Source organism: Mustela putorius, unplaced genomic scaffold, assembly GCF_011764305.1.
Source record: "Mustela putorius furo isolate JIRA1106 unplaced genomic scaffold, ASM1176430v1.1 tig00003834_pilon_pilon_pilon, whole genome shotgun sequence".
Taxonomy (NCBI): Eukaryota; Metazoa; Chordata; class Mammalia; order Carnivora; family Mustelidae; genus Mustela; species Mustela putorius.
In genome coordinates, this window is record NW_025421987.1 from 56,457,819 (window position 1) to 56,746,176 (window position 288,358).

Here is a 288,358-nt window from a genome sequence, read left to right on the forward strand (position 1 = left end):
TGTTGCTGATTTCATAAATTCTGAAATTTTTAAAGTGATTTTAGCATATAGTAAGAAATGGCTTTATTCATAGAGTGAATTCTTCTTCTTTTTTAAAGCAGCTCATTGACTATGGATTTAGTAATGTAACCCTTTCAAATACACATACGTGTTTGTACATATTGCACGTATTTTGCAAAATTCATAAGCTTTGAACTACAGATTTATATATGGAATTGTGAGGCAGTTCTCTATGTAGGGAATGTTTGAATAAAATGCCACTTTCCTAGAACTCTAAAAAAAAAATTCATGCCATCTATGGGTTTTATTTCCTAATGTTGCAATAATGCATGCACTTCAGTTCACCTCAAAAAATGACTCCCAGTTTTGACCTACTAGATTACGTCATTACATTTCTGTGGGTTTTCCAGTGTAAATGTGAAAGATTTATAGAATATTTTTCATTCCTTTTCTAATTATAATTTTTTAATATGTAATAGCCAAGGGAACATAACAAGAATGTAAATCAATTTATATTCCATGGGTTTTGCTTTAATAAAAACAAAATGAAAATTTTCTGACTTTTTCTCTGAGATTGCTTGCTTATACAATCTAAAAAACAAATTTGTCTTAAAATTTAAATTCAAATATAAAACCTTTTGCCAAGATATGCATTTAGCACTTTTTTTTTTCTCTCAGAGAACTTTGTTCCATGTAAGAACAATTTCTACTATTGAGGCTCTATGTCCCAAAATAGTTTTAAAGTGGGAAAAGTAGTTTTAAAGAATCTCTGTCTTAACTGGATTTACTAATGCCTCTCTTCTCTCCACTGCCCTCACTCACATACACTTCACCAGGCCTCTAGTCAATAAACTCACACACTGTTCCCTCCCTAGATCAAGTGCCTTGCAGATATCTTACGCGTTGCTCATGGACAAGGCAACAGAAATGTTATGCAAATGAGTTTCAGGGATCCATGTTAATAAAAGGTACAGATGCAATGCTATGAACCAGCTGGTTTCTTTGTCCTCAGATACTGAGTTATTACACGTTTGCGGAATGGCTTTAGGCAATCAGTGGATTTACACACAGCTTCGTGTTCTGCAGGGAAATACAGTTGTTTCAGAATCAGAGCAGCAAAATTTGGCTCTTCAGAACCTAGAAGAGAAAATTTTGACCCTGCCTACTTCCTTATTTTAGTGGTTTGACTAACCAAAGGCAAACACCCTTTAACTATTTGGGGAAGTAGGTTCTTTTATGGGTTTGAGAACTTCTCTAGACTTCTTTTTTACAGGCTCTCCAGTCTAGGCTGTGATGTTTCCTGGTGTCTTCAAACACCTGAAAAGGCAAAACCTCTGTTTTCAGTTCTGTATTAGCTTCGGCTCACACTAAGAATTCTCTCTCATTCTCACTTGCTCATGAACTTGTTTATTCCCTTTCCTTTCCACCCATGATATTCCTTCATTTATTGCTTTGAATTGCTATATTAAAAACCATCCATGTCCTGTATATTTCCCTCCTTACTCTTCACTGCATCTGTCAATGTATCAGATGCTTCTGATCCTTAAAAGATGAAAGTACAAGATACAAGTAGAAATTGAGGAGCTGTTTTAAATCTCAAACAAGAGAACTACTGGTGTTACACCTAGCTGGTATGAATCTATATACTCAAGTATTCAAGAAATTCCCTATTCTTTTATAATCTTAATATAAAAAATTCTGACTCTTCAGACCTTTTCCCATGGGAATGACACACTAATGCCTACCTTCCCTCTCCTCACCCTACCCTGGCCCTGGAGCAGAATTAGGGGACAGAATCCCAAATGAGATGCAAATGCAGGAACACAAAGCACCTTTTCAAGAATTTGTTCCTCTTCTATGTAGGTCCAGTTAATTGTTGATCCTGCTTTGTTTTCTGTCTTCTCTTCTATATTTCAACAGAAGCCATAAAATTTAATTTCTATGTGAGTTCTCCCAAATTGTAAATGTGTACTTAAATTAGGCAGTTTAAGTGAAATACAGCTATGAGTCAATTTAGCCAAATGGCCATGATTTTACAGCTTTTATCCTGAACTTGACAAATATCCTAATGGCACTTGCTATCAGGATATGTCGCTTTCCTTATCTGCCTGAAGGGAAAGGGTCAGTCTAGCTACTTTGTTTCTTAGCTTTTCAGGACCAGGAGGCTCCATGGAGATGTTCACTTACATGGCCCCCACTCTAACATTTGGTGATTATGATTTATTACCTACCATTTTGTGCTTCTGGATTTTTCTGATCCTAAAGGGTATGTACATAGGCACAATAACAAATCCATTATATCAAATAATAGGCATTGCGTGAGTTCTTAATTTAATAAGTCTAAATGAAAGAGAGTTATACCGTGTTTTATAGTAATGACATTAGTTTTATTATCAAAGTCAGAAAAACAGAGCACTGCCTGAAGCTATTTCTAAATGCTCCCATAGCTTAACAGTTAGGCACAAATTTCAGTGGCTTCTGGGCTCAGATAGATCTATACCATGTACCAACATTTTGAAGGCGCTAACTCAGTGGTTTGTTTGGGGCAATAGGAACCTTATTTTCTCTGAGTTAGTGCCAGCGATGAGCAAGTCCTCTGGTTCTACAGGTGACCGTCAGTAAGGATTTAACCTATCCCGTGTGTTTCGGGACTAACCTACCAAATTAAAGTTGAGGCAGGGAATTCAGGAGAGGGAGGCACTGGCACAGTTTACCAATGCTGCTTAGATATGCTTCAGTGTTAATAGTAAATTGTTTTCTTAGATACAAATGTAAAATAAGAGAACAAAGTGCCAGCACAGTGCTTCTGAGATAGTAGGTGCTCAACAAAGTTTTCCTAAAAGGAAAGAAAATCCTTCTTATACCAAGAGTACCTGGACAAAGTGTTTGGCATATTGGTTTATTCTTTGCAGAGTTTTCATAGCACCACTACTGTAGGAAATAATTAGTCAACGAGAGACACTAGAGTCTGGGATCCCAAGGTATGATGGCTTCAGAAATCTAGGCAAGAGCTAATAGTGAGGCTTGAATCTGGACATGGAAGATGGAGGGATGGAAAGTAAGTTGCAGGAGGCGATGCAGAGTAGAATGAGAAGGGTTTAGCAAGAGAGATAGAGAGCCAGATCAGAGCGGGCAGACTAGACAGGGATGTACACGTTTTAAAGACTGAGGTAGGAGGATAAAGTGTCCCTTAATTAAAATGTTAGTGAATGAAAGGTTAGTTTCAGAGGATTTATAATCTGTTCTCTTTCAGACAAATCACACCATGAAGTTTTACATCTGAGGAGTCTCTTTTGGCTATTACCATTGGGACAGAGTTTAACTTCTTCTACTAGGACTAAAAGGTCCTTTAATGTAAGATCTCAAACTGCCTTTCTAGTCTCTGTGCAGCACCCTGAAAGCCTGATGTTCTACAGCTACTGAAATGTACTTCCAAAGCAGGTGCCTCAGGCATGTTGCATCTGTCTGCAGCGCCCACCTGCCTCTGTTCCACCCAGCAAACACGAAACAGTCCCCGCACAAGGTGAAGGCGCCACACTAGTGAGGCTGCTCTGAGCACTCCCTGGTAGAGCTGATCATTCCCTTTGTTCTCTGTCACAGTAGCTCTTGGCTCTTAACTTCAGTAGTATGTTCCATCTCTAGTTTGTGGGTTTCCTAAAGAAAGGTACCATATAATACTTACCTCTGTTGCATGTACTGTGTGTAATAGCAGTATAAATAATTGTTAAGGAGATGATTTGGACATTCGGAAAAAAAAAAGCGGTCTGTGGTATTAGAGTAAACATTAAGAGTAGTTTAGGAAGAGACCCTGGATGTAAGGATTTGTGCAGTTCTCTAGGGGGGAAACTGCTCCAATGCACCAAGAAGGCCAAGTCTGGACTCCCAGTTGCTGGAGAGAGAGAGTGCCAGGGGAGGAAGAGAAAACAGAAGGAGCAGACTACCTTTTAAAGAAATCTGGTAGGAAGTAAGAGAAAGAAGATGGCTTCTTAAGCTGAATACAATAATGAGAAAAGTTTAAAAAAATAAGTAAAAAAAATAAGAATAATGAGAAAAGTTTATTTCATTCAGTGACAATTTGGGCCTGCCTTCAGTGTGGTGGGGGCGGAGAGGGATTGACTGAAAAAAGCAAGTGAAGGGAAATTAAAGGAGCTGGGAGACAGTGTTCTTGGGAGATGGGAAAAAGAATTAGGCTAAAAAATATAGGTGATGAAGTTTAACAAGGAAAATGGAGGAATCTCTCTTCCTCTATAACAAGAGCAGAAAGAAAAGGTCAGTGGGATGAGACCATTTGACATTATAGGAGACAAGTGGAAAGTTCATATTCAGTTGCCTAAATCCTCTCCATAAAAGGGTACAAGGATCACCTGCTGACAGGAAGATCGTCAGAAGTAAGTTTTAGCTAGATAACAAGCAAGGACAATCAAGAGAAAAATCAGCCAGTAAAAACTCAAGAATATTACTGAAAAGGACTGAAAACCCAGCTGAGGTCAGGGAATAGAAATTCATGTCCCTGAAAGACACATCTCCATCTGATATCCTTGAACAATATGCAACGGAATAGGAGTGAAGGAAGAGATTGTGGAATGTATCCAGGACTGGGGAATAGCACTAAGGAAAGGAAAGCAAACGTGGTTGACCATGGGTTCTTAAACTTAGTAAGGGGGCTAAGGAAATCGGGGCTTCTCACCCTAAAGAGAGTACAAAAGTATTAGAACCCAAGAGTCACGATGTGGACAAAGGAACAGATACCACAGAAGTATGTTAGCTCCCGATGTAAGGAAGCGGACATTGTGGACTGAAAGGCAGGTTTCAGAATCTGCGACCTTGAAGTAACACTTTTCTTTTTTTAAAGATTTTATTTATTTATTTGACAGACAGAGATCCCAAGTAGGCAGAGAGAGAGGAAGGGAAGCAGGCTCCCTGCTGAGCAGAGAGCCTGATGTGGGACTCGATCCCAGCGTCCTGGGATCATGACCTGAGCTGGAGGCCCAGGCGCCCCTTGAAGTAATACTTTTGAGCAATGACCAGCGTGTCTCTGCTGGAGTTGAACAATTGGGCCAAGGAGTTGGAAGGGACACCAATGGGTGATCACAGTGGTAGAGAGTGAACCGAAGATAGACGTAACTCCAACTGTTGAAGTTGTAGAAACTGAGTCTCCTCGAGAGCAGTAAATGGACACTGTAAGGAAAGTAGTAACAACGCAAAGGTTTCAAAAGAGAAGGGTTTGGTGAGCGATGGCTACAGAACCATGGAGCCAGAGTGAGACTGAGGAGCAGGGATAATATCTCATCCTCCTGGTTCTGCTTTGGGAGAGTAGGACAAGTAGAGATGTCCTTTTGAGGAAGAAAATGGTATCATGAAGGGAAACCAGTAAAAGCATAAAGAAAGAGGGAATGTCCTTAGGCAAGATTTATAACGTGAATGAATTTGCTCACAATAGACAAATGTTAAATATGCACCAAGAGAATATAACTAACACTAAAAGAAATAATTTCCCATTCAGAGGATAACATTTTAAGACAAAATGTTTAGAAAACACAGTATTTCTACCTAAATATACTACTGCTATTCATGGACTATTTTGAAATAGCTTCGCATCTCAGAAAGTATCCTATAACCAATAGGTCCTAGTCTAGGATTAATTTGATTATTGATTTATGCTGTAATTTATGTCAGAATTTTTGGATGCTTAAAATTGTCTAGATTTCCTCTACCATGCAATAAAAAAATGTTAACAGATAATAAAGTAATTCATGGCTGTTCAGTAAATTTAGCAGCTTACTAAATGTTACTGAGTATAAAATATATACTGGGTACTGTGCTAAGGACCGAAGATGCTGAGAGGGGTCATCAGACCCTCATCAGGCCCCCTCATAACCTCTTTTTTAGGAATGCTGAGGTATTGACTATTTTTAATTTTGTGTAAGTATGCACATAATATTTTAATATAATCAGAAAATTTTGTGGCATTTAGAAATAGATTATTTTGAACTTTAACCTTATTTTTATTTTTTTTTAAAAATTGAACTTTAACCTTATTCTTAATAGGTATATTTGAACGGTTCAAATATATAAAACAATATTAAAAGATTATAGCCCTATTTTAGAACATTAAAATATAGTAAAACTAGGTTGTCTATGAATTCTTATACATAAAATCTTAAATCCAAACCACTTCATTTTGAATATATGTATTTATGCTCTGAGAAGACATGGAAAATAAGCAGTTTGTGTCTGTCATATTTGTAATCATTGCTGCTTTAGAAATTAAACAAATATTCAGGAATTAGTCCTTTTGGAAAGAAAGCAGAGCATACTTCTGGTTTGTTTGTTTGTTTGTTTGTTTTTAAAGATTTACTTATTTATTTTAGAGAGACAGGGTGAGAGAGAGAGCATGAGCAGGATAGGAAGAGGGAGGGGAAGAGAGAGGTTCAAGCAGACTCTGAGCTGCGCACAGAGCCCAATGCAGGGCTCGACTTAATGACCCTGAGATCACAACATGGGCCCAAACCAAGAGCTGGACACTTAACTAACCATACCACCCAGGCATCGCAGAGCATACTTCAAATGTCTTACATGAAACTTCTATAAATTTTTCATGTATTTTAATTTAATATATTTAATGAATTTTTAGTTTCTGGGATATTTTAAGTTAAAAGAAAATGGGGACCCACCAAAGAAAAAAACAGTTTTGAAATGTAATCCTTTATTGTGCTGAATATGGAAAGCAATCTGTCATTTATACAATTGTCCTATTGCCTAAAAGTGGGAAAATTGTTTTGTGATTGAACAACCACCAAGCAGCTCATTAGCCATTATTGCCTTTCTGGGAAGTCACAGGTATGTGGCTGGCAAATCACAAAGAGCCCCAGAGAGGTGTAGGAGTAGTGGTGAGGGTCTGTGAAGACTGCTAAGGAAACTTTCTTCCTTCCTTCCTTCCTTCCTTCCTTCCTTCCTTCCTTCCTTTCTTTCTTTCTTTCTTTCTTTCTTTCTTTCTTTCTTTCTTTCTTCTTTCTTTTTAAAGATTTTATTTATTTATTTGACAGAGATCATAAGTATGCAGAGAGGCAGGTGGTGGGGGGGGGGTGGGGGGAAGCAGGCTCCCTGCTGAGCAGAGAGCCTGAAGCAGGGCTCCATTCCAGGACCCAGAGATCAGGACCTGAGCCGAAGGCAGAGGCTTTACCCCACTGAACCACCCAGGCGCCCCTAAGGAAGCTCTTTCATTATTCTGCTGTATGCTAGTTCTGCCAGCTGGGTCACTGGAAACAGAATCTACCATGTTTACAAATTCTGTTGCATAAAGCCATATTTCTCTACATAGAGAAAATTGCTAAACAAAAATGCTAATTTTTCATTTTCTCTATGATTGTTTTACCAGCAAAGTTCCTCTAGTTCCAGGTATTCATTATTAAATTAGCATAATGACACTATTCAAATCAGTTTTGCCTAGAACACTCTTGGTTTTAACTCTCGCCTATACTTTCCCCACCCACGTCCTTTGAAAACAACTTGAGGTAACATCCAGATTTATCCTCATTCAATAAAGTTCCTTTTTTTTTTTTTTTAAGTTGCTAACTGAATTCAAGGAAAATGAAAATTCTCTACCATTTTTACTAATTGAGTGTCTTTGAGCAAGTGGCTGAATCTCGGAGGGGGGTGCGTGCGGAGATTGAGATGCTCATTTCAAGCATTAAATGAAACCATGTTTGTACAGTCGATTCTCAACAAATGTTAGATTCCAATGAACCAATTTGCTGTTTGGCCAAAAGTAAATTGAGGCGACAAAAGTACAGGGAATTGAAGGATAGAAGAAAAAAAGCAAATACAGGTAGTTGTATGGTACCAGTCAAGCTCCTTTAGATGCCTTTTACTCAGAGAATTAGATAATCTCTTGCCAGGAACCTATATTTATTTAATAAATTATTATTTTATTGGAAGAATTTGGATAGCTTATGGGTACATTATAATCATAATAAGTTTGGAGTTTCATGTTCTATTGTTTTGGAAATTTTAAAAGCAAGTATCTTTCCTTGTCAAAAATCATACTTAATGTCGTATTTTTGCATGAAGCAGCAGAATTGCTCCTAGCAGCAGATGAGGGGAGAAGGGTGGTAAACGTGCTTGAGTAAATACCTTACATTTCTATGCTTTCTAAAAGATTCCTCAAAGGGGAACTATGAAAGAGAACCGTTTTTCCCCCCAAGTTTTGAGAGAATAGGGGGGAATAAACTTGGCTAGGAAAATAAGCGTGGTACTTCTGATGGTCCCGAAACATGGAAGGGAGGGAAGGAGAAAAGGAGACAAGCTGTATCTCCCTTTGTCAGGATCTTCAGCCACAACTCTCACCCTGTATTTGCTCTCACCTCTGTCTTGTCCCGAAGCTTAGGACTCCTACTGACGTGACCATGTATAGATAGGTGCATGTGGGTTCTCATTTACATCTCTGGCTTTAAACTTGACTAAAACCTGTCCTATTCCATTCTCTTTTCCCCGAAGATACTCTGTGCTCACTTCCCTCTAAGACTCCTGTGCTATATCACCCATTGAAGCTTCCCCATCTCAACTCTGTGTGGAGAATTCGAATCACAAATCCTCCCCTCTCTACCTTCTCCACTATTGGGAACCCCTCATTTTTTCTTCAAAACTAGATGCTCACCAGAAATGTATCTTTAGGAAAGATTGTGGATGGCTATGGAAAATTCAGAGACATCCCTCAGCCTCAAGGTAGGAGTTAATTTAAATCATCTCAAGCATACTAGCTTGCTCTCTCTCTCTCTCTCTCTCTCTTTCCACCCCACTCTCCTAAAATATAATGTCTAGAAAAGTGATTTGTGATTCATCTCTTGCACTACGAAGGACATTTGTAGTCACAAGATAGAGGGTCTAATTAATTAAGTCTTTGTGCCGAAAACCTTGGGATGAGGAGGAGCTTATATTGACAAACCAGTCAAGGTCAAGTTCTTCAAAGGGCCTGTCAGGAGGCATCTTACAGTGGAGGTTGGTAACGAAGGCAGTTCATTTGTTCTTGCCCTTCTCTCAACTTTTCACTTCTTGGAAAGTTTCAAAGGAAAAAAAAAATCAACTTTCACTGTAATTCATGCCAGTGTCCTTCCTCATCTTGTGGGTAGGCAGTTTAGGTCTTTTGAATGTCCACCTCCTTTCTTCCCATAACTGCTTCTGTCCATTTACCTTTTTGCTGAATTCATGGCAGCTGTTCAGTCTCCCAGTGCTCTGCCTCATTAAGTCTCCCACAGTGTTCGATGTGTTCATTATGTCTAGCAGATATCAACCCTGTTCCTTTTGCCTTACTTCCTTAGGCACAAAGTTCTCATCATTATTCAGTTTTCAAGAGCTTCATTGTAGTTATCTGTGTCTCTGTCTGTATCAATTAAGGATTTAGATTGCATATATTAAGGGAGGTTTAGAAAAAAAATTTTTTTCCGTTTTCTTATGTAACAGGAAATCTGGACATAGTTACTAGTACTGACTGGTTCATTGACTCCAAAACATTAAGACCTAGGTGTCTCTGATCCTCTTGACATTTGTGATCACAAGATGTCTGCTCTAGCTTCAGTCACCAGGTCCAAATTCCAGGTGAGACAAAGGAGGCCATGTGGCCACATAACTGCCAAACCAGCTTGCCTCTCTAAAGAGATTTTCCCAAACTGCTCCCAGTAACTTCTCCTTGGGTTTCACTGGCCAACAATTACTCTAAAAGAGATTAGAGAATTTGATATTTTAGATCGGTTCATTGGCTTTCACCTCAAAATTTTATGTTTTGTTAGGAGGAAGGAAAGGAGAATGAGTATTTGATAAGCAACAAGGAACACGTACTACATTGTCCTTTCTATTCTGTTGGATCTAAACCTTGTTATAACAGAAAGAGCATAGGTTTTTGGATTAAGAACCCTGAATGTATTGGTTAATTTTATGTGTCCAAAAAATGTGACCTGGGGGCACAAGGGTGTCTTGGTTAAGTGTCTGATTCTTGATTTCGGCTCAGGCCGTGATCTCAGGGTCATGAGAGTGAGCCCCTCATTGGGCTCTGTGCTTAGTGTGGGACTTACTTCAGGTTCTCTCCCTCCTTTTCCTCTGTTCCCAAACCCTACTCATGTACCCTTTGTCAAAGAAAAGAAAAAATGTAGCCTTGGCTGGTATACTGAGTTTGAGTTTGGGGTCCCAGACTTTTGAGTGACTTTGGACAACCTACTTGGGACTCAAGATTAGTTGAAATAAATCAGGGATGTTAAGGCTGTACTCTAACAAGGTTGAATAGGTGTGTATGGTGGGTGGGGGTGGGGAATATTAGATTAGACCTTCTCATTTCTGTACACATGTTTCAACTTTACCATCACTTCTCTTCAGCTATATTTTTTAAATTGAGCTTTCCTGTTAAATTCCACTTAAAGAAATGGAGCTACTGATTCAAGTAACACATTAAGTGATCTTAAAGTTTCATCTCAGTTTTAACAATGAAATGTCATAAATAAATGGATTCATCTCAACACATGCTGGGACCATGGCTAAGGGAGCTGATTCTCAAAGTCAACAAACTCCCCAAAAGTATTCAATGCCCCAAATAACAGTGCCCTGAGAGAAGTCACAAACCTAAACTAGATGGGTATAGATACACAGGACTTCAGTCTAGTGTATGGGGAACCAACAGTAAAAGCCCATACAACCGTGACAGCTGAGGTCACGTGGGTTGTGACGTCATGGGCTAAAGCTATCGTTTAGTTTGGCCTGTGGGATGATGTTCCTGATAGACACCTTCAGGAACAGAGTGGTTAATCTTCATATGCAGGTCTCTGTTATCATGGTGAGCCTGACTAGAGCAAGTAAGGTCTGACCCTAGACCAGGTGACCTTTTTATTGTCTCAGAGACCCTTTCCTCACAGGAGATAATAAAATGATGTAATGTCAATAAATCCTCTGTAACACTGCAGCTCCAAATACACACCTGGAGGTCAGCACAGGGTTTGAATATAAAAATATCATTTTTATGTTTGTTTGTTTGTTTGTTTTATTTTATTAACATATACCGTATTATTTGCTTCAGGGGTACAGGTCTGTGATTCACTAGTCTTACACAGTTCACAGCACTCACCATAGACCATACCCTCCCCAATATCTATAACCCAAGCACCCCATCCCTCCTGTCCTCCTCCCCTCCCACAACCCTCAGTCTGTTTCCTGAGATTAAGAGTCTCTCATGGTTTGTCTCCCTCCCCGGTCCCATCTTATTTCATTTTTTTCCCTCCCTTCCCCCCATGACCCCCATCCTGTCTCTCAAATTCTTCATATAAGAGAAATCATGTGATAATTGTCTTTCTCGGATTGACTTATTTCACTTAGCATAATACCCTCTAGTTCTATTGACATCATTGCAAATTGTAAGATTTCAGTTTTTGACAGCTGCATAGTATTCCTACACACACACATACACACACACACGCACACACACACACACACACATCCCACATCTTTATCCATTCATCTGTTAATGGACATCTAGATTCTTTTCATAATTTGGCTATTGTGGACATTGCTGCTATAAACATTCTGATGCGTGTGACCCTTCAGATCTCTACATTTGTATTTAGTGTAAATACCCAGTAGTGCGATTGCTGGGTTGTAGGGTAGCTCTATTTTCAACTTTTTGAGGAACCTCCATACTGTTTTCTAGAGTGGCTGCACCAGTTTGCATTCCCACCAACAGTATGGGGGGGTTCCCCTTTCTCCACATCCTCGCCAACATCTTGTCATTCCCCAACTTGTTAATTTTAGCCATTCTGACTGGTGTAAAGTGGTGTCTCACTGTGGTTTTGATTTGTATTTCCCTGACACTGAGTGATGTTGAGCACTTTTTAATGTGTCTGTTGGCCATTTGGATGTCTTTTTTGCCGAAATATCTATTTATGTCTTCTGCCCATTTCTTGGTTGGATTATTTGTTCTTTGTTGAGTTTGATAAGTTCTTTATAGATTTTGGATACTACCCCATTTTCTGATATGTCATTAGCAAATATATTCTCCTGTTTTGTCAGCTGTCTTTTGGTTTTGTTGACTATTTGCCTTACTGTGCAAAAGCTTTTCATCTTGATGAAGTCCCAATGGTTCGTTTTTGCCCTTGCTTCCCTTGTGTTCTTAAAGAGATCTTTTCATTAAAGTTAAAAGATTATCAACCCTCCCCCCCAAAAAAGTCCTTGTTTTTCCAGTTGTAAGAACATTTTTTGGAGAAAGACTTTAATTAGAGAGTTGTTGAATGGTGTTTAGACCATTTTACCATGCTACATGAAAAGATTTCTACAAGAAGAAAAAAAAAAGCCATTTTGACCATAATATGGAGAAATATAATGTAAGCAGAATTTATTGTTGGAACTGACTCTATTATTGACCCAAACGAATTCTCTGTGAAATTTAACCAGCCTGCTTTTTGCATTTCATTCAGTTTATTCTATAATAGCTTTAGGAGAGTAGTTTTGGCCAAAATGGTATCAGATGTGGCTTAATATTAATAATTGAAAATCTGTGAAAATGTAAGTGATTAAGAACACAACTTTAATTTTTATTTTTTTAGAAGCATCTGGTTTCAAGTCTTGAGTCAGAATACTTATTGGCTGTGTGACCTTGAACAAATGGCTTAATCTCTGTAAGTCTCAATTCCATTACTTGTTAAGTAATAATAATAATAATAGTACCTATTGACTGATAGGTACTGATTTTGAAGATTATATGAGGAAGTTCATGTAAAATATTTAGCCAAGTACCTGGCACATAATGAAAATTCAGTAAGTGCTAGTTATAGTTTTCCCATTTTGAAACAAAATGATGGCTAGTTTCAATAGATATAAATCACCTTTAATTTCTAAATAAGAAGTGAAATCTTTTAAGTAGTGATTATCCTATTCACAAAGTTTCTTATTTGTCAATTAAAAACATTATCTCGGTGGTATTATGGTCTAACATGGTTCTGCTCACTCTGACTTTGGAGAAATGTTCTCATGAAATGAAAAGTCATACTTCAGATCAATCAATATAGAATGAAAGAGGAGATGAGGTCAGGAAAATGAGTATTAAGGATGAGGAGGGAGGAGGGAGGGACAGTTGAGAAAAGGAGTTGGGGGAAGAAGAAAGAGGAAGAGTCAGAGGGAGACTTTGTAAACAGTCTAGGATAACTGGTGTCTGGGTAATTGGAACTGAACCCTCAGCCCTGGGGCTGATTAACAATTGTACCTCTGCTCTCCCCTTCCCCCCAGAGACAACCCTCCCCTGGGCATTGCTGTTGTTCTGAATCTTTTCTCCCTAGTAGTACTCTCAGGCTTGTCTCAAGGTGGTGTTCACAGGAGCTACTTTTCAATATATCTGCAGCTCCTGTCATTTTACTACTTATAATTTAGGAATTCAAACTTTACAGGATCACTCTATAAAGAAGAAATGACGAAAGTGAAAGTTATGATGGGGCATCTGGGTGGCTCAGTGGGTTAAGCATCTGTCTTTGGCTCAGGACATGATCTCAGGACCCTGGGATCAAGCCCCACACTGGGCTCCCTGCTCAGCAGGAAGTCTGCTTCTCCCTGTCCCTCTGCTGCTCTCCCCAGAGCCCCCATGCTCATGCAAGCTCTTGAACCACCATGTTGTCTCTAGATCTCTCAAATAAATAAATAATTAAAAAAAAAACCCCACAACCCTGAACTTGTTTTTTTTTTGTAAAAAGGGTGAAAGTTGTGAAAAATATTAAGCTTGCTTAGCAGCCACCAAAGTAATAATTTAGCTTCATGACTGAAGGATAAGTTTTGAATTGCTAAGTATTATCAAATGAGGCAACTAGTTTTTAGCCAGTCAGAGTGCTTCAGGCTAAGATTGAAATTGGAAAGACTGCCAACCAAGAAGAGAAGGTAAAAACAGGACTGACAAAGGATACCTGGGTGCATTGGTGAAGAGGCGGTAGGTCTCTCAAGGAGACTCGCATTGCTGGCATTCGTTCAAACCCAGAGGCAAGCATGGGCACGAACTGCAAGTCTGTGACGCTCATGTACTTCAAGGGCATCTTGATCCTTGATCAATACCTCTACTCCATCCTGCTGTGATACGAAGTCTGTCTCTGTCTCTTAGGTTAGTTAGCTTTAACCACTACTCGATGAGCTATCCCAGACTTTCTCACAAATCTGTTTAACTAACACTTGCTGTGTATTTTTTCTCTTCATTATTATTCTACTGTCAGAAGCAGTCTAAGTTTTGAGTTCACATCTGTAAGTATGGATATAACATTTCTATTTTCTCAGTTTTTTCCTTTTGTTGTCACTTGTACTGGTGTGAGCTTTACATCTCAGCCAGGAAGAGTGAAATGCTCAGTGACTGAGAAGGCAGTTTTCAGTCCAAGTGGGGGTTTTATCATGCGAAACCTTCAAGCAAAAATTCTATAACAGACATGCAAAAGTCTCTAAGCATTGAATAGTAACATTCAAATCTCTTTGCATGGAGAATTCATACATATGAATTGTTATTATTCATATGTTGTTATTTTTTCCTTTTTTTCTGTTGTTATTATTATTTTCCTTATTTCTAGTCTGAGTGATGATGTGAGGAACCGGAAAGAGCATTCCTTCTGGGGCCACACAGACAGCATTTGAATTCTGACTCTGCCCCTTCACTCTTATTGTAACCTTGAACAAAAGACTTGACCTCTTGGGGTATCAGTTTTCTCTTCTTTAAAAGCAAGATGCTGCCCATTCTGGAGAACTATTAGGTTATAGGAGAAAATATGAAAGATCTATCCCATGTTCAATAAATTATTGTTTTCATTATCCCTGTTATAGCAATCATATTTTACCATATTGTCAACTTACTCTAAAATATTGGTGATTTTGCATATGTTTTTTGAAATTATCATACGTTACATACTTTCCTAATTAAAAAACACCTATAATTGGATGAGACGCTTCAAAAGGCAGCATGTATGGAATTGTTTTGGTGGTGACAGTGATGGTGGTGATATTTACTTTTAGATTCTTGTACCTAATTCTTTTCTTTAAAAATGTGATCATTTAATAAATGCAAAATAAGATAATTCCTGTCCTAAAGAAAAATAAATCTGGCATGGAGTATGGATGAAACAGAGAGGAAAAACCCAAAGGGTGTCATCAACATGATGCAGAGTAAAGAGAAAGTTGGACAGATGGAAGGATCGGCAAAGACTGTGATGACCGTGGAAAGATTTAATGTGGGGACCTGGGGAATGGGATGAAGAGGAGGGAATTTCTGGTAAATAACCAGCATGGTACTTTACACAGGAGATTGATTGGCATAATTGGTGATAAAACTACACCACATTGGGCTCTCTGCTCAATGAGGAGACTTCTTCCCCCTCCCCGTCTGCCTGCCTCTCTGCCTACTTATGATCTCTGTCTGTCAAATAAATAAATAAAAATCTTTAAAAATTTGCATTTGTAGAGCAAGCCTTTCCCAAACTCTTTTAGAAAATCAAACGTTTTTTTTTAAATAAAATCTTGTGCATAACCCTAGTATGAAAAATATGTCAAAGTAATAATTAAAGTTATTCTGTAAACTCAAATTTAGTGCAACTACTCCTTTAATGCTCCGGCCGTGTGAACTCCAGGATAATAGAAAACAGCTACAGTCTCAACATCCACTGCACTTGGGCCCAAATCTCATGTAACTCCTGCAGCACCTGTTTGCATCATCAGGATTCCAGAGAATTCATTTGAAAAATCGCTGGGATAGAGGAATCCAAGGTGCAGCTGAATGGGTTTGTCTTAACTCAGTTAAAAATGGGAGCCTTTGAAGATTTCTTAATGTGAAATGAGATAGGACGGCACTGCTCTAGAAAGATTAGTCTTGTAAAATGAATCTTATAAAATGATAAACTGGAAGAAAAAAAAGGCGAGAGACAGGGAGATCTTTTAATTAGCAGACTGTGGAAATAGTGCAAAAGAAGTTGAGCCCAAAATTGAGGTGGGGTGGGAATGAGGTATTCATAAACATTCTAGTTTAAATTGGAGTTTTATTTTCAATGAGAACCCTATTTTGTCTGCGCAGTCCCAACAATACTATTCTATTATTACTTCTACATTAAACACACAAATTTTGTTGTTGTTTTTTAATTTTAGCTCTTTGCAAAGTTAACTGTTATGTAAGAAATGAACCTTTTGTAATTATTCTGGGAGGTAGATATTTAGGATGGTGTTTGGTTGGAAAAGCTGCTCCGAAGATTATTTCTTTTCTATTTTTCCTTCAGGATTTTGATTCTTTGGCTCTTGCTCCATAAGGACTCTTAGGTCACTCTTTCCAGTATGAGATAAATTAGATATAAATCACATGTCACTCTCTAAGTGTATTTAAGTTTTAATAACTTGGTTTAAATGAGTTCAGACCCTTTAATTTCTATTTCCATTTTTCTATCACTTGAACTTTACACAAGATAGGATCTTAATTTTCCTCAAAATCTTTCCTAAAGAGTAGGTTTTTCCTCTGACATTGGCACCAGAGCTTAGAAAGGAAAGCTTATAATAGCTTTGTTGCAAGGCTTTAGAAATCAGAGGCAGTATTTTGAAGGTATAAATACTATGTCTAAAGGTCTTATAACACCTCGTCTATCACTCATCACCAATAAAAGTAAGATTTCATAAGTTGGAAAATAGTGGAAGCTTATCACTTTTAATGCCTTCTTTTTCCATTGCACTCACTTTGCGGGAAGCCTTTTAAAATGCATTCTGCGTTGCCTTGCTATTGAAACAACAGTATTATTTAACAAAATCTCCTTAATTCTCTTCTTCAAAATTCAGATTCCATTCTGGCTCACATTTGAGCATTTCCAGAGCGTCTTATTTGCCACCACTAGTTAGCCTTTATGAACTTTCTAAATAAACAATAAACAAACAAACAAACAAAAAAGCTTGTTACAATTGCACATAAAGTCAAAAATAAATGATGATCTTAAGGAACACTTTGTGATAGCTCTGTGGTGATCAGAAGTACATTACAGGTATTCTTCATGTTAATGTCAAATGGGTAAAGTTAATGAATGATGACTACTGATAAGTGGAATATTGTTGTAATTTTCTGAGACATTCATAACTTAAATACTTAAATTTGATTCTAGGTGATTTATATTAGAAGATATGATATGGGCCACCTGTGTGGCTTAGTGGCTTAAGACTCTGCCTTCCGCTCAGGTCGTGATCTCAGGGTCCTGGGATAGAGCCCCACATCGGAGGCTCAGCGGAGAGCCTGCTCAGCGGAGAGCCTGCTTCCCTCTCTCTCTTTGCCCGCCTCTCTGCCTACTTGTGATCTCTCACTCTGTCAAATAAATAAATAAAATCTTTTTAAAAAAAAGAAGAAGAAGAAGATACAATAGGAAGGACATAGGGAAAGTACCCCAATAATTTAAATAAGTTAACCATGATTTGAGAGTCATGGCTGCATGGAATGACATTTGCTCTGTGTTGGATATTTTACTAGCAGCTAAAGGGAAGTTTATTTTTCTGAGTAGATACCCCTGTGTTCCCATGACTCTCTGTACCACCCTATATCATGTTTCATGTATTTTTTTGGTAAAATTAAAATCTTTTTGCCCCTCTAGATTAAATAAACAAACCAACCAACCCTAAAGGGAAAAATATACCGATATCGTGGACATAGATATATACCCAATATACACTTATTTTCTAGTTGTAACTAAAAAGAATATTTAAGGTCAGTAGAAAACCAGACAGGTGAAAGAAACTAAGACAATGAGAAATAGTTCACTCTTTCTGGTTTCAGTTCTTGAGGGAATCTGCTAGATAAAAACAAAAACAAAAGCAAAAACACAGCTTCTACCAAGCCCTACATTTTATCTCTCCTCTAACTTTCAATCTCCTTATCCAGTCTCCTTTGGATAATGATCTAATGATATTCTGCTCCAGGTGTGCCCGTTGTGTTCATCACCATACACCATGGAAACTGTGTTACTGTCCCTTTGAAATCTCCTGGATTTGGCCCCAGCTCTGATTCACCAACTCTCAAGTACTTGCGCAGAAAGTGTGTGCTTTGTACAGAGCTATACCTCGTGTCCACATCCTTCATTATCCTAAGTTACTTTTAGACCCATTTTAAGGGCAGGAAATGGAAGTTAAGGGGGTTAAGTAGTGTGTCCAAGGGCACAAAAGAGAATCCATAGATCCAGTATCAAAGCCTGGTTTAACCTCTCCCAAGGTGTTGAATGAAACACCCTATGTTTCTTGGTCTCATCTTTTCTTGCAAGGAAGTCTGTTTTCAAAAGCGACCTGGCATTTTGTGAAAGCTCCTGCTAACAAACTCTGCCCTCCCTAGTTGCCAGTGCCCCTTTCCTTCCAGGTTCTATATACCTAGGGGCATTAACCTGTTACATTACCAACAGTTGCATATGGACACCAGATTGCTACACAGCAGCCAGGAACTTGCATTTTAGTAGTGAACTTCAAAAAACACTCAACAGTTTCAGTAACATGGTGGGATCTCAAGCACTGTTCCATATCCTTGGGGGCAAAGATATGTACTGGAGACCCATCAAAGGCAGAAAGCTGTTTCCTGGGGTCTGTATAATCCAATCTTTTCTAGTCACAGAATGACAATTTATAGCAAATATTAGTGGCAGTGGAGAAGTTGCTTTATTTAGCAGGAAAGGGAGTTGTGGATAGAAATGGTAGATGTCTCTGTGTTGAATGTGCAGACTGAGCAGGAAGGATGAGACATTAGAAGTATAAGGCAGACAAGAGGAAATGACAATTGAAAGAAATGTCAGAAGGAAAACAAACACACCAGATTTTCTTTTCACAGAGTCACAATTTCCTTACCATGACAAGAGACGGGGAAAGTAAGATTTCGTGCCTAGAGCTGACAAGCAATTTTCTCCAATTTACAGTATTTTTCCATTTCTCTGGCTGTCCAATAGAATTGCTGTAATGATGGAAACTGTTTAGTCTCAGCTGTCTAGGAAAGTATCCACTAGCCACGTATGTCTATTGAAAACTTGAATGTAACTAGCATGACTGAGGAACCGATTTTTAAAATTTTTTTTATTAAATTTAAATAATCTTATAGAACTAGTGGTTACCATATTGAACAGTGAAACAGGCAAAATAGAAGTTGGAAGTTTTCCTCTACCATTTATTTCTGTCACATAAGTTTTTGTTCAGTTTTTATTTCTTCTAAATGTTATGAAGAATTTGAGGGTTAATAGTAGTTCAGCTTGGCTTTTTTTCTGTGAGAAATCTAAAGCAAATGAGATTAATCAGACTTCCGAGCCTAGATCTGTAATTTCAGCTATCACAAATAGTCTATTAAAAGAAAAATAATTCCAAAACTATGCATTAATAATCTCTACCCAAAACAAAGCATGAAATTCATTTATTTAATAAAAATATGAATTAAAGGAAAATTATTTAAAACTCTGGTTCCCTCTGGGTCGTGGAGGAATGTGCTATCTAGGAGAACATCAGCCAATGAAATAGACCTCCTTACACATTGCACATTGAGGGGAAAGATGGAATGAAAAAAAAGAAAGGTGAAGACATAATGCAAGCTTTTCAAATTCAAGTCTCTACTGGGCCTAGACAAACCATGTAAATATGTGACTTGCAAAGCCATGCTAAGGGTGTAACAGAGAGCACTGGACCCTCCCCCAAGCTATTTTTACTGCTCTGGTTATGCCAGAGGTCTACCTGCTCAGCCAGTCTGCCCCTTAAACCATCACTATTCCCCCTACCCACCTGGGGCAGCCGACTGGCCTCTGTCAAGTGAGTTTGGAAACCACTGTACTGAATGATTTTAAAGTTCCTCTAGCACCTTTTTTTTTTTTTAAGATTTTATTTATTTATTTGACAGAGAAAGAGATCACAAGCAGGCAGAGAGGCAGGCAGAGGGAGAGAGGGAAGCAGGCTCCCCAATGAGCAGAAAGCCTGAAGCGGAACTTGATCCCAGGACCCTGAGATCATGACCGGAGCCGAAGGCAGTTTAACCCGCTGAGCCACCCAGGCATCCCATCTAGCACCTTTTGATTCTAGAATTATCGGTCCATATCTTAAGAGAAGGAGGCAAAAAGTGAGTCTTGTTTTAATCAAAATGCTGTAACTTGGAGTTTTGACACATAAGGATAACTTTATAAGTACTACAAGTATTATGGGATGGGATTTGGAGATTATTATGCCCAGTTTTTTTTTTTCTTATGTAAAGTACTATTTACTGTTTATTTGCACCCCAACTCAGAGCATCTAATTAGGGGACCATCATGGGCTTCACCTAACTAGTAATATGTATGCCTTTTACATTTTGCATAACACCACCACATACCCACCTGCAGACAAGCCTAGGAACACAGTAGGTGCTCAATTAATGTTTAATGAGGGAATGATGCTGAGATTCCTATAAATAAGCATAATCAAACTTATAGACAATAAAACTAATTACCCAGTATCTTCATGGTGAAAACTTCTAAATCTTTTGATTGCGACAGTTCCTGAGATGACAATCCTCATTTCAATTCATGTTTTTGGTATAGTTTATGGTTTATTATGCAGTGGCTTGATTGCTCCTTTTATAATAGGTTGCTTGGGTTCCCACTTGAATGCTTTAAAATAAAAATAAAAGGTGATATTTTTAAAATTTAAAAATTGAAAATCTTCAGGAGCCAGGGAAACACACTCAGTAATTTAAAAATATGCCTCTGTTGAGGTCCACAATTAACAAATATCACTAGGAATTTATTGGTGTGTCTTCTTTAAGAAGAGAAAGAAAATGGGTAAAATAAGTTGTTCTGTCAACGTAAATTCAGGGAAGAAATCTGAAAAGAAAAAAAAAATTGCAGGGGCCCCTGGGTGGCTTAGTCAGTTGGGCACCCAACTCTTTATTTTGCCTCAGGTCATGATCTCAGGGTCATGAGATCGAGCCCCACCTCGGGCTCTGCTCCGCCATGGAGTCTGCCTAAGATTCTCTTTCTCTCCCTTTGCCTTCCCTGCCCCATTTGCATGCTCTCTCAGAAAGAAAGAAAGAAAAGAAGGAAGGAAGGAAGAAAGAAAGAAAACTTGCAAGTGGGGTGGAAGTTTGAGAGAGGACGCAGTCAATGTCCTTGACTTGTTTTCTTAGGGCTCCTGCTACAAATGTGCAAAAAAGAAATCAGGATAAAAAAGAAATTAAAGATGTGTGAGTAATAAAGTGAGACAAAATCGTCAGATCCTGTATAGTCCTTAGTCAATCTTCACAAGTAACATTTCTATTAGTATTTATAAAAGTACTACCAGAAGGGTGAGTGGTTGATTTACTTCTAAACTCCAGGTGATTTTCTACCAATAGTTGGCTGTTACATTAGACTTAAGTATATTAGGTATTTTATATTTCATTTTAATGTAGTGAAAAGAATTCTAAGGCAGTGGAAAAAGGGCATAGGATTTTAAGGAATACAAATAGACAAGTGACAAGTAAAAAAAAATCTATTTCCCTTCATTCTTAAATGTCATATTTTGGAAGTTTGGAAACCTGGATGTTGATTATACAATTTTCTAGATTTTTGAAATTACCTAGATAATTTTTTGAAAGTTCAAAAAACATCAGAGCTGATGAAGATCTTAAAAATAACCCCAACCTTGGGGCACCTAGGTGGCTCAGTGGGTTAAGCCTCTGCCTTCAGCTCAGGTCATTCATGAACTCAGGGTCCTGGGATCAAGCCCCGCATCGGGCTCTCTGCTCAGCAGGGAGCCTGCTTCCTCCTCTCTCTCTGCCTGTCTCTCCGCCTACTTGTGATCTCTGTCTGTCAAATAAATAAATAAAATGTTAAAAAAAAAATAGCCCCAACCTCAACTTTTATAAATGGAAGAACTAAGCCTTAGTGGTTTGAAGATGATATGGTTGGTTGATGGCAAAAACTGATGAAGAGGTCAGTTCACCAAGTTCCCCCATCCAGGACTCCTCTCACTCCAGCACATGCCTCAGATCTCTGAGATGGCAAGAATAAATATACTCATGTGGATAATAAGACCATATGTTGGGCACCTGGGAATATGTAAATTTCTGAGTTCTTTTCCTACATATCACATAGTCTTTCCGGGAGCATAATAATGGACCTCCTAAACCTCTGCCCCCTCCACACTCAACCCCTAGATTATCTGTTCATTATGATAGCGCATTCCTACCTCAGCTCTCACAGTATCCTCACAGCCAGTGTCATCTTACCCCAACAAGAATGCAAGAACCTTGGGGTTCATACCTTCCATTTACCATCAAGGGAAGCTTGGCAACTGTAACTCAAGATATCTCTTAACTATACAACAGCCCCATAGTATGAACAGCACCTACATGAACTAAAATATTATTTGGTGGTCCGTGGCCTATAAACTCTGGGGAATTAGTCCATAGTCCTTTATTCTGTGAGATCTTTCCATCTATACATACATTTTTATCTTTTCACCAAACTCTCATCCTCAACTCTGATGTCCAGTCAGAGTTTGAATCCTTGGTATCTTCTTTCATTTCTCTCTTTGATTCTCGAATGCTCCCTAGAAGATCTGTTAGTTGTTATTCCTGATGTGTAGAATTTTGATCCTTCCTTTTCTTTTCTTTGATGTTATGATTTAGCCTTAATAAAGAAAACCTAAGGAAAGAGAAAGATGGAAAAGTGAGGATTTATAGGATAAAATATCTAATTGAGAGCCCTTGAATATGAATGTAATTCTAAAGTAGCATAACATTATTCTGCATGTTCAAGAAAGACTCTCCTGATGAAGTAGCTAAAAATTTTAATAAGTGACACACAGTCCATAGCTTCTCTCTATCCTACTCTCTGACCTCACCCCACACCCCCCATATATATCCAATAAATATTTTTGGCTATGAGTAATTTATAGGTTTTTTATTAACTGTATAGTAAGTATCCTCAATTTTGTTCACTTTTAATGGCAGACTAAAAAAAAAAAAAAAATGCCAATAACTAAAGTCAGTTTAAAAATTTACCCCTGCCTGTTGTAAACCTTCGGGGAATGACAATGGAATGCTTTAATTTCTTGGGCTTTTCTCAGCCATGATCCTAATTCCATCTCCTTCCTGTCTTTAGACCCATCTTCAATCTCAAAAGGTTTTTTTGTTTGTTTGTTTGTTTTTTGTTTTTTTAGCAATTTATTTACGTTACATGGTGGGATAGTTTTCTTTGTGTTTATTTTGTAAGGGACAGTGGGCTTTGGGGATCTGAAAATTTGTAGTTTCCATAAGTATGGGAACTCTGTTTGTTGTTTTTGTCCTCTGTTGCCCCTCATTTCATTCTGGGTCTCCAACTACCTATAAACTAGACTGCTTGATACTGTCCTTCAGAGCACTGAAGATTTATATTGTTTAGTCTTTGTTTTTTCTGGTTTCATTTTGGGTAACTTCTTTTGCTATGCCTTTACATTTACTGATATTTTCTTCTGAAATGAATATACTACTGTTATTTCATCCAATGACTTTCTCATTTCAGATATTTGATTTTCATCTCTGGAAGTTCCATTGGTTTCTCTTTTATGCCTCTATTTGTGTCCTTGTTATGTTCACATTTTCCTTTATGTCATTGAGGATATGGAACATATTTATAATCTTAAAGTTTTGTCAACAATTTTGTCATCCCTTTCATTTCTGGGGTTACATCTACTGACTGATTTTTTTTTTTCTTTTGGTCAAGTTTTTTTTTTTTTTTAAAGATTTCATTTATTTATCAGAGAGAGAGGGGGAGAGAGCGAGCACAGGCAGACAGAATGGCAGGCAGAGGCAGAGGGAGAAGCAGGCTCCCTGCTGAGCAAGGAGCCTGATGTGGGACTCGATCCCAGGACGCTGGGATCATGACCTGAGCTGAAGGCAGCTGCTTAACCAACTGAGCCACCCAGGCGTCCCTGGTCAAGTTTTTATACTTCACATATCTAGTAATTTTTTTTGTCAGGTGCCAAACACTGAATTAGGTTGCTGAGTGCTGGATTTTGTTGTATTCCTTTAAAGATTATCAGATGTGGTCCACATTTTGTAAATTTGATCTTTTGAGTTTTCTTTAAGTCATTTTAGGGAAAATCTAGAACATTTATTCTGGGAAACTTTAGCCCCACTTCTCAGAAGCCCAGGTCCTTCTGTAGATTCTACTGAATGTTCTGTGTATTCAAGAAGGCATCTCTGCTCTTGCTGATGGGAACTCAAATAACTCCCAGCTCTGTGTGAAATTTGGGAATTGTTCAGCTTAGAGCTCCCATGTCATTTTTCCTTTCTTGGATGACACTCCTAGTCTGTACTTAAGAGGTTTCATATTATTCTTATGTATTTGATATTCAGCCAAAGACTCATAGACTGGGGCTCCTTCTCTACATGGTTTCTTTATTTCAGATACATTGTCCTGCAAGTTAACTTCTGCAATCTACTCAAATTGGAATATTTCCCCAACTCAATGAGATTGCCAGGATCATTTTGGTTTCTCCATTTCTATACTACAGCCCAGAAATGACCTTCTTGCAAGAAGCTCAACTCATTAGTTTCTTTTCTCAGAAACATTAGTTGCACTGCTTGTGTTCCAGTTTCTGAAAATAGATGTTTTCTATATTTTGCCCAGTGTCCTAGTTGTTTATGGATTAAGGTTAATTCTAGACTCTGTTACTCCCTCATGGCCAAAAGCAGAAATATCCTTCTTTTCAAGCATGACTTCCTTTTATGCTTATGATTTCACTTCAGTTGCTTTTAACACATAAGATCCTCTCTGACCACTGTGTTTATGTGTATACAAAATAAAAAAATCCTGAATAATTGATTGTTTTCTCTTAAGTTGTTGCTCTTCTCTCTTCTCAAGAGATTCTAAGATACTTTTCATCTAAATTTTTGACTGAATGTATGAAACCACTTTTGGGATAAGAGTGATGTGTATTCTAGATGAAGAATCAGGTGGTGGAATGCCTGGGTGGCTCAATCAGTTAAGCGTGTGCCTTCACGCTGGGATCAAGTCCTGTACTAGGCTCCTTCCTCAGCAAGGAGTCTGCTTCTCCCTCTGCCTGCCACTCCCCCTGCTTGTTCTCTCTTGCTTGCTCTCTACCTGTCTCTCTCTCTCTGACAAATACATAAATAAATAATATAAATGTTTTTTAAAAAAGGATCAGGTGGAGATGCATGGGAGGACAGAATTGGGTTCTATTCAATCCTAGTATCTGGAGTTGCAGGCTCCCATCGGAACGAATTTTAAACATCAGTGAAAATAAAAGTATGATATTACAATAGCCAAAATATGGTAAAGCCCAGATGTAGCATCAACTGATGGATGGATAAAGAAAATGTGATATATTGGGGCACCTGGGTGGCTCAGTGGGTTAAAGCCTCTGCCTTCGGCTCAGGTCATGATCCCGGGGTCCTGGGATCGAGTCCCCATTAGGCACTCTGCTCAGCAGGGAGCCTGCTTCCTCCTCTCTCTCTGCCTGCCTCTTTGCCTACTTGTGATCTCTCTCTGTCAAATAAATAAATAAAATCTTTAAAAAAAAAAAAAGAAAATGTGATATAACTACACAATGGAATATTACTCAGCCATAAAAAGAATGACATCTTGCCATTTACAGCAACATGGAGGGATCTAGAGAATATTATGCAAAATATTAAGCAAAGAAAGTCATCAGAGAAAGACAAATATCATATGATTTCACTCATATGTGGAATTTAAGAAAGAAAACAGGTAACAGAGGGAGAAAAAAAGAGAGAGGCAAACCAAGAAACAGACTCTTAACTATAGGGAACACATGGAGGATTGCTGGAGGGAAGGTGGGCAAGGGGATGGGTTAAATGGATTATGGGTATTAAGGAGGGCACATATTGTGATGAGTGCTGGTTGTTATATGTAAGTGATAAATCACTAAACTCATCCCTGAAGTCAATAGTATACTATATGTTAACTAGCTAGAATTTAAATTGGAACTTGAAAAAAAAATGCTCAAATAAAAAAGTATATTACATAGACTTTTAGCATAATTAATTTATTATAACAGAAAGGGAATGTCCCCTTAGTAGTTGATTTTTCTTTCCTATTCTAGATGTTTTCAATGAAATTCAAGATGATTTGACAGAAAGTTTTGTTATGAAAAATTTTTGAAACCTGGTTTTAAATATAACTGTGGAGTTAGGTAATTATTGTTCACTCCAAATCAGGAAGAGGAAGTAGCTGCAGATCTAGCTAGACAGAAATCATCATAGGTTTTTTTTTGTTTGTTTGTGTTTTGGTTCGTTTGTTTGTTTTTAAATATTTATTTATTTATTTATTTATTTGACAGAGAGAGAGATCACAAGTAGGCAGAGAGGCAGGCAGAGAGAGAGGGGGAAGCAGGCTCCCTGTTGAGCAGAGAGCCCATTGCGGGGCTCAATCCCAGAGCCCTGGGATCATAACCTGAGTTGAAAGCAGAGGCTCTAACCTTCTGAGCCACCCAGGTGCCCCAAAATCATCATAGTTTTTAACCTAGGAGACGGATGAGAAATATAGCACTACTACCAAGATTGATCTTAATATAATCTTCGTCATGAAGTATTAGTAAACACACAATTTAATAATTTTGTTCCATTTGAATCAGAAAATTCACAGGTTTTATGGGATGCAAGTTGTTCAAATATTGTATCAATGTTTTCATATTGTTACTTATATCTCCATAATACAATTTAACTGAAAAAAGTGACTTTTAGATGCAGAATTATAGGGCCCAGATACTATGGGCCCTAGAGGGATAATAATACTCAAATGATGTGGGATGTTGACCTAAATTTTTATTCAAGGACACCCAAAGTTTAATAATAATGGTGGGCTGTGTAAACCTTGTAAGTACATAGAATCATATTTTTAAATATACTAATTTATGAGTATAAGTCATCCTAAATAAAATTACTACTTTATTCAGGTAAACAGCAAAGAACTTTTTGCAACATATTTCATAGTGCAATAATCCTGTGATTTTTTTTTAACTTCAAACATTCAGCAGCATGAACAGTAGTGAGTTCGCCTTAGACAATTTGGAAAACTGCCTCAAAAGAGTCAGGGTTCTGCAGATTATTTTATCCAACATGGAATCTATGAATTGGAGAGCTATAATTACTGTGCATGAAGATACTACCACATTCCCATCTCCATTTTAGTTATAGGAATTCCTTGTAATAATATCCCTTTCAAGTATAACTATTTTCATGGATGGTAGTTCATTGATTCAGTCACATTTCTGGTCTTTTGTAGTGCAGTTCAAGATTTTATTGTTTTCTTGACCAAGCTAAAATAAAACAGATGCAAACAAATCAGACAAAGATGTGAATTTGGCATGTGACTAATCAGAGTAGAATTAATATTTCCTCCTTGTTTAGTTAAGCAATATTAAACAGATTCTGTTACGGTGAACAAGGGATAATCCTTTCATAGTAAAAATTGCTAGGTTTTGGTAATTCTGACATTTGAAATCAATTAAGTGTTAGAAAAAGTAAGAGAGAAATATGATACTAAAATCTGGGAAATCTAATAGACATCAGGTCTATTAGAAAACCTACTGGTCTCAACTTAAATTCTTAAGTGTTAATCCTCACGTTAAGTTTTTAAAAAAGCATTTATTACATGAGCACTTTTATCCCTTAACATTGAGCACCTACTAAGTTACTAGGATATTTCATTTATTGAATCACCCAATTAACAAATATATATTGAATATATGTGTGTATTTATATCCATATATATCTGGATATACATATATATAAAAATCAAAATTCTCATAACTAATGTGTCATGTGATGTGAGGCTGAAAATTACATTTGGTAAAAATTCAGCCATTTTAATATTCTTTGTGAGATAAGAGTGGGACACTATCAGTAGATGAAAGCAGAATTTATTTTCAACTCTCAATAAATTTACATTTGCATTTTACAAGAATAAATAATTTCAAAATGTAGGTCTATTACATGAGCAATGTTTAAAAAAATTAATGTATCCATAAGTTTGGATGTTTCCAAGTGAGACAAGACTATTTTAGTCACAAAATAACTAATTGATGCTTAAGTCCGTGGACTGTGATGTTCCTGCTTAGCAAGAAAATCTAGATATAGTGTCAAGACATACTGGCAAGATCTTGGAATTAGTTGTCAAGAATCTCTGAGAGTTTCAATGAGAAATACATGTCATTTTCATTCTAAGAATGGTATTTATTTTTTTCAAAAAATATGCCTGAGACTAATATTCAATATTGATTCTCTGTCCAAAACTTTCCCAGGTCTATCATGTCCTATTATATCAATTTTTCTTTTATACTTAGCTAAACTTTACTTTATACATAGTAAATTAGTGAGTAAAAAATCTGAACTTCAGGTAATTTTCATTTTCTTCTCTTTCAGCATCATTTTAAATAAAAAATTATGATTTAGATCATGATGATTTTTAATAAATTACTCCAATATAAATAAATAAAGGAAAGAGGATATAAAAATCATTGATAAAGAAATTGATTAATATTTATAATATAGGCAAGGAATCGTTTAAGGAATATTTTACTTGCTGAAAGTTTACTTTCTAGCTGGAGAAGAAACTTCTTCACTGTTCTCTTTCTGAATAATATTCTATGTCACCATGGAGAAAGATGATTCATCAACAATTTAGTACATTTTATTCCAACCCTATGTGTTTTTCAGAATCTTCAAATAAAACAGCTGAAATTCTTGCTTTTAGAGTATACTTTAAAATATTTCTATCCTATAATCTTGCCACTTAATAATAAATGTAACTTAACAAGATCTAACTTTTAATCAGTGCTCATAAATTGAGGATTGTCAATTTTTTCTAATTTACTACATGGTTGGGGAATCAAAGGATTTAGTCTGTTAAATAAAAAATTTCTTCCTTGAGAAATAGTAGTAGACAATAATCAGTTTAATATTTGAATAATACATAATTTATAAGTCTATAAATTTATATTAAAAATATATAATATTGGGGGCACCTGGGTGGCTCAGTGGGGTAAAGCCTCTGCCTTCGGCTCAGGTCATGATCTCAGGGTCCTTGGTTCAAGCCCCACATTGGGCTCTCTGCTCAGCAGGGAGCTTTCTTCCTCCTCTCTCTCTGCCTGCCTGCCTCTCTGCCTACTTGTGATTTCTCTCTGTCAAATAAATAAATAAATAAAATCTTTCTATAGCTTTTGAAAATTGTCCACAATATTTGATAGGGAATCACTGATGAATTTCTATTTTTCTTAAAAAAATATGCTATTGATATGAAATAAATAAATCTCTTTACATTTATCAACCATGTAACTATTATTCTCAAAGTAGAAATAATTTGGGCTCTTTGATATATTTAAAGTTTTGAAAGAATTAAAGTGCTTTAGTATAATTCCATCATCAAACCAAAAAACCAAAACTAATTATGTGCAAGGCAGTAGACTATCTGTTATTTGCAAAATCATTTTAAATTAACTGCCCATGTCATTACAGCACTTTCTTATCCTTCTAATCTATTTTGTTAAATTCTTGAATAATTTAACTGTTGCCTTCTTTGTTCCAGTTTACATAGAATCAAAGAACAGTCAAGAATTTAGAAATGATTTATTCTAAACCCCTTCATTTTAAAGATACAGACACTGAAGTCAGGAAAGGTAGTGCCACTTTTTTCTTTAAATTTGAAAGTTTAATCCTATAGAAAAGCTGAAAGAATAGCACAATAAACACCAATATAATCTTCATCAATTGTGAACATTTGTCAAATTAGTTCTCTTCACACACATATATGTGCTTGTATGTACATGTATGTACATGTATGTTGAACACCATGCCACTTCATCTCTAATTATTTTAGAACACATCCTGACTAGGACATTCTCCTATAAAAGCAGAACACAGTTATTTACCTCAAGATTATTTATAGTACTTCGATTATAACATCTACTGTTCAATTTTCTTTCTCCAACATGTCTTTTATAACTTTTTCTCTGCAAACCAGAATCCAGTCAAATTTCATCTATTTAGTTAATCTCATTGAAATATTTTAATCAAAACAATTCCTATGCTTCTTGGGTGTCTTTTTTTTTTTTTTTTTTTGGTTTTTGGGGTTTTTTAAAAAGGTTTTATTTATTTATTTATTTACTTGTTTATTTATTTATTTATTTTCAGCATGACAGTATTCGTTATTTTTTCACCACACCCAGTGCTCCATGCAATCCGTGCCCTCTATAATATCCACCACCTGGTACCCTAACCTCCCACCCCCCCCCGCCACTTCAAACCCCTCAGATTGTTTTTCAGAGTCCATAGTCTCTCATGGTTTTATTTATTTATCTGACAGAGAGAGACAGTGAGAGAAGGGACACAAATTTGGGGAGTGGGAGTGGGGAAGGAGGGTTCCGAGGAGCAGGGAACCCGCTGAAGGGCTCCATCCCAGGACCCTGGGGTCATGACCTGAGCCAAAGGCAGACGTTTAATACCTGAGCCACCCAGGTGCCCCTTGTTTTTAATAACACTGAATTTTGAGCAAGTTCAGGATAGGTGTCCTGTAAAAACCTCCACATTTAGGATTGGTTGATTATTTCCTTATGATCAGATTCAAGTTAACGTTTTTGGGCAAAAATATTATATACGTGATAGCGTATAATCCTCATTGCATTAATCAGGAGTCACATAAATTATAGTGTGTCACTAAGGATGATTTTAAATTAGACCAATTAAGGTAATCATCACAAGATCTTTCCCTTGTAAAGATCTGTTTTCCTTTTATAATTAAAAAAAGACTATCTGTATGATGATATTTTAAAACTATGAGAAAATTCTGTTTTTTATAAATTTTCACCAAGTAATATACATATATCTTCTATCCTTGTCTAAATTTCATGTTACATTGAGGATTGCATAATGGTGATTTGCTAATTCTGTCGTTCTTTCTACACTTATTGCTAACGCTCCTCTATATGGAATACAGTTCCTCTTTTTCAGGCGTCCTGATTTCCTTACCCCTTCCAATCATTGGAAGGGCTCACTTGATCACAATTGTCCCTTTGGCCAGAGATCACCATCTCACACCTACTCCTCATCTTCACCTTGGCAAATGCTCTAGTCCTTGTCCATGCACTAACGTCCACCATTCTGGCCATCCCAGATGTGTCTTGGGCTCTACTCAGTCCCAGTTTACTTCAGGGCTCTAAAGGGCTGAGGAAAGCTTGGATGAGGGACCCAGAAGAAAGAAAGGACCCAAACTATTAACTTATAGTCAGAAGAATGAAGTTTAATGGAATCAAAGTGTGGGTCTCAGGATTAAGGCTGAGAGATGGCAATTTATTTATTTATTTATTTATTTTTATTTATTTAAAATTTAATGCACATTCTCAAATGTAGCAGAAACAGAAAGAATAGTAGAATAGCACCCTAAATGCCCACCACTCAGTTTCAAAACTCAAATTTTGCCAATTTTTTTGCATCTATTCCTCACTCTCTTTCTTTGTTGGTTTTACATTATTTGAATGCAAATCCCACACATCATGTCATTCTATCCTCACATATCAGTATGTACCTTTAACTGATAGGGTTTATGGTAGGTAGAATTTCAAGGTAGTTCCTCTAGATTGTCCGGCCCTTATGTATGCACATCTTCTCTCAGTTATTCAAACACTAACATAAGCATTGCTGTGAAGAATTGTGCAAAAGTAGCTAAGATCCTAAATCAGGTGACTTTAAAATAGGAAGATTTTTTTTTTTTTTCGGGTGGGTCTGGCCTAATCACATGAGTCTAGGTCTAGAGATCAGAGACAGAGGAAGTCAAAAATTCATCCCATGAGAGGATCTAAACATGCAAGATAGTATCCATTAATGTTAATGATAGAGGGGCCCAGGCAGCAAAAATGTAGGGTCTTTAAGAGCAGAGAGCACCTCTGATTAATAGCAAGTAAAAAAATGAGGACTTTAGTCCTAAAACTCCAGGGAATTGAATTTTGTCTGCAACCTCTATGAGCTTGGTTCTATGCTTCAGAAGGGAAGAGCAACCCAGAATGTCACTTAGTGTCAGCAGTTTGAGACCCTGATCAGAGAGAATCCAGCCATGCTGTGTGAGACTCCTGATCCTCAAAAGCTGTGCGATTATTATTTTAAGCTGCTAGGCTTGTGGTAATTTGTTATATAGCCATGGAAAACTAATCTTTTTTTTTTTCCTAAATATAATCACCATACTATTACCACACCTAACAATCACTGTTTACTATGCATGACGCGTCAAAGAACTTAAAAGAGCAGGTAATATTGGCTGCCATGTTATGTAAGTAGTCTTTTATGAATCCTTTGGAAAGTTAACAATAAAGTATAATCTTATTACTATGGGGGAATTTAGACAAACTAAGATACAAATAAACTTTTGGGTCATATTCCAATAAAACTCAGTGTCTGTATTTCTGAAATTAATCAGTTAAGGAGTTGTAATGAAATGACTGTGGAAACCAAGTTACTTAGAACATGTTAAATCATGTCATACTTAACCTTCCCTCTTTGATGAGTCTCTGCAATTTTAAATAATTCCAGTGACTCACATCTCTGAAAGTTTTTTTGAGTGTGTGCCATTTACACTACCCAGGAGTTACTTCTCCTGAAGGTTTTTCCCCTTTCCAGTCTCTTTTGCAAGATCCCCAATTCTTTACTCAACCTTGCGTCAAGGTTTGGCTTTTAAAGATATAGAAGCTATATAAAGAAGAAAATACCTAACAAAAAGATACCCAGAGATTAATAATTTTTTATTCTGGTAGTAGGTACACAGGTGTTCATTATATTATTTTCTGAACTTGCCTTTATTTAGAATTTTGTCTCCAAGTTAAAAAGAAATATTTCACTTTCTAAATGGCACTTCTGCTTCTGATATAAATTCTGTGAATTTTGACCTCTTGCTCTTTCTCAGTGCGATATTCACTGGATATTTCTGAGATTTTGACAACACATTTCCCTGAAAACTTCATTTGCCCAACTTACTTCCTTAAGTATTATAGCTCCTTCTTTAAAGACTTCCTCCAGATCTTATCTCATTTTAGAAGTCTTCCCAGGTTTGAGGAAGAAAATTTATTGACGTATCTCATTCACCTTCAGTGTAAGAACCACAAATACTTAATTCCTGAAGTCACATAATTACATAATCAGACAAACTGATTCCCAAGATCTTCTCTTGCAAGTTGAGGCCTATCCTGATTTGTAAGAAATATTCCATGTGTGTGTTGATGACAACGGAAGCTCTGGCAGTTGAAATTGCTTTGAATGTAATCAAAAACAGCCATAGAAGCATGGCTAGTTGTTAAATGATTTCAATCAGTGGTTCTAAATGTGTGGGATATACTTCTTATGAAAGGTTTCCAGATCATACATACACAGGTATTTCAGTAGCCTGGATATATATGTTCTGTCTGAATACATGCTACTACTTTTCAAATATATGTAGGTGATAATGTGAATAAGAAGTATTATTGAATTGATAGTAACTTTGTCATTATGTATTTTCCTAGTCTGTGAATAATAAAAGTAGAAATGTGGTTATATAGGATTCTGCTATATTTCTATGTTATCCATTTTTGAAAATATATATATACATGTATATGAATCTGGAAGAATGTACATAAATATTGAATTGTAATCATCCCCAATTGATTGAAACAAAGAGTGATCTATATTGTCCTCCTTGTACATTTATGATAATCACATATTGCTTCTATAAATCCCATCCACCATATTTACATATTTACATATTATGTAAATATGCACATATATTATCTGTATGTGTGTATATATATATATATATGTGTGTGTGTGTGTGTGTGTATATCTAAAAAAAAAAAATTCAGGAAACAAAAGCGTAGCATACCCTGACACTTAGAAAACTTTGCAAACCACTGATTTAGTCGAGAAGACAGAATAAGAGATTTGAGCTTTGATATTTTTGTGAATTTACAGTCACTGTGAAACATAAGTGACTTCATTTGAAACCTTCTAAAAGCTGTGTAACTGCTGGTAACTGTGGCTTTTAGGAAGAATGGAATGTATTTCAGCTTATGCAAATGTTTTACAACAAAATAGCACATTGTAAAGCTTCTCAGTAATGATTACCAAGGGCTCAGTTGTTAGTGGCCACGTGCATATCCATACTGACCATCAACAGTTAGAACTGGTCTTCAAAATTCAAAAAGAGTTAAATCTATTGACAAAGACAGCTGCCTTCCAAGAATAGATAAATTAAACTCCCCCCTAAGAAATACCTTTTCTCTTTTTGATGCTTCCAGTCCCCAAAACTGGGAATCCCCATAACCTTCTTAAATATGCATCTCATCCATCGCTCCAAACAAAAAGCAAATATATGAAGTGCATGTATAATTTTATGAGAGCTTCCAACACTACACAACACCATTGTTCCCTAGAAGTCTTGTTCTAAAAGCAGTCACATCTAACTCACAGGGACAACGGTTTGCTGTTGCTATCACCTATAGCTGTCACAGTACATTTTCTAGGTTTGGGTGTGGCTCGTCTGTAGCAACTTTCCCCTGGGGAGTTTTTTCCTGACCTGACCCCCATTTGAAAATGTGCTCCTCTGTTGTAGCGGTTGTGTACCATGGAAGGAGAACATATCCTTTCTTTGTTTCACTGCAGAAACAATAAACATAGCCCTCACCCAGTTGGCTGAAACAAAATGTTTCACTAACCATATAAAATGACTTTGTTCAGGAATTTAAAACATTCTTACAGAAAAAGGGTGTTACAAAATTTTTTCTGTTAACATGATTCATTTGTTAGGACATGAAGACTCTTAGAATTGATATAATCATTTGATTAAAATTGCAGTGAATGTTTGAGGAATGAAAAGTATATCTTTAAATCATTTTACATTTATAAAAAATAGAAAATGGAATGTTGATCAGAAAAAAATAATCAAGAAGTTATTCAAATATGTTAAGTCGATTAAAAATTAAACTTTTTGAAGTGTCCCGTTTAATTTTATATTAGTTATCCAAGAAGGATTGAAAGACTATTTTAAAATTTGTTCGTTCCATTAAAAAAAACATAGTTTTAAAAAACCTACTATGGAGGGTTCCCCTTTCTCCGCATCCTCACCAGCATCTGTCATTTCCTGACTAGTTGATTTTAACCATTCTGACTGGTGTGAGGTGATATCTCATTGTGGTTTTGATTTGTATTTCCTTGATGCCGAGTGATCTATGTACACCTGGGGATAAAAATATATGTTTATAAAAAATAAAAAATTTTTAAAAACACACAAAAAACCTACTACGGGCAAGAAACTGGGAGGGAACAAGAACAAAGTGAAGCATAATTTCCCCCTTTGGAGCTGACGGTATATGCTATATTTTCTTGACTCTAAGATTTCTTGTTGTTTCTCTGAATAGGTCTTGAATTGGGATTGGTCTTTTAGTTAATGCATACATTAGAAAAAAAGCTTTTAATTGTTTCTGTATCTGACATCTGATTTTATCATTCTACTATACCTGAAATCATCCAGAAGCAGGACTCAGAAATTGGTACACTACTTAATACCATGGGAATGTTCCAAATCTCATTAGGGACAAAAGAATGCATAGGCAAGGTCTTGAGAGACTCCTGCTCAACAACAGATTATTTTTCTGGCTGCCTTTTCAAAATGGATAAGTGTTTCTGTCCCTAGAGAGTCTGACATGTGTCCTTACAACTCTGTGCAAGAGGATTATAGAGAAAGGCATCATTAATTTGACTGGGAAATCAGGAAAGCTTTAAGGACGCTGAAACTGCCAGATTATTTTTATTGAACGACTGTTTAGCTCACATCATTTCCCTGTTCAAAAATATTAAATAGTTCCCCATTCTAAGGTCCTAGAATTTGACTATAGGCTCACTTTCAACTAGACTTCTGTCAACTCTTGTACTTTAGGATCGAGTCTAGGGCTGTGTTATTTGATGCTGTTGAGCACTTGAGATGTGGCTAGTGTGACAGAGAACTGATTTTTTATTTTATTATTTATTTATTTATTTATTTATTTATTTTAGAATTTCTTTAAAATTTTTTTTTATTTTTTAAAAAATTTTATTTATTTATTTGACAGATTGAGATCACAAGTAGACAGAGAAGCAGACAGAGAGAGAGAGGGAAGCAGGATCCTTGCTGAGCAGAAAGCCCAATGTGATGCAGGGCTCAATCCCAGGACCCTGGGACCAAGACCTGAGCCAAAGGCAGAAACTTTAACCCAATGAGACACCCAGGTGCCCCAGGACTGATTTTCTAATTGTATTTGATTTTAATTACATTTAAATTTAAAAATTAAACAGGGTGCAATTTTCTGAATTGATTACATATTGAAATAGTAATATTTCTACATATTGAGTTAAATAAAACACTATTAAAACTCATTTCAGCTGTTTCTCTTTAATGTATTAACTGAAAAAATTTTAATGATAGATGTGGCTTGCATTGTATTTCCATTGGACAGTGCTGTTCCAGGGACAATGAAAAGCTTGCTTTTCTTGATATTGATATTTACACTTCAAATAAAACTTGTCTTTTCCTCCATAGTTTTCTTCCTGATGTAAAAGACTTTGGAGGTTGTGACAGAAATCTAAGAATTTTTGATTCAGTAAATGAAAAGAACAAAAATAAGTGTTCAGGCGTAGTTGGAGTCAGGAACTCTGATTATATCCTCAGAACTTGGTCTTCCATGCAGCCAACCCAAGAAAAGCAGAGCTTAAAATTTCAAGAAATAAGTCTCAGTGGCTGGCTTGAATCGCCTACTCATCTTTAAACCAATCCCTGTGGCAAAGGAAAAGGATTAAACTCATTTGCCAGACATTGGTCATGTCCTCATACCAAGTTAGAATGTGAGGGTAATCAGTGCCTCCCCTTACATGGGCTGAAAAAAATCATGAAACTTATTACCAAAAGAAAGAGAATCAGTAAAGAATAAGAAAAAGTGCAGATACCCCAAAGCCCTGATTGCTCATGTTAAAAGTTTTTTGTTGTTTTTGTTTTTTGTTTTTTGCTTCTTCAGTGGTCATATTTCATGGTCTGTGCCTTACCACGCCCTTCATCTTCTTCTGATGCCTCCTCTCTGGCTTATTTTAATGTGCTCCTTCATGATCCCCTCTTCTAACCCTACCCTCACCCCCACCCCCGACTTATCCCTCCCAAATATTTCAGGCAGTTCCCTAAATAGAAGGCTTTCTCTCTCTGACTTCTGTTTCTTTTCCAATTCCCTTCCTCCCCCTACCCCCCCCCCACAAACCCAGCCCTGCTAAATACCCCTGAAGTCCTCCTTATCCTTATCCTTCAAGTCTCAGTTCGTCTCTTGCTCTGAACTGTGATCCTGGATTCCCCCAGCCGAGTACATCTTCCGTAATTTTCCATCTTTGCGTTTCCTCTGAAACTGTGTCCCTTCTAGTATGTCACTTTCAAAGTAACATGTGGAATTTGATTGCATGCTGGGACTAAGGTAGGTTAAATTTTACCTGAAATAGTGCATTAAGTGAGAGGATTATTGACAGGTGCTGAAATGAGTAGGAGTCAACCAGGTATGGTAAAGCACCTGGGGGTTTGTAGTGGTAGAAAGCTGTTGTCACCCCTAGACCTGAAAGGCAAGGAAGAACTGTGTTACTGGAACTTGATCAGAGGTCTAGTTGAGGAAGAGAAGCATCCAGAGAGGAGCCATGGCTGTAGAGGGAGCAAGGTAGCTACTTCTCAAACTGTGGCCTTACAGGATGATGGGGATATAAAAACATACTCCAAATTCTCTCTTTCCTTCTCATGCTTACGCATCCATTGGCTAATGGTAACCAGGAAGAAGAGAGCAAAGGACCTCCCTGTGTAGAGATCAGCCTCCGGGCAAAAAAAAAAAAAAAAACAACAGGATAGAAAAGGGCAAGAACAACAGAATAACCTACAAAGTTCAATTATTCTTTTTTGTATTCCCAGTCCCTAGTACACCTCCTTACATAGAGCAGATGATAAATATTCAATGGATGAACGAGTAAGTGACTCTCCACAAATCTCCCATAGTCCTGGTTCCTTTAATTCATTTTTTCTTAACAAACACAATAAATATAATATAAATGTAAAACTAGTGATTTAATTTGTAAACCTTTGTAATGCTTTTAAATAAGTAAATTCACAACTTAGAAGAAATGTTTTTGTCCAATTGTGGTTTTCAAATAAGATCCGGAATTATCAGCATCATATTTATCAGGAAACTTAATGTGCTTGGCCGTTTACCTGTAAGAGCCAATTAATCCTCACGGCACCCTGGTGAAGTTGGTATTCTCAGTCTCTTTTACAGATAAAGAACCTGAAGGTCAAATGTATTTAAGAATGAGCAGACAGGGCTTTCCTCTTCAATTCTCTAGCTGTGCAAAACAAAACAAGACTATTACATGAATGCTTAAATATTAAAGCCATTTCTTTAATAAATTAAAAATAAAATCAGTGAATCAGAAGTACTTCTCTCACCACTGAGCTCTGCAGATAGCAATTGAAATGTTGCTACTTCAGTAGTTTTAAAGTGGCCATGAAATATGTCTTGGGAAAGAATGGTGGCTAAAACCATGAATATATTTATTTTATTCTAATTGAAATATTTTTTTCAAGGACAAATACAAAGATTTTTACTTACTTTTAAGTGGTAAGTGCATAAGAGCAAAAAAGGAAAAGAAAGTAGATTGAGAATCATAATGATAAACGTGAAAGAAAAAATGAAAAATATAGAAACTATGTAATGTTTTTCCAGTCTACATGATTTTTGAAATTTCTTTGGAAGGGTATTTTGAAAGGTCCAAACGCAAGACATGACAGTGACTATGTTACTGCCTTTCTTTCTCAAAATATCCTTTCTAGTGCCCAGTGTTTACTTAACAGAAAATATTTTCTTGTACCAGATATGTTATTCTTTTTTTTTTTAAGATTTTATTTATGTATTTGACAGAGAGTGATCACAAGTAGGCAGAGAGGCAGGCAGAGAGAGAGGAGGAAGCAGGCTCCCTGCTGAGCAAAGAGCCTGGTGCGGGACTTGATTCCAGGACCCTGAGATCATGACCTGAGCTGAAGGCAGAGGCTTAACCCACTGAGCTACCCAGGTGCCCCCAGATATGTTATTCTTAAATTACTTTAATGCAAAATATGAAGAAATATTAATGCATGCTATAAAACCTTAGTACATATTTAAATACATCTTCCAAATATATACTGTTTCGCATATAGAAATAACTAACATTATATTAGCTAACTGCTAATGCTTGCAATAATCCAGTTTATTCCTAATGCTAATGATAACCCAAAAGCACTACTAATGTCTAAATCGCAGTCTCAAAAACCCCGGTCCCACTAAGAGGAACCAAGGCCCTTTAGAGAAAAGGCTAAGTTTAGAAACTTGACAATATGAGCCTGGAACATCTTATTGTGTCAAAATGCAAGGATATTATCAAAGAATATTGGGATCATCTCAAAAAGCTACAGTATTTAATAACTGGAGCATTAAAAAAGAACAAGGATTACAATACACAAAAACAGAAGGTAACTTTAACTCTGCAAATCAATAAAAAGCTGACAATTATCCAAACAACAAATGTCTGGAATGAATGAACAGGCAATTTACAAAACAGGAAATACAAAAGGGGATACAAACATTAAAATATGTTCCATCTCCATAGTAATCAGGGAAATACAAATTAAAAATATTAAGACACCAATTTTTTGCCCATCAGATTGGCAAATCTTTAAAAGTTTGATTATATCAAGTAGTGGCAATAGAGTGGAAAAACAGGAAATGTTGGAAGTTCAAACTGGTCAAGTTTTTGTTTTTGGTTTTTTTTTTTTTTTTTGACTGGGCAATTTAGCAGTAACAATTTTCATTTTAACATATATACCCTGTGGTCCAACAATTCTCCTTTCCTATACTTAACCTTAAAGAAAGTCTTGTACATACTTTTAAGGAGGCATCTATAATGCTGTTGACCAGCTACACTATTTTTAATTGTGAAGAAATTACATAAACTTTATCAATGGGGGATTAGATGTGTATGAGTCAGTTCAAAAGAATATCTTGGCTCTATCTTCAAGCTATACTGATAAGTTAAAAAAAAGTCATAGTGAAAAATATACTGTGATGTTATATATATTTAAAGACCCACAAAATTATTTCATTCTGTGTCATATATATGTATATATATGTGTGTGTGTATACATATATACATATACATATATGTGAGTATGTGTGTATATATATATATATATATATATATATATATGAAGAATCATGCTAGAGGGAAACAGGATGAACTTTTGCCTTATCTGTATTTTTATACTATAAACACAACAAAATATTCTTTATTTTATAATTTTTGGATATTAGGAAAATAACTTCCCATAATTCTCCAAAGTGGTTTTTAACGGGCCCCCTTTTACAGATGAGAAAACAGGGCTCAGAAGTACTAGCTGACTTATCCAAGGTTAAACAATAGAAGTAAAAAATGTGGTTGATCTCAGGCCCTTTATGCAGATGCTTTTCTCTAGATCACAAGTCAAAACAATCTTGAATTTTGTACTGGTCAAAATTTTCTAGGGAGATATCTAGGTTGGAAATGGAGGTGTGGGAGCAGTAAGTATTTGCCAACTGATACCATGGAAGTATACTGAGGGGCTTGTGGATAAGAAGAGGAGCAGGCCCAGATCAAAATCCTGAGAATCAGCAATGTTTAACGGATGAACACAGTTCAGGAACCCTATAAGAAAGTCAAAGAAGAGATTGCCACGCCGTCAGAAGGAGAGGGTGAAGAACTCAAGCACAGAGAGCACGTCTATAAGAAGAAAGTGATCACCAGTGGCATATGCCGCAAAAAAGTCAAGAGGGCTTTGAAGTGTCATTTGGATTTGCTAACATAGACCTTTGGTGACTTTGGCAAAAGAGTCTCAGTTAATAGGAGAAGCAGAAACCAGAAGGCAGAAAGATGAAGCATGAATACAGGAGAATTTAGCAGCGTGGCAGGTCCTGAAAAATTTAAACATAGAATCATGATATGATCCAGCAATAAGGAATACTTAAGTCTAGCCATTTCTATTTATTGGGTATATACCCAAAAAGAATATAGCCCAAAGAATTGAAATCATAGACTCAAATATCTGTGCACCCATGTTCTCAGCAGGATTATTCACAATAGCCAAAAAGTGGAAGCAAACACAAATGTCCATTGACGAATGAACAGATAAATAAGATGTGGCATATACCTATAATGAAAAATTATTCAGCCTTAAAAAGGAAAAAAGATTCTCACATATGCTGTGACCTGGGATGCACCTGAGTGAAACAAGCCAGCTACGAGGATGAATCATCTACGATTCTACTTGCATGAGGTACCTAGAGAAGTCAAACTCATAGAGACAGAAGGAGGAATGGTGGCTGCCAGGGACTGGGTGGGGGCCAGAGAAGAGGAATGGGAAGTTATTATTATTAATGAGTATAGAGTTTCAGTTTGGGAGGATATAAAGATCTAAAGATGGGTGGTGGTGATGATTGTATAATAACATGCATATAATTAATGTCTCTGGACTATAAGCATAAAATGAAAAAATTGTCAGTTTTATGTATGTTCTACCAAACACCCACAAACACATGTGTGTGCGCGCACACACACACAACTATGAAGACATTAAAGAAGTCAATGACGAAAACTTTTTCAAATGGGAAAGTCATAGGACAGGTCAGTCAGAGGAGAACTGTCTAAGACAGAGGGACCCTTGATCATATTCACCAGCCTGGAAAGAATCACTGGAGAAACAGAGACACGCATCCACCATCCAGGTGAAAGGGACACACACACTGAGCTAGCACATTAAAACCATCGATCGATATTCAGCACTATGCTTCCGGTACTGAGCCTGGGTCTTTGGCAGGAGGACCTAGTGTTTTATAACAGATGTCAAATAGAGTCATATTTAGGGACACCTGGGTGGCTAGGTCGGTTAGTCATCTGCCTTTGGCTCAGGTCAGGATCCCAAGATCCTGGGATCAAGTCTCGCATAGAGCTCCTTGCTTAGCTGGGAACCTGCTTCTCCTGCCTGCTGCTCCCCCTGCTTGTACACTCTCTCTTTCTCCCTCTCTCCGTGATGAATAAATAAATGAAATTAAAAAAAAAAAAAAAACTCACAAATATGATCACATTTAAATTTTTTCAAAACACATAGAATCTAAGCGATGTTAATCTCATTAATAACGTTTTCTTCAAGAATTTTCTTATAAGTATCTCAGTAAAGAATTCCAGTCCAATTTTATATTGATGATGCTCTGGTGTTCTGCTGTTGTTGTGGCAGCTTTCTTAGTACTGTTTGTTCATTTATCTTTACTTCCTGCAAATTCACATCACATAGGAGTTTAGGTGAAAGGGGAAAATGTTTCCGTTTTTCATTATCCCCTAATTGCTCTTTATTGCCCCTTTGAAAATATGGTTAAGTGAAAAGCAGAGTGTGATACCCTGGGAGCATGGTAGTTTCCAAAGTCCAGAAAGTGGTTCTTGCAGTGTGTGGAGGTTTGCATAATTACTGTTATTCTTGCAATCCACCCCGCCCCCCTTCCCTTCCCCAACAGCAAGGGACGGAGGGGGGGGTGGGGAACTGCCACAAACAAATTGCAGCTGTTCATCTGGTGTTCATCTGCTTCTTCTATTCAGTAACCTGGGAGAAGTATGTATATGAGTATTTCCTTCTATTTGAGGTTGGCGATAGTGTTGGCTTTGATCAACGGGTTTTTTTTTTCTTTTTTCTTTTTTCTTTTTTTTGGTCCTTTTTCCACCATTGTCCTTACCATCCCATAAATATTTTCAGTTAGTGCTCCAACCTGGTAGAAACTTGACCGGTTAAGTTCAACAGTGCAGGACCTGCACCTGTTTTTTATTCTTGTGGCTGAAGTTGAGAGAGACCGTAGCTTATGGATAAGCAAGAGTTTCAGTTTTGCAATGCTTTATCTATATGTAACAGGCAGCTACTCATGAGAAAGGAAGCTTAAGGCTTGTAGGTAAAAAACCACTACCCAGATTCCAGGAAAATGCCCGTTTACTGAAGTTTTTGTTTGTTTGTTTGTTTTGTTTTATTTTGTTTTTACATTATGTCTCCAGTCAGATTAGCATTTAGGTCATACTCCAAAGAGTTTAAATTAATTAGCCTTATAAAAGCAAGTTTATTCCTCATGTATCAGCTTGACAGTTTTCGTCTGCATAGAGCGGTATTTTGTTTTTCTATGATTATCTTTCGGCCACAGAGGAGATGTTTCCTTATGTAAATGAGCATTGCATAATCAAGGATATATTTCAATAACTTAACTTTTTGAAAACTTGCTTACACCTATAAATTCGTGTATGTGTTAATTGTGTATGTATAAATGAACAAATTACAACCTGTCCCCATGACTCTAAATGTAAGGTTTGTGAAGACTTTTCCATTCTCCATAGAATTTATAAAGCAAAATGACTCTGGTGTTTCACAACTTCCTCTTTTGGTAGTGTCCTTTTGCAGAGAAAAAAAAAAATTGACTGAATAGAACTGAGTGGAGTCAGAGCCCTTGGAGATGCTGGTTACCTCAACTATTTAAGCAGCTTAACAACCAACGGAAAAGAAGACATTGCGGTAAGAAGAAAGGGTTCGCTTGCTATTTTTCATTTTATTGCTTGGATTTCTGTTTGTGGAACAACAACTTAAATATTGGTTGGATTATGAAATCGATGAGATAAATCTGATCATTTTCAAGTAAGTACTCAATATTTTAGATGAAGTTTAGTAAGTTTGCCATTTCAACTTTACATAAAACCTTTTGAAAAGCTGGGCCAGTTTGAAGTGCTTATTGATCTCCAAATTATTTTAACTGAAAAGTAAACAAGTTCTCTTTTTTTCATAATTTTGTACACAGTTTAATGCTGAAAGAACTTTTGTATTGATATAAATTTGAAAACTTTTTCTTCCCCTAGCTCGAGTAAATTCCTAACATTTGTAAGTTATCCTACCTATATTTGTTTGTCCATTTTGCCTATGACTAGTCGGACATTTTATGTAAAAAAAGATATTCTTGCATTTGATTCTATTTACTGTGAAAATACATAGTATTATTTAAGGTGTTACATTTCAGTATTATTTTTCATATCATCACATTTTGATGATATTGAAATACCTTTGAAAAAGCAATTTGTAGTGTAGATAGTAGTATTTAAAAATGTAACTAAAGTAAGTAAATCAAATTTTAGAAATTTATGTTTGTTTTAAGATTTATTTGTAGTTTTAATGCTCAAAACTGGACAAGAACTGTAAGACCATTTGGATTCATAATTGGGGATCAAACTAAGCAGAAACTAATTTTATTAGGCAATTCTAAAGTAATCTAAATCCAGCAGAATTATTTTTATTTGTGCCACGCTAGAGTAATGTATATACATATTAACTATGTAATAGAATTATATTTATCATACAGCAATTTTTAAATCCTTTTTTAATCAAATGAATGCTTATTTAATTTTTTTAATTAGAATAATCACATGGCTTCTGAAAAAGAAAGTCTGCATTATTCCATAAATTAACGGACTTCATTTTAATCAGTTTGGTTAAACAAGCCATCACATGCGTTCTATTACATTACCTAGAAAATAGGGTATTTTTAAAAATTTATTTTCATGCAATGTGCTGTGACAGGACTTGTTGTCTTTTGGTTACAGAGAGAAGAAAAACAGACTGTTAGTGTTATAAATTCGGTCAGTGAACTGTGGACTCAAATTTGACATTCTTAACTAGATCAAAATCTTAAAATTAAGTTGGTAGTTGTGAGGAATCCATTAAAATTGTGTATGTTCATCTTTATGTATCACACATTTATTAAACACACCAGAACTTCATCATTGTTCTTTGCAACAAAACCACTTATAATGTCCTTCTCTTGGCAGGGGGGGGGGGGAAGATGGTAGTATTTTTAAATGTCCAGAATTTTAAGGATGAGATATTTCGATACCATAAACTATTAAGTGTTGTGTGTTTGTCATACATAGTGTGGTATTACACTGAATAACTGATAACAACCAAGAAAAACACAGCCCAAGGAGGTTACAATCTAAATTGATCAACATACAGTCATTCAGAATGGCAAATGAAGGCCCAAGAAGTAGAGAAAATCCTATCTTGCTGGCAAGTTGGAAGTATTGTGGTGGTAGTGGTGGTGGTGGTTGTGAACTATTGAAATCTCTGAATGAACAGCCTAGCTCCAGCTTAAGGAAAATAAATTTAAAATTTTTTCTGTGACAAAATCATATTTACAGAAAAAAATTAGAGCTACCTGGTTGAGTTTCCTTAGTCGCGCAGATTGTTAAAGGAGCCGATCTTACCATTACTAGGAGGATAACAAGATGCATTGCTTCTGCTTTTCTTGCACACAGTGTAGTAAGAAAAAAGCACTTAGACTCCACCCCCAAATCCAAATTTTTTGAAGTGAAATTAGATATAATATTGCAAATAATTTATTACTGGAATACACAAATTTTAACTTTTGAACTAAAGATAAATATTTTACTGTTTCGTTAAGATTACATTCAGGCGACACCCTAAGGCATAAATTTTCATTGAATCTAATCTAAGTTGAAACTGGGTGACTGCAGCATAGTACTGTGAAATTTTCTGAATTAGTAAGACATGGTTGACTATGTGGTGTGTGCGTGATCTTGCTCAGCATCCGTCCAATTGTTGAAATCCAGGGTTGATCCAACAAATCTCACCGCTTAGTGGGTGTCTGCGCCCTCCTTCACAGTGTGAACTTTCTAGAGCCCCCCATCTGTGCAGGAGAATGACCTGCTTCTAGAGGGCTCTATCCCACCTTGGCAAATATATTACGGCTCAGATAATAATTTCACTTTGAAACAATGATGCTATTTGTTCTCAACATAAATAAGTTGACTTCCAAAAGAACTTCTGAAGCATTGAAACACTTGTTTGGTTTCCCCTTCTTTCGGCCATTTTTTCATTTGCAAAAGTAGATGAGAGTTTGTTGCCCTAAAGAAAGATCGTGGTTTGGGTGCAAACTAAGAGGGATGGCATGTTTTGAACTCAGAAACAAAAATCCTCTAAATCTGGATAAGTGCCACATGTAACATATTCATACTTATTCTAGTAATAAAAATATGTGTTCAATGGGAAAATTATTGTGTTCACAAAAATATGTGCTTTGGAAGTACATGTGCTCTGTAAGAGAGAATATCTATCTCATTTTCATACGGGAAATAATTTCTGCAAATATAAAGAATAAAGGCAGGTTCTTTTACATTTCTGAATATTTCCATTTAAAAGGGTATATTTTATGAAGTATAATGTACACATCTGTGTTCTAGAAAATATAACTTTTATATCTTTGTGATTTTTTAATTTTTAAAATGTAAATTATTTGCTGTTTGAGAATTATGATTTCCAATACTTCCCTAACATCATTGATATTTTTATTATTTTATATGAACTAAAATTAGGGACTTAGATTTGATGTCTTCTAGATGCTTTCCAGCTTTGTCTTTTCATTATTTTCTAAAGGTCTTAATTTTTCAGTATTAGTAAGGAGAACAGTGGATTTGTAGTTTTAGATCCAAATTGAGAGAAAAATGGCATTAAAATAATTAATTCATATTGGAACCATGGGAAGTAAATCAGAAATGAAGTTAGCCTACTGGTTTTACTCCACAAGTTAGTATAAAATGTCACAGCTCTTTGTTATTCTACTTTACAGATACTTCATTTTAAGTTCTCGGTTTTTTCAATATTGGGTGGCTATCACAGCCTCAAAAATTCTTTTCACTTTGGAAACAAACACAAATAGTAATATGATCATGAAAAAAGTCACCACAATTCTGATTCTGAAAAAAATAAATTTAGCAGCATTTTTCTTTAATCATACCTCAGTTCGATTTATTTTCATTTTACATAAGAAAAAAATTGAAGCAGAATGCTTTTATGCTTTTCCTGTATTGGTGAACAGGTCTGAATTGGAGAAGAGAACATTCTCTAGGCAATTAGGCTGCCTTCTGAGTAAAAATCGTATCTGATGCCATTGGAGTCTCTTAAATGTTCACTAGAAATGCTTATTATACTTCACCTACTTTAAATTTTTTTAAGAAATAATTTCAAGCTCAAAAGAGTTGTAAAAATAAAAATAGCATAATGAATACCTATATATCCTTACCCAGATTTGCCTGATCTTAATATTTTACTCTATTTGTTTTATATTATAATTTGCTCTTATTCTTTCTATCTTTCTGTCTCCACTTTTTCTTTCCAAACCACTTGAGGGTAAGTTATAAAAAACATGACCCTTGACTTCAGCTTGTAAGTGCTAAAAATAGAGGTAGTCTCTTATGCAACGGTTACAATATCTACTTCATAAATTCACATTGATACAATACTTTTATCTAACACTTGCCCATATTCCAATTTTGCTATTTATCTGATAATACCCTTTATAGTATGTTCCCCTCCAGTAAAGAATCCAGTTTAGAGTCATGTGTTACATGTAGTTGCAAAGTCTCTTTAGCCTCCCTTAATCTGGAACATTTCCACATCATGTCTTTGTCTTTTATGAAATTGAAAACTTTAAAGTCTATTCTTTTAGACTTTTTTTTTAGACTACTCTTTTAGACTTCTTTTTTAACAGAGTGTTTCCTCATTGGTCTGTGTCTGACATTTCCTTATGATGAGATTGTGGCTATGCATTTTTTGCTAGAATATGGCATAGGTGATGTCTCCTCTCATGCGATCATAGTATCTAGAGCCACAAGATGCTCATCCTGTGCCCCACTAGTAATGCTAACCTAGGCTGTCATGTCAAAGTGTTGCCTCATTTCTCTACTTTATAATGACAACTCCTCATGAAACATTTCCCTTTGGATTTAATATTAATTGATGTTCTCATCTGATGCAGTCTTTACTGTAATGCGTGATAGTTAGAAAATGATGATTCTCCAGCTCCAGCACTCCTTGCATATTTCAGTCAGTCTTTTGCATTCTAATGTAAGCAAAAGAACTCCCTTCTCTCCTGTATTTAATTACTAATTTGTGTATGTGTTACTGATAATAAGTCATGAATTTCTATCTCTCCAATGGTTTATAATTCCTTGCTGCCTTAATTATAATGGTGCTCAAAAAGCCCTCTTATTCTGGCTCCTATGTCCCTGTGGCATGCCTCCATCATGTTAGTGAACACTTTCTGGTGTAAAAAGATCTTCTAACCTCATCTTGTACTTATCCCATCCCAAACACAGAATCATTCATTTCTTCTTTTTTCTTTCTTTTATTTTTTAAGATTTCTTTCTTTCTTTTACTTTTCTTTCTTTCTTTCAAAGAGAGAGAAGAGAGAGAGCAAGGAGAGGGGTGAAAGAAGAGGGAGAGAGATAGAATCTCAAGCAGACTCCCTGCCATGGGGTTTGATCCCACAAACCTGAGCCAGAGCCTGACACGGGATTCGATTCCACAACCCTGAGATCATGACCTGAGCTGAAATCAAGAGTCAGCACTTAAATGACTGAGCCACCCAGGTACCCCACATCTCATTTCTTTTGATGGGGAATGGTATGAGAGGCCAAGATCTGGGTTAGGTATACTCACTGCCACTGGAGTGTTTTTGTTTGTTGACCAATGCAAATGCACATAGTATGCATACCCACAAGCATGCATGAATTCATAAAAACTCTTGTATCTATACACACATATTTTGGGCATCATGAGTTTATCTGATATCTCCGGTTCTAATCCATCCCCAGAAGGTTATTTCTTGCCTTCGCCTATGCCATGTTTGTGTGCTCCTTCCTCCATAGCATGAGCCTTGGATCTTAACATCAGCATGTTTACTTATTTACTCATTTCTATAAAACATCTAAAATAATTTCTGAATTACTTTACCCAAACCACTATAATAAACAAACCTACTGAAAAAGAATTCTGGGTCTGTATGCACTTCTTACCCCACATACCCATAACCCACCAAATACGTGTTTGTGGTTGCTTGGATGAATCCTTTCATGCTGCTTTCTCCCTTCCTTCCATCCCTGCCTCTTTTTCTTTCTCTCCATGTAGGGTTATCATAGTATTCATTTGAAATATAATAAGGTTCATTTGTTTCTTTCTTTTTTTTTTAAACTATCTCTATGCACCTTTATTTCTGTATCTGATTTAAAAAAATTGTTTTTATTTAATTTCTTTTCAGAGTAACAGAATTCATTGTTTATGCACCACACCCAGTGCTCCATGTATTATGTGCCCTCCATAATACCCACAACCAGGTTCATTTGTTTCTGTTTGTTTCCAGTTTTAGAATTTTTTTTCCCCTCTGCATTGTTACTGGTTTAATTTTATTTTTTAATTTATTGGCTTTTAATTTTTTTCCAAGCCATGGAGAGTAAGTGTTACTTGTCCCAGCCATGTCTGTTAAAGAAATCTGATCATCGTAATTCAGATATTATGATACAATTCGGAAATACCTGTTTGAGTTATTGGCTAAACGTTTATCTTTATATTTCAATTCTGTTCAATCTACAATTAGTCTGAATTTAATATCCTCTTGGATATTCCAAAAAGGGACAATTTTAGAAAAGAAAGTAGGTTATCAGAGGTATTTTGTCAACCTTATGAATTTATTATTCCAGAGTGGCTTTTAAAAGTTAAATGTGAAATAAAAAGCTAAAAAAAAAAGAAAATATAAAAAAAGAGATTAGAAAAATACTATTTCATATTTATTCATATAGTAAACATTTCCAATGCTCAAAAAAAAAAGTTAAATGTGCATGTATCATCAGATTTACAGAAAAATAGGTAAAGAAAGAAGCAACCATGAATTTGTGTAGTCCATAGCATTGGACAAATTCTCAACCTTTTCTAGAATATTCCTGCCCCTAGCACTCCCCCATATTCTTCTCTCGTATTCATAACGATGAATGCATCCTGATATTTGTGGCAGGAAGAGAAAGTGGGTCAGTCTCAAGATTCATTTTCAGTTTCTATTCTGTCACTTATGGACTATGAATCTTGGATGGTTACTTCTCTTCTCTATTCAGATATCTAGCACCATAACTGTAAGTTAAAAAAAAATTCATACCTTCTTAACTTTTTGCCAACTTCTGGACTCATAAGAAAGCCTCTCATTGATCACCCTTCTCTCTGCTCCCTGCCCAGTCTTCTTTGGTTGATAAATGACACCATCTTACACCCAGTTATCCAGGTCAAAAGCATTACTAATTTCTTTCTTTCCTTCACCTATATTCTATTTATCGGCAAGCCCATCAGTTCTATTTCCAAAAAATATCTCAGCATCGACCAGGTTCATCCGTTCCACCATCTTGAGCTCAGTGTACAACACTATCATTTCTTCTGGACATCTCCATTCTACTTGTAGCCTATTAAGAAATCCCTCTTTCAATTCTTGCATTCCTGCCAGCATGATTTTTTTTTTTTAAGATTTTATGTATTTATTTGACAGACAGAAATCACAAGTAGGCAGAGAGTCAGGCAGAGAGAGAGGGGGAAGCAGGCTCTCCGCTGAGCAGAGAGCCCGATGCGGGGCTCGATCCCAGGACCCTGGGATCATGACCTGAGCTGAAGGCATAGGCTTTAACCTACTGAGCTACCCAGGCACCCCCAGCATGACGTTTTAAAATAGAAGTCAAATCACGTGACTCCCTGCTCAAAATTCTTTAATGGTTTCCTATTTTAATTATGAAAGAATCCAAATTCCTCTCTGTTGCTTATGTGTCTTGTCCTCTACCTACATCTCCACCCTCATATCCTACTTCTCAATCCTTCATTCATTATGCTCTGGCTCCACTCCTTATTTTGCCTCTAGGGCATCCTAAATTCATTCCTGACTCAGAGAATTTGCACGTGCTTTCCCCATCTTTTCACGGCATATTCTTCTCACACATTATTGTGACACAGCTCTTCTTTATTCAGATGTTCAAATGTCCCTCCTAAAGGGTGTCTTCCATGACCGAGTACGTATTTTATTATCGTGTCCCTAACCCACTCTCTATCCTTTCGTCTCATTTTCATTTTCTTGCTAACACTCAATGTTACATAAAATTTTTATCTTTATTTCTTTGTTTAATTACTTGTTGTCTGTTTCTACTACTAAAATGTAAGGTCCATGGGGGCAGGGTTTGGTCTGAAATGTTTAGTTCATGTTACATCCTCAATGTCTAGAAAAATGCATGGAACATACTAGGTATTCAAGTGATGAGTAAGCACAAGGCCTCAACAGTTCTGAGCCTTATTTATAAATAAAACAAATGTGACAAAAATAACAACTATCTCCCAAGGTCATGTAGAGGCGGCCATGGGTATTTGTTGTGCAATGCAGTTGTCAGGTGGGATAGTTCTGTTAACACAGAATGAAAGGAACTGCAACAAAAGAAGTGGTCCCAGGAGACAACAAATAGACCGAGAATTCTCTTCTTTGTGTATTGGCTGTCTTCCATGCAGCTAAAAGGGACGGGTTCACAGCGGGTACCACTAATCTCTTAGGATCCTGGGGGCAATTGCTCTGCTTTGCTGCCCCACTGCCTTTGCACTTGTTCTGCCTCTGCCCTCACCCCCAAGAAAAACATGTGCCCACCCTCCCTTGCCAGTTAGGGTTCATTGCTTCCCTCAAGCCAGATGGAAGAGCAATCTCCTTCCAGAATTCTTTCCTGATTAACCATCTGCCTGCGCTGGCCTCATGGCTATGCATATAGTTCACATATTGTTTTGTAATTATTTCCTGGTTTTATATTTCATCTTGAAGTGGATTTTAAAGCTATTCTAGGAAAACTGTTTGGAGTTGTTTTGTGTGAATATCCAACAGATTAAGTTTAAGGTTATAAACATAGGTCTTGGTTCTTGAGATTATTAGGTCCTAGATGATGATGATGACAATGTTAATAATAATAGCTTTGCTGTTATATTTTTTTAGTACTAGTTTTTAGTACCATTGCATATCATTTTTAGTACCAGTTTTAAGATAACATTATGTATTAGATGCTTCAGATGATTAACAAATTTAACACCCTCACTAACTTTGTGAGTTAAGTACCATTATTACTATTTTACAGATTTAAGGAAAAAAAGGTTCTGAGAGAGTTCACTTGATAGTGGTTACCAAACTGATCCTGGTGTGTCTGTCTCTACAATGGATCTTTATAATTAATACACTGCCTTTAGAACTTACATTGAGAAACAGAATAGGCAAAGCTTTGGTTTAAATACAGTTAAAAATGTATATATTATATGGCACAGCCCCTCTGAAATTCTTAGGCACTAGTAGGAAAAATCTCAAAAGACGTCAATTTTCAGCCACACTATGAAAAATGTAAGGAGTCACCTGAGACATTAAAATACTTGGGGGTTATACTTCTTGGTGCAGCCATGGCACAAGGCTCCCTGGGGGAGGCAGCATTAAGGTCGAATGATCCAAGTTTTCATCAAGAGGAAAAGAATTGGGATAATACATTTTCAAAAAAACTCAGAAAATTGTCAAAGAACTGGAAAAACATTTCAACAGTACATGAAATTAACATTGAGCCATGGTTTTGTATTGGTTTTTGTTTGTTTGTTTGTTTGTTTTCTCTTCTGTGGTCCTGCCAGAAGAGGTATTTGGTGACCCCGCCTTTGTGGTTCTCCTCAGGAAGTGGGCTATGCGAAGAGAGGGTTTTAATTCTTGTGAGAAGCTTCTGTTTCCATTTTGAAGTGCATATACACATGTATTCATATATCAAGCATTATGCATTAAGCACCCATCTAGAGGCTGTGGGATACCAGTGACCAAGAACAAGTTTCTACCCTGGAGGAGCTGAACTTCAGTCTGGGGGGAAGTCGATGAGTAAGCCAGTTAACAAGTGAATTTTTGAAAAGGGAATTTTAGATGATGACAGCAGCATGAAGACAATTCAGCAAAGTAAAAGGATAGAGAAACAGAGAAGGGAAGCTTCTTTCCCTACCTAGCCTCTCAGGAAGGGAAATATTTAAGCTAACTCCTGAATGATGAGAAGCCTGGTGCCGTGCAGAAGCCCCTGGGAAGAGTGATACGCAAGTGCAGAGGCAGGAAGGACATCTGCTTTTCTGAGAAGGAGAAAGAAGACTCCGAGTCTCAGAGAGTAGTGGGAGATGAAGCAAGGGACCTGGGGTTGACAAAGGTCCAGGTTACTGAGATTGTAGACAAGGCAAGGAGTTACACAGAGTGAGCAAATATTTGCAAGGACAGGCACATGTATGTACTGGGGAACCGTGTGCAATGAATGATCCATTCATTATCTGTGTTTAATACAGAGTAGGAAAAACTGTTGTTTGAAGAGAAGCAAAATTACTACATAGGTCAAAAGCTTTCTCAGGTGATAAATTTTATATTTAGATAAATTTCAAGTAAGTGGAATTTATCTTCGCAAGTTAACTACATTTTCTTACCTTTTCCTCATTTTTATAATAGGTGTGGGTTTGATAAAAGTGAAAAGGGCTTAAATATTATTTGAATTGGTCAATCTAAGATTTTTCAGCACAATTGCTGTGGGATAGCTGACCTTGATCATGGCCACTGAAAATAGGTAGCCTGATGTCTGGTAATGGGGTCATTGGGCGCCTTAGTTTCTGCGTGGATATGAAGTAGGTAAGTCTAGAGAAAAGCTGTTTTCCAGTCTCTGGGGACAACAGATGTCCTCTTATTGATTCTTCTCAAATCCCAGCGCCAATGACGGTAGGGACCCTTGCAGCATCAACCTGTTCCTATTATAAGAAGCAGGTATTGACATTGCATTTTCAGAACAATTATAAATTTCCTCTGATTTATTTATATTATCCCAAGAGATTGAAATCATCCAGTTATTACATTTTAAATCCCAGAATTAGTCGGACACAACTTTTGAGTGGGAGTTGGGAGGCTGAGTGTGATTTAGGAAGGGAATATAAAATATCTTCCTGAAAAGGACCTCCTCTTCCTCTTCCTCCTCCCCCTGCTCCCCCTCCTCCTCTCCCCCTCCTCCTCCTTCTCCTCCTCCTCCTTCTTCCTCTTCTTCTTCTTCTTTCTCTTCTCCTTCTTCATATTATTTTTATCAGTATTATTATTGTTATTTTTGTTATTATTACCATTGCTATTATTGTTATCATTATTATTATTATTATTTTAACAAACCTAATAGCTATTAGGGACACGAGCAAGTGGCATCCCCATATACTTGAGAAGCTAATGACAACTAGTGTGGCTGCTTCTATTTCTGGGTTAAGAGCTGACAATGAAAAAAAAAAACAAAACCCTACCAGTGGCATTGGACTGAGTGTGAATAGAAGGATGACAAGGGTGGGGTGTAGAGGAACACAACGGTAACTTCCCCAAGGCAGGCAGACATGATATTGTAGGAGCCACAAGCTGACTTTTGAGTGTTTCTGACAAAACCCAAATAGAAAATCATTATGTTACTGGTATTGGGAAGTGTGGAAGACTATAGATGACTTACGTGCTATTTAAGGGATGCAGTCCATTGTATCGTGCAAACACGTGGGTCTGATGACTCACCGTGTCACTGGATTATTGCCAAGTGTGAGATGGTGTGTGGTTTCTGAGTGTATGCGTGTGTAAATGCATGGCTATCTGCAGGATGTGATTATTTGGGGAACGCTCTTGAAACAGAAAGCCGCTTCCTGACCTGCTACTTACTACAGATGGACAGATTCACCAAGAAGCAAATATACTAAAGTATGAGAATAGTAGGTTTTCTACAGTAAGAATAGTACACATTTGTTGACACGAACTAGATTTGGGAGGGGAGCGTAGAAAGAGCACGTGGGCTTAAGGCATGACTCCAGAATCAGATGCTAAAGATGCCTTTTCCAGGGCTAGGAGTCCTCTCCTGCTGCCTTATTCGGCTTTGTTCCTCTGATTGGTGACCCATCATGTTGGAAAAGAATCTCTTTCAAAAGTATAAATGTTCCTTTTTCTGTGGGTGATGTCACCATTCCTGTGGCCCAAGCCTTTGTTACTAAATAGTACTTAGCAACACATAATCATTATTTTCTTCACTTAGAGCTCTGAGGGTGTTTGTTCTGATGAAATTGAGAGATACATTTTTTAGGGAGGTAGGAGTAAAAGCTGGGGGAAAAATAAAAGAGAAACTATGCCTGGAACATCTCTTGACTTGTATTACTTAAAAGAGGCAAGTAGACAACTAAATTTTTATCCTATGTTAACAGCTCTGACTGCATTAACACACACACATACACACACACAGCTCTGAAGGATGTGGTTTCAATGCAACTGTGCATCATACACTCTTTTTTAAAGTGATAGATGCCTTTTTCTTGGCTTGGCTTGTCCTTCCCATGTTTCTTCTCATAAAGTGGAGGGGGAAAGTTAGACAAAAGAAAGCTGTGCTCTGGTCAATGAGGAGTGATGTTTCTAAAGTGCCTGTTAATCATTCTAGGGAACATCTTGGATTGATTCCCTTTTGATTATATCCTACCTGTCCATTCAAGAAACTGTAAAAGGATCTTTTATCTTATAAACAATAGCTGTACATTTCTTAAAGTTGTAATTTGATTTTAATGCTCATGTTTTGAAGAGATCTGAAGTTTCACATGTGCTTGTTCTTTAAATATTCTATATTTTTAAGTTCATAATTTGAAATTATTACAATAGCTGTAATTTGTCAAAGGCCTGACATACGTTAGATCGATTCCTGTGAAATCGTTCATTATCACAGTTCTATGAGGTAGACAGTTTATGTTAGCAGGAAACGGAGAGTACATTGCCTAGAAATCTGTGCCTCAGAACAGACTCCAAAGACTGTCTTTATTTCATAGGAGCTGAGGCAGAGACAGAGCAGAAGCCTTGGAAATAACACCCCCTTATATTTTAACCTGATTCTGCTTAAAAGCGTGGTGCCTACGCAAGCCATTGCACCAGTTTGGTGAGAGAGAGCTATGCTATTTCCAAGAGGAGCCAACAACACAGGCAGAAGGACAAGGCTGTAGCAGCCATGACCCTTGCCAGTGGAAGCTGGCCCATGTGTCGTATTTGGCACATGTATACCAATTGCCAGTAATCCCAAGAGGCTGTGTTTTCTCTTGAGTTATCTGGGAATTTAGTCATAAATGAAATAGATTCACTTCAGCTGCCTTCTTCCATCACAGTGAGGAAAATATCCAGCGTTGGACCAAGCATCACCCATATACTCCTTTTTCTTAATAATTAATTTTGGCCATCTCATATAAGTTGGATATTCGTGCCACATATGCCCTTTTCCACAAGTTCAAGTCTAATCTAACAAAGTGAACACCTCTCCGGGCCCACATACAGTTCTTGGTATTTAGGAACCCTGACAAACTATTTACAGTTTCTTCCTAGACAGACCTACCAGAATGCTGTAAGAATAAACAGACTTCAAAGTCTTCACAAGAGGAAAAACTGTTCTGGCAAAGTCTATAATTTAGACCATCTTCAGGAAGAATGACTTCACGAAAAGAGAGGCCCAGAGTGGCCAGCCTCTTTTAAACAGTTTTTTTAAACTTTTTCTTTATTTAATTGTGAAGACTAAATGACAGGAAAGTGCTTTTGTAGGAACGTGGGAGTCTTGACGCTGTAGAAGGAAGTTACACTGTGCATGGGAGTAGCTTGTGGGTGGGAGTTACAGACTACCGCTCTATTGCTAGTCCAGAATATTCATGCATAAACATCTTTACAATGGCACCCGAACAGAATTAATAAACTCCTATTAAAGGCACTTGATACATTATTTTTTTAAGAGCACATATTAGCTATTATATTCAGGAACAGGAAAAAAAAATTACATCCAGGAACAAAGTTTAAAAAAGAGCCTTTAACTTTGGTGAAACAAAAGATGATACAATTGGATTTTCATAGGTTAATTCAAAAGTTGACATGCCACACTGTCTGAAAGTATGAGAGAGAAGCTGGCTCTGTGTTGTAGATGTCATAACCTTAAAAGACTAAACCCGAGAAATGAACGAATGTAAACAGCAAAGAACACAGCAAGGGAGGCATAGTAGAGATCCGTCACAGATTTCCCCAAACCTTGCCCTCGGGGCCTGTATGGCAGACAACGTGCATCTCGACAGAAATAAAGTCACTATTTCATGCAGCCAGGAATAGAATTCTGTCTTACAAATTAAAAGGAATTCCAACACGGAAGACATGTAGTGTAAGTACTGGGACAGCTCTCCCGTGGCTGTAATTCTAGACATTTGAATCGTGTGGGGAAAAAAAAAAAAAGAGAGAGAGAGATCATAAAGATAATGATCATTGTCTATCTTTTGAGTTTAGATTCACCTGTTTAACACTCTTGCTCTCTGTCACTACACTGTGCACACTCATATTGTTTACTTAATTGATTATAATTATTTACTATTTCATAGCTTTTGCGGGCTGGACTGTATGTTTTGAGAGCCTTGAGGTCTTGTTTTGCTCATTCTATAGTCTCAGATTCTAGGAAAGGCTGGAATTATGCCAGGTGCTTAGTGATTCTTTGTGAGCTGGAGAAGAAAGTCGACAGCAAAAAGACAGTGAAAATGCCGCCTTTACTGGGGAGCTGGTGACCTACAGCCAGAAAAAGTTTGAAAAGGGAAAAGAATGTTCAACATCGTCTAAAAATACATTCAGTACTGGGAAGACTCAGTGGGATCAGGTCCTGTCGGCAGTTACTCATTGCTAAGCCTGTGGCAGAAAATATGGGCATTCGGAGCCACCTGCGTGCGGCCTTTGGGACCAAAGGCACATTCACAACAACCGTAAATTAAGACTTCTAATGTTACCTGCAAATGAGATTTGAATGAGAAATGTCCTATTAATGTATTTGTATTTATGATTTAACCATGTTACTTTGTTGAATGAATTCATAAAGTATATAAGAATTTGTAAGACTTTATTTTTTAAAAAGTTATATATGTATATATCTATATACACGTACACATATTCACACACGTGTGTATATATGCACACTTTTATGTAATAGACATACACACACATTCTATAGTTCAATACAAATAAATCCAAAAAGAAGTGGCCTAAGATGCTTTAGATCTCTCAGAGACCCTAATGTTATTCTCAAGGAGTGCTCATGATTACAATTTCTTGGAAAGAGGCAGGATATGGAATTATAAATAAATAGCAACCTAAGCCTTATAGAATGTGTAGGATTATCCTCTGTGTGGACTCGACTGTCTCTAGTTTGTTTTTAAGCCCACAGACAGACCACGGACGTTCACCTGGTATGAAGTGAAACGTGTTTAGGTTGCTTAGAGCCGCCATGTCCTACCAGGTGCGTGATAAACACGCTCTGCCACCTTAGCTCCAGACAGCTAGTCCGGATTCCCACATGTCTAGGTGCATCTGTGCACCGGTTTACCCAAACCTAACTCCATTTGAGACAAACATTCCTGCAGAGAACACTGTTTCTTTCAAGCCAAATAGGGCTTATTTGCCAAAGGGAGAACGTGGACCAGGTCAATGGATCGCTGCTGATTCTGGGTAATTACATTTCCTGAATTCTAGCTCAGTAGGAGGACATCTTGGTTGCACACTGGAGCCATCTGAGGAACTTAAAAGTGCTCATATGGCACTCCCAGAAATTCTGATGTGTCTGGTCTGGATTTCACTCCATGGATCCAAAATGAAGCCAAAGTCAGGAACTACTACTGCCTTACTTTCATTCTCCCCATTTCTAGGATGGACCCATAAATACCACCTTGTTTGCCTCTTGGGAGACTGCAAAGAGAGGTTATGTGCCATTAGAGTCCTGTCACATTCCTGAATTCACCAGTTTCCCTTCTTCTTTATCTCTGGAGAGGAAATAGGGAAAGACATAACTGTGGGTGGTGGCGGGTGTCTGGGAGGGTGAGATGGAGAGGCCCTTCACCAGAGCCCTCCAAGCTCTGTTAGATAGCGGTTTGGTTCCTTAGGGTTATCCAACTATCTTTTGTCAAACTAATTACTTTTGAAAGGTTAAGCCTCAATCTCACCTTTCTGTGAATGACTTTAATCAGATAATCTCCTATCACCTAGTTGAGGATTAGTTGTTGAAGGCCTGGGGGAAGCAAGGAGAGAGTTGCAAGGCAAGCCTGGGATTCAGGAAAGGTGAGATGGGGAAGCCTGCTGTCTGGGAGCTAGTCTTGGCCCTCAGTTGGCTAATAGCAGCCTAAAAAATAAGAAGAACAAACTTTCTCACATTGCTAGGGCAGTGATTTGTTAAAAGTGTTCCTATGATCAAGTTGCTTGTCCGTCTCATGACCCTTTATGACCTTACTGTTTTTCTGCCATGAAGCACTTAACACGTGCCAGGTAATTTTACCATTTGCCAGTTCTTGGGAGTCCGTGAGGAGCAAGGCCTGGCATAGCCCTAGACTCCTTACCATCTGCCTGGCACATGGTGAGCACTCAGGGTTTATTGAATTTAATTGAATTGTTTCATTTGCTACACTTTTTTTTCTGAAAGTGTGAGGTGTTTCCCCCCCACCCACATCTGCCCCTTCACTTCCACCCCCCAGCTAAACTAGACCATGAGTACCTTGCAGAAATCTTAATAATTTCTCTATCTCCGGTGCCAAGTGCAACACTTGGCATATAATCAGTGCCCAATAAATATTTGTTCAATGAATTAAGAAGCAACAGCCAGCATACCGATGCCTACGTTAAGACAGTAGAATTAATTCATGACTGTACTACTGACTGTCCACACTACTGGAAAGGCAAAGAGGAGAAAAAGAAAAACATGTGTATATGAATCTCCCACCATTTATTAATGCAACAAAAGTTGTCCTTTCTCAAGAGGCCTTTAGGACACCTGTTGAGAAGCTATCTGAAGGTAATTTCAGGAAACAGAGAGGTAACAAGGAATAAGAGGAGCCGACAAGATCCAGAGAGAACCCAACAATGAAATGAGGAAAGGGAGGGACATCAATGATCACAGAAACCCAAAGAAAGAACTTCAAATATGAGATGAGTAGATAGAGAAAACAGACATTCAGGAAAGGAAAAACCAGCTTTGCTATTGGCATTTTCATAAATTTGTTTGCCTTTAGGAACCAATAAGGCAATGGCCATATTTTCAGATGCTTTTATTCTTCATGGACAGAGGTAATAGATAGAAATATTTGCATTATGGTATATAAAATAGTTATACTATAACATTCATGCTATAAGACTTACTAGATACTATTTCTAAAAAATTACAGGGGATTCTGGGCTAAGCCATACACACAACTTTATGAGATGGTAGAAAGCATTTCTTAATATTACATGTAATTATACACTATAAACATGCGTACATAATATGCCCACTTTGGCATTCTGGCTACCTGTTTCATATTTATTTTTGTTTGTTTTTTAAATTTTTAAAGATTTTTTTGAAATTTATTAGAGAGAAAGAAAGCACAAGTAGGGGGAGCGGTAGGCAGAGGGAGAAGCAGACTCCCCAGTGAGCAATGAGCCAACACAGGACTCGATCTCAGGACCCTGGGATCATGACCTGAGCCAAAGGCAGACACTTAACCGACTGAATCACCTAGGCATCCCCATATTTATTTTGTAACTGCTTTTTAAAAGACCATTTCCTTTTCCTTAGTGACAGTTCTTATTAAAAAAACATGTGTATATCCCAAGTAGAATGTCAATATATTAAATATTACACACATTAATTCAGGATCTGGGATATAGATTGTGAAATACTACACTGTGGGGCAGCAGTCTTGACCTCTCATTAGCTGTGAGGTTTTGGTCAAGGGTTAATTGTCCAGTCCCCAAAACCTCATGTGATAAATGAAGGTTTAGATGAATGATATGAGAGATATCATTTGTCTTATAAAGTTATACTATGAGATTAAGTGGGAAAGAAAACAGAACACAAAATTGCATATATACAATGTCAGCTATGTAAAAAATGTGTTGAGAAAAGCCTGGAAGGATATAAAAACTGTAGTACGACCAGTGACTATCTCCGGGAATTAGAATCGTTGCTGATTTTTATAAAAATATTCTATTTTCAGTAATTTTGAATTTTCTATACTGTGTTGACTTCAAGAAAGAAATAAAGTGCACATATGCGTGCACACGCGCACACACACATAAATCTCACTTCCTTTAAGGCTTGGAGGTGGTCATCTTACAGATTCTCTTCAGTTCTCAGATATAAGATTCTAATGTATACTGTATCTTACTGCTAAGGGTTTTCCACTGCCCTTCAGCTATTTGCTGCCCCTAGCTCTCCTAGCAGAGCCCACTCTTTTTGGTGCACCTCCTGCATTCTGCTCTGGGACTAGACCATTAGCCCCCACACTAGTGGTCAAGAGAGTACTCTAGTTATTTCTGTGAAAACCAAATCTGGATCACATGCCATCCCCCACCTCTAACCCCCACCCCCCAAACTCTAATACAACCAAACACTTGGATAGTTCCCACAGACCACAAGTCTCATGACTACAATTGTCGATTTTTTTTTAATAGTTTTTTTTTTTTTAATTTATTTGACAGAGATTACAAGTGGGCAGAGAGGCAGGCAGAGAGAGGAGGAAGCAGGCTTCCTGCTGAGCAGAGCCCCCGATGCGGGGCTCAATCCCACGACCCTGGGATCATGACCTGAGCTGAAAGCAGAGGCTTTAACCCACTGAGCCACCCAGGCGCCCCCAATTGTCGATTTTGAGTGTGATTAATTTGATTAGGATTCATTGTTTTTCTCACTTAAATATAAGCTCTTTGAAGGTAGCGTCCTGTTTGTTTTTATTCACTGTTGGGACTTGAAGCCTTAGTGCGAAATTGGGATTCAAGGCTCTGGACATGCAGTTCCCACTGCTTTGAATGGTCTTTCTGCAGATGTTCTGCCTCTCCTTGAGGACTTCGCTGATCTCAGGCCACCTCAATTCTTGACCATGCCCTTGAACAGGTCAAGTCCTGTTTCCTCCCTCCCTAGTCCTGCTAACCTGCTTTCTCTTATTTGACAGCACTTAGCTCCATCTGAACTTGCTTCCCATGTTTACCTGTTTCTTTATATTTATTCCTTCCTTGTTTAGTGCCTGGTTCCCTCTGCAGCCTGTAAATTCCTTGAGGGTAGTGATTGGTCTGTGGTCATATCTCAAACGGTAGTACTTGGAACAGGACTTAGCATGATGGATGATCAATAAACATTTGTGAAATCTGGAACAGAGGGATTATGTGAAAAATATTTTCTGACAGAAAGAAGGATGGAAGAGTGGAGAAAGAAAAAAGTGGAAGAAAGTGTGAAAGAAGAAAAAAGAAAAAAGGAAAGAAAAAATAGAGGAGTAAAGAACTATACTGAAAATCTTGCATGGCCCTTCTTTACATTAAACTTGGGGAACTTTATGCCTATATTAGAGTTTCTTGTTGCCCCCAGTGTTTTTAAGAAAACCAATGACAGTAAATGGCCTGAGAAGTCAGAAGACATTGATGCCAGTCCTGCTCCGTCACGGTGCCAATTTACTTATACAATGTTGTCTGGTCTAACAAAGGAAGAGGGCCAGATGGTCTCTAACGCTCCATTCCCAACTTAAATTCTGTGTTTCTCAATTTTTAATTCTGAAGTGTATTTTTTATATTGTCCTATTGCTGGATGCCAAAATAATTATATTGAAGATTTAGATTCAAGTTTTAGGTATAATAGCTTAATTGAGATATGTCCAAATACTTGTAACTCAGTTTTAGTCTTTATAAACATTTTAAGACAAATATGTTGATTCTAATCTAATATTTTCACACTTATGTGATTTATACTTTAAGCGGCACAAAAATTATACATACAGTATGTTGTATTACACAGCACACTATATATATATATACATAATATGCAATAGAATATAAATTATTTATACTGGGCATGATTTTAAAAACTTAGTTTGGGAAATATATAAGGTCCTTGAAGATAAACTAAAGTCATCTGACTCTATCAGTGTTATTTATTCACATACCTAAACAAGTTTGAATCCAAGCTATAAAAGAGTGCCTCCCTCCTCCACTGTGAAATGTAATAGAGGCACATTTAATGTATCTGCTTAAAATGGATTCTCCATACAAAAACGTTTCCAACTCTTCCCTGCCTTCCAGAAGCTTCTTCTCTCAACCATATGTATCTAAACGTGGACCAGAATGCAAAAGATCTACATTTGGGTCTGTTTTGGCACTGTCTTGCAATGGATTATTTTTATCCTGGTATAATAAAAGCAGCATTCCTGGATCAGCGATTGAAGACAATTTCATATTTTGACTTTTAAAAAACATACCTTCTTAGGATATTTTCATTGAGTTTTTTGTTTCTTTCTTTGTTTGTTTTGCCAGGAAAGCCAAATTACATTTGGGAGGCACTTAGAACTTACTGAACTATAAATGTGGTTTGTAGGACAAGGAAGATACAATTCATACACATACTCACACACAGTTATACAGGTGCCTTAAAGACTCCCATTTGAGTGAAAAAGATAAATGCTACCATTTCCTTTATCTATATTATTGGTAAACCAGCCAACTGATATTATCTCTAAAAGCCATACTCCTTAACTGCATTTCTATTGGGATTCATTGGTATAATTAAGACTTGAATGGTCTGAAATATTTCAAGAACCTACAGTGAACATTCTTTCCTTTATCTGAAAATGCAGTTTTATTTCATCTGAAATTGTTTTCTGTAATTTCCCTCTCCACCCACAAATGACCTTCTTTTTGTACTTATGGATCTACTCACTCATGAGCCCATGAACTCTAAGTACATTTCACAGAAGCAAAAGAAACCATACTGCTCATGCTTTCCTGGCACTGAGGGAATATCAGTGGTATTCTAAATGGGAAACTATTTACTTTTTATTACTAATGATTTTTTAATAATTTCCACAATTTAAAATGTGGTTAGAATGCTACTGGTAGCTGAAAGCTGGCAACATGATATAATATTTTTAACATACGATCTGGGTTTGTTACAGTGCTTCAAAATTTTCAATGTCATTACTCATGTTCTAGCATTATCAATAATACTAAATTAAGCTAAATCTGTGGCAAACTAGCTTTATATCACAATTTATTTTGAGTCCTTTTTGAATTTTAGATTGACAATTAGTTTATAGTTTTTCTTAACCACCCCTTTTTCTTTTATCTAATGTAAAACAACATTTTTTTCTCCTCTTTGTCATTTACGAGGATGTTTATTTTGCTGTTTCTAGCATTCAAGGGTCTTTCTTGTATTTCTTTGTATTCTGTTCGGTGGAGCAGAAAATCTGTCTCAGTTTCAATTTCTCTTTTGTTCCCAGAACTTCCCCCCTCCTTCAGTGCTGAAGTGGAAAAATAATTTCCCCTCTTGCCCCATACACAGGTTCAAAGTCCTGCTTTTGACCATGTTGCTCCAAACAGCAAACTTTCTAATTCACAAGGAAAAAGAACAGCAAAGTTCTAACTTGGAAGTCTACAAGGGTCTGAGAACAATTGAAAATGAATTCCTACAACGGGGATTAGGCCTTAGCAGTTCATTGGACATTCTGAGAGGTGTGTGGAAGCCTGCTAGGGCGCCAACCTGCCCGCAGATGCATAGGTGGCCCAGCTCAGAAGTCAGGGGCCGTTGTCATGGAGAATGAAAGGCAAATGGAAGACATTAAAAGGCAAGTAGCAAACAATCCAGTAGGCTAAGCCAGGGATTTGGGAGCCTCCCAAAGTTCCTCCCTTCCTCATTCCCTGCATGAGTCATTTTTCCAGTCTGTCCACACCCATTCACCCTTCTTCTATGGGCCGCCACCCCACACTCCCATTCACCCTCAAGCTGCTACTACAGGATCTTCTGAACTACAAGTCCAAACTCTACCTATCCCGTTGCTGTATAAACTCTTCAGTTCACCAGTTTTGACTAAAGCTCAGGCTCCTTGGATTACAACAGACCTACTTACAGCTCATCTCCTGCCACTCCCCAACATTTATCCTTCCCTCACTTCTGACAGGAAAGCTGGCAGGTCCATTGTATCTGCCATGCTCTTTTCTCCATTTGACCAGACGCAAGTCCCTTTCCATCTTGTTAATTGCTATATACCTTTCAAGGCACCTATTGAAAGTAACTCCTCCAGGAAGCCTTCCTTAACCCTCCCCAGCCAGGCCCCCTTTGGCTTGCCAACACCGTTTTAGCATTTATCCCTCAGGCAGAGATAATTGGTTTATTTGTCTCTTCCCTAGTAGATGTATTATCCTGGAGGGTAGGGACTGGGTTATCCATTCTTGTATCTCTGGCATAGTAGGCATTTGATGTAGTTGTTGAAATGAATGCTGAATTAGAAAAAAAGGAATTCCTCATTGCTACTAATTGGCAGATAGAGAGTGCCCCTTCCTATTCTCTGAGAAAATGTCGGTATCCTTTTTAATTTGCCTCAATTGTGTGTGCACTTGGGTACTTTTCAATAATTAACACTGAGAAGTAGAGCCATTTAATTAATTAATTTATTTGTTATGGAAGGGAACTATGCACAATATTTACTGTTTTGGGGATCTAGCCAACGGCTAGAACTCAAGTCTGTTATTAATGCCTCTTATTCCTGAACTTTAGCACCTTTCACAATGTTTTCCCTTTTCCTCCTTAAGCCGGCCCCACCCTCTTTAATAGCACTTAACGAAGTTGTAGGATGAACACGGCACCATATCCACCATTTCATTCCACACTGTGTCCAAAACATGGAACCGATGTTTTAAATTAGAATCGTTATTGAACAAGTTATCGAACTTCCTTAAATTCAAAGAAAATTCTGCCCCCAACCCTCCAAAACATTATCATGTTAATCCAGAATTCTTTCCATTCAAAGTGGAGCCGCGTTGCATCTTATAACACCCAATGAATTATGATTTGGGGCCGTGGTTTGTTTTGCTCCAACAATAATATGACTTACTTGCCTTGGAATATTCCAGTATTTCAGAAAATGATATTTTATTTCCAGAGAAGGGTCTCTGCTTCCTATAAATCGTGTAATGCAGAGTTGGGAAGAAAGGGGATTTTACGTTCCAAACATTATTTACCAGCTCGAGTGGAAGCTGCAGTGGGAGTTTTTGTGCTTGCGTGACAGTTTTACTGAGGAACTGCAAAACTGTGGACACCCTGCTCCTTGAGGAAGAGACAGCCTGGCAGTCTTGCAGATCTTTTTCCCGCCTGTGAGCCATCCAGGTTCAAAAACCGTGTGGTGCATTTTAAGGCGGCAGCCCCATGAGGTCCTTACCGTTTTCTGCCGAGCTGATTTCTCACCTTCAACCTAACCTTGCCGGCTTTCTTACAAAAAGCCCCATCCGCCGGCCTCTTTAAAAAAAAAAAAAAAAAACAACGAACCTCTGTGCCGGCCCGGCTGGTTGCAAGGAGCGGAAAGTAGTAGGGGTGCGTCCCATTTGCACTATGTAGCTCGGCTGTTATAATGTTGAACGTGTAAGATGGAAGATACCACCGGTCGGCTGCGGGGATGCACCTCGCCCGCGCCGGCTCCGGTCTCCTTGTGCCCTCGGCGCCGACCCGCGAGCGGCGACGACCACCCTCTGCGGACTGGGTTCGCCTGAGGGGCGCCAGGGCCGCCCGGGCGAGGGCGGGAGGGCGGCGGAAAGTTGCCGAGCGTTTTTTTCGCCGCCGCGTGCGTCCGGGAGCTCGACGAGTCCGCCCCGGGCTTCCTGGTGGGGCTGGGCGGGCGGGGGAGGGGCCGCGCAGCAGCGGCGGAAACCAGACCTCGGCGATAAGAGGCTGCACAGCGACATGCAACAGTCTTTTCACTGCAGCTGAATGAGTTGTGGCGCTCACCATGCTCCCGTGACCGGGAACTGACAAGTTCAATTTTAAATCGCGGGCCTCTTGGAATCATGACTCCCACAATGCCTTGGGCACTCGGTCGGCAGTCGGGCTGCCTCTGAAAAAAATGTGAGAGGTAAGTTTCCATTTTCACAGTTGCCTCGCGCGGCTCCGCGGCTCTGCATTGTTCGTACTCTTTCGGGGCCGTCCATGGCTGCGGGAGGAAGTGCGCGGGGGCTCCGGCCGGCTGCGTCTCGGGGCCGCCGGGGCTGGCTCGCCGCGGCGGGCGGCTTCCGATCGCGCGCCGTGTCGGGCTCGGGGGAGCGCGGGAGGCTGCCGCTGCAGCCCGGCCCCGGGCAGCCCTTCCCCGGGCGCTGCGGACCCTGTCAGAGCGCAGCCGGCGTCCAGTCTGGCAGTCTAGACAGAAAGAGAGAGAAGGACAGAGGGCGAGAAGGAAAGAGGGGGGAAAGGAAGGAAACAGGTGCGTGGAAGTGTACTTACAACTTAATGACCTTCGTCGGGGGGTGGGGGGGGGGAGACGCGAGTCCGTCAGACGCGAGCCACGGTTCCTCCCGAGAGAGCCCGCATCCCTGTCCCCGGGGCTGCCATCCAGCCCGGTTTTCATCTGGGCCAAATATGTGCACGCAAAGGTTAATTCTCTGCCTGCTACCCATAAATTACGCATGACATGTTTAGCTGGGCTTCCTTATATGGAGAGTGCTGTATTTCAGTCCAGTTTGCCTTTTGCCAAGTTTACAGGGCGGAAGACGCCCTGCATGAGAGGGCTCCTCTTTTTTTTTTTTTTTTTCCATCGTTTTGTAGTGCGTCACTCAAAAACTGTAAGAAAAGTAAGTATAGACGCTCTCTGGGTGGAGCCGCAGTCGGTTGATTGAATCGCTTTCGTGAAAGACTGAAAAAAATGAAAAGTAGTTAGTACTTGGGTTCTGGTTTTTAGACAAAAGCAGGACAAATATGTGCCCCCCCCCGCCCCCCGCACTTTTTTTTTTTTTTTGAAACGGAGCCGGAATCTGTTATTGGTAGTAATGTGTCATGTGAGAATACTTTGATTCCAGAGCCTGTAACACGAGCAGGTATATGGTGGAGCTTATGCCTGCCCCTCTCACAGCACTTTACCACGACAGGGGTGTTGCTAGAAGAGTCATTGTGTTCTTAAGTCTCTCCCCGGCCCGGGGGCGGGGGGGGGGGTGCGGAATATATGGCTGCTGGGGTTTCGTGGTGTATTCCCGTGGAGGGGGCTTCCCTAGGATTAAGACGGAGTAAGAAGCTGCCAGAAAGGTTACTGCCACTGTCTTTACTTTGTGTGCCCACCAGCACAGGGACAGGCGATAGCAAACGGATGGTAAACTCTGCCGTACTCTGAGGAGTTTCTTAAACAAATTAATACACCGAGAGAGAAGTCATAATTAATGCCTTCGGATTTGCAGGCCCTCTGCAAGGCGCTTTGAAATACTACACCGGTGGACACGGTGTTCCTCCCTCCTGGGTCTGAACACAGTGTCTGTTTATACACAGAGGGTATTTCGGACCTAACTATTCTATACCCGCATAAGTGATCCACTCCACGTTATCTGTGTGGGCTCCTGAGAGTGTTGGTGTTTCTCCTTGTCCTGCTGTTGAGATAAAATATTATCACTAAGGCAGGTTAAAATGAAAGTTCAGCGACTCTAAAATTCATCGGAAGAGTATTTAGTTCAATACTTAGAATGTCTTAGATGTAAACTTATAGCCAGAGACACTGAATAATGTTATTTTGTAGCCTGAGAAAGCACATTGTTGTCACTTGTATCTTTGCTTTCTTAAAGTTGGTGACAACTATAGTTCAAATTTTTTTTTTTTTTTTTGGGTTTGCATAGGGGTGAATTTTTTTTTTTGATTACTGTGTTGGTAGGTCTTCTTTCAAAGTGTAGACATAGTTTTTAGTTTTATTTGTTTAATGGGGGTTTCCTCAGGGAGAACTACAAAAGTTGCCTTTTGTGTTTTAGGGAACAGGTTGGGTCAGCACCAGAAAACCTGTTCATCCATCCGTCTATAATTACAGTGTCACTTAAGACATAATAATCAGGTTATATTATTACTAAGAGACTCAGAAAGGCTCACATGTGCCTAGTTTAATTTTTTTTTCTCATGTAACTAAGAACAAAAGTGTGATATTCTATGCAGCCATGCCAGTGGAGAATCCAGAGTGTTTTATGGTTTAAAATATTATTGCTTGTGTTTACATTTCCACATTTGAAGCAAACTTAGACTCCAAGTTGAATTCATTAAATTTTGCTTCCAACATTCTGTTCTTCTTCTGGGCACAGAATTCCTATGAAATGAAGCACTGGGTTCTGTTCCAGATCAAGAAAAGAGTATCCCAAGGTTTCTCCTGGGCTCGAGGGTGGTGGTGGGGGGAGTAAAATCATTTTTCTCATTGAATAAGGGTGTGTTACTTTATTATTAAAATTTCCTATTTTCATCATAAGCAAAAAAACTGCCCTTGCATTTATCACTGTCGTGGTTCATTAGACCTGTATTTGATATATCTATTTATGGAAACCAAGAGAGAATAGCCTTGCGGCACCTTCTGGTTTTCTGCTTGGTGATGGAAGATGCACAGGTTAGAGAACATCCTAGATCTTGCTCGGAAGGAGCTAAAGAGAATAGGTCACTGGAGTTTCCTAGACCCTTAAGAAAAAGTTATCAGGATGAGCAGTAGATATGAGGGTCAGAGGAGTGGAGCAAGGAAGTGAAATATATTCACTTAAATGTTTGTCTTAATGTAAAATCCCAACAGCAATACTGATTATAGAGGATATTACATAGGAAGATTTTGAAGTGGTGGCTTTTTAGGCCAGAAAACTTCATATTTTTGGAAATCTAGAATGTGCCGTGCAGCGCAGCAGCCACTAGCCACATGTGGCTGTTGAGCATTTGAAATGTGGCTAGTTAAGTTTTACATTCTGGATTTGGAAAACTTTGTATGAAGGGAAGAATGTGAAATATCTGATTAATATTTGTATATGGGTTATATGTTGCAATGATAATATTTTGGATATATCAGTTTCAGTAGAATATACTGTTAGGTTAATTTCACCTGCTTCTTTTTCCTTGTTTAAAATATGACTACTAGAACACCTAGAATAACAAATGTGGCTTGTATTGCATTTCCCTTGGGTAGTGTTGTTCTAGAATAAAGCAGGGAAACAGCATTGTGAGAGGAAGCTGAAAGAGTTTGCTGGTTAAAATATAATAAAATTGAATTTTATTTTTACAAGCTCAAGAAGTTTACTATACATAGAAATACCTTGTCTTTCTTATCCATTGTAACCAAAATTTGAGAAAACACACTACCTAACATCTATTTTTATTTCCTCAAAACTACTGTTTAGTTTAGAGATTTAATGGTGAGGTAGTAATAACAGAGAAAAGGCTTATAATTAGGGGATGAGTCTTAACACCTCTCAAAGGCCAGAATAGAGTATGATTGCTACTTAGGAACATTTTAGAGACACTATAGTTATCATTGTCCTGAAGTTACCAAACATAAACGAGTCACTAAAATTTATTTTAAAATAGAGTTTTCGGTAAATAGCAATTATCCTCAAATGCTTAATATGTATTTTGCTATCCTATGACTTTCCTTCCTTAGAAAATAAAAACATCATGTAAATCCAGACAAACTCCTGACCACGTGTTAATCAAAGATTAATAAATTCAGAAGATTGAAATTTTCACTTGTAAGCTATAAGACCTTGTTTTGAATGTTAAGAAAGGTAAAAATAGGTTTCTGTGGTAATACGGGCTTTGAAAGATTTCTATACACAGAGATAATTGTCTTTATAATTTGAACACATTCTTGAGAAAGCATCTGACTAGCAAACAAAGCACAATGGCATAGGTCCTGGAAACATTCCCCGCAGATATTTTCATAACTGAAGTACATTTTGCCATACACAGTGTTACGCTAGAAAAAATGCAGTTCTTTTCTACCCATATAAAGTATGCTTACTTTTACTTCCTTCAAGGCTGCCAAAGATATAGGAAAGGGTGGATATAGTGGGTTCTTTTTTGCGGGGAGGACAGATTTTATAGAGAAACTTGGAAGAGTTGCCTCCTGGCTAGGTGCCATCTTGAATCTGTCTCCCCTTGTATGAGGTATAACTACCATTAGTGTCGATGCATGTGTGTGGTGTGGAGGGCAACACTGATCCCCATTAACTTTGCATATCATTTTTGATGAGTCATGGAACATGTTCTCTAATGGTTGGAGAATTATTGATTGCTAAGCAGAGAATTCAAGAAGAGCTATTGACATATGGCATTAAGTGTCTCTAGACATATTTTATATTTTTAGATGAGATAGGGAAATTGATTTTTATGTAGTGTTTTTATATTATAAAGATGTATGTTTATGTAAACATTACAGCTATATCCTTAAAAAAGCACTTAGCAAATACACAGTTACAGTTTTTTACATATTATTATTAGGTTTTAATGACCCTAGTACATTTCTTACAGATAATTATTTACATTTTCCAAGAGACATCTTAATACCTGTGTCTGTGACATCCATAAAAGTGAAGAATCTTTAAAGCATTTATGTTACAGTATTAAATATTATGTATTTGGCACTTTCCCCACTGTTTTTGAGATCTTACTCAGGTTTCTGTGATTATCCTTTGTTAAAATAGTTCAGGATATATTAATCTTTTTGATGGAATATAACCATATTTTATAGAGTGAAGAATTCCTTTTCCACTGAGATCAGTGCTTTTAAAAAGGTGAAGAGGTTTCTGAAATAACTGTTATGCTTCCAGTAGTGTATGTGCTCCAAAGGAAAAACTGTCATCTCTTCGGAAATTGTTCTAAGAAGTTGAGAGTTCTATCTTTTTTATACCCAAAGAGGTGAATAAGAATTGGTAAGGTAATACTCCTCTGAAATGTGGACACAATATTTATGTGAGTGTTTGTGTGAAGGCTGAGTATTCCCAAGACAAGGCTAATTTATTCAAATAATCTGGCTTGGGTCGGCTTTAGCTCAAGCGGTTGCTTCGCGTGCAGTCTTCTCAAATAATCTGGCTGTTAAATAATGCCATATTATTAAAAGGAACTGTGCTAAATATCATATAATCTAAAAGCTGTTGCCTATGCAAATATCAACCATAGTCCCTCTCCAGCTGGTATTTCTTCCTCCAAAGGATTTTTAAGAGAAACTTATATTTAAAACTGAGTTTTCTGGGCGCCTGGGTGGCTCAGTGGGTTAAGCCGCTGCCTTCGGCTCAGGTCATGATCTCAGAGTCCTGGGATCGAGTCCCGCATCGGGCTCTCTGCTCAGCAGGGAACCTGCTTCCCTCTCTCTCTCTCTGTCTGCCTCTCCATCTACTTGTGATTTCTCTCTGTCAAATAAATAAATAAAATCTTTAAAAAAAAAAAACTGAGTTTTCTGTATATTTTGAATTTTAAAACAGTTTTGGAGCTATTAACTAAGCATGAACTTGTTTTAAAGAGCTAACAAGATCTGAGGATCATGGGAACAAGTTTAATCATATGAAGTAAACATGACATTGCTGAGATATTCTATTTTGTAATGTTGATTTAAGTGAATACATATTGGGGCAAAATAGTAAGCTAGGCTCAGTGAGATCTACCAAACTTAATCAAAATATACTTGATCTTCAAAGAAGTGGCAGTCTGGTAGCAGAAGTAAGAGTTTTGAAAATAACTGTTAAGTAGAAAGTGGTATTTCGTAAACAGTGGCTTGGCAACATGGTTTGGAAGTACAGATAAGGAAAGATAAGTCTTAATGTAGCTCTGACCAATACATGTAATAAAGAGAACAGTCTTAATGTATAAATAATGGAAAACCAAAGCTATTCTTTATTTTTCAACCATGCAAAAATAGTGTTCTGTTAAGCCAGCCTTAATTATATCTATTTAGTGACTATTTACATATTTTTCATACATTTATATTTAACATTCAGACACAGGATTTTTGTATGTGTTCTTTTTCATTTCTTTAGTTCATTTCTCTAGTAGAAATATAGAGATTTCCAGATGTCCTGTACTAGAATATAGATAGCTTTTGCCATCAGTTTTACTGTTGAATACCATAAAATATCACCTTTTGAAGTCAACAGATTGTAACTATTGTGTCAGAAGACCAGAATGGGTAATGAAGCTGAACAGTGGATGCAGAGAATTTGCCAAAGACTAGATTGAAAGCAAACTGACAATTATAAAGAGGTTGTTTGCTAAAAATCTATATATTAAAGTTAAGAAGTAGAAATAATACTAAAATATATTTAAAAAGCAGTGATTTCATTTTGGGAAAAGAAATGTATCATACATAATGAACAACAATGAGGGAACTACATATTGGCAGGAGATTTTAATCAGAAACAGCCAGAGTATCAAATTTAACATGACATTGAATAAAAGAAAAGTGGAGTAATAAAAACAGAAGGTATAGACACAGGGAATAGTGTCCCACTTATGAATACAATTTTGTGGGTTTTCAAAAATAATATTTTAAGTACATAGTTGGTGGAAGATGTCACATTGTCTGTACTTTTCTGTATTTACATTCCTATCCTACTAACATCTGTCTACAGTGATTGTGACTGAATAGACTCTTCCAGAAAATGCCAGAAAGTATGGTAACAATAATATATGCAGTGGGAGTGTGAGGAAATATAAACAGTGAGACTTTACAGTTTAATAGTCAAAACACATCATAAGCATGTTAAATAGCAGCAATGCCAAAATAAGGCATTACGCAGTTCATATTTAGAGCATCGTTAAAGATATTTTCTGAACTTGATGTAGTATTAGAACTTACAGACCATTCAGAGCCTATTGCATGCAAAATTTGTAGTCACATATCTAGCAATCCGTTTACCAGCATTGTTGATGATAGTGATAGTGACAGTGACACTTTCACATTTTACTTATTTCTGTGTTCTCTGATTGTAAGAAAGAACTACCTTTACCATGACCTTTTAGCACTCCATGTGGATGAATAGCTCTTATCCCAGTGGAAACATAGTTTGGGTGGTGGTAGTCAAGTTAGGTGACAGAAAGAAAGAAGGGAAGGCATAGGGCTTGCTGTGTGGGGAAAGGTTGGTAGGAAAACCTCTGAGTCATTAGCTGAACTTGCAACTCTATTCCCAAGCCAAAGGCCCCCTCACTGATATTTTTATTTACTAAGTTTTAGTTTCAAAAAAGCTGTATTATGAAAAGACACATCACATCCTTTAAAGAGTTTCTGAATTTGTTTTGAAAATCCAATGTTTGTTGCAGTGTAAGTAGAACAACAAAAACCAGACCTCAGTGGGGGCTAATTTTTGAAAAGTAGAACATTCACCAAATGTAAGAGGTGATATCGGTTTTATTATTATCATTTTAAAATGATAATAATAATCTGTATATGTTCTGTATATACAGATTATAATCTGTATATGTTTATTACATTTTTGTCTGTATCTTGAATGGAGAATCTGTTGGGAGGTTGGCACAGACAAACTTCACAATGTGTAGACTTTATTTTATAGACCAGATCTGACCAGGTATGTGGCCTGGGGGAAACCATTTACTCTTAACAATCCCTGTGTTCTATATCTGTGAAATGATAAACATATAAATAATTATTAATAATAGAAATTCCAAGGGTACCTGGGTGGCACAGTTGGTTAAACATCTGACTCTTAGTTTTCGGTTTAGGTCATAATCTCAGGGTTCTGGAATCAAGCCCCAGAGTTGGGGCTCCCTCTCCCTCTGTTCCTCTTGCTCATGTTCTCTCTCTCTCTCTGAACTACATAAATAAATCTTTAAAAAAAAAAAAGTTCTTTTTAATTTTTTAATAAAATAAATAAAAATAAAAAGTTTATTTTTTAATAAAATATATCATTTAATCTTTTTTTTTTAAACAGCTGTAAAGTAGGCCTTATGACCTTTATATCTTCAAGACTAAGTAGCATGACTAGAAATCTATCATTTGTAGAATTATGAGGCTTGTTGTTTGTCTTGGTTCCAAATCCATGTTTTTAACCAGTTTTTTTCTTGCCTCCAATGATAAAGAATAATGAGGATAAGAACTATAATGAAGATTATTAACATTTTTGGACTGCTTTCAATATGCTACGGTAGGGTTTATGAATTAATTCATGGATTCCTGAGAACAACCCTGTGAGATGGGTGCTATATTAGCTTCATAGATGGGAAAATGAGGCACCAGCAAGTTAATTGTCTAAAATTTCTTAAGTAACATGAAACACAAGAAGGAGTTGAATCAGGGTAGTCCAGTTCTAGAACCTGTGCTTGTACATGAAAGAATAAAAACAGATTAAAAAAATATTTGTGCTAGATGCATATAGGAGATTGAGACCATAAACATTTGTAATTCTCTAGCAGAGTCACACTTTTACAGCATTTAGAAATAAGAGGGTAGAGAGAAAAGACATGGGGGGAGATAGGCAGCATGTGGGGTAGGAAGAAGGGAGGAATCAGGTGGGAGAGGAGATTGGTACAGAGGGGGCCATTGAAGAGCAGGTGGTATAGGTTTGATACACAATGGGGATCACGAGACATGTGGTTAGGCCTGTAACCTTATAGGCATGCATTTCAGTGACAATTTATAGAAGAAGGATAGGAAACAAATAGGATGAAGTAGAGACTGTAGGAAAAAGATGAGGGGAATGCCAGGAAATGAAAAGAAAGACCTATATGCTGGGGGAAAAGTGACTGGGATCCCCCTCTACGGTCCATAGGATGTATGTAGCAACTGTTAAGATGTGGATCTGAAAGGCAATGGGAGGTAGTAAAAATGATATTTAAATACAGTAATTTTTTAAACTTTTCATCAAAAATTTCTTATGTAAAAGTTTTAATCTTTAATGTTAATTCTGTTCATTACATTGCTACTTGTGCACTCTTTTACGATAAAGAACTATGGAGTGCCTAGGTGGCCTAGTCAGCTAAGTGTCTGTTTTTGGCTCAGGTCATGATCCCATGGTCCTGGGGTCAAGTCCTGCATCTGGCTCCTGCTCAGTGGGGAGTCTGCTTCTCCCTCTACCCCTCCCCCTGCTCATTTTTTCTCTCTCTCTCTCTTTCTCTCTATCACCTTCTCTCTCTCTCTCTCAAATAAATAAATAAATAAATATATAAATAAATAAAATCTTTATAAAGGTTAAAGAACTGTATTTTAAAATGTCACTAAGAGAAAAATACTTAAAATTGTGTTTTATCAGGAACTATAACTCGATTGAGTAGAAGACGCATGTTAAATTCTTAAAATATTTCGTTTCTGTGTCTAGCTCTTTTAAATAAAGCACAGGATCGGATGAACTGTAGAACGTCACCAGATACTTCATCCCAAATTGGTAATTCTGAAGTAAGCATAATTTTGTCTTCAGGGGCATATTGTTATTTGCTGGGAAATGCTTTCATGTTGGCCAGGCGGTTCTGGTCTCTTATTAAAGGAACCAGAACCGCCTGGCCAAAAGGGGTGTCACCTGTCCTCTGTGATAAACCAGGTGGCACACAGATACATGATAAAGCAAGTTTGCAATGTGCTCAATGTGACTGACATTTATACTTGGACCTTGCTATTTTCGGGAAGGTATCAGTATAACTGTGATATTATTTTTCCTGGAAATAAAAACTCCTTAACAATAATACATTCTTATAAACAGAGTGATGTACGTATGGAAATAAATAAGCAGTTACCTGAGCTCACAGTTTCCTGGTGTTGTGAGGATAGTTCTAGTTCAGACAGAATAGAAAGCTTAGTAGCAGTACTCACATGCCTTTTTGCTTAAGGTCCTTCGATGCTTTTTACAAGTAAACGGCTTAAGGTAGTTTAAGCAGAAAATGTCAGAGCAGTGATAGATGATGTTGTATTTAACATGCATAGAAAAATTCCCATGAAATGAAGATGGTTTTCAAGAAAATGATTCTATTTATAAATATTTACCACTTATTATTTATTTAGATGGTCTGTATCTACCAAAAATAATAAAAATTGCACTGTTTATGTCTTTATAGCGTGTTTATATAGAGCCAGAGAAAATCGTGTTAACAGTGGTTTATTTCACCTTTTGTTTATATGCCTCGTGGTATTATGTCAAAGCCACACTTAGTACATATTTTTTTCTATTATTAGATTTTTATTTTCCTTATCAGATTTTTGCCTTATGCTATGAAGATACGGTAAAATCTATTTTGTTGTGCTATTTGAGGTAATGTTCAGAAAGTGTTCATTTTTTAACTAAGATTAAACAGTGTTAAAATGAGAAATTCTGCTTTGCTTTCTCTATTCCTTGGGCTAATTTTAACTAGACAAGTTTACTCTGAATTATTTTGAGCCATTATTTGAATTTCATTGCTCAGACATTTTAGGGAAAGCTGCATTGTCAACTTAGTGGATTCAGGTAAGTATTTGTTTTTAAATACCCCGTCCAGAAGACTTGAAGAGATTTGATGAACATAGCAAAAGTGAACAACAGGGAATACAAGCAAATCTTTGACCCAGATGTAGGGTCTCTCTGAGGCATTGCATGACCTTTCCAAAAAGTAATTTGAAATGTCCACAACAATTGAGATTATTGAAAAAAAATATATCCTTCAAACATAATTCTTCCTGATGCTTTCTGGGGGACCACATTTACTGAAAATTGCATGTAGGAAATAACTTAGAGAAATCTATTTTTGAGGGCTGAATTTTAAAAGTAAATATTGTTTTGGGAGCAGTTAATACAGGAAGAAATTATTGTGCCTGTTTCTCAGTAATGGATTAAAGTTTGCTAAGTGCTGAGATCTTTTCACTTAAAAAGTTATTTTACTATGTTAACAATAAAGCAATACAGGGAAACCAATTCATCCTTTGTGTTCTGCTAAATAACTAATTAACAAACGTATTTTGAGCACCTATTAGAGATAAGGGATTACAGAAGGTCAGGACAGGGGATTCTAAGGAGAATTATGTATTTTCTCTTCGTTGGCTTGTAATTGAGCTGGAGGGAAAGACATGAAAGGCGGACAGTACAACTGAGTATTTTTATTTTATTTTTTTAGAGAAAGAACGAGAGAGTGCATGTGCAGGCATGTGTGGGAGGTGGGGGGAGGGGCAGAGCAAGACAGAGAGACTCCTTTTTAAAAGATTTTTATTTATTTATTTATTTGACAGACAGAGATCACAAGTAGGCAGAGAGGCAGGCAGAGAGAGAGATTGGAGGAACGAGGCTCCCCATTGAGCAGAGAGCCCAATGCGGGGCTCGATCCCAGGACCCTGGGGTCATGACCTGAGCCGAAGGCAGAGGCTTAACCCACTGAGCTCCCCCCCCCCTTTTTTTTGGTAAGATTTTTTTTTTTAATTTATTTATTTGAGAGAGAGACTCTTCAGCAACCTCTGGGTTCAGTCTCATGACACTGAGATCATGACCTGAGCTGAAGTCAAGAATCAGAGGCTTAACCGACCAAACCATCTAGGAGCCCCTACAATTGAGTGTTGGCCCTCTATAATCGCCAAAGGAGAGATTCAAAGAAAAAAGAAAATCCAAAGAAGGAAGCTTTATGGAACCAAATAGTCAAGGCATGCTGTGTGGAAGAGAAATTTGCCACTCTGTTCAGAAGGTGGAAGGAAACAGTATGAACGGGGGGCAGGTAATGAGGCTGGCTACCATGTTTGAGTGTCTTCTTTGTGAGATGTTGCCAGTTTACATTCTCTTATGAAAGAACCATCTCGTAGTGGTGTTCAGCAGTTAGGGAACTCAGGACTTTGTGGCAGGAGCCACCATTCTCTTCACAGAAGTGAGGAAACAACGACTCAGAGAAGTTAACCTACTTGCCTAAAGTTACACAGCTGGTGAGCTGCAAAACTGAATTGAAGCCCAGTCTTCTCTTACTTCAGAACCACGTTTTTTGTTACCCTATTAGGATTCCGCTGGGAATGGGTGGCTATAGTTATGATACAGTGACTTTAAAACTTCACCCATGCCACAACTGACCTAGGTTGAGAAGGTGTAAATTTAACTTCAAAGGCTGGCAAATAAAATTTCATCTTTTTGCTTTGAGGCTGTCATATAGTCTGACAAATGCTTATAATCTTTGTTTCTTAGATTTAGAACAAAAACAAAACAAAACACACTAGACCTCCCGTCTTCAGCAGAGGGAGTAAGGGCTTGCATTCGTGTGACGTGTTACAACACTGTATTTGGGAGGCTCTCAGAGAAAGCTTAGTGAGGTTCCAGAAGATAATGTACTTTCATACCAATAATGTGATGCTCTAAAATCTTCACCGAGAAACAAATGATCAGGGTAACTCCAGAGTGCATGCTGAATTCACTTATCATCCTCATGTGGTTATTTTATGCTTTCGTGTTCTATCGCGTTCACACACCAGTCTGTGTTCTCAGCCACTGTGTGGCATAGCTTACGATTTTAAGAGATAAACTGTTAATTGAAGACTTGTTCTGCTGGAAACATGTCACTTTGCTAACAAATTCCTCTCTTCATAGAGCTATTTAGAACACATACCAAATGAAATTATATAATGTCTGGGGAAGGAAAATGGAAGAATCTTATGCCATTGCTTTTGGCATCAAAGGAAAACCCTCTCTGTTAATTTAGCAAATATCGATTGAGTGTGGGGTATCCATGGGCTACCTATCATGCTCTGTCCTTCAGAGGATAAAGAGGTGAGTAAAATATGCCCTGTTCTTAAAGTAGTTTCCAGTGTAGTGATAGAAATATTCACAAGTAATGTACGGGCAAAACAAAGTGGGCACAGGAGCCAAGAATAGGCTGCCTGTGGGCAGAGTGTGGAATTTGCCTAAAACCATCCAGTAGACACATTAACTCTTTACACGCTGTGTATGTGAGAGAAAAGACAAAGCCATCCCATGATTTATTTTAATTATGTGATTTCATATTTAAACTGCTTGTATTTCTGTCTCAGTGTTTGATAAAGAAGCATGACCCAAATGTAGTGTCATTCTAGACTAGACAGAAAAGATTACTTTATTTATGGGGTTGGCACTCTGGGAGAAAGGTGGGGAACGCCCAATTTATCGGAAGCTTCTCCATGCTCACACCTTGATGAGGAGAGTAAATCACTCCATATTGACAGTCAAGTTTCAGAGCCTGCAACTTTCGTGTTAACGGAGAAGCAAAGACTATAAGAGAGATGTGTGTTATACCTGACTTTAATGACAAAAGGTTTTGGATATGCACATGGTGCTCTGTTTCCTCCAACTTTTTCTTTGTGAGCAGGAAATAAAGCTGTATTTTGTAGGCCAGCTTCCAAAAAGTGCAACTATGCGTATTCTGTTAAGACCCCATTCAGCTGTGAAGTGTTCATCCCTCGTTTCCAGCATTTAAGCTGCAGTCTCAGTTAGAAGACTCAGAATTTTTCTTTTATTGCTTACCGTTATTCATTTTTAATCAAAAACATTTTTCGTTAAAGCCCACGGCATAAAAAGCTTCACGATAAGGTTTTGACTGAAATTTTCAAGAGAAATTAAGGATAGACCTTCTGCTTTTCTGACGTTTACAGCCCAAAGAAAAAGGTCCATTTTTAGGGAAATAATGAAAACAACCAAACCACAAAAGGATCAGCCTGTTAGCAATCGTAATAATTATAAAAACAGCAACTTATTGTGTTCCATATGTGACCATATATGGTTCGTGTATGGTGCTTTGAGATTTGGGCGGTGCCGTCCCTCTCTCTAGTTTACAGGTGAGAAAATGGACAGTTGGCAAGGTTAAGGTCAGGTAATTTGCCCAGGGATCATGTAGTGCAGTACTGGGAGTGCCACGATCCTAACCCAGAGGTTCTGCTGTTTGTCTGCTTGTTTCCATTTGTCTGGTATGAATTAAGTACACAAATATTGACAGCACTGTCAGTTTGAGACCTAATCCAAGTTGGTTCTGAAAAGACTACAGGAAGGGAAGATGTGAGAGATGGCTTTGGAAGCATTGTGGTCATAAAACAGCAGAAGAGATGATGAAGTGGACTTTGAAGTTTCGCTGGCTTGGAAAGAAGAGCTTGATCAAATGGTCTAATGTGCCTGTGTGGTTTGCGTAGTATTAGTTCTCCTCACACCTAATACCCTCTACCCCGGCGCTCACCGAGATCAGCAGAATCTACTTTTAGACTCAAAATCTTTGCCACCTGTGAAGTTTCTGATGTCACTTCTGAATGACAGAGCACTCTGCCAATTGCTCAGTTGGATGACTTTAAGTGGCACATTTTAAGAAATGTCTCAAGCCCAAAAAGAGTATTGCAAATGTGCTTCTCATTTATTCAGCTGCATTATTGAAGGCATTAGAGGATTCAGTTCATTTCTCTCATCACTAAAATATAGAAATCTTATTGCCAATATTAAAATAATAAAACATTTTATTGAGAATTGACATTCACTTGAAGATGTCTGATTGAACGTTCTGTTTCCCCAATATCCCTAACACGGTAATTAGAGCACGTGCCCGTGTATGTCTTGTGTGCCTGTAGGTGTGTTGGTCTACCGTCCTTCCAGGTACGTATCCTTTATAAAGGATTATGGAGTAGTACATAAGTTACAGTTAAAAGTAGAGTAACTATATGAGGCAAACAGGTACATTCACCAACTAATGTTTAGGAATTTGCTCTGAAGTATTTATTTAATACCATTTTCTGGTTCTCTGCACTGATAGCAAGCAGGACTTATGAAAATGTAGACCCTACGTGGAAATAAAATGAAAGATACTCTGATAGGCAGGTGTCAGTTTGAATACACCATCACTCCAATAGTTTTTAAGGCTTGAGATCAAACAGTTGGTAGAGATGTTATTAAGAATCTTCTGTGTCTTAATAAATTGATCTCCATTGCTCTTTTCTTCCATTGGTGTTCAACTCTAACCAATTCATACATCAACAGTTTTGTTTATAAATGACCTGACACTCATGGATTCGGAAAATGCTTTCCCTTTACATACCAAGAATTCTCATGTTTTTTAGGAGGAATATGCCATGCTAATACAATAATTTTTTGGCAAGAAAATGAAGCACCTATATTTCACTTCAATAGTTCTGTGATAAATGAAGTATAATTAAATGTGCAGATTCTGCAACATTCACTTAAATATTAATTTGGGTTCTTTTATATTCTAGGCACTGTGGTAGGCATTGAATACATAATGGTTAACATAAGCAGATATAATTATACAAGTGCAATTATAAAATTTAGACAACCCTCAAATTTTATATTGGCCATTGCAGAAATAATGACATATTATTATAGTTCTTAACGCCACAAAATTTAAATAATTTTTTCAGGTGATTAAAACCTATTATTTATAGATGTCAGTAAATATTTATTTTACATGAAATAAACAAATGAGAACTCTATCCATGTTCGTTTCCTATGTATCAGGGATGTATTTTATTTTCATGTAAAGAAAAGTACCACTGTATGCTTAGAATATGCTTTTACTATTATGCAAGAGAAATGGCATCACAAAGTATTGCAGAAAGAGAAAACTCAATTTTGAGTGGCAGCGCAATATTCTGAATTTGAAAGGTCAGACTGGTACAGGAGGCTCGGGTTTGCCACTCAATCTCATGCAGAATGCTGTGACAGCCAGGGCTGATACAGCTGAAAATATCTGTAGCCTTGGAAGCCTTGTAAGTTTCAGAAGGTCATTTTGGCATCTAGTAGGAACACTGATTCCCATGGAAGGTCAAACTGGATAGCCTGGCCAAAAAAAAAAAAAAAAAAAAAATAGGTTGCGGAACCCAGCCGTTGTAGATTTTAGACTAATTGTCCCTTGCAGTAACTGGGTATCCTCATCCAGCATGACCATCTTTCGGTGAAATATTTTTAGAGGAGTACACTTTACTTGATGGTGAATTCTAGATTTTATTTATTTATCTGACACACACATACATAGAGAGAGAGAGAGAGGCCGATACTGGGCTCCATCCCAGGACCCTGGGATCATGACCTGAGCTGAAGGCATACGCTTAACAACTGAGCTACCTGGGCACCCCTTGATGGTGAATGCTAAGAAGTTCTCTTTTCTCTTCTGAAACTTCTAAGTATCCCATCTACAACCTTACCTGGTACCAGGACAAACATTACTTCCATTTTATGTGTGATGTATGCTCCATCCAAAAAGATGTGAGTCGGCTTATAACAGTAAAGTGCACATAAAATAGGACTGTAAAAAAGAGACCTAACAAATCAATTAGAAGGAAAAGGGATAAAACAAGTACTTGAGATGAAATCGAGCCCTAAATTTATCTCTCAGCTTTCTGGCAACCAAAGCAAAAGCTTTAGGAAGTAGAAAAATCCCGAGTTTACTTAATAGGACCTCTTCAGATCTCATGTATGGTCTTATTTTTAGCCCTTAGGGTGTTAAGTTAAATAGTCTGACTCCGTCCTTGGGTGAAATCTTGGAATGGATGAATTCCAATTAATTAAGAAGTGAGGCCCAGATTCTTCAGCCTGGCCTTCAAGGCCCTTACTGATTTGGTTCCAGTCCTCAAACACAGCTTTATTTCCCACCAGCCCCATGGCACGTGGGTGCTCCAATCGGACTAGTTCCCCCAGTGCTCGTGTTCTGTGCTTTCCCATACCCCTGTCTTTTCTGGCTCTATTCCTGCCTTCTGGATTGCCATGCCTTTTTGTCTCTAACCAAATGAGATTCATCCTTCTGTCTTTCCATCTTAAATGTCTTATGCATCATGAAACCACCCCTGACCTCTCTCCTTTAACTCCCCGAACTTTATTGTTCTCTCTGTTGTGTACTTCTCACTTTTTTTTTAACTGTGTACAGAAAAGGTGTGTTTGTTTTATGTTCCCCTGTAAGTGGTAAATTCTTCACAGCTGAATCCATGTATTAATACCCTCTGTAGGGGCTCCTGGGTGGCTCAGTGGGTTAAAGCCTCTGCCTTCGGCTCAGGTCATAATCCCAGGGTCCTGGGATTGAGCCCCGCATAGGGCTCTCTGCTCAGCAGGGAACCTGCTTCCTCCTCTCTCTCTGCCTGCCTCTCTGCCTACTTGTGATTTTTGTCAAATAAATAAATAAAATCTTAAAAAAAATACCCTCTATGTCTAGGTTATGTATAAAGGGCCATCAATAAACTGTTTATATAATCAAGACATAGATATAATTTTATCTGTGTATTGTTTATTTTTGATGAATGTGTTTATTCATTTAACAAGGTTATTGTATGTGTTGGACATATTTGGATTTCTTTTAGGAAAATATTTCTTTTTCTAGGAGAGTGGAGAAGAAAAAAGAGAACTGAAAATAAATAAGTGAATAAAAAATAAATAAGCTATTTTTAATTGTTTTGACTTTGCACCTTCATGTTTGAAAGCAATGCATTATTTACCATTTCTTTGTGGCATAAGGCAACTAATATAATACAGAACAGGTTTGTTACATGTAAAAGAAAAGTATCATTTATGCTGTTTCAAACCCTTAGTGCTTTCTCTCTAGTGTACTTTTCCATGGTTTTAACAGCTGTCAAAAGATCTGTCCAACTCTACATGGCTTAGAAGTGTTTTAGACAGTTATTCTATCCCCTTCACTGCTTTTCAAACACTGTTTTAGTAGTTGATATAGATCAGCCTTACTATATGCAGACTTGCTTAGCACATATTCAATTTTATACTTTTAGAGCAGCATTTCGTTTTACTTATAGGGAAGGTTTCTAGCTGATACATTTTAAGCTCCTGTAATGAAAGCTCTGAAGAAAATGTGGGTTCTTCTTGCTCAGAGGGCAGACAAAAATAAAATCATGCTCACAGACCTCTTCCTCAACAATTAATATTGAAATCAGTTACTGAGTATTTACAACCCTGTAATGCATTAATTACTAGATTAAAATTGATTAACAGTCTCAAGAAGCTGATAGACATGGTGTGTAATTTTCACATCCCTAAATGTACATTATTAGTGTCGAGTGAATACCCATGGACATACAAGGACAGTAGCAACCATCTCTCAGCTTTGTAAGGGACCATCTTATCTCCTTTAGAATCTATATGCGAGCCTTTTTCTTTCACTTAAATCTCAGCACAAACCCTGGGTGATACAGTTGTTGCTGCTCTACCATATCCCACTCCAGCCTCATTCTCTCTGTTTTTATCCTAGTTATGGTCATTGTCATTTTTGTAAAGCTTGACGTTAAATTGCCAGCATGTGTTGTGAAAAAAATTTTAAAGATGGAATTAGAAGACCTGATTTGGGATCCCGATTCTGCCATTTAATTGGCTTAGGGGACTTAAGTGAGTCAGTCAAACCGTATAAGCTTCAGTTTGTTTGTTCACAAAGGGCAATATAATAGAACCAACTCTTAAGAGCTGTGAGGGTCAGGGCGCCTGGGTGGCTCAGTGGGTTAAGCCACTGCCTTCGGCTCAGGTCATGATCCCAGTGTTCTGGGATCGAGCCCCGCATGGGGCTCTCTCCTCAGCGGGGAGCCTGCTTCCTCCTCTCTCTCTGCCTGCCTCTCTGCCTACTTGTGATCTCTCTGTCAAATAAATTAAAAAAAAAAATCTTAAAAAAAAAAAAAAGAGCTGTGAGGATCAAATGGCAACAATCAGGTAAAAATAATTGTATACCTATATATAAAATACTATTTGCTGTGTTGTACAATCATAGAATGTATGTGTTCTGGAGGAAAAAAACAAATTTTTCTACTTGGCTCCTCCAGTAGAAACTTGCTATTAAAGAATCAGATGAACACCTGCAGATTTTGTATAAAAACTCAAAAAAGAAATGTAGCATAAACCAACTTCTCAAAAGTTCATCACTTCAAGGGTTTATTACTTAATAAAAGAGAGAGCATAGTTTGTAGTTTTATCCAGAGTAAAGTGGTTCTTATTGTAAGAAGATTAAGTAATTTCTCCCCCCCCATTAATTTTAACAGAGTTTTTACTTTAATTTAAATGAAGAGCTAGGAAATAAGTCAATCAGAGAAAGACAATTAGATGATTTCACTCAGATGTGGAATGTAAGAAACAAAATGGAGACACATAGAGGAAGGGAGGGAAAAATAAAAGAAGACAAAATCAGAGAGGGAGACAAACCATAAGGGACTCTTAATCATAGGTAACAAACTGAGGGTTGCTGGAGGGGAGAGGGTGGGGGTTGGGGTAACTGGGTGGTGGACATTAAGGAGGACATGTGATGTAATGAACACTGAGTGTTATGTAAGATTGATGAATCCCTGAACTCTACCTCTGAAACTAATAACACACTATATGTTAATTAATTGAATTTAACTAAATAAAATAAGTGAAGAGCTAGTTTTTTGTTATATATGAAGACCATGATTTGACTAATTCCCTCATAAAAGTTTTTCCTTATTCTTTGGATACGCATACACAGATGCACACACAAACATACGTAGATACCTACCCATCCATTCATAAATTAATTCCTATTTCATACATACCTATGTTATCAACAGTTGATCTTATATTGTGGTGATTGAGTAGGTGCTTAATTGTTTCTTCATCTTTTTACAAAATGACTTCACTATTATAAATTATTCTCATTGTTAGTGAGAAATAAGAAATCTAAGTATCACTGCCTTTAAAGAATTTAGTGTGTGTGTTTATACACATAATGGTTTATTGGACATTTAAATGATAGAACAAAATGAAGTTTGAAGATCTCATTATGATTGCCTTTTAAATATAACCAGTGCATTCCTTCAGATATACTGGGAAGTTTTTGGGTGTTTTTTTAGTAAGCTAAGTAACTTTTGCATGCTAACTTGGAGTGACTGTTGAACAGGGTGAGAATATAAGTGGTTTGAGACATGATGAGTAGTATCTTAGAGTGATGTGGAGGAACATGCATGGTGCCTGATTAAAAATGATACTTTAAAAAGTGAATATAACAGAATTTTGCATAACATTTTGCAGGTGGGTCAAGTTTTTAAAGTAATTCATAGATTTTAGTAAAAAGCCTTGTTACCAAATCTCAAATAGTCCGACTTTTCAGGACAGATATTCTGAGTTCTTTGGAAGTTTTTGGGTAGATATCTAGGAAACAGTCTGGTGGAAGTAATATTTTAGGTTCAGTTGATTATAATTGCCAAAATTTAATGAGATTAAGAATAACCCAGAGGAATTCAATTAAAATGTAGATTCCTGGTCTTTATCCTCAATTGGTTTAAGGTAGGCCTTAGGAATATATATATAGATAGATAGATATATATATATATATAAGTTACTAATATATATATATATATATATATATATTTTTTTTTTTTTTTAAAGACAGATCACAAGCAGGCAGAGGCAGGCAGAGAGAGAGGAGGAAGCAGGCTCCCCACTGAGCAGAGAGCCCGATGTGGGGCTTGATCCCAGGACCCTGGAATCAATGACCTGAGCCGAAAGCAGAGGCTTTAACCCACCGAGCCACTCAGGTGCCCCAGGAATATATATATTTTAATAGTCATCCCCCAGGTGACTGATGCAGATAGTCCAAGACTCTAGAGCATCAGTATCCAAGAACAAAAAGTGTCCCTGTTAATAAACTGTTGGCAGTTCTTTGAGTTTATTAGCGACCATCAGTGCACTGTAATTGGCCATGGAAAGCTGGTCATTGCTTTTTAAGTGTATCTGATGCCGATGGAGACACACAGAACCTTAATCACTGTCTCATTAGAAGGGTGTGGTCGGCTCTTGGGATTTCCACGTGTGACAGCATTTTTGAAATCACAGAACCTTATAGGTAATTAAAATAACTAAGAAGGGGGTGTTCTTTTTCTATTTAGCAAAGGACCCAAACGTCAGATCCCATATTAGTTTGTTCATAGCCTCTTCAGTCCGTGTACTCTTTTGGAAAGTACAGAATGCTAAGAATGAAATCTTTGATCTCCTAGGAGAAGCAAGACCAACCTTACACTTGACAACATGGTAAAGTCACGTTGTGAAAAAGAATTAAAGCATTCAAAATGCCTATATTTTGCCAGCGAACCATCGTATGTTGGTACTTGTTTATTCTGTGAGCTGTTTCTTAGTAACTAAGGAAGAGTTTGAGGAAGGCAGAGTGAGGGGAGAATGTTTTATTCTCTAACAGGACATATGTCTATTGGCAAAATCCTACAAGAATACATACTTACCTTTGTCCTTTTAATTGGATGGACTTGGTGCCTTAGGAAAGCACTCTACTCCAGGGTCAGAAATGACTACATGAGGAGTCCCAGCCTCGGGGGAAATTACTACATGAGAAAATGTGTATAGGCCTACATGAGTTCACCACACTTCTATTGTGCCTTAGCTAGTTTGATAATGCCTTGCATTATTTATAGTAGTTGTCAGAAACCATTTCCTTTAGTCAATTTGTGTCTAAAAAAGGAGATAGGGGGGAGCAGGATATTTTCTGACATTTGTAGAAATAATGTGTTAAAAAAAAGCATTCCCTTAATCATATGACATTGTGCTGTCAGTGATTTCCAAATATAACATGCTCTGCAGACTCTGTTAACTACACAGTCTGTTTTTATTAATAAGAAAAGAATAGTAAGCTGTATATTGTCCTTTTTGATACTCTGTCAACCCAGACATTCATTCAGACTCCCAGTTCTTGTTCTTCAGCAAATTATTACAAAATGTAAACATTAGGATTGTTTTACGGTAAAATGGTTTATTTTGAGATAATGGGAGTTGAAAAACTGATTTTACAAATGTTTTCATTGATTAGCTGCCATTCTGAGGGCTAACGGTTGAAAATATTTTGTGAAATACAAAGACAAGCTTTTAAGTTCTGCTTCTAGGAGGAAAGACGCATCATACCTTTGGCCTATTCCCACAACAGAAGTTTACAATCTTTTTGTTGTTGTTGTTTTTGAAATTTACAGTCTAGATATAGGGATTGTATCTTTTAAAGGCCTGGAGTAGATTTAGCAATATAGAAAAGCAGTGTTCACTGTTGGTGGAGGCACAGATTGGTGAAAATTTTCTTATAAGAAGCTCATTGTTTGTAGTTACTATATACATATACATTATGTTGTAAGTATGTTATTGAAACCACTCAGTGTAAGAATAGTTTTATACATGCATTATAGTGTTGCTTATGAGAAGTTTGCATTAACCTAGGTGGCTGCTATTAAAAAAAAAATGGACAAAGAATGGAAAAATACATAGTTTTTGAAAAGTATTTATATTGACCTATGTGTATTGACAAAGAAAGGTCATCTTATGTCCTGGAAAGCAAGCCTCAGAAAAATATGCTTGTTAGTGTGCTTCCATAATTTCCATAAGATAAACTTATGAGTGTGTATATGTAGGAATGTTTATGTGTATGTGAATGCGCATAGATATACTGCATATACTGTACTAATAAGAGGTTACTTTTGGCATGGTAGGGGGTCTGATTTGGCAGTGGAGTGGGGTGGGAGCGTTCAGCTGGACTTTATTAAAACCCTTCTGTATAATTAAAATTTATTATAATTGAAAAGCATTCATTTAGCGATGTCTAAAACCAATGAAAGGGAGAAAGAAAAGATGTAGACTTGATGTATGTAATTCATGTAAATTACTTGCTAGAGATTTTTGTTCATCATTTTAATTTGTACTTTACTATCTCTTCCACTATTTAGTAGTTTCTATCTCTATACAGAGAATAGCCGTATAATTTATACCCTGCTTCACAGTACACCCAAAAAGCAGAACCATAGTTAAGAGTGCAGATTGTCAATTGACTTCGGAATTATTTAGATTATTGTAGTCACTGGCAGAATGGAAGTCTAGGTCTGGAGGGAGAAAAGAGGCTTAAAACTTAAATAAACTGTATTTGGTCCAAATTTTAATTTGTTCCTGAGCCTTATAACTCTCATATGAGAATCCTTTATTCTCATAGTCCTAATTGTATCACTTCATAGGTTTTTATTTTATTTGACATCTCTTTCTGAATGTGAGTTCTGTGAAGACATGACATTTTCATGTATGTCTGCCAAAAAGATCCTGTGTATCAGTGACTTAGAGATTCTAGGTCTGCATCATTTGATGCATTTATAATGAGATTTCAGTTCTTAGATATGTTAGAAATTCAAGGACTTAGAGGAACACAAAGGTGTGGTAAACAGTGTACATGTAGCTAAAAAAGCAGGTATCATATAGACAAATCCTCTTTCCAGTTAATATTATGTTTTCAGACTTGCAGATTTCAGTGTGTTTCTCTTTTTATAAAAACTCGGTATATTTACACACACACATACACATACACACACACCCCACAGGAATGTTATGCAGCCATAAAAAGAATTAGACTTTGCTGTTTGCAACAACATGGGCATACCTAGGGGGAGGTTATTATGCTAAGTGAAGTAATCAGACTGAGAAAGACAGATACCATATGATTTCACTAATATGTGGAATCTAAAAAAAAAAAAATGAATAAGCCAACAAAAAGCAGAATCAAACCTATAAATACAGAGAACAAACTAATGGTTGTCAGAGCGGAGGGGGTAAGAGGATAGGCAAAATGGGAAATAAGAGTAAGAAATACAAGTTTCCAGTTAAGGAATGAATAATTCTTGGGAATAAAAGGCACAGTATCTTCAGTGATATTATAGAAGCATTGTATGGTAACAGATGGTAACTCCACTTTGGTGAGTGTAGCATAATATATAAACTTGTCCAGTCACTGTGTTGTATATTTGAAACTAATATAACATTGTGTGTCAACTATATTCAAATAAAAAAATTTATGTTAAGCCCTGTAAGAAATACTGAGACCTATAGGTATGAACTAAATATGCCTCCCTATGTGGACTGGCTTTTAAAATTCTAGACTTCCGCAAAATTCAGCTTGAAGATCTGGGTTATTATATAGCAATTGCAACAATGTGAGCATAATTTGTTGTTGCGTGCATCTCAGACTTAGTTAAGTGTGTGAGTTATAGGGAATCTTCTTCAAAGGATACTTAAGCTACACTGAAGTGAAAGTAGGAGTTACCAGTGCATGTCCTTGTTTCATTACATATCTTCCTTCATCCTTTAAATTAGGGAAAAGCAATGGGGTCTTGACTCAATATTAATTAGGGAAAATAGAATTCTTCTTTATATGTGAGTGTGTGTGAATTTGTGATTTTTTTAAAAGCTGAAGTTAAACAGATTCTAATATTTTATTATTATCAGAAATAAGTTTATTTAAAAAGATAGATTTTAAGGTTAAATATGTCAATAGAAATATTTATAGAATGATTTATATTTATAGGATGATTTATAGCTTGAATATTTGTAAAGTTTGCAGTAAGTATTTTGACTGAGTATTTGTAAAGTTTGCAGTTAGAGATACATTTGTAAAATGATAGAGATTTTTGCTGATTAAATGGAAAGAAATTGTTTATGTACTATGTTGTGTCATGAGAAGTCCACTAATTACTTAAATTGGATCCATTAATATAATACCATACTATATTTATAATTGGTTTCATTCATTATATTCTGAAGAATAATTATCTCTTTATAATAATAGAGATCTCTTTATTTAACTATTAACATACATTTTACTTAGATTTCTCATAATGATTAATAATTGCCCACATATTTTGGGCTGTCTTCAATAGAAATAAATCAGTGAAATTTCCCAGATTGAGGTTGCTGTGTTAGGGTTTAAATCAGACCTATCTGGAAATTCAAGATTCATCTGTTAAAGTGGAGGTTTTGTACTTATATATACTTGACAGTATTGAGGGTTATTGCCACATTAGGATTTTAAAAATTCTGAGAAGTGTGACAACTATGATTAAATCTGGCTCTAATAGATATACTTTATTTTTGGTGTACTCTGACTCACATGCACTGTCTATGTACATATGTATACACACATATATTTATACATATATATATACACAAATATATGTACACATACATATGTATGTCATATATATATATATATATATATATATATGGTCATTTCTTCTCATGTAGACTTTATAATTTAGCTCAATTGGTTGAGTCTGCTCAAGTGAAAAACAGGCACAGGTTAATTGTGGAGAGGACCTTAATGACCACCAGTTGTGAGAGTGATTTCTGCCTTGGAAGGAAAGTTGGGACAGTGGGACAGAGAGGTATGCATGTAGCAGATCTCACTGATGCACGGGGTGCCATGTTTTCTCACTGACCAACTTCATAGTTCTTTTTGAGTTGGGCAATAACACTATTAGGGAAGCATAGATGAATTTGCTACCATTTCTCATGCAATGGAGATCATATTTAAACATGTTTTAAGTTGAAGTGCCACCAACCTTGTAGGAAGTTAGGTGATACTATTCAAAAGATAGAAATGTAAAAAATTTAAAACTAAGATTGTGGTGCCCCCAGTTACTATGCCAAATAAAATTAACTCATTTGGGTAAACTTTAGAATCAAAGTCTATAATTATGGCATTGCACTGAGAATAACAATATCACGTTTTGGCATTCTCAGTTTTGTCATGCTAATTTCACACTGGTAGATTCCATTTGGGTCAGTGTATTGCTGTTCCTGAAAATGGCCAGAATGGCGAGATTTGTTAGCTCTTGAGCACCTAGCAGCATTATTAATTTTGTTGTAGTTTGTGTACTGATTTCCTGTTTGTTATTTTGAAATATTAAATGATACGGACAGCTCAGAAATGACTGTGTTAAGGTTAACAAGATGACTTCTTTGTATAATATGTAAAGTAGACAAAACACTAAATACGCTTAATGTTTTTTCCTGAAGAACGATAAAGTGACATTATAGTATTATGTCATTATACTTTCTTGTAGAATAGCCGGAAATGTTAAAAAGCTGCCTGTTTGAATATCCTCAGAAAAAATTGCAAATTTTCCCTTCTTTTGCCAGAACTGAAGACTGATTCTGTCAGGAAGTCACAGATGATTATTTAGGTGTTTTAAATTTGCAAAGCCACATGTAACTATTTCACATTATTCTGTGGATAAGAAAATCTTCCATCAAATTCATAATTGAGGAGGTACATAAATACAGTCTTTGTTGACTTCATTGCCTCATGCTCTCTTTCCGGTGAGTGGAGTTTGATGCTGGTTTCAGTCAGTTATAAAGGTGACAGAGCTAGTGTATCAAACAGGCCTTGTACCTTTTGTAAAGTACTTACAAACTAGTATGCAGATGTACTAAGAAATATTTACTCATCCCACAAACAGACTGCTGGCTTTCTCTGGATGAGGCACTTTCAGTTCTGGCTGTTGAGTGGAGAACTGGCTTGGAGAGCTGCCTGCTGTCATGGAACTTACATATTAATGGCAAAAGTAGATGATAAGCAGATAGTAAAATAGTTACATAATATTACACCAAATACTAATAAGTGCCTCAAAGAAAAAAAAAAAGGAAGAAAGAAAGGTAAAGGTCTGGCAAGCCTGTGCTGGTGTTGAGAGGAACAGAAAGTTGGATACTCTTTGATAGTGGCTGGAAAAGCTTCCAGGAAGATAACTTTGCAGTAGGGACCAGATGAAGACCAAATTAGGTGCAAAGCTAGTGAGCCAGTATACAGAAGAAGTACAGACTGCCATCATGATGTTTATCTTCTAACGGTCTTAAGGCTTTTAATTTTTTTTTTTAATTTTGCCTGATACAGGAGACAATTCAAAATTCACTTTTTAATCATTGCATCGAAGCTTCCTATTTTCTTTGGTCTTAAATATCAACACTGGAGGGACAATAATCATTTTTCTATTGAGTGCTATTCAATTAGTTGCTTTTGGAATTCTAATCTCTGGCAATAGTGTATCTTCTAATCATGGCCCCTTCATTATCCTTCTGGTAAGGGATCACTTGGTGATTTAGGATATAGAGCCCTCCAGAATTGTAAAGGAGTACTTTGACAGACCATAGATGACTTATTTGAGTTTAGTAAACTTTCCTTTTCTTGGCAGCAGCTTGTCACTCTAACACAGTGCAATGTGTCCGAGTGGCCGGGCCCATTAATAGTCAGCATGTGTGGTTAAAAGTTATCTTTTTTTCTCAGCAGTATTTCTAAAACTTCAGTTATTTTCATATCTCCTTCATGATTTTTGCCAATATATTTACTTAGGGTTTTTGTTTTTGTTTGCTTGTTTGTTTGTTTTTGGTATATTAGTTTTACTCTCTAAATTACTTTTATTAAATGTTAGCTTCTTTCTAAGTAATGCTATCCATGTAATCACAGGCTTGATGAGCTAGTTTTTGCATTCTGAAGCATCTATTAAAATATGTTGTTTCTGCCTCACTTAAAATGGCCATGGGTGCTACCAGTAGTGTGCTTACCCCTTGCTGAGAAACACTGATCTCAGCTTTTTGTTATATGGAGTTGAATACTGCTGAAGACTGCATTAACCCATTCAGACTGCAGTTTTCCCCCTGTAATAACTAACGGTCTTGTTACTCTATTTAGTACCTTAATGAGTAGAGAAATTGCTGTACAGCTTCCAGAAATGCCTAGTTGGTTTGCGTACTGAAATCTGTTAATATTTGGGGCAAGACCTGGACAAAATTGTACTGTGAGTTAATTCACTAATGTCATGCATTGCTAATTATGGACTTGTTGACATTAGCGAGTCTGGGGGAAAAGTTATGGTTTGGGGCAAGGGGCTTCTTTTTGTCAACTTCAAATGTTGTGTGGTGAAATTGACTTTCTTTTCCAATTATGTTGAAGCTGTCTTAGTAAATAAAAAATAAAACAAAGTGAAACAAAACAAAAAAAAAATAAAACCAAACCTCAAATAATTACTTTGTTAACTTCCTTAATATGTAAGCTATTTCAAAATCAAAAGCTTATGAAAAAAGTCCCCCAAATTCCCAGCTAACTGCTCTGGGAGGCAGTAGGACCAAACTCCCTATATATGGTTCAAAAGAACTGAAATGATGATCACACGTATATGACTAAGACATTTAGCCTTGCTCATAGAAGCCATCCAGTTCTCCAAAACAGAATTTCAGTCTTCTACCTTGCAAGCACCCATTTAGCCTCTATTGCAGTATGTAGGCAGCCCTTAAGTAGCCATACAAAGCTATCCACTGTCCGTTTTGATGCTAATATATACTGTGCGACTTATTATTAGCAATATACCACACTGTTTTACTTTATCCTTGATCCTTTTCTTAGCTTCCTACCCTCCAGCTTTACATTCATGTCTTTTCCTATTTCCCTCTTCGTATCTTAAAGTAGAAAATGTATGTGATTTCTGATATTACTCAAGGAGAAACTGGATCTTGCTTCTTAGAGCAGAACATGCTTATTTGTAGAATGTGTCACGTCATGGGAGAAGCTCTTCAGTTAGTGTTTGGAGTTTGATCAATAGGTACCAGAGGGCTTGTGGTTATATCCGTTTTAAGAAGTTTGATTCTTACTGCAAAACTATTAAATGGTCCAATTTTTTTTTCTTTTTTTTTTGGTGCAGGGAAGTTTATTATAATATGTTGAAGTATAGGTCAAGCATTTCCTTCAGAAACAATTTACCTCTTAGTAAATATCTTTACAGTAGAAATATTTTCCTCAGTAATATTTACAAACAACACATAATTTTAGAACAAATAGGTTTGTAAGAATTCTTACAATGCAGACATTACCCATACACTTTAAGCACCTTCTCTATCTCTAGAATAAATATCCATTACTAATTGAAATAATGTTTTGAGAATTCAGTATTGATCCAAATCCCACACAATCTTAATTTACTTTGATCCTTTTCCAACTATGAAGATTTCCAGTCTTCCTTCAAGTTCTTCTGTTTGAATAAAGAGGATTATAAAATAGTACTATAATCTGATACCAGAAGTTTAGATATAATCTCAGTTCTTTACCCCAGTCCCCCATATCAAGGACTGCAACACTCATTGCCTGGTGCAGCTACACTAACAGAGCATAAAGTTGGTGTCCATTTTGACTGCTCAGTCTCTGTGCCTAGATAATAGGAAACATTTTGACTATCATCTTTGCCTATACATTTGGCAATTAAAATAGTACTGAACTTACAAATACATGTCTATCTATAATTTTTTTCAGGAACTCTTTTTGAAGTGAGTAGAATATCTCTGCTACAGAAAAATAAAAATGTCCAAAATACCCATTTGCAAGCATTTTACTAATTAAAGTGTGTTTTGTGCCTGAGTGAGATTAAGCCTGGAGCATGGTTAAAAAAAAAAAGGAAAAATAATCAACTCTGGAAATGGATTTTGTGGTTGTATTTAGACATAACCACTGACCAATGAAGATATTTCTAGTGATACCATTATCCTTTTTCATGCTGTGGGACCTGGGCCCTGCAGGTCATGATGAACTATTTCCTTGCTGTTGGGGATGTGTCCTTATATACATGTTTATTCCTGTGAGTTTGAATAAAATTTATTCATTTATCAAACATTTTAAAGGCATCTGTTATGTTCCAGGAACTGGGATAAAATAAAAAGTGGTGGTAGGCCCTGTTGTCGGGGAATTTATAACCTTGGGGGCCAAAGTTCCAAGAGCTATAACGTACCGAGGCTGTTCTGAGATGGATAGTGTTTAGTATAGTTGGTGCAGCCGTCCAGAGAAGGTGATATTTGAATAGCAACTTAAATAAGAAGGGATTTACCAAGCCAAAGGGATGAGGAAGTGTGTCACACCAAACAAAGGGTTAACACGTAACCATTCCTGGAGCTACACCAGCATAGTACACGCCAAGAGGCTTCCCAGCTCTCGGCAGCTCCTCTCTCTGAGGGAGGGTACTATAGGGGCAGCAATGGGAGAAATCAAAAGGTTAGAATGTGTCGGTTCAAGACAGGAAAGGTTCAAGAAAGAGAGAACTATAGCTGCTGTTAGAGGTCAAGTAAACATAAGGACTTGGGTAGTCTTTGGATTTGGCTCAAACTGGAGCCTTGATGGCCATTGCTGAACAGAAAGTAGGGAGTGTGGAGGTCACACTGATACAGATTCAAAACTGAAGAAGCAGAAAAACGGCACATGGAGATGACTCTTTAGACATGAGTCTGGGAACAACTGATGAAGAGCATTAGGGAGAGGAAGGACACGTAGCTAGGCAGGGTCCCCTTTCTCCTGCCACACCACCTCCTCGAGTTCAGAGCTACCTCGGTATGTTGAGGACTAAGAGAAAGCATGTGGTCAAGGCCGGTTATTTACGGGTAGAGGGAATGTAAAGGGAATGGGTGTTTTGAGAAGGAGTGAGTCAAGGCAGACGCTTACGGTGTGCAAGGGAAGGCAAAACTGGAAGAGAAAAATGAAACATACAGAAAGATTGTTTAAAGATGGGTGGTGGGAAGATGAGACCTCTCTCTCCTGCCTGAGAGCTGTTCTTTTCACTATGAAATATCTGTGACATGTAAGACCATCATCTGCTGCTAGGGAGAGGAATATGGAGGAGGAAGGGCTTGAAAGTGTTGAAGCTTTAGAAAAGCTGCTGTGTGGAATGTCTGAGGGAGCTGTCCAGGGCTGGGGGAGGATTCCTGGGCAGTGGGAGGGCCCCTGTGACCTGAGAATAGAGTAATTGATAGAGGCAGTGATGGTGTGTGTGTTTGTGTTCATGTGTTTTGTTATACATTTGTTTATAGGGTGTGTTCATATGTGTGTTTATGTATTTCTGTGCCCTAAAGGTAATTCCAGTCCGGATGTAGTAATCAATCATTTAATTTACCAAAGTTACAGAGCTCCATATATTTTCCATCACTGTGCGGGGCACTGGGGTTCTGAGACGAGTGACATTGTTTCTGACCTATAATTTAGTGGGTCATACATAGAAGGGAATAACACACCATATGGGGATGCAAAGATAATTCAGAAAAGGCTGTGCCAATAAATGGGTGGGTGGAGATGGAGAAAGTGACATCTTGGGTGTTTCTTGGAGAAGTGACATCTTAGCTGGCTTCCAAAGTAGGTGAATGGTTACAGGTGAAGCACTTGAAGATTCCAGAGAGAAGGACAGAAGAGGTTGTTGGCCGTAGCTGGATACATGCTAAAGGTCTGGAGGAGTTGAGAAATCCTGAGTGTAGAGCAGAGTCAGGAGGGTGGATGAATCTTAGAGTTTATGACCAACTTGACTTTGTTTTTATATATTTAGGAGGTAGGACCAGAAAGTTTTTTGAAAATAAAAATATTTCTTGAGTTGGTTCTTTTTAGCTCCCCCTTTTTTTTAAGTTGTAGTCTTACTACAGTGTTCCTTAAACCTGGCTTCTGCTAGTTTTTTTTTGTTGTTGTTGTTTGTTTTGTTTTGTTTTTAAATTAGTATTAAGAATGACAGTATTGGGGCACCTAGGTGGCTCAGTAGGTTAAAGCATCTGCCCTTCTGCTCAGGTCATGATCCCAGGGTTCTGGGATTGAGCCCTGCTTTGGGCTCTCGGCTCAGTGGAGACTCTGCTTTTTCCTCTCCCTTTGCCTCCCATCATGCTTGCTCTCCCTCGCAAACAAATAAATAAAATCTTAAAAAAAAAAAAAAAGAAGAAAGACACTATTAATCCTAAAAGAAAATTTTTCAGAATTCTGCTAGATATCCATAGGTAGATCTATTCAGGTTCTATATTTACACATTTATATCCTGTATTCCGGTTTCCAAATCATGGTTCCACATGTACCATATGCTAATTGACCATATTTGGCCTTAGAAGAAGTGTGATCAAACATTATTATATTGTGCCAGTGCCTCTGTGGAGTGGGAAATTTTTGGAGTTATTAAAGCCTTGTTTCCTTTGTTGGTAACATTCAAAAGAAAAAAAAAACCTACGCACTTTTGTTTCTGTAAGTACTAAGCATTTTCAGAAAGTTTTTTCATCCTGGTTGAAAGAGAAAGTAAGTCGTGAGAGGCAAAAACGCCCTGCTGTTAGGAGCAGCCTCGTAGTAGATCACTGGGCGACAGGGGAGCCCCCAGCCCCCAACCTCCGGCTTCGTTCGTACCTCCGAAGTGCATCGTGCTGCCCAAATCAAATTGCTCACTTAATATTTAATGTTTCTGCGATGGAATCACTTTCCCCCTTGAGGTTGACTTCAGATTTGCCAGACACACTGACAACACTGCACTCCTTATTTTCCCCACATGACCTCAGCTTCTGCTTCAAAAATGTTCAAATAAAGGATGCTTTTGTGCGCATCTCGCCTGCCTGTGATATATTGACAAAGTGTCTGCCGGCTGAATGGAATAGTTTTACAGTATGAGAGCTGCTTTCAGTGGAGGGGCAGGACTTGGGCTTTAGAAGGAAGTGAATTGGATAGGTCAGGAGAATGTACCATTTGTAAACACCCCTTTCCTTTTTTATTCACGTGTCAGGACAGCGGGAGCAGGCTGTTCAGTGCCTGTCCCTGCGCAGAGCCGGAGGGAAAAGCAGCTTGGAAGTCAGCTGCAATTTTTAAACCTTGCCTTTATTCACCGGTAATGATCTTCAAGTGCTTGGACTTGTCTTAGAAGCTGTTTTGAAACTAACATGGTTTAGTCCACTAACTGCATGTTGGGTAAATTCAAAACCCACATGCTCGTCCTCTTGCAGTGGAATAAGTCACATCTGATGGACATTTTCTGTGCTTATAGCATAGTAATGAACGTCTGACAGGCGCGACCTTTCATAAGACAACCCACACTATTGGCTTTCTGCCCAGAATATTGCTGCAACACTATCTGTGATTGGTTATCTCTCTATCATGCATTGCTTCACAAGGGGAAACGGCCCCTTTTTTTAATAAATCTACGATGGCTGGCTGCAATATGCTTCACTGTAAGTATTGTGTGTGTGTGTGTGTGTGTGTGTATGTGTGAGAGAGAGACAGAATGAGCAAGAGACAGAGAGACAGAAAAGCTGACTTGAATATTACTTAGTCTGGTAGCACATGGCAAGGTTGTGATACTGTAGGACATCAGTGAAGTGCTACTTAGTAAATCTTAACCTATCTCTTTTTTCTACAGGTTGGTACTAAGAAGTGCCTTTCCTGACGTCTCTGCTGCTTGGACCCGCTTCTAGAGCAGTCTCTGCTTTTGCCTTGCTTGCTGCCAGCTAGACTGTGACGACAGCACATCCACCCTCCACCTCTAGCCCAGACACCCCCATTTCTACTTATAATCAAGACAAAAGCTCTAAGTATCTGGCATTGCCCTAGGCTGCTTTAGTTTTAAAAGAAAAGTTTGCTGAAAAAGTAAGATCTCTTCTGCCAGGAAATCAAGGAGGAAAAAAAAATCATTTTCTCGATTTGCTCTAAACTGCTTCATCTGTCTATGCCAAACTAATCAATACCGATTGCACCACCAAACTCCATTGCAAATTCAGCTGTGAGGAGATTCCCTTTCAGACAACTTTGCTGAAAGCAGCTTGGAAATTCGGTGTCAGTGGGTCTGCCACGTTTTCATGCTTGCATTTTGGGCTCCAAATTGGCACTGGGAAGGGGTTACTGAGAGCACAAGGCTGATTCGAGGCCCTACTTTTAAACATTCATCTACTTACGAGTCTAGTATTTCTCTAAAAACCAAAACCTCTTTGAATTAACAGTTTCATGCTGTGAATTTCTAGTGGGAGATCTTTTCCTTGATATTGACAACAAAATTTTCCATGTACTTTTAAAGCAGGGAGTGGGGAAAAAAGTATTTTGGAGGGGACATTTTCACCATCATTTTACAGTTTTATCAGTTCAGCTTTTTTTGGGGGGGTTGTTGTTGCTGTTTTTTTTTTTTGTGGGGGGGTTGGGTTTGTTGGTTTCACTGAAAAATTTAACTACCTGTAAAATCTAAACATGGCTGTTAGTGTCACACCAATTCGGGACACAAAATGGCTAACACTGGAAGTATGTAGAGAGTTCCAAAGGGGGACTTGCTCACGGCCAGACACGGAATGTAAATTTGCACATCCTTCGAAAAGCTGCCAAGTTGAAAATGGACGAGTAATCGCCTGCTTTGATTCATTGAAAGTGAGTAACTATTATATTATTTTAAGGATACGCAATAATTGAATAAAGGGGATATGGACATATAGTCCCTTGAGTTTGGAATTATGGATTGCTTTGTTAATAGTTTAGTTATACATACTGTGTGTTCTTACTAATGTTTTTGGGGGAGGGGGACTTTTATTGAGAAGCAATAGAGCCATGTCTGGCCAAACTTTGTTTGTTATGAGTAACTTCATCAGTCCTTTAATGCAGTATTTTTTTTTTCTAAAAGAGAGTATCAGCATACTTTTTACTTAGTTATAGCAATGTCAATGTCTATAGAAATAGTAAACATAGATAGATAGGTGTGTTAGCATATGCTTAGATTGATTTTACAAGGCCATGGCAATAGCTGAATGAAGATGATATGTTTTCCCTTGTTTGTTAAGGTGCTGCACCATTGCTTGTAAAAGAACAGATTTCTAGGCAGCTAAACTTGGCTAGAGTTTTTATATTAACACTATGAAATCGTGGGTTTCCTTTGTATTGTATAAGCATATTCTTTTAAGGCCAGAAGCAGTGAATTTTGTGGAAAATAGGGAATTAAGGTTCTCCTGCTCCAGTACTCTATCTGAGGCATAAACTTTGTTGAATGTTGAGTTTCATAAATAAGCAGAAACTTTTAAATATGAGTACTTGGATTGTTTTTTTTTTTTTAGCTCCTAAACTTCTAATGTAAAATAACTTAGTTTATTTTGTTGGATCCTGATCATTTTGAAATTTGTAACAGTTTCAGCTAGAAGTGTTAAAAGTTAGCTTTTGTTGGGCAACATAATACTGAATACAAGATCTGCTTTAATATGTCTTGACATTCAGAAATGTCATTGGTTCGTATTTCAGGTATCAAGTTTGAAAATGTGCCTTTTAATAAGATAGCATATGTGTCTTTATTCTGACATTCAAGGTCAAGACTAGAAATGTGAAGATTTCTGGTACTTATTTGGTTTAATTGAATTGCCTTTAAAAACTAATGTGCCAGTAGAATTCACTCTTTGAATCTGTGGATGGCGGAGTTGGGGGGAGTCACTATTGTTTCTACATCTGTAGAGAAGTAAAAGTTTTATAGATCCATCTTGTCTTTTACAAAAAAAAAAGTGCTATTATAATAAAAATGCTTTCTTTAATAACATGGGGTGAATTAAATGAAGTAGTCTACTCATACGTTAACTCCTAACTAACTCTGATGTGTTGAGTTAACGTGTGAGTTGACTATTTCAGTTAATTGCTTCTTGGCTTAGCTTGGGCTCCTACTTTGCCAAAGTTTTCACCAAAGACTCAAGGATATTATCTTCAGAGTAGTAGATCAAGGAAGTGTTCACAACAACAAAGGTATCTAATAGTATTAGATTATTTCTTCATGTCATAGTCATAAAGATCAATAAGCCAAAAGTTATCTTCGGGCATTTCTCTTACTTTCCTTGGAAAGGCATCGACGAAGGGCACAGTGGTTGTACCTTTGTGAATATATATTCCTGAGTTCCTGCTGACTGAATTTAGGTGTAATTAGAGATGAGGGCCTATAAAATGAGGGGCAAATGGCTAATTACACTTGTCGGTAACCAGCTGTGTCCATAAGTAACCCTGTTTTGACCCAATTACTAGTAAATCCAATTTTTAATCCTATAGAGAGTTGATGGTGCACTCGTAGCTACCAAATGAAGGACGTTAAACTTGGCTGTGACATTGAGTGGTTTCACAGAAGACCTGCCTCCACAGCACTTGGAAACATTGTGAAACGTTAAAATTCAGTTGCTATTTTCTCATCTCAAAATATTTTTTTAGTGGCTGCTCACTTGTAGACACAGAACAGTCTCCCTTTGAGTAAAACAGCAGCATTGCTTAATGACATGCTGTGTGGTTAACAAGATTGAACTGCCACATCAAGGACTTTTTTTTAATAACGAGTAATTTCAAGATTTAAATTTACTTATGAAATGAACTCATTATAGCAGCTAATCAATGCAAACTTTGTCCTCGTTCTTTGTCTTTCTAAGAGAAACTGGAATTTAATTTATCTTGTCTAAAACTTGGAAAATATTTTGATTTGAATAAGGAGAAAAACAAACAAAATTTATTTGTGGTGGAGGTTCATACCCAGAACAATAGCTCCTAAAATGTTAGTGAAATAATCAAATTAAGAATTCATTTAACCGATTTGGAATATGTAATTAAGTATTCATGTTTCAAAAGCCACCTTTCTTAGATATGTATTTATAACTAACACTTTTTGGCTAAAATAGATCAAAAACATACTTTAACAGTTAAAGGTAACTCTGTGACTCATGCTTGAAGTTCTGAAATTTGGGAGCATTATGAGGTTTCCATGCCAATAACCGCTAGATCATATGTATTGTTTCAGAGAGTAAACGGAAGGAATCTAGAAAGCTTGTAATATCCTGACTTCTTTAATTGTGTTGTATGTTTTCCTACAATCCATAGTCCAGCCTTTTGTGAGTTCTTGAGCCATGAGATGGAGGTAGCCTGTGTAATCTACTATTTTTAGCAAGTTAGGAAAGCAAACCAAATACTCTGTGAGAGGACCCTGTGAAATGGCTGTAGCCTTCAGCTGTGCTGTTGCAGACTTTGGCCAGGCTCCCAGGTGACTTACGTTCGTAGCAGACTTCTACTTAGAAGAGGATTTGTTTCATTAAAAACAGAAGTCGAACAGTTCAAGACAGTATTTACGTAGAAGAAATCAATTGGTATATTGCTGAAGGTAATAGGAAGGAAATTTAGCTGATAGTATTTTAGTTGCATATCGGTGATTTCCAAGTTTAAATAACTTAGATTAAATGTACTGTGTGAAAACACAGAATTCTGTATCGTAGTAGATGTGTTGCTAAGTGAAATGAGAGTACACGATAATTAGGAATATGTGTTTATATTAAGCATGTTGGAAGTAGAATAATAACAGGAAGAGAGAGCAAAAGCTGTAATATTGTGTGTTAGTTTATAAATTAAACACTATTTTATACACTTTATTGTTCTCACTTAATTTTGCTTTTGTACTTGTAGTCTCCATTGACAGCAGTCTAAGAATATATTCAAATTGAGAATGAGATTGCTTATACACTATAGATTCGAGTGTTTTCGTTACTTCAGAAATGGTGAACATTTGAAAAGGTAGATTATTTTAGGATGGAAAGGATTTATTTATAGCTTGTGAAAGGGATACCAAAGAGGGAAAAAAAAAACCCAAAACCTGAAGAAAAATGTCAACACTGAAAGCTGCCATTAAAATACTATATTTAGAAATGATTTAAATAACAGTTAATTGGCAAGTTACCTATTTTCTTCAGTAATAATTACTCAACTAAAATTTAGGTAGTTGTTTAAAGAAAGCCTGGAATGTATTTTATTGTGATGTCAAGTTACTTATGCTATCAAAAAAGTATGCTTTCACCCTGTGATCAATACAAAAAGACTACTGCTTACTGAATTTTTCTTTTTCAGATATCCATTCATTTTTCAGGTGCAGCAGGAAGGGCGATATTTATAACCTTCATATTTACTATCTATTTTCTAAAAATCTAGCAAAATTCTTTTACCTTTGAGAACTTTACTCACTTGTTTTCTTATCAAGTTAGGCAGTTTTGTTTTAGATAATTAAGGTTCATTTCACTATTCTACACATTTGTGTACATTTCTAGCCCAGCCAATCAGATTTGTCATAGAGATATCAGAGATCAGATTCCACTGCAAAGTGGCAGGGGCTCACGGGCCCTGAGTGAACACATTTAAGGTGCTTCTGAAGACCTAACAGAATACATGGATTCAGCTATTAGAAGACATACAAATATGTAAACATCCAGATAAATGAGCAACTAGAAAACTTAAAGCCAGTAAGGGAAAATCAAGCTTCTAGTTCATCACACAGGAACAAGGTAACATAACTGGACATTATAAAGTGGTCCCAAAGGTATTTCTTTATTTATGTATTTATTTATTTGAGAGAGAGATTGACCCAGAGAGTGAGCTAGCACCAGTGGAGGTGGAAGGGGGCAGAGGGAAAGGAAGAAGCAGACTCCCCACAGGTCAGGGAGCCCTAGATGCGGCCCAGTTCCAGACTGTGGGATTATGACCTGAGCCCAAGATAGATGCCTAACCTACCCGAGCCACCCAGGTGCCCCAGTACTTACAGTTTTATTCAGTTACCTATTCATATTCTTAGAATGAGAATTTTTTTAGAAAAATAGGTTTTAAATGAGTTAAAATTTTAAAACTTGGACAAATTTCAAGTCATGTTTTGAATCATGCTACCTAAGGCTCTAATTCTAGAACTAGTTACTTTGTTTCCTTTCGTAAGATTTTGGTATCCTGCATCTATTTTTTTTTTCCCTCCTTAAACCTCCCTTCAGTTTCTGTGTGTGACAAACAATTTACACCTAAAGCAATATGGCACTTAGAATTGAGTTCAACCTTGAATTGTATATCAGACTTCTGAACTAATACAGAATTCTGAGTCCATAAATAGCCTCAAAACAATTCCATGTAGAAGGCTGTTACTTAAAAGATTTGCCCCATCCATTTAGGGTGGGGCAGATCTTTTATCCAGGATGTGTGTGACATATTCCCAGTTCACTTGAGAGGTGAGAAATTGAATGTTTCTCAGTTCCAGCACAGATACCTAGGGACCTCGTTGGGAAGGTTTATTCTGTCATTCTCCTTGCCAAGGATAAGTAGAGGATTTCAGCTATCAACATCACTAATCTGTTACCTTTCATGCTGAGCAATATCTCTGCCTTCCTGCAGTCTTAGACAAAGCTTCTTATTTTCTTACAAAGAGATGCTATTGAGGAAATTTTCTTTCTTTTTTTTAACTTTAGCAAAAACACATTCCATGCTTTTAAATCAGGGAGCAATTTTCTATGTTAACAGGCCCAAAATTATGACAGTCAGTGGGAAGTGGATTAACTAAATAGATAGTGTTTGATTTAGCACTAATGATAGTTATTAATAAGCAGAAACCAGTAAAAGCAAGTGGAAAGCCTCATTAGAATTACTTAGCTGTTTGAAGTATAATCGATTATTAGAATAGTGATTTCTTTTTTTTAAAGAATGTGATTTCTTTGTGACTTTCATTATACACGAGTCATTGTGGTGAGGAGATCTTATCCTAATAGTCATTTATAATAAGTGCACAGGTTTTATCAAATACATATTTTTCATGCAAATAACATCAAATGCACATCACCTAAAGCCTTATCTATTGTATTTTGGCACATTTTTGAAAGACTTTGAGGTAAAGTTTGATTTATTGTTAGAGATAAAACTTTCTATACTGTAAGGACTTGTGCTTTGAAAATACTGATAGTTATGATCCCTCATATATTATAATTTGACTGAATGGGTGTCACCTGGACACCTTTGGGCCTTGGCAGTCTCTTTCATTCTTGTGATATCTCTGTGTTCTTCCCAGCTTGCTAACAGTCCCTAGCTTCAGAACCAATGGTTCTGATCCTTCTTTATATTTCTCTCTGAATATGCAGAAATTACTTAGACATTTTGTCTTTAAGGACTTGTGTCCAGCATTAAGTAATAGAGCCTTTCCCTCTCCAGCATATGGCATAAACAGATTAAGGGTTGATATGTTAGTTGTCCAGGCCTATATGATGACGTCACTGTCCCTAGAACTTGGTTGTCTTCATCCTTAGTCCTGAGGAGCACACAGCTTCCAACCTGAGGTTTAGTTCAAAATTGCAAGATGTCCAGTGCAGCCCCAGCCATCGTAGGTTCATTCTGGGAAGTGGGAAGCGGCAAGGGCAAAAGAGACCAACCACATCCTAGCTTACTTAGGCGTCTTTGCCCTCTCGTCCTCTGAGCGTCACCTAGTGATTTATCCTGGCCGCTCATTGGCTGGTTTTGGCAGCAAGGATGGCTGGGAACTATAGTCTTTTTAAAAATACTATTTTTTTTTACTTCTAATTCCAATGTAGTTAACATACAGTGTTATATTAGTGTCAGATTTATCATTTAGCGATTTAGCAATTCTATGCATTACTCAGTGTTCATCACCATAAGTGTATTCTTACTTTCCTTCATGATTTCCCCCATCTCCGCACCCACCTCCTCTCTGGTAACCATCAGTTTGTTCTCTGCAGTTAAGAGTCTGTTTCCTGATTTGCTTCACCCCCTTTTCCCTCTTTGCTCATTTGTGGGAACTATATTCTTTTAGCTGTTGTCCTGATTAAAACTAGGCCCCTGGATGGATAAGGTAGAAGGGAAGAATGAATGTTCAGGAGGGTAGTCACGAGGATGAAAGAGAGTTTTTTTTTTTTTTTTTTTGAAGAAAAATCCGGAATCAAGTAACTCTTCCTGAAAAATACTTAGGTATGGGGGTTGCTGAGGGGAGACCACCTCTGAAGAGAAACTTACATCTTCTTATCTTGGTAAACATATCATCAGTCTTCAGTCCTGGATAACCAGAGACATTTAGACAACTAAATCATGTTATATTTAGTCACTAAAACCTGGAATATCACAAATGGATTGCTTTTTTACTTATATAAAAAAAAGAAAATTGCTTCATTTTTAAAAATTTTTCCTTTGTCAGTGTGTGTGTGTGTGTGTGTATATACATATATATACGATTATATAATTATAACTGAACTGTAACAGGAATGCATGTCATAAGAACAGGTCTCAAGTGACTTTATTCAACAAAAGAATCTGTAGTTATTCTGGCATCTGTTTCTGCTTCTTCCACAAATATATTTTATTTTTATTTCCTCTCTGAAATAAAATGAGTTGATATTTATTGAAAATTATAATATACTGGTCAGTATTTTCAGTGCTTTTAATTTTTTCACAGTATTTAGTGCTCACAAAACCTCGGAGAGGGTTCTTGATATTCCTCCCACTTCACAGATTGCCACATGCACAGGGTCACTCAGCTGGTAACATGTGAACTCCAAGCCTGGTCACCTGATTTCGCAGCCTGCCCTTTTAACCACTTTCCTCTAAAACTTCGCTTCTTAATTTACATATCCACATCCTAAGGATTCAACAAAGGAGTGCTTAAGAATAAAAATTAATGTTTAAAGCAGATTTACAACAGGTAGTCTAAAACAGTGAATAATCAGAGGTAATTATATTTAAAGTCCACAAATGAATCAGTAAGTGAATACAAGATAGCCGCAAAATAGCAGGTGCCACCAACTTTTTAAGATTATATATTCTAAGTGTATGGTCGTATTGGAAAATGGTTTTAAATTAGTCATCTTCAGTAGGTAGTCACTGTAGAGATAAGATAGCCACCCCCCCAATGAATAAAAAAAAAAAGCCATATTCTGAGTTTTAATTGTTTAGAAAGCATTTTCCACAGAAGGGGTGTGGTTAAGTCATCGGGCCAACCCCGGGAAGTCAAGTAACTCTTAGGATGCTCGACTTAAAGTTCAGTACAAATACTACCTGGGAAACCTGGGAAAATAGGGTTATTAGTGAAACCCATAGGGTTCCGCAGAGCAGGGTGAGAGCCATCTCCTCATACATCTTAAGTATTGCTAGTGTCATAGACCATAATGGCTTTTGTCAAACTGTTTCTATGGGAACGGTACATTTCCGGTTTCAGTTTAGTCCTCCAGAAATTCGTCTGGGCCTGGTGCAGGAGAGGAGTTTCTCCTAAACTTCTGCAAGGAACTGCAAGAGGTTCCCCAGCTTCATGTTTGAGCTGCTCCTGTTCCCAGGGCTGGCTGGCCACAGAGCAGAGGTTCAGAATCAGTAGGGACTAAAGATGGTATGGGATGATGGACTGTAGTTCAAAGCTTACTCAGGGTGGGAAAACTTCTTTGTCAGTGCCTTCCAAGTGACCTACCCTCCCCCTCAAAACAAACAAACAAACAAATAACCTCAGCCTGCTTTCTTTTCAAATGTACAGCTTGTTAATCCTGAGTCTGGTCCACTGTGGAACTTAATATTATTGATGAGCTTCTTTTCTGTTCCCTTTCATTCCTAAAATTTTCAAAAGTTTAGCTGTTGTTTGGATACTGTTGCTTTTAAGTAGCACAGTTGGATAGTGAAAATATCAAAACTAAAAAAAAAAATTATGTTTTTGTGTTCTGGCTATTTTATTGTAAGACATAGTGAGAAGATCAGCAATAAAGACCCAGATATGAAATGAAAGGTGTCCAGCAGGTCTAGGGGATGGGTATGCCACAATTCAAGGAGTATAACTTAAACACTTACTGTGTCAAACTTTGGGTAGGCAGATATGAAAAAACGAAGTCCTTAAGGGGCTAATTGCTAACAGGGAGACCAATATATTATGGGTGGTGGTGATGGAGTCTAGAGGGGGAAGTTCTTCACAGCGATTAGAGGGTCTGTGGAAAGGGCACTTAGGGAAGGGAGACAGAAATGCCTCTGGTGGTTTATCTTTCCTTTTTCCCTCCATTCCCTCTCACAACTACTAACTCTCAAACTGTAAGTGGAAGAGAACTAGAGGGAATCCCTACTAAGAGAGTTCCCATAGCCATGGGCCACCAAAGTAGGGTAGTTATCCCTGGGTCATCATTGGTCATTTGGGAACCACCTATATTTTAACTCCAGGTCATATTTTTTAGGCCCAGAAGGGTTCTTCTGAAGCTGTCTCCATTTATTCAACCACATTTATATTTGAATTTCTGTTCATGTTAGGTTGAGACTTAGTATTTAATGAGAATCCAGCACTCTGTTTCCTTAAGACCCCATATAACTCCAGGCCTCTTGAGTCAGAATTGATCTCTCCGCATAAAATTCAGATTCATTGTGTCAGGCTTCTGGACTTCAGAGTCACTTACACTTATGTCCAGGCTGTTCTCAAATAAGGCAAGAAGCATCTGCTGTTAATAGTTGACAGTAAATTACACAAAGTATAACATGGAAAATTAAAGTTAGAAAAGCTGGGGAGCTTTTCTATCATTTTCAATTTTCTGCACAAGCATGGACATAATCAGTGTTTAGGATCTGCTTGTGACGGATAAATTACATCCGTAATTCATTCTTTTCCATGTTACTGCATTCAGACGTTAATTTGCTTTCAGATATCTTTGCTCATCTAATATCCTAAAATCGTTCATAGACTGGAAATAAGTCTAGTGACATCTCCCAGTCCCAGGAAGCTTTTAAAACTAAAGAGTGTTAGCTTACCAAATGGGTCAAATTAAAAAAAGGAAGGGGGTTGTTTGGAGAGAAACACAGCCAAATTTATCATGCCCCAAATAAGGTTCCTCTTTGGTAGATGACATTGTTTTTCATAAAACAATTCTCCTTTAAGGGAGGCAACCAAGAATTGAACCATGAAGAAAGAAATAACTAAAGAATTCATTATTTATAAAAAGAATCCTGTTGAGAAAGATCTGTGTTCTGAATGAACTATCTCTCTTCACATTATCTCATATCTCTTCATGGTTAAGTGGAAACTAATGAAATCTCAATCTAGCCACGAGAAAAGATTATCATCCTGATTTTATTTATTGAACTTTTTTTTCTCTTATACACTTTTACTGCCAGACATTGCCTTCCATGAATCATAGCACAGTAATACATTGAAAACAAATGTCCACATAAGAAAATCCAATTTTCTTAAAAAAAAAAAACAAAAAAAAACCCTACAGGTTGACTTACACTCACATGAACTAATGAGTCATGACCTACACTGAAGAAGAGTCATCTACATTGTACGTTTTTGCATAGGTGGGCTTCTGCAGAGCCTTTGAACTATAATTAACCTATAGTAGCTTAACATGTAACATACATATAGTGGGTGAGGTGTGCGTAGTGAGAAATGAAAATTTATTATTTAAAAAACTCTTTCTTAGGTACTCTTGGCTTCTGTATTTTGCACTGAGGATGAATAATGCTGGAGGAGAGATTTTCCCCAGAAACATGTTTTTATACTAAAAGTTTAGGAGTTTAAAGAAATTGCAGACTCAAGTTTTTGCCACTTCTGCATATTAACCAAAGCATATCAACCAAAGGAAAGCAATCCATTCCCACCCCCTGCCCCGCCCCCGCTTTCGTCATTCATAACCTGCTGTGTACCAGACATCATGATGGGCAGTCCAGCTGCAAGGGTGAATGACTCACAGGGCCCCTGCCTTTTTGGGTGTTACTAGACCAGTGGTTACCAAAACTTTTGAGCTTCTGAGGAGTACAATGAAAATTAGAATGATCATAGAATACTAAGACATTCTTTTAACTCTTCTGTTCTTTAATTTTAAGATTTCCCAGTAGAACATAAATTTGCCCATGTAAAATATAAGCAGGCATTAAATGTCGTCATGTATCTGAGGAGGTTTGTTATGAAAAACACGGTAAACTGTTGCATAGTTAGTGTAGGAATAACAGATGAATTTCAGCTACGGTTATGTGTGTTGCAAGAGAAGCTGTGTGTTTGTATTAGTCAGAACAGGTTTACTGATTTTTACATGGTCAGAGATTTATACCAGACCCATCCTCACGTTCCATCATTTAGCAAGAGCAACCTGAGTCAGATTGGTTTTTAGGTAGTGCACATAGAAGTGGTTAATTTTGCATTCCTGATCTGATCATTAACTATTGATGATATAGCATGATGAGACCTCAGACTGATTGAGTAATCTGGACAAGGTGGCACAGTCTGGAGGCAGCTGACCTGGGATTCCGCCCAGGCAGCCTGTCTTCAGAGCCTGTGCCTTCAGCCTACACTCCGAATTTCCCTAGTATAAACTGGGCAGCATTAGGAAGCCCAACACCGTGGTCTTGTGCAAACCAAATACATTGTTCATTATCAGTGAGTTCGCTTGTTTGAACAGTGGACATAGTTGGGCAAGTATTTGTTGAGTAACTGTAATTGCCTGCGTTTAAGACAACTCTAGTTTTTAAAATCACGATCACTACCACTTTTCATAATTCGAAAAACCATCCCTGAATAATCACTAGTGAGGTTTTTTTTCTCATCTAATGTGGGAAATTTATATTAACATTTTAGCTAGAAGTCTGATAATGTCGAGAACTCTTAAGCGTTAGATCAAGAAGAATTTTGGAAGTCATGCCAGACTGGAATCAATTTAGCAAATCAGAATAATAGGCTGCTGTGGGAAAAAAACAAATGAGAATTTCAGGATTCCAAGACAAAGCTTAGAAGGGAAGTAAAGGGCAGTAGATAAGGAGGTTTTCATTTCATAACTACCTTTTTTTTTTTTTTTTGCAGAAGATAGAATGTGCTTTCTAGTCAAAGAAATAGTATAATAAAAATTTTTCTAATGCATGAGCTGTTATTTTGTGAGAGACTGAGATTTCATTCTTATTTTATGAGTTTTACTGGGCTTTTATGATAATATGGGAAACAAGCCAAAACATATGCTTAAAAGCCTTTGTAAGTCTTGGTTAAGTTATGCTGTATAAAATTAAAAGCCAAACCATTTTGCAATAGTTTATGCTATAGGTCTCTATAGTGTATGTCTCATTTATGTGTTTATAATAACTTTTAATATCATAGCTTAAAAATGAGCTCAGAATAAAATTTTAGTAGTTCATTTTAGTTCTTTGTATATTTGTATGGTAACTATTATATTATTATTACTGAAATATCTAGATTCAGTGAGAAGAAATTTTTGCACACGAATACTTCAATTTTAAAATAGCTCACACTATTCTTAAGACTTTTGCATTCTGTGTTAATATAAGCATCACTGATTGCATTTTGTTTGCGATATGGCAGAAAAAGCATGTTTGCTCTCAGAAAAACATGGACTTAAGAATATAAAATACCTTAGCTTCCTGGGTATTAGTAAATAATAGTTTAAATTGTAATTCTGGACTGTCAAGAGATGTATCTCAAATATTAGTGTTCATTATATGATTTAAAATGCCCTGTGGGAAATATATATTCTCACAGAGCAGTTCATTTAGATGAATGATAGCGTGGAGAAAAGCGAACAGACAACCTTTAACATCAGTCACAAGTATTAGGAGGATCCTTTCTTTGAATGATTAGAAACTCCCAACCTTGGGGCCATTTTCTTGAATGTATCAGTTTAGTCAAACAGCTAGTTAGAAAGATTTTTGACACAGTTGTCTTCGAAATATAAATTCAAATGGTGTAAAAGTCAAACTTATTTCGTGTCTAACGATGTAAAAGTCAAACTTATTTCATGTCTAGGACAAAATTGTTCACAGGAAAAGTGAGCAGTATGTTTTGTTCTTTGACTTCTTTTCTCTGGGCATTTTCTTCCCTAGTTTGTTTTAATGTTAGGTTGATTGATTGATTGGTGTTTTCTGAATATCTGGCTTAGCCTCTGTGTTCTTTTTCTTGGGATGAAATTTATAATGAATATTACTTTATAGCAAATAAATATTGGTGCCAGGGATAATGAGAAAATGGCCACTGGTGGTTTTCTCTTAGTCCCAGTGCTACCTTGGAACTTTTCATCAAAGTAGGATCTTCAGAATACTTGCCAAAGCTATATGCAAAAATATTTAAGGCAAAGAGTAAGAGCAGGTTAAGAGCCCAGAGCAAGAATTCAGCTGGATCTGGGTTTGGGTCTGTCGGTTACATCTTACTGACTGTGTGTCAGTCACTTTGCGCCTGTTCTATAAAAGGAGGCTCAGGATGTTGGCTTTGAAGGTTCATGTGGAGTCCGTGAGATCAGTTCTATAATCCAGGTCACTTCACACAGTGTCTGCATCCTTATAAATAGTCCGTGTACATGGGAGCTGCTAGTGTGCTTGCTTGTGTCATGGTGCTGGAATTCAGTCCAAGTTCTCTTTCCCATTGTAAGAGGAACTTGCCTTATATCAGAATAAATACCACATCAGTTTGCTTACTGTCCCAAAGGGATCTATCCATTACTTGATTAAAAAATCAAAACCAACTTTTATCTGGATGATGTATATAAATATGCCGTATCACATCCTAGCTTTTTTACTTACCTGTTATCAAGAGAAGATACCCCTCAGCCTCTCAAGGTATGTAGCTCTTGATGGTAAACTCATTGAGAGTAGTATTAATGAAATAATTCAGTGTTCCTATCATTGTCTGTGCATGGTAACCCATTTCTAACTGCTGTTACCCATGAATGAAAAAGTAGTTGTAGCCATCTGTTCTGAATTTCGTTTCATTTAAAACTAATGCCCCTTTAGCTCTATGCTGGTCTAAAGTAAATAATTCACATTTGATATTTTGAACACTATATTATTTATGTAAATTACTTCCTAAAAGACTCACTTAGGACTTTTTTCAAAAATAAAATTGATGTTTATTCAATAAAATACTTGCACAGAGTAGAAGGTTGAATATTAAAGTCCCACTTTTTCATGATTTGCCCTCTCCCTACTTCGTTCTTTCTAGGCCTGTATACACTCACTTACTTGGTGAACTATCTAGCACTTCCTTCTTTAAAGGTGTAAAGAAGTATCCAAGGCCATGCTCGTCCCCACTCACCACATCCTCATTTCTCCCCTTTCACTATTACTCCGAATTGACAGGGATCCAGCTCTAGCTCTGTGAAATGGTTTCCTTTGCTCCCAGGTCTTTCAAGGTGCTGCCTAATTCACGAGCTTGAGACTTTTGACTCTGGTTAGACCTAGGAGAGTATATGCTTTCTGCAGCAAGCCGGGCGAAATACCAGCTTCTTGATTTTATTGGTTCTTCAGGAATAATACAGCCTAGTAGTTTCTCGTGGCTAGCTTCAGGTTTTCCTTTGCAGTTGTGTATACATTCTGTTACATTCTAATCCAGGATATGAGTTGTGCATTTACTGTTTGATTTACTCAGCTGTGCTACTGACTTCTTGTTAAGGATATCGATTATTACCCATTCTCTTCTGCTGCGTATTGATGTAGTATGTGGCCATGAGTTAGTTGTATTACTTGATGTTGAAAAAGGATCAAATATGTGTTCAAAGGAGATGCTTACAGTCTGTTTGATTGAGTTGGCTGTTTAGGCTTTTAACATGTGAACCAATTAGGAGAAAGTGCAGGAGGACCTCTGGGAGCAGGGAAAGTAAAATTTGTCTTCAACTTTTTAGAGGTTGCAAAAATTATGCAGTAAAGCCTTCTTGGGATTAAATTGTCAATTGATATTTTGTGAGCAGTTGGGTAAAACCTTGGATTTTCTTTTAAAAATCAAGGGAGGTAGCACCCTCAGATGTTCATGTTTTATTGATAAAAATTCACTTCTCTTTAAGAATGGTTTCTTGTTGAAACTACATATTACTGGAGATAGGTAGAAGTAATAAGCCAGATGTATATGTGTCTGGGGCACTCACATTTTGTGGGGGGTTGGGGGCTTGAGGAGATGGAAAGTTAAGCGAAATAAGCTCAGAATCAAACGAGTTCTTTTTATCTTCTGTTTTCTTTCATGTTTCATAGTTAAAAAATTTTTTTCCATGTAAATAACAACATGTAAGATAAGGCTGATATTCACTTAGTTTCTCTAACAGTAATTGTTTGATTTTTTTCGAAACTTTAGACAGTCCACACTCAAGGTAAAAACAAAATTAACCCTCAGAATGAGATCATGGTACCATGGTTCACTGATGAATGTTACCTTTTGTTTTAGCAGCTCAGTTGGCTCTAATCCATGGAAAAGTTTTTATTTCCCATCAGCTCCAAGGTAGGAGCCAAACCAAAGTTAAAGAAACATTTTCCAGCAGACAAGTCTCTACAGATAATATCAACGGTCGAGGAGCGTGCACTTGTGCGTTCTCTCTCTCTCTCTTTCTGTCTCTTTCTCTTTTTCTCTCGTTTACGGAAATATTGAGTTAGGAAGCAATATTGAGATACTGATGATGAAAGTGACTTTCATGTTAATAAAGGTGCTCCTTATTAATCCTTCTTGGATTAGGAACTCCACGTTTAAGTTTGCTTACTTTTTCAGAATACATTTGCTTCAGAATACTAGAGGACCACCCTCTCCCTATGTTTACCTTCTAGGTCTTTTTGATCTATAACCTTTTGTCACCTCTGGTTAATTTGGCTAGCCTGATTTTTGAAGAATGAGGGAACATAACATGACTGTTTTTCTTATTTATTTTTTGAAATGCCCATTAAAACCCTGGCCTCGGGGGCTCCTGGGCGGCTCAGTCCTTAAGTATCTGCCTCCAGCTCAGGTCATGATACTGGGATTGAGCCCTGCAGAGGGCTCCCTGCTTCTACCTCTCCCACTCCTTCTGTGTCTTTCTCTATCAAATAAATAAATAAAATCTTAAAAAAAAAAATCCTGGACTCAAAAGACCTACCATCTTAGAACTTTTAACAGCAGAAATGGGAAAAGCTTAGGACTGAACAGACTATATGAGATGTTGTCAATTAGACCACTTACGCTCCAAATACCTACTAGACCCAAACCTTTCCCTTGCCTAGTGATCAACCTTACTAACAGTAGGATCCACTTAATTCCAAGTGAGTCAACAGCTTACGTGGCATGCCCACTGTGTGCCAAACAGCATCTCGGGTACTTTTCCAGGCTTCCGCACAAAGCAAAAAAGTCTTGGGAAAGCATATTCCCCCATTCTGCTCCCCACCACCGCTTGCTTGCCCTACCAGCTAGACTTACTCACTTGGAATCTCTAAGCCAAGAAATATGGCCGGATGTATTTTTAAACAGCTATATGCTCCTGGTTAACAATCGCTCTTTTAACATTGCTGAGAGGTTCAGGGAACATAGTATTTTTGTCACGACTTCACAATCTATGTAGAAGATGTATTTTTCTCCTAAGGATAAAACCATCTGGAAGTCTTTGCATGCTCCAGACTCTGACACAGAGCTCGCTTTGCTTTCTGATTAGCGCTGTAGATAAATTTTAAAACAGGATTTAGAGAACAAATATCTTCTCACCTACTTAGTAATTTCTTATTCATAGTTAGAAAGAAGGTGGAGTCACTTCATTTCATTAATGTCTTTATTAGATTTCTGATTCAAAAATAATTTTTCTCTCTAAATGACATTCCCTATGATCTCTGTTCCCTAAAAAATGCTATTTAATGTATGTTGATTATAATTAACAGGTTTTCATTTATTGTATACCTTTCATTTTGTGATCTGTTTTCTATTAATTATAATAGCCAGTTGATAAAAGAAAAAGTGTTACTTTTAAGTCTTATAATATGTGTCAACAAATGTGGAGTTCCAGAGATGACCTATTTGACTCATAACTTATTTTTTTGGGCAGAATTTCATTTTTTTAACATATTTTATTTCTTAGTATCTCCAAATAACTCCACATAGAGTAATCTCCTAATAACTATTATAGGTTCTCTTTGAATTTCTGAGTCTCATTTGTAGCACTGAAATTAAAAGTGATGATAGCCTATTAAAACAAAACAAAACATAGTCTATTAAAACAAAAGAGACCTTCTTTTGTTCTTGTGACCTCTTACCTTTTACCTTTTAAGTATAATGGATTTAAATGTGTGAAACTTTTCTTCCGTAAGCAGCAGTCCTCAGACATATCCTTTGTGGGTGTGGATATAGTCTTATAAACTATCAACACATGAAAGTGGTACTAAAACTCTAAATGCTGCTCCTTTAGAACTTCATACATAAATTACATATTTTGTTCTAGGAAATGGAAAATGGATGGTCAGCCTAAGCCTGTAGTGTATTTTGACAGCATGAATGAGTCAAGCAAGCAATTTTCCAGACTGTTTAATAGTACAAAGGAAAGGGCTTCTAAGGAAGTCATTCTTATGACTAGCTGAAAATATTTTTCTGAGTAACTGTTCTAGAGAAAAACAGGTCACTGTTGGAAGAAAAAATGAAATCTCAAGTTACAAGCATTCTGAAAGTGATTTGATCACTAAAACGTGTTTATCTTATGACAAAACTCCTGAAAAGGATACTTCTTCATACATTTCCAGTTATTTAATGAATATTGTCTTGAAACGCAACAAGAAATTAGTTAATAGCATTGTAAGTTTTAACTCAACCATCATGGCAGAACATTGGCCATTCTATTTTTTGAACTGTTTTTTTTGTTTGTTTGTTTTTATTCCAGTAGCACAAATAAAGCTGTATCATCATAATCTTAAAGGTAAAATGTTTTAGGTTGATAAAATTTATTCCACACGTGGTTTTAAACTGTATTTGAGTGAAAATAGGGCTTGATCGATGGAAAATCATTCGTTTGTGGGTTTACGGATTCTATTCTAGGTGGTTTGAAAAGACACATTTTCCCCCACCACCTCCTCACCCAGGGACAGTGCTCAGTGTGAGCCTAATGGATTCCAACCACGGGGTTTATCATTACTGCATAGATCTTTGAAAGGACAGGCTGCAAATCTTGTTTCTAAGCCATGACTAGCTCTTATGTCAATTTGAAGTATAGAAATAAAATCAATACAGATTAAAAAATAAAAGACACTCTGCAGTCATTCACGGACTGCAGCCAGCTTTCGAATTTTAATATCCTGGCTAGTTAAGTACCCTTGATTATTATGATTTTTCAATATGAGGTTAATATTGAAAATTTGGAATATAACATACTAAGCTCATTTTTATTTGTACCATTGGAAGGGTTTCTAGTATTTTTGAAATAACTTGAAAGAAAATGAGATTTAGCAGTGATTCCACTTAAAGTTTTTACCAGAGTAACTATGTCAAGGCAAATCACTCTATAGTCAATGACTTCTTGGCAAGTGAAGCTTTATAAGAATTTTAAGAATAAAAACCTCAGGTGCTAGGTTTTCCATGAAGAAAGAAGATGTTTTTCTTTTTATTGCTTTTAATATCGAACTCCTATAATCCATAGGTTCTTGGGATTGCAGTTAGAAGGGTCTTTAGAAACAATGTCTCACAATCCATCTGTTTTACTGCTTAGGGGAACCAAGGAGGCACCAGTGAGATTAGGGCCCAAGTATAGTCCTAAATATCCTAAGATCATCGGGGCCCTTTAAATATGACTAGTCAGTAGGTCCTAGCAAAAACTGGATTATCTTGTCTCATTTCATGAAAATGGCATTACAAAAAAAAAAAAAAAAAGGCATTACTGACACACCTGGTGGATAAATACTGCTATTAAGGTCAAGGTACTGACCTGCTGGTGTTTGCTGCTATTAATGGTAAAGAACTTCCTTGGCTCTTCTGATGCCTTGATTAAAGGCATTAAAGGTTTACGGTGTTTTGCTATATAATAGCAGGTTTTCCAAAAAAAATTAAAAGGTATGTACGTCTATACCTGAGTTTGATAAAACTAGCTAATAAAAGGAGGAATAGAACATAGTTTAAGATTATAATAAAATATACAGTACCCTGTATTTATACCTTATATTTGAAGTTCTGTATAGCCAGTTGATTCTTATAGGTGCTTTTTGTTTGTTGCTAAACTCTTGGATTTGTAACCAGCCTGTGGTTGCAGGTGATGGATGAATTTAATTCTGTCTCTGTGGCCTTACTCATAAGTGGCCCTTATTATACAATGATTATCAGATGAGACATACTCCATGGAATGAATAACTTTTCTTTTCTACTTTTCCCTAGCATTCTGTGTGTCACAGACAAATCACATTATACCTGATCTTACGATTCATTTGTTCATGTTTCATTTTCCCCACACTAGCTTTTAAGCTTCTTAAGAATGGGAAGCTTACATTAATCACCACTGTATGTATGGTGTTTTGAATATCCTTGGCATGTATTAAGTGTTTGATGAATTGAAAGCAATGTTTCTTTTTGACCATGACCAATAATTGTGAGCAGATTTTATGTGCTTTAAAAAAAAAAAAAAAAGATTTTTACATTTATTTTGGGGGGAAGGACAGAGTGAGAGAAAGAGAGTCAGAAAATCTCATTTTTACTCCCTGCTAAGCAGGGAGCCCGATATGGGTCTTGAACTTAGGACCCTGAGATCATGACCTGAGCCAAAATCAAGAGTCCTGATGCTTAACTGACTGAGCCAACCAGGCACCCTGATTTAATGTGCTTTTAAGTTCAATGTTAGTGAATTTTTTTGTGGAGGGGTACATGTGTTGAATAGTAACATATAACTATAAGTATTTCTCTGAGGAATCCTTCATTTATGGTAGAACTCAAGCAGTTAAATTGCTCTGGCACTCTAATGGATTTGTTTCTGTTATCTTGATGTAAATTTCTGGAACAGGCCCTTATTTGCACTTACGCTGTGTTTTGTTATTTTGTACAGGTAGAGCATAGGGACCTGGTCAGGCTTCCTGATGCATGGCTGTATGTATAGCCCATGTCTCTAATGGGAAATGATAATTGGTGGGTACAGTGGGGCAAAATACAGTTGTTTTTGTAACAGTATTAACTCTCTGTTAATAAAACTGCTTTGTTAGAAAAGTATCAAGCTCATGTAGAAAAATATTTATCCTTCAAAAGTTGCATAGGGAGAAGTGATATTACCAGGATAGAAGCAATGATCAGTTTCGTTTTTCTTTCCTTTCTTCCTTCCTTCCTCCTTCCTTTAAAAAAAAAAAAAGAAAAGAAAAAGAAAAGAAAGAAAGAAACAAACAAACAAAAAACTCTACTGAAAATGTTGAGATGAGCCTAGATCACTGTTGCTGTTTATTATGAGAGGAACATTCTGGGTACCAGACTGCAACCATAGCAACTATAATTATTGTTGTTTTATTGTAGAAGTAATAGTAGCAAAGATAACATGTTATTTATAGGGAGGTCCATGTATCTCTGTTGCACTTAAATTTCTCCACACTTTATTTTTAGAAAGAAAAAAAAAAAGTTTTGCCTTCCAAGTGTAAAAACTTCACAGTATTGTAAATCTTCAGCCCGAAGCAGAAAAAAGAGTCGAGGCTTCTGAAAGGTATAAATGCCTAGACCCTGCCCTGTTTTAACCTGCTCATGACTTTTTCCCTCCAGGAATTATTTTAGGGGCTCTATGATATAAGCTGTTTTAAAAGAAAATAAAAAGTTCTAGAGGGTCAAAAGTGATCCAGATTATGTGTTGATACCAGTAGTCCTAGCAATTAAGTATTTCAGAAGAAACCTGTATTTATCCACTTTGAAGAGGGTCATCAGGGGAGATTAAAAATTTAGTACTTCAGGCTCATTAAGATTAGAGTGGAGTAATTATGTAGCTGGTAACAACTGCCACAGTCGCCACTTGAACATTAAGATACATTACTTCTCAAGACTTACTGGCCCTCTTCAAGGAGCGTCACAATTTGTAAATGTCATCTGCTTAGAGAATAAGTTCTGCTGATCCATTATTTTAGATTTGGCGTGCTTTTCTGCAAACTGTGTGTTTTCAGAAAAGGTAAGACCTTGATAATAATCTTAAAGAGATACAGACTCTATAGGGCATCTCCCCTTGGAATGAAGCAATACTTCCTGTCCTGAGCAGGGAGCCTTTTCATACAATGCCCAAAAGCGATGAATTTGAAGATCTCTGTATTATGTTTGTTTTGTTTGCTGGTAATTATGAGGCTAGTCTAAATTTCTAATCTTGCAGGTTGGGGAAATAATGAAAATGTTTGGGAGATAACAAATTGAGCCTAGTGTGTACCATTCTTCATCATGAACATTGTAAGGAGTTTAGTATCAGTGACTCCATATCTCTGTTCCAGGTCATGTTTCCTGCTTGTATAGCAATATAGTGACGTGTTAATTTCAAAAGACTATGTAGTCAGATCCACTTTGAAACTAACTGGAAGAGATAGCAGTATTTGTTTTCTCTTGAGTTTTTAATTTTGTTTTGTTTGCTTTTTTTTTTTTTTAATCTGAACAGAACAATTATTGCCTAAGGCAATCTCTTGATCTCTGACCCAAAGCCTATTCACTTTTGTTTTAGATAGGATTCTAGTAACTTAGGTAATATTACCATTATATAGAAACATGAGAACACATAAATTACTTATTAAGATTATTTTACTGCATGGAAATGCAGTGTCAATAGACACAGAACTCTACCGTACTCTAGTGGAGACCATTGTGGTTAGTTTGAACCCTCACGTCCCCTCTCTTGGAAGCTTTTTTTTTTTTTTTTTAAAGATTTTATTTATTTATTTGACAGACAGAGATCACAAGTAGGCAGAGAGGCAGGCAGAGAGAGAGGGGGAAGCAGGCTCTCCGCAGAGCAGAGAGCCCGATGCGGGGCTTGATCCCAGGACTCTGGGATCATGACCTGAGCCGAAGGCAGAGGCTTTAACCCACTAAGCCACCCAGGCGCCCCTCTTGGAAGCTTTTTAAAAGCAGAGACTATGTCTTTTGTCATCTATGAATCTCTAATGTCTGCCCATAGGCTGGACACATGGTAAACTTCCAATAAAAAATGCTTTACTACTATTAAAGTGGGGCAAAATGTGGAATATCAGTTGAAATCTTAGCTCCTGATCCATGCTCTAACCTTCCTTATCCCACCTCCAAGCTTTACAAAAAAATGAATTATAGATATTATAGTTACAAAGTAGACCATACATTTCATTAAAAGTTGACACAGTCGTCTCTTTGCAGGGCTCTTTTATTCAAGGAAATGAAATCAACATTGTGTATAGAACACTAGAATTATTTGGCTTGAACTTTTACGGCACAACTACTTGTGATACCGCAAAGATAAAACTATACACCTATACTCTCATCTCAGTCTGATAACTGGGCTGAAAAAATTGTCAATTCAGTTAAGTAACAAAATCGGTTGTTTGAGATATTTTATATACTTGGCAAGTGTTGTTGATTGATTTTTTGTTGTTGTTTTTAGTCATTTATTCTGTGAATTTTTTTCCTGTAAGGCAGGGGACTAAAAAAATGATATCCTTCTGCCTTTGATAAGCATTGTGAATAAAAATCAATAGTCAAATAGACCCAGGAAAAGCTGTCTGGGACTTACTATTCAGAAAAAACAACATATAGATAGAGACTCTAACAAGGCTCAGAAACATCCTTTGCATTTATTTTGCATGTGTATTAAATAGCATAATGAGGTGCTAATGGGTTGCATTTTTTTTCCCCCCTGGAGTCTCTCTAAGCCAGGATTCTGTTAATAGACAGGCTGTGGGTTTATGAAAGCCAGATATTCAGTCACAGGTCATCACTGGACTGCCCACATGCCCCAAATGGAGACATCTGCTTTAAGGTTGCTAGACCTCTCAAGAAATTTGTATTTAATTTAATTTTTTTTTTTTTTTGCTTTGCTAATCACCAGTTGCTTCTCTTCAACATTATATTTGCATTCTATTGAAAAATCTGTTTTATATTTCATGAAATATTTATTAGATGTATTTATTTGTTGGATACTTTTGTTCAATGATAAAGGGATTTTGTAAGGAGATAGGATCAATATATTAATATTAATAATTCTTACTCCCTTTTGTACACATATAAAATTCCTCTAACTATGCTTATTCATTCAGTGCTATTATTAAATGAGTAACCTAAAGGAATGTTTTTAAAGCAATGGTGTAAATATACTAATACTGATCATTTGAACTCCCCCCTTTATATACATGTATTTGCATATTCTTTAACTATAAATAAGCTGCAAGTATATAAATCTAGTTCTGTGATGGCTTTTTTTTTTTTTTCTTCTTTCTGATCAGTATCATTCAACACCTTTTATATGGCAGGAATCTTGTAAAACACAGGGTATGCAAAAGTAATCTCCCCTTTTTTGGTTGCCATGTCTGTTGATGACCCAAACCAAATAATTGCCTTCAACTGTGTTTTCATTTTTAACTTTTCTAATTAGAAATAAATCCCCTTATGTGTTACCTGAGGGAGGAATAGTTTAATAGGAAATCATTTAGTAATCACAGTTCATTAATCATATAGAAAATACTATTTTAATTGTCAACTCTTCATTCACAGAAAATGTATGTTTCCTTGAGGACTCTCATTGCCTTTCATACATTGTATTCTATTCCTTAGGAGTTCATTAATTTCAAACTTGTATTGGCTTTTGCTTTTATACAGATTCCTGTAGACAGAGCTAGCAGTTGAACCTTTTCTTTGATTTGCTTGTTATCCTCTTGAACATATAATTAGCCTCTTAATATAACTCTCTACCTGAATGGGTTGTTGAAGGCTATGGCCAGTGGTGTGCTGGAGCTGGCCCACATAAAGATCTCTTCCCAACTCTAGGTTAAGTGGTGTCATGTTGGCAGCTTGAAATTGGCGGTGGTGGGAGTATTTACATCATGGAAATTGACAGATGCCACAACTCAAGTCCTTCCCCTCCAGAGAGCTACTTAGATACTAAGGAGTGCTCACTGTTCATAGTGGGCTTCTCTTCTTTTTTTAATCGATTGGCCATGTAGAATAGCCACATAGAATTTTATTTTCAGGTATTTTCTTTCCACATTGTTTGAAACCATCAGAACATCGCTTAATATACCACTTGCTGATGGAGTGACTGAACAAGTTTTTTAGCCCTTAGGAACCACCTTGAGGTTGATGTGAGGCTGAATAAAAAATACATTTATCTCAGGGCACCTGGGTGGCTCAGTTGGTTAAGCATCTGCCTTTGACTCAGGTCAGGATCTTAGGGTAGGGTCCTGGGATTGAGCCCCACATCATTCTCCCTACTCAGCAGGGAGTCCCTCTCCCTCTGCTCCTCCCCCTGCTTCTTTTCTCTCTTATTCACTGTCTCAAACTAAGTAAAATCTTAAAAAAAAGAAACATTTGTTTCAATATATTAGCAAAATGGCTTGTGGACAGTGAGCAGTCAAAAAGTACTAGCATTTATCTCTCCATGCTTTCCTTAATTAATAGGTATTAATTAGGTATTAATTAATAGATATTTATTGATCCCTTACTAATTACTTAGCATTTTGTTGAGTCCAGTGGGTCACTGACTGAGGCCTAGTACCTGTAACGTTGAGTGTTCGTGATAGTGCCCTGTTGCGAGGAAGCTCTATTGCTTTCTAGCATAAAGTCTTTCGTCCTTTCTGTCTTTCTTCCTACAACTTTTTTTCCTTCCCTAAAATAGTTCTGTAAACTTTTTTCATATTTAGATTTAGTTTAGATATTAGCTCTACTAGGAAGCTTCTCCATACCCCAGCCCTAACCATGTTATTGTCTCTTTGTGTCTGTATTGTGCCCCATTCATATCTCTGTAACTATCTTTGGGACATAAATCATAATTATGTACCTCCCTCCATCCCTCTCGCCACCTTTGTGTTCTCACTGTTTAGTGGAATACTTGATAAGTAGTAGGCCTATTAGGAACATATGTTGAACAGTTGTTGATTGAAAGACTAGGACACAGATTTTGCTCTTGAAGACCTTATCATTTGATTGAATTAATGATACATACACAAGTGACATGAAGGTGAACAAGAAAACATTTTAATAATGATAGCTATATTTTCAGATTTTTTAAGTTTGTAATTTATTTCCATATATATAATATATATGTGTATATATATGTTTGACATAGGTTAAGTTAGTCTTTTTTCTGTTACATATAGAGATATTTATGTTCACAGATATGAATGAATTGAATTAGGTCAGCCAGATCAAATTGTAAAAAGCAAAGTCTAGTTTGTCAACTAGGCTTTGTGACTCTGGGTCAGATATATAGCAAAGTTTGGTTATTCTTCCAGGCAGTAACTCATTTTCTTTTGCTTTCTGTTTATGGTTTTTTTTTTTTTTTGAAGCTTTAAAAAATTATTATGACAATTTTTAAACATGTACAAAATTATAGAAAATACAGTGCTATTTTTGATGTATGAATCAACATTTTGTATGCTTGTATCCTGTGTGCATCAGTTATTATTTTTCCCATCTTATTTTATTACCTCAACATACCTTTAATCCCTGATGTGTTTTAAAACTGATCTCAAACATCCTATTAGTATACCTACAAGTTCTTTAGTGTGTATCTATAACAGATTATAACTTGTTTTAAATATAATTCTACTTCCAAATCTATCAAAATTGACAATAATTATATTACTTAGTACCCACTTTTTGTTCAGTTTTTACCCTATTGTTACTGCAAGAGCCTTTTTATAGGCGGAGTGATCCCATGAACATCCAAATAGGATTTGCACACTCCATTTGGATATTGTATCTTTTAAGATTCTTCTACATTATGATAATTTCTGCTTTTTTCTCCCTATGCCTTTATTTGTTGAAAAATTCAGTCATTGTCATGAAGAAGATTTGAAGTTCTAAATTTAGCAATTTAGAAGGAAACAATTTCTAATTGTTTCCTTATACAGTGATGTTTACTTTGTTCTTCCATCACCCTGATTTTCTGTAGACTAAAAATTAAACCTAGACTTGAGTTCACTTGTAATGCAATTTAATATTATTATTTATTATCTGGTGAGGATACTTCCTAGATGGTGCTCTGTATTTTTTATTGCATCACACTAAGGGGGCACAATTTCTCGTGTTCCCACTTTTAATGATGCTGAAATCTGGTACAATATATAGTTTGGATTTGTTTTCTACTTATAATGTGATGTAATTAAAAAAAATAAACACATACATGCATCTGGTTTTGGTTACTGTAACATTTGATGTCCTATATGATGAATATTAACCAAGAATGTGTTTTTTTTTTTTAAAGATTTTATTTATTTATTTGACAGAGAGAGATCATAGTAGACAGAGAGGCAGGCAGAGAGAGAGAGAGGAGGAAGCAGGCTCCCTGCTGAGCAGAGAGCCCGATTCGGGACTCGATCCCAGGACCCTGAGATCATGACCTGAGCCGAAGGCAGTGGCTTAACACACTGAGCCACCCAGGCGCCCCGAACCAAGAATGTTTTTGCTGACTTTAGAGTCCCTGGCCCTAGAGTCTGAAACAGGGACAATAAGTTAGAGGCTGGAAAGTTATTTGTGCTGCCCAAGGAAAAATGAGATGTCTCCATATAGGGCATTATATGTGACAAACAAGAAGTTTTAGTTTTTGTTATTTGAAAAAGTTAGAAGAGGGAATAATGGGGATTACCCCCAAGACTAAAAGTAAATAGGAAGATCTTATGCTATTTTAACTTAACCAAATATTTAAACATTATTTGACCTTTATTTTCAGAAAGTGAGGGTGACATTTTAGGGATGTCTTTATCTCCTGTAATTAAAGTGTGTTTTGTTAGGATTTTTAGAGGTGTTTTTGGCTTTTAGAAAATGTACGATTTCTAAAACATTGTGGCCATCTTCTTGTATGAATAGCCAGTGTAAATAGGACTAGTAAGTTACTGCTTTTCCTGTGGGATTCTATGACTAGGAGATAATGAATATAATATTGAATTTGCCAAAAAATGGACTACGTAAATCTGAGATTATGCTTAACATTTTATTAGGCATGCAATATTATGTCGTATATTTTAGATGTATTTACATAATTATTGTAATTCTAAAACTCAGATGTTTTCTCCAGGATAGAAACTCTACTCTTTACTCATCTTCATATAGTATGTAGCTACATAGCTGTTACAATTACTTAAAATTAGAGTAGAAGTCAGATTCTTGACATATAATTAAAATAATTTTTTTCAGTTGAAAATCATAAAGATGAAAAACTTTACATTCTTCTTGTCAGTCTATGCTAATACGTTTTATGATGTTGTGGAAAAGTCCTAGAAAGTGAGGGAATTTTATTTTATTTTTTTAAGAGAATTTTAAAAGAAGTGGCATTATGTTGCTTTGCTAATAGTTATCAGGAAATCTTAAAGGAGACAAAAAGCTAAGCCCTTTAATGGTGGTGTCTGATAACGAAGGATTAGACTGAATTTAGCTTTGAAGATCAACAGATGGACATTTACATTATGTCATTTGAAGGAATAGTTGCATTTTGACTTCAGGAGATAGCTTAATCTGAATGGCATAGAAGTTGACAAAAAAGTTTGCTAATATGTAAACATTGACTGTGTTAATCTGTTGAAAATGGAAGGCTAGCATCAAGGATACAGTAGTAAAATTCTAAAAGGAGTTGTTGAAAAGTAAATGTTATGCAACATGAAAAGAATATCAGGGGAAAAACTGACAGAGTAGAATAACAGGAAGATTAGTCATTTCTGCAAGGGGAAAAAAAAAGGTGGAGAGAGGGGGAAGAAATATTTTAAACAGGAATGTAGAACTGGAAGTGCCTGTGCTAAGAGACAGATACAAGCTAATTTAGGAGTGAAACTGGGCCTAAAAAAGGAATAATACTGGTTACATTTAATTATACAACATAAAGTTTATAATAACAATAAACAAAAATAAAAACAGGCAAATTTTCTATTCAGCATTAAGAGAACCCGGTACAAATAAAAGAGTACTGTTTATTCCTTAGCCGAGTTGACTTGGCTTAGGTCAGCTAGCAGTGTCAGATGTGTATAAAGAAAATGCATGTCTTTCAAAACAGACTGATTTTAATGATAAAATTAAAGCCTTCTGGATATTTTAAAATCTGTCTGCTATTTGGTTTGAAATAATTTTCCCTTTACATTTTCTTATTTGACAACTGAAGGAGTAGCAGTCTCCAAATAGTTGAAGATTTCTATAAATCCTCAAAGATAGGGGCACCTGGGTAGTTCAGTCATTAAGCCTCTGCCTTGGGCTCTGGTCATGATTTCAGGGTCCTGAGATCAAGTCCTACATCATGCTCCCTGCTCCGTGGTAAAACCTGCTTCTCCCTCTCCCACTCCCCCTGCTTATGTTGCCTCTTGCTGTCTTTCTTTCTGTCAAATAAATAAAATCATTTAAAAAAAATCCTCAAAGATATAAATTATGATTCTCTGTGCATCTTAAAAGATATGTATAACAATCCCTATAACAAAAACCAAGAAAGTGTACATTGTAAATATCACCTGTGTGTGTATGTGTGTGTGTGTAATCTCACTAGTCCCTAGTTTCTACCCAAGGTGTCAGGGACATTCTGATTTTGCTGGACAGATTTTCCAACCTCTCTGAATGTTCTTATCTGTCAAATGGGAACAGTAATATACCTGCCTCAAAGCTGAGCAATGAGGATTAACTGAACTAGTAGATGTAGCCATATACCTGACATGGAGGTGTTACTTGCCCTTTTAATTTATAATCTTGTACCCAGACATGAATCAGAGGCTTGTATGATGCATTTCCACCTAATACATGGGAAGATGGATGGTTGCAGTACAAGCTCTTACTCATACCTTGACAACTTAAACCGTGGTTTGATAGGTTACATTCGTATCCATATTTGACAAATACAAAAGGATTACTTCTCTTGGCCATTGCTCAGTAACCCCAGTAAACAATAAATTACATAAAATGTATTAAAATAAAGTAGATATGTCTAGTGTTATATAAGCATGATATCAGGACAAAATCCGCTTATTCTCCTATCAGGAAAAAAATGTTAACATTATTTAAATGCAGAAAATGGTTTATCTATATTGAAACAAAGATAACAAATCAATTCAATTTAGAAGCCCAAGACTTCTATTATTTTTTGTAACTATGTAATATATCATTCTGTGTCTTTGAATTAATAGAAATATATATATATGATCAGGTAAGCATTTCCTGTTGATTTTATTAACAAATTGCTATTTTTTCGTGGCTCATGTGCACATAACTTGCTGAGATATATTCTAACTTCAGCACAAAATTTGGTGTTACGTGAACACTAAATACTTCTAAAAAAATCTTTCTCTTTCCCATCTCATTTCTCTCTCTCTCTCCTTCTTTCTATCTTTACCCTCACAAACACAAGCACTTTACACATACGCGTTCACGTGCGCGCGCGCGCGCACACACACACACACACACACACAGTCCCTGTGCTTAATTGCTTAACTGGATAGGAAATGTTTATTTTCCAGACTACAGAAAACAAACGTTATCTCGAACACTGAAAGTCCTTCCTTTTCCTGGTTTGGAAACACTAAGTCATACTGAATTGCTTGTAGATTTTCTTTAGCTAGCGTTTAGGTTTATTTAAAGCATAAAGTTGTGAGGACAAAATGACTCAGGAATTTGTAATGCACAATTAGAGCTTTTTACTTTTAGGTCATCAGTTTATTCTTGACTGACTTGATATTAGTTAAGAATTGGTAATAACGCGTTGTTTAGTTTCAGAAGAATGTGGGTAGCTCTTGGCAGCCATACCTGTTTTAATCTAAGTATGGCCTAGGGTTGGTGCTTATTAATATGTTTCTTTCCAGATAAAGCCAAGTTCAAGGAATTAAATAAGAGAGTATACCCAGTAAGAGTTGATGAGTAAGAAGCAGCTTATGTATTTATCTACAAATATGACTTCTGTTGTTTTCTATCTTTCTGAATGTTAAGTCTCAAAAGGACCCAAGCTTGGATTTCTATGTTTTTAATTACATTGTCATTAACATCAGCAAGAAATAATAATTGTAGCTATGGTAGATAACTTGAACAGTCAGAAAAATATATGTTCATATATGTATATATTTATATTCAGATGACTGCATAAAGGCGTCCTGATCTTTCTAGCCTATTACTTAATAATGCCAAGGTCATAGAGATAATTTGTTATGCTCTATCTTATATACAAGCCTATGAGGTTACTTTGTTTTTCTAACTTGAAAGATGTCAGAATGTGTGTGTGTTTTTTAAAAGAACTTTTGAATAACTTTTGTGTTAATTTGGTGTTAACATCAAAGACAGATAAATTTAAATCTTGTTGTCAGCCAAAGAGTGAATCAAGCTTATGTGGGTACAGTGTTTAATGCCACCGCTCAAGGAATTCTGCAGAGAAGATAATTGTCTAGAAATCACGTAAAGAATTGTCATCTTCCTTCTTTGGAAACTCTTGATTTTAAAAATAATGGAGAGTAAATAGGTTAGTATGTATCACTTTGAGCTGTGCCACATGGGCACCTAAATATCTTCTTGCTAAAGGCCACCAAACAGTTGCCTTTCTTATAGCTTGTGGCTAAATTCTGAAAGAATTTAGTGAATGGTGAATTTAGAATTTAGTTATAGTGAAGATACCTTCACCATAACTGTATTTGCTCTCTGAAGTTTTCATGGTTTCTTGTTTTAATTTCTATTAGGTTAAAGCCAAAAAAGCTGAAGCTAGCCAAACTTAGTCCAGAGAGTTAGGCTTGCTGCCAGATTAAAGAAATAGGTTGGTTTCAGTATTCTTCTCTGGTTTTCCAGTCTTATGTTTGTGACCGTAGGTGCTTGATTTGAGCTAAGATGACCCAGGTGACTTTGTGTCCTCAAGCACTAATTTAAAGAAGGTCATTTCAGCTGCTGAATATTCAAGGAGGTGTCCGAGTCCAAGGTTGCTTCAGCCTGTATCTCAAGGGATGAGCCTCAGATTTCTGAGGCTTCCTTTAATCTCACAATTATTGTCTTGGTCCTGCACATAATTAAATGTATAATTAAATGTATAATTAAATGATGGGAATGAAATAGAAGTATGGCTGCCAGCAGTGGTAATCCCCTAAACAGAATGACCAGTACTGTGGTGATAATAATGTTACTGTCCTGTTAGTGCATCTGAAGACATGATACATTCGGGACAAATGTGAAAACTGAAAGTGTCCTTGACTTTTTTAAAATCTGAGAATCACGTAAAACATTTAATTCCTTAAATTAATGTTACTAAATATCATTAAGAGAAATGGATGTAGACTTCTGTATTATATAAATGGACATACTTTATGCATATTAACTTTTTGGGAAGAGACAGGAATAACATACCCTCTTCCCACCAGGGTTCCAGCCAGACCTGACATTCCTCACTCCCTTTCTTTCAGTGTAACACACCATCAGCTTTCAAGAGGCAGTGGAGGACAGGGGTAGGCATAAAACCACAACTTCAGGAGCTGTCTTTCCTGGATCCAGAGCTAACACTCGCTCCTTAGTAGCTATGTGACTGTTGACAACTCCCTTGATGCTCTGTACCTCTGATTACTCCAATATACCCCGCTAAATGCCCTGTTGGGGCGTTGTGAACCTTATAACACATGCATGTCAAGAACTTACGGAATTTCTGTGGCACACAATATGTACGATACACATGTTAGCTATTATTAAATCTTAATTTTATTTGAACACTTTCTAATGTCTATCTTGTTAAAGGCAATATACAAAGCAATGAAAACCAAAACTCATGTGACAGTTGTAGCAAAATGTTGAAGAGCTCCAGTTCTGACCAGGACAACCTGGGTCCATGTCAGTTGCGAGCTCTGTGACTTAGAACTTGTGATGGAACCTGGCTGCACCTCAGTATCCTCATTCGCAAAATGAGATAGTGATAATATCTGATCTGGGGTTGCCGTGAAGATTAAATGGGATGACGCATTTAAAGCACTAAGAACAGTGCCTGGCACTTTGTGAGCATTCAGTCAGTGTCAGTGATTGTTTCTGTTATTACTTTGATGATGAAGTGAACATGAAAAGTATTAATATACAAGAAACATTACATACTAAGATTCTGTGTATGTAGGGTTTCCATTTTGCTAATGAGAATTGGTATTCTCTGCTAGGCAGGGAACAATGTTCCTGTGCTCGGTATTTATGACTCTTCACAGTTATTCTCTAATAAGTAAATAGTATTTACATATTAGGAAAATAGTAATCTGCATTATACTCATCCTTGATTGAACTATTTAAATTTGTTTTGAGCTATTTAAATTTAAATTTATTTTTATTTATTTATTTATTTTTAAGATTTTATTTATTTATTTGACACAGAGAAAGAGATCACAAGCAGGCAGACAGGCAGGTGGGGGGTGGGTGGGGGGCAGGCTCCCTGCTGAGCAGAGAGCCCTATGCGGGGCTCCATCTCAGTACCCTGAGACCATGACCTGAGCCAAAGGCAGAGGCTTAACCCACTGAGCCACCCAGGTGTCCCTTGAACTACTTAAATTTTTAAAAAATCTCTAGATACTCTTCCTATCTATAGGATTTTAGGTCTGGATAAATCAGTTCAGTAAAGGAAATGCTTTGTTAATGACGTTACCTGTCCACTCTGTTGTGCAGCCGTATTCTAGCCACTCATTAAATTGAACAGTACTGGAAGGAAAAGTAACTCATCAGTAACATCAAAATGGGAATAGAATATAATAGCAAAGAAGTCATTGTTCCTTCTGTAAAATAAAGATCGTAAGACCTGATATTTCTCCATCTGTTGGGAGTGTTGTAAAGATTATGAAAACAGTGTTTGCAAAAAGTGACTCTGTGCCAAGAAGGCAGATAGAACATTAGGAAAGAAGTGACCAATATTGCATGATGGCATTTATTTTATATGGTAACATCCTTTCTTTCATTAACAGGACATTTTAGAGCAATCCACCTGCTTATTAGGAGTAAGGAGTGCGAATGAATTCTTAAGAGGGTTCATCACAGCTACCTTTTAATAAAGTAAACCTTTAAGAACATGTTTTCCATAGAATTAGAAGCTTAGAATTTCATAGTGACAGTATACTTATCACCTTGTTTTGGGAGCAGATTTTAAGCATGATCACAGGAAAACACCTGTTTTGACACTCTGGGAAAGGTGCAAACATATGGGTAAACTCTGTCTAGGTGTAGAATAAACAAGAGTGCTTTGGCTAGCATCCTGCAAGGAGTTGGGTCTAAATGGTCTGCTCCAGCTTCTGCTGCTGCTGCTGCTGCTAATACTGCTGGGAAGGAAAAGTGGCTGACCTGGCATATCCTTTACTCTTGGTGCTGCAGCAGTCACTCAGGAAGTGTTGTTTAAGGGGAACCTTCTGGATCCTTTTCATGGCACCATGGCAAGAAGAAGCCGTATCTTATCTATTGAAGATAAAGCATGGAGTTGGCTAATGGATGCTGGTGAGTGAATAAGGCAAATGGGGAGCCAGTTCACAAAGATATCTTCTGGGAAGGGCTGATCTCTCCAGGACTGACATGGCGCCCGCTGGAAAATGGCCTCTGATAATCTGAACGTCAGAATATCGTTTTGGAGGGGAGTCACAGTTTCCACACTTGTGACCTGATCTGTGATCTTACATATATTCCATAAATGAAGTTCATATGCATTCCTAGCTTACGACTTGAAGATACTAATCCTGAAGGTTGTTAGGTACCTCAATCCATGGAACACAGCTTCCATTGTAATTTCCACTATTTTTTACTCTTGTTTTTCATTTGATCCACAATGATCTAAAAAAAAAAAAAAAAAAGACTTTTTAGTATATGAAAGCAATTTTTCCTCCTTTCCATTTTAAATGATCATCTCCTTTTTTAAACAGCAATAGAGTATAGAATTTTAACTTAAGAAACTATTTAGTATGCATAATTCTTGCCAGGAATATTCTTTTCAATTTAAGATAATTATGTAAGCAGTTTAGTAAGATATTGGATATGTTAGTCAGATAGTTGCATAGGATGGGTCTTTGACATTGCTAATATATTTATGTACCAATTCAAGGTAGTTCCTTGAGCAAGTTTCTCTGTAGGTAAAATGAGTAATTTCAATGAGCTATCTCACCTTTTCTCACTCTAAAACTTTATTTTCCCATTTTGACAAAGCCTACCATATGAGTTAAAAAATATATATCTTCCCTTTTATAATTTAGAACACACATGGATATTACCAATTAATAGTTCAGCTGTGTCTTTCATTAAAAGATTAGAAGATCTATACATATAGATGTAAGATATAGACATAAGTTTTCTACAAAGTTGTAGACCGAATTTTCCTAGATAATCTCTGCTTAATAGGTATTGCATAAAAAAGGTAGACAATCAAGTTTAGCAATTTATGGCAGCATGACAAACCATGCAGGAAGATAACTGTGGAACTTTTAAGAAATTTATTTGACCACACCCCCCCATCCCTGTACACACACACTTTTTTGAGGTGTGCCTTCTCCCCTGTGGTAGCACCATTCAGCCAATGAGTTGTTATTGAGCACCTGCTATGTTTTCAGGCTAAGTACAGGGATATGATTGTTTGCACATTTGTCAGAAATTTCTCTCCTTGTGTTGCTTAACAACAGGGAAACACTAATTTAGATTATATGGTCTTATTACCTTAGTAGGCTCATTAAGTAGCAATTGAATGTATATTTTTAAATAGCCAGTAAGGATTTTTTGTTTCCACTGAAAATAATCCTGAGACAGCATATATTCTAAAGAGCTCTCTAAATGCATACATGCTGCTGTGTCACATTTGGTGACATTTACTCACTTTTTGGTACTCTTACACATTGTTTTAGTTTTTGTTGGTTTGATGGTTGAAACTGATGTTTGTGAGTGGGACTGACAGCGTAGGTCAAAAACCGACTGTAATTGGTTTTCTATATTTTATTCGAAATCAGACTATTAGTTTTTTTTTTTTTTTAAGTCCAAACTTCCATTTGGTTTCTACCATAGGGGCTCACAAAGTCTTTTCTTATCCAAACCTATCCTATTGAAATGACTGTGTTTGAAAATACTAAGTTTTAGTTCAACATCTAGACTTAGGTACTGTTTATACAATAAAATTATTTCTAAAGGGAAATTCAGATTCAACACCCCCTTCCCTTATCAATTCTTAGTTCTCTTAAATTTAAAGTACTAGCTACCTGGGAAGTGCTTACTATTACGTAGTGTAAGGGCTATTCCATTTTATAAGAGTGATGGACCCTTCGTGCCTTATGGGTATAAGTAAATTTGCCCAGCAAGAGCTGCTTTGATTGTCATTTATTAACTGTATATCTGTATCACTTTTTATCTATATGGTGAGGGATGGGAATCCACCTTTCCTAATACAAGCTGATTGCAGCCTTTTGATTCCAAGTAAAGATTATTATTCATATTTTCGTAACTTGGATTTTAAATCTCACACACAGAGCTGCCATCAACCGGCAGATTTTCTTCTCATTTAACTATGAAGCAAGCAGAAGACAGCACCCATGGTTAATTTATTTCTAGTCTTGAAAAAAAAAGAAAAAGAAAATGATCATTCCCAAGTAAAGCTGATTTTTTTTTTTTTTTGGCACATATTAGGAATTATTAAAGTTCTGTCAGAATTTATATTTCCTTTTTGGCTTGATTTTATCCAGCTCCTTAAAGCAAAATTGCCTTAGGTTCTGTCTCTTGTACCTGTTGGATAGTTAATACTCAGTGGGCTCCTCCAGGTGAGCTCCTGAGGGCTTGTGAGCCGTTGAGCTGTGAACGGTGGTTAACATGCTAGAAGGAGCTATCTGGAAAACATGGTATTATGAAGTCCAGTTTCAGGAGAGTCTTAATGAGCTGTTTAGCTGACTGTACATTAACACCTAGTACGTTAGTTCCATTTTCCTGACTTCCTCCTGTTTTCTTATTGTCTTTTCTTCTGTGTCTTCCTCTTCTAATTTCAGAATGCTCTTTGCCCACTTGCTTCTTTTTCTTCATTTTCTTGTTTTCTTATCTGATTGAATTCCTCAGTCTTCCCAATCTGGTCAGAGTAGAAAGAGATATATTTGATAAAGTATTCATTGTTCTTATTGAAAAAGCAATTTTCATGATTTCTCAAGTTAGAAATCAGCTCAGTTTAACACTTCTATTACATTTTCTCCTCTAATAATGGACAGCTTTACCTTTTAATTTCCCTTGCCTTGTGAATTAGCACCCTGTGGTTTTCTGTATTTGTAAATTTTCTTAATATGAATGTGATGGTGACAGGATTTAGGCATTTTTATGTCACATGTTAGATTTTTAAGCTTAAATACAGTAGGCGTACTGTAATATGTCTTCCTTACTTTTCTTTCTAGAACTAGAGCTCCGTATCCCTCCCCCAACTGTGTTTTTGGCTCTCTTATGGGATGCTAGAATGGCCTGTCTCCATGTATTTCGTTGCATTTCGCCATTGCTTCTTGTGTTCTGTCGGGGAATTTTGGTGATTCTTTTCAAGCGCTACCTGAGCTCTGTGCTAGTTGTTCCGTTACCCCAGGGTCTTGTGCTGTGCGGTCATGTCTCCACTTCCTCCGCCCTGTCCATTGACAGAGCCTGGGTTCCCTGATGGCTGCCTCTGTACCCTTGTGAGGGCAGGAATATTCCTCCCCCTGCTGCTACAATTGAGCACGTGCTGGGTACCATGTTGCCCTCTACACTTGCTTTCAGTTGTTAAGGCTTCCCAAGCTTTGGCTGTGGCTCAGTGATCCTGCTGTCAAAACCCTGAAGCTCTTCTAGCCTCGACACTCAGTGGTAGCAGCAGGTGTTGGGATTTCTCCAAGCCCCTAAGACCCTGGGAGCAAGAGAATGGCCGTTTGACATAGACCTCAGGACTTTTCAAAGCACCAAGAAACATCTACGGAAGATATGTAAAGGTAAGACTCTGATTTCTCGAGGAAGCTGTTCTAGAAGCTAGAAACGTATAGCCGTGGATTTAATGTGAACTAAAGAGCTAAAGAATGTCCTTGGGGAACTCTGCTTGATGATGAAGCCAGCATATGAGTTTTAGCTTGGGTAACTACTTTTAGGAATTGGGTCTTTTAGGAATTGGGTCTGATGTTAACATTTCTAACCTATTTTATTTATATTAAATTTAGATCGAATAGATTTTTAAAAGTATTTTTTCCATTCTTTGGATCGGAATCTATGAAGCACTTCTTTCCTTCTTCACAATCTGTATTGTGTATCCAGCAAGAGAAATCTCGAGAATGAAAACAGTTAAAACAGTCAAAAATAAATTAGAAGTTATTCATGTTTCCAAAAGCCTTTATTTTATTTACCTGTTAATTTTCAAAACCAGAAACATTCAATTATTATACCCTTAAATTCTTTAAACTTGAATTTCTAAAGCCATAATTAATTCAAAAGGAAGGGGAAGAGCTGCTTAGATCTTGGTAGTGCAAGGGTATGTTATTGTCCTTTGTCAAATATCACTGCTTAGCATTCTAAATGTAGCAGTCTCTTTTCTTTAGGCCTTTATTTTCATTTTTTAAAAGGGACTGATTCCCTGCCCCTAATTTTTTGGAAAAAAAATCACTCCATGTGGGTGTAAATAACCTGGATGAAAGGTGTTGGGGGGGTGGGTGTGGAGGAGAGAGCTCACCAGCATCTTGGAGTAAACAACACAGATCATCTCTTCAGCATTATTTATAACCCTTTATTCTTTACCCTGCCTCATTCATAAGCATTAATCTGTGAAGTGAGGTTAAAGCAGCTCTTCTAGTGTGAGATCTTCAGTGGCCTTACTCTCCATTTATGTCTCTTTTTTTCTTTTGTTTTCTTTTCCATATGGACTCAATCTGTTAATGGATTCCCTGTAGTTGGAATTCAGGCTATTAGCTGTCACACTGAAACTCCTTCATTTCAATAACTAAATCGGTAACTGAGGTTTTAAAAATGAAAAAGAAGAATGTTTACGAAATAGCTGTACAAAATGAAGAATCAAGCTCCTCTTTGATAGTGCTTATTTAGGATGCTTATTTTTAAAACTAAAAGAGGTGCAACAAAGTATTTATTTACACTTGAAAATATCCCAATTTTATTTCCTCTAGACCTCAAGAGTATAAGTGAATGGAATGTTTTGAAGTCTTTCTAGTGCGTTAAATTGGATAATTGATTTCATATGTAAAAACAGAAAAGGAAAGCTGTAATGTTTTAATTCTTATATTATTTATAATGAGTTTACTGTTTTTGAAAATGTAAGGCACAGTCTTAAGCCAAGAGTTTGCATTATTCTCAGGTTGGCTTACAAACCATGTTTCCGTTTTCTGTTTATTTAGAATTCTTCTATTCCTCTAGGACAAGAATTGAAACTGTGTTATAGATTATTTATTATGTTAATCATATATTTAATATAATTAAATATGGAGATAGAGAAATTGACATTAGGCATTTACAAAATTATTTTATTTTTTACATTTTTAAAATATTCTATTTATTTCTTTGACAGAAAGAGACACAGCAAGAGAGGGAACACAAGCAGGGGGAGTGGGAGAGGGAGAGGCAGGCTTCCTGCTGAGTGAGGAGCCCCATGCGGGGCTCGATCCCAGGACCCTTGGATCATGATCTGAGCCAAAGGCAGACACTTAACGACCACCCAGGCTCCCCTTACAAAATTATCTTAAAACTTTAAAATTACTTAAAATATTTTTAACAGAACATAATGAATTAGTGGTATCCACTGTGTTTAATGTTTAAGGGACAAGATAGCTTCACAAGGTAACTTCACATAAGCTGAACTCAGTACAGTAATATTTAGACTTTAGTGATTTCTTTTTTAGGATGTACAAAAAAGGTACATGATACAAAATATTGGTGCCATGAAGCTCTTAGCCACTACCTGAATAGAAAAATCTATTGAATAAATAATGGAATGACCCTTTTGCAGATAAGGAAACAGAGGACTGCTAATTCACAGTTTTTAAGCCCAGAGCCAAGACCAAAATGCAAATCACTGAATTCCAATCCAGTTCACTTGCCTCTCCGTGATTCTGTTTGGACGGTGTGGTCCATTCGAGTGGCCATCTTGTTTGTGTCTTCAGGGCAATGAATAGACTCTAGGAATTAAAGTGATTTCATGCAGCATCAGCTGTGTCTGATCATGACCGATAAACACGGGCTCACTCCCACAGTGTAGCCCGATTGAGGCCTTTAGAATTGCCCTTTTATGTCTGCCTTGTTTAGTGTGGCTTTCCTTATATGAGGATTTTGGGAAAAGTACGCAAAAGAATCATTAAAATGTTTTTGTTTGAAGGGAGTATTGAACTTCTGGCATGCCATTTATTTTAGTTTACGATCCTAGTTTATGACAGGTTTCTGAAAATTTAAGTTCTTAAAATTGAAAAGATTAGGCCCATGTGTATATGTAGGCAGTTCATTTTCTGTTTCTAAGCAAAAAATTTTAATTGATTTCCATTGTTTCCAAAGTTGAAAAAATCCCTCAGCTTGCATCTTTAAAGATGTCTGTTTACTTGTGATATGAAAGTGGAAAGAGTGCACATTCTCAGTGCTACAATAATTATATGTATGTGAAATTATATGGTGTATTTATTAACTAAGTGTCTGGTTGCCTGACTTAGAATTATTACTTCAAAATCCAAATTCTCCCTGACTTGAGTGGATACCTGTCATCATTTAATAGGGCCTTGCCCAGCCTCCTTTAATGTGATTTTTTTAGGAGGTATAATTGTAATCCAGTCCCCTTGAGTGATGCCCAAGATAGACTCAAGACCCAGTACAGACCTAAGAGAAAAACCAAGAATGTAAACTCTGAATGCTCTTTTTTAGGAAGTTCAATTTATAAAATAGCTGGAATACTTTTGGGATAGATTTTTTTTTTTTTAAGATTTTATTTATTTGCCAGAGAGAGAGAGAGTACACACAAGCAGGCAGAGAGGTAGGCAGAGGCAGCGAGAGAAGCAGACTCCCCTCGGAGCAAGGAGTCCGATGAGGGACTCGATTCCAGGACCCCAGGATCACGACCTGAGCCGAAGGCAGCAGCTTAACCAACTGAGTCACCTAGGCGTCCCTTGGGATAGAAATTTATAACACTTATTTCAGAAACAACAACAACAACAACAACAACAACAACAAAGTACTTGTTCATTGTAAGTCTTCGAAGTCATAGGCTAGTTCTCCAAATAAGGTTCTTAATGTCCATCGTAACGATCCCTGAGTATTCATTTCTGCCATCCCTCAACTCAGAAGACTGGTACCTCTCAGTGTACACTGTTTACTCTTTCCTGTGTATTCCTGTCCTTTCTTGGGGAGAATGAGAACTCTCCGGACTGATGGACAATGAGCAGAGGTCCTAATTAGTTGTAACCCCTGGCTCTGAATGCTAGGACCCCAGTGCGGTCCTCCCTTTGTCATGGCATAGTGCCATCAAGATGCTTTGACTCGAGCCTCCTTCCAGCTCAGTCTGGACTACTTTTCACCCACTGGCTCTTTGACCTTAGAGAAAAAGGCTGCTTACTCTCTCAGTCATAGTCTCACATGCTCTAAAATATGAAGAATATTATCTCCTTGTCAGGGTTTTTGTGAAGATTTAATTTAATTTAATGAGGCAGTGTATGCCAAGCACTTAGCGCAGTGGCTAGCATATAGAAAATAGCCAACAAATTGGTCATGCTATTATGTGATTTTCCCAAGGTCACACAACTATACAGTGATTGAGTCAGAATTCAGACCAAAATCTGCCTGCTGGGGAAAACCAAATGAAAAAGGAACATGTATGTTCTCCGTGCACAGTAGCAACAATGTGAAGCAAAACCTTATCCTGTCTCTGAGCTCTGACCCTGCTTCCATGTGTACTCATAGCTTTTATGATGCATAAATCATGATGTCATGTATGCTGATGAGGAAAGTAGCCTAGTTTAGTGGTTTTGAGTCAACTCTAGAGGTAGAGCCTTCAAGGATTGGAATTGCAGCTCTGCCACATGCCAGCTTGTGATATTAGGTAAATTACATAACCTTTTACAATTCTTCATCTGTATATGAAACTAATAATAGCATCTGTTGTATTGCATTATCGTGGACAGTAGATGATGGAAATTAAAGAGCACCTCTAGTAAGTGACTTTTATTAATAATTGATAGATTTGGAATTATTTATTAAAAATAAAGTATGTTCACAGAATGAAATGCGTGGATGGGGAAAATCAGAAACCCAGACAGTATTAGATAGGGACAGGATCTTGGGGACTAGATGCCCTTCCATTCTCCAAGAATCTATATGCTTTCCCCATCAAAAGACATTTTACCTCAGTGGCAGGTCAGTGGAGAAAGGGGGGGGGGGAAGATATCGAAGATCAGAACTGACCCAGACATGGAGTGGTGGTTCCATCCAGAAGGTAGGTGAACTTCTGTCCGTCTGGGTTGATGACAAGGACTGGCATCGATGTCACCAGATGATGAGAATAGTCCCAGTTAAGCACATGGTAGGATTATCATTCTTGTTGTCTTTCTTTTTGAAGCAGAACCCAGACCAGCAGCTGGGGCTCTAGTCCTGGGGAGAGTGAGTTAACCTGGGCTAAGTTGGAGTGTCAATGTTTAACCTTGAATGCTAGTCAGATCTAGGACTTTCCTTGCTAGATTCTCAACTTTGTGAGGTCAGGGATTTCATTCTACTTGTTTGCGGTGTTTTACTTAGGGTCTGGGAAACTTTTTCCCAGACCCTAAGTAAAAAAGCATGCCCTTTTTGCATGCTTGATAAGTAAGAGAAGAACTCATTTAAGGATATTGTGGCCACCAAAGGGATAGGAAAGCCGGGCTGCCATGAAGGAAGGGCAGGGTGCCTGGGGCTCCCTTAGAGACAGGGAAGGGTTAAGGCAGATTCAGGGTTAAGGCAGTACCTATTCTTTGTAGTGACTGATTTAGGGACCTGGCCAAATGGAAACCATCAGTGCAGCCTGATTAATGAATGTAGGAATAAAGTATTGTGAGTTTTAAAAACTTTTCAAGAGTTTAGAGAAAAGAACTTTAAGGAATCAAAATCTATTAGAATCCATTTACAGCTTTTCATACAATTAAAAATGGTATTTCTAGCTTTAAAAGCTCAATTTTGGTGCCAGACACTTGAGGAAAAAAGTATCATACATCCTTGATTTTATATATATATATATATATATATATATATATATATAACCTCACATAAAGAAGTCATCAAAATACAGTTTTTAAATATGTACTGTCATGAAGTGGTGTTTTGTAATACGTGGACATAAAGTGAAGAGCTTATGCAGATGATGTGGGAAGTCAGAGTGTAAATCTAGAAGGTGAACGATTTCAAAAACATTGAGACTTTTTAACTACAAATTTGCTTCCTCTTGTGATGTATACTCCCCCCAAATAATAAGATGAAAGCATCTTTCCTGGGTGCCTGAGTGGCTCAGTGGGTTAAAGCCTCTGCCTTCGACTCAGGTCATGGTCTCAGGGTCCTGGGATCGAGCCCCACATAGGACTCCCTGCTCAGCGGGGAGCCTGCTTCCTCCTCACTCTCTGCCTGCCTCTCTGCCTACTTGTGATCTCTGTCAAATAAATAAATAAAATCTTAAAAAAAAAAAGCATCTTTCCATTAAAGTCTGTTTTGAAAACATGAAACACAATAAAAAGAAAAAAATTAACTATGCTTAGTGTTAAAACTAACCTTTTTTGTTGATATTGAAGTTGCTATACAGGTGTTTTTGGGTAATCGGAACAGGTCTTGCTCTTACTTGGCATAGTAAATGGTAGATACATTAGCTCCTTGCAGTCAAGGCCGAAATACTCTGTGCTGGCACCTGAAGGACGGTTGTTTAGAAAACTTCAACTGAGAGTTAAAATCACACCAAATGTTTCTGTGAACATTTGTGTCTCCTTAATTTGAAAAAGACCATATGTTACAGTCGTGCTTCTATAATATTAAGATAGTGTGGAACGCTCCCTAGTATCTCAAGAGCAAACTCTTGAATCACGTGCTAAGTCATTGCACATTTAAAAATTTTTGCTTTGCAAAATACACATCAATGTGTAGGTAAACAAAAAATTGAGTCCAAAGTGGCAAAATCACCACTAACAGGTGTTTTTCTTTTCCGATGTGACTGTAAACTGGACCCCTCCCTCTAGTTCTCCCTCTCTTCCCGTTCTCTCTCTCTGTATGCGTAGAGATGGAAATGCACACACACAGTCTTCTGCTTTTGCCATAAAAGATTTACACCAGAACAGCAATCGCATGTTAACTCACTATAGTTCTTTCCAACATTTGCTTTTATGGTCGTGTCCCTGAATTCTAGAGGGTTGAACTTACTGTTTGTGTGTGGAAACTCCCCAGCAGAGCTTTTCTTTTCTTTCCTGTTGTTTCCTGATGCCTGATTTTAATTTATCTCAGGCATTCATTAGGTGAGTTTAAATTAGGTAGTAAGTTAGAGATGTTATTGAAGCAGTATTACTAACTACTAAAAGTTGAACTCCTCGTGAAGTCCTGTACACGTGAAATAACCGAGATCACTGAGTACCAGTTTTTCTCCTAAAACTTGCCCCGGACATATTCTAGGCAGTTTTAATCTGTTTTTTTACCATGTTTAAAAAAACATGACGGGCAGCAGTCCAAATCAAAACAGTGCATTCTCTCCTCGAGGAGAATTTTGTCATTGGACATAAAAAGGTCAGCACGAAGAGGGAAAACACTCTAAAGAAAGTGACCTGTGTTTGGTCATAGTCACCATTCGTGACTTCCTGTCTGAAACTGTGTTGGTGTATTTGCAAAAAACATTTAATACACTCCCATACAACAAAGGAGTACCTAACAGTACAATAGTAAGATTGCTGCGTGGCAATAGAGCCCTTGAAACAGGACATCTCAACTCAGAGGAAAGTTTGATTTTAGGTTCATTAGAGAACCAAAATTGTTTTTTAAATGTCTCCAGTGGGTTGAAAAGTAACGGAATGAAAGGAAATTACTTAAAAAATGCTAATTGAATTGACACTTTATTTTTATTAACAGAATCTCAAATTGAGTAACAACTATCCTTTAATTACTTTTACGTTATACTTTTCCATTTGAAAGATGTTTTAGAGTTAGATTTCTTGTTTAAGGCCTCAAATTGGCCATTTTCTACCTGTCAGTCAAATCTACTGAGTCTTAGGGAATTGGATCAGTTTCTACTTGAGGTTTGTAATGTCTGTGGCACTTTTGATGGAGTCAGGAGCTTTACGACAGAGAAGAATAAAAATCATGTAAGAAGGCTGTGGAGGAAGCACTGAACTTTGACTGGGTTAGTGAGTTTCCTGGGACATGTTTGCATTTAATCACTGTGTTACTTTGTATCATGTGTCCTCTCTAGCATACCCATCACTTTGCTTTCCTGGATGGAATGAAATCTAAAGGAGATAATGCAGTACCTTTTATAAACTCTGCTTCATCCTGTTTGTGAAATAACTCATTTATCTGAAAAGCCCTGTAAATCCAAGTCTAAAAGTAAACTCTGAGAAGTAAGCCTTGTCCAGAATCCTGCCCACTAATGATACACTTGGGTATCACTCTTGTGAACACTAAAATTGAAAGTATAATTGTTGTTTTTATTATATAGTTGGTGGTATAAATTTTAATCTGTTTGAAAGAATAGTGGTGTCGGGGGTGGGGGAGAGTCCAGGCTCTTCTTTTCCTTCAAGATAAGCCATAAATTAGAAAAGTCAAGTCATATTTAAAATTTATTCTACAATTAATGAAACTGGTTTCTGTGGCCCCAAAGAATTTTCTAAGAGCGAAAATACATGTAATGGGAAGAAAGAAAAGGTATAGAAAACAAGCACCTTCCTCTAAGGAGAAAATGTATTTTTAACACTAGAGAATATAGAATCTGCTATATCAACAAAGTATATTATTTCATCAAACAGCTGGATATGCAAATGTGCACTTATTGAATAAATGAGTGTGTGTTGGTGAAAATTAAAGAGTGAGTAGATGAATGAATGGATAAGTTTAGTGGTAACAAATTCTTCTTAGTTATTATTTTTAGGAAAGAGATAGTTATTTTAAAATACTGCAAAGAATTCACTGAAAGAAATTGGGTGAAATTCCTCAATTTCTCCTGTGGTAACAGGCAGTGGTTACAGTAGGATGAGAACGTTCTAGGTTATAAGATACTGTTTTTGTAGGTTGAATTACCCTCCATTTATAGAACTTTGGGGAATTGCTAGATGAGAAAACAGAAATCCTAAGCAAAAGGGCAGTTAGTACTATTCTAAAAATAAACATTGATCCATGTTATCGCATTCTAAATAAAATAAGTAGAAATAGGTTAAGAAAATCATGGTGGTTTCAAAGGATTCAGTGTGTTTTCTGTTCCTATTTTCATTTGGATTTTATGGCAATTGTTATTAAGGAGCACCACACACTACATAGTTTTAAACTTTCAGCCAGCAGTAGCAACATCCAAAAGTACATTGGATGTCTTTGCTGTGTTAAAAAAGAGAAATGTTTGAGGAAAGGAGTTAAATATTAATATGGAAATGAGGCTTTCTGGAAGTCTTAGGACATGGAGGGCATAATAAACCTTACCACAGCCTGGGAACAGAAACAGGGCTTGCAGAAATAAAGTGAGGTGGGAGTTTGGAGAGAAAGGAAGAGTCTTTGCTGACAGTGAAGCATGCTCTCATCAGCCCAAGTACTGGCTATCATGCCTTCTCCTGGGGCTCATTCCCCTGGAATGTATCCCTTGTGCTTAAATAGAGTACTTATGTAAACACACACTGTAGACATTTGAAAATACTCGAATAACAGTTCTTCAGGGCTTACCATGTAATTCTTGCTAGCTGTTGCATTTATTTATCTTGGTGCTAATTTATAGAGCTAGTTTTTGACTTGTGTTACCTACAGTGTCTTGTTTCATAGTTTGGAAAAGCATATAAACAATATTTAAGGAAAATGCAAACATCAGTGGCTTTCTTGAGTGAACGGAACAACTGGAAACTTGTTTCTTATTTTGTAAGTGAATCACTTAATGTAACACTATATCTGTGGCATGTTGAGAAATGAAAAGATAAAAAAAAACTAGAAAAAGAAGTGAAAAGGAATGGAAACTTGCACTTCTGAATGAACAGTTAAGAAAACACTAGCTTTTGATTTTATCTGAGCTTTCCTGTAGAAAGTTTTTACTATTGCTCCAAAGCCTGGAGGCAGTTACTGAACTCGAAAAGCTGAATATCATTTCTGACTAATCTCTTAGTCATAATAATAGGAAATTATTTAGTTCCTACTTCATAGTAGTCCATCTTGAACAATAAAATCATATAGCCCACTCAAAGATATTTCAGGAAAATTAGCGTGACGCTTTGAGAAAAAAAAAAGGTACTTAAAGACTGTGCACAGTGAATGTTTTGTACTGTGCTAGTGTTTTATCCCTCATTCCTCAACAGGAAAGCTAGGAAAGTTAGCAAGCTTGAAGTTTATAGTTTGGGTGATCAGGGATGGGGCGTTGCTGTTTGTCAGTGTAAGAAACACAGGTGTTAGAATTGATGTGTTCTCTTTCTTTGGAGAGAGAGTAAGCAGGGAGTAGTAGATCACTGATTTGGCTGGGTAGTTGAGTTTACAGAGAAAGCATCTGAAAGCCACTCCCTTAGCACTGATTGTGCTGTGTCACAGGATAGTGCTGTGTTATATTCAAAGAGACGATGGATGGGGAGAAGAAGGGATGTAGAGACAAATCTTAGTGCATCCCTCTCTAATCAGTAGTTGGAAATGAGAGAGGTCAAAGAAAGTGGCAGGAAACAAGAAAGGACAAAGAGGAAAGAAGGAAGTAGTAAATGGTGCAGATGCCACAGATAGGACAAGAAATGAGAAAAGAAGACTGACTGGCAGTGAAAAGGAAAGCAGTAACCCTTGAGAGAGCACTTGGAGTAGAATTGGAAGGGGGAGCTAGGAGGCTGACTCCTCAGCGCAAACCAGATTCCAAGAAGATGAGTCAGTAGTAAGTTGGAAGATATGTCTGAGGACTCAACAAGTTTAGACAACTCTATAAAGAAATTCAGTAACAAAAAAGAAGAGAAGAAGTGGGCGTCAGAGAATTAAGCAGAGGAAAGATTGTTGTAGAAGGCTTGAGGTGTTCCTCCAATGGAGACGTGTTTTTTTCCCACTAAAGGAAGGTACAGAAGTCAGTGGAGAAGAAAAGAATGAAGATTGCTTAAAGTAGTGATATTGGAGGGCACCACATGTCACAGACATTAAGAAGGGGTAAAAAAAAAAAAAAAAAAAAAAAAGGGTAGAGAGGCTGATTTGAGGAAGCAAGATGAACCAAATACTTCCTGAGAGTCAGATTGAAGAAAGTGGTCTTCTGTTACTTTAGTTCCATCTTGTTTGCTGTGTGGGTAGCTCACTGCCTGATGTTTACGCTTTTTTGTATGTTGCTTTTTAAATCCATTAGTTCAACTTCTCACCTTGACTATACAATTTGTGAGGGTGGAAACATGTTTTATCCATGTATAAATACATTGTTTACTGTGATCCCTTTCATGTGATCCCGTAATGTATTTCAGGAACCCCACAAACCAGTGCTATTAGGGGAAAGGTCTTGGCCTGTCCATCAAAGTACAAGGCTGACAGCTATAATTGGCTATCTTTGTGAACCTCAAAAACTGTTTCTAAAACAAATTCTCAATTTCAAAGGGGCGGACAGGTTATTTTATCAGACTTTCTTTTTTCCTGATTAAGAAAGTCACAGCATAACAAAATGTCACTTAGAGCTCAAAAGTGGATACTTCCAAAGCCAGATGAAAATTTTAACCAAACTTTATTGTAGAAAGTAGAAACATTTGACTGAAAAATAATTATGAAAAGATAAAAATTTGCAAAGCAAATGTTTGCCTAAGTGCTGTGGTTTATACCACTCTTCATATCAACCAAATAAGATTAGGTTATGTCTTTTAAGTTTGGTCTGAGACACACTGTAGGCATGAATCCCTTAATTAGAATAGTCAAATTATGTTTTTTGATTTTTTTCTTAGCAAAAATAATTCCAAGCAGAAGCAAAAACTGTAAGATTGTCTCTGTCTCCCATTTAGCAAAAATAGAGTGAATATGTTTCTGTTTATAGTATATTACTATTTGTTTTATGGTTAGTTATAATCTACTTTATTTACCTTTTACATAAATGATCAATGCTCCTTTTTTTTTTTTTTTTTTTCTTCAGTACAGCTCCATAGTCACAGAGAGATTATGCATTGGTTACCATTCTCTTGGTTTTAGACTCAATATTATTCTGGAATTAAAATATATCTGTTTAAATTTCTAAATTATATAAGGCTGTAAAGTTTCTAAAGCAAGCCACTTGATTATAATTCCTCCTGAAAATACTTCATTTTCTTTCTTTTAAGACAAGTGAAAAGGAAAATTGAAGGGTGAGACAGTGTATCCAAATGAGTAAAATGTGGCTAATGACAATTTTCATATGTTCATCTTTTTGTATTATTATTATTATCATCCAAAGTCTTTTAAAGCAGTGTTTGATCATGTCCATTATGCAGTTGCACAAACATTTTATCATCTCCCGGAAGCACCCAGAAAAGCATGAGAAGGTCCTATATTTACTTTGGAATTTTAAACTGAAGCGCCATGTTGCCCTGGCTCACCTTGGCAGGCAATCCTGAAGTACCCTTCAGTTTAGACTCTCTTCTACAGCCTCCCTACAGTTTTTTATACGCGCATCTTACTGTCTCACATTTGTGCTTTCTCATCATTCTATCTTCTCATGAAACATCTTTGCCACCCTTCTTTCTTAAGTAACTTCTACCTGTTACCTGTCCTTCTAGACTCAATACCAGTGATAGTTCCTTTGGAGAACCTCCCTTGGTCCTTTTATTCCCATGTGTGGGAGATATCCCCATGGCACCCCACACTGGTTCCTACTGTAATTGTTTACTGACTTGAGTCCTCTGGGGTGTAGTGGGACTCTCCCCCTTAGCTCTGTGTCTACTGTGGCTGGCACCATTGTGTGAATGCTCTCTACTGTTGCTTGGATGACGACAGGGACACATAGCTGTTTTGATCTGGACTTTAAGCTAGGTTTTATTCTTATTTATTAGGGAGGTGCATGGATGTAAACTTTTTGGATTATGTAGCATGTCACTAAATAAACTAGTTTAAGTCTAGCTTGTAATGAATGGTTTATAAAAATATAGAAATTACACTTGCAATAAACAGTTTCCCCCTTTTTAATTAATGCATAGACAGATTTAAACATATATTTTTTTATCTTCAGTTTGAAGCTGTCAGGGCAAGCTGATATGAGTAGCAACCACTACCTCCTTGCACCGCCCTCCCCCCAATTCCACCCCCCAATTTCGGTGGCTAATTCCAGCAAAGAGGTATTTCTTGCTCTTGTAACCTCAGTGGTGCACTCCTCTATCCAGTGACTCCAGGATCTAAGTTTGCTCCATTTTCCTCCAACATGTGGCTTCCGAGGTAGCTGAAGCTCAGACAGAGAGAGATGGGGGGAAGACATTGGCTTCTACTCATCTCAGAGGTTAAACTAGCTCAAGGGTCCCTCGGCTAGAATTAGTCATGTGCCACCAACTTAATCACAACAGAGGCTAAAGAAAAGGAAGTTTTCAGGGCACGTACACAGAATAGTGCATAGAAATTGACCGAGCCACTATGTGTTTTGCTTTGTCTTTTACCTTCCCATTTTTTGGAAGCATGATGGGACAGGTGGATGGGTAACAGGTAGATAGATGCATCTGGGTGAGTTCAAATGGAAAATATTAATTCCATAGCTTTTTACTGTTTGAGTCCTTGGTATATATTTCCTGTGCATTAATTCTTGAAAAAAAGAGTCTATCCAAATACATTCTCATCTTTTTAGTTTATGGTTCCTTTTGAGAATCTGGTAGAAGTTCTGAAATAGAGTGCATATGAGCTCTTAACCCTGAAATCCGGCAGGCAAGTTCAAGGGTTTAGGAGAGCTCTGCATCAGCCCTCCCAGTATTAAGGGTACCTGGCCTATGCTCCGTAGATAGGAAGTATTGGAGAAGATGAGAAATCATTGTGAACATAAGTTTTAGCTGCCTTAGGGTGAACACTAAGAATCTTTTAAAATTAGAAACAGGGACTAAAACTAAAACTTAGTCCCTCAGTTTGAATGAAAGAAGTAATTTGGTTGCTACCTGGATGCCTAAATGAGAGAGAATGCAGACAATAGACAAAATTGTTGATAAAAAGCATAATTGAGAGGCAGCTGACTGAGGAGTGCACAATAGCTTTTATTCATACTATCTTTTGGCAGTTTGCACCATATGAGGCTTTAATGATAAGTGGATTAAATGTTTCATGTTCTAAGTGGTTGCACTGCAGTCATTGCTTTGCTATTAAGGCAAGTACTTTAGGTATATATTCAGGTGGAAGATCATACTGATTAATGAAAGGACTGTATGATTTTTCTATAGCTTATTTCTGTAGTCAAGTCCCCTTTATTCTTTAAGATTATAAAGCAAATCTCTTAAATTGGAGTTTTATAGTCTTAATTACTTCATTGTAATTTTACATCTTTTACCATGTGAAAAGTGTCTTCCCCCAAGCTCATCATTTATAGAGTGCAAATGAGCATATTTGTAATGTGTAAAAGAAGTTAATATAAAGTTGACGTGGTTTTACAGTCACTTTCTTCAGAATTAACACTTGTTATTTGTGCCTTTTTTAACGGTTGAGGGACTTGAGATTCAGAGTTTTTCAGTGACTGTCCCCAAACCTTTGCTTCTCTCATTTACCTGTCATTTCAGTAGTGCTGCTGGTAGAATTTAATTATTTTGTCCAAACTCTGCTGTCCTCCCCAGACTTGGAACTTTATCCTAAGAGGCCTACCTTCTCTATTACTTGTCATTATTTCTCTAGAGCCTGGCCCTTACTCAGGTGGTCAGAGCATGCTTATTGAGTGGAGGGATGAGCAAATAACTAACTGAAAGTATGTACGTAGAACAAAACAAGATAGAACAAAGAACAGTAATCCCTGGCCGAGTGTCTGAGAGACAAAGTAGCATCAGGGTTTGGTGCTAGGACATCGGAGCCCCATTTCCTTTGGTTCACGTACTCCATCAAGGGAACTGGTCAATAACATGACCTATTTTATAGTGTTGCTGTGAGGATTAAATGAGTTTGTATATATATCCACTTTAGGTTTGCTCTGCAGATTTAAACCCCCAAGATTATGTAATGGGGACATAAATATTTAAATTTTTGATTAAAGTAAGAATTACGGAGTAAAAATAACTTGACATTGATTGAATAAAAGGAAGCAAAATATTTTAAACTTTGGCTTATGAGTCTGCATCTGATAATCATGGAAATTGAGACCAACTTTCCTTTTGAGCTTTCGCATAAAATATTTAAGTGTACGTTATTGAAGGTATAACGAAGTTTTGAAACACTGAAGTCTTACGAGATCATAGAATTAACCTTCTCTCCCAGATTTTATTTTCTTTCATTGTCCAGTGAGCATCTAGTTAGAAAAATGCAATCATTTATTAGCGAGCAGAGGATGTGATACTGCTAGGTGAGGTGGGTCATTAGATACTGGCCAAAATTTAGACTCATATGCTGAAAATAAGTATTCCCCTATTGTTGTATGGAAGAATGGATATTTCCAAACCAGTTTGAAATTGCCTGAAAATGAACCACTGAATGTCACTTTATATCCAAGAATTATTTAATCGGCTTCTAGTTGATTGTAGTATTCTAGTAAATTTCATCAGGAGCACGGAGTGGAGAAGCAGCACAAGATGTCATGTATTTTTGCCATGTGTTTGGCTTGAGTCATTGCAGCATATGAGGGAGTCACTGTGGAGCTGCTGGTCCCTTTAGCACAACACTTGTTGCCAAAGTGAATTGATGATCAGCAGGAATAGGAGTGGCCATTATGACTGTGTCACTCACCCAAGCACAGAGAACAGAAGAGCCTGCCTGCCCTTCCCTCCCCCACTATATATATAATATATATATATAAAACATTGCTTCAGGCCTCAATTTCATGACACTTTGTTTCTCATGGGAAGAAACAAGAACTCCAGAATGGTGTGAAGTGGAAAGACTTTTTGCCTCCACCCTGTAATCCAGTGCCTCAGAACAGCATGGGTTGGGGATAATCACAAGACAAGCATCTGTTTTCACGGTTTTATGAAACCTCCTTCTGATTCATTAAAATGTGTGCTAAGAAAGACAGCAGTCTCCCTAATTTATGTTTCATTATGCTCAGATGCAATTTTTATAGTCTCAGACTAAAATAAGCAGGTATTCCAGTATACTTTTTATATATAAATACTGGCCCAAGAATTTATTATGCTATTCTTTTCTGAGATTGCTTAGTGGCCTCCCACTGTCGTGCCTGTACAGTGTGAAGCCGTTGTGAGTTCAGCCTGTCAACCCTTTATAAAATAGCTTGACCAATATTTGCTCCTTAAAAGAAACAACTCAATCCTAGAATGTGCATTGTGTCAAGAAAACTACTTAGTAACCTGGGTTTGCCTGCCCCCAGGATACCTTTAAAAGGTGTCCTAGTTTTAGATAATATACAGATACCTCTCCCCTTTTTTTCTGTAATTTTTGAGGATCCGAAGTTCACATGTTCATGAAATCTGCTCTAGGAGAAGTGGAGCCTTCTAATAGGGCATATGTTTTAATGTCTATGCTACCTGGAAAAATTTACTTTTCCAGGTAGCATAGAAATTATTATGTGGACTACAATAATGTCACTATGCTTTTTTTTTTTTTTTAAGATTTTATTTATTTATTTTACTGACAGAGATCACAAGTAGGCAGAGAGGCAGGCAGTGAATTGAGACAGGCAGTGAATTGAGAGGAGGAAGCAGGCTCCCTGCCGAGTAGAGAGTCCGATGCTGCAGGGCTTGATCCCAGGACCCTGGGACCATGACCTGAGCTGAAGGCAGAGGCTTTAACCCACTGAGCCACCCAGGTACCCCATCACTATACTTTTTAGAACATTAACTTCACTATAGAAATGATACTCTTTTTAGTTTTAAAAATTATAACAATACAGTTGTTTCTTTTGTCTAAACCTGAGGAGATGTGTGTATGTGTGTATATATGTGTGTTTGTGTATTGTGTATGTGCATACAGTTCCCCAAATATATTTTAACACCAAGTCGTACATTTTCCCTGTGATATTACCATGTGTATAGTCCCAAATGTAGAGTCCTATGGGAGGGAGACAGCCAAGGAATGGAAAGACCTGGTTCTAACCCCAAATTCACAACTATTGTTGTGCCTTTGGGGCTTCACTTTCAACATTTTTCCAAGCGGAGATCATGCAGTCCTGATTTGCAAAGTATGCCTTGTCTGTTTTCCAAGCTGCTGGGAGAATATGATTGTAGAGAGCCCCGTACAGTACTTTGCGCATAGAGGGTCTCAGGAGTGGTAGCTGGGATTCGTTATGTTATTTTCTGTCCTTAAAAGTGACACAGGAGGGGCGCCTGAGTGGCTCTGTGGTTGAGCCTCTGCCTTTGGCTCAGGTCATGATCTCAGGGTCCTGGGATCGAGTCCCGCATTGGGCTCTCTGCTCGGCGGGGAGCCTGCTTTCCCCTCTCTCTCTGCCTGCCTCTTTGCCTACTTGTGATCTCTCTCTGCCAAGTAAATAAAAAAAATCTTTAAAAAAAAAAAACTTTAAAAGTGACACAGGAAGGAGGCCGGTCAATTCTCAGCAGATCTGATTATAGTTAAGACCATTGCTGCTCATTGAATACATGATCCCTGACCAGACATTTTGCATCTCAGAGCTGGTTTTCTTACCTCTACAATAAGGTAGTAGCATCTGCTTGGATGACTTCCAATGGCTGTTGTGAGGATTATGGAAAATAATAATGTGTTATATAAACATCAACAGAAGTAGTTCTCACACACTGTCTTTGATGCAAGGTTCCCATCCCTGAGAGGAAGCCTGGTAGGAGCAGGGGAGTCCCCCTGCATGCATAGGAGGAATACTTGAAAGACTACTTGTGTTTCAGTAATGTGGATAATTAGAATTCTGGGAGGATGTGTGGTGGTTTAGTTTGGGGGGGGGTGTGGAACAGGAGGAAACATATGTAGGAAACAGTGTCAGAGAAATTGGATCTCAAAAGGTGTCTCATTTAACCATCTTGTTCTTGCTTTTTTATGTTACGATTCCCATAGAATCCTGACTGTAGGCTCACATTTGAATGAGTGATGTTACTGATCAGGGGAATCTGAACTTCAGGGAGATAACATAAAATGATCAAAGCAATGAGATGCAAAGAGTTAGAAATAAGGGTGGCCCATGTGAGGGTTTGTATGGATGGTTAGAATTAGAAATATGGGGATCCACAGGATCTATGAGGCAGAAAACACTTGAGAAATTTAAAAAAAAAAAGTGTCCACGTTCAATTTTCTTCTTAAAGAGGTGTGTTTGTATGTGTGTAAATTAAGGAACGAGTATTTTTGTAGGCTGTATTTAAGAAAAAAAGAATTTGTTAACTTAGACTATTTAACTTCATATGCCCTATCATTGAGAATAGCTTCTGGCATTCAGTGAAGAGTCAAAATGTGTATAAAAGAGGAATTACTAAACTTTAAAGACAGATTGTGATTTAGGGAACTTTAAAGCCATATGGAGGTTTTTTTTTAAAGATTTTATTTATTTATTTATTTGACAGACAGAGATCACAAGTAGGCAGAGAGGCAGGCAGAGAGAGAGAGAGAAGCAGGCTCTGCACTGAGCAGAGAGCCCGATGCGGGGCTCGATCCCAGGACTCTGGGATCATGACCTGAGCCGAAGGCAGAGGCTTTAACCCACTGAGCCACCCAGGTGCCCCAAAGTCATATGGAGGTTTAAATTGTGATAAGCACTGAGTGTTGTATGTGAGTGACGAATCACTGAATTCTACACCTGAAGTAAATATTACACCATGGGTTAACTAACTAGAATTTAAATAAAAACTTTCTTTTAAATGAAGTCATATGCAGGTTAATTCATTACTTATAAATATGTCAGTGTTTTTGATTACTGATATATTTGATTAAAGGTATTTTTCATTTATGCACATTTAAACAGATGTGTTGGTGAAGATTGTAAGTAGAATGTTCAGTCACCTGCTTCTTGAGCATTGTTGTATGCCTGATTTATCGGGGCAGGGGGCCTGGGGAAGACAAATGATTGAGGAGAAAATAGAGTTGAAAATTACCTTTTGGGATTTAAGTGACTCATTAAAGGATAGAAAAGACCATAAAAGCTATTTGAAAAAAATATGTGAATCATTCACTTTGAAATACCCATGTACAGTTAGTTTTCTTCTTGAGAAATAGGTGTCTTTCCTTTGCTCTTTGGAATGAAGAGAGTGGGTTGAGATATCCAAGTGATGACATTTTTTTCTTTCATGTTTCCTTTTATTCATACTGAAAGAACATATTTTCTTCTTTTCTGATATGGATTGCATAAGACAGTACTGGTTCAGTGATCCTTTCCCTCCAGAGAATTGAGTGATCCACATCGGTTCACCTCTAAATTATAAAAGGAATCTGTTGTTTTGTTTGTTTGTTTTTTAATGGATACATGTGGTATAGAAAGATGATCAGTTGCCCAAAAGTAAGGGAAAACTATTTGACTCTCAGAAGCTACATTTAGTACTTACGAACAGAGATTAATTATTCCCCTAGAGATTAAAACCTTATATCCCTAAAATAACACAATTTAAACTTGTCCACCTGTTCTGTCATTTGACTTCAACTACGTGTATTAGCCAGCAAAGGTTTTGGCTTCTTTCTTAGTTGATATTAGCAAGACCTATATATGCATATATATTTGGATCTAGACATTTAAGTTGGACAAACGACAATGCAAATTTCGAATCATTTGATTTATAAGAGGAATCCAAACTGATTTGCTCACTAACAGATTGCTGAGCTTTTTTAGTTATTATTTATCATGAGACGTGTCCTTGGTTTCTGACTGTCAAGATGGGTTGGATCTAGTGCTATGGTGGTAAGTGGTTAACAATCTGCTCTCTGGGGGGAAAAAAACAGAACCATCTTGATCTGTCAAGTTTGCGGGTCTGTTTGCTGAGTTCTGTAATCCCACAACTAGTTTCAGGATATCAGTATAAGGTCACTGAAAATGGGGGTTGAGATGAGATGCCCCCAGCAGCTAACAGTGGCCAGTGCAGACAGGTTCCCGCCCATCCCCGGAGGGGTCAGCATTATAGAACCCCCAGGTGTCCATTCTGGGGTTTGAGAGGGGCATGGAGTGCAAGACAACAGTAAGTGGCTCTAGGGGTCGTTACCGGTTGGTGAATGTGACTGCTTCCCATGTGTTCCTGGCTCCTCCTTTTTATCCGATAGCAAAGAGGAAATTCTTTGTGATTCATGGTAAATTAAAAAGCCAGAAGAGGGTTCAGACATTAGGTAAAATATCCCTGTTTAAAGTACCTGTATCTTCATTTGCAGTCAAACTGGACTCTTGCTCTAAAACTCAAGGCGGAGTAATACTCAGAGCATAGTCCCAAGAGAGATTTAGAAAATTATAATCTTATTGCCTCTTGAAAACATTGGCCTTTTCCCTCTGTGTTCAGCTTCTCCCAGGATACCTGCCTGTCAAGTTTTCTGTAGCTTCTTTTGGCTTTGTCATGGCAACCAAGTACCTTGGCTCAGGGCCCTAATGATTTCCAAATGTTTAATTATCTCTAGTTTCTAATATGCTTATTCTGTCATTTTTTTTAAAGTATCTTCACCTTAATGCTTCTTGAATAGGTCCTTGACTTGTGTGTATAATCAGATTAGTATTACATTACTTCTTTAATCCTCCTATAGATCGTTCATCTTTATTTTAAGCAAAGACAGCTCCTGTGTTACTCCATCACATAACAAAAACTATAACATAAGCCCCATGCCCATATCCCAAACCCTGTTGGTTCAGATTTAATGTAAAAACAAACAAACAAACAATAAGATAATGCTTGCAAATACCAAAAGTTTGAGTTATTTTGTATCTACTATTTTTTATATCAACAAATAACAAAATGTAATTTAAAAACAAAGTAAATAAAATTAGCAAAGTAGGAAAAAAAGATTAGTGGTACCTAAAAATTATATATCTGTTCAGTAATGATTTGTGGTAATATTAACACACATTTTAACTTTTTTAAATTGATAGAGTGCAATGTAAACAATGTCTTCCGTGCTTATGTCATTTAGGTCATTCATTCACTCATCCTGGAATCTCCTTCCCTTCTCTTTTTCTTTATCCCTGTCTTTCAAGATTCATCCCAGGAATCCCCTTTGCTGTGACATCTTCCCTAATTGGTCTTCTCTGCTCCCAGAGCTGGGTAGGGGTTCCTCTCATTCTTCTGCGTGGGGATCTCCTAGCACTCTGTTGACCCTTCTGCAGGTACTTCTACATTTATTATAGCTGCTGGCATTTTTCCTTTCAAAATTTTATTTTGAAAACTTTCAAACCCAGCAAAATTGCAATACTGGTGTCATGAATATGCATGTATCCTTCAAGTGGACTTGCCAAGTAGAGTTATTTGTTCGTACACATTGTTTTCCTAAATCCAGAGAGAAATAACTTGCACATTATCCCCTCCTTTTGCTAGTCAGCCTTCACTGAGATCCTTCTGTCCTTGGTTTAATCATACTCAACAACTTTTTAAGGATTCATTCCTTGATTTGTTTATTCAGCAGGTGTTAATTAAATAGCAAATATGTAACAGACACTGAAGCTGAACCTTGAAGGCTTTAGTGAGTAGATAGCTTGATTATAGAATATATATATATATATATATATATATATATATATATATCATTGAGGATGGTTAGGAGAAAATAAAATGTTACCATTGTCAGTGGAGAAAGGAACCCACATACCCACCCAGATCTATATGAAAGGACCATCATTCATTCTTTTATCAATTCAGTTACTAGTGTTTATAAGCTGTTCCATACCAGCCATTGCCAAGTTCTGAGTCTTCACAGTTGAGGCTCCTTACCTTTAAAATATCAGTCTCACATAGGAGACCGAGCAGATCATTAAAGGATGTAGTAGAATATGCTCATTGATGGAGGTCCCCAGGATACTACGGAAACAGAGGAGAGGGAAGGCAAGGCAGGCTTCCTGAGTAGTTCCAATGATATACTCGGTAGTAAGGATAAGAATAAAGGTGTAACCAGACAGATAAAACATATTTGGAATGAAACATCCATGATTTTCAAGTCAAGCCTGAAAAAAATACAGAATGTTCCAGAAACTGCTGGCAGTGTGATGTAACTGAAATGACAGTTGCTAAGGGGTGGTTAGGAAAAAAGGGAAGGCACGGAGCCAGAAGGTAAGCCTCAGGTTACTAGACACTTTGTGAGTTCAGCTGAGGAATTGAGTGTTTACTTAAAGGGTATGGGAAACCATTGATTGGTTCAGGTTGAGTAGTGGCAGATAGTGGATTTGTGTTTTCCTAAATTTGGCCTGAAAACCACTGGGAAATGGATAGGTCTTATGTATTTTTAATTTGGGAAGACTAAATATTGCTGTCATAGGAGCTAACTCAAAGAGTAAAAGTGACTTAATGACAGGATTAGCTAATTAGTATGCATTTAATAAATTAACCAAATTATTGATACCTCAGCCAATGCTTCTTACCCCAGAACCAATTTTATTTTCTTTCAGACATTTCCCCCAAAGATGACTGACATAAAAAATTTAAAAATGTAGCTCACAATAAGGAGTTAGTAGTCTCTGCAGCTAACATTGCTCTCTGAAAGAAGTGAGTGAATGGGGGTGGGGGGAGGTTGCTATAATTAGACACCTGGCTTTGCAGTATACTGGATGTGATTTAAAGCATTTTATTTCTTGCTACAAAACTCTTTCTGTTGAGTAAATGAGTAGGAATTAATCAATGAAAACATGACAGTGATTTCGGAGATTTTTATAATTGATGTAATGTTTTTGTTTATTGGACCAATTAAGCCTGATTGACTTGCAGATTGCAGCCGCTCTGACAAAGCACCCATTGCTCACATTTCAATTCTCTGTTCTCACTGCAGTGCAGATCCACTGGCAGGATCAACGGGCTTCTTGAGTGTGTCAGAGAAGTGTAAATAGGGATCACTTATGCAGATGTTTCAAGTCAAAAAACTTATCCATATTACTGTAAAATATCACACTGTGTTTGTCTTAAACGCCTACAAACAGTATAGTTCTTAATTCAAGGTTAATGTTACAAAAGGATATATCAATTTCTGAAGGGCATTTATTAAATTGACTCTGATGTGGACTAGGGTTTCTCAGCCTCTGTACTCCTGACAGTTTGGAGCTGATAGGTGTTTGCTGTAGGGGGCTGTCCTGTATATTATAGATGCTTAGCAGAAATCCCTGATCTTCACTGACTACATACCAGTGGCAATGTCCTCTCAACCTTTAGTTCTTAAAACCAAACTTGTCTCCACATATTGTCAAGTGTCCCCTGGTGAGCAAAACTGCCCCTGCTTCGGAACCATAGGTTAGACTTTTAAGGGTTAAGATAAACAAAACAAAACAAAAAGTAGTTCAGTTAACCTTCCCGTGGGCTAATTGCATGTATTCATTTCTCCAAAAGGAAAAACAAACCCTCTCTATATATTTATATAGAAAGAGAAATGATATAGATATAATGTTAACGTACTTTGCTGAGTGCTCAAATGTAGAGAATATTTTACAGAAAGAACAGGTATGAAATATCTGTGGAATTGTGTAAGTTAATATATGTGAAGTTTCCATATTTTTAGTAGAAAGGAAACTCAATCACAGAAACGTATACCAAATAAAGTAGGCGAAGTTCCATGACAAATTCTATATTTTTAGATAGTAATAGCAGAATTAGGATTAAATTTATGAGAACATAAATAAAAGACAGTCCTTTTCAGGCATGGTTTTAAACTATTGGAACTATACATTTGTTCTAAAATTTCATTTTTATCTACAAATTTAATATTTTTCACTTTTGATATATGTTATTAGTAGCATCCGAAAAGAGCATTGAAAGATACAAATTTAAGTTGCCATAGTAATTTAAACATGCCTTATACACCAACAGTCTAATCATTATTCTAGCATGTTAACAACTCAGTTGCTAATTTTGTAGATTGTGCCACAAGATACCAGGATAAACGGTGTTGTGGTAAGGACTTAGTTGGGATATACTAGTATCATTAAGTTAAATAGAGCTATTAGAATTCCTCCAGCTAAATTCAGAGATCAATAGGTTTCAAAGAGGAGTAGGATAAAGGTGGTAGATAAAGGGATAGCCCGATGAAATTAATTTGTTTTAGCCCAGTACTAAACTGTCTTTCAAGCTTTTTTTTTTTTTTTTCCCCAGTGAGCTTTTACCAAACACTGACTGTATCCCAGGCATTGTGGTGCTAGGCTAGGTGCTTACACTTCCATGATTTCATTCATTCCATAAAACAGCTAGACAGGTATGGATAGTTCAGTTTTAGAGATGAGAGCACTAAGAATTAAATACTTAAATACATGTCATATAATTGGTTCATATCAGCACCACAGACTGAGCTGATATGCTGTCATCCTTTCTTTACTGGATACATTCAACAAGCACTTACCATGTACCAGCTATTTTGCAATGAAGAAAACATATGTCAGGTCCTGCCCTTTTATAGATAATCATCTTCAGTGTATCACCCTCACATTTCATTCTTTTTCATGCTTTTCCTGTACTGTAATCAAGAATGAGACCCATCAGTCATGCAGCTGATAGCCCCGGGGAACATAACCTGTGTTGATAACAGTAGCCACATTCCATCAAAACCTTTCCAGAAAGAGAGTATCTGTCAGGTGAATTTTTTGCTCCACAATATGTTACAAATTCAGGATGCCCTTATTCTTCACGTAAAACTTCTGGAATAGAGTTTCTTCTTTCTCTAATTTGATTCCTTAAGTTATGTAATTGATAGAGACTCTAATACCATCTTTGTTTAGCAGTGTCTGCATTTTATATTTTCTTGTATTATTTATTATATATTTTTATATTTTAATTTTATATTTAAATTTTATATTATTTAATTCTATATTTAAAATTCCTTAGGACAAGAGACATCTGTGTATAATGTAGCTGTAGTGTGACTTACAATAACTTTGCGTTTTTGTTATCTCAGCAAGAGATCACTTGCAAGGAGACAATGCACTCTTTGTGATTTCTAGTAAACCACTGCATACTTTTCCATGTCTAGCGTATGTACAGCCTGGCAGAGGTCAGGAAGGACACATTCATTACATGCCTGCCATCACTCCAGAAATCCACCTCCCATCAGAACTGATGTGGAAGCTGAAACCCTGTCTGACATCCCAGGTGATATAGTAATCAGGGATGTCCCCTGAATTGTAAAACCAGAGCTTTCACGGGACTATACATTTATGGCCTAGATGGACCGATGAGTGAACAGACTTCATTTGAAAGTAGAAATCTAAATATCTTAAACACTTCCTTTAGAACATATTTATATCTTCAGGTTATATTCCAAACTCAGTGCAGCCAACACGACTTAGCTTCTCTTTAAAATATTTTAAAGTATTAACTTCAAGTTGTGACCAAAACCCCCAGCCTGGAAAAAGAGAAGTCAGACATGATGAGAGATTGCAAACGAGTAGACAGGGGATCTGTTCTGACAAAGGTAAAAAAGAAACCAATTTGTTATATTATGACTTGTCCTACCTTTTACGTGGCATAGCCACTTTGGAGGTTTTGAGTAAAGATCCAGGGCGGGCCGTGTTACGAACTTGGTTACAAATGTGCCGGCAGCTTCGTGGAAATGGACTGCTTTGCCTGAAGGGTGCCCTGTTTCCCACCGTGCTGGAATGAGCCTTGTGTAACAGACCGCTCTTTTGGGAAGCTCTGCAGAGAATGGTGGCCTCTAACTGTGTACTACCAGACAGGATGGTTGCAGGTGACTTATTTAGACAGCATTTCGCTCTGCTGGAGATTTGAAATACACATGTGTCATATCGTTACTATACTTTATGCCTATAAAATGTATGTCAAGATAGATTTTCTAAAGACTAATCCCCAAGGTGTACCTGGGTACAGTCAGGGGTACCTGGGGGGCTCTGTCCATTAAATGTCTGCCTTGGGCTGAGGTCACGATTCCAGGGTCCTGGGATCGAGGCCCACATCGGGCTCCCTGCTCAGGGGAAAGCCTGTTTCTCCCTCTCCCACTCCCCTTGCTGTGCTCCCTCTCTCACTGTCTCTTTCCCTCTTTAAAAAAAAAAAAAAGTGAAATGAATATATGGCCTAAACAATTTCCTGATAATTTTTATAATTTTGTAGTCCTTTTTATTACTTCGCTAAGTGAAAGATTATCACATGACTGAACTTTGTAGGTCCCAGCAAACAAAGAGACAAAATGTTTGAATGTTTGCTATTTCCACATTGCTTCACTACAAGGCAAAAGAACTCACATATTAATATTGTCTCATCATTTGTTCTCTGTCAGAGGTCTTAAAGTCTCTTTCAGATTTTGAGACCTCAAATTGGATGGATGTAATTGAGCCTTTTAAGTTTAGTTTATCTTCCCTAACATGGAGATTGCTAAAAAGCTGTACTGGAGGTTAAGTTGGTGATGTTAAGCAGTTAATTTTTTTTTTCTTTGAAATCTAGCTTCTGAAAATAGAATGAAGAAGCTTTTGCTTAATTTTATTTTGTCTTAATAGCAGTTTGTGAACAACTGTGATATAGCCTTGAGGTTGGCATAGAGGACTAAATTATTTTAATTATACAGTTCTGCTTAACATCTTTTACAAGGCTGAAAGTTTATGCGATTTCCCCTCCCCCCAGAAATTCTGAGATAGTTTCCAGGGGCTTTTTCTCTTCAGAGATACTCTGTCAGTTTAGGAGATACCTCTATTATGTATACCCACACACACATATAAATCTTTGTGTATGTGTTTATATATATAGGGGTGGGTAGGAAGAGAAGGAAGTAAGTTTTTACAATCAGATATATAAAGGGATCTTTCAAAAGCACAAACAAGGCAGCCTGTGTCAGGACAAACACGTAAAGAAGGCTAAGTTTGCTCTAATCTAGGAGGAGGCAAGACTGACATTCTATGAGCCTTCCTTCTTTATCTACAAGATTAGGTGGTTGACTTAGCGCTATTTCTAAATCCTACTCCTGACTCTAAGATTCCACAGTTTATTAACTGCAGAATTAAAAGTAGAAAAGAAAAAAAGAAGAGTGATCTCAGTGATCACAGTGGAGCTAAGAAGCTATTAAACTAGGTTTGTAATCCTAGCCAGAGGGTTTGTTGCTGTTTGAATATTGAGTAACAACTTTCCAAACTTGAATTTCATTCCCATCCGAAGTGTCTTATTCTGGTCTTAAGGACCAATATATCTCTCATTTGAAGATGGAATTTTTAGAGAAAGTACAAGTCTTTATCATGCGTAATTTTTACCAGTTGATTTTTATAGCACTTAATTTTATTCCATTTCAATCCATTTTTCTTTTTCTTTTGCTGTGTGAGTCATCGTGCTGAGCATCACAGAGTATAATGTAATATCCTCAGCACCTAATAAGCTGGCAGATACATTTTCATCTGAATGTAGATGCTATGGAAAATTTAACTGAATTAGGCTATAATGCCTCACTTACTTTTAAGTGGTCCATGTTGGAAGATTAATGAAGGAGTCTTACAGCTTACTGTTATATTTTAGAAATGCAGCAATCTGAGGCTTTGGGAGGGTAGATTATGACAAGTGCACGGCTGAAATTTAAATATGTAGGCATAATGAAAAAACAAGTGTTGCAGGCAGCGAGGGAAGTGAGCAGGCTTTTGAATGCCACAGTCATTCTTTGTTGTTTTACTCTCTGTTAGCAAAATGAGGGACATCAAAATAATTGCTTACTAGTGTCAGTTAGTTTGGATGGTGACTTAGGACAGATCTTCTTTAGTTACTGTCTCATTTGCCCTTAATTAACAGTTAGGTTATAGTTTGCAGAATATTAGACATTAATAGTTTGATGTAGCAAAGAGGCTAAAATGATAGGGTTCATAATTCTAGAATGAAATTGAGAATGTATTGTGTATTTCTTTTTCAAAGTGATGAAAGCTCTAATTCTAAGGGGAAAATATATTAGACTTGTTTATATTTGACTCTCAAGTGATTTTTGTTAATTTAGGAAAAGTATGTGATTTAAAACAAACCCCCATGTTTATAGGTTTCTAAGTAAGTATTTTAAATGATGATTTTTCAAATATATTATAGAAGTTGAGAGAATACTATTAATATACCATAATCCGGTGTTGACCATTTTTGATGTTTGTTAATCTTGTTGCTTCTGTCATCCCACTTTTTTGGAGGGTGGGGTGAGGTGGGCTCAAGCATTTTAAAGCAAATCCTAAATAGCATATCCTGTGTAAATGCTTTAATATACCTCTTTTACATATAAAGACTTTAAAAAAAATGAGGATCTCCTTTATCTGTTTTCCTTTAGAAACACTGAAGTTTAAAGATAACTATGATTTAGAAGAGTAGCCCAACTATAGAAGAAGCACTTATAAAATCAGCTCTTATTATAAACTCTGTCCGGTGATTTATTATTTGAAAATTAGCCACTTTTTAGAAGTCCAACAAAAGACACGTTTAGTTTAGTTTTCTTGTTAGTTTTTTGGTTTTGGTTTGGATTTTTTGTTTTTGTTTTATTTTGTTTTGTTAGCAAGAGGAGGGGGTTGAATATCTATTTTCATTTTTCGGATAACAGGCATGCGCCATCGTGAGCCGACGAGACGAGATGCTCTGAGGCATCTTCGCTGGGAAAACATCTGTATCGCGTTCTGTAATCGGTGTCAGCCACCAGCGTCTCCCAGCAGCACTGCCAGTGGTCACTTCTCAGCTCCATTATGAATCATTAAGGAGCCACACTGCAGTGGCTTCAATCCATAGAGCTGACAGATATGCCCTGGCATTTCCCTTACATGCCATGACCATTCAAGCAAGGGTGTCAACACACCGTCACAGGAAGCCAGCTGAAAACAGACAGGGTGTGATTGCTTAGAAAGTGAAATTGATGTATAACCTGTGGAACCATCTAGATAAAATTTACCAAACAAGAATAAAGTGTTTCTTTCAGTCTGAATCTGGAAGTGTGATTAAAAAGAACAGAGGAGGATTTTAGGGATGCTGGAATTGTTAAGAAGGAAGATTGCCACCCCCACTCCCCATCTCCTGCCCATCACCCACAGATCCTTGGCAATTCTCATAGGTCAAAAAAGGACCTGTCATTATTTTTCCCATGGACGAAGGAGAATTGACTTCATCATGTTGCTTTTTGAAACATGTCTCTTATTCTTACATCTTATTTATATGGCAAAGAAAATATCTCTCAGATGTGTACATTACAAGGAGTTAAGAGTTTTTACTCCTTTAGAGAATAGTTATATATTGCAGTAAATAAAGATGGGTTTGCCCAGGAGTTTTTTTTTTCCTCCTGCAAATAAAGCCTTGGTGCTAAAAGGCTCCTCTTGGAAACCTGCTTATAGTTCTTTTCACAGTGAAGTGTAGAGAATCGAAGATTGATTCCATTGAAATCATAAATGCACTGCAGTCTGTAGATTATCAGTTAGTCAAGATAAACACACTGATTACTGTTGAATTATGCATACAAATATTTACATCATTTTGGGTAATTAATTCATAAAAATAAATAATTATAATAATAGAGACCTAGTACTTAAGTTTCTGTGTATTTCTCAAATCCTGAGAGGAATATTTTCCAACTGGTTTAATGTTATTGTATAATTTAACAAGGGTAGGAAGTATTTGCAGTGCAATGTTAGCCACATTTATTTCCCTTTAGACTTAAGAAAATCCAAGTATAGATATCACCCTTTTGTTTCCTGGAGAAATTTCTCTTGCTACAGGACACATCAATATAGTCATAAATTCATAGTTTTAAGTATAATATGGAGGTATGGTTTATGAAAGATAGTTTTGTTTAATTTCAGAAAGCTTTAAAATTCATGACAAAATATAAAATTAAGAATGTAGGTTTTTGTCTTAAGACTATCTACAAATATTTGAGTCAGATATCTTAGACAATACTCTCACATATTGTCTGGAATGGCTATAAATTCAACTGTACTTTAATTGTTTATATCAAGTGTTTCAATCTTTTGTTTAACACCATGCTGTAGCTCTGCCTTCATAGTTAAAATCTTTTAAATGAGAGATTCTTTGAAAGTGCCATTGTGACTCCCAGTTTATACCTGAAATATGAAGCTCTTTTAGAAGCAGAATGAAATGTTTATGGCGGATAAGACTTGCTGACTAATAGTTGTTGGAAACTTTCCATTTGTCAAATCGTTATGTAGATGATCGCGTATTAGATCTGAGAGGAGAGTCAAAAGCCTAAGGAATCGAAAATAACACTTTGTTGGCAGACAGTGTGTTTTTAGGAAGAAGAGCTTGCTGTGAAAAATGCAGAAGGATCATACCATTTGTCCCAACTCCATCTTGAGCAGAGGATCTGAGAGGTGGAGCACTCTGTGTCTTCTGGGGAAGCTGTGACTCTGGAGGTCCACCTCAAAGTCTGCATTCGGTTCCCCATCTTCTCCTGGTTGTGTTTGTCTTTTCCTCACTTCCTCTTTTCCCTGATGTTCCCTTTTCCTCTCTTTGCCTAGACTCAGAATGTGATATGGAGTAGAGGTCCTGCTTGGTGATTCACATGCTGACTTCCTGTTGCTTTAATACAAAACCCCACAACCATGGCAGTGAGGGAAATACAGCACTAACAGTGAGGCTGTTCCAAGTAGCTGGGAGATTTTCACTGTAAGAAGCTATTAATAATGGCTCTAGTCATTCCTTTCTTTAGAGGTGTCTTCCTTTTTGATAAGGTGATATTTACTCTCTAATAGATCCAAGACCCTGGGCTGAAGGCAGACGTTTCACTGACTGAGCCACCCAGGCATACCCCCCACGCCCCTCCCCTAGTCCTTGTTTCATATGTGGGCCTTTGAATCTGGGTTCATTTGTAACTATTTGCTGTCCCCTGCTGCACCATGACCTGTGGGTAGTGTAGAAGAGACACTGTAGCTAGGGGTGGTAGAGTGGTTATTGAGACCATGTTAAGGCTTCGTTCAAATCCTGACACTGCCACCTGTCAGTCATGTAACTGTTAACTAATTACTTACTGTGTCATCCTCCTGTATTTGGGGCTAATGATAGTACGTACTGAATAGGATCGTAAAGGCTTAAATGAGGGAATACATATGAAGAAGCCCTTAAAACCATGCTTAGCACACATTGTATGATAATAAATGTTGGTTGTCATTATGTGCACAAAGACAAATTGTTGATAGAATGGAAACCTATGCTGTGACACCCCTTAGATATTTGGAGGTCACATTCATGATTTAGAATCTTTGGCTGTTACTTGTTTAAAATTCTTTAACATTGATTAAACTGTCTTCTATAGTACCTGCATTTCTTTTACCATCAAACTATCAGATTTGTAAAAAACTATTATATTAATTTATTTTTCAGTAAAATGCACAGTGGTCAAATGCAGGGCACAAGGACAGAGTATTAAGAGTAGTATTTCATCCGTTCTTGCTATTTAAATGAGAGGTAGTAGTGCGCTTTTTACTATACCATGTATCAGTTTAAATTGCTTTGTTTTCTTTGAGTTAAACTCATATTTTATTACTATAAAATAGGTATAATATAATGTAAACATGTTTGCAATGCTGTAACCTCTCTGAATTTGTTTAAATGTTTAATAGGGTATTCCTGCCTCATATATCTATAATAAATAGACATTTTTTTTGGAAAACTATTTTTAAAATGTGCTTATGAAAGGTTCCCTCTTTGAAGATTTTCAAAGCTATTTACAATTCTAGTAATACTAAGAAATCATACCCAATATACTATGTTACATCAGTATTAGAATAGGAATTCTAAAAATGTATGTTTGTTGTAGACTGAATATGCTGTCAACTGAGTTTATAACTTTATCTGTCATGTGTAACGTACACCGAACAACTTAAAGCTAGGTTGAAAACAATGGCAATTAAATATAAAGACTTGTGTAAGAGGATGCCACTGACATTTCTGATAACTAAATTTGAGTATTTTTATTGAAGACACTAGAAAATGGACAGGATACACACTGAAGCAGGAGTTCCTTATACGTGTAGGATATGGTTATTTCTGAAAATATCTGATCACAGTGTGCCCTTTTGCCAACCAATGATGGTTAATATTGAGTAATTCTAGCATTTTCCCTCCCACTGCAAACCACCTGTGGATACATAGTAGCTTTTCTTGGAGGTCTAAATATTAAAATCATTTTAGCTTTTCTTTCAAACTATTGTTTTTATTTTACTTAATATTTTGGGCATGATGCCTCTTCCTTTCCTGGAACCATTCCAGATAGCTCAGAATTGTCTTCATTAAATTTATGGGAACACAGATTTTTCTAAATGACATTTTAGTAATTGCTACAAATAAGTGACAAAGGACCAGGAAGTTGTAGAGGGGTTGTTGGGGGCTCTTGTTTCTTTGTTTTTGTTTTTGGATTGTTTTTGAGGTTTTTAGAGTTTGTTTTCTTTTGGCTTTTTTGTTTGTTTTCATCAAAGATTCAGATGAAGATGTTAAGGTCCCTGCCTCTGCTCTGTTTGAATTGCTGATGGACTCTAATTTCCTTAATATAGACAGACCAAAGTTCATGACAGGATTCTTACATTTTAAGGCAATTAAAGACCTTCTAAATAACTATCATTTAAAAAAAAAACTTTATTTACTTATTTGACAGAAAGAGAAAGCAGGGAGCGGGGAGGCAGAGGAAGGGAAAGAAACAGACTCCCCACTGAGCTGGGAGCCCAATGGGGGCCTGATCCCAGGACCCTGGGATCATGACCTGAGCCAAAGGGAGATGCTTAACCCACTGAGCCACCCAGGCACCCCCACTAGGTATCATTTCTAAAAGCAAACAGAGCTCGAAAACCATACAGACTGCTATTCCCAGACAGGGTGAGTTAATATTAATTCTCAACAACAAAGAACTCTTCTTCTTTAAGTTTCTAGGTGTGAGATTTTTTTATGCTATTGTTCACTAGCACATTTCGTGTTGTATAACCTTGAGATCAAGGAACTCCTTCGCTCTCCATCACTTACTGTGTTCTCTGTGTTTGAGAACACTTCTTTTGTCACACTCTTGAAATTTAAAAGATGCATCATAAAGTATAAAAATAGGAAGTGCCCACAAAAATCCAACGTTAATAGTTGTAGAACACATTGGTCCTCGAATGCCTAAAATATAGTGCCTGAAATGATCAGAAAAAGAAAGAGATAATTTGAGAATTCCAAAGTTCCTTATCTTTCAAATTGCTTGAATTGACTCTTTCCTTGCTTCTAAGTTCAAAGTTTATCTTCAGGTCTAACTGGCACTGAGCCATATAGAAGAAACGAGAGAAAGAAGATAAGAGGAATGGACAGAAAAACAAGTGCGTGGATGGAAGGACTTTCAGATTATTCACTGATTACTAGGTACAAGCCTCTAAAGAGGTTTGAAAAGAGTTTTTATAGATTTTTCCTCATCATCCTTGCCCCCAACGTGTTGGCTAAGTGTATCTGGAGTATTGTGAGCTTAAATAAAGACTGTCTGTAATACTTCACTACATTACATTAAGCTCTTCACATGGGAGTTATGACGTTTTCACATGCTGTATTTCCATACAGCATTTATGCATTTTCCTGTATTGCATTTCTTTCAGTCATTTATGACTGTTTATGTACTTTGTGTATATCTCCCACTGTACATCTCTATGCATTTACTATTTTTTTCCCTTTGAATATTGGTATGTTTTTGTTTGGCATTACACAGGAAGATTCTTTGAATAGTCAAAATAGTCATGAGAAAATTCCTCCGTTCTTTTAGACTAATCCAAATGGCAAAAATCATACATCTTCTCCTAAGCTCAGATTTTATAATAGATACTTTCATTATAACAAGCTTCACACTTACATTACATTTATATAAAAAGCAGCTCTAAATGCTGCCTGTACTCAAGATTATTTGTAACAAAGCCTGGATTGAAAGATAAACACATCTGTATTTGGAGAAATATGTGTAAATATGGGTATATGGGAAGGTAGCAGAAGTTTGTAGGTTTCCTTGCTAGAGCCACATCTGTATATTTTAGGCAGAGTATAGAAAAATCCCAGGGTATATTAAATTAGGTATATATCCTTTCTTGCTAGAAAATAGAAAAAAAAAATACCCTACCTATAAATGCACACTATCATTTAAAAAAAAATTCCTGTTTATAGTTGGGATATTTAAAATTTTGATATAATATAAAAAGATGAACATGTTTTGATTAATTACTTATTGAAACATTATAGCAGAACAGGGGACCATATGGTATGCTGTTTACTGGAAAAACCACTTATCAGAAAATTCATTTTGGTGATCTAGCATATTCAATAGTTAGCAAAGTTTAATTTAATTTTATTTTTCCATGAAAATGAATGAAATGAATATGACAAATATTCATATTTTTATGAAAATTGGTCTTAATTTAATGGGCAAATAATTGCTTTTTCCTTTCACAAATGTTAATTTCCACATGGGTTTCTGTGAAAGGTATGTTTCATGTCTTTGATTTAAAAATGTGATCTAGTGTAGCTTTGTAACTTAACTGAGTAAGAAAAGACTTAAATTAGTATTTCTCTAACATGCTTAACTTCATTTCAAAATGATCAGCCCAGTCAGTTGGAAGGGTTTAGTTGTTTGATGTCAAATAATTGATTGACTTACTACTTTGTCTTTCATCTGCTCTTTGACACCCTAACCTGCTTCAGTACAGGGATCCTATTTTTTTTTTTTTAAGATTTTATTTATTTATTTGACAGAGAGAGATCATGAGTATGCAGAGAGGCAGGCGGGGGCGGGGTGGGGAGGTGGAAGCAGGCTTCCTGCTGAGCAGAGAGCCTACTTCGGGGCTCCATCCCAGGACTCTGGGATCTCCACCAGAGTCCAAGGCAGAGGCCTCAACCCACTGAGCCACCCAGGCGCCCCGGGATCCTACTTTTTTTTGAGGCAGGAACATATTAGGCATTGGGTGTATTTGTCAATTGGTTTAGAAACAACCTTAGTGTAACTAAGTAGCCATAACACACTCCTTAGTTACCCCAAGGAAAGTATATTTAGATTTGTTTAGTAAGCAGAGGTGGCAATGTTTAATCAAGTAAGCAATATAAGTATGACATGGTTTGCCTTTAAACCCACTTGGCAATAGAAGGAGCCAAATGGAAAACTAGCTGGCCATTCTAGCTGACCATTCTTACCCTGTTTGTCTTACGCAGTGGTTAAACCAAATGCCACTTAAGACAATGATTTATTAAGGGAAAAGAAATATTTTTCTCTCCTAAAATCATAATGTAACATCATGAATGATGACTCTCTGATAGAATATTTGTCCCTTGCCACATAATATTTTTAAGAAGGGACAAAAGCTGGAGAAATCATACATTGTATTTGTAAAAGGAGCTAGAGAGAATGGAAATAAGACTTTTCTGCCCCTTCCTTAATGCTTCAAGTAATTTGAAGTGTGAAGGAGAAAAATAAAACTTGGAAAATCCAAGACAAATGGGAAAACTGTGCTTTTTTAGAAGCTCATTTTCAGTTTTATACTGCTTCTCTTGTCCGTGAATTCTTTTGGATATGTATCCCAGGCGACTATGCAGACTGCATTTTATCTTTAATATTTTCCATTTTGAAGCTAGTTGTCCTCAATGGCAGAATATAAGTGGGATTTGGATAGGTGCCCTGTTCTGTTAGCTCTTCTTATTTTGTCAGGCAGGATCTAGCTTTTACTTATTTTCCTTGCCTTTTAAATTCAGTTTCTGTTACCCTACTATTTTCTCCAACTTTATTTGGTTTTGTTTGCTTTAGCATTCTTAGTTCTATAATGCTGTTTTATTTTGCCTGTCATTGCGTACTTATCAGGGTGTTCCCACACAGTACTGAGTCTCCCACTAACCTCTCCTTCAAGGAGTAGTTCTCACCTGAGAGACAGAGGGGCTACCCTTCCAGTCAGCCCCAGAAGGGAAGACCTGCTTGATGCCACCTCTGGATTCCAAAAGCCCAGGCAACAAGGGCTCTCCTTGAAGGTGGTATCAGTGTTTTGCTTTGATACAAGTTTCTACCAAATTTCTCTGAAATCTCTTTCTGTTAGCCACCAAAAGCCTCTCCATCAGATTGCTTGCCAATAATGATTTTGTAGGAACTGACTTGCTTTTGGATGCCTCGAAAAGTCCCACATTCTTTGACAAGTCCTGCTGGGGAATGGAGCTTCACAGTCCATCTTAACTTGGGGATTCCTTAGAAGCTACACAGAACCCTTAAAGGAGCTCTTGATTTCAGCAGAGGTATTCACAAGCCCCAGAGTTTTATTTAATTCCACTTGGGCAGTTTTCTGGAGAGTACGTCTGTAACATAGAGAGTTGTCTATGACCCTCCACAGCTTAAGAGCTGTTTATACGCCCTGTATAGAAAGCCCAAGCGTATCCTGAAAATAGCAAAGATGTGAGACTTTTGGTTATAGAGAAATGCTGTTTCATGAATAGAGAATACATTAGATTAAATTAGATGAGCTGGTGTAAAGGATCCATTGTAACAAGATCAACAAAGGTTTGTTATCCCCGCGGAATAACTGCCATGGGACTAATTCCCGAGTGTCCGCTCTCGAGCTGTTTTCGGAGGAATCCTCTGGGCAGCTCTGCATTGTATTGATGCTGAGGCTGCGAGATGAATGCTTTTTAGTATGTAGATGTGTTATGATACACTTCATGGTTCTTTTACCTTGAAAACTGTGTCGCTGTCATGTAGGAAAAAGAACAGGAACGAAAATGATTCAGAGAGTGTCCCTTTGATTTGTGACGAAGAGAGAGAGATTTTACCTTCACTTACTTCAGATTTCCTTTTTTTTTTTTTAAGATTTTATTTATTTATTTATTTGTCAAAGGGAGAGAGAGAGAGAGAGAGAGAGAGAGAGAAGGCACAGGCCAGCAGAGTGGCGGCAGAGGCAGGCTGCCTGATGAGCAAGGAGCCCAATGTGGGACTCGATCCCAGAACCCTTGGATCATGATCCAAGCCTAAGGCAGCGGCCCCACTGACTGAGCCACCCAGGCATCCCTCAGATTTCCTTTTTATGTGATGGCCATTGAGCAGATGTATATTGTGCTCCTAGCACCTGAGTAAATCCGTGCCAGTAAAGGGAGGTTTAGATTTATTATTTGTTAGACTTATTGTTTAGTTAGATTAAATGAGAATTTACTTTGAAACGTGTTGATCATTTGGGTAACAGAATGACAAACATTTTCATATTGCTTTTCAAAATGTGAAATGTAAGTAATATGCATTTGAATTATTATAGACACCATATGCTTGGTATACAACAGAAGTCCACGTTTTATTTTAAGGAAAGTGACGCTTGAGAGGGGGTGGTGGGTGGAGGTCGGCTCTAGTGAACCCTACTCAGAGGAAATGCTTCTTAGTGGAGTAGGTACCTATCATTGTACTTTTTGTCCATAGACCCAGGTATACTAATTACTTTTTAAAAAATTAATTTATTTAATGGAGAGAGAAATCACAAGTAGGCAGAGAGACAAGACCCGGAGATCATGACCTGAGCCGAAGACAGAAACTTAACCCACTGAGCCACCCATGCGCCCCTTTAAAAAGTATTTCTCATGTGTCAAATATGCCTTACCCCCATGAGCATTGTCCCCTGTTTTTTGCCTGGCTAAAGAATTACAGAAAATTAATTGAAGATAAAATGTACACAGTTTGAAAAGAATACAAACGAAGTTCAAGTGATTTTTAGAAGTCACATTTTTTTAAAAATTACATTTCATTGTCAATTTAAAAACGAGCAACATTAATGACAATAATGGTGATACTCTAAGAGCAACCCATGTCAGAAAAGAAACTGAAGAACAGCTAGATTACAGCCAGTGTTTTAACATCCCCGAAGGCAGCACTGACGTCGTGCTGGTTGTTGAACCAAATCATAAGGCCCCCAAGCAGGTTGTTTCCAACACTCACTGGCAGGTACAGAGTTTATAGGATGTTTGCTTTCCAACTTTTGACTTTAAAACTTGAAATCGCAATCTGCAGAGGGGGAGGACCTTATCGCTTGATGAAACAGACATTCTTTTGTGTTGCTTGGGAAATGTCTTGATTTTATAAACCTGTGCCGTCAGGTGTTTATAATTCTGAACTTTGTACCATTAGATAGGCCGTGTCCGGAGTTGGCCGATTGTTTGAGTATCGCTTGCACATTGGGATCTTTAGTGAGCATGTTCTCATAAAGTTTATTTAGATAAATATTATTTACTCTTTATGCCTGAAAAGAGGACCAAGTAATGATGGTATAATTTTCAGAATTACTTATACTTTTTAATGCAAGTGAGGTTACACACCTCTAGTAGGAATCTCAGAACACGAAACCTTTCTATTTGGTAGCAATACTTGTTTCAGGATTTGCATCTGTGTTGTAATTTGAAAGGTAAATAGCTTAAGGTTTGTTTGCTTTTTTTTTTTTTTAATGAATTTGTAAGGTATTTTTGAAATATATTTTTTTTTCCTCAAGCATGTTTCTTCTTGTATTTAGGCTTTTCTTTGGTTAAATCTTCCAAGAGCCATTGCTATCTTAAATAAAGTACTCTTTAGCCCTCTTTGATGGGAGATAAAATGTTCACAGGGAAGACAGGACAATTTATAGGGCTGGTACTCTTATATACTTTGTATTATTTTAATTCAGGTGATTTTCTATGATTAAGAAAATTAGCCTCCTCTTTCCTAACACCTACTTTCTTTCATCTAAAATCTTTAGATTTTAACTCAGTTAAAATCTTTCAATTATAAATAATCATACCATTTCTGAATAGTCAGAGGTATACTATATTAAGGTATTAAGTATAATATCAGCACCTTTCCCATTATTCCCAATGGATAATTTTATGCTCAACTGATGGAGGAATAAATAATTTTTTATTTTCATCAGTCATAGGATAACTTCTTTTTATACATAATGAATCATTTCACATCATAATGGATTGAGCCTTTCAAAAACACATTTTAAATGAGTCACTTGCTTTTTACACTGATATCGAAAGGAGTATAATCTGGCAACTGCATAATAGAATTTCTACAAAACATTAATATTTATCTTCTGGGTCACCACCTGAAGACTAATAGCACTATGTCCAGAATTCTTGTCATGGACTATGTTAGTAAAACAGTAATAAAAGTGATCGAGTAGTTCACTATTTTATATTCTGTGGCTGGTTATGGTCATCTGGCTAGAATCTAACCCATATTAATCCCTTGAGTCAACAGTCAGGAACATTCAATGATGTACTTAAAATACTTTTTAACATGTGGTATTTAGAGTGTTTAGAATGTCAAAGGATCCTTTGTAATGATCTTCCCCTTGAGTAATTCAAAAGATATTTTTAAAAGTTATTTTTCAAAGAGCACAGTGTTTGAAGACTTTCAGAAAATATAAATCTAGTAGAGTACTTTGGGGAAAAAAAAGTTCAGTTCTAGAAAAAAAAAATCACACCATACACTGAAGTGATATATTACTTAAATAATCTCTAAAAAATTCAAGAAAACAGAGCATGTGTTCATTTTTGGTTGAGAAAAGGAACTTTTCTTTTTTTCCGAACAAGAGAATGTGTTTGATGCTCCCTTAGGGAGCTACACTCCTCTCTATAATTGTGTTTTTCACATTTTATGTTCAAATGTAAATGACTAAAGAGAAAGCATGACATGTTCATATTTTTCACAGAACATATTAAATCCTGTTTCTATGGCAACCACTTTTAATTGGCAAATCCCGTTCTTGTCAGTACTCTCAAGCTTATTTTTCTTGGGTACATTGAATTGTTAGAAATGCTTCCAGAAGTAAAAGTTCAATCTGGCATCGTTTTTGGGCATGAAGGATGTTCATTGGCACGGGTTTATTTTATTAAATAATTTCGCTGTAGTATGTTTGTGTCGTGGGTTGCTGTAGAGGTGATACACCTACCCCAGCAGCCTATTGTGTATCAAGAAACTTGCGAGGTTTCGGGGCAGACATTCAGACGCGCAAACTGAGAATGGCGACGTGTGCTGGTTCACACAGGTGAAGGAGGCAGCTGTCTGACATGGCAAAACAGAGTTGGGAAAAAAATTAAAATCTTTTGGGGCTGTATTTCAGATGTTTAAAACAGTGTTATCTGGGGTTTCTTGTGGCCCTGACTTTAATAGTGCAGAGTAGATTGATTTATTAAAAACAAACAGAGTTTGCTACTTGCTTCTCATAAATTTTATCTCTTGAATCAATGTGGTGCAAAATGTTGAAGCAGGTATTTGGTAAGTTGGTTCTGCTACTGCAGTGTTATAAAAATAGATTAAGTAAACAGACACAGCAGGCCAGTGCAGCTTGGATTTTGAACTCTTCTGAGACCTGGTATAGCTTTAATAGCTTATTGGTCTGGAGAGAAAGAAGTATGAATCCCCAATGTAATTTTAATATTATATAATGAAAGAAGAATGATTTTACAGCATGGAATCAGGTGTTGTAACTATTATAATTCTTTCAGAGAGCTTTATCCAAAAGCTTCCATTTTTAAGCTATTCTGGTCTACTATTCCGGTCTGCTGTGTATTTTTTTTTTTTTTTTTGCCTTTGCTATTTTTATATGACTGCAGCAGCATAACCCTGCACCAAGCACAAGACGGCATTGCAGTTGGTGTCGAATATAAAACTGTTATTAAATGAAAGCTAAGAAAGCAAATCCTTGGAAAGAAAAGAATTGTCCACATCGAAGACTTGCAATATTAAGATTAAATTTGTCTTCTAAAAATAAAAATCTGAAAAGAGTAAATGACAGTGTGTCTCCTCCTTCAAAAGCGATGATTTCATATAGTCAAGAACTAAAATATGTTTAGTCACCCTCTTTTAATTATCCTTCTCTGTTGCAGATTTCTGTAGAAGTATTCCTCCCTCGTATACACACTTTGTCCCACAAAAGTGTTCTCATTGCATTTTTCATGAACAAATGACTCTGCTGCTTTCATCAGAAGTCACAGAAAGCATTTATGTTCGAGAAGTTCAACCTTACCTGTGCCCTTCTAATCTGTATATGTTTCCTGAGTAATTTTGACTCTCCTAATATTAGGAGTGTCTCCTAATTCAATTAATATTAAAATTAAATATAGAAAACAAATTATGTATATTTGCTGCCTATGTGCATAGTAGGTATATACATGTACTTGCTCATTGATCTCCAGTAGCCTTAGAAAGGTGATTAAAGTTCTACTGATTTAGTTAAAAGTGGGAAATCAGCTTACCAGGGGCATTCCAGAAGTCTATGAGAAAAGGAAACCATAAGAATGGAGGTCAGTGGCTTACAGCAACCCGTACAGTGCTCCATTCTCTGAGCCACTGGCCCTTGTTTTCTAGGCTAACAGGTTTTCCCTAGATCCAATATATTCATGTAGTTTTGGGGATTCAGGAATAATCCCAAAGATCCATGACATGTGTACGATTTTGTTGGTGCTTGGGAGGAAGTCTGAGCCATGTGCTCTGAGTAGGCTTGGTGACCCAGCCAGAGAGGACACCCAGTTGGCCGCCCATCTTAGTATGTCCTTGTTCACTGTTTGTACAAACAGCAACTGAGGAAATGGAGCATTGCTACATTTGGGTATATACAAGGCTCTGGGGGGGAGGGGCGACACAAAGCTTTAAAATCCCGAGGATCTTTTCATACCAGTACTGGGCCAACAGGATTTGAAAAATGACAAGATCTAACAAAAATTAATTAATGGTTTTTAGATTTTTAGCTCTCCTAATCCAGAAGTCCCATTCTTATAACTGAGGGGAGCAATGTTCTTCCTCTAGCCTGTTGCTCATAGGTGCTTCGGATTCCCAGTTCAGGTCTTACATCCACCTGCCTACGTCCGATTTGGGGTTTCTGTCTCTGATGAGAAACAGGCAGGGCTGAAGGGGGCATAGAATTTTCTGAGAAATGGCCAAAGACTCTGGGTCAGAGACCTAGCAGTTAAAAGTAAGAGCTGGAAATCTGGAAACATTTCACTGACCGTATTGGGTGGCTATTCACTAAGCACATCTCATAGTTTACATGTAAATTACTTACATGGGTATATCAGTAAAGGAACTAATGGAGATAAACAGTATCTCTATTACATAAATCATGCTCTAAAATAAGGGCAAAGGAGGAAGGTTGGTTGCTAGTGGAGCAGTTTCTTGAGTTGCTAGAAAATAGGACTATAGATATTAATAGATTAATACTAAAGATTTTGCAGTTTAGAGCCTAATTCCCTTTCATTTATCCTTCCTAGGTCACATGAAATACTTCACAGACCTCGAGTAGGGATTAATTTCTATATGTGCCCTTTGTACATGCATGTATATTGATTGTTCTGTATACACAGATCCATACACAGACATCTGTCTCTGCCTCTTCTATATATTTATCTTTCTTTCTGCATACACACCCACACACACTCACTCACACACCTACACATGAATAGGTATAAATGGGGGATAGTCCTCTGGTTACTTAGTCTGAGATCAAGCTTTTAGAAATAAGACATCATGCCTTCTTTCTTGCCATGAGAATGCGCACTCGCAGTAACACTGATCCTGGGGACACCTGATTCAGGGAGAGGGCTAGAAAGCACAGGCAAGAATGCCCTTGTCCTACAGTCTGTGGAACAGCAGAGCAGGAACTGTGATCTTGTGGGAAGCCGCCCACCCCCTCCCCCTTACCAGAACAGTGAACTGAGACCTTCAAAATACACTCATGTAAGAGAGACTGGAAAACTTTCATCTAACAAATCCGGATAAACTTATAAGAAGACCAACTATAGTCTACTGGTGTTTTCTAGATACTAGCTATTGACTATACACACATTTTTATTTAAATCCTCAAAAATCCCACTATCAGGTAGATTGTATAGTTAGTCCCATTTTATTGATGTGGAAATTGAGGCCCAGAGGATTATGAGTTAGGCACAAGGTCACAGAGTTGGTAAGTGGCAGAGTGGGATTAGAACCTGAATGTATCTTCTCTGCTTTTTGAGCACCCGCTCTGAAGCACTGTCTTTTTTGTCAGTTTTAAAAGAATTTTGCAGCATATTTCACATGTAGGAGATCCTTCTTGGAGAAATGAAAACCTTTCCTAGAATGGATAACAATGGTCCCAAATTTGAAATGGGAAGTCTTCACCACTAGGAGCAGGTGTGTTATGTAACTGTGTAAGCTTCTGTTCATAGATTTCTGACATTATCGTTCAAATTCCTGAACTTCTTGCCACATCTCTGTTTTTTCTTCCAGATCCTCATACCTGTAAACCTTCCTCCTTCTGACCTTGTCACTTGCGTTTAAAACCTTGGTTCATACAACTTCCCTGAACATCACACCTGAAATAGCAATGCTCTTTACAGCTCTAGAAGGCTTTTGAGGGGAAAGCTGGCAGTGCGGGGGCGGGGGGTGTGGTGTGGTGCGGAAGGGGGGCTTTATTCTGTACACTTTTTATTCTCTGGGCATTTGGCTTCTGCCTGACTTGATTTTGTTTGTGTGGCATTTTGCTAAACATGGGCCAGGCATTATTTCACTGGGATTTTCTATATGAAACCCCCTGGCATAGTTCATGATGAAAACCATGGTATCTCTGAGGGAAGAAAATCAAATTTGATTGGCAAAGTGCTGACATCCTCCTAATGGGAAGTGGTGAGAAGTAGCACACAATTACCTCAGGCCCATGGAACCTGTCTGCCTGTCCCCTTCCTACCCCCAACTCACAGGGAGGCATATTTTTAAAATTCTGATGAATTCGTTCCGATTCTATTTTGGTGGGGGGCAGGCTAAGTTTGCAGGGAATTGGTAGGAAAGTATTGGCGTTCTCTTCGCTTTTATCATTTGAACGAATTGCAAAGGGTTTTTAAGAGTTTCTTTTACTGAACACGGGTTACAAAGAAGGGGAGCATCATGAAGTCCTTCCATTTGGCTAAAAAAAAATGTATATTTACATTTTAGAGGTCTTTGAGATTTATATATAGCAAATAGTGGCATATAGACTTTTTTCATCTTTAAATTATGTGATAGAAATATCAACAAGAGGGGGCTTCTGGGTGGTTCAGTTGATTTAATGTCTGCCTTGAGCTCAGTCATGATCCCAGGGTCCTGGGATCAAGCTCTGCATCGGGCTCCCTACTCAGTGCAGAGCCTGCCGCTCTGCCTACTTATGCTCTCTGTCAAATAAATAAATAAAGCCTTTGAAAAAAAGAAATCTCAATAAGAGATCATTAAAGATGGGCCTTATTTTTTAATATATGGACTGCTGCTTAGGTAATACTCTATCCATAATAATAAGTAGTTCACCTCTCTTTGCTGCATAATGCTTCTATTAAACATTTCAGAGCTTCTGGCAAAAATGAAGAACTATAACTGATACGAGGTCCATTGCAGTGGTGTTAATGGGGACAGAGTTCAACTAATTGAGTCCATTGTACATATTTACATATTTCTTGTGCTATTTCAAAACTCAAAATATGAACGGAATGCTTTTGAAAAACAGCATACCTGTCCTCCTTCAGCCTCTTCGAATAAACAACCATCCTAGAATTTCTGCTTTTGTTAAGGAACAGCAAGAAATAGAAAATATTCGTAGTGTTAATCTTTAATTTTGGAAATAATATATGTTTGCTTTAACATTTCTTCTTAACCAGCCTATTCCTATTTTTGGCAAAATTACGTAAGACACACACAAAGAGAGAACGTATTATAAAAGTAGCCTTTCAGAATATTTTGGTGCACTGCCAATACTGTCGCGTTCTTCTAAAGGTAGCTGTTTCCACTTTTTGCAGGAATGTAAGGGAAACTTCATAAAAGATGCAAAAATATTCCTGAGAATTCATCTGAGTAGAAAATCCCAAAGCCCCTTTCGTGTTTTTCACCGGATACATGCCTTGTGCAGATGGCTTGTTGAGTTTTCGAGCATTTTACTGTGGTGTACAATTCGTTGCCTGAGATCCTAGGTTTCTCGAATGGTGTTATCTTATCTCCTTGAGTTACCTCCTAAAAGGAGTCCAGAATCCCTTGCCTAGATGCCGGAGGAAGGTGACAGAAGTCGTTTTTATAAACAAGGCTCTCCTTCCCACCTGACTCTTACTGGGCTGTCTCCCTGTCCTGTGCCATTCCTCCCTCAAATCCCTCTCCATGTGTGCCTGTTTTCTAGAGGCCCTTTCTCTGAGATCCTAGAATGCAGTGACATTGTATTCCCAATAAAGTAGGTACAGAAGGGGATTATGGACTTTGGTTCCTTGTAAGTCTATGATGCAGATTACAAACACAAATTATCGTGCAGCTAGCGTCTATCCTAGAGGATTGTTTGATATCCGAGACTGATCCTAGATTCCAGAGCACTTTTAAGAAGCACGGTAATTTTAGTCCTTACCAGAAAATGGCAACAAAGAGCTAGAAGTCTCTAGAACCATATTGGACTACTAGGTTAAGAAAGCCGCAGTTTTACCTTTTCAAGACAATGAATGGGCAGACGGGTGGGATATTTCAGAGATCTTTCAGACCTCTCCAGGTCTGAAAGAATTTCCTTTGACCTTTTGAGTTCAGCTTTATCCACTCCTCTTTTTTTGAGGAAATTTCTCATGCAGTCAGATGCCACGATCCCTCCTACATCTGACTCTATTTACTGGTAGGAATTGTGTTTTGTATTTCTTTTTCTATCCTCTGTCACCCAGCATGATAATAAGCCACTAGGCACCCAATGTATATTGATTCATAGATAGAAGGAAAAATAGGAAATTAGCAAAATTGTAGATGGAGGATCCTCTTTCCTGTGTATGTGCAGTAGTTGGCGCAGTGAGTTTGAATGTTACTTATAATCCATCAGTTCTTTGTAGAGATTGTTGTCTCAAGAGTCATTTTTTTCCTTCAGAATCCTCATATTTATCGCTTTTAGTAGAAAGTACAAAATTATTGTAAATATTTTTTTCTAAGGACCTCACCGAAAAAACGGTGCCTAATTTATTGAACTTTTCTAGCAGTTATTGAGAGCAACTAGTTTTATATGAATCTGTTTTTATCACTGACATTCAGTTCAACCTTCATGGTTTTCCAAGATGAACCTACAGCTTTCAATATCAAAACTATCAGATTTTCTTCACAATTTCATCCAAAGTGAGAAGGATGGAGACATTCTATTTTCTTTATAGTGTCCACACTACTATTCTGGGGCAAAACTGAGTTTTTTTTCCAAAGGGTAATGGCAACAATTTTGTTTGTGACAACTTTGTTAATGGATTTCCTACAAACCAGCTGTGACATACTGATACACTGTAGCAACTGACATAGTCAATTGTGAATAGTCCATTTGGGTGAAATCTGTCATGTAACTCAAAGTGTATTGGGGTGATGGCCATAAGAAGTCTGTCTGACTGTATTAATGTACAATGAAAAGGGTCCTTAAAGATTGTTTTCTTAATTGCTGCCTTTTAAACACCACCGGCTATTTGAATTTCAGCTTGATGCTGTGTTTGTTCTAAACATAGCCTGCTGAATTTGTTTATACAGTACCTATAAATCAGGCAGATGAGTCTCCATCGCTTTAATTGTTCTGTGACTTTGTACAAATGACCTCATTTCACAGGATCTAGAATCCTTGTCAGCAAATGGGAGACGAGGTTAACAGTATTCCCATCCTGAAGTCGTGGGGGAGGATAATGTGAGACCCGTTCTTTCCTCTTGTTAAGCTGCGGCTCGCGGTGAGAGAGGAGAAATAAGGCTTTGCCCCCATGGATCTTACATCCCTAGTGGGATCAGTCAGTCAGTAAGTGAACATATAAATTAGCACCATAACTGCACGTCTGACCAATGCTATGAGGAGAAGAAAAAGGAGCAGCAGTCTGATGGAGGCTGGTTCTGGGAGAACTTTAGTTGAGTAGCTTACGTTTACTGTTCTGTCTGGGGGAGCATCAACAAGTGGTAATATTTTTCCCCTTATTATGCATAGTTAATTTTCTTATTTTCTATTTAACCAGTGTGTTCATAATTTATTAAAAAAATGGATAAGTAGCTTTTATTTTGTGACAGGTGTTTTTGTTTTTATAAATTTAAGATATCAAAGCAGATTATTTCGTTGTTTGAGGGATAAAAGAGTGGGTACATTTTCGTTTCTTCACAGAATAATATAAATTATTATAAACTAAGGTATCATATGGTAGTCCTGATTATTCAAATCTGTTTTTCTCTTCTCTTTTGGTATATAATAAATTTCAGGGAGGACATGTGTGCACTAGCTTACAGTAACCTGCTTGAACAGTTTAGTGCAACTGTTTTGTCTTGGGTTGTTGGGTACCATAAAGCCACAGGAACCACCTTTACTCTTGATTTGTTTAATGAGTGCCGCCGATCTTTCTATATCCTTATGGCTTAGGTCCTCTTCACCATAGGTCTTCCTGACATTCAGGTAGTCCTCAGCAAAGACATTCAATGAATGGGTTATTCTTGCTTATATTGTAGATTTCCCAATTAGGCATTTAGGTTACTTCCACTTACTTCACCTTGTCCACCTTAAAAATTAAACAACAAAGGTTCTCAGGCAGCAAATTAGTTTATTTGGAAACAGCAGAGGAATTGCAATTCAGAATAGGAAAACTCTGCAAACCATCAGCAAGTCTGGAGAGCAAAGGAGGAGAGTATCCCTTTATAAAGGAACTGAATAAGTCAGGAGGTATTGTTTTGACGAAAGTTCATGGGAGAAAAATCAGAGTTCCGAGTGATGGCTTCTCATTGGCTGCAGAGCGGGGCAGCTTGCTGTTGCCAGGCTCAGAGGAGATCTTCCTTCTTCCTGCCGAACTATGCAGGCTGGCCCCGAGGAATGTACCTGAGAGCCCCTCCCCTTACTGGCTTCCCAGCTCCACTTTGAATGAGGTTTCCTTCACTCATTTTCACAGCGGTTACTCTCTGAATGTACCTCCCCTGAGTAAAGCCTCCATCCCAATCAGGTTGGTTTAACCACTGGCCATTGCATGGCCTGAAATTCCCACCTGTATGCTATTTTACTTGTTAGGTCCTCTAACTCTTTGGATTCCTGGGAAGCCAGCTCTCTTATAGAAGACAATCCTCCAACTTGGTATCAGATCTGAATTTGAGACATAAACTTTACTTGCTACTTCTGTAACCTTGGGCAAGTCCTTTAACTTCTTTGAGCCTTAATTTCCCCATCAGTATAACATGGTTAATACCAGTTACTCATACGGTCATTGTGAAGTTAATTGAAAATGCTTGTGAAAATGCCTGACTCCCTGCCACATTTTCCTCTGTACTTCGTCCTCTTTGGTAGCACTTAACAGTATGAAGGGCACGTCATAGCACCGATTATCTGTTTTCTGAAATATACCCTGTGGTGGGTTTTATGGCCCATGCCACCCCACCTTTTCTTTTCATACTATTTTCACCTGACCTTTCCTTTTGGTTTTTGGGTGCCGATAGGCAGTCAGATAAAAGAGAAGTAGGTTAAAATTCTCAAAAAGGAAGTTTGGAGATTACCTCTTTATTTTGAAGAACCATCTATCTGTTCATTTGTGTGAGCAGTGCTTTATTTATGAAAACTGAGGTAGAAGAAATGGTTTGTGGTAAATTGATAGGTGTTTTTACAATAGTGGACCTATAGAAATACAATGAGGAAAAACATGGGGAATAGGGTATAATACGTTTTTAAATATATAATTGGAAAGACCACAAAAGGAGAAATGACAAAGTTTCCACAGTAAATAGTGAGCTGGTAGGACTATACAAAGAGAAGACACTGTAAGACAGTACTGTTAAACCCATGTAATAGTAGTGATGTGCTGTTAGTGATGTTAGTAGTGATGTGATGTGTGTTCAGGGTGATCTAACCTGAAAGTTTCCCCAACTTTAAAATCTGGCAGTTAAGAACATTGTCATTTGGGGAGCTGTTTAGTCTTAAATGATGGATTATGTGTTTTAAACATAAATAATAAAGCTGTAGATAATTTGTAAAGTTGTACTTGAATCTTTTTAAGGTGTTTCTTGGTCCTTCCAGGATACTCTGTTTAATTTTTCCCTGCAATAACTGCATTGACTAATACATTATAAATCTTTTCTTGCTGTGTGCTACATGGGCTCCAGTAATTTCGTCTACTCACTCATGGTGGTGGGGGATGAGAAGTGGGGGGGACCTGTGCCCCTGCCCCATATAAACTAGTGTACTCTAGCAAAACCCTGGTAGTTTGTAATGTAGAATACTACTTTTAAGAGTAATTACTGTTTGTTTGTTATCAGTCTGTTTGATGATCAATTTTATTCTCTATCAGATATTAATATTAAAAAAATAAACTGCCTTACTAAGTTCCCTTTTCAGAGCACAATTTATGTAAAAACTAGTCAAAACAAACCAAAACAGTTGTCCTGATTCAGTACAAGAGAAATTTACTATAAATTAGGAACCGCAACTTTTTAAATGAAATTTGAAATTATTTTGACTTATAGGTAAGTGCTAATGATGAAATAAGCCAAAACAAACAGTTTCAGAAATAGCTAAAAATAGTTGCATGTAGAGACTTAAACGTATTTTGGATAATGTGAAACTTAAATCACAGAATTATGACTCACTGAAAGAGTTTGGGAAAACATTGTTTAGAAGCTAGGCATATATGCTAATTCCTATTGTTTTCTTATGCTAGTGCATTTTACTACACCACTCTAGAACAATTCCATTTAATTTTAGAAAGGCTTTTCCTATTTGATTTCATGGTATTGTAGGATTATCTTAGGGTTGGTAGTAAAGTTGTTATTTTCAGGTATTTTAGATGAAAATGTCACATGCAGAAAACCTCCATTAAAATTATCGATATCAGCTACTGGTGGAATAAAATGAGGCAAGCATGTACTTTTTTTTATTGCTGTGGGTTTTTATGGAATCGGGAAAAATGGAAAGTGGTAATTCTAACAGGAAATACTACAGCAGGTAAACAAAAGTTAGTTTCACTTTATTGGAAGGTCTCTTGAGTAGTGCTTCAGGATTTTTGCCAAGCTACGTACCATATTGATACTTCTTCTTCTTCTTCTTCTTTTTTTTTTTTTTTTTTTTAAGATTTTATTTATCTATTTGACGCACACAGAGAGAGAAATCACAAGTAGTCAGGGAGGCAGGCAGGGGGGCAGGGGGAAACAGGCTCCTTGCTGAGCAGAGACCCGATGCAGGACTTGATCCCAGGATCCTGAGATCATGACCTGAGCTGAAGGCAGAGGCTTAACCCACTGAGCCATCCAGGCGCCCCATATTGATACTTCTAAGTAACCTTTTCCAATCTGAGTAATCCACATTACAGTTCCTATTTACTCTTTTCTGATGTAATTGTAGTGTGGAGTCCAGTTTTTATCTTGGCAAAAGGAAACAGTGAAGCAGAATAATGGACTAATGATTGAGCCAGGAATTTGCTATTAAGTTGCAAGAAATTATAGAATAATAAAGCTTAATTTGGCAGTTAGTCAATAAGCAATTTTCAGAACATTGCTAGATGTTGAAAAAGCACTGCTCGAGGTGCATTTGAAAGCTAGACATATAGTTGATATATGTTCTATGTATGTATGTCTATTAAACATGTATTATGTGTATATAGGATGTAATGTACATTTTGCTTTATAAGATTCCTATACGAGTTAACATTTGTTATTAGTCTAATGCTATTCTCGGTGTTATTTTGGGAATGCCGCTGAAAAAGAAAGTCATGGTTTTGCTCTCACGGAGCCTGGTGTAGTGAAGGAAACAGGCAGCTGGCATGTAATTATGATAAGGTGTAACGAATCAGCCAGAAGAACACTAAACAAAGAGGAAGTTTAAAAACAAAAACAAAAACTGCTTGCAGAAGGTGACGTTAACTGGAGACTCTTAACTCAAACTACAAGTTGGCCAGGCCAAAAACATCTGGCAGGGCGAGTATTTTGGTAGCTGGATGTACATGGTCTAGTGATGTCTCGTGAAAGACACTGAACCTAGTTCAATTCACTATAGCTGAGAGAGAGTGTGTGTGTATGTATGTGTTAGTATGTGTTAGAATAGGAGTAGAGGGGGAGAGATTGTGGAAAAGTTGGGTCTGGGAGATTATTAGGAGACAGGTCTGCGTTAGCTCTGGCCTGGACTGTTAAAGTAATGATTTCATTGGTCTTCCTGGCCGCTCTCTCGGCCACTTCAGGAGCTCTTGCTCTCCTTTCCGATGAGTTCATGAAGTATAACTTGGCTGCTGTGCTCGTGGTGTCCTTGGCCCCAGTCAGTGGCTCTCCCAGCTCTACAGAAGGAAGTAGACAATCTATAATTCAGTTTTTGAAGCTGTCCCCAAACTAGAGTCAGCCGGCTCTTCACACTTATTTCTCACATCTATTATAAATGTATTATTTGTCATTTTCGCTTCAAACTATGCTATTTTTCTACCTGTGCATCTTTTGTAACTCTTCATGTTTAAATTCTACCTCTTCTTCAAAGTTGTTATCTGATTTTTCTAAGTGGAAACATTCTCTTTTTCCTTCGAATTATGAGACTTCTTTATCTGAATGTCCTTATAGCATTGTTTGCTTTCTATCCTTATATTCTAGTTATTCATGAGCATGCCTTGTTTCTCTTCATGAAATAATGTCTGATCCATTTATTGTCTCCACTGCCCAAGAGCACTGAGCACATGAGAGGCCTCAAGAAATAGTGGGTGAATAAACGTATAAATGAGTCATTTTAGAAGATAATAAGATTGAAGGTGAAGTATGTTCTAGGCAAGCCCGTGACAATAATTGACAAGGCAACAGATCTCTCCTTTCCTCCCTGCCCCCTCCCTCCCTCTCTCTACCTTCCTTCCTTCCCTCCTTTCCCTTCTTTCTTCATCCATTCACTGCCTATATTCTAGCTTCCTTTTCAGTCTGATTAAGAGACAATGAGTCAGTTGTTCTGTTTTCTCTTTCATCTGTGTCCGCACAGATGTGTCTGTGTGCATGCACTGTATTTCTTCTCTGTATATAAATCTAGCTTTTTTGGACCTCATGGACTTGTATGCTTTGGTATTATTGCAAGAAACACAAAAGAAACCTTCTGTTTACCTTTTGATAATTTCTAGGGTGAGACCTATCAATTTCCAATTTCTCTCTCAGGATTGTAGTAAAATCCTGTGTTGCATCTGCAAGCAAACAGCGACAACAAACTCAAGTTGCCCCCAGTCCCTAGACTGTTTAGACCACCCATATCCTGCCCACCCATCAGTGGGATGCGTGGGGACTCTGACATGTCTAGTACTAACTACATTACTTCATAAAGGTAGGACCTTCCATGGGGTATTAATCTCTGAAGCTTCTGTTTCCCCATTGGTACTAGGAGACTAATAAGAATCACTTCTTAAGACTTCCCTGAGGGTAAATGATAGATAATATTGTGAGAGTTAAAGACAGACATTGTAATTACACCTGAACAGGGCTAGAGGAGGTCACCATTAGGGTAAGGTTTCTATCCATTGTAATGGTCTTTCAAAACAAATGGTAATAATCCTGTGGAGACCTCATATCTCCTTTATTTGAAAATTTATGACATGCCAGTTTACCTCCATAAACATTTACTGCAGCTGTGAAAATTTTAGCCTTAGCATAGGCAACTTATAATTGAGTCATAAAAGCAGTACTGCAAAGATAACTTAGGAGCCGCCCCAAGACCTCTGGCCCACTGTGGATGAGAGTGAAACTAAATTGTATAGGAACCGTTATGAGATATCTAAAATGCCACAAAATCTTTGATACACTCTTTCTTTACAATACCATCCAAGTCGAGTATATAACAAAAATACTTGAGGGCTCTCATGGGTACCTTGATGACATGGGTCCTTTGACCCTCTTTTTCCCATGAGCTCTTTGGCATCCTATGAACAAGGCATTCAGAAGCAGGTGGTGCTATGGTCTGAGACACCGAGGCCCAAGGGAACGGAAGGTAATAGCTCTTTCTGTGTAGTCCTTGTCCTTGAGCACCCTTTCCACCACTGTACAGGGAAGGAGCTGTGAGAAAGACAGGTGAGAAATAGAAATATCAGTTAAGGGAGAGTCAGATGACATTAGCAGTTGTCCTGGAGTCCTTGGCAAACACTGGGTTTGCAAGAACTATGGAAAAAGTTGTGATTGATGTGTAAATGAGAATGTGGGTTGGTATATATAGACTAACCAATGGTCCTCAGAGAAGCAGTCATTAGAATCATCTGAGAGCTTGCCTGGGATCCAGCCAAGATCAATGAAATCAGAATTTCTGGAGGTAGATGCTGGGTCTAGAAATTTATTATTTATAACGTGCAGCCATGGCTGAGGACCAGTGGCCTAGGCCTTACGGTATCATCACAGTGATGTGATAGCTGGGACACTGGAAATGCCCTCCTGTCTCTTAAATTGCTTATTCATTCTACAGACATTTACTAAAAATGCTTAGGTTGCTAACTTAGATTTAGCCCTGTCTTTAACAAGTTCTTAATCTAGAGGAGTAGACAGACTTGTGGAAATTACCTGTAATACAATTTGACAGGTGCTGAGTTCACTACTGTGAGCTCATTCTCTCTGGCAAGAAAGTCAAGAGGAGGAAGGGAGGGACAGTGGGAGAGAAAATGTCCCCAGAAGGTGACATTTGAAAGGGTCACCTCTCATAATTAAATTTAACTTTAGAAAATGGTTACCTGTTATTATCAACTCCTTTTGAAATACAGATGCGCCCTTTCCTAATGGTAAGAGAAATGAGCGTTATTGGGCTCTTACCGGGAACCAAGTAAGCTTCCTCAGAGCCACTCAGGAACTACGTTACTTGGATGCAGTGTCACAACTGAAGGTACTGTTGAGCTAGGAGCTGAGACCTACATAAAGTCACATAGCCAGTGGGCCAAGAACTCTAGCGAATCCATGTCTCTCTCCTTGGCTCTGGATGGGTGTTTTTTTGTTTTGTTTTATTTCATTTTGTGTGTGTGTGTGTGTGTGTGTGTGCTGGACCGTGCACATAGCTATCTTGGGCTACTTAGACGCTTAGTATGAGTTCATTAGAAGAGATTCGAACTTCATGGTGTGCTGAAGGACTCTGGAAAATGGGAGGTTGAAGGAAGAGGAGAAAGGGTGCTTTCAAGCTCTTCCAGAGAAGTGGGACTGAGTAATAGGAAGCAGAGGTTGTGAGGTCCCAGGGATGTAAAGAATGTGCTTAGGAGAGTGAGAAAGGCCCAGGGAAGTCCATTTACTGAGTATCAGATCATAATTGAGGCGCCTGTATGCATTCTTTCCTTTAATACTTACATCATCCCCAGGATGGTATTCTTACCTTCATTTTTATAGAAGAGGAAATCAAAGTCTGGTGAGGTTGAATAATTAGCCCCAGATTTCACTACTTAGTAAGTATCGAAGTTGGCATTCGAGCAAACAACTCTGTGATGGCAGCTCATGTGATGTTAACCATTGAACTGGGGCTCAATTGCTTTTTTATGGCCTGTGTGCAGATCTCTGATGCCTGCATATGAGAAGCTTACAAGCTGAGGACGCGGATTAACCCAACAAGAGACCGTAGCTCTTATCTGGGTGGCCGGAGCAGAGTACAAAGATGTGGTTGGGGACAGAAGTAAAAAGTTACCTGAAAAAGGTGCCAATGGAAGGAGACTAGGGAAGAAGGGAAATAAAACTGATGAAAAGAAAATGGGACTGTAGTATGTGAGTTGATAGAGGTCCTGGAGAAGTTGCAGAAAGAATGTTCTAGAACGTTATTGGACAACATATTTCCTATTCTGAAACACAGGGCAACAGTTATTGGGGTTGTTGACCCTGCCCACCGGCTGGGCATGAGTGTGAGACATGACGCTGCCTCCTGGAGGCAAGGGGAATGGAGGGAAGATGTATGAACAAGGCACAGTAAAACCGAGTGACTCAGGAGAGAAGCAGGCACGCAGTACCAAGGAAGGTAAACCACAATCGCTACTCACAACCACTTGCTTTAGCCAGAGGTAGGGAGTAAAATTCATGCATATGTTGCTTTACTCGCTGCGCTCAACCGTGGTGTTTAGCTGATGGGGCCTTCAGCCTAAATGTTGTTGGTAATGATAGCCAGAGAAAAACATCAGGTGACAGCAGCCTGTGCTTTCCCTCGTACATTCCACATTCTGGCTTATTAAGAAACAGTGTTGCCATGGCTGGCGTTCTTGTGAGGCCCAACATCTCCATACTTTTCCTCTTAAATAAACACTTAAGAATATGCTCTGCAGCCTCTGATTGCCTTTTAGGACAGAGTAACCTTGTGATGATTAAGTTTTTTCAAGTGCCTCTGTTTAAGTGATGACTTCAGTACCCTTCTGCCTTAAAAAGAGCCTTCTCATAGATGTTTGTAAGGTTTGCATAATTCACATCTAGTTTTACTTGTTTGTTTATTGTGAACGTGGAAAAAAGCTACTGGAGGATACTAGAAACATGAATTCTTTCTCCAGATTCTTGCTCCAAATACTTATTTCATTCCCAGTGATGATTTGTAATAGCTTTTGTCGAGTGTTCTTTCTTTAGGTATTTGGGGACCTGCCTTAGAGAGCCAGTGGAAGTCTCTGGGGTAGGGGTGGGGTGAAAGAAAGAGACAGGCTCAAATGGCCTGTGTTGTGATACGGCTCTTTTTTCTTTTTTCGGGAGATTTTTTTTTCACCCTTACTGCCTATGCTGCTGCAGTCAGCATCCAATAGAGACGTGTTCTGGGCTCCTGAGCCAATTGTCTTTCTCCTCACTGCAGCCTGAAGTCTGAGAGAGGGCTGATGGCTGTGCACAATTTTAGCAAATTGTCATGGGGACGTGGGGGTTGGGAGGGAGTGCTTTCCCCACAGGAACAGAGCCAGTGTCATTGAGCACATTTTGTTCAAGTACAAAGTTGATCTGTCTGAAGGAGACAGTGGTCAGCAGTGGTAAGGACCTTTGTCGCCTCACCTTTTCTTCCTGCTCTGTCATTGTTGTTTATGGGAAGAGGTAGCATTTAATGGCTGGACTTGAGGTCAGGTCTGTGAGGTCAGCAAGCGACCACATTTGATTTCAGTTAGGGAATCCCAGAGGTTTATAGAGGAGTCGGAATGAAAAACAAAAAAGGAAAGGTGTTTGAGATTTGGCAAAGATGATGATGTCTCTAAAATATTAGAAAGTAGTGTAGTGTTGTAATTTCTGCATGTAACTGGCAGACAAAATTTTGGACGTTTGTTACAGTTGAAAGAATTATCTAGGCACTAATCCTATGTGTAGCTTACAGTCTCCCAGAGAGTGGACTTGGCTGAAAGATTTACTATGGAAATACCCAAATGGGACTTGAAAAATACTGCATAGCATTATTCTTTTAAGTTTATCATCAGTAATAATAAATCTTTCTTTAGGTATGTTAAAAATAGGGTCATCTCTATTTGTAGGTATGTGTATCTAGAAGGTACAAACAGAGCAAATGCCTCATATATATACAAGATAACAGTCTTATTAATCTTGAGCTCACATCATCAAGATGTTTTACCTCTTTGATTTTTTTAGTTTCTTTTCTCTTGCTGAATAAAAGACTTAACCCTTAAAACTGGCCATCCTCTCTATAGCCCTTATATTTTTCATTTTATATATATAAAGACTTTATATATGTAAAGAATATGTATACACATATATGTTTATATAAATGTACTTTTATATATACATATATACTTATATGTACACTTACAATATATAAGTAAATATATATTTATGTATCTAAAGAATATATATATTCTTTTTTTTCCCTATATAAAATCACCTTTTCTGTATTTGTCGTATATCCTGTATCTATTGGTATATCCATTTGATATATCCAGAAATTCATTTGTGTTGTATCCAAATCACAGAGGCCAGTCAGGGGAGTCCATAGATAATCCAAGAACCTCTTGCCTCACTGGATGTCTTGCTGAAGTGGGTAGTGTTAAGCAGAATTTTAACTTGTCTGGTGTTCAGTTATTTTCTACTGTTGACCCTACATTAGAAGTCCCATTGAAGGCAAAAAAAATGAACAGCAGATAAGCTGAAATTTGAAAGAGAATCTAATGTTTTCCGTTACACTTTGGAAATACTATGTGGATGAGTCTTCTCCGAAATCAGTTGTTTATATTGTGAAACATATTTTCCTTTGTAGAACTCAACAGAGATAGAAGTGTTCATTTGGCCCTGACCTATTCTGGTTAAAGTTATCTATGTTTTAGTGTGGGTAATGATTAGAAAAACATATGTACATACGTACGTACATATGTACATACATACTTGAGAATGTGAAAGTGATCATCAGCTCGAATGCATCTCTCTAGCATCGTGCTGAAGAGCATCAGCTCCATAGTTAGACTGCCTTGGTTTGGTTATGTGCCCTTGGACAAGCAGCCCCTTCTCCACACCCCTACCAGCTCTTCCTCCCCACATACCTTTGGAGTGGTATATAAAGATGGAATGCTTTTGCATTGCCAGTGCCCTAGGAACTGTAAAGGACTGCTCAAACAAGTCTTCCAAAAGATTGTTAAGGAAGAAAATTAAATGCATTTGACTTAAGACCTATACCTTCTTTTTACCCTCAGGAAATCCTTAAGAATATAATAGATATAGTCATGTGGTAATCCACCTAATAATGGGATGATGATGAATCGGGTACTATTTTTAAAACTTTTGATATTTCTCAATTGAAAGGCATGCGCTCCAAATAGAGCGCTAAATTTTATTAAGTCAATGCTGAGGTTTTTAATTATTAGCCAAGATCGAACAGTGTCTGATTTGGATTCCATAAAACTTAAGAAGTGTTTCTGCCACCAACAGTTTAGAAGTCTGACAGTGGCTGTACCGAAAAAATAATGAAGCAGTTGAAAAAATAATAGAAACATAGTGACCTGGCATTTCCAATTTTATGATGCCATAAAAAAGCAGCCAAGAAATGTTGGACTGTTTAATGATGCTGGCACTTAACAAATGTCACTGGGCTTTCACAAGGTCATGGAGACTCTGGTTTGACTCAGGGATGTTGGTCAGACCCATGTTGGGAGCACAGGGAGACTGGAACAGGGACAGGCAGTAGGTGCCAATTAAACCCTTCACTAAAACTTCATACAGTAGGCTACACACTTCTGTGGGATTCTATGGGGTGGAGGAGAGGCCATGGGTGGGAGTCGCTAAAAGGTGAGCCCATTTCTTCTTATAGCATCCGATTGCAAACATTTCTTAGCCTAAGATCCTTGTGGGCCCTCACTGAAGAAGCTGAAATTTCTTCAGAGGACTGTCAGGTAAAAGTGTGCTGATACAGCTGTTGCTTTCACAATTGTATGTATATGTGAGCTCTCACAGACAAAAGCTGCTGGAGAAAGGAGTGGTATTTTTGTAACGAGAATGTGTGTGATTTGTTGCCTTTTCCCCTTTCTCCACCCCCTCAGACTCTCATGCATTACATAATGCTGCTCGAGATGTGTAGAGTTTCAGTTATGCCACGTTCAAGATGATTAATGGGAATTGTGCAATTAAAGCTCCCAAGTTCTCTGGGAAAAAAGTCATAGTATCCCGATGTTTGAGTTAGAGTGCGTTGGGTTTGCGTCAGTGTTGAGGATATTTTGGGATATTGTAAATGTCACTATTGGTTTTAATGTCCAAGAATCTTCATCATCTCACTTCGGAATGTTCTATGAAATAGTGCCTCGAACAGCCTTTGAATACTAGCTAGAAACGTCTAAACCTAAAATTGGTAGGTTAAGATCACGTTAGACTTTGATGAGAAGACGTTTAACCCGAGTCAAACAGGGTCTTTTACGTTCTTTCAGGCCATGGTAAAATTATAAATTTGCGCTCAACAGATTGTGTGTATGCACCTGGGTTTGTGTATTTCTTTCTTTTCCTGGCAGTCTCAATCATTGCCGAGCCGTAGTGTTTAGTGTGGATATGAACTTTTTATGGAATCAAGAAAAGGAAAAATCTAAATTGGCCTTCTGTTGTGTTTCATTTGAAAATATTTTGTATCTGGTGTAATATAATTTAAGAAATTGAGACTATTTCAATAAAAATACATTCATAAATTTCTGCTCTTTTCTCTCACTGATAGGAGAAAAATTTCCCAGCTCTTGTATTGACCTCTAAGCTCTAAGCATATGGCCATGATTGGATGAATATATAGTAATTTACACCTAAAAAGTTAAGCTTTTAGTATTAATTAGTGTTACTGTATTTGCTTCATTTAAGTTTGGAAAACTTGAGAGTATAAAATGCCCACCAAAATAAAAGGATTGACTCCTTCCTTCATATTCTGTGAGAATGCGAAGCATTTGTTGCTGGTATTGCCTGAAAATCCAATGAGGAAATTAAAACAGGAAAAGTAATGTTTGGTATAAAGAATATCTTCTTGCTTTTCCACGTGGTAAAACTCTGAAATAGGTACAGGGGGCAAAATCATCAACAAAATTCCTATTTTGTTGTCTGAGTTAAAGGGCTATATAATATTTGAGAATAAAGAGAAAATAGAAAAAATACTGTTAACATGTGAATTTTTTATATTTATTATATTAAAATATAGGAAATACGTGGTCCTGGCTTATTAAGAGTATATATACTATATATATTTACTAAATAGTATAATACACTGTTTATAAAACACAATACAACAAAACAATAGCATAAAATCAGTGAAATCCCCATGGAGATTTTCTAAGGGGAAAAAAAAAAAAAGAATATATCTGTTCTACTACATTAGGGATTTATACCAAATGATAGTTCACTGTTCTCTGGGGTTTTATTCTATAGCTTTCTGTAAGTATGTGTTTTTCCAAATAAAGCATGAAATGTAAATTTTAAGTCTTATATTCTAGGTTTCTTAAATTTGCAACATAAGCGGAATCTAAGTTTATAATACATATGTTGCTCTTAGAAATAGGTACATAACTGGGATGAATGTGTGTGTGTGTGTGTGTGTGTGTGTGTATAATTACTTACATATACATGTATACATTTGCGTATGACCAAAAACAACATTATGCCTTGGGTTTGCTGCAATTTCAGGCGGTGGTCAGAAGCCTTTCATCATTTTTCTGGGTTCTCTGGCTACTTAATTAGCCTTTCTCAGTAGCTTCTTTTCCAAAGTAGGAGTATATGTCTCACTTTTCCTTATTCTGATAAAAATTTTCCGTAGGGAAGTAAAACCAAAAAAATTTCCTTACTCTTAAAGTCAGCATATCCAGTATTCTGGTTAACAGGTGGATGGAGCTATTAGTATGATTTTGGAATTTAATTATTTACTTTTTTATATACCACAGTCTTTATTTGTTTTAATTTCAAATAAGAAAAAAATCAGCATTGAAGCTCACGTATTCGTACCTTGGAAATTTTTAGAAGCTGTAGCTATTAGAATCTAGCAAAACTAGAAGGAGCCCACTCTTTTTGAGTCAGGTTTTATAGGACAAATCTATTATCTTATGTTTGAGGAAATTGCCAGACATTTAAGTGTTGTATGAAAACACTTAAAGCTAATTACAAATAACTTTGGGTTGACAGTTTTTAATTGTGTGCCCCTTTCAGGGACTGAACGTTGTTGTCCCCCTAAAAATCTTATGTTGAAGCCCTGTTTCCTGTATGGATATATTTGAAGATGGAACTTCTAAGGAAATAACTAAGGTCAAAGTCACAAGTGCAGGACCGGGATCTGATAAGATTAGCATCCTTATCAGAGACTCTGTGGAACAAACTTCTCTATAAACTTTCTCTCCTCCCGCACGCCCAGAGGAAAGGCCGCATGAGGAATAGCAGGAAGGTAGCCGTCTGCAAGCCAGAAAGCACTTTTACCAGAAACAGAGGAATAAAACCCTGTTGTTTAAAACACTCAGTCTGTGGTGGTTTGTTGTGACAAGCAAAGCGGACTAATACAGCCCCTATTAAATTCCATTAGGTATAAAGCAGCAGTTGACTGCCAACTGGAGATGATTTTGCCTCCCCCCTCACCCCTAGAGACCTGGGGCAATACCGAAAGACAATTTTCATTGTCATAACTGAGGACAGGAGTGCTGCAGCCGTTTAGCAAGCCAGGCATGCTGCTAAACATCCTACAGTGGACAGAACAGCTCCACCGCAAAGCCCTGTAAGGCCCAAAATGTCAAGAGTGCTGAGATTGAGAAAGCTTGAGCTGCCTTTTAGGATGCATGTGTTCTTGTAAGCTGGAGCAAGTCCTTTAGGGAAACAGATAGGGTGTAAAGAAATACACATTCAGGAACAACAATATCCTGTGTGTTAGGTACAATTAATGTATTTTCAATATTTGCAAGCCCATAAACTATAATTTCTAGAGTTAATCAAGCTCCTCTCCACCCAAAGGAAAACAAACAGTGAGTCTGTACAGGTGTGCATGCATGTTTGCATGTATGTACCGTTTTCTAAATGTTAATCATGTTTTAAACTGCCATAAATTTCCTACCACAAGATGCTTGTGATTTTAAAGTAGATATTCTACCTATGTAAATTTATTCACCTTGTATTAGAATTGAAAATCATAAATTAGCGTGGTAGAGCCATAAGATACAATTTTGGAAATGCATGAAATGTTATTTCTTGACTGCCAATTTTTTCCCCTTTGGCAAAAATTTTGTGAGCTATTTCTATCAACTTAGCTGAAAAAATGAAAAGAAAGAATTTTCAATAGGAAGCTACCAAATTCCTTTGACAGAGTTTCTGCCCAGTATCTGAGCAATGAGTATCGCCAGAAAGTGCTTCAAAAACATTTGTGTATCTCAGTCGTCCCAAAGGAAATATGGATTTTGTTTTAACAATTGAAATGAATGGTTGCAATTTGAACAGTTTTTCCTGAAAACCAGTATTTCTAGTGAAAATTGGAAAAGACCCATGAGTATAAACTGGTACCCCTATGAGTTTTTCATTGTCCCTTTATTTCCAGAATCTACCTAAATATGACCCAGTAATTTTAATTCTACCACATAGTTACCATTTGGCAGCTTAACAAGATGTCTTTTCTTTTTATATTCTGAACTCTTAAATCACAGTGTGCCTTTTATTTTAGATAGAAGAATTATAGCTAACAATGGGAGATTAGTTTTTCTAGTTTTCAAATAGAATTTTGATTCTTTTGTTTTATTAAGTTTCACTGACTTCTAAGTAAGACATTTCATTTTTGATTGTTCTTAAATAAATATTAAAAATAGCTAAGAAACAATTTCATCATATCTCTAAATTGTCATCTATAGTTAAATTCAATTTTATCTTTATTCTGTAATTTATATCTTACTATATGCATATATACTGTATATACATACACATCATTTTTAGGTATGTACTATATGTTCTTACTATGAGTTATTTAAAATTATATAAATATATAAAAATATATAATATAAAATTATTTATAATTTATTTATAATTTATATCTCACTATATACATATATAGTGTATATACATACACATCATTTTTAGGTATGTACTATATGCTCTTACTATGAATTATTTAAAATTATATAAATATATAAAAATATATAATATAAAATTATTTATAATTTATTTATAATTTATATCTCACTATATACATATATAGTGTATATACATACACATCATTTTTAGGTATGTACTATATATGATCTTACTATGAGTTATTTAAAAGTACATTTCACTGGGGCACCTGGGTGGCTCAGTTGGTTAAGCATCTGCCTTCAGCTCAGGTCATGATCCCAGGGTCCTGGGATTGAGCCCCACATCCTCTGGCTCCCTGCTCAGTGGGGAGCCTCCTTCTTCCTCTCCCTCTGTCCTTCCCCTCTACTCATTTTCTCTCTCTCTCTCTCTCTTTCTCTTCCTCTCTTTCTCTCTCTCAAATAAAAAAAAATTAAATTGTAAAAGTGTACTTTATCAAACTACAATGTTTAAAAATTTACCAGGTGCCTATTTTGAAGTTCACACATTTAATCTAAACATACATTTTCCTTTGTTATAAATCACAAACCCATGCCCATTTCATAAGCTAATGAGAAAACCCTTAAATTCACAGTTGAACAGTTTATAACTTCAGAAATTAAAGACTTGATGAGTTGATCTCTTGAATGACCATGATTGGTCTCAGAGAGGCTTTTAAGACGACACAGGGAAAATTTTGACTTTTTCGGAAAGATCATTTTTAAAGATGTAGAAAAATTACTGGAGAAAAATAGACTTAGTCTGAATTGATACTTTACTGAACTTCCTCCATTCCCTTAAAATATATAATATGTACCTTACAACTATGTCTTTGAAATCTGTGTTCAGTGAACCTGTAAAAAGCCACTTTGAGTGGCATGGAAGATATTTATGGTATAGACCCTATAGAGTGGCCTGCCAGTCATCTGGGAAGCTCATTGACAATAAATGTCAGTGCAATCAACAAAAGCAAACCAGGGCAACGTAAAACTGTTAGAAATGTATCAGAGCGGTATTTTCCATAGTGGGTGTGGCAAATACAGAGTGATAATTAAGGACCCAGCTTGCATTATTAATGACTGACAGGCATTGTCCCTGGGTTTTGCCTTTTGCATTATTTTAAGTACTTTTAACAGAGCTAGTGCTAAACTAGGCAACTGCTGTTTGTTACTAGCTTCTTGACAGCCTGTTACAGCGGGAGCCATGTATGCAGTTGGCCCACTATCCTGCTCAACCCTTACACATCACCAGTGAAATCAGTAGGGGTGTTACTATTCGACCAAAGGTATGGCCACTCAGAGCACTTAGCTCCTATCTGGTCATACAGCAAATAAATAACACAGCTGCTATTCTGCTCTTAAAAACCAAGCTGTGTAGGATAAAATGTACAGTCATAAAGCAGTAGGTGAAACACCATAGAGCCATCAAAAAGGAATAAAAACTACTTTGTATTTTAGCATTAATCCTAGCAGCTTGATTTACTGTCTCTTGGGGTGAAATCTCTGGATGATTTAGAACACAGTTCATTTACACAGATTTGCATGTGTGAGTGCTAGATACCAGCAGAATTTCTGTACTTAGATTTTTAGAATGTCACTGTATAGGTTTTAGGACACCAAATACATTGAAACTACAAAAATCCAGTTTAATCCCTGCTGAAACTAAAAAAAAAAAAAAAAACAAAAATAAAAACAAAAAAAATAACCAAAAACCAAACGAAAGGAAAACTTCTGTTACCTCTTCTCCCTTTATTACGGCGAACTTTATTGGGTGTTCAAGTTACTGGCCTCTGAATAAAAGCATCAGTAACTTAGTACAGCTCTGAATCAAAGTTTGGTATTAGAGTTAGTTTTTGTTCTACTATTTTCATTGTCTCCAGAATGGAGTTGGAGTAGAAGTCACCTTTAAGGATTTATTAAGAAGTGTCCATTCATTGATTTTGCCAATGGGTACCGAGGTACGGTGCTGGGAACTCAAGTGCAGACTCTGGACAGACTTGGAGAGGTACCAGGGGTGTGTTCTCCTTAATTCTTCATGAGAGGTATATTGCTGTGATTCTCTCCAGAGTTTTAGGCAGTCCTCTAGAAGAGGATGTTTATTCTAACCTTTTCTTGACCTTTTTATTTGTCAAACCACAATTATTCAGCTGCATAGTCAGCATAAAACACGATCTGAACTCCCTAGGAAGCTGAGTTTATCTAACGTAAACTGCGGAGGCCACTCTGGTTTTTTTCCACCACACGTCAATGAAAAATTCACGTGGCTTTGCAGAATTGTGTTTTTGTAGTGTTTTTTTGCTCTATCAAGCTAACCTGGAATACTGTGACAATGCAGCTCCCTGGGCTCCCCCCCGCAGGTCTGTCACCAAAGACTGTGTGGAAGAGGCCTGCTTGTCTGCCTGTTTTTTCACCAGATATCCTCTTGATTCTTAGGAACAGAGCTTTTTGAAAGGGAAGCTTCAGCGCAGTCAAATCAAGACGTGTATAGAAAGGTAGCGTTTGTAAGAAATTAGAATGGTATTTTTCCTAAGTGTGGCAAATACAAATCGAAAACCAAAGGTCTCAGCATCTCTTGAAAGGTCTGATGTGATCTGACACAGAATGTATATAGGACAATACGATTTGTCTTCATGATTCCAGTTTGAGCTGTGTTCCTGGGGAGGAGGGACTGGGTGGTGCATGTGACGGGAAGCACTCAGATGAAGAGTTTAGGTGTTGGTGTTGGCCAGGCCTAGTTCAAGGCCGAGGGCTATCTCTGTGCTATTTGTGGAGCTATAGAAACCGATCAGAATGAATTGACAGTAATGGAGTCCTGGGGTGGGAGATGGGGGCTATAACCTTGCTTATTTCACTTAAATAGATCTAATATTAGTAAGAATTATGATGTGAAGTTACTGGCAACCAGAGTTTCACTTAGAGCCAAATTGTTCTTTGCCCTGAAAAAAGCAGGTTTTCTCTAGGATACCTCAACTGGGTAACCCTGAGATCGCATCCTGTGTTAGCCAGGAGCTTATTTGCATGGCCAGGCGTTCTTTGGGTTTTCTTTTGTGACTCTAAGTGTTGTTTTTTTAACAAGTTACTTTTTATCCAGATGCTTTCAAGCTAATAGCATGTTAATGATCTCAACAGATAGCAAGTATGATTTCATATGGAGTAAGTCACAAATATATAAATGTTACTTTATGAACATATCAATAGGCATAACTAAGGGATTTTACAAAAATTACCTTCATGCCAATATTTTGGTCTTTTTTTGTTAAATATACGATTAAAGGGGTGGGGGTGGTCGCAAATAGCAGCTCCTGACCTTTACCTTGCCCATAGAGTGCCATGCAGTGCCAAGGGCATGACATATACATTATGTCCTCTGATTTTCATAATAAACATGTGGTGTAGGTCCTATAGCGATTTCGACATGGATACAAGGCCTGAAACTTAAGTTTTGTTTGCAGTTCCTGCTGCTGATGGGAGACCTAGGCCTCTCGCCTAGGTCTTAGGACCTATCAGTTCCTTGGTATCAACTACTGTCTTATGCTACCTTCGGATTTAAAGTATTATTAGCGATGCTTTATTACATAAAGGTTGCCAAAATGAAAGGCAGTATTCTATGAGATTAGCCCTTTACAGAAACTTATTCCTAAAAACCTGAATCCAAACAAGCCAGAAATAGATCTTTCAAATTAGGGTTGTGACAAGATTTTTATCAAAAATGTAAGCATGCTGAGTCAGTTTACAGTATGAGATCAAGTTATGGCAGATGGATTTTTCTTAGAAAAATCAAAGAAAGCTCAGGAAAGTGATTGATGCTTCAGTTGAATCTTCCTTTGACCCTCCCAAGCAGTTCTAATTAGATCTATCGGTGAAAGAAGTTGTCAGGGTTATAATTGATGAGACCTTTTACTATAAAGGCTTGAGAACATATTGAAATAATATGGAAAACAGTGGAACGATGATAGTATTGAAACAATATGAACTAAATCCCTTTTATATTATTTCATATTACAGACTTTAATGTATATTTTTGATGAAAAGAACTGTCCCAAAAGAAAGGGTATATTCATATTTCTTAATTTTTACTAACATTTTGTTCCTCCATTTTACGTTATATATCTTTTGGAGGATATGTATGTCTATTTATACCTCTTGGTCAATGGAGACTAGATTTATCTTTGAAAGGTTAAAGGCTACATTTTCACCAATGTTTCATTATACTTACTAATCTTTATGTACAGGGGGAACATATGGGCATTTTCTTTTTTCACCTGTAAATTTCTTAATACATGGGTTTGTAAGCTTAGTAGTAATTAAGTTTATTTGTTAATACTTGTAAAGTGATACTTATAAAGGTGCTTAACTGAAGATACAGTGTGCCTTGAATCCTCTAAGTTCATTTCCTTAGAACTCAATACAAGTAAAAATAGATGCTAAAACTTCGTGATTCTTTTGGGTTCATTAAAGTTAACCAGGAGATTTGGAAGGAGCTAATATTCTTCATTGCATATTCTTTATTTTAAGATTACACTGGCAGTTTGTAGGTTTTTAAACTTAGAACTAGAAATATTAGTGCTAATATTAAAAGAAGGGAAATTCTTTAAGCTTTAAGACTTTTTTGGAATGTCTTAACACCTCATTTGGATAGTGTATTTGGGTGAATTCATTACTTCTTCTAAATGTATGATAAGTGGATATGTATAGTGCAATGTGCTAGAAACCCACGGTAGGTCCAGGTGGTAGGTTTGCATTATCTTTATTTTTTAAGATTTACTGGTCTAATCTTTTTAAAATTATATTTTCTGCTTTTTGTCTTTTAGGGTCGTTGCTCCAGGGAGAACTGCAAATATCTTCATCCACCCCCACATTTAAAAACCCAATTGGAGATAAATGGGCGCAATAACTTGATTCAGCAGAAGAACATGGCCATGTTGGCCCAGCAAATGCAACTAGCCAATGCCATGATGCCCGGTGCCCCATTACAACCTGTGGTAAGCACATCTTCAGTTCTCATTCATCGAGTTTGTAATTCCAAGTGCTCAGTTTCAGTATAAAAGTAATGATTGCACTCGATTAAGTGAACATAGGTAACAGTATCAGGTGTCTTGCATTTTCTAGCAAAATTACCAAGCAAAGCCTGAAACGGTTTTCACATTGCAAAGTTAACTCATCTTCTCGTTCAATCATGGGGAAATTTACTTATGACCTGTTCTCCCCCTGAAATTCTCTTCACATGAAATCCTGTGATTTGCAGGTATTAAAATGGTCATCAAACTCATCACTATAGTCCATGTGCGTTTTCAGGCTCCCTTTAACAATAGTAATACTTTTATAATTTGGTATAGATCAGCTTTAGTTTTGAGAAAAATTCTCCCTTTCCTCCTTCCTTGAAGAGGATCTGTTTGCATCATTTTCTTTATTGAAAAAGAGCTTCTGTTATTCTTTCAAACTCAAACTGAAGTTATTTTGTAGTTAGAAATGCTAGCAATATTCTGATAGTGGTGAATCAATATCATGCATTAAAAGAAAACTAATCAGGAGAGGAAAGGCAGAAACTCCCAGGGCTTTTAAGCAAAGCGTGAAGTATTTTAAACTGTAGCTGGTCATAGAGGTTTAATGTTTACTGAGCAGTGTGTATGGGAATAACTTTTCATTCTGATCATATTTATTTTTTATTTGGGGAGTTTGGGGGAATGTATACCATAAACGACTTTGATAACCTTTACTCCCATTTATTCATAAAAATGTAAGATTACTATCCTAAGTAATTTTAGATGACAAACGGTATTCTGATATTAATTGTAATATAATAATTCTGTATATAAATGCATGTTAAAATTTGTAATGATCAGAGTGTATCTGTCAGTAATTTATGTCACTAACTTATATGCAATATTATGGGGTTATGGGAATATGAAGACCCACATTTTTCTGATATGCTAACTGTAGCATGTGTGCTAACTAATTTTTTTCCTAATACATTTTAACACCTGAACTCAATGTAATTATTATTCTCTCTTAGAACTTAATGCACCAATCATTCCAAAAAAGAGGGGGGGATTGCATTTCGAGGTGGGAGGGATCTCCATATCACATCGGCAGTGATACCAATTATCAGTACTATACAGTTGAGGTGAGAGAATATTATAATTCTGTGTCTGTTTTAACCTGATATATATTTTTTTCATTATTGGGGGCTCAGTTTAAAATATGATATCTTAAACTTATTTTTTGTGTCATCTGACATCTGCTAATATTATATCTGCATTGGGATAGCATAACATTTCCATTTGGTTTAAAAAGAAGTTTAGTTATAATCATTCTCAGTAGCATAAAACACAGGACAGGAGGTGTCTTTAACAGCTGGCCCTCTCACAGGGTTTCAAAAATCTGATAAATCCTTGGGGTGGCTACTACTTTAGCTGATATGCGATCTCTCCTTGATGTGAAATACTTTGTTCCACTTAAACATTTAAAGCCTGCTTACTGTCAGGCTCGACCCTCTCAGTGACTGGCAGCACCTCTGGGCCATACTGCTGGATACAGAGCTGGTCATGGCATTGAGCTCCTACTCACTGTGACATCTTGGCCCATCTCCTGACTTAGTCCTTGAGCTTTACTCTCAAGGCCATTCCAAGGTCATTGTATGGGTAATCCTGGGACAGACCGTAAATGTTTATGCTCATGTCTGTGAAATATAGTAACAAATGTGTGGTGTGCAGAAAATCATAATTTCTGAAACCATCAGACAAATCACATGTCCTGGTGTCTTTGTTGGAAAATTCTCTACTTAGACAAAACATTTATTTTTATTAGTTGTGAGCACATTCAGGCTTTATGTTAATTTTCCCTGGTATGACTAGATTTGAATGCTGAATTACCCTTCTGCTAAAGGCATCCTGAGATCATAGTCTAAAAATATACTCTGTTCAGGGTGGCATTTTTGTAATAAGTATAGAAGTCATTTTAATTACTCAGTTTTAAAGCATTTGGGGCTTTAATGACTATAGAGAAGGCTCTAATCCAGGAAATTTGCCTTCAAAATCCCACCTGAGACTTTTCGATCCTTTGTGTAGTCAGCCTGGCTGATGAGAGTAATCATACAGAGTATTCAGAAATAAATGAGATGGTCATGACCAGCTGCTTACTGGAACTTGAATGCTGGGTCACCAAATAGGGATGATGACAGGGCTGGAAGCAGCCAGGTGACTATTACGAGACATGGTTGTCACTCAAAGAGGATGGCCATTAGTACAGATGTTAGTGTTTGAAGATACAGCACACACTTGGATCCAGCCCAGGTAGGGGTTCTATCGAAGGAGAGGATACTCTGAGCAGATCCATAATATCAGGAGTGGTGGGAGTACCTGAGCAGTTTCAGGGTTTGTAGTCGAGTAGGTGAAGCCTCTTATCTTTTTAGGGCAAACCAGTTTGGTCCCTAAAACCACAGCTGAAGGAACACGAAGAGGAGGAGGAGCTGGGGAGTTCTAACCAAATCCGGAAGCATCTCCAGTTGTGCCTGGCATATAGGGAAATCAAAAATCGTTGATGAATGAAAGAATGAAGTAAGGCGTTTCCTGAATACAAGGAAGACAGGCAGAGGTAGTTCACCTGGCCCTGTGGTTCCAAAGGAATCATCAGCGGGAGCCAGCGTACAAGCCCCATTATAGAGATAGCAGCATAGTCTGGGGTGTACAGCTGGGTTCATGCTAACACACTATTTGCAGAGGCAGCCAGGGCCTCGGTGATCTACCGATCATAAACCCAGCCCACTTGGGTGGGTTTTCATCTTTTCAGAAATTTTGATGACACTGAGCTGACTTGGGGAATGTAGGGCTTTAAAGGAGAGCTTCCTTCTTTTGTTGACTTTATTCTGTTGTTATGAAATGCATCAAGCCAAGAATCAGAAAGAGGACTTCCATTTTGGGGGCAGAGACAACACTCTAAAGGCATTTACTGCACTCACTACTTGTTGTATCATAAATCCACACCGTCGTCCTATAAAGAAGATAATATTATCTCAACTTTAGAGATGAAGACATGAGGTTCAGAAAGGTTAAGTAATTTGCCCAAGGTACATAGCTAGTGGGTGGTAGGGCCAGGATTTTAACCCAGGCTGTTCAGGTTCTGGCATCCGTGCTGTAGAAACACTAATGTAGAAACATCCCACCAACCAGCTCTGGGTCCTTGGTTGAGGATCTCGGTTGAGACATCTGACTTCATTAATATAGAGTGGTAAGTTTCAAATATGTTATCTGCAAGTTCCTAACAATCTCGTAATTGTTTCCATTTCATAAGATGAGAAAATAAGTAGTTGAAAATAAGTCACTGAATTTACCTATGTGTCTACTCCCTAAAATTTGTATAAGACATTGTTAAGTAACAGGCATTACATTCTATTATCATTTCCAAGCCCCTAAGGAAAATGTAAAAAGATCATATTTCTCTTTATTATATGATCTTTGAAGAGAAATGAAAGACCTATAGTATTTGGTTTTCCAAATGTAAAAAATTAAATATATGGATTTTTTCTAAGTACTACTTTAAAAAAAAAGTATTACTACTTTGCTATGCACTATCTGATGCAGAGATAATCCAACCAGAAAACTAAGCAACCTAACCAAATATAGACCATATCTTGTGGCTCACAACTTGGAAGCATCTGGTGTGTTTCTTTGATCTATCCCAGAAAGATGTCTTCAGCAATTCTCTTGATTCCATGCTTTTGTCATTGCCCTTGAAGAGCTCTGCACAAGCAGTGGTTATGAAAAGCTGTATCTGAGCTCTGCTCTCCCACTCCACTCCTGTGCCTTTCCGTAAGGTTTGCTCCCAAACCTTAGCCTTGGCCATTAATAATTTCTGAGGGCAGCTCCCCATAAGGTGTACACACCTAGCTGCTTTGAGGTACATAACTCAAGTTGAATTCTTGTGCCTTTCATGAATTTGAAATAGCCTAGCGATAAGAAATTCAAAGTTATTGGACTTAGCAGAAAAGTCTTGGGAGCTCCTTTGCTCTTCCTGACACCTCACCTTTGCTGGCCCGGTGTTCCTGCATCATGGTTGTTGGCAGCTGCATGCTGAAAGTTTTGAAGTCATCATTTGTCACATTTCCAGGAACACCTAGAATTCTTAAATTGGTTTTTAGTGCTTTACCCCCCCAGGCTTCCCAACTAGTGACTGAGATAAGGCCACTTTGAGAGAAAGCGTGGCCATATCTGTCATCCGTGGTCCACGTACCTGTCCTTCTAGTGCCGTTTCAGTCAAGGAGCCGGTGCTTTCTGAGGCAGCTCGAGGATGGGCCAGAATCTTAGGGACCGGGCCACACGTACTGATACCTTCTTACTTGATGGGCCAGAAGTGAGTCTTCTTTATGTAAATGTTTGTTACTTCATTAAAACAAGATTGAAGTGGCAAGGTGACATTAAAAAAATAAAGCCAAGAGGTCATTGTGATTGGCCCAGTCAACAAAGTCTAGAAGCAGACTTTGAAACAGTATTCTTATTTTATTCTAGTCATATGCTGCATTCTTGGGGAGGAAAAAAAAAAATACTTGGTAATGTGATTTGTTGAGAACTCCCATTAGCCTTTGGCTGTTTAATATTCAAAATAATTGTTTACAGGAATGTCTCTCCTTTCTGTACAGGGTTGTGTGTACCCAGAAACAGAAACATGGCTTTATATACCTTGATTATGTGCTATCAAGTTTAAAAAAAAAAAAAGGTGGTTTTTTTTTTTTTTTTTTTGGTACTGCTTGCAAGTTCAGCATTTACAAACATACACACACTCACGCATGCACAAAGGTAAAATCTAGAAAAATCCTTGTATTCCATAAATCGCATCAAATGCTGATTAGATACTTTATTATATATATTCTACCCATTTAAAAAAATCACAAACACTGTTTCACATAATGTATTAAAATAAGTTAGGGCTCCTATGATATTTGCAACATTACAGCATGGTCATACCACCGTTTGGAAACTTAGAAAGCTCAGGATTAAAAAAAAAACAAACAAACACAAAACAATACTAAAAGACATTATAGTTTTCAAACAAGCATCCTAGGCCAGTTAACGATTACACTGTCAAGTGGAGAGGAAGTAACATTAAATCGCTTTCTTTTACGTTCACATAGCTATGCTAGAAAAATTTTAATGCGTTTGCTAAGTGAGTTTATGTGTTGGAGAAACACAGCAAAAGCATTAATTCTGACACGAAGCCAGTATGCCGAGGAGCTGCGCCCATGACAGCCGCTGGTGCCATGCAGAGCGAGGGAAGCCTGGTGCAGAAGACCCACTGGACCGCCTGTAGTCAAATTTGAGAAGAGAGGGTTAAGTAAACAAGTGTGGTGATCAATGCCAAATTCGAGTGATGAGGAGTTCTATGGTAACAGAGGGTAGAGGGAAAAAAAAAAAAACCCTCTTCATAGTTGGAGATGTGGGCGGATCAGGGGAAACTTGAAGAGAAAGAGTCGTGATTCTTGAAGCGTGATTAGGAATTAAACAGAAGGGCTGGGCAGGAACAACCTCCCATGTAGAGGGAAAAGCATTGTTCAGAAGAAAGCTGTGAGGACGCATGTCTCCTTGGAGACCTCACATACAATCAGAAATCTGAACCTGTTTCTGTTTTTCAGTAGTAGAATACCACGTAATGTATAGAAGGGCAATGACCCAGGAGATTTTTAAATAGTCCTGCCGAGATTGTGATGAGTGAGGAGTGCCAGGGCATTCGGGGCTCGATGTTCTCCAGAGGATGCTAACGGCCGGCTGGCCCCAAGAACCACTGGTTTCAGGATCACCTGGAACCAGACACACCTGTATCCAGATCCTAAGTCTTTCGTGCTCTCCTTTGCGATGATGAACACGTAATCTGTGTGAGCCCTTTTCCTTGTCTGCAAAATGGGAGGGACTAATAAAACCCACCCGACAAGACTCTAATTCTTCACACATTCCTTCCTTCACTCCCTTAGTCTGTGTATGTTTATTGAGTACTTACTATGTGCTAGGCATCTAGCTCGATCCTGGGGATTTAGCAGTGAGTGATACAGATAGCCGCCCCTGCCACAATTCACAACTAGAGTTGTTGACTGTGTTTGCCCAGGGAGTTTATATTTTACTGTTACATGAGTTAAATCGAATAACATAGGTAAAGCCCTTAGCACAATGCCTGGCACAAAATAAATGGAAGGAATTATAGCAGTAATCATGTTTGCACACATTTAGCTAGGGTCATCATGTGAAATTGGACATCATTTTAATTTCTAATAAAGCCTGATGACTTTAATGGAATCAGAATGTCTCATTTAAAACAAACCAGGGATTAGCCCATAAATGCACCAGGACTCGTAAGGTTGCATTTTGTTTTTCTCTGCTCAGGGTGTTCACTTGCAAAAGGCAATCATAAGCCAGCATTCTTTATGCCTTCCAGGAACAGAGATATCTGTAAGTCATTATTACAAGGATGTAGTCAGTATCAAATACTCCAATTAGGTAGTTTTATGTTATCCTGTGGATACTTCAGAGAAAATGCAAGGCACTTGATAATACCACAGTATTAACATCTGCCCTTGCCTTTCTGCCGAAACCCTCCCCGGGATGGCTTTTGGAAAGGAGACTTGGCAGTTCAAGCGCCTCACTAATCTGATTAGGGCGCTGATGGGGCCAAGAAGTGACCTACCTCCGACAAGGTGCTCTTTGAAAAAAGAAAGTAACAAATTTACAAAACCCCCAAATAAAGGAAGGAATGTTGCCCTTTCTGGGGGCAGCTTTTGGGATCAAGTTTCAAAGTATAGAGCTATTATTATTGATCCTCTGCTGGTTTAGCAAATAGCTCCACTTATCTGAAGAGGGAACAATTGGAGAGAATGCTTGCTGAGTAGTTGATGTTTCAGATTTTTCAAGCTGCTAGATTTTACTTGGGTGACGGTGCCCTAAAATTTTTCAGATTTGAATTTGCTCTGCTGCATTAAGTCAGAAAATCAATTCACGTGACACCTCTATAGAAACAATCCAGCAGGAAAATTGTTGCCAGTTAGTGAGATCAATATTTTTTATTTAGGAGAAGTATTCTTTTATCTGTGGTATGCAACTGCTGCCTCAGATGCATCATGGATTATAAATTTATCTTATTCATTGGGAATTAACAGAGCTGCGCTTTATTGGTCACTGGTCTTATTTTCTTAAAATAAGAATGCTTTTCTTAAAAAAAATGCTTTTCTTGCCTCCAAATACGTTTTTAAGTTTGACCTCTGCTTCTAAATAATGTACAGTGACATAAACATCTCCGTAACTTTGCAGAGTACACATTAAAAATCTACTACTTGGAAATCCCTGTTAATTCATAGCAATAGAATATGAAGAGGAGTGATACAGACTGGCTGTGCTCTCCAAATTTTAAAACTGGGCTTCTGGTCTTTTATGCTAAATTTCTTATAATTTTTAAATGCCTGATAGAAAATGAGAGTGCTGGTCTGGTTGAAATTGCACATAGTGTATCTGACAGTATGTAATGGTGAATGTTCGACCTGAATATGTTTGAAGAGCAGTCCAAGTTCGACGTGGATTCACGATACAGGTCAGCCCTTGCCAGGGCACTACACTTAGCAGCCATTAGACCTTGGAGCAGCGTAAGATGAGCTGCTTTTCAAGTAACTGTTGATGGACAGAGATTGCTCTGGGCCCCAGTTTCTGACCAATTATTGATTGTTTGTATGTGGAGAGCTCAGGTAGTTTCAGTGTTTTGGGCAGAGATGGGGGCGAGGATCAGAGGTATTCCTTTAGGCCACTTCATCAGGCGGGAGCCCTCAACCTGGCAGGACAGCTAACCATGGCATTCAAACCAGCACGTCTGGAGGCATAACTATAACTTGAAAATCCCAGTGGAAGGTATGGTGTATTGTTTCTTCTCCCAAGTGAATCAAATTACGTATGAAGTATTTTATTTTCCGTGGTCTCCTAAGTAAGAATGTATACACTAGCTGCAAAGATTTTGTCCTAAAACAATTTGTGAAGTCAAAAGACGAGTGCATCCCTTAGAACAGGGATTTTTCAACCTACGCACTATTGACATTTGGAGCTGGGTAATTCTTTGGTGTGAGGGGCTCTCTGGTGTGTTGCCAGTCACTTAGCCTCATCCCAGTTCTCTGTGCATAGACGCAACAGCACCCCCAAGCTGTGACAATCGAAAATGTCTCCAGACATTGCCACATGTGCCCTACACATGGGACATGTGCCCTGCCAAGGCACAAATCACCCATAGAGACTTGAGAACCACTGCCCCAAGAAAAACAACACTTGAATTCCATTTTACTTTTCTTAGTGCTGGACAAGTCAGGGCCTGACTAAATAAGGACAGTTTATTTTTTAAAAACATTTCTCTTGAGCTGTAAGAATTTTATTTATTTGTTTGTTTATTTATTTATATATTATTTTTTACTTTTCATTATGTTATGTTAGTCACCATACAGTACATTGTTAGTTTTTGATGTAGTGTTCCATGATTGTTTTTGAGCTATAAGAATTACTTTTACATTTCAATTGCATAGAATTTTATTCCAAAGCTCTCTTGAATACTGTGTAAACTCAGGGTTCTTTTAACTTCTTACTTCTGTAAGAGGGAAGAATTAGCTACATTCTAGTGTTCCCCGCATTCTAGTGTTCCCCCTCATTCTACGATTCTGTTCCTTACCACAGGGTAAAGAAAATTAATTGTTCAGAAGTCCTTTAAAGAACAGGATCCATTTTTATCCATGAATTTTTGGGGTTTGGAGACATTATTACAAAAAATATTAAACTTCAAGAATTGAAACCCCATTGAATTAGAAAGTTAAAAATAGACCACCCATCAGGTGGAAAATTGTTATGCAACATTTATGCTTTAAAAACTGGAAAAGCGGGCACCTGGGTGGCTCAGTGGGTTAAGCCACTGCCTTCGGCTCAGGTCATGATCTCAGGGTCCTGGGATCGAGTGCCGAATAGGGCTCTTTGCTCAGCAGGGAGCCTGCTTCCTTCTCTCTCTCTCTGCCTGCCTCTCTGTCTACTAGTGATCTCTCTCTCTGTCAAATAAATAAAATCTTTAAAAAAAATTAAAAAATTAAAAAAAAAACTGGAAAAGCAAATCGCTAAAGTAGCTTGCAGGTAAATTATTTAATTCTACTCAAGAACAGATGTATTTCCTGATGTGCACATCTTCATATCACAAGTAGAAACCACCCTCCTGTATCCATGAAAGCATTTATGGCAGAAACCCTGTCTTGTGACATTTTAGTCAGTGCTACCTTGTATATTTCCTTGAAAAATCTTGTAGCCTTTGTTTAGTTTTCTGTTTCAGACTTCACATGCAGAATGGTTTCTCCCTAGTAAGGTAAATTCTTTGTTAAATATTTCCCAAGGGTGTGATAAGCTGGTGGAATATTTATAGTTTCTCCAGAAAAAACATGCAACAAGTGAATATGCCAAATGCTGTGCCTTACGTGTTCAAAAGAAATCATGTCATCATCATCTTTCCCATATCCCATGAGATTTATTCACAGTTTATATTGACTGTGAAACTCTGTTATCCCCTGGGAGTCTTGATTTATTTATTCCAGCTAATAGGACACTTGCAACCCATTAACAGTTGTAAACAGGTCTTTCAAGTTCATCTGACATAGCAATTATAAAATGTATTTCTTAGACAAGTTTCTGGGATTAAATCTGGGCAAAAATGAAGATGAGGTGACCACAAGAAGTTACTGTATCAAATAACTGGTCTGTTATTCAAAGAGAAATTATAAGTATTACAGACAACAAGTTTCAGAATCCCAGCAGAAATTTAATGGGTAATTCACCGATTATATTTTAGAAAATCATGGACTTGATGAATGCTTATTTTCAAACGATTCTTATCCCAAATGGGAGTAAATAAACAAAGAATTCAATGGGGGCGGGGGAGGAAGGGTGGAGGGCAGGAGGAATGGATCATGGAGGGGTGGGTGAAGGAGCGATGTATAACGTGGGATAGCAAATTCGAGCCAAGACCTGTAATTAAATTTTGCTTTTTTATTTTCTTTTCCAGCCAATGTTTTCAGTTGCACCAAGCTTAGCCACCAATGCATCAGCAGCCTTTAATCCCTACCTGGGTCCTGTGTCCCCAAGCCTGGTTCCAGCAGAGATCTTGCCGACCGCACCAATGTTGGTGACAGGGAATCCTGGGGTCCCTGTACCTGCGGCTGCAGCAGCTGCCGCACAGAAATTAATGCGGACAGACAGACTTGAGGTAGGAGCGATTAGTCGGTTTCTTCACGGGCTCCATCCTGATTTTCAAAGTGTGCTGTTCATTGGCTTCTTCCATGGCCATGAAGGTTAAAAAAAAAAAAAACAAAAAACGAAGAAGATATTTTGGTTTAGTGTCTAGAGCATTTTGGGAGATTTGAGGTATGCTATGTTTGACAAATGGAATGTGTGTAAAGACCACAGTGTCCCTTTGCATAAGGGTGCATAGAGACTTGGACTGGGGTCAGACTGCCATTCACCTCGTTATGTCTCAGGCTCCTCGTCCTTAAAATGGACGTCATAATGGCACTTCCCTTAAAGAGGCCGATTTCTGGCACACAGCAAAGCTGTGAGCAAAGCACACAGCTCCCTACATGTCCGTTGTTGCTACTATTAATAACAAATTCTGTTCCTCCCCTGATACTTTTGTCACAACAGTTTGCTCAGTGACTATGTATCAAGCAATTTAAAATTTATTATCGCAAGTTTCTCACAGGCCCCACAGTATTTTGGTTGGAATAGCAAAGCCTCTTTGCTTGCAAAGTGTGTTCTGTTCCAAGTTTTTAAAATTGGAAGTTGCAGCATGCTCAAAGTCTCAGAGTCAAGGATGATCAGTTGTATGTGCTTTGGTATTGCAGCGTGAAAGAGAAATGAAAGGTAATTCTTACACTGAAGTGGTTGTTCAGAATTTCGGCATGGCTGTAAATGAAGGGATTTGGTAAACTCCAGATGAGGGGAAAAAAAAACAATGGCAACATTACTGTACAGTGAGACTCTGAAGCCTGCCATTCTTGTCCAACTAAGGAACAAAATGACTCTTTTCTTCTTTTCCCTGGTTAGGATGAGGCAATACTTAGGACTGAGAAGTTTTGAGTGTTGTTAATTACTGAGAAAGAGGCAAAATAAGACTGTTGTGTGAACATAATTGACACTCATAATTCATCGGTTGAGCAGGAATTCATTTAATAAGCACCAGTTTCTTGTTGATAGGGTTTCACTGCATGCACTGCAGAAGGGATCTCAGATTTCGGCCTAGTTTTAACTGCCACCACCTTTTTTGATGGTAGTAATAATAGTGGGTATTTTTTGGGTATTTACTATCTACCAAACACAGCATCAGCCCATCACATGCATCGCATAGTTCATCTTCAAAACAGGATTCTGAGGAAGTTACTATCATTAGCTCCATCTTACAGGGCAATAAATTTAGGGGGAAAGTCGGGGCACAACTTATTTGAGGTCGTAGAAAGGATGTTCCAATTGGGTATGAACATAGAACTCTACTCTTAAACATTGTATAACTCAGTCCCATATAGGTGATAGGACAGGGAGGAAGCAAGCGATTCTGGCTCCCGTATTTTCTTTCGAGTTCTTTGTTTGCTTGTTCAGACTTAGTTCTTACCTTTCGTGCATATTTTGAAGAAAACTACTAATGACGAGAGGACCATATGGAGAACCAAGAAGGGATTCTGAGACCTTGGTTGCACGCCCCCTGTGAACCAGAGACCAGGGTGTGCTAGAGATATACTTTGCTTTGTGGGTGGTTGGTCACTGTGCAGTTGCACTTGTTTCACTAGTAAATTGATGCTGTTTGCAGCATCATAAATAAGAGGAACTTTAGGAAATTGTAAATATTTAAAAATTACTGGATGCTTAAACATGTGACTCACCTTCCCCCTGCCCCAATCTTTCCAAAGTGCACCCTGGATTCCTAATGCGTAATTGTGGATTGAAGGGAACCCAGTAGGCAACACAGGATGAACTTTAATGAATTACTTCTTAGGAGGAGATGATATTTAGGAAGCTTAAAAATCTCTATTGAAATCTCTTTCAAGGCTGAGCTATGTGGTCAGAACTCTTAGAAACTAATCCTCCCACAGTTTTAGGTAGTCTGTAATTGGCTGTACTTTGTAGTGTGTTTAATTAAAGTAACGACTTTATCATTGGTTGGGGGTTTCTGTCTTTTATCTTTTTTCTTTTTCTTTTCTTTCCTTTTTTTTTTTTTTGTGAGGAGCTGCCATGTATATTTTGTCATCTTCTGCTTTACTCACAAGTGGCTGCTGCTCCAGGACTGTCATTTCCTCTCAACCTGAATTTCTCTGATCTAAATGTTTGATGGTGGGAAGGCAGCTTCCTATCTTATTCTGGCAAAGAGGATCTGCTCCAATGTCAAGGTTACAGTCTGTTAGCTTATTACAGTGTGAAGTTCAGGGGCATGGCTTTCTGCTCGGCACTGAGATTCCAGACCCTTCCTCTCTTCAGCTTATCTCCTCTCTTGCTAATTGCACTAGGATCCTAGCATACTAGGATCTAAATGGCTTGGCAGTGAGAGCACACACTTATTTGCCGACTGGCCACATGTTTATCATTTGGACTTAAATCTATAGTTTTCCCTCATGGAACTCTGAAGTACGTGTTTGAATTTTGAGTTCCTTTTAAGGTGAAAGAAGCTTAAGTTAGTTTAAATATCAGCTAACTCTTCTTGCCACTTCTTTCTTCTTGCTGCACATTGTTAGACCATAAGGACATTAAAAATGCCATAGATTATCAGCGTTCTAGTTCTTCTGTTTGAAAGAACTGACATATTTACAGCACCTGATATGAGTCTACAAAAAATGTTAAATCTAATGATGGGAACCCAAGAATAGCGATTTTGCTAATTAGGTGAGTAGCCTTGGGTTGAATTTCTCATCTTTTCTGAGCTTTATATTCCACACATATAAAATGAGAGGGTTGAAAGAGAGAATGTGTAGGGCCGCTTCCAGTTAGAAGTTCTAAGGGACATTTAGGTTGTCTTTGTGCTTTTCATGCCACTTTAAACTATTGAAAATTTTATTTAAATATAATATATAAATAAGCCTATTTAAGTATATAAATAAACATTACAAATTTTATTAAATATATAGATGTAAAACACACACATGAACTTTGTATCAGTATGCCTATTATCCATCCTTTATTGGATACCTTTTAGTTAGGAGTCTTAGCTGCTACTTTCTGTGCTGTAAAATTCAGTATTTATGGTATTCTGTAAAGAAGAGCAAATCTCTTAAATATTGGTCACTGAAATGAGAAGCTTTTAAAATTCCATTCTGTGACTTTGGGATACCTTTTTGTAATTTCTAAGCAGCAGCTTATTTTCAGTCATTATTTTCAGGAATTGTTAAATCTATAGGTACTGGAAAGGACTAAGGTTTTCAGTCATATCTGTACTTTATTATGAAGAGCAACAGTATCCAAGGTAGAACGAGGGAGCATCTTTCAAGTAAAAAATATTGTGAGGAATATCTTTGAAATCTTTTAACTGCTGTCTTACCCATAACAAGAAAAAGTCCATATCAGGATAGTGCCAAGCTCATAAATGATACCCAATAACTTGCTAAATGAATGCATAAATGAGCCAGTCAGCCAGTTAATTAATTAATCACAAAAAGACATGACTTTATTCAGAGTTTAGTGTAATCAAACAGAGAAGATAAAGCATGACAGATTTTTAACATTTGTTAACATTCTCCTTGGGAACGTGTTTACATTTTGAGCATTCCAGCTATAAAATATGGTATCTTGTTCATGCCCCTGGTCCTAGAGCAGTGGTTTTCAAGTTTCAGTGTGATTAGAATCACTTGGGACAGTTGCTAAAAATGCAGACAAATAGACTACATAGACCGATGCAGTAGGTTTGCAGTGGGGCTTGGGAGTCTTTTTACAGATCTGTCCAGTGATTCTAAATGTCAATAGTCTATAAAATACTTAGCCCACAGGATGCCAGCACCTGCTATTTAAGTGCTGACTTTTCATCATTTACCTTATGTCCAGTTATTTGTGACTCGGAATTAAAAACCTGCCTCCTCCAATACACTGAACATTTGACATTTTATTCAGTTGCAAGAACACAGTGCACATAACGAAATATTTCAAGTAAATTGATAATTTTTAAGGTCCTTTATACTGCTTACTAGCATTAACTAAACAAAAAAATTAACCAGAGATCATATATTTCAGATGCTGATGAAGATACTAGATTGCTATTTGGTTAAGTGCATCATTTTTATAACAACTGTCTATATGAGAAAAACATAAGATATATTCCAGAAAAGGTGGGCACACCACTTGGCTTCTGATGTTTTCCAGTTGGAGTTGGTTTGTTTTTAAAATAGATTATTCTTGGGCTGGAAGTCTTATTCTACTGACATAATCATGACACGAGTACCTAATTTAGGCCATTGGATGCTGATCGCTTCTTTTCCTTATGGACACAGAAAAGTCTGGTGACTTTTCGCATGCAGGCATAAAACAGTATGGTCTTGATTGACTACATAAAAAAAGAGCATTAAAAGCTAAATGAGGATTCGAGTAATAGTAGAAGGCATGTCTAGCTTGAGATCTTTATAGGAGTTTCACAGATTTGTCATGATCTATTACGTAGAAAAGTCATTTGATTCAAAATAAGATTAGAAAAGCAGATGCTTTTAATGAGAGAAGCTTATTGATAGGATTATTTTCATTTTGTATTTTTGTGGAAGGTGTTTAGCTACTGCTTGTCTACTTTAATTTCTTTAGAACATTACTAAAATATGACAAGTTTCAAGCACACAGGTCTTTGTAGTTTATTTTTTTTTATCTGTCATAGGCTTTAGAATAACTCCTTACAATGTCGTCATATCCCCTTTGAAATGTCTAGTCCATCAGTTATGATTCTCTGTGGCTAGTTGGAGTTTTGTTTGGGGAGGAAAGAGCTGTAAACTTGTAAGTTGTTTGAAATACAGTAATTACTAAGCTTAGCCACTCATTTTTGCTGTTCTGCCACTCCTTTCTTCCTTCAACTTAAAGCTATTTCCCTATCTTCATTTATCTATTTCCCTAACTTCCCTATCTTCATTTATCTAGAAAAAATAATAAAAATAACTATAGGTTTCAGCATTTTGGCATATTGATGAGCCTGTTGATTTATACATTCATTCATAGGAATGACTAACTGAAGACCTGGAAGTAGATTTAATGGAAGGTTTGTTGTTGTTGTTTTCAGTTGACCATTCCTATATATTCCTATATATTCAGATTTATTTATTCATATTTTTAACTACATGAGGTAAAGTGGCAAACTCTTAGCTATATTATCTATATGCTTGTTCTCTGGACTAATGGTAGTGAGAGGTTCTGCCTTTTAGATTTCAAAGACAATTCCCATTTGATCTTAACAGAAATCCTCTGAGGTAGCTGACATGGGTGTCTGAAGTCTAGGCAGACCAAATTATTAGATAACAGATATCGTCAGATAGCTGTCTTGGGAACTGAACTATACAGTTAGCTAAGATCATTACCCATAATTACCAGAATTTTAAACTGTGGAGATTATAATCCTTTTTGAATTGAAAATACAGATAATTCTTGGCATTAACTTGTACACTCATGGCCACTAATGCTGTGGACACTTTGATAAAATTATTGATTATCCAGTATTCCTTTTTTAAAGTCTCATATAGCTCAAGCTTAATGGGAAATAAAGTCTATGGTGCTAGTCATGCCAAACTAGTTGACTCAATCCTTTGAACCTTCGAAAAGGCTAGTTTTAGGACAAATTCTAAGTGGATTCCTACTTACCGGTCCCCTTAAATACATTTTGAATTCCCCTGAATTGCATCTTGCAAAAGAGGAAACAGTAGAAAATTACAATTAACTGGTCCTTAACGTACAGGAACCACCAGCTCACATGCATGAAGCAGAAGGAGAGGAATGAGAAATGTGTATTAGAATGACCATTTGTGTGCATTCTGAATCTCAGTTTATATCATTGAAAGTGAAAAGAATGTTGAGACAGAGAAACAAAAAGTCAAAAGCCCAGCACTCAAGTTGTATTTTAGGAGAATGATGCTCAAATGTCTGGCATCAGGCACTGTCATAGTTGTTTTTTAGAAAATAACAAATCTTAGATTTTAATAGTTCTTAAAGAGCCCACAAATAGGCTGCTCTCAGATCTTTCTTGTTCATGAGGCAAAGAGTAAGGTAAATTGACAGACAGGGTGTCAGCCTGTCTGTTGCTAGTTCCTTCGTGAGCATGTCAAGAAAGCAGAATTACTAGAGAACTAACCGCAGAAATATGCATTCATATAGTTTCTTATTGCAGGACACTGCACTGACTCAACGCAAAGGTGGCGTTTTGTTCATACGATAGTATAAATTCAGCTTAAATTTCATATACGTACATGAGAAGTTTTTGTTCTCAGCTAAGTGTGTCTCTCTCGTCCTGGTTGTTTTGTTAAGCCTAATCCAGTTAAGTGTTGGTTAGGGACTGGGAATTTGTGGTGTAGAAAGCTCCGCAGCTATTTCCAGTGCTCAGACAGAATGGAGGATGTTAGTTCAGGGGAACAGCTTTGATCACTTCCACTTTTCAAATTATAAAAACCCAGTTAGCCTTGTTTTCTTCTGTTCGAGAAGACAGATGCAGTGGAAAAAAAAAAAAAGCAAGAGGGTCTTCTGTAAGTTCCTAAGTCATCTTGAGATTCTTAATATCTCTCAGAGTATCTGGCCTGTAGTATTTGTTCAGTAACTCTTTGTAAATTAAATAAAGTGAATGAGGTGATGAATAAAGTCAGTTCATTGCTGTTATATGGAACACAAGGCTTCAGCTAGCTTGAGGTTTAAAAAGTAGTTCAAGGGGTCATTTACAGTGCTCATTTTCAGATGTAGCATGATATATTATAGCATTCTTCTTAAAAGGAAACGCTTTGCTCAGTAATGGGATGTGGGTATAATGGGTGAAAGTACCTAGAATTGAGTGTGACCATTTCACGTTCACAAATGCCAAGAAAACCTGTGCTTTTAAAATCACAACAGGGTTCCCGTTTCTCTTTCTTGTTGTGCTCCAAAATAAAGTGCTTAGGTTCTGCATATTTTCTCATTTTTTGAAAAGATAGGTGAAAAACAAAAACTTCCCTTGAAGCACAAAGTAGGAGCATGGAAATATTAAAAAGACATTCTGTGTTTTAGATGGCCCTCTTGTGGTAAAAAGGTCAAACTACCCCAAGTGAAGAAGGTGCTGTTAACCTCTTGCTTTGAGCAGCCATCATGACAAACTTCAATAGTTAAGAGTCAAAATTGAGCAGACACATGAGAACTGATCCATTTTCACCCTTTCCCCAGGGACGCCATCCAGAATTAACAGATATAAAGCAGATAGTAACAAAAATTAATCTTTTTCCATCTGCTTCATGTAACTACCAAGTGAATCTCTAATGATCAGGAACACAACTCGTGGAAACATTTTACTAAAAAGCTGTCAGATTTTACTTTTTATACTTTTACCTGTAAATAATTTCAGATTAGCACAGAAGTTATAAAAATAGTCTGCCTGTCCACCCAACCAGTTTACCTAAATACTAACCACTCATACCACCGTGTCATCACTTACAAAGCAAGTTCTGTGATATTCTGCAATTAACCAAATACAGACCTCAGTCAGATTTCACCAGCTGCTCTCCCAGGATCCTTTCTCCCACCCCGGGACCGTTCACTCTGTGGCAGTGCCTTATCATCCTTTGCCTTTCGTGGCTTTGACACTTTGGGGGAGAGTATTGATTAGTTGTTTTGTAAAACATTCCCCCATTTCAGTTTGTCTGATGTTTTCTTATGATTAAATTCAGGTTATGCAGTCTCGGCAGTCATACAACGGAAGTGATGTGGTAGCCTTCTTCTTGGTGTGTCCTATCAATGGGTACATGATGCCATTATGTCTTCTTCCTGGTGTTATTAATTTTGATCACTTGGTTAAAGTGGGGCCTGCCAGGTCTCTTCAGTGTAAAGTTACTAATTTTAATTAGTTTTTTTCCCCTAATTGAAATTAGATGTTATATCATAATTAGAACGAAAAATGCATTTTCTTTCTCATGGAAGTTCTACTAAAAATGGGGTTATAACTTGTGTACTCAATGAAGAGCTCCTCAAGGTTATTTGGTGTTTTTTTTTTTTGCAAATGATCTTCTCCCTCTTCTCAAGTGTGGGCTTCTACCACCAGTCTTGCACACACTTTAAGTTAAAAATCTTCAGAAGGATTCTCTTCGCCCACGTTGACTGAGCCCCCTGCGCTTAATGACCTCATAGGTATGTCGAGAGTACCAGCGAGGCAATTGCAACAGAGGAGAAAACGATTGTCGGTTTGCTCATCCTGCTGACAGCACAATGATTGACACCAACGACAACACAGTCACCGTGTGTATGGATTACATCAAAGGGAGATGCTCCCGGGAAAAGTGCAAATACTTTCATCCTCCCGCACATCTGCAAGCCAAGATCAAGGCTGCCCAATACCAGGTCAACCAGGCTGCAGCGGCTCAGGCTGCAGCCACCGCAGCTGCCATGGTGAGTAGCGACCTCAGCTCTGTCTCTGTTAGCAGTCAGTCAAGCAAAGTGAATCACTATCTCTGACTACAAGCTATTCATTTATTAACCTTAAAAAATTTTTTTTTATTTTTTACTTTTTATTTTTTTACTTTTTTTGCTGAAGATATGTTTGTTCAGGTATCCCAGACAATACGTAATGAGGTTACCATTCACAGATGTGAGGGTAACTCCTCAAATGGTTCCAATTGCTCCTGCCCTTGGCCTAACTCTTAATACTCTGTCTTATTCTGGATATAGGGTTCTGAAATTCCCGCTTTGTAAAGAACACCTGTCTCCTTTCAACTTAACGATATTGCCATTTTCGGTCCTCTTATTTTTCTGTGTGCCATCTAATCAGCCATTGTTCCCCTTCGGTGTGTTCTTTTGCACATCAAGACTCTTCTCTACATATATCTTGCTTTTAACAATAACATAATCTGGAACTATTTAGGAGGATTGCTTAAGCAAAGTTGTTCTGAGGATTAGCCACCAGATTTTCAACAGTGTGCTCTCTAGATTGTCTTACATAATATTGTGGCATAGACTTAATTGTCAAACTAGAGAAGCTTGACTATGCCATCATACAGAAAGAAAGACAGACAGCAGCGCTCAAGGAGTTAGAGATTGGATCTTTTAGAGCAGATACCTATATTCTTAAGGTAAATTTTAATGTGATCTAATAGCTGATTTTAATGAGTCCATTCTTTGTTCTTTGCTTAGCTGTTTTAATGTTGTCCTTTTTTTTTTTACATAAATATATGACTTAATCATGAAAATATTCATAAAACATACTGTGTGGTATTTGACAGCACAGTAAAATAATCACGAGAGAGGTCTTTTCTGTGTTTACGGATACTTGAGCAAAAATACAGAAGGCAGACTCTCTCCTCCTCTCTTCCTTTCACTCTTTTTTTTTTTTTCTGTTAGAGTATCTTGTTTGTAATTAACTACAAAGAGGAGTTATCCTCCCAATAACAACTCAGTAGTGCCTTTATTGTGCATGCTTAGTCTTGTTATTCGTTGTATATGGCATTCCGATGATTTGTTTTTTTATTTGTTTTTTCTCACCTACCCAAAAATGCACTGCTGCCCCCATGATGCACCTCTGCTTGCTGTTTATGTTAATGCGCTTGAACCCCACTGGCCCATTGCCATCATGTGCTCGCTGCCTGCTAATTAAGACTCAGTCGGCTGTCAAATCACTGAAGCGACCCCTCGAGGCAACCTTTGACCTGGTACTATGACCTTTCACCTTTTAGCTTGGCATGTAGCTTTATTGTAGATACAAGTTTTTTTTTTTTTTAATCAATTTAAAAATATATATTCCTTTTTCTGTTATAAAATTGTAAAGTACAATGAAAAACTGAGTGTGGTTTCCTGACAAAATTAGTGGAAAGACTATACTATAAGTACCTGGACGGATATCATACCATGAAAGATTCCAAAAGCCCAGCAGCCCACATTCAGTTTAACTACATTGTAGAATGTTCTAGTGAAATACTTTAAGGACATTAAAAATGTATTTATGACTGTATATTTATGTACCTGTTTGGTTAGCATGGCTTTAGTGATAGAATTATTTATTTTTTAATATTTATAGTTCAGTGTTTAAGAAAAAAAAAAAACTTGCATGCTCTGGGACATTTGCATGTCTAGATAGGTCTGGTGGGGGAGGAGCAGAGTGGGATTAGTTTTTATTTTACCTGTTTCAGTCACTCTGTACAATTAACTATTAACATTGCTTATACTCGTCAGTCCTCATGGAGCTCGCAGTGCAGCTTTTCTTCTTTCCCCAAATCAGTGGCTTCTCACAGAAAGCCTGAAGCATTATGGGACTTAAAACACTTTAACACATTATAACATGTGATCTTGTCCTAGAGGGGTTTTTCTTTTTTTGTTTGGATTGGTTCGGGGTTTTTTTGTTTGTTTTTTGTTTTTTGTGGGTTTTTTTTTGGACAAAAATAATGCTTCTTTTAAAGCTTTTATCTTGCTTTTTTTTTTTTCCTTTCATTTTTGTTGATTGGATTTTTCCCCCACCCTGGATAGTTCAGTGCTCTGCTGCTTGCTTGCTCATGCTTCCTAACAATTTTAGCCTTCAACTGATATTTCTTTTTTCTTTTTCTCTTTTTACTGGTATTTGTTTTTTATACTCATTCACTAAACAGGGAATTCCTCAAGCTGTACTTCCCCCATTACCAAAGAGGCCTGCTCTTGAAAAAACCAACGGTGCCACCGCAGTCTTTAACACTGGTATTTTCCAGTACCAACAGGCTCTAGCCAACATGCAGTTGCAACAACATACAGCATTTCTCCCACCAGGTAAGGGGTCTGAGCTTGTTCATGAACAAATCTGATGAGCTGCAGGGATTTGTGCTGGTAGAGCAGATAAGCCACGCCCCCAATAATTTGCTGTTAGCCATAGATAAGGTGAAAGGTAAGGTGGTCCACAGTGGAAACTGACCTGAGGTATCTCATGTGATTTTCCTTAAAAACTGAGAATTTTAGCTTAATGAGAAGTGAATGAAAGATCAGTGTGATGTTCTCTAGATTTATTTTTGTTTATGTAATTTGGAATTGAAATACAGTTCTCTCTCTTTTTTTTTTTCCTCTTTCCTCAACACCGTTGTATGTCTGTCAAGCTATTTTATGATACTTTCCTGCTGTAAGACCCCTTTGCCTTCATGATTCCATAGAGTAAATTTGAATTTGATGAAATGACCCTTCCAGTTTTGATTTTTATTGTTCAGCCTTTTTGTTTTTGAGGTGGAGAATAAACAAAACTGGCTCTGTGTTCCAGAGCTCATAAAGAGTACTCTTATTGGTACCAATCAGTAGATTGCCTAAAATCATTTGCTCCTGAGCTAATATTGAAATAGTCCTAAGTGCCCAGGGAAGTTTACATCTACTATTGAGTTACCCATTTGTGATTTCAGTTGATTTCAACTTAGTCACATAAACATACTCTAGAGCTCTCCACAAGGGTATAAAATTTAGAAACATTAATCGTCATTTAATTACTCAAAAATTTATTATTTTTGCTCTTCATGCAGAGGAAGAAATACATATTAAACTTACTAGAATCTGGAAAAAAACATATTATCTCAGAAAATACACATTAATCTTATCATCTGGAATTCAACTAGCCAGAGACTCTAATCCCATTTTCCTCTTTCCCTCTTAACCTTTCTAAAATAATTACCATGGCTTCAGAGACTTATTTAATAAGATGATTTTATCTTACTAATTAATAAATTAATGACGAGGTGTGTAGGTCAGAGGTCCAGCATCATTAATATATTACTCTATATTGACAGTATTTAAATGCATTAGGTTCATAATGCCATGAGGGCATGTGATCATTTATTTTTTTAATCATGAACAAAAGAATAAATTATATTCACATTAGTTTTTACTACAAACCACAACTTTTTATATAGTGCATCTCTGAAAGCTGGCCATCCATACGTAGAATCTGTAGCAGCATTCAATGAATTGGAGTATCAGGAGTGTTCTATGAATTAGACTAATATGTGCCTTAGGCACCATGGATAAAATATTAGTACTCATGAAATAGGATCTATCAAAATGCAGATTGTCCATTTTAGAATACAAATTAAATCCTTTTGATCTGTAAGGTACTTATTGCATTCGGAGGAGAAAATCTCTCTTATATTTTATATGTTTCTCTTACCTTTTATAAGATTAAAACTTTTTTCTCAAAGTACATAGGTTTCTGGAGATTCCCAGAATTTAATCTTTTGGCTTTCATATAAATTGCCATGCCCCTAGATTTATGCCATCTTCAGTAAATAATCTGTCAGTTTTTCTATAGTCAGATCACTAAACAAAGTTTAAAGAGTTGGTAGGTAACTACCATAATCTCTTTGAAGAAATTAAAGATTATCTTTATCAGTTTATTTTCAAGGAATGAAACATTGCCATTCAAAGTGAATGTCTTTAAAATCTAAAAATAAAAAAAATCTAACTTATTCCATGTATTATTTAAGGAAATCTAACATTTCTGTCTTATTAAGTGAGTTTTATGTTACTTTCTCCAACAACATTCTAATGACTAAGGACTTTTCTAAATAAGCTTAACCATTAACTGCATTATACAATGATATTTATGACAGTAGTCTCTCCCTAGAAAGGTTTTAGTCTGTGGATAAGACAGAGAAAGAAAGATGCTAGGTAAGAATCAAGTCAGGGGTAGAACAATAAATACATTCATAATTCAAAATCATACTTATCTCTCTGTTGAGAAGCTAAGCGTTGTTAATTTAAAAAAAATGTGTCACACTATATTGAAATGTGCTGAAAATATGAAGACATATTTGCATTTTTGATGAATTTTGCATCAGAGATATTTTGTATTCTGTTCTTGATATTTTAACAAATACATGAAATTATTGCAATAGTAATATAAAGTTACACTTATTTGTAACCCAGTTTTAAGGGGCTTAACTTTTATTAATCACATAATAAGAAGTAGGTAATACCTTCATCATTCTTTTAAACTATTGTCATTATTTGTCATACGTGCTTGAGTACAAAAAAATTGGCTCTACGACATTAAAAGGTTAAAACGGAGAGCCCATCTTTACTTCTGCCCAACCACTTTGTCAGATAGCCAGAAGGGAAAGAAATGTAATGCAGAGAATGTAAACTAAAATGCCTCAGGGGCCAGGCAGGAAATATAAACAAATGGAACAAGAAATAAATTAGGAACTGTGGGGTCTGGGAGGCACTGGGGAGCACAGGCTCAATCTAAAAGTGAATGTTTTGACTTAGCCTTTAATTGCCTCAGAGGAATATCTGCCTGGCAGGTTGTACCTGTTGTACACTGCACATCCTTTGCGGCTCCATTTACATTGTAGCGTAGTTGTGCCTCTGCCTCCGGTGGTTGGTTGTGCAAGCCTGCACAATCTAATGTAGTCACCCTGATGTCCAGGATTACCAGATCTTGTGAGTTTTCTTTTCCAGTTATTCACCTCATTTGGATGTTTATATGTGACATTTCTAAATTTAAAAAATTTTTCCAACTATTTCAGTTTTTTAAAAGCTTGTTAGGAACTACAGGAAATCCATCCTACCACAAATCCCTACTATCTCATATATAATACCTGGGAGAAAAGGAAGTTTTCTTTTTTTTTTCCAAAAACTACATTATTCTGTAGACATACAGATGAATTATATGATCAGAGCATCCTAACTGCCCACAGTATAAAAATCTGGAAGGTATATTTTGGAGGCTGTATTGGAACTGGAAAGAAAATAGAAGTTATTTATTTTTTGCTATTTAGAGTTTTAGAGCCCTGTAGTCTCTTGCTTCAGTAATAACTTCAGGGGTATGTAGGTCTATTTCGTTGAAGTTACAGTGCAGCATAGTTGCCTAAGTCATTAGAGGAGGTGACCATGGGTACAGACTAGGTTGCCGGCAAAAGATCGGGGTTCAGCGGCAAGCCAGGTAGCTGGATAAAAAAATTACTGTATTTCATAACTTTTAACAACAGAATTGGACCAAATGGCACGTACACATCTTTTATCCCTCCCTGCACGCATGCATCCGTCCATTTATCCATCTATCCTTCTGACCATCTATCTCTTCTTCCCTCTTCTCCCCCTTCCCTCCCTTCCTCTTTTCATTCCCTCTTTTCCACCCACTCAGCCACCCACCCAGCCACCCACCCATCCATCCATCCATCCATCCATCCATCCATTCATTGAATCAGTGCCACGTGGCGTACCAGTACTGACACTAGGGATTATAAATTTATAACCCAGGAGCTAAAGCTAGAATTAAGAAATATTTGTTTAGCAGTGTTTTTAGTGTTTAGTGTTTAGCAGTTTAAATAAAGACATAATGTTAATCCTTTGGAAGGTCTACATGCTCTCCAGTTCCAAGCCCCAGGGCTCTCTCGGGCCTCTGGCCCAGCTGTTTCACATATTTTGTTCAAAAGAGCTACCTTTATTGAGTGTTTGCTCTGTGCCATACTACACTGGTTACGTTATATACATTATCTCATTTGTTTTCACAACAACCCTGAAAGGTTAGCATTAGTAGTCCCATTTTACCAATGAGTAATTTGGGACCTAGAGAGGCCCGCTGATTTGCTCCAAGTTGCATGGCTTGTAAGGTTTAGCTAGAACTTGAAATCGGGTCAGGTGGGTTTCAGTCAGTCTCTGAACATCTATGAGCTCTTTACATGAAGTCCTAAAAAATGATGTGGCCTAAGAGATGAACTAGGCCTTTTTGACAACCTGAGTCCATGACTGGGGTTCTGTACCCTCCATGTCACTTAAAAAAAAATGCAGATAGTAGATTAAGTTCACATTCAAGTTTCTTTCTTTCTTTTTTTTTTTTTAAGTTTTAGATACGTACTACTTTTTTTTTTTTTTTAATCTTCACCTTTTAAGACTAAATTATTAGTACATGCATAATCTAGGGTCTACTTATGTTGTAGCTATGAGTTTCACCCCCGAGATTAGAGTAGGTGAGAAATAACACTGCTATGTACATCAGTTGTTTATTTTCTTGGATTGAAATTCGGTCCACTTCTAAATTTCTAAGCTCACCCTCTTGGATAGAAATACCAGACATTGCTAGGATTCCAGGACTCCCTCCTCCCCTCCCTTTCCTCCTATCTTCACCCTCAGAGAGAGGTCCTGTGTGGTCCAGTAGGGTAGACAGGCTGCCCATTCTCCATCTTTAGCCAGCACTGGTCCCTGCTGGTGTGATTCTTGCCTGATCTTCCAGGGTCTCAGCGAGGCAGGCACTCCAGAGTTCCTGGGGCTGCCTTGGGTACAGGTGTGCCTGCCTGAGCTCCTTAGCCTCATAAGCAGCCCTTTCCTTTGACAGCCCGTGCCTGCGGGTTGGTTGTGGAAGAATAGGCTGTGTGCCCAGCTCCTCACGACCCTGCAGACTCCCTTCCTCTGTATCTTGAATTTTTCTCCCCATTCTTCCTCACCATTTTTGTTTACTTGCTGTCCTCTGAAGACCACCCCTCTTCTCTCCTCGTAGGATACTCCCCTCAGTGTGGGCTTGTGGTTTAAGACCATCTAAAAATAGTGTGCTTTAAGCAACTTCAGTTTTGGCCTGTGCTGCGGCTTACCGTAGAGAAACAGAAGGCTAGGAAATTTTCTTTGGGGGCGGGGAATGGGAATGAGAGGGGAGGTGCAGGGGCATGAAAACAAAACAAAACAAAATTTCCCAGCTTGTCACTTTTATTGTAATTAATGAAATTAATGCAGATGGCTTACTTGAAACTCAGGGTAGTGATTAGAGATCAGGCTTGGGAATTTAAATCTGGCTCCACCACAAGTTATAATCTCTCTTTATGCCTTGTTTTTTTCATCAATAAAATGGGGATACCAATGGTAATCATTTCATAAGATTGTGTTTAAAGGAGTGTTAAACAATTTCAGAAAACAATCTCTCAAAGCACTTTCATAGGCAGTTCTAAGAGTTTAGAATAAAGCCTGGAAGGTAGGAAGCACTAGGTTTTATTTGTGATTTCTTGAAGTCAGTGGTACAATCAAATAGAATTCTAAACACTGAATAGAAATAGAAGTAAACTGTATGAAGCTGTTGCTGTTTCAGATATCAATTTTGAGACTAATTCAGTTGATTGTGAACTTTCAGCCCTAAAGGACACAAATTTAGTCCTAAATGATACAAATTTTAGAAGACCTTAAATCAGCTTTCTACTTCTAACCATACATAGGCTTACATTATGACATCCAAATTCAAACCTCCAGCCAAATCTCTATTAAAATCCTTCCCTTCTCCATGAAGTATTTTTAACTTGTGCAAACATTGCATTTGTAAATTACCTTCCTACTTGTTTTTCCTGCATCTTCAAACAGTAATGCATTTCTCAGGAACACATCCTTCTGCTATGCAAATATCTTCATAGGGGAAATTTGAAATTGACAAACACATTCACTTAAAATTTACCTTATGTGGAAAATTTAAAAAATTTCAATTGGCTCTTTGTGCATCATTGTTAATAAATCAACTCACTTGATGTAAAGATGGATATTATGGTCATTTCAAAGTGATTTTTGGTTTTGGTAAGTGGGTCCTACAGCATTATGTCTTCATTTTTGTGAGTTATTGCACCTGGCTAGTATTTTCATTGCTGCCTTATGTTTATTTGCTGCAAATCCCTCTCAAAACTGTGTGCACTGGTTATAGTGGTAACGAGGAAGATAACTTAGACTAAAATTCAGATCACAGAAGCTTTAGACAGATCGGAGAGTTAACTCATTTTCGGCATGTGCAGGCTAAATTATGCATGGGATGAAATATAATGGACAAAGTGCCGCAGAACAATAAACAGTAAATTTAAAACATACAACCTGTACAGTACTTAAGCTGGCTCTAATATTCCTGGAATACCACATTACTGTTTTTCATTCATCTTCTCATCCTCTCTTTTCCCAGTCCCCTTGCCCCCACCTTGAGAGGATAATGTCGTCCCAGGATCTAGACCCAGGATTAAATTTCACTTGTTCTACTGTCTCCAGTTAACGTCTTTGTTATTACTGATCTGTTTTTGTTGTTGTCTCTCACAAGTCTTTGATGCGGTAGTAGCAGCAAATGATAGAGATCTTCCAGTGTCTCCCCCCGCCCCCCACAAAAAATGCCTGTCCGGGTAATATCACTCCACCTGAGAGGATGCCTCCCCAGCTCCTTGACCTTGACCGAGCTGGATCACTGATCCTTGGGCCCACGGTCTGATTGTGATAACAGACTAATTGCAGCTGTTACAGGGAAGCCAGCCCAGTGTTTCTCAATGGCAGCTTTGTTTTGTAGAGCCATCTCTGACAAGACTCAACTGGCAGATATTTTTCTAACAAATGTTCATCCCAGATGCCGCTAGTGTTTAGATAGGCTGTGCCAAGATTTAGATAGAAATATAAAATCATTTGATATTTTAAAACCTAGAAATCTAAAATAATCTCATAGAAAGAACAGTTGTTCTTTATGTGGGGAAGGGCCCTGTACTCGGGAGAAAAAAATCACATTTTGTACTGTTTATATGTGGAAGAGAACAGGGACTATATACGTAACATCTTAACACCGTGGTTGGAACAATTGAAACATCACTCTTAAGCCCCCATATGCGATGGATAGATCTTCATTATCTCCCATTCAGGGTTTTCATTGAAGCCTATTCAACGATTTTTTTGTATGCACAATTTTGTAGAACATTTGCTTGTCTAAGAAGTCCTGAAGGTCTAACCCAGCAGTGAAAACCAGTCTGTTTTCCCAGATACCTTTAAGCAAACCACTTTGAGACATAGAAGTAGAGCCCCTCTAAATGTTTTTCTACATTTAAATTCCAAACAAAGGCAAGGCTGAAGTTTCACTTTCTCTTTATGCATAATTTATTGCCTGGTACCCCTCCCGTAGGGATGGATGGTCACCGCCCCTTCCCTGTCTGTGTGGTTGCCGCTACGGTGAACAGGGAAATAAAACCAAGGGAATGAAAATGGACGTTTTGGTTTTATTACGTTGTTAAGCCAGTTCTGTGCACTGGGTTACCTAGCATTTTAATAATAAATAACTTCTCTAATTATTTAACATGTGCGCAATATAAAGAAAATGTTAATGCAGTCCTATGTTAAAGTCAGAAATAGCAAAGCCGCCAGATGGCTAGTAAGCAGAGTAAAAACAAAACAAATTACGGTACGATTTTTAAAAGAACGAAGCAAGTTCCAACTTCTCCCAGCGTACGTTTATTTATAGGCAGCGATGAGGAGAAACAAAGTGTACCAGCACACAGTTAAACTGGCTTTTATTCTTCACTCGAGACTAGTTCTAATTGATCACTGTGCTATTGTATGATTTGATTGTGCTGACAGTTACATGCCACTGTTCCCATAATAACAATTTTTCTTCTTTGTTCAAATGAATTTCCTAATTACACGTGTGATGGGATGTTTTAATTCTTTTCCCTTTTCAAATCCACCTTCCTGTTGCAATGCATGATGGGCAGGCTCAATATTGTGCATGACACCCGCTACAAGTGTTGGTAGGTGCCAGCTTTGTTTCTTGATTATCTTAAACCTGTGGTGCACCTCACAGCCCCTCAAAATCCACTGCTAAGTTTAACTTATATCCTATTGGGCAAGTCCATTTCCCTTTTACTAACACCTGTCAATTAAATGCCATTTTCTATTTAATTGACATGGACTCACATAAATGTTTTCTTTACACACAAGTTTCCTTTAGTCACCTTTGGTGGATTTTGATTGGACTATGAGTTCTGGTGTGTAACAACAAAAAATCTATATCATAAAAGTAATATATTGTGTATTTTTATAATAATAAATAAGAAAAAGTACATTCATTCAAATGGATAACTGTATAAATGAGTAAATACCTGTATTTTGACGTAGATTCTGAATGTCTGACTATGAACACTATATAAAATTCTTGTTTTTGACGTAGCAAATTAAGCCTGTTGTGTCAATTTTCTTGATTTGATGGTAACAAGCTTTTTTTCCCCTTTTTTTTCTCTTTCATCCCCCTTTCCCTTCTCTCCTTGGAATGTTGTCCTGCTTTGCGCTGTGATTGCATGTCACTCGCTGGTGATGATGTCCCGTCACATGGCTTATTGCTGTGATAAATACCATGCCCAATTATCTCCTCCATGTTGCCATGGTTTCCATATTGCTACACTCTTCTGTATGTTTGCTTATATGATTTTCCCTCCGAAAGTTCCCATGGTGCACGGTGCTACGCCAGCCACTGTGTCCGCAGCAACAACATCTGCCACAAGTGTTCCCTTCGCTGCAACAGCCACAGCCAACCAGGTTTGCTAATTTACAGCTTTGTTTCTTAAAAACCAACTCTAATAGGGCTCGATCCAACAGCCCTTACGCACCGGATTTCCCATTGAGGTCAGTGGGAATTGTGCGTACGTGAGGGCTGTGGTGGGTGCTTTAATAGCATGGGGTTTCAAAGATACCTCTTGTTGGCCTACACATTCTCTCTATGATGAGCAGCAGAATGCTTTTATGCCATTGATAAGTGCTCCAAAGTTGTCGCGGCTCCATTTCTAAAGCTACTAAAATGATATTTACACAAGCAATTCTCATTGCGTCTCAATTGTGCAGGTGTTTTTGACCGATCAAAAATACAGCTGATTTTAGGTGTTTATTATAAACATTTGGCATATACCATGTCTTAGTGCTTGCCCAAATTCTTAACAAAAAGCAAAATGTTTAAATACGTTCTATATGCCACAAATGACCAGTCTTGTAAATAGAGTTTGTTACAAATTCATGAGGGTTTTGTTTGATAAGCAGATTATATATTCAAAATAAATTAAATTGGCATCCAAGTTTTGATTCTCAGTGCTCTTGAGGAAAAACAAACACAAAAACAAAAAATCCTATGAACTCTTATTTCTGTAATTAGTCAGCATAGATTTTGGAGAGTTACGGAGGGAAAAAAAAAAAGACATCAAAGATGGTAAATTGAGTCATTCTGTATTTCGTACAAGTTCAGGGAGTAACAATTTCACAGTTTACTCATAAGTAAGTGGGATCTCTTTCAGAAATTTGAATTTTATGACCTATAAGAATGACTATATGAAAGAAAATGATTATTAGAATATTAGAAGTTTTAAAAATGGACATCGATTCAGCCAGCATTCTCTGATCCTATTTTAAATTGTACTCTGGAAAATAATGGTTGATCAAAGTCAGACTTAGGTAAAGTAGGTTTTGGCTTTAATTTACAGGTGCTCGTTATGAAAGCAAAGTTCAGTACAGTTGATAGCATGTGAAAAAATTTAGAGCCAAATCCAATTTTAGATCACACACAGACTGTGGTTTAAGTATAGCCAGAAGAAGCAAAAGAACCGGCATCAGATGGGAACCAACATGTAACCCCTTGGGCAGAAAAGGCCAATTAAGTGCCATCCAAATTTGTAGCTCGGGCTGTGAGAAGTAGGCATCCTGCCCTCCCCAGGACACCACGTCCTGTTGAAGAACTGTAAACTATTAGTGTAACCATTATACAACTCTCAAACGCAGCCTGCCAAAATGGATGTATTTTAAAGTTTCAGACAAGCTTTAAACATTTCTTGGCAAAGAACCATTAGTTTTTCTGAAGCTTGTCAAAATAGCCCTGGATTTATGCTAACACATCAGACTCATTTACAAGAATACTAGATTGTGCATATGTGGCATGTTAGTAAGTAATCTATGGCAGAAATTTCTTAATGGATTCAACACGATCCATTTATGGTGCAAATCAATGATGCCGAGCTCTGTGAGTTTACCGCGGATGACGACAGAATTGCTGGTGTAAGCGGAACTACAGCCAAGCAAATTCCAACGTGCCCTGGGGCCACCTGGGTTGTAGGGGACACTTTACTTTTTGCATTGTGCTGTGACCATTTCATGCATAATCTTGGGTCTTCGTACTGTTTTACAACCAAAAGAAAGAAAAGGGAAATGGATATATATATACACACATATATTATATCTACATATACATACATATGTATATGCCTACAGTATATTAGCAATGCCGGAAATAGCTGATGCCACAAAATGCAGCCTGCATGCATGCAGAAGTTTATAGCTGGCCCTTCATCTGCATCGATTGGTGTTGAAGGTCCTTGGTCTGTTTCGACAGCCCCATCCTTGATGCTTCTACACTGTTGGGTGCAACATCCTGTCCTGCAGCAGCAGGAAAAATGGTATGAGAAGCTTCATTATGCTTGGAGCACATTTTCGTGCCATTTGCCGATGCCGTACAATTGTGTAAAGATGTCAGCTGAGACATGGAAATAAAATAGAGACATATTAATTTATACTCCAGACTGTGGATTGCAATCTGTTGAATTAGTCTAGGACATCTAAATTGAGACAACAACAACAAAATGCCTTCATGGACGCGATGCCGCTCTTCTCCCACCAGCCTTGTGGAGTTGGGATGAGCGCCATTTTGTAGACAAGAAGCTTTTAGCCACAGAGTAATTAAGTGCTTGGCTCAAGGTTCCACAGCCAAGAAATGGGTCCCCCTCGGGTTAGAACCCGTGCTTTCGGTCCTCTGACTGCCTCTCGCTACCGCACTGCCTGCTCCCGGGTTAGTGGCCACAGTTCTGGGTTGGAGGAGAATCGGGCTACAAATTGGAAGTTCACTGCTTTGGGGACCATTGTGATGAGGCCCCTCTATATTGATTTCTTCCTGTATTTTCTCTCTCAACTTGGACTCTCATGCCCATTTATAATACGATACATTGTGCCATCAGGATTCAGAAATAGGTTCTGAAATGAACCTCAGGTTCCTTTGAAGTACTCCTTTAAAATTAATACCTGGTATTTTTAATTTGAAAAAAAAAAAAAAAGCTAGAAACCATGAGGTGAACGAAAATGAGCAATTGTTTGCACAAAAGCAGGCAAGGCATTTCCTACTTTGATTTCTGGATGACTCCCTAAGTGAAACCACAGGTGTGTGTGTGTGTGTAGGCCAACAAAAAGGGCTTCTTTCAATTATTGCTGTGCATGAATTTTTGATAGTTTTACTTCTCTTACTTCCTAAAAACTGATAACATTTATAGACTAGTATTTAACACAAAGATTTTAAACAATGAGTTGCTACCTTGACATTAAGTCTACATTAACTTACTGTTATGTTGGCCAGATAAGGACTGTCACCTCACAGCTGAATTTCACTTCTCTTAAAAAAAATTTAATATTAAAATGTTTTCATCTCTTGGTTGTTGGCTTGCTTGCATGGATCATTCATCAGATAATTTTTTGTTTGCTAGATACCCATAATATCTGCCGAACATCTGACTAGCCACAAGTATGTAACCCAGATGTAGAATTTTCATCACTAAACAGTAAGTTCATTATGTCCTATATATAGTGTGTATTTATTCGTAATGGTTTTTTAAGATAACCTTGGTATTATGCGCTTCAGAAAATTTTTCAAAATTTTTATGAGAAAATGTTTATATGTTTTATGTTATTTCAATTATTTTTAAAATTCAGGATCTTCCTATGCTTAATTGAACACCTGCCTAGTGCTTGGCACAGTTCTCTAAGTACAGACAAATTAAACAAAGCTTAGATGAATGAATGAACTTAGGACACAGCATATGTTTCAGTACTGAAGGTTTTGAGTGGACTAAGGAAGGTCTCACATTTTTATGTTAAATGGGTTATAAAGAATCTTATCATACACACTTAGAATACATATGCTAATATCATGTGAATATACATAATACTTAGGAAAATTAAAATTTGTTGATTAGATTGTTATTTTTAGTAGAAATAAACACAAGCATGAAGAAAGAAAAATAGGACTTAAAACTAAATGGATGGTATCCATCAGGGGTTGGTAGACTTTTTCTGAAAAGCTCAGGTAGTCAGTATCTGTGGCTGTGTGGGCCCTGTGGCTTCTGTTGCCACTCTTGTGTTGCAACTCTTCAGCTCCACCCCCACCCCCAGCCTCCTGACAGGAGAGCAGTCAGAGGTGATATGGAAATGAAGGGGTGAGTCTCTGTCACAATCAAACTTTATGTATAGAGCTAGGCGGCAGGCCCACTTTAGCTCCCAGGTAGCAGTTTGCTGAGCCCTGGTGTAGGTCATCATTTTTTTTTTTTTAATATTTTTAAATTTTTTTGCTAAATCCTAAAGGAGAACATGTACCCTCTTGACTCCATGCTTCACCCCCCCCCCCACACACACACGGTTATTTGAATGTAAAGTGTTGATTTTTTTTTTTTAAGATTTTTTTTATTTATTTGAGAGAGAGAGAGCACAAGCAGAGCAGAAAGGAACAGAGGGAGGAGGAGAAGCAGGCTCCCTGTTTCTCCCACCCCACGTGGCACTCGATCCCAGGACCTTGGGATCATGACCTGAGCTGAAGGCAGACACTTAACTGACTGAGCCACCCAGCCGCCCAAGAGGTGGACTTTAAACAGGTGTATACACACACTAAATCTAGGCGTACACCTACATCCACGTATCCAGATGAATTTCAGGTACTTCAAAGTGGTCACCTTAGAGGGTTGCATAATTCTGAAGATGTTGCCATTGCTCAAAAATACTCTGAAACTCTTGTGATTTCCCTTCAAACACATTGACTGAGATACTTGTGAAAGGTGGCCAGTTTTTATCCTGAGAGGATCTGCTTCATTCAGAGTACATGCATTCAAGCTATCATATGTGCTCAGAATATTTTTTTTTAAAGATTTTATCTATTTATCCAACATAGAGAGATCACAAGTAGGCAAAGAGGCAGGCAGAGAGAGAAGGGGAAGCAGGCTCCCTCCTGAGCAGAGAGCCCCATGTGGGTCTCGATCCCAGGATCCTGGGAAGGCAGAGGCTTTACCCCACTGAGCCAACAAGGCGCCCCTCAGAATATTTTTGATACTTGAAAACAGCCACCACATTTAAAATTGAATCTGGTAATAAGATGGGTGATCCTTCTTGTTGTTTCCCTTCATGTATCTGTGCATGAACACCTTTACAAATGATTTTTTTGTGTGTGCTACTCTGGGTGACCATGTGCTACTATGTCAATGAGATCAAGATGAATAGACCATTAAATCAAGATGTAAATTTCAGCACATGATATTAAAATAAGAGAGGTTTGAACAAATTTTTCTTGGAGCAAAGATGAAGGAGAACTTTTTTCCAGCAGAGTTAGAAAACAAGTGAATCGGGGCCATGATGGTTGCTATAGAGTGAGGGCCTTTCTGAAGAAGGGACAGTGTGTTGAGTGAGGAGCTGGTGGTGGAGAAGCAGTTCCGAATCCCTTGTGGTCATAATCCATTGTGATAAGGGGACAGAGGATGAGCCCAGGCAAGAGAAGAAGATAGACAAGATTTGAGAGCAATCCAAGAAGTACTACCAGAGGCATGCTGCCATCATGAATTAAATTATTCAAAATGATTTTTGTCTACTTCATAAATTTTCTCAATAACCTGATAATAAATTGTCCTGAACAAGAGCCACATTTTTTAATAAGCAATGCTCATTACTTTGTAGTATGTAGGTTTGGAAGAAAAATTCTCCTTTTGACATGTTTAAAAAAAGAGGGACTTCAAGCTTTTGTAATCAGTTGGGTATGTTTCAAATGTATTATATGTAACTATGTTTAGTTCTGAGCAATAATCCAGGTTGAAAAAAATGATACCAAGTGGCTATAAGTTCACCAAGTAGCAAACCAGTGGATATGTCTGTACTGAAGCTTCGACTCTTAATGTAGTGTTTATTTATCAAGTGATTGCTTATTTTCATGAGTAGTCGCAATAATTAAACTGGTCATTGACTGTAGCAAAATGGTGACTTCTTTCATTCTCACGATTGTATTCTAAAGCATACTTTTACTATGTAAACAGCCTCTGATGAGAACGAAGGTCATGTAAAAACTGGAACTGTTAATTCACAAGTACGGGGTCCTATCTCTTCCACCTTCATTTGTCAGGAGCACGAGAGATTTTTTTTTTTTCCCTTGGCTTTATGGGGGCAAAAATCCCAAACTTTAAATTATCCAAAACAGTTATTTAAAGTATAATTTCTTCCCCCCTGCCCCCTGCCATACACTGTGCTAATCAAGCACCCAAACAGGATGAGCTGTGTTTCACAGGACTTAGCGTTGCATGGATTTTCATTTTGTAGGGCCAGGTAATAACTCTTGAAACCTATTAAACCATAAAAGAGATGAATTAAGCGAGCTTAAATTCTGAGCCCCAATGTCTGCGCTCCAAAAGAGCTCGACGACGTTCTGCCTCTTGATTCCCCAAATATCTTTTATACTTTAGCTCCGTATTGGGTAATATTCCAGAAGATCTCATGATTTTATTAAGCTGTGCTTGTCCTGTTACTCTCCTAGAGGTGTGAATTTAGGTCCACCTGTACTTGTGAAGGGTTTTTTTTTTTTTTTTTAATATGAAGATAGAACAACGTCCGTGTATTTACCCTTGAAATCCAGAAACGTAATTTTCATATTCGGTATGTATTGGCAACTGCTCTGCTGTCTGGTTTAACGAAGCTTATCTCTTTTTCCCTTGTAGATCATACTAAAGAGGAAAGGACAGTGTGCTTGGTTAGAGTAAAGGACGAGGTCATTAGCCATATTGTATATACCGTCAAGCAACACACACAAAACCCCTCAGCCACAAGACAGCCACATTTTGCATGTTAACCAGAAGAAAAGACAACATGGAAATCCACTGCACACTGTTGCCTATACACTTTGTACATTTAATTGATATTTGTGCTGAGGTGATATTCCTGTCTAAAAGAACAACATCGTCTTTCTTTTCTAGCACAGAGTTATGCATTAAGATATGCATACCTCATTAGTTTCCTATATATTCATGCCATCTGGAAAAGACAGACTATGGTGTAACCATGATTCTCTTATGTATTGGTACGTCTGTAGACCAAGATATAATTTTTTAAAAATAAGTTTATTTCTTTCAAGGTTTACAAATAACAAAGGTGCACCTTGTATTTAAAATTGCCATTATAGACGAGAGCGTGCATGCACAGTCATTTTTGTTTAAGAGTAATATTTTTAATGTAATAGATTTTAAGATGTGGTGAGGGAGGGATCTGACAGAGATGAATGTGCCAAGCAAAACCACAACTGTGTATCTTTTAAAGCACATCATGGCTTTAAGTACCATGTTGTTAAGGATTCTCATGAAGTGCCATAGACTGTACATCAAATTAGAGTATTATTTCTTCAGTGTTATTATTTTCAGAGCCACATTTTGTTGCTTATTTGCTAGTACTAATCAGTCAAAGGGCACCATTCTTTTTTTTTTTTTTCTTCTTTCTTTTTTTTTTTTTTTTTTTTGGAAACCAAAGCTGTCTCAGAAATGGCCAATTTAACTCTACAGTAACAATAGACAGCACAACACAAACTCTCTTGATACAGATAAACTCACACATACTGGAGATATATATAATAGATATATATATATATAATTATTTTAATGCATTGTAGTGTAATATTTATGCATACTATACTGTATAACACGTTATTCAAAAGGGATATGCCATTTCTGAGACACGATAACAAAAAAAAAATGTTTGAGGAAATTATTTTGCTTCTATTTATAGCTCTGTCAAAAGTCAAAAGACTATAAATGCTTTGCAAAAATGGTTTCACATTTGCTTAAATGCTTCATCACAGTCACATTTAAAATAGTGACTCTAAACAAAGAAGAAAGCAGCACTGTCATCAGATGCATGATAAACCAAAATATGAAAATGGGAAATGTTTAATTAACCTAGTAATTGGGTGGGTTAAGTACATGGGTGAATTTTATATGTGATTTGTTTTGTTTTGTTTTGTTTTATTTTGTTCAGATTAACTGCTTATAGCCTTAGAAAGCCTTTTACAAAATTAAAAAAAAAAATAGATGTGCATTCAATTTTTAAGAATGGATTCATCCAAAGGAATTCCTTTTTTTGTGGTTTGGATGTTGCAGCTAGCAATGGATATTTTTGCTCTGTTCAGCAGTTCTAAAAATTGCTGAAGTAGGGGCTAGGTCACTGGTAGTTATAGTATGGAATGGGAGAAGCGAAAGTTCGGTTATAGAACTTTCCATACTTCCAAGTTTACTGCAAGTTTTTATGCTTGAGAGAGATGCTTTCTAATATAAGACTGATGTGTTGATTTTACTGATTGTACTGTACATCTATTAAAGCCTTAGATTATTACATTACGGGTTGGAACCCATACCAATGTAATTTCAATCATGTTAAGAGAGTAATGGTGACTTCACATGTTATTGTAGTTAGTTACATTATAGAATACTACTTATTTTTCTTGTTAAAATGTAGTTTTTCATTTCCTACATTTATTAGATTTCATTTTCTATTAACAATTGAATACCATTTCAGTTTATAGACTATTGTTTTATTAGATTTTACCGATGAATTTTTCAAAATACAAAAAAAATTAAAGTAGTTTTTCCTTCATAACATACTCAGTTTTGAATTACATGTAGTGTCATACGAATATTCGTATTATTGTTAACTAAATGATTTATATTTTACTGATTTAATATTAAAGTGTAAGAATGTCAGTCATTGTTAGTTCTTGTCTAGTTTTCATTAAAAGAACAAAGATCTTTTATATGGATATCTTATAAATATATAATCATTGCTAAGTAAGAAGTTAAGTTGTTGCTATCGCAACAATCCTGGCAGACAATTGAGTAATATTTTGATGATTTATTTTGTTTGTAATTAGTTATTATAAGAAGATCTAGATCCTAGATATTAGAATAAAATTTATTTTCTACTGTATCCATTTCAAATGTTAAAGTATTGTTTAATATTTTTGAAATCCCTGAATATCAGGCCTTGTTATAAATAAGCTGCATAATCAATAAATAGAACAAGGGACTTTTTGTTGATAATCCAAATACTCAAAGTTTACGTAATGAGAATTATAGCGTGTGTGCAAACTCTTGAGGGTTGATTATGCTGCAATTTAGCATGTTGGAACGTCTAGAGAGAAGGTTGACTTTTTGCACTTCTGTATATAGTCAAAAGAGAGAAACCTGTATAATAGTAAGATCTTATTTTGAATAAAAACGTCTATAATTACAAGGAGTTTTGTTAAGGCTAATAAAATGACAGACTGAGCAAAATTGCTTGCAAAAGTGGCACAGAGTTAGCACTCCATACCCCTTCAAACATGTTGCTTTGCTTTATTGTGGACAGCTTGTAGTTTGCCAGGATTTTTTCAGCTGGAAAGATATGCCATCCTTCCGAGATCTCATGACTGACAAAAACTCCATTGGGCCAAATCTGCCTGAAGATCATTACCAAAAATAGCAGGTACTTCAACCATTAAGGTGAAATCATGGATCAGATATTCCGTACATTTTTCGAAACTACTGCATGTTTAAAACTTTCAACGAAAAAAAACAAAAACAAAAAAAAAAAAAGAGAGAGAACTATACTAAGGACATATATGATACAAATCAGTTTCTGCCAATTTCAGTGGTTTATTGTTCACACACAAAAAAAAAATCTTCAAAACAAGTATTGACTTTCACAAAATTTAAACCATAAGCAGGCAAACCAAACAGCACACCGTAGCTATAGTTGTTATGTGATTGTTTTTTAATTGCCGTAGGATCCTGTTCTTTCAGCAGGTGAAAAAAAAACAAAACACAGTTCAAATTTCACGGTTTTAATTTTCAACTCAGAAGCACTCAAAAAAGCAAATGTGGTAATTAATGGGCACTTGTTTCCTGAATTTGTGTATCCAGCCTTCGTTCCAGCTGGCATCATGTTGCACTTACCAGCAACCCTCCCGCTTTCATCTGCTGAAAGGACAGATGTGCTTGGTTTTACTATTATGTAATCACAACTTACTTTCTGCTTGTAGTTGCTTAAAATTATGTATTTTGTCTTGGGCTGCAATTTGTTTTATGCTTATTTTATTATTACTGCAGTAGTTGACTTTGCTGTATGGAAAAATAAAGTGAAATTGCCCTAATAAAACTTCTCTTTCTTAAGTATATTTGCGTACCTGAGACTGAAGAGTAAATTATTTTTGCGCCTTTCAAGCACTCAGGCCTGTCTATCTTTAGAAACGTGTTGATAAGAAAATTCATCATCTGGTTTTAACCCATCGCGAGGAAGGCGTTGGCTGTTTTTCTCGGTAACTGTCCTTTGGTGCCAGGAGTGAGAATCAGAAACGTGACGTGTTGCCCAGTCTTTTCTGAAAAATCTTGCCCTCTCCTCCCCTGACACTTTAAGTACTGACTGGTATTATTTTGAGTGTAGGGGAGGGAAACCTTAAGGGGAAAAAATTCTCTCTTATCAATTCCAGAGCACTGTCTTTCTATTAAAGAATTTTTCTTTTTGGTCTGACTTCCCCAGGAAACTAACACCAGAAAATCAGGCAATCTAAGAGAATACTTCAGTAATGAAATAGTAATTGATTCAGGGGGATAAAAGCGGTTACACACATACAGCTGAGCCAGGCCATGCCATAACTCCTGTATGTGTGTGTGAATTTTCTAAACAATGAATTAAAAATTTGGTTGAAGTGAGGGTTATCCCATTCACAAAAATGTGGAATTGATTGAATGTCAAGCAGTTTAAGTTCTCTTGATCTGTCAGAATAACATCCTGTCCTGTATCTGGTATCCTATATAGCTTTACATTTTGCAATTTCCACAAATAGCCAGTGAAAGCCAAAGTTCCCATGTGAAGAAATTTGCTCATTCGTTCCTTTAGGTGCTGTTCTATGTGATTTCCTCTTCATATTTGGCCAAAGACTGCAAATTCTCTGGTGTAGATCAGTGTTGTTGTTGTTTCTAAAAGTAAGATATTATTTATAATTAATACAATTCTGTTACTGTTTGAATTCTATAGAACATTTCTGTTATTCTCAGTGGGCCCAGCTCTCCGGAGGCCACTTATCAAAAATAGAGTAGGTGTCCTGTCTAAAGCAGGAGTTTGTAAACTTGAGGAACATCAAAACATCTGACTCTCTCCAATTAGTCACAGGAATTTGGGTATCTTTTAATGGAAAAAGAATTAATGACAGTAGTGAACAGAAATTGTAACATTTTCCGTACTTTAAATGATGCTGTATTTTATTAATCACAACAGAAAAATGGTGTTTCTGATACACAGACTCCAGGCAACACTTGAAGTTCAGGAAGGAGCTATTACTACGGGGACCACTAGGGGTCCTCAGCTCACAAGACGGGACCCTGTCTTAGCCGTCCTTCCTTTCTTCTTTCTTATCTAAGGAGCAAAATCAGTTGCTAGAGCTGTTCCTTCATTACAGACCCTTGACCCTCACAGAGTTTACACTTTGGAATTACCCTGGAGGTCAGTGACATGGAGCAATCTATAATGTCACTGAGGCACACTTTGAACAGTAGCTTCCTTCACACAGGAAATAGTCACTTAAGGTGTAAGCAAACCAGTGGGGCACTTAGCAACAAGATTTTGTAATTTTTTTCTAGCTGCTTTCACTCCACTCTCTAAGGAGACTGAGGCAGTCACTTTAAATGCTTGAGGTACTCTTAACGTTTTGGAGAAAATAGGGTGTTGTAATGTCACTCGAGGATTTGGAAACTTGAAAGCCTAGGAAGTATCTGCTTTAAAAGTTTAAAGTCTACTGGATTAGCATCACAGAGGGGTCCAAAAATGGGAAACTAGTTAAATGTCCAGCGATTTAAGTTCTCTTGATCTGTCAGAACAATATTGGGCCTTACCGAAATGGCTTTAAAGTGGCGCTGTGCCTTTTGCTGGCACTGGCCCAGCCTCCAGCTCTTCATTGTTGCCATGGGGGTCCCAACCATCCCTAGAGGGGGCCTGGGCCTCAGCGGCGCTTGGGGTGGGTGGTAAATCTGAGGCCATGCTGGGACACAGTTTCTCCTTGAAACCTCTTGGGAGTTGGACTGTAGGTTTCTCCTAGGGTCATGGGTGCTCCGAATCCCAGAACAACATCCAGATGTGTGCCGGGCCTGAGCGGGGCTTGGGGCTCTGGATCTCTCCTTGTCCCAAGCCCCACTGCCATGCTTCCTCAGAGTCATTGACACTTGTCTGCTTAGAATGGCGCACAGTACACCGGTCTGGAAGAAACTGTATGCCTCTTGCCTGAAGTCGTATAGTGAGAGTAGCAAAGCTAAGCAGAAAACCTAGCTCCCCCCTGCACCCCTCCTGAAGTCCCATCATGTAACATGACTTTCGGTTCAGGATGAAAGGGGAACTTGCAGCCTGCAGCAGAAGCTAAACAAAAGAAGCCACAGTAATTGGTGTCTAAATAACAGTCAAAATGACGGCCCTGAATGGGGTCTCAGGAAGAGGAGGAAGAACCTCAGTGTATGCTCCACTTTGCTCGACCCCTGGGCCCCTTTTTCTCACAAGCCCAACCAACTTCCAGATGTGGACTTCGGTGGGCTCTAAAGATAATTATAAGTAGCAACATCTGGGGGCGGGAGGAGGTTAAGGAATTGGGGCACAAGCTTTTGAGTGGTAAAGCTAGGTACTACCCAGGGAGACCATGTCACAGATGCTGGTAGTGAACAAACGGCATAGGAATAGAGCGTAACCTCCTAAAATGACTTTTTAAGACACATGTTGACAATCTCCTCAAATTCATAAAAATCAAAGCTATGGATTAGAAATGGCAGTAAAGCCTGGGGTGGGGGCCCTCTGAAGGGCTCTGGAACCAGACCACCTGATTCATCTCTCAACTTTTCAACACTTTGTGTTCCTTTAGCTGTGACTCAGTGCATCCTTACTAAGAAATCGTAACAGGAATATATACCTTGCACTTGCAGGATCTTTAAGTGGTTCCCAGACTCTGCTACAGTCTGGAATTACCTGGCAGATCTTTACGAAGTATTGATGCTGGGTCCCTACCCCTAGACCGTCTGACTTAATTGCTACGGAGGCAACTCCTGGGTTAATATACATAAAGTGCTTAGAACAGTGCCTGGCATACAGCAAGCACTTCGTACGGGTTACCTAAGACTGCTGTTTAATTCTTAGCCACTTTGTAGATTATTCCACACGATCTTTATAACTTTCAGTCCTAGTTCTTCCGTGATGCTTCCCTTTGCATGGAGCCTGGGGCCAATATACTGTATCTATTTGTGTTAACTGTAGTTCTGGCTTTCCTGTTAAGTAGTGAAACTTGATCTTCTAATTCACCACGGCTCATGCTCATTGCTGTACATGCAGGGAACATTTCAAAAATAGAATTAAGTACTTTTTGACTCATTCTAAAAGTTTGTATTTTATTTTCCAGCACAATATGACCATATATCCTACCAAAGCCATGTCAGTTTGAAAACAATAGTTCAGATATACAGAAGCTTAATTAATTTGAATTGTCTTGTGTTTAAATTGTGCTTCAGAGCCAATAAAAGCATGGATTAATTAATAATCATAAAAATGTGCCTTTAAGCAATGCATTTAAAATGTTTATTATATTGATCAACATAATCTTTCCATATCACATTTTATCATAGGGTTATTTTAGATGCTTAAAAGTAGCACTGACTCAGCTGTATATACACTGTAGTTAGAATCAAACTATGTGCCAGGCACTGTGCTAGGCTCTGAGATAGAAGATTGAATGGTGACCAGCTCACAGTGTAATGACTAAAATATGATCTATAGAATACAGAATACACACAGATTTATTATTTCCAACCTCCCACAACCGTCTCAAGCCCACTAACTTGTAATTAGTAATTAAAAAAAAATTTTTAAATAACATTAAATGAAATTTAAAATAACAAAGTAATTTAAAATAACATTAAATGAAAATTACTCTCATTTTGAGTGCAAAAACCTGACTACCCTTCTGATTTCCCAACACATTTTATCCTTAAGATGTAATCTGAATATTGAAAAAATAGGTATGATTAAGTATGTTAATTCCAACAGTTTTTATAATGGCAAACCCAAGAACAGTGTTGGTTTCAGTAGAAAATGACTAAGCAAATTATCACAGAGTGTTATGTATTTAAAAAACATTTTTCAAAATTGATATAATTACATGGGAAAGTAATTTTAGTGGTGGGATTATAGAAGGCTTTATAAATTTTCTGGGTTTTAGAACTTCTAATTGTTTCAGTAAATGTGTTGCTTTTTATTTAAATCACTTTTGATATATTTCCTTTATTTTTTACTTTGAATCATTTGCATTGTTTCTTAGACCAACCACCCACTTAAGTGATTCAGTTTGCCAGATCCAGAACAATAATATATCTTACAGAACATGCATTTACCTACTACTGTTAGTTGAAAATTATGTAAAGTATCTTGCCAACTCAGTAAAATAAATATGTTGTTTTAGGGAAGAATAGTAAAAGGGTATTAATAAAACCTCTCTTACTATAATCTTTGGTCAAAATTCTCCAAAACTATAATTGGTTTCTGTGATTTTATCATCCTGATTTACACTCTATGTATAGCACAGTTTTCTGTTTTAAGTCAATCAAATCAATAAATACCTATTTATTTAGGTAGTTATCTCCTCATGCTCCTGCCCTCCAAAAGATACCCTAGTTCATCAAAATTGGTTAATATAAATTACAATTTTATCGAAAAAGACAACTGTCTTTGGAAAAGTTCGAAGACAAGAACTTTCAGGAAAATCTGCTAACAGGGTAACCACATTATTAACCAGGGAGTGGAGGACAAGTTGCTGCTCTCCAAGGAGGTGGCATCTGAGCAGACCTGAATGAAGTAAAGAAGGCTTAACATGACCTTGGTGGCATACCTTTTCCAGACATCCTTCCCGCTGAATGCTGACTCATCTTTTCTGCTCCAGGAAATCCCACTGCATCTAGAAGCATTCCCTTCTTTGCTCCTGGCATCACCGAGGGGACATTCATTATTCCTTGCTCTATGTTCTCGGGCTTACTGCTTTTGCCTCTGCTTTCATACTTCTTTTATTCTTCCTGACATTACAAGTGTATTATTTATGAATCTGAACCTCCCCAAGGAAGATATACGAATCTTCTCGTCCTCTCTTCCCAGAAGGGAGGAACCAGGGTTCCTCATCTCTGAAGGGCACTCAGGGCTTAGCACCAAGTTTTTAGTATTCAGTAGCCGCTGGTCAAATGTTTGTGCGCTTGAATTTTAATTCAATCTATTTCCTAGCTTCAGCTGAACATGCAGATCAGGAACATTCTCTTGAACTCTGCTTTTCAGGCAGTGAAAATAATGCGACCACCGAAAATCTAGAAAGAATGATCAGAATCTCAAGGTCTTCCATTTTTTGAAAAATAGTCCAGAGAAAAGCACTGGTATTTCCAATCCCACAACCCACTCTGAACCTCCTTCACTGTACAACTGACTAGAGTAATTTAGAATGTGTTTAATTAGACTTCCCTCCCTTCTTGAATAAAAACTGTGATTACTGAGCTCATTATCTATGGAGAGGAGCATGTAGGGAGGGATATTCTTGTATGTGTGATATACCTTATGAACATATTCTTCTAAGTCTGTGGTGAGAGAAGAAACCTTTACAGTATTTCTGCATATTTTAAAAGATTTCTAAGTCTGCGAGTGAGAGCCTATTGCCTTGCATGCGAGTGTCTTTCCCTATCATCTGCGGAACGTTTTTATTTATATATTCCTTTCCTAGACACCTCAAGCCTGTGTTAATTAGCATCAACAGCAGAGCATAGGAGGAACATCAGACACGTATTGGTGAACAAATTATAAGAATTGCAGCCGAAATTGATCTGTACAAAATATACACCTACAGTCTGAATGCTTTTTAATATATTTATCTTGTTTTAATTAGTTAGTTTATTTTTTTACTCCTTCCTGTCCCCTTTAAATTATTTCACAAGCTTCAGAGTTCTGATCATTATTTTTGGCTCCTTGGCTTCCAGCAGAACCTTCCTATGAAAAGGCCTATTGAACTATTATTTCATCTGATATGACTTGAAAAGGTCTGGGAAGCCACTCCATTCTCCCACAAACAATTTTCCCACCTGTTCACTGCTAATTAACCCTTGAATAAGAGATGAAATTTTCCATTTTATAGTTAATGAGATTTAAATGCTTTAGGAGACTTCATGGGAAAATGACTTAGATTCATTTCTTTCTTTTCTCTCTCTCTTCATCCCTCTCTCCCACCTTGTCTTCACCTTTGTCCCCTGTTCTCTCTTCCATGAGAATTTAGAGAATGCTAGTCTGTGTCATATACTATGGTAGACACCAATGACAATACATTTAATCTGAATCAGTCCTCATGCTCAAAGAACACAGAGAAGAGTTAGAAAGATGTCAACAGATAGCCACAACTCAAACTGATAACTTAGACCCTTAAAGACTATGCAAACTGCTATGGAAAAGAGAGAGAAAGATCCCTGGTTCCTAAGGAGCAATGGAGAAGAGCGAGACAGAAGATGAGGAGTCTATGGGCACAAACTTTTCTAGCTTTACAGTTCTCCCATGTCTTTCAACTTTCTAAAAGCTTTATATTATTTACCTTCCATAGATACACAATATCCAAACAATATCCAAAACTTAAATTCAATGATGTAATGATCACCTGAGTTTTGGTCCCACAAAATATGATAATACTATGTTTTTAACCTGAATTGATTGATGTGTTGGCAGAAGGTGAGTATCTCTTTAAATTACGGTTTGCCAATATCAAGTGCATCCCCACCATGTGCCTGGGTAAATGGTTACAATATTTTGAAATAGACATAAGGGAAATTATGAAAATGCTTACCTTATTCCATTAAAAAAATCCTCCAAAGCCCCAATTTATTGACCAGTCTTATTTCAAATATGAATATTGAAGTTTGAATGAGTGAACTAGATCACCACAAAATTTCAACCACAATTTAATCATTAGTATTAACATTTTAATTTTTCCTCCAGCACCGTTGTCAAAGGAAAATGGATTGCTCTTCATTTGATATTATTTTTATTCTTTTGCTGACCCTCTGGGTGGAGGTTCCCATAATCCTGAAATGAAGAAAACTCAGGGCAGCCGCTGTTCTATCTTGTTAATTTCCAAATTACAAACACTTTGTCCTCCCATAATTGCAAAATCCTTGAACACACTAATCAATTATTTGGTCTTCTGAGAGTTTTTAAAGATCGTAAATTCATGAATTACTAGAGTTTAGCACTTTCTACTGAAAAAAAAAAGTATTTGTTGGAGGATTGCTCTGGGCTAAGCGGGTGTTTATGGAGTTTCAACAAATAAGACACCACACCTGCCCTGATGAAGGTCATAGTTCAATTAGGAAAAGGTACAAAGGCATACCATATTAGGAGCTAGAAGCACTTAGAGGACAGGGTGATTGGTGGGGTCAGGCACTGAGGTGACACGGGAAGCTTTCCTGGAGAGGTGCCAATTAGACGAGCAGCCGCATCTAGGTGAAGAGGAGGGAAGGGGATCCCAGGCAGAAAAGGCCCCCTTAGCTAAAGCACAGAGGAAATGGGTCGAGGCCATTGATGTCATTATCAACTAAAATCCAAGGCACCGAGGGGTCAATGGGAAAGCTGGACAGGCTGGCATGGGACATAGAGCCCTCACGGGTCTCAGTAAAGAGTTTATACTTTCAGAGGCCATCTATAGACAGGTGGAATATTCTGGTTGCCACTGGCAGAGAATTTGAGGAGGCAAAACTAGACAGAGGAAAAGGAGTTCTTGGTGATAAAACACGATGGTCAGAATTAGGAGAGTGAGCAGTAATGGCATTCCAGGAAGTAGACGCCAAGATGGATGAAACATGCAAAACAAAACAAAAAACAAACAAACAAAACATACTGGGTAGGAAGCAGGAGAAAGTGGGGAGGATCCACATATTATTCCATTATCTGACACGGTGAAAGACAAAGGGCAAAAAGGAGGATAAGATCAGGAGTTTGAGACTCCAGCATAGTTACAAGGAAGTTTCAACCAGGCTAACAGAGACCGCCCCAGTCAAAGTGGCCTATTAAGGAAGCCCCACATTTTGCTATTTTGTGTCTGCATTTTGCGTTTAGGGGTATGAGGGGGAGAGAGAGGCTTAGTTTTACTATTCGGTGGGGGTGGGATGGGGGAGCCTGGGCAGAAGGTAGCAAGACGGACAGGAGTGACTGGCATTCCTACTGGGATGGGGGGAAGGTTTGGGTGGTGTTTGGAGCAGAAAGGACTGCCTCAAGACATGTTGGGAAGGAGAAACTAAAGCCAGCGCCAACTGAGACCAGCCTAGGGAGGTGGGGTTGGAATTGGGTCTGGAGGAATGAAGGGCCACCCCATCTCAGGGCTGGACGAAAAGTCCTGGCCCTGCCTTACTTTTCCCTTGTAGGGTCTCAAGCCCTCCTGCTCCCTGGGCCACACAAACCCCAAGCCTTGCTGCTCTGGAGAGGGCATGCAGTGGGGAGGGCTAGGTATGTGAAGACAGTGGACAGGGACCCTAGGGGAGTTAGGGAGCACACCGTGGGACCCGAGATGGAGAAGGTGGCAACCCCCCTGGTCAGTTAGTTCCCGGAAGTGTTGACCACAGAGAGTGCCATACCTTCCTGGGCATCTGCGTGCCCCAAGGCCACTTCCGTGGGATGGACCAGGTACCTTTGCTACTTGTTGGGCAATGGGCTGGGGTGTGGGGCAGTGTTCTCCAGTATAGGGCAGTCTCCATGCTCTGCTGGGCTATGGGCTTCTTCACCAGCTCAAAGGACAATGTGTGTATATGTGGAACGTTCCATCTTTAAGACCACTCTCAGAATGGGGATGGCCTCTCTGAACTCACCTTGCCAGGCTGGCCCCTTGACCTTGTGGAAGGGCACGGTGATGTTGCCAGGCAGGCGCTCCAGCACAAGGCTACAGGAACTCAGTGAGGAGCAGCAGTGGCCTGGCTTCAGCTGCGAAGCCTCCAGACTCTCATATACTTCATCCTGAACCACAGGAGCTATTCTGCTTCCTCAAATGTCATGTCTGCTTTGGCTCTGGAGGTGACAGCCTTGATGGTGAGGTTGTAAGTGTTGGCTGTACTTGTAAGTGAGGTCTGTACTTGCAAGGATGCGGCCCTTGGTTGGGTGAGTCCAGGAGTCTGGGCCTGGGACCAATGTCTTATTCCTCAATAGTGGATTCCCCTGCATGTCCAGGCTTTCCTCCAGGCCAAGCTGGGCTTGGGCTCAGGCTCCAGGAACTGCCCATCTAGGGCTGGGGTCTGGTAGGCCTCCTCTAGTGGAGGCTGCCCCAGGAACTAGGATGGTGGTAGCTGGCTCAGGTCCTTCTTATCCTCTTGGTGTGCCTTTTCCTTCCCCACCTTGTCCTCCTCCTTCTCTTTGCATCTTCTACGCTCACCAGATACTTGAAGTCCTCCAGTGTTGGGATACAATTGAATAAGGGGTTAATTCATATCTAAAAAATATAAAGAACCCCCACAAAGCAATAGAAAAAAAATCTGATTAAAACATGAGCAGAGGGGCGCCTGGGTGGCTCAGTGGGTTAAGCTGCTGCCTTCGGCTCAGGTCATGATCCCAGGGTCCTGGGATCGAGTCCCGCATCGGGCTCTCTGCTAAGCAGGGAGCCTGCTTCCCCCCCCCCTCTGCCTGCCTCTCTGCCTGCTTGTGATCTCTCTCTCTGTCAAATAAATAAATAAAAATATTAAAAAAAAAAAAAAAAAAACATGAGCAGAGGATCGGAATAGACATGTTTCCAAAGAAAAATACAGATGGCCAAAATGTACATGAAAAGGTGTCCAACATCACTAGTCATCGGGGAAGTGCAAATCAAAGCCACAATGAGCTATCATCACACAGGTGTTACAAAGGCTATGATCAAAAAGGAAAGGAATAACAAACATTGGCAAGGATGTGGAGAAAAGGGAATGGTTGTGCACCATTGGTGGGGATGCAAATTGGTATAGCCACTGTAGGAAACAGGAGTTTCCTCAAAATATTAAAAATAGAAGTACCATACAATATAGCAATCCTACTTCTGGGTATTTATCTGAAGGAAATGAAAACAGGAACTTGGTTGGGGAGGAGCAAGATGGTGGAGACATAGGAGGCCTAACTTTCATCTGGTCCAAGGAATTCAGCTAGACAGTTATCAAACCATTCTGAACACTTACAAACTCAACAGGAGACAGAAGAAAAGAATAACAGCAATTCTATGAACAGAAAGGCGACCAATTTCTGGAAGGTAGGACAGGTAGGACATGTAGAGAAGTGAATCTGAAGCAATGGGAAGATAGACTGTAGGGGGAGGGGTCAGATCCCAGGCAGCGGAGCACAAAATCAGAACTTTTAGAAGTCTGCTCTGTGAAGGGACATTGCTCCAGTGACTAAGCAGGGGCACGGGGTGGACCCCTCAGTGGGACAATGTGGTCTCAGGACCCATGGGGTCACAGAAAGACCAAGGGTGCCTTAGTGTAGCAAAACTCCAAGATATTGGAATGGGGAAGCCAGCTGCAGAGACGGAGCCCAGCAGTGGGCTCTCAGCTCAGTGTTACCTTAAACTGTGATCCGAGGCACAGTCAGACCACTGCTCCTCGAGCAGGGGTCCCACAAGTGGCAGATCCGGGGAGACCCCCTCCTTCCTCCTCTGGGAGGAGCAATGCAGGAACACGTGGCAGAAATCTGCTGAGTTTGGAGACTCCAAATGGGACTGTGCACCAGAGATAGAAATGCTGGGTCACAGGCTGGGTCAGCACAGAGTGTGACTGGAAACCAGGGAGATGGGAGGGATTGACTGCTTTACTCTGACAGTGCACTAAGGAGTGGGTCCCTCAGCTCTTGGCTCCTCTGATCAGGAGATTGGGAGGCCACCATCTTCATTCCTGTCCTCCAAAGCTGTAGGGAAAGCATTCAGGGAACAAAAGCTACTGAGCACAAACCCAAGCAGATTATTTAGCCTGGTCCCTGACAAGGGCAGTGCAATTCCGCTTTGGGCAAAGACATTTGCGAATCCCTGCGACAGGCCCCTCCCCCAGAAAAACAGCAAGAACATCTACCCAAGACCAAGTTCACAGATCAATGAGAACTGTGGAACTCCAGCAGCACATAGAATTCATGGCTTTTTTCCCATGATCCTTTAGTCTTTCAAAGCTAAATTTTTTAATTATGTTTTTTCTTTTTAAAATTTTTTTAAATTAAAAAAAAATTTTAATTTTTAAAAAATTTTCCTCTTTCCTATTTTAAACTTTTAAAACTACTTTATCTTATCAATACCTTTATAAAAAGTCTTTAAATTTTCATTATCATAGTCATATTCTATCCCTTCATTGTATTTAACTATTGTTTTGTTAACATATAGGTTTTTCTTTCTTTAAAATTTTGGGATACAATTTCTTCTAACAGATCAAAATAGAACCTAAATCTAGCACATGACTTTTCTCTAGTCTCTAACCTGATCACAATATTTCCTCTTTTGTTTCCTTTCTTGATCCAGCCAACTTCTTATCTTATCAATTCCTTTTTAAAAATCATTTTAATTTTCATCTTTACAGTCATATTCCATCCCTTCATCACATTTATCCTTATTTTTGAATATATATAAGCGTTTTTTTCTTTAAAATTTTGGGAGACATTTTCTTCTAATAGACCAAAATACACACAAAATCTAATGTGTGTCTCTGTTCTATTCATCAGCTTGATCATATTCTTTTTATTTTCTTTTCTTCCTCCCTCCCCCCATTGTGGGTCTCTTCTAATTTGTTTAGTGTATATTTTTCTGGGGTTGTTGTTACCTTTGTAGCATTTTGTTCTCTCATTCACCTGTTCTTCTCCGGACAAAATGACAAAATGGAAACTCGCCTCAAAAAAAGAACAAGAGGCAGTACCAATAGCCAGGGAGCTGATCAATATGGACATTACTAAGATTAGAACTAGAGTTCAGAATGACTATTATAAAGATACCAGCTGAGGCTCTCTGCTCAGCAGGGAGCCTGCTTTCCCTCTCTCTCTCTGCCTGCCTCTCTGTCTACTTGTGATCTCTCTCTGCCAAATAAATAAATAAAATCTTAAAAAAAAAAAAAAAGATACCAGCTGGGATTGAAGAAAAGCATGATGAGGGGCGCCTGGGTGGCTCAGTGGATTAAGCCTCTGCCTTCAGCTCGGGTCATGATCTCAGGGTCCTGGGATCGAGCCCCACATTGAGCCCTCTGCTCTCCCCCTCTCTCTGCCTCTCTGCCTACTTGTGGTCTCTGTCTGTCAGGTAAATAAATAAAATCTTTAAAAAAAAAAAGTAAAGCATAAATGATACTAGAGAATCCCTTTCTGGAGAAATAAAAGAACTAAAATCTAACATTGTTGAAATAAAAAAGGCTATTAATGAGGTACAATAAAAAATGGAGGCTCTTACTGCTAGAATAAATGAGGCAGAAGAGAGAATTAGTGACACAGAAAACCAAATGATGGAGAATAAAGAAACTGAGAAAAAGAGAAATAAACAACTACTGACTGAAGAGGGGAGAATTTGAGAGATAACTCATATCATAAGATGAAACAGTATTAGAATAATTGGGATCCCAGAAGAAGAAAGATAGAGAGGGGAAGAAGGTATACTGGAGCAAATTATAAGGAGAACTTCCCTAATCTGGGGAAGGAAACAGGTTTCAAAATCCAGGAGGCACAGAGAACGCCTCCCTCAAAATCAATAAAAATAGGTTAACACCCTGTCATCTAGTAGTAAAACAAGCAAGTCTCAGAGACAAAGAGGAAATCCTGAAAGCAACTCAGGATAAGAGATCTGTGACCTACAAAGGTAGAAACATTAGATTGGCAGCAGACCTCTCCACAGAGACCTGGCAGGCCAGAGAGAACTGGCATGATATATTCAGAGCACTAAATGAGAAAAAAAAGCATCCAAGAATACTATATTCAGCTAGGCTGTTGTTGAAAATAGAAGGAGAGATAAGAAGCTTCCAGGAAAAACAAAAACTAAAAGAATTTGCAAACACCAAACCAGCCCTATAAAAAACATTGAAAGGGGTCCTCTAAGCAAAGAGAGAACCTAAAAATGGTAGAGCAGAAAGGAACAGAGACAATATACAGTAACAGTCACCTTACAGACAATACAATGGCACTAAATTAATATCTTTCAATAGTTACCCTGAATGTAAATGGGCTAAATGCCCCAGTCAAAAGACATAAGGTATCAGAATGGATAAAAAAGCAAGAGCTATCAATATGCTGTCCACAAGAAAGTCATCTTAGACCCAAAGACAGCTCCAGATTTAAAGTGAGGGGGTGGAAAACCATTTACCATGTTAATGACATCAAAAGAAAGCTGGGGTGGCAATCTTTATATCAGACAAATTATATTTTAAACCAAAGACTATAATAAGAGATGAGGAAGGACACTATATCATACTTAGTGGGTCTGTCCGACAAGAAGCTCTAACAATATTAAATATCTATGCCCCTAACATGAGAGCAACCAATTATATAAACCAGTTAATAACAAAATCAAAGAAACATATTGACAATAATACCATAAAATACAATAATAATAGTGGACTTTAACACCCCCCTCACTGAAATGGACAGATCATCTAAGTCAAAGATCAACAAGGAAATAAAAACTTTAAAGGACACACTGGAACAGATGGATATCACAGATATATTCAGAACATTTTATCCCAAAGCAACAAAATGGACATTCTTCTCTAATGGCATGGAACATTCTCCAGAATAGACCACATCCTGGGTCACAAATCAGATCTCAACCAGTACCAACAGATTGGGATCATTCCCTGCATTTTTTTAGACCACAATTCTCTGAAGCTAGAACTCAATGACAAGAGGAAATTTGGAAAGAACTCAAATATATGGAGGCTAAAGAGCATCCTACTAAAGAATGAATGGGTCAACCAGGAAATTAAAGAATTAAAAAAAAAATCATGGAAACAAATGAAAATGAAAACACAACTGTTAAAAATCGGTGGGATACAGCAAAGACAGTCCTGAGAGAAAAGTATATAGCAATACAAGCCTTTCTCAAGAAAGAAGAAGGTCTCAAATACACGACCTAAACCTACATCTAAAGGAGCTGGAGAAAGAACAGCAAAGAAAGCCTAAACCCAGAAAGAGAAGAGAAAATAATAAATATCAGAGCACAAATCAATGAAATAGAAACTAAAAGAACAGTAAAACAGATCAATGAAAATAGGAGCTGGTTCTTTGAAAGAATTAATAAGATTGATAAACCCCTGGCCAGACTTAGCAAAAAGACAAGAGAAAGGACCCAAATGAATAAAATCATGAATGAAAGAAGAAAGATCACAACAAACACCAAAGAAATACAAACAATTATATCAATATTAATATAACTCATTAATATAACTCATAATATTATTAGCCAATATATGGCAGAAAATTAGACAATCTGGAAGAAATGGATGCATTCCTAGAAACGTTTAAGCTACCAAAAGTGAACCATGAAGAAATAGAAAGCCTGAACAGACCCAAAAGCAGCAGTGAAATTGAAGCAGTAATCAAAATCTCCAAACAAACAAAAGCCCAGGACCAGATCCCTTCACAGCAGAATTCTGCCAAACTTTTAAAGAAGAATTAATACCTATTGTCCTGAATCTGTTCCAAAAAATAGAAATGGAAGGAAAACTTCCAAACTCATTTTATGAGGCCAGCATTACCTTTATCCCCAAACCAGACAAAGACCCCCATCAAAAAAGAGAATTACAGACCAATATCCCTGATGGACATGGATGCAAAAATTTTCACCAAAATACTAGCCACTGTGATCCCATTCACCATGACCAAGTGGTTCGACACCCACAAATCAATCAAAGTATTACATTAATAAAAGAAAGAACAAGAACTATATGATATTCTCAATAGATACAGAAAGAGCATTTGACAAACTATGGCATCCTTTCTTGATCAAACTCTTCACAGATGGGGCGCCTGGGTGGCTCAGTAGGTTAAAGCTTCTGCTTTCGGCTCAGGTCATGATCTCAGGGTGCTGGGATCGAGTCCCGCATCGGGGCTCAGCAGGGAGCCTGCCTCCTCCTCTCTCTCTGCCTGCCTCACTGCCTACTTGTGATCTCTCTCTCTCTCTCTGTCAAATAAATAAATAAAATCTTAAAAAAAAAAAAAAAACTCTTCACAGTGTGGGCATAGAGGGTACGTACCTCAATATAATAAAAGTCATCTATAAAAAACTCACAGGGAATATCATTCTCAATGGGGAAAATCTGAAAGCTTTTTCCCTAAGGTCCACAACACAGCAGGGATGTCCACTATCACCACTGCTAATCAACATAGTACTAGAAGTCCTAGCCTCAGCAATCAGACAACAAAAAGAAATTAAAGGCATCTGAATCAGCAAAAAAAGAAGTCAAACTCTCACTCTTTGCAGATGATATGATACTTTATGTGGAAAACCCAAAAGACTCCCCTCCAAAACTGCTAGAACTTGTACAGGAATTCAGTAAAGCATCTGGATATAAAATCAATGCACAGAAATCAGTTGCATTTCCCTACACCAACAAAAAGAGAGAAGAAAGAGGAAGTAAGGAGTCACTCCCACTTACAATTGCACCCCAAACCATAAGATTCCTAGGAATAACTCTAACCAAAGAGGCAAAGAATTTATACTCAGAAAACTATAGAATACTCATGAAAGAAATTGAGGAAGACACAAAGAAATGGAAAAACTTAAAAAAAAAAAAAGAAATGGAAAAACTTTATATGTTCATGGATTGGAAGAACAAATATTGTGAAAATATCTATGCTACCTAGAGCAATCTACACATTTAATGCAACCCCTATCAAAATACCATCAACTTTTTTCAAAGAAATGGGACAAATAATCCTAAAATTTATATGGAACCGGGGGAGGGGGGAACCAAATAGCCAGAGGAATGTTAAAAAAAAAAAAATAAAGCAAAGCTGGTGGCATCACAATTCCAGACTTCAAACTCTATTACAAAGCTGTAGTCATCAAGACAGTATGATACTGGGCGCCTGGGTGGCTCAGTGGGTTCAGCCGCTGCCTTCAGCTCGGGTCATGATCTCAGGGTCCTAGGATCGAGTCCCGCATCGGGCTCTCTGCTCAGCAGGGAGCCTGCTTCCTCCTCTCTCTCTCTCTCTCTGCCTGCCTCTCTGCCTACTTGTGATCTCTCTCTGTCAAATAAATAAATAAATAATCTAAAAAAAAAAAGTATGATACTGGCACAAAAACAGACACACAGATCAATGGAACAGAATAAAGAGCTCAGAAATGGACCCTCAACTCATAATCAACTTATCTTTGACAAAGCGGGAAAGAATGTTCAATGGAAAAAAAGTCTCTTCAACAAATTGTGTTGGGAAAAATGGACAGCCACATGCAGAAAAATGAAACTGGACCATTTCCTTACACCACACACAAAAACAGACTCAAAATGGACGAAAGACCTCAATGTGAGATAGGAATCTATAAAAGTCTTTGAGAAGAACACAGCCAAGCAGCAACCTCTTAAACCTCAGTCACAGCAACTTCTTCCTGGAAACATCACCAAAGGCAAGGGAAGCAAGGGCAAAAATGAACTATTGGGACTTCATCAAGATCAAAAGCTTTTGCTCCATAAAGGAAACAGTCAACAAAATCAAAAGACAACTGACAGAATGGGAGAAGATATTTGCAGATGACATCAGATAAAGAGATAGTATCTAAAATCTATAAAGAAGTTATCAAACTCAACACCCAAAGAACAAATAATCCTATCAAGAAATGGGCAGAAGATATGAATATCTATTTCTGCAAAGAAGACATCCAAATGGACAACAGACACATGAAAAACTTCTACACATCACTCTTCATCAGGGAAAAAGAAATCAAAACTACAGTGAGATACCACCTCACACCACTCAGAATGGGTAAAAATATCAGGAAATGTCAGGAAATGACAGATGCTGGCGAGGATGTAGAGAAAGGGGAACCCTCCTATACTGTTGGTGGGAATGCAAGCTGGTGCAGCCACTCTGGAAAACAGTATGGAGGTTCCTCAAAGTTGAAAATAGAGCTACCCTATGACCCAGCAATTGCACTACCAGGTATTTACACCAAAGATACAAATGTAGTGATCCAAAGGGGCATGTGTACCCAAACGTTTATAGCAGCAATGTCCACAATAGCCATACTATGGAAAGAGCCTAGATGTCCATCAGCCGATGAATGGACAAAGAAGAGGTGGTGTATATGTACAGTGGAATATTATGTAGCCATCAAAAAACCTGAAATCTTGCCATTTGCAATGATGTGGATGGAACTAGAAAGTATTATGCTAAGTGAAATAAGTCAATCGGAGAAAGATAATTATCATAGGATCTCACTGATATTAGGAATTTGAGAAACAAGACAAAGGATCATAGGAGAAGGGAGGGAAATATGAAAGAAGATAAAAGCAGAGAGGGAGATAAACCATAAGAGACTCTTAATCTTGGGAAACAAATTGAGGGTTGCTGGAGGGAAGGGAGGGTTGGAGGGAGGGAGTGGCTGGTTAATGGACATTAGGGAGGATGTATACTATGGCGAGTGCTATGATTTGCGTAAGACTGATGAATCACAGACCTGTACTCCTGAAACAAAAAATACATTATATGTTAATAAAAAAAAAAAAGAGAAAAGAAAAGAAAAAAAGAAAGAAAACATGAAGTTGAAAAGATATCTACATCCCCATGTTCACTGCAGCATTATTTACAATGATGAAGACATAGAGACAATTTAGGTGTTCATAGATGGATGAATGCATAAAGAAAGAGAAAATAGAATATTATTCAGGCATAAAAAAGAATGAAGTCTTGCATTTGTGAACATGGACCTTGAGGGCATTATGCTAAGTGAAGTAAGTCAGACAAGGAAGGACAAACACCATATGATCTCACTTATATATGGACTTATATATATATATGGACTCTAAAAATAAAACAGAACTCATAGATAAAAAGAACAGACTGGTAGTTGGCTGGGCAAAATGAGTGAAGGTGGTCAAAAGATATAAACTTCCAGTCACAAAATAAATAAATCTTGGGAATACAATGTACAACATGGTGACTAGTGTTAATATAGTTAAGAGAATGGATCTTAAATGTTCTTATAACAAGAAAAAATATAATTCTGCATGGCGATGGGTGATAACGAGACTTATGGTGATCATTTTACATTGTATGCAAATACTGAATCATTGTGTTGGACATGTGAAACTAATGTCATATGTCAGTTATATCTCAATTAAAAAAACGTGTTGATTAAAAAAAAAGAATACAAATTAAAAGACCTTTATTTTCCCACTGCTCTACAATGCCAAAAAAGAAAGTGGGGGGACGAGCTCATGGGAAATGTAGCCTTGGCATGAATGCAGTGGTGGACTGAGGAGAAAAGCAGCTAGGATTGTCAGTTAGTTGTGCTCCCTACACAGCTGGAGATCTGGGAGGTACATATTCTTGGCTGCTACAGGGAAGAGAAAGAATATATTATATTAAGTACAGAAGTCTGGAGATGTGTGATTTGTGATTGATTGAGTATGGAGGAGAAAGAGAGGAAGAACACAGGGTGATTGAAATTTCTGGCCACTGGTGCCAAGCAATACAATTGGTGGAGAAAGAATGGGGGATTTAATAGGGATGAAGATAAATTCCTTTTTATCAGATTGAATATGAAGTGTTTTGGAATATCTACGTGACTTCAATCAGCTCTCAGCAGGGAAAACATATCTGAAGACACATGGGTTGCCAATGGGCCTTATGTTTACCCTCATCCTCAGCTGTCTATAGCCATAAAGATGGAGCTATTTATTTGCCAGAACATCCGATTTAAGAAGCATTCAGTCTGAGGTCATTTATGTGATGCAACTTTATCAAATTAACTATATTAAAGTAATTCTGTCCAACAAAAGATAACAGTAAGAAACTGAAGAGGCTAGCCAACGAAAGTCAAATACAGGGACTTTTTTTTTTTTAATTCCAGAAATTAATAAGAAAAAGACTGACAATCCATTAGAGAAAATGAGCAAGGGACTTACGTGGATACTTTATAAAAGAGGATATTCAATGCAAGATAAAAGCAAAACGAGATACTACTACAAATCCACCCCATTTGCTGAAATGAAAAGTCTGCCCATATCAAGTGTCAGCAAGGGCACGAAACACTCCTATATGGTTGGAATTAGTAAAACCACTTCATGAAAAGTTTTGTGACGTTGAAGACCCATATAACCTATGGCCCAGCAAATCCACTCTTAGGCTTATAAGCAACAGAAATGCCAGTAAATGCACCAGAAGACAAGCACAGGAATGCTTGTGGAAGCATTAGAACCAGGAACAGCAGCAGACCAGAAATGACCTGAATATCCATCAGTGATAGACCCGGGTGAATACATGGTGATATAATTATAAAATGTAATAATAATATTGATCAGAGATGATAAACAAGTCCTAGCCACCATGCAACACGGACAAAACTTACAGCATGTTGACTGAAAGAAGCCAAACCTAAAAGAAAACATGTGCTATGACCCCACTGATACAAAACTAAAACCCCAGTAACACTATGGATTTTTTGTTTGTTTGTTTGTTTGTTTAGATTTTATTTATTTATTTGACAGAGAGGGGGGGGGAGCATTAGCAGGGGGAGCGGGTGAGGGAGAGGGAGAAGCAGGCTCCCCGCCCAGCAGGACCCCAGGATTATGACCTGAGCCAAAGTCAGATGCTTAACCCACTGAGCCACCCAGGCACCCACCAGTAACATTATGGTCTTTAGAGATGTATATTTAGAGGTTAAAATGTCAGGAAAAGCAAGGGTGTGGATTGCAATCTCGAAGGGGCAATCAGGGCTTTTGTAAGCATGTAGCCAATGTTTTATTTCTTGATCTGAGTGATGGTTACATGAGAGCTCATGTTATTAAAATACAGTAAGCTATAAATTAGAGTTTTAGAAGTAGTCATTCCACATTTTATTGTGCTTTACAGATACTCTGCCTTTTTTTTTTTTTTAACAAATTGAAAGTTTATGATAACCTTGCATAGAACAGATCTACTGATGCCATTTTTTCAAAAGCACTTGCTCAGTTTGTATCTTTGTCACCTTTTGGTAATTCTCATAATGTTTCAAACTTTTCACTGTTACTGTATTTGTTACAGTGGTCTATGGTCAGGGATTATGACTCACTGAAAGCTCAGATGGTGATTAGTATTTTTTAGTAAGAAGGTATTTTTAAATTAAGGTGTATACATTGCTTTTTTAAAGACAAAATGCTATTGCCTACTTCAGGACCTACATTATAGTGTAAGCATAACTTTTATATGCATTGGAAGAGCAAAAAATTCGTTTGACTCACTTCATTATGATAGCTGCTTTAGTTCAGTGGTCTGGAATCAAGCCCCAATATCTCTGAGGTGTCCCTATACCTTTTCTGCTTACTTGTTGCATTTTTACAATAAAGAGATAAAAACTGAGAAGCAAAAAGGGACGAAATAAATACCTTCGTTTCTCAAAAAGAAAACTTACGGAGTAAGTTTAGAAGAAAATAAGAACATCTTTAACACATGATAGGAAGCTAGGAGCTAATTTCTTTAGCAACAATTTTAAATAAGCAGATTTAAAAAATAAAATAATTTCCTTGAGTCACAGAACTTTTTCTCTTACCAAAATGTTTCAACAGATAGGAAAAATAAGTTTAGAAAGAAATATGTTACATCTGATTATACTTAAAATTTATAAATAAACAAGTGGGGGAAAGAATATTCTTCAGTTTGACTGTTTCTCAAATACCTAAATAGTATCACAAGGGAGACAGCAAAGAGAAAACCTAGGAGAATAGGTAGAGTAACACAAACCCTGTCAAGGCTCTGTTCTTCATCCTTGTGAAAAGGGAAGCCTCAAAACGAGTTAGTGCTTCCTATGATCCAGAGAGCACGAACTGTGCTATTTATAAGATGTGAGGTGGAAATCAATTGAATCTTATTTTGCTTTTAAAAAAATGTCAAATATATTTTGGGGGCCATGCTAATGGTTACCTGTAAAAGAATTAGTAATTCAGAATTGTAAGTCTATGGCCATGTTTATCACCAAAAAGTTGTTGCCAAAATTATATTCTTAATGAAAGAAATGTTCAAGATTGCACAAGCTCACATTTTCTTGATATATTAGTTCTTGGTTTGGGTTCTGAGGTAGTTTTCAGGTAGTTTCTTATCATCTTGCACTCCCCCCCCCCTTTTTATAACCAAGAGCAGAAAATGTGTCCAGTGTGTATTTCCAGCAGATGTCAGTGTTGGCGTTTGATGTGATCTAAGAAGTCCTCCAAGCCAGGGGCCTCACCTAAAAGATAAGCAGTGTTCTGTGCAGATCCTCAGTTCTTGTGCAATGTGGAAAGACAGAGAATTCTGTTCTTTTGTAGGATGTTTTCTTCAGAAATATATTGCTGTGAGTGAGGAGATAGATAAGGCTCCAACAGATTCGTCCATCTCTTTTAGTTTGCTCTTGTTTTAGTTGCACGTAAATTGTATGAATTTATTCTTCCTTTTTCTCCAAAAAGTATATTCACTATCTATTTCTCTGTCTGAACTTCTTCCCAGAATGATGCTTTTTTTAGCTTGAGGAATTTCAATGTGTTTATCTCAGAAAAATATATTTAGCTCCTACCAGGTACCAAAGAAATAGAATATTCTAGCTGCCTTAAAGGAAGCCTTGAAATTTGTAATTATGGCAGTAAGTTCTATCACAAGCTATGAACAAGTTACCAAGAAAGCACAGAAGACAGGATAACAATGTCTAGAGGGGAGAGTTAGACTTCATTGAGGAAAGCATTTGTAGTCTTGAAGGATGAATATGAGCTTTTCAGAGAAGGGTTTTCAGAGAAGAAGAAATGACACGCAAAATTCTAATGAATGTTGGTCATACATATAACTTCAGTACAAATAATTTGAGATCATAGTCCTGATTCTTTGGAGACTACTCTTAAATATATTCAAGTAGTTAAGAATAGTTTGGGATTAAGGGCACCTGGGTGGCTCAGTTGATTAAGTGTCTGACTCTTGATTTCAGCTCAGGTCATGATCTCAGGGTTGTGAGATGGAGCTCTGTGGGGGCTCTGTGCCAGGCATGGAGCTTGCTTAAGATTCTCTCTCTCTCTCTCTCTCTTGCTCTGCCCTTGATCCCCTTTAAAAAAAAAGAAAAAAAAGGAAAAGAATAGTTTGGGATTAAAGAGCATTTAAAAAGAGGTAAAGGACACAGTTTAGAGTCTACCTAGATTCAATTTCCAACTATTAGGTTATGATACAGGGAAAATTCTAATATTCTTGTTCATCAGTTTCTTCATCTGAAAAGGAGATAAAGATGACATCAAGAATTTCTAAGAGAAAGAAGACTAAATGAAATAAATATAAATTACTTAATACAGTATGTGGTATATAGTAAGTATTCAAAATGTTACCTATTATTGGTAGCTATTTTATCTCAGTAGTGGTAATGAAGAAACATTAAAGTTGACACTGAGTAGAGATACTCAGATTATAGTTGGGAAAATAAGTGAATCACTTTTTAAATCAATAGTTCACTAATTTTTGATACTTATACAGAATTTGCTCTGTCCTTTATGAAAGAGAACATACCAAATGCATTTTTAAGCAGTTGTCTGTTCTGTGTGTCTTGCTGTGTGGTTTTAGCTCAAACACACATGTTATCAGTGAAGGACAAACTCAGGTTCAAGAACACATCAAGAAAAAGACAGGTTTAAAGAACAGAATGTGAGAAATCTCTTCAAGGCAATAACAATGCTTAAGCACTTCCAAGAGAAAACCAGGGTTAGTGAGGATTTTGTCAACATGAGCCTAGGAGCCAACGTCCTACTTGAAAGTCTGATCACTAGCAGTCTGCCTTCCCTCCTGTCTTAAGAAGAATAGTGACTCCTTTCATAGGCCAAAACTAAGAATGAAATGCATTGGTTGAAGAAGAGAATGGAATTATATGCTTAGCTTCCTGGTTTGTTGACTAGATCTCTATCTTTGTGAAGCAGGTGAATGATGTGGCTTAGTAAATTTGGATTGACCATGTGGTCTATGTACATATTTACTTTATCCAAGTGATATGATTCAAAAAAATGAAATTAAGTAAAAGGGGAAAATCAAATTTTCTAACTATAAGGGTGAACAGAATTCTAGTGATGGAGCAGATATAACTTACACAGATTTTCCAGGCAACGAAAGTAAGAAGATTGACTGAGTTGAATTACTCACATGAAAAGAGGAACATAAATTAACAACCTGATTCTGAAGTTTTATGGAGAAAGAAACATCTGAGAACAGCCAACACAATATTGAAGAAGAAGGACAAATTTGGATGACTGAATAACTTCAAGACTTATTATAAAGCTATAGTAATCAAGACAGTATGGTATTGGTAGAAGAATAAATAAATAGCTCAATGGAAGAGAATAGAGAGCCCAGAAATAGGCCCACATAAATAGAGACAAGAGGTCTTTGGCAATACAATGGAGCAAAGATAGTCTCAACACATGGTGCTGAAACAACTGGACATTTACATGCAAAAAAAAAAAAAAAAAGAGAGAGAGAGAGAGAGAGAGAGAAGAATGTAGACACAGAACTTACATCCTTCACAAAAAAATTAACTAAAAATGAATCATAAATGTAAATAGAAAATATAAAACTTTAACACCCCTAGAAGATAAACTTAGGTGGCCTTGGGTATGGCAATGACTTTTTAGATACAACACCAAAGACATGAGCCATGAAAGAAATAATTGAGAATCTGGACTTGACTAAAATTAAAAACTGCTCAGGATGCCTGGGTGGCTCAGATGGTTAGGCGACTGCCTTTGGCTCAGGTTGTGGTCCCGGAGTCCCGAGATCCTGTCCCACATCGGGCTCCCAGCTCCAAGGGGAGTCTGCTTTTCCCTCTGACCTTCTCCCTTCTCATGCTCTCTCTTTCTCTCTCTCTCTCAAATAAATAAATAAAATCTTTGCAAAGAAACAAACAAACGAAAAAACCTCTGCTCAATAAGAGGCACCATAATGGCACAGTTGGTTAAGCATCTTACTCTTGGTTTCAGCTCAGGTGTGATCTCAGGGTTGTGAGGTTGGGCTCCTCACTCAGCACAGAGTCTGCTTAAGACTCTCCTCTTTCCCCTCTTCCTGGCCTCCCCTCCTTCTAAAATAAAAACAAATACATCTTTAGAAAAACACACACAAAAGAAACCAAAAAACAAAACCTCCTGCTCAGTGAAAGATAATACCAAGAGATGGAAGACAAGCCACAGACTGGGAGAAAATATTTTCAAAAGACGTATTTGATAAAGCTCTATTATCCAAAATGTATAAGAACTCAAAAGAAGCTAATCTGGAAAGGCTACATACTATATGATTCCAGAACATGATATTATGGGAAAGACAAAAGTATGAAGACAGGAAGAAGTTCAGTGGTTGCCAGGGGTGGGTTGTAGGGGAAGGACGAGCAAGTAGAGCACAGGGGATGTTTTTAGAACAGTGAAAATACTCTATATAACATCTTAATGACAGATACATGCCGTTATACATTTGTCCAAACCCAAAGAATATACAACATCAAAAGTGAGCCCTCAAAGAATCTATGGGCTTTGGTGATTGTGATGTGTCATTGTGGGTTCATCCATGGTAATGAGTGTACCACTCTGGTAAATGATGCTGATACCTGGGGAGACCATGCCTGTGTGGGCAGAGGGTATATGGGAATCTCTGTACCTTTCTCTCAATTTTGTTTTGAACCCCAACCGCTTTAAAAAATTCAAGTCTTAAAAAGAGAGAGAAACACATCAGTCTCTCAAAGGAAGCCAAGTTTTTACCAAAGAGAAATTTTGTCACACAAGATACTATGTAAGAAATAGTGAGTTCAATAATTAAGAATATTCCCAGCAACCATTTCTCAGTAGTTTTCCTACTACTTATCTTATTTGATGTATATTTGGGCAAGAAAGATAGCTCTACAAAGTTTTATTTTTATCTATTTATTTTTATTATGTGTTAGTCACCACACAGTATATCATTAAGCCCTACAAAGTTTTAAACACATCCTTGAATTGTCCTTTTCTTAACTTCTAATTTACTCATAATGACAGTAATCTATCCTCTTCACATGTCCTCTCTTTGGCCGCATAACATTTCCTAGTCTTGAACTTGGATGAGATGCACATTCTCTATGCACTGTAGCTACACCATCCCTTCATGCTCAAAATGGGAATATTAACTACTCGGTGCTTGGGATTTTAGGAGTTCAGTAATTTGGGGGGAAGAAACAACCTGTCCTCTGCCATAAGACTAAAGATGTTAACCCAAATAAATTCACTGGACCTGGAAGGATCTGATTGACTCAAGCTGACAAGAAGTTATATATCCCTTGGTTTAAGATTTGAAATATGAATTATCACCGACACACATGTCTTGTTTGGTAGATGAAGTCTTTCAACATGAAGACTGTAGAAGGTTACATTACAGGAGTTAAATTATTGGGAGCCTAAGTTTTGAAAACTGGTATAATTTGGAGACAGAAAATATGGGATTTACTTTCTTTTCTTGTTTGTGGCTCTGGGTCAAAAGATCTGGCTTCTCTCCCTTGACACCAACAAACCTTCCAGGAACAGCATGTACACAAAAATATACCTTTATTTTACCTGAAAAGAAATTTTCTTTGAACAAAAGCTTCATTATGCTTGCTGTAAACAAATGCAAAAATAAAACCCACATGATTCTAATCATTCCCAGAGAAACAGAGTCAATTTTGTGATTGAGCTTTCATTGTCCAGTCCACACAGGCCATCTTCTGTGATCACTGCATTCACAACCAGACCCTGCCCGGCACAATTTTGCACACATCTGATGCTGCAGAACTCCTAATCCCAGTTGAGGGAACCAACTCCAGGCTTATATTAATCATTTCCTCTCTCATTCAACCTCTGGAACTTTTCTCTTGGAAGTGGAGAAGACTTGGCTGCTCTCGCACACCCCTCTGTGGTGCTGAGAAGCTACAGTTTGTGTTTCTAACACCCCTCACAGGTTTCTTGAGCCTCGTTTTCATACCATTTGGTGGGAGGACTTCAGCAAGGCTGTCAATCACCAGAATCCAGAGGACTGGTGGTTGACAGGTCTTCTCAGTTCTTGAATCATCCTCAAATTGTTCTGAGAAGTTCTACTGCTACTCTAAAGCCCTCCCAGATACACTGTGGGGTGAAGGTGGGAAGTAAGATAGAGAACCACCAATGATGAAATACTCTCAATCCTCTTCCTGAATTTATAGGAGTTTTATCTGGTCTGGAGCTGGGTGAAAGGAGGAAAAACCAGTTCTGGCTGCTAACTGGTCACTTTCTAAATTAGTCTTTCTCTAACATTGGTGGTAGGTTGAATCAAAAAGCTAAGAAGTTTCTATCTTCTATCTCTCCTCTCCTTCTGATGCCTCTTCGCTGAGCAAGATAGCTCAGATCAATTAGCTGAAAAAAGCTTCTCAAATTATTATCCCACCACATTAATTTTTTAAAAACATTGGCCCAGAAACTGGTGAAGTTGTAAGAATGATCTGTCACATTAGCCAGTTAAACATTGGCCCGTGCTTTTGTAAGAAGGAACTTAAACTCATTTGTATTGGCGTATATGTTGGGATAGAAGCTTTGGCATATACCTTGGGGTAGAAGCTTTGTATCTATAAAGTATATATATATATATATACATTTTATATATAAAATAAATTTTTCATAAAAAATGTGTTTCATGCAGTCTAAATATTTACAGAACAGGAAGAAGAGAGATTATTTTCCTTTTTGTGTGTGCCTGTAACAGTTTCTTTGTATCATATGCACCTGAGCATTAAAAAAAGAGGGAGACGGGCATCTGGGTAGCTCTGTCAGTTAAGCATCTGCCTTTGGCTCATGTCATGATCCCAGGGTCCTGGGATGGATCAAGCCCTATGTTGGGCTCCCTATTCAGCAGGGCGTCTGCTTCTCCCTCTCCCCCTGCTCCTCCCTCTGCTTCTCCCATGGCTTGTGCTTTCTCCTGCTCACTCTCTTAAATAAATAAATATTAAAAAAAAAAAAAAAGAAAGAGGGGAGAGGTTACAGTAAGTATAAAGGGTCCACTTGAGACATGTACAAACCAAATAGCCTTAAAAGTCATCTTGCCATGGAGCAGACATATTAGTTCAGAAGAATATGTATTTTTAGAAGTGAAGAAAAAAACACCCAGAAAATTTAATTGTACCATGATGAGATTAGTTACCACGTATGAGGTCCCACTGTGAACAAGGCACTGGACTCTGCTTTTTTCTGAAAATCATTTCATTTACATGAATTCTCACAACTCATCTACTGAATAGGTATTTTTATCCCCCTTTGAGAGATGATGAGACCGAGCACAGAAAGGACACGTGCCTTGCCAAATATCACATTATTAATTCACCAAGAATTGAAATGAGACCTTTGACTCCAGAGATCTTGGGAAAACCTGGTATTTTCCAGAGAAATGTCACTGGTCTTGATCACTTTCAAATTTGAATTAACCTGATTTGCTCACAATTTTTAAACCCATAAAAACATTTGTAGAAAGGATACAGCTGATATACTTGGTCGGCATTGGTTTGGGCTAAAGGATATATCAGGATGTATCATCTGTTTTAAAATCAATTTCTCTTTTTTTAGGGGAGAAAGCAAATGATACATTTAATTATAAAGATTCATTGATTCATTTGGATCCTTGAGTACATTTTATAAGAAACCACTGCTGGTCACTTGAATTGTATCAGTTGAGAAAATTACTTCCAAAAAAATAATTAGTGAATGAGAAAATAGATACATATTAATCATAGATAATAGATAATAGATAATATTAATCATAATATTGCATGGTAATAATATTTTTATTTTTATATTTGACATGTGGAGCAGATGCGTGTAATTTTCATCCTATAAAATCCCCTCTTAATATTTTGGCAAATTTGGGTGAGGCAAGTATCTTCCTATCTGAATATTTTCTAGTATTGGAGAGCCCTGTGGAGCTCCTTTGTTATGCAAAACATTTATTTGCTTCTGTAAAAGATAGACAAACTGTTTCTAAAACCCCAGGTCCTAGAACTGGGGAAAAGAAACCTTAAAATTTATATTTGAGTCATCCAAATTATTTGTATTCTAAGACAAAGATCAAGTAAGTCCAGTGATCAGACTGTCCTCCAGATTAGATTGGAAGGAAGCAGTGCAGCGTAGCCTCCAGATCTATCACTCTTAGTATATGCTCAACAGTGACACCATTGCCAGTGAGCGTCAGAGGCTTAATGTTTACAAACAAGTTCAAGCCATGGTGCCAAGTTGACACTGAAAATAATTTACCTCTAGTCCCACATGTCATTAGGGAAAGTGAGGTATGAATATATATCTTAGGAATAAACAGAAATGGCTTTTTTTCAGAGATATATTTTCAATGGAAAAAAAAAGAGGAAAAATGAATTTGGAACTTTCTGTGAGAACCCCACTGTAGGAGTTTTATACAAATTATAAAATTCAATTTAAAAGACCTTTAGTGATCTCCAGTTTTGTTTTCCTGAGGGAATATCAGAATTTCTGAGTCTCCTGAACCTGAGAGAAGTTTGTGTGACATTGCCTCGTTTAGCCTCAAGGAAGCCAACAAGATCTGTAAACCGCGTGTCGGCATTCTTCCGCATGGGATGGGTATAGGTGTGTGGCTGTGTGAGTGCTCATAAGCTCACACGTGCCAGATTTCTTTAATTTATAATCTCATATAATCAAAGGGGAACAGCTTTTTTTAAATCCTAAAGAAAAAAATAATCTACTAGTTATTTGAAGTTCAAACTTAACTTGTAGGCTCTTCTACCTTCTAAGGGATGTGGCAAATCTTATCAGTGGGGATAGACGTCTCCCTATCGTTCCCTTCCCTTTAATGATCAAACTTTTAGAATACCATGCTGCACATACAAATGTCCTGTGTAAGTGAGACATTTTTGTTTGACTGAATTCTGCATCTTTTTTTTTTTTTTTTAAGATTTTACTTATTTATTTGACACAGAGAGAGAGATCACAAGTAGACAGAGAGACAGGCAGAGGGAGAGAGAGGGAAGCAAGCTCCCTGCTGAGCAGAGAACCCAATGCGGGACTCGATCCCAGGACCCTGAGATCATGACCTGAGCCGAAGGCAGCGGCTTAACCCACTGAGCCACCCAGGTGCCCTGAATTCTGCATCTTGATCAACCCAAGGGTAAAGACATAAACAGCCTGGGGACACAAGACACAAGTCAGAATTGCAAAGGAGCAGGAATTATGAGCCAGGAGTGACATAGAAACCCCAAGTCCTTGCAAGGCACAGAAATTGTGTCCTAAGATTTGATAAAGGAGGCAGTATGTGTAGGTAGATGTATTCAAATCTGTGCTTTTTATGCAGGTGTAGTATTGCATTAAGAGTTCAACTACATTTTTTGATATTTGCCTCCTGACGGGGGATTTTAAAACTCTCTGCCCCTTCCCAGACTTGGCCTAGCATCTGGCCAAGCTGATAACAAAGGCCGGTCCTCCCTTCCATCTGCTCAGGCAGGGGGTTCAAACCACACAAGGAATTCTCACTGCAGCCCCAGCTCTAAACAGTACAAGGACTCCCCAGCTGGTGCCCTCTCTCAGATCACTTTTGGACCTGCTTGGGAAGCAGCCCACTCTCTCCAAAAATCTCATTATATAACAAACATTTTCCTACTCTTTTGATGTAGGTGACATCAGCAGTCTCAACATTCAAATCAAGTATTGGGTGTAAGTCCATCTCCCTCTATGGAGTGACCAAAACAAATATGCATGTATATTTGAATATATACACATATTTAGATTTAATTTGAGATGGAATGTATATGGAGGACATTTTTCTTGTGATCCTACCGCCAGAAAGAAATCTCAAAACTCACCTGGAAGGAAGAAAGAAATCTGAGTAATAAAACTATCTGTCCTACATCCACGTTTAAGAATCCACACTGAGTGACTAGTAAATAGTCAAGCAGATAATGAGTCATTTTAGAAATTAAGGAGCTTCTGAAAAGAGAAACAATCACTATTAAAGTACTACCTAGCACATAAAATTTTGTTTTACAATTGCTTCTAAATGTTAGTGAAATTTTAAAACCCTACAGCTACAGAGTATAAAGCGAGTCTTAGCTGACTGTGGCCGGCATAGATGAAGATTAACTAGGTTCCTACACTTGCATGGCTCTGGTCAGAATCAAATCAAGAACAGAAATAGACGGATGAGATAAAACCAAACACGAAGTCTATGCACAAAAAGGGAAGTTGGCACTATAACGGATGGAATTGCAAGTCTTACCTCTGTCAACTCTGGTGCATAGTAGCTTGATTGTTATGAGCAAAAAATTATGACCATATGCGCTGGATGACATTTAATCATACCGTGGTCAAGAAGAGAGTCTTGTGTGTTTTGTGAGGTGATAAGTAAGCAAATGCAGGAAAATCACATGTTTAATATACAGCCACCAAGAAAGGACATTTTAACCATATGTCATTGACATTAGTGCAGTTTCTTGAGAAAAGATGAAATTTTCAAAGCCTGTCCAAGCTGGCTTTTCTGGATCATTCTACTTCTAGAGAAGTCTTTGAGGTTGAGGTCCTTGGATAGACTGTCCAATTTTAATCTTGGGCTTTCTGAGAAATAATTGTTCCTTCTAAAATATAATAAATTCCAGCCAACTCTCTTAGGAGTTATTAACATTTCATTGCTATATAAATGTTCAGCAGTAGAAGAAGGAATAACTGTATTCAGGGAATAATTCTGACAGATTACAGTGTGAGGTCTTGTTAAAGGCTGTTAAGGGTTATGTCCTCCAAATGATTTATCCATTACAGTAGGAATAGAAATACCACACAGCCTGAATAAGAATTAGCACTGCCATTGTAATTAGGTGAGCATTGAATTGTTAAAGACCAAAGACAATAATTACAACATAGAAGGTACTGCAAAACACCTTAAAATAATGAAGTTTTTGGGTCATTCAAATAGAGTCAGCCTTGAATATCTGTTTAACCTATTTATTCTCTGCAGACCCCAAATACTCTCACCACTACATTTACTGAGTGAAGGAAATTAGGTAAAGTTACTCGAGCTCCTAAGTGTGACCTTTTTTAGAAATTATACTGTTCTTAAAGGTAATAAATGCAATAATTCTAGTTATTCCAGGAGAAAGATTGCAATTGTGTGAGAAAGACAATATGGCTTAGAAACATGCACAGAAAACAATAGAATATGAAACAGGACATGTTTCATTGAGAATCTCCTTAAACTACATCATGAATCAGGAACAATTAAATTATAAAGGACTCTACAAAACAAACTGCTTCCAAAGAAGATTGGATATCTTATAACAATTCCTGTGTCAGTGCTGGATTAAAAAGTAATAATGCACTACTCATACCTGCTTTGAAGATAAAACCTATTGCTAATGAGCAGAAACAAAAATCAAGGCCGTGGTTAAATGTTTTGAGAGACAGGAGCTAGAGTACAGAAGAGGACTTTTCAGGCAGGTAATTAGATTTGTGGGAGTCAGAATCTCGTCAAAGGTATGAGGTTCTTTATTCTTTCCCTCAATCAATTATTTAAGCCTTTTGCAGGAATTTACACAATGAATAGTCAAGGTACAGAGATATTGAAGGTCATGAAATTGTCCAGCGATCCACTAAGAGTCAGTTAGTTTCCAATGTATATGTACTTGTTGGAAGTTCTAAACTGGATTATTTTTTTTCCAATTAAAGTCTTGGCAAGAATTAAGTGGTTTAGTAACTCTCGGGAATGACAGAGTCTCAGCAAATCATTTGGAGCCACTGTACACACTGCACATCCAAATCAAGTCTTGGAAACGAAGCACAAAACACAGCAACTCTCTATTGAGCACCTGTTAGGTACTCAACATTCTGTCAGGTCCATTACACATATAATCTCATTTAGTCCAAGGAAATTTTTGTAGATGCTGTTTTTAAAGATGAGGGCACTGTGATCCTGAGAACTTAAACAACTTCTGGTGCTCACTCAGTGGGTTAATGGAAAACCAGGGATTAGTGGAAGGCCCAGGTCTTACTCCATCAAGGTTCCCTTTGTCAATGCACACAGATCATGAGGAAAATATCTCCACAATTCCAGTTCATTAGTCCTATTGAGAGGTAAACCATATACCACTCTCTGGCTATTTCCTGGTCACAGGGCTGAGGATAAAGCTCAGAAATGAGACAGTATGAATCAGATCATTTTCTGACAGCTTCTGTGTGACAGATCATTTTTATAAACATATCCCATATTTGGTGGTTTGTCGTGTTAAAGTACGTGGTGGTGTGGGTCTGGTTTTGACTTCAACAGTAACTGGATGTATGACCTTTTGTAACTTACCCTTTTTAAACTTCTCTCCAGTCACCTCAAAGGTGGCAATGAATAACAGTCCTTACTTTATAGGACTGACAAAAAGAATTAAATGAGATAGTGAATATAAAGAGTTTAGTCAATGCTCAGTTATGTTTGCCAAATAGACTTAAAAAACAACAACAACACTGGTTTCTATCAACAAGTAAGATTGATGAAAAGAAGATTACAAGGGCTTTAAAAAGTTGTTCCCGTGATTAAATGATTACAAATACTTCTTTGTTGCTTAGCGTCAGAGAGATCTATAAGAAGTTCATTCCTGAGAACAAAGGGCATAGAAAACAATCTTCAAAAGATAATACAATGAAAACATTAAAAAATTTTACCCTAATCGGTAATCAAAGAAATGCACAATAATACCAACATGCCATTTATTCTTTATTAAATTAATCGCCCTCAGAAAGATACCACCAAATGATTTAAAAATAAAGAAAGTAATTTTATCCATCGCTAACAAAAGTCAACATTTTGGAAGAGTAATTAAATAATATTTTTCAAATATAAAAAAGAATTTTAATTTTTAAAACATTAACTCTACTTCTGAAAATTCCCACTAAAAAATGGAAAGTCAACATAGATACAATTTTTATAATAGTATTATTTAATTGAGTAAAAACTGAGGAGAGTCTAATCACCCATCAAAAAATTATTTGCAATGACCACAGTACCATCTCTTCTTAGCATGTTAAGTACCAATTAAAATTAATGTTTTGAAGACAATATGGCATCATGGTAAGGCTTAGATGAAAAGGAAAGTGTGGTGTGAATTGTGTAGACCCATTAAGGCTAAATGAGAAACAGATGCCCAGGAAAAAAAATAATTCCAGAAAATTCAAAATGGTCATAGTTATGTTAAAGTGAAGGAACTTGGAATCATTACACTCTTTTAAAAAATTATTTATAATTTCAATATTAATTGTATACTATTAGTAAAAAAATAATTTTACCAAAACTGTGGGTGATAACAGTAGGTTGGTAACTGTTCTCATTATTATGTAACTAACAACTCTTATGACTAACTCAATTTTATGAGTTCAGAAACTGATTTATTAATTACTGTTTTCACATGAATAAGACCAAAAAATAAGAACCAAATAATCAAATTCATCTTTTCATATATTTTTGCTACTTTTAGAATAATTTCCCATCAAACAAATACTTTCTCAAAATGAGTCACATATGTGATCTAGGACTAACTACATGCAGGTATCAGTGCATCAATCTTCCTATTGCTATTGATACTAACATATCTCTATATGTTAAAATTTATCCCCAGTGATCAGTATCTTTAATTTCATATGTCTATGGACATTGATAACTTGTTTTCTCAATCTCTTACCTTAGGAAAGATTCTTTAGAAGGGTCAGTAACAATATGAATACTGCTACTTTATTGCAAAACTAATTTTTTAAACTCCATTTGACATACCACTGACAGATTTTTTTCTCTGAAAGCTACTGCTGTTATTAACTATTTAGAGTCTTTTGTTTTCAACTCAGATCCTCTCTTACTATAGGATTTTGAATTTAATAGCGTGAAAGGTGGGGGGAGAAGAATGTAGAAAAATCACATGGTTAGCTATTACAGCAGATAGAGAGGGCTTCAGAAAGAGTCCCTTTCTTTTATTTTTTTGAATATTTATTTATTTATTTATTTGAGAGAGAGAGCACGCATCCATGTGAACTCGGAGGGCGAGACAGAGGGAGAGGGAGAGAGAGAATCTCAAGCAGGCTCCGCCCTGAAGAGGAGACCGAGATCATGATCCGAATTGAAACCAACTGTCCACTGCTTAACCTACTGAGCCACCCAGGTGCCCCTAGGCAGAGTCCCTTTCTAATAACAGATAATTGAATTTAGGGCAATTTAATATTTACTATATGTTACATGCTAAACATGGTGGACAGAAGCAAAGATGATTAAGATGATTAAGATACAGTTTCTGGCAATAAGCATATGTTCTAATAAGGAGCCCAGTACATATAAACAACAATAACATACATATACAGGAGTGAGTGTGTTCCATTTCTTTCAATTATGCTGCGCTGAAATTTTGTGAAACTATTTTTATTTTAAGCAGCGTTAGAAAATTTAATGCACAGACTATTTGTAATGTTTTATGTTCATTCCTAAATATATAAGTAATGCTTGTGATTATCATACCAATTTTGAAAAAAATCACCCTTAGTTTTCTGGGGGCTGATCAAAATGAAGTAAACCTGCTATAGTTTATCTTTCTCACTGATCACAGCCAAACACTTCGGACAATAATGTCAAAAACAAACAACTACCTCAGAGCTCTGAAAATTAACAACAGAAAATAAATGGAGGGCGGAAGAACAAACTTGAAAAACGCCCGATAGAGGGTGAGTTTCCTATTTCCCTTTTTTTTTCTTTGTGCCATGAGCACGGGCAACTTCAAGGTGCAACTGTGGATTTGGTACAGGGAGCAAATTTCAGAGAGAGAAACTCTGCCTTTCTAGTAGAAGGAGCAGGAAAAGGAGCCCTTGCTCCACAGGCAGCCCCAATTGCACATAATTCACTGTGGCAGTGAAAGCAGCTAAAACTCCAAAAGCAAAACAAAACACAAAAGCAAAACGAAACACAAAAGCAAAATGCAAAACCAAACAAGACAATAGTCAAGCCAGAGTACTAGGAAAAGGGAGCCCTTGAGGGCTGAGAATATGTGGCAAATTGCCCTGTGAAGGGAACGTGGGGAAGGCTCTAATTCTGCTTTTGAACTGACAGAAGTCCCAGCTCCATCGGAACTGGGCGTCTGTGGGACAGACCAAATGCAACATAGCATGGGCTTTGAAAGCTCAGCCGACACAGGAATTCTACCCGTGGAAGTTAAGGGACACTTCAAGTTTCAACTTAAGTAAGGTAGAACTTCCAAGTTTCAACAAAGTAACTCAAGTTTCAACTTATGGAAGTTTCAACTTCGCTGCCACCACCCATCCAAATTCTCTAGTGGATTGTTACAGGATTCAGTATTCATGTCTCATAACATACTATTCAAAATGTCCAGGATACAACCCCAAAATACTCAACATACGAAGAACCAGGACACCATGAGAAATCCTCAAGGGAAAATAATCAGCAGATCAACAGATGGAAACTCCGAGATGAACCAGATATTAGACTTTAAAGCAATTATCACCAACCCTCCTTCTTCCCTCCCTGCCTTTCTTCCTTCTTTCCTTCCTCCTGATCAATTTTGTTCTTCATTTCTTAGATTTTTGGTTCTCGACCTTTTTCTTTTGTAATAGAAACATATAAAGCTATTGTTTTTTTCTGTTTCAGCTGAATCCCACACGTTTGCTTTTGCTGTTTTGAGACAGTTAGGAACCATGGGAACAAGCCCCAAGTGAAAAACTTCATGCAGCGGGAAACTTTCCATTGGATGTTACTATTACACCACTACCCCTAAAAACAGTACCAGAACGTGGCCACATGAACAAACTGGACTTAAAACAGGACTCTGAGTCCAAAGAGCACCAATGAGCTGCCTTAATTGCCTGCCAATATAGACCAATCAGAACGAGGCCCTTCCAACCAATCAGGAAGAAGCGCTTCCCCACCCCCACCCCTTTCTCTCATTAACGTATTAGACCCTAGTGGGAACCTGTGTGGGAGATTTCTCTCTATATGCAGGATCTCCCCTTTGGAGCTTACTCCCTTATGCTGTGTGTACCTTCGGGGGAGCTGCAGCCCGGGTAAAGCCTTGCCTGTACCTTTGAGTTTTGGTACTGGTTTCACCGTGTGGGGACCAAGAACCCAACTCTGGTAACATTTTCTGTATCATTTAGTTCAAATGATTTTCTAAGTTCTTTTGTGATTTCTTGTTTGGCCAACAGGTTGTGCAGAAGTGACTTATTTAATTTACATATCTTGGAGTCTTTTCTAGATAGTATATTGTATTTATTTGTAACTATTCTCTTACAGTCAGAGAACAACTCCTTTAACCTGAAGTACTTTCTTTAGAACTTGTTTTTTTTTTTTTTTTTTTTTTTTTAAATCTAGGTCAGCTGGAGATAAATTTCCTCATGGTTAGTTTATCTGAAAATACCTATATTTCCTTTGTTTTTTAAGGATAATTTTTCTGGGAAAAGATTCTTCAGCACTTTGAATATGCTTCTGGACTCGTTTTAATATGACAAAAAGCACTAATTGTATCATTGTTCTTGTATATGTTTGTGTTACTTTTCTCCAGGTGCTTATTAAAACATTTTTTTTTTTAAATTTTTTAGTTTTCAGAAGTTTGTCTCTGGTGTGATTTTCTTTATATTTATCCTTTGTGTGTATGTGCAGTGTTTGTTTTGATTTGTTGAGATTCTTCAATCTGAAAGTTAAGGTTGTTTACTGTTAAGTGTTTAGCCATCATTCCTTTGAATGTTTTTCTATGCCTGTCTCTCCTCTCCTGGAACTTTAATTGCATGTCTTTTAGGCCTCTAGGCATTATCTCAGAAAAATATTTTTCTATTTACTTTTTTATATTTATTTTTCTTCAGTACTTTGACTCTTTCTGTTCTTGAGATTGAGCAATTTCTTTTAATCTTCTCATAAATTTCACAAGTTATTTCTACCACTTTCAATCTGATGTTGATCCCATCTAGTGAATTTTTCATTTCAATGTTTATATTATAGAATTTCCATTTTTATATGTTTTAATTTCCATTCGCTCTTTTGGACCATTATTTTCTTTGATTATTTTCAAATATTTTTTCTTAATTTTTTGAACACATAATAGCTTTCCTAAAGTATCTGTCTGATAGAGCCATCATCTGGACAACTGGAAGTAAGGTCCCATTTGATTTGTGGTGTTTATTTTTTTAAGATTATAGATTAAACTTTACTCTTTCTTTGCATATATAATAATATTCATTGAAAACTGGATATTGTAGGTTCTATGTTGTAGCAACTCTGGATTCTGTTGTGTTCCTCTGGGGATTTGTTAGAGCAGTCAGTTAATTTTCTTGGATTCAAATTGTAACTTCACTCTTTCCAGTAGAATGCAGCAGCTGATAACCCTGCTTATTCCTCCCAGCAACCAGCTGCTATGATGGCATGGTGATAAGCTGACGATTCAGGAAAAATGTATTTCACATTTTTAGGCTCACAGATCATGGTAACTCTGCCTCTGAAGACTCAAATTTCTAGATGCTCTGCCAGCATCAGACTCTCTTCTTTGATGTTTCAAATCAGTAAGGTTGATTGGCATGTGAGTCAGAGAATCCACTTATTTAAAAAAGCAGCAAAGTCACAAATATCACCTGATAAATCTGTTTTTCAAAATGATATTTCCATTTGGTCTTTCCCTGCTCTATTTGCCAGACACCCAGGGCTCTGCTTTGAACATGCATAGTTTAGTGGTCAGTCAGGGATTTCTGTAGAACTTAACATGCAAATATTGGGTCTTGGCACTTCTGCACTTCTCTGAGATTTGCCTTTTAAATTCTCTCAGCTGTTATTCTAATACTGAGCACTTTCCTCTCTATTCTAGAGCTAGTTAGGCAGAATGCTTCCTCTTCTCTATAGATGGTCTTTGGAGCATACTCAGGCATTCCTTAACCTTTATAATGATGATTTTTGAGACTACAATTTCCCTTGGCTTTTGTTTGCACTTATATACTTCCTTGGTACTTTTAAATAGTATTTTAAAATGTGTCTAAGCTTTATAACTTTTACCCGTGGGAAGATTCATATGACATCATTTTGTCACCATTATCAGAAATCTGTCCACACCCACCCCAGGCTATTGATCTGCACTTCCTTCATGGGCAGAGATCCATAGCTGCCTTTGCCTTTCTCAACTGTAATGGTATTGAAGCTGGAAGTCTAGTCATTTTTAAAGAATTCTACCATTAGATAAATCTTGAAAAAAACCATCTCACTAAAAGTTAGTAGATACAGTTTCACTTAACTTGGGCAAGTAGCTTGACTGCTGCGCACCATTGCTTTCTCTTCTGAAACTGAAGGAATGAATGAGGTATACAGTACTTCCACCAATGAAGTTCTATTTTTTTCTTTTTATGGTCAGGAAGTAAAGACCACTACTAATTTATAGACATAGTGATTGTTTAAGCCGTTTTCCTACATTTTCTCAGAAAATAAGTCACTTGCCGACTGAAATGTTCTCTGGAGTTAAATGAAACACTTTATCTATTGTCTCAGTGGCTTTGTAAACACTGTTTTAATTTTAATACCAAAATAGTCAATGGGCACATTACTCTGAAGGTGAATTTTGCAATATTTTCTAATTTCTCAACCAGAGTGTTTTCTTCCCTCCATTTGCTGTCAGTTTTCTCCCTTTCTTAACTTCCAGTTCCTCCTCAGGATTTTTCTATCCCATTGCATTGTTGTCTTGGCCCGGGGTGTTTTTACTCTCTATGTTATGCAAAAGATGGGTGCTTAACTCTATTTTCTCTTCTGAATGACAAAGTCAACAAAATAAGAAACATGTCAAGAAAATGTCAGTTGTTAACAAGAAACCAAAAATAACCAGGTGAATAAATGGGCTTCTCCAAATAATAGTTTTTAGTGTCTTTATTTTTATGTCATGTATGTGGATAAAGTAATATTTATCTTATTAAGCCTAGTGTACCTATTACATTCATTATCTTTTCATTTAACTACTTATTTATCAAATACTTTTAAAATTATTACAGTATGTCACAGAGCAGGAAATAAGACAGTCTCCCTGCTCACTGTTGCCACCCAAAGTCATACCATGATGAGAAGCTATACTTAGAGTTGACAGTGATCATTAGATTTAGAGTCTTGGTAAGTTACAGCACAAGGGAGCAGAACTAAGAAATTTAAATGTCGACATCTTTTGAAGGTGACAGTATGGGAGATGGGACAGGAAAGGAAAGATCAAAGAATGTCAATTTGTCTTTTTTTTTATTTGTTCCACTGAATTAACCAAATTATTTCTAATTAAATTTGTTACAAGCCTATTACATTACAAAAGACATACTTTCTCACTGTAAAACAATTCAAACAAGAGTTAAGTCTGAGATCACCTTGCACCCTTATATTAGAAAACCAATTGCTTTAATGTAATGTTGTATTATCAGGAAGTCAATACCATAATTCATTTTTCTTTTTATTTATGGAAAACAAAGCAGAATATATTAATCTAATTAATTGCTGTACTAATTGCTGTACTAATTATCTTAAAACTTGCTCACCTGACTTGGCTATAGACATTGAGATTACTATGTATGAGTTTTACACATGCACAGTTACATTATGTATGAATCTATGATTAACTTATTAAAGAATTAAGAACATTTACTTAGATATACTACTCTGTCTCATAAAATAAATGATGTCTTTCAAATTAGCTTGTTAAAAATTATAAAAGTTGGCTTATTGTTAGTATTAAAAGACTTGATAAAAATCAAGGGAATTCCCAAAAGGGAATGCCATAACACTCTATATAACACTTTGATTTTGGGGAATGCCATATTTCTGAAACTAGATTTAGAAACAAAAAAATACTTAAGTCTTGCATATAAAATTTTAGAGAAATAACTTGAATCATCAAATATTATAAGTAAATATTATACATTGATTTAATAGGAAATATGAGAATATTAGAATTATTTCTAAAGGATGGCTTACCTTTTGGATAGTTATGAGTATCAGACTAGAAGCTAAGCAAACTCCAAGACTATCTTTCAAAATTCTTATCATCCAATCCTTTTTTTTCCTTCTTCTGGTGGTGGGGATAAAAATGAGAGATAAGAATTTCAAAACAGAGTAAAGTGGAAAATGAGGAAAGGAGATGTATTTTCTAGTAAGAAAGTGTAGTCATTTTTTAAAGCAGATCATTGATATAGAGTCTACACTTAAATAAATGTGGATATATCCATTAAGTCAACTTTTATATTTTTAATCTTTACTATCACCAATAATATGTAATAAGCTAAAGTATATTTATATTGGTTATGTTGACATTAAATCAATATGATGACTATATTGTAACATTTGAAGCTATTGCACTGCTAGATTTATACATAATTGTAAGTATTAAATATCTCAGTAAAATGCTTATATGAAATTGTTTATTTCAAAAATATATACTGTACTTTCAATGCTTACATTCTGGCTTTTTTGGAGGATTTTATTTATTTATTCATGAGAGAGAGGGGAGGAAGAGGGAGAAGCGAGGCTCCTGGATGTGGGACTTGGTTCCAGGATCTTGGGATCATGACCTGAGCCAAAGGCAGACACTTAACCAAATGAGCCACCCAGGAGCCCCATATTCTGACATCTTCTGAACAAGAATAAAAATTCTTTCTTTTTAAAGGTGACAGATTGGGGTGCCTGAGTGGCTCAGCAGGTTAAAGGCTCTGCCTTCGATTCAGGTCATGATCCCAGGGTCCTGGGATCGAGCCCCGCTTCGAGCTCTCTGCTCAGCAGGTGACCTGCTTCCTCCTCTCTCTCTGCCTGCCTCTCTGCCTACTTGTGATCTCTGTCTGTCAAATAAATAAATAAAATCATAAAAAAAATAATAAAGGTGACAGATCATGGGGCTGGGTGGCTCAGTTGGTTAAGCATCCAAATCTTGTTTTTAGCTCAGGTCATGATCTCAGGGTTATGAGATTGAGCCCAGCATCATGCTCTGCACTGGGTATGGTGCCTGCTTAAGATTCTCTCTCTCCCTCTCCCACTCCTTCTCCCCATTTTCCTCTCATAAATAAATAAATAAATAAATAAATAAATAACACAGATAAGAAGTGTGCATTTACCCCCTTTGCCTACTAAGATTTTGCTGAAAAAAACGAAGGAGAGAAAGATATGTGAATAAAAATAAACTCATAATAGAAAAAAACTGTGAAGGTTATGGTAGAGAGAAGTCATCATTTATGAGAAGTTCCACTTTATTTCTGCAAATCAGATAGAAATGGGAAATCACACAGAGGGGGGAAAAAACTGGACAAATGGAATTCTGAGGTGCACAGTGAGCTTTGTGCCTCTAAAAATCTAAGGCCTACCACTAAAAAACTTGAGCAGAGCTTCTGAGGAAGGCTAATCTCTGTGCAGATCTCACTGTGTTATTTATCCAGGCTTGAGTCAGGAAGACCAATGACATAGTAATTCAATTTTCTGGACCCCACACCCACCCAGAGCTGCCTCATTTAGTCAGAATTTCCACTCTGTGGGGGTCGGTGGGGGAAGGGTCCATGTAACAGAATGGCTTTACTTATACAAATCTACTCCACTTATCAAATTTTTGAAAGGAGGCTCTTTGAAAAACTTCTATGGTTATTTGACTAAAAGAAAAAAAAAACACCAACTTCCCACTGTAGAGGTTGGTTTGAGTAATATATTTCTTTCTAGAAAATTAATCATTTTATTTATATCTTAAAATTTATTTCCATGAAGTTTAATCAGGCAGTACATTTTGGTTATTTTAGTTTTCTCAATATCTGTAATTATTTCCCTTTATTTATTCTTTATTTTAATATTCTTTTCCTCATCTCCTTTGGATTAGGTAAACATTATAACTTTTCCAAATTAATGGCTATTTAATTTAGTAATAACCTCAAGTCATTTTCTTTCTTTCTTTTTTTATTTTTTGAGTCATTAAATTCTCTTATTTTTACTTATCTTGAATTTGGCATTTTTCCAGTTTCTTGAATATCTACAAGTTTATTTTTATTTTTCTGCTTGATTAATATATGTATTTAAAGCTATGAAATTTCCTCTGAGTGCAGGTTTAGACAGTGTGCCATAGTAGTAAAAGCCATTTTGAGAGCTAAAGGTTTGATTAAAAGTTTGATATTCCACTTGATATTTCATAGTTAAAAGAGTTAAATCAAAACTTACCTACTATGTTTGGTTTTTGTATTTATTTTCCTTTGCAAATTTTGATGCTAAATCATGCATTGATCTATGGAAAATAAAATGGGTAGCACATAAAATATTTTCATATTATTAAAATAATTATTGCTAATCCTAATAATTGTATCCAACATTTATAGCATTATATCAGTTCCATGTACAAGGTATTATTTTAAATTTAATGTATATATTAATTCAATCATTTTCGTTTTAGTGATGAGAAGTGAGAAAACTGAGTCTTAGGTTGTATTAACTGTGCTAAGCAAATTAGAAAATGTAGACTCTAATCTAGCTCCCAGACTCCAGAGTTAAAGATTGTACCTCACAATTATGGGTGGGGAAAGAGCATAGGAAACTAGAGTCAGGCTGCTTAATATTCTAAACCAGTCTCTGCTTCAGTAAGATCCGGTACAGTTCGATCATGCTCAATAGTGCTAAATTGGGATTGTACGAAATGTGTTCAAAGTCTACTAAATTAGCATAAATGTTATATAATCCTTGATTTGCTATTCTAGGAATGGAGATAAATTTATGCACTCCAGATATTGCTGGTGGCCAGTGGCATTATCGGTAATATGGCCACCTAATACTAAGGGTACATTCCAGAGTCATAAACTAGAGAGAAGGTATCTGGCCTTGTTACGTTGATCTCATTAAAACTCTATTGTAACTAACTGCACTAAGTAGTAATAACCTAAGAGCCCATGTGGGCCTAGAACCAATGCTAGAATCTCAGAAGTCCAAGGAGTCAGCTAATGTCAGAATCCATATGTCAACTTCAGTGGTCATGAGCATTGGGTTTAGTTAATACCAACTATGTTGGGTTTAACTGACCCACGTTGGGGCTGACTTTGGTCATATGTTAAGTACAACTTGGAATACAAAACCCATTTTTGTTTACTGTCGCAGCGGGCGCGACAAATCCACCAGGAAACGTGAGGGTAAGAGGATGGTGAAAAGAAATTAAGAGACAAAGAGATGGGGGCAGGAGGGACACTGAGGGTAATGTCCAACGCTGCCGATTTTTATTCGACATCTTACAAGCATTTATAAGGCAGATCACAGTAGAAAGAGTAACCGCAAGTTCCTATAACAAGTTTTACATTAACTACAAACAAGTCTTGTGATGCCAGGTAGTCACAGCTAATGCCATTAGCTACTATTGATACAAGAAGTTACAATCAACCAGGGAGTGGATTATGGGAGGTACAGGAACAACAAGGACCAACTAATACAATCAACCAGGGAGTGCGTGTGGAAAGTCATGTAGGCGAGCACAGGGCACATAGCACAGACCCTTTCTCAGTGGTACTCAACCTTTCCTGTCCATAACCCTTTATTAAGGTATTTGGACTTAAAGGGAGACACAAGTCAGGGCCTGGTTTGGCCCTCGTCTCAAGCCTTATCGTGGCCTCCAACAGTTTACTTAAGCTAAAAGAAGAAAAATATAGCCCCTTCCCTTAAAGAAAGCAAAGATGAAATATATGTATTGAAATGTACAGTGCTTGCCTCTTAGCTTTAGTTTCAGTTACTTGTGTCCATGGTGGTCCAGAAGCAGATGATCCTCCCTCAGAGGCATTGTCAGAACGTCAACAGTAGCCTATCACTACTATGTGACAATGTGTTTGTCATTTACCTCACTTGATCTTATCACAAAGACATTTTATCATCTCACATCATTATAAGGAAAGGAAAAAGAGAACTTTAAAATCTTATTCAAAATTTTGTCATCTAACCATAAAGGTGGCTGGAAATGTGGTCCATTCCATGAGTATGTTGTAGTCCACATATAATTGGGGTTCTAAACTAAGGAAGGAGAGAATGAATACTGCGTACTATATTTAGAAATTACTTCCCTAATCTGCATAGTGCAGGATTAATTCAAGGCAGCTATAACAAACTGAAAGTTTTAAACAACTCAATTTTTAGCAATCAATGGAGTCATTATGTCTAAGATGATTTTAAAGTTCTCTTTTTCCTTCTTGCCAATCATTTGTACTTTTTTCTTAATTGGCTGCTATTTTCAATCAAGTACAATTGCCCTAAAGTAAAGTTAGAGTCACATTCCACTGATTAGAGTTGTCTTCTAATGATTAATGAGCCAGTCTGAAATTCACACTGTGCTTATTTAGAACATGATAGCATCATTCAGTAATGAACTTTCAAGAGATTATTTATTTCCCGTTGCCATATTTCTAATCAAGTGCTCATATGCATAATGAATGCTTCAAGAGAAATCTGCTTTTTGCCTTGTTTACAAGAAGAGTCATCTTAATGGCAAACCACAAGCATGTTGAGATGGATTGTCTAGTGAAATTTGAACATAAATTAAAATATTTTAAGGATTCATGAAATAGACACAATGGTCTCTAAAATTCTAATAAAATCATATCACCTTAGATGTATTGAGATTCATTTGACCAACCTCTAATCCAAGTCCTTGAATATAATCACTAGCAGGTGATTCTCTGGCACCTTGTGGACACCCTCCAGATGGCAGAAACACCACCTCTGCATAGGTCCCCTCCAGATGGCAGTAATTACTAGAACATCCTTTTATTGAGCAAAACTGCAAAATTTACTCTCTCCATCATCATCTTTAATTTTTCTCTCTCCTCACCAAGCTAAATGCTTATATGCTAAGTGTTTACTTTAGACAAAGTGTGTTGCCATCCATATTAACAGCCATATTAAAACAAAATTTAATTTCAGGATCACAAAAGCAGTGAAAAGATCACCAGTGATCCACAAAAGTGAGGAAACCATCCATGCAGATATCTAACACTGCCCAGAGTTCAAGGCAGAGTAAACAAAGTGAAAAGGCCACTGGGGCCGGAAGTGAGTTTGGTGGGTGTCTTCAGAGAAGAGCAAGCAAGACTAGTGTAGCCGGAGCAGAGGGAAGGTGGGGAAACGGATTGGTGGTGAAGATCGAGAGTAAGTGGCACTGTGAGGCAGATATGAAGTCTTTAGACTATCTCAAGCAAAGGAGGGACAGGATCTTTTTTAGTTGTAAAAGAATCCGTCTGTCTGATGTGTGGAAAAGAGATTGCCAGGCAGGAGGAAGTGGAGAGACCACTTCGGAGGCTGCTGCGGTAGTCAAGTGGAGATACTGGTTTATGCCAAGGGAGTAACTGGGTTAGTGGCTCAACTCTACTTATGTTTTGTAGGAAGAGCCTACATAATGTACTGATGGATTAGATGCACGGCAGGGAGTGAAGTGTAATAGATCCGATGATTTTCATTTGAGCACCAGGAAGAACGACCGTATCACTTGCTGGAGTAAAAGGTATCTAGAAAGAGGAGCACACTTCTGCAAGGGAAAGTCAAATGTGGATTTTTATTTTATTTATTTTTAAAGATTTTGTTTGTTTATTTGACCGAGAGAGATCCCAAGTAGGCTGAGAGGCAGGCAGTGAGAGAGGGGGAAGCAGGCTCCCAGCTGAGCAGAGGGGCTCGATCCCAGGACCCCGGAATCATGATCTGAGCCAAAGGCAGAGGCTTAACCCACTGAGCCACCCAGGCACCTTGTGGATTTTTATTTCAATATGCCATTTAGGCATCCGAATGAGGATATCAAGGAGGAATATGTAGATTGTGCATATGTGAGTTGAAATTTAACTGAACAGTATCAGTCCAATATCTTTTA

The 288,358-nt window shown here is 37.3% G+C and overlaps 1 protein-coding gene across 18 annotated transcripts; it reads left to right on the plus strand.

Annotated features, from left to right (window-relative positions):
• The first annotated feature begins 43,509 nt into the window (after positions 1-43,509).
• MBNL1 (muscleblind like splicing regulator 1) lies at positions 43,510-242,502 on the plus strand. Of its 18 annotated transcripts, XM_045088536.1 has the most exons (13): positions 66,760-66,890; positions 133,137-133,256; positions 136,163-136,717; positions 203,155-203,325; positions 204,357-204,467; positions 213,389-213,589; positions 221,683-221,940; positions 223,143-223,196; positions 224,127-224,280; positions 231,966-232,001; positions 232,691-232,785; positions 235,758-235,832; positions 239,016-242,502. In XM_045088536.1, exons 4-12 carry the CDS (start codon positions 203,257-203,259, stop codon positions 235,812-235,814), a joined length of 1,035 nt encoding a protein of 344 aa, XP_044944471.1. In that variant the 5' UTR covers positions 66,760-66,890; positions 133,137-133,256; positions 136,163-136,717; positions 203,155-203,256; the 3' UTR covers positions 235,815-235,832; positions 239,016-242,502. The 18 variants fall into 18 exon arrangements, with proteins under 18 accessions (XP_044944464.1, XP_044944473.1, XP_044944465.1 ...); XM_045088529.1 differs by lacking the exons at positions 66,760-66,890; positions 133,137-133,256; positions 136,163-136,717 and adding exons at positions 43,510-43,616; positions 99,624-100,615; XM_045088530.1 differs by lacking the exons at positions 66,760-66,890; positions 133,137-133,256; positions 136,163-136,717 and adding exons at positions 43,623-43,736; positions 99,624-100,615.
• Positions 242,503-288,358: the final 45,856 nt, after the last annotated feature.

Bases quoted from the DNA above. Each gene is read 5' to 3' on its own strand.
- MBNL1 (XM_045088529.1), top strand. From the start codon at position 100,442: ATGGCTGTTAGTGTCACACCAATTCGGGACACAAAATGGCTAACACTG. The intron at 203,326-204,356 runs GTAAGCACATCT...ATTCTCTCTTAG, and splicing joins GTGCCCCATTACAACCTGTG to AACTTAATGCACCAATCATT. The intron at 223,197-224,126 runs GTACTATGACCT...TTCACTAAACAG, and splicing joins TCGAGGCAACCTTTGACCTG to GGAATTCCTCAAGCTGTACT.